The sequence below is a fragment of the Chanodichthys erythropterus genome, chromosome 11, assembly GCF_024489055.1.
Source record: "Chanodichthys erythropterus isolate Z2021 chromosome 11, ASM2448905v1, whole genome shotgun sequence".
NCBI classification, from domain to species: domain Eukaryota; kingdom Metazoa; phylum Chordata; class Actinopteri; order Cypriniformes; family Xenocyprididae; genus Chanodichthys; species Chanodichthys erythropterus.
In genome coordinates this window covers 36,424,883-36,713,240 of record NC_090231.1, presented here as the reverse complement: position 1 = coordinate 36,713,240, position 288,358 = coordinate 36,424,883, and the positions used below count along the sequence as shown (strand labels likewise).

At 38.6% G+C, this 288,358-nt stretch overlaps 2 protein-coding genes across 22 annotated transcripts in view; both read left to right on the top strand.

Moving 5' to 3' along the window:
• The window catches only part of plekha7b (pleckstrin homology domain containing, family A member 7b), a 127,638-nt gene extending 40,440 nt beyond the window's left edge, over positions 1–87,198 (top strand). The window contains exons 4-29 of the mRNA XM_067401165.1: positions 22,084–22,167; positions 35,193–35,304; positions 37,173–37,277; positions 37,735–37,807; positions 38,147–38,247; positions 49,196–49,371; positions 52,985–53,428; positions 55,263–55,797; positions 59,179–59,262; positions 59,524–59,649; positions 61,374–61,490; positions 64,696–64,764; positions 65,586–65,666; positions 67,183–67,332; positions 67,487–67,588; positions 68,925–69,090; positions 69,215–69,378; positions 70,564–70,755; positions 70,855–70,957; positions 71,565–71,656; positions 73,724–73,942; positions 75,779–75,961; positions 78,201–78,334; positions 79,648–79,790; positions 82,738–82,895; positions 86,900–87,198. Of these exons, the coding sequence (XP_067257266.1) occupies positions 22,084–22,167; positions 35,193–35,304; positions 37,173–37,277; positions 37,735–37,807; positions 38,147–38,247; positions 49,196–49,371; positions 52,985–53,428; positions 55,263–55,797; positions 59,179–59,262; positions 59,524–59,649; positions 61,374–61,490; positions 64,696–64,764; positions 65,586–65,666; positions 67,183–67,332; positions 67,487–67,588; positions 68,925–69,090; positions 69,215–69,378; positions 70,564–70,755; positions 70,855–70,957; positions 71,565–71,656; positions 73,724–73,942; positions 75,779–75,961; positions 78,201–78,334; positions 79,648–79,790; positions 82,738–82,880 (3,898 nt within the window). The 3' untranslated portion in view covers positions 82,881–82,895; positions 86,900–87,198. The remainder of the gene's footprint in view (positions 1–22,083; positions 22,168–35,192; positions 35,305–37,172; positions 37,278–37,734; positions 37,808–38,146; positions 38,248–49,195; positions 49,372–52,984; positions 53,429–55,262; positions 55,798–59,178; positions 59,263–59,523; positions 59,650–61,373; positions 61,491–64,695; positions 64,765–65,585; positions 65,667–67,182; positions 67,333–67,486; positions 67,589–68,924; positions 69,091–69,214; positions 69,379–70,563; positions 70,756–70,854; positions 70,958–71,564; positions 71,657–73,723; positions 73,943–75,778; positions 75,962–78,200; positions 78,335–79,647; positions 79,791–82,737; positions 82,896–86,899) is intronic.
• Positions 87,199–107,091: 19,893 nt separating this feature from the next.
• sox6 (SRY-box transcription factor 6) lies at positions 107,092–268,634 on the top strand. 21 transcript variants are annotated; one of them, XM_067399613.1, is made up of 21 exons: positions 107,092–107,242; positions 109,923–110,039; positions 128,964–129,034; positions 141,449–141,499; positions 155,043–155,108; positions 160,409–160,655; positions 164,927–165,137; positions 187,189–187,278; positions 199,344–199,516; positions 200,937–201,005; positions 221,850–221,973; positions 228,877–228,956; positions 239,222–239,371; positions 241,420–241,597; positions 242,226–242,413; positions 253,489–253,594; positions 260,212–260,445; positions 262,089–262,305; positions 263,318–263,612; positions 264,040–264,080; positions 265,163–268,634. In XM_067399613.1, exons 4-21 carry the CDS (start codon positions 141,456–141,458, stop codon positions 265,470–265,472), a joined length of 2,823 nt encoding a protein of 940 aa, XP_067255714.1. In that variant the 5' UTR covers positions 107,092–107,242; positions 109,923–110,039; positions 128,964–129,034; positions 141,449–141,455; the 3' UTR covers positions 265,473–268,634. The 21 variants fall into 21 exon arrangements, with proteins under 21 accessions (XP_067255714.1, XP_067255718.1, XP_067255720.1 ...); XM_067399617.1 differs by having other exon boundaries at positions 107,092–107,383; positions 221,853–221,973; XM_067399619.1 differs by having other exon boundaries at positions 107,092–107,383; positions 260,272–260,445.
• Positions 268,635–288,358: the final 19,724 nt, after the last annotated feature.

Genomic DNA, 288,358 nt, shown 5'->3' with positions numbered 1-288,358 from the left:
AAGATTTAGAAACATTATAGAATATTTTGATTTGTTATTTTTTTAAAATGTTGTCGGCATATCACAGCAGCTTCACCCAGCGATAAGCACTGTTATTTCAAAAAAATTAACATTACCGAGTGGGATACAGCTTACGGATCTGTTTGCCATAGCACCTTGTCAGTGGTTAAATGACGAAACGAAATGGCCAAGCATCCAGTGGCCAGAGATATATATTTACCTGATTGACACCTCAAGTGTATACTCAGGAGAAGCTAAAAGCGTATAAGTCTCTTGACGCGTGCAACTTTGTTTTTTGTTTTGTTTTTGTTTGTCACGAATTAAAAAAATAAAAAGTTAATTTCGAGTTTATATCTCACAATTCTGACTTTTATTTCTCGCAAATCTGAGTTTATATCTCACATTTCTTACAAAAAAAAACAATTGTGAGATATACTCGTTATTCTGACTTTTCTGAATTGAAATTTATCCCGCAATTCTGATTTTTTTCCCCTCAGAATTGTGAAATAATAAACAAATGCAATAAAAAAGTCAGAATTGTGAAATTAAAATTGTATAGACTGTTTAAAAGTTATCTATGTGAAATGTTATTGGTTTAAATATTATTTCAATGCTGTAACTGCTATGTATGTATGCCCTCTGAACTGCATATGTAAATATTATGTAGACTTACTGTTTACATCAAATTCCTGCTTTAAATAGTAGACTAATCCTTGCAGGTGTCATCAGTCCAGTCTGTGAAACGTCTCCGTTTAGCTTCAAAGGACGTTTTCAACGATGGTTTTCTTTAAAAATGAAGACTATATTTTTTGCATTCCGATTCCAACATCCAGAGGCACAACAAAACATTTTTCTCTTACTTTGTGGATTTTGCACATTTTTCTCCAACTGCTACCACTATTTTTCTGCAACCACTATGCGCGCGCAGCTGCAAGTGACGTCATTGTGATGTCTGCTCCAAAGTGGTCTATACACCATTCATCTGCTTATCTTCACAAAATGACGCAAATGCACAATTGAACTTCAACAAAGTTTCATGCTTATAATGTGTAACTTCCCATAACAACGCACTGAAACGCAACAACTAAACCCAAATAATTCACAATGTTTTAATACAATAGTGTTCTCTTCATAATGTAATATGACAATCAGACATAGTTATTAATGTCGTGCATTGCTGTTTGGGAAGTTTCATTGCCGCGTTAATTATCGTAACCAAATGCTTCCTATATGAGATAAATCATATATATATATATATATATATATATATATATATATATATGGCAAACAGTGCGCATCTGAAATGTCTCAGCTGAAGGAAATATGCCATTATTTATTGGCTTTAATATAATTGGCCTAATTTTCTTAATGGACCGATAACGATAACATTAAAAATTAACATATATCAGCCAGTTAAAGATATGGTGGCTGATATATCATGCATACCAAGATAATAGTAACAATGAAATATCACTACTGTAACAATGCTATTTAATGGTAAAAATACAACGTATTTTAGTAGAAAAAGTAAAACTGTAAAATTACAATACCAATATTTGTTTCAAATTCTTCAGTTTGAAAAGTTAACCAATAATCACACTAAGCCATATCGCGATTACAATTATTATTATTTTTTTTTTTCGATTTATCCTAATTGGATGTTGTAAAAAAATTACATATTTATAATACAGTACATATTCATAGTGTTTTATTTCGGTATTAAAATATGTTTGTTTTCCTAACATTCCTAACTGGGACTCTATTAGTATTTCTCCATAAGATTTCTGTACTGGCTGAACCAGTGGCATGAGTTTAGGGCTGGACTATTTGTTTGTGTGACCAATGGCACACTGGTAATTATGGAAATGAACTCCTCAGTATTTATGCAGTTCTGCTTCTTGTATGTAGTGGCACAGCAATACACATTTCACCTTTATAATTAAAATAAAGGGCCCACCTCCATGGATGGGCTCTTTCTCCTTTTTTCTGTATTTTTTGAGGATTTGTAGGGTACACAGAGAAACCTCTGGCTCTGGCATTCCTACTGAAATTAATAGTGTGTCTGACAGCTCTCAGACAGCTATATCTTACTATCTGTGCCTCTGTCCTTAAAGGTCTGCTAAATAGAGCCCGTGTCTATTCTACGACTCACCCCTGGCCCTACACAGCAGAAGATGCCTGACTACTGCTCTGCAGTGAATGCAGGTGAACTCCTGATGCCGTATGCTGAAAGGAAAAATTCAAATTCTGTAACTAGAACCCAGACTATTAAAAAGTTTCAGTGACTACAAATAATAGACTGTACACCTTGAGAGTCTTATGGCTTCTGTGACTTTTGCATAAGTTGGCTGTGTATTGTTTTTTTCCCTAATTGACTTGTTAGTTTCAGTTACATATGAATTCATTGATTATTTATTGTCTAGGGCAGAGAAGCTGGGGCTTTGGAGTGAGCTACATCGCCTTATACATAATGGATTGCACTGGCCTTTATGTGTAAAGGACATTGCTGAAGGAACATTTTTAGTATTAACAATATAACAAGGATTTTTCTAGGCTTAATTAAGATGGAAAGGCTTATGATTTCTGTCGGGATTATGGTCATTTTCCCCTCAAGCTTTAGATTTAGACCAGAGATGAAACGGATAATCCAGATGTGAACATATGTGGTCACTGGTTAGTGTTTGAATGTGTGTGTGGGTCAGATTTTGCCTACACTGTGGACCAGTCAACTGTCCAGAGGTTTAATAAACATTCTGAATAGTGTCTTAATGAAAAGGTAGAACGGTTTCTGTGAGCTAAGTTTAAGGATAGAATAGAGAATTTAAAATGTCACTAGCTCAGTTATTGCTTTGGAGATCAATGGAAAATCCCCACCATTATGTAAAGCACACTTTATAGTGCACTATTACACATATTTCAATTCCTTTGGTCAGTCATTATCACACCTGGGAGGTCATTTTTTCATATTAAAAACAAAACTAGCAGAAAACGCTTGCAAGGAAACAACTGCTCAGGTACAGCACTCAGTATGACATCCTGCAGATAGAACAAAGTGCAGCAATAAGTGTGAGTCATTGCTTGTTCTTTGAGACTAGAATATTTGCATTTAAAAAACTTCCTCTTCTTCCACATTGGGGATTCAGTCTAATGGCTTCAATGTCTAATGGATTGTGACGTGTGTCGTGTGCAATAATACAAAAAGTGTCCTTTTGTTACATGCAGCATACGAGCGTTTTATCAAAGGGTTTGTTTAGCACAGCTGTCCCTAGATGGAGGAAAACAAGGTTTTAACTATTTATTCCTTTTTCCACTTGATAATTGGTTGTTTAAAAGGCATTGTTGCTACTACTAGAAAGTCTAATGACCCATTGACTTGGCTAATAGGAAGTAATAACTTGTTTTAAAAGTAAGAGGTCACAGTCTATATGGTCTTTTTTAAATTCTTCCTTGGCTGATCTGAATGAAAACTTTTTGAATTTAAATGCCCGATCACTGCTGTTACCATAGGTACCTTTTTTTTTTTTTTTTTTTTTTTTTTTTTTAAGCATGGATGTTTTCTGCCTGCTGTAAATCTGTTTTACTGCAGTGTGGAGCCTTACGTTGTGACAAGGTTGCTTACATTTGGAAGAGTGATAAATGCAGCTAAGTGTTTGGCTGAACTGAAGCCATCGCCTGTCGAAACCTCAACTGTGTCGAAACCTCAACAGAGAATAGCACAAAACTGAACATTTCTAATCTTAAGAGATGAGCTGAAAACTGCTCAGAAGGCTTGTCGGAAGAAAAGCTCTTGTAAGATTACGAGATGTCTGAAGTTACAGAAACGCAGATAATTCAGTGCCTTCATCTGACCTAAGGAATGACAGGGGGAATATATTCTTCCTGTGCTGCTTTAGGCATCTTTGATTTTGTCCTTGGGATGCTTTTCTTTGATTTTGCTTTGACTTTATTTCCCCCTAGAGTTAGCCTTTGAAATAGTTGAAAATCTCCTTTGAAAGTTTCCTCATGCACCCTTGCTGAATAAAAGTATTAATATTATTACTTATAATATTACTGACCCCAGTCTTTGGAACAATATCAATTTATGTTTTATGACCTACAAAGTGGCCTTAAAAATGGAAATCTGTGATGAGTTTTGAGTTGGTGAATTTAAGGTACACCATTAGCATTCTCTGTGTGCTCTCTGGATGAGCAGTTGACAGATCTTATTAAGAAGAGTGTGGTCTGAGAGGAATGTTTATTTCCTGTATGAATCTGTATGATACTGCAGAGGTTGAGACCGTGTCCTTGCTGCAGATATTACAGGGCCGCTCTGATGTTGACTGCGTGGAGTCCACAGGAACACGTTTATGCCCAAAGAACAACTGTCACAGCAATATTTTCCTCTGCAGCACCCTGCTGACAAAATATCGTCTCATATTTTTGTCTCATTTTCCCTCTGACAGTCAGAAAGAAGGTATTGCATCTCAAGTTAAATCTCAGGTTAACATTTTCTCAGGTCACCGGCAGGTTAGGTCACTCCCAACATCTGTCAAATGCTCAGTGTTTTACATATCTATTTGATAACACGAAACCAACATCTGATAAGGAACTATAATGAAGGAAGAAAAGGAAAGAGATTCTTGGATAGTGCATATTTGTTCTGGGTTTATTACTTTTTCATTTCCTGTCACTTTAGTTCAATTAAAACAGGATGTAGTGTAGTGCTGTGTTGTATAATTTGGCTACTTGTCTCTATGATGACTTCATCCAGTGTGATTTTTCTAGGTATTTTGTCCCACACCGATAGGTCAGGATTTCGAGACATTTTTTGTTTGTGCCTTAACTCCTCCTTTTGTGTTTTCCTGTTGCTGTTCCATGTTTTTAAATGGATCTCACTGCTGTTGATTACCTGGCTTTCAAAAGAAAAAATAATTGTAGTTTGTGCTCGCAGGCTAGTGCAAAACACTGGGGGCTTTAAACAGTCCTATTTACAAAGAAAAATGAAAAATGAAAAATGAGTGTTTGTTTTAATAGAATTTGATACTTTTTCCATTTTTTTTCACAGCACCAATGAATTTAATCTGCAGCATTATAATCAGTATCAGTGTTTCTAATTTCGCTCTATGACAGACTCATTTGGATGGCAGTGGTGATGTGGTGCCTAGGGCTGTCTAAGACTACAGACCACATGCTTCCTTATTACTGCGACAAATGTGTGGCTCAGTCGATTTGTCATTGCTGGTTAGCCGTGTCAGATTACTGAATACCACAATCCCTCAATTCCAAACTTCGAAACGAACACAATCAAGATCGAGCACCTTATTCTAGCCCAGAGAACGCAGTTGTAAAGATTGTCCTTGTGTTATCACCTTTGCAAAATATGTATGTGTACACTGAAAAAAAAAAAAAAAACTGTTATAGAAAAAGATTTTTCTCAGAAATTGCTAGTAAATTTCACAAATAATGTTACAAGTAACATTTTGAATTAAAGAGGAACTTCACTGCTGACAAAGTGGGCTTTCAATAAAACTGGGTTGCCTATGCAGTAGAAAGGTGAAAATGTTTTGAAAAAGTTCTCTAAACAAAAGTTTTTGTTTTTTCCTTTTGCCAAATAGGTAGGAAAACTTTCTTTGCCTTTCTTTAGTAGGAAATACTTCTTAGCAAACTATTAGTCTTAATGGTTTCAACTTGTATTGTTCCTGGGATCAGAAATTCAAAGAGTAATGAGTTATTTTTGGTTTCCATTGAAGAGTCATTGTAGGCAGTGGATAAAGGCTGCAAATAATTGTAAATATGTAGAGAAAAATGCAAAAAAAAATTTTTTCGGCATGCATGCATTCACATTGGGAGCAGCACGTGAGCAGCAGTGAAGCGGGGGTTTCAGAGCCGAGTATATTTTTGCTGCACTGCTGACACTCAATTAAAGTGAAAGCACACTTTTGATGAACAAAATAAATATGATTTCACACAAAAAGTGCTCAAAATGCACAGAATACACATGCATGTCTAGTGTGTTTTAACAAAAACTACAGTATGTCAGAAAGGAAATTTAAGAATCAAAAATATTTATGTAAGATTTACCAATTTAAACTTGTTTCTAATTATTCAGTTGGTTTCAAAGTAAGTTGTATTACAAAAAACTATCAAAGACTATCAAGTTTGTAAATGACCAACTTATAAAGACAAATTTATAGTTGTCTTTGTAAAGAAATGCTCACTTTATATGTAGCTTTGGAGCCACTGCTGCGTGTCTGAAGCTGCAGTGATGGTGTAGCTACGCTGACGTGAAGCTGATTCGCCACTCATATGTTTTCATATGTCAAAAGTCCATCGGATGACACGTTTTACTGTACGTCATACAACAGACATTTGCTGATTAATAAACGTGAATTTCTCGGTCCAGGTAACATGAGGTAAGAGTAAACATAGTGCATTTATTTAAATATATACGACCGACATTGTAACAATACAAAGTGGGTTGAAAATCTGTGAAATTACACTTCAAACATGAAATTTTGAAGTAAAAAGACTGAAATAGTATTTTCTTGTAAAACATACTCCAATAATCTTAGAAACTTTGTATTATATATATATATAATTTACAGTGTGTGTATGTGTATGTATATATATTTTATATATATATATATATATATATATATATATATATATACACACTACCTTTCAAAAGTTTGGTAGATAACTTTTTATTTTTGAAAGAAATTAATACTTTTATTCAGCAAGGACGCATTACTTGATATGAAAAGGAAAGGATGATATGAAATGTTAAGTGTGTAAGAATGTTTAGAGCTTAACTTAATAGTTTAGTATGCACATCATGGAATAGGTAACAAGCTGTGGATAAGGAAAGAAGCCAAAAAATGTTGTGCATTATCAACCATGATTAATTGTGGTCCCAAAGGAAGGAACATAAACACAAGTATCACAAGCATATTCATATTGTGTTTTGCCCTGATTCCAAAAACAAGTTTGTTACAGCAATGCTTGGAACAGCTTATGATTTTGAATAGTCACCACTATAATGACATTTCAGTGATTTTTTTTTTTTTTATATTATATTTTGTTATTTGATTATTGTAAGATTCTTTTTTATGCATTAAGAATGCAAATGTTGACTTTACTGAAATAAGATGAAGATATCCATATATGCTGCTGCTGCTCTGCTGCAGTCTCATGGCATGCCGTATCTATCCTGCAGCTTTTACTGCAGATGCTGAGGTACTTAACCTAGACATGGCATCTGTCGGTTTATATGTGTTTGTTGACATGCACACTTTATGGTTTGTGATTTAATTTGTTTTTTTTTTGTTTTTTATGCCTGTCTGACATTTGCTTGGTTCAGAATTACTTATCAAAACCACTCATGTCCATCTCATTCTTTTTCTCCTGTCATTAGGTTCCATCTTGCCATATGTGTTTGCAAAGCCCATAAAAGTTACATTATGTTTTTGTTAAGGTTATGCCTCTGCTATGAGACGTGAGCCGTTAGCTAAACTGAATCGACGTTTGGCAGTTTGAGATGCTGCACCAAGCTGAGATGAACTAAGGAGTCTTGTTTTAGGATGTTGTAGGGGTCGCCACAGATTTTTCAGTTTTTTAATGAACCCAGCACAGGTCACTGTCCTGATTCAGGTAAAACAGGTTTGGGTGTGTTTTAGGGCTGCACGATTAATCGCATGCTATTCTCACGCGCATTTCGTCAGTAAAGCCGGTTCCCTGATTACCGCTAAATCACCATCACCTGCTTTCAAATGAAGCGGCATTTAATAGACAGAGCCGTAGATCACTGAAAAGCCACGCAATATCGCGTTCATATCGCAGATGAATCGCCTGCGATAATGAACGCGATATTGCGTGGCTTGTCCGTGATCCACGGCTCTGTCTATTAAATACCGCTTCATTTGAAAGCAGGTGATGGTGATTTAGCGGTAATCAGGGAACCGGCTTTACTGACGAAATGCGCGTGAGAATAGCATGCGATTAATCGTGCAGCCCTAGTGTGTTTCACTAATTATTTCCCTCTGATTTTGCAGTACTCCCTATTGATCCCCCAATCATCTTCTTTCTAGGTAACTCCAACTTTGTTTTTGCCTCCAACACAAATTGCTGTCGCTATTGATCTTTTAAGTGCCTTTGAAATTAATTTCATTGTGATGGTCTGGGTGACTGTAAAACAGCTATTTCTGTGATAAATTGCTGTGAAATTGTCCTTTATAAATATTTATCAGCAGACTAATTTTGTGCCAGTGAAGTGATGGAAGTGCTGATGCTGCCATATTCCTACGGGCACATCTTTTCCCTCAGGCCATTGTGAAGATCTTGGTATATGGACAAAGGGGGTGTGTATAGTGCTTTGTTGATCAGTAGTTATTTAACTAAGACTTTTTTGCCAACTAATGACAAGGCGTTTGATGGGCTTGTTAATATTAGGCTATTAAAAGACCCAACAGAAGTGCTGACCATAGGAAGCTCCATCTCATAAATGAGGCTGTAAACTGTTTCAAGGACAAGGGTTCAGCTTCTTCAACTTTTGTTTTGTTAGCTGTTCTCAAACTTTGAAGACTTTTCCAGAGTTTCCCCTCCATGCGCTCTGGAACGCGCTTTTCCTGGCGGCTTTCATCTGAGCAAATGTTGTCATGGTAATGCTCTATTAGAGAGCAAAGCGCCGGATTGGATTTTCATTTTAATCTGTTTTGCCTGAAATCAAATGGGTTACATCAAAAATATGTGGGTTTATTTTCTGCGTAATTAGAGGTTTGATATTTCATGAGTTATGATGGGGTAGTTGTCCTCGCTTTAACTGTTTGTTTGTGTAGGAAATTGACCTAATCATTTTGGTAATTATGTCTTGCATTCATTCTCTTTTAAGTATCTCTTTACGCTCACTGCTTGCTTGATACATCATTGTCAGTTTGTCACGCTGCTCATTGGACTGGGTACTGCATCTGAGCCTGTGAGCAACCAGGCGGAGCGAACAACAGTATTTGTGTTTGTGTTCAACTAAATCTCCCATTCGTTGTTCCAAGACCCTTGTCCTTGTCTAATTAGCTTTCTGCTGGGGTGCTCTTCAGTATTGGCGGCTATCCTTTGAAATGTGCTATGTAATGAACACGGTGGGCTCTGTTAAAGTCTGTGGCTTGTTTGGGCCTGTGAGTTCTTTTATGTGCTTTATGTCCTTACATTGGAAAACTGTCCTTTGTATCAAGGAAGCTTGAGGTAGCCAGAATGGAAGGATGGCTTTTTTTTTGCACCACACTGACAGCACCCTGCAAAACTTTTTTTGGGATGCCTCACGAGGGGCATGTCACTCAGCAGCAGATTAGGGTCCATTAATGAAAGGATGTTCAGTTGTTCAGAGAGTGGTGCTTGATGCCACCAACAGGAAAAGAGCAGTCACTACTGCTGGTTAGACTCAAAATAGGGTAAAATATTTTAAAGATATAAGGTTATTTATTATGCATATATTACAGTGGCCCTTATTTTTGGGCTTTTGAAATCTTCTGCTCTCACCCACCCAGTCAACTCCTCTTCAATTTGCTGAAATTGGACTACATTTGGGGCGTGCTCAACAAAATTGAAAATCCGTCTAAATGACCATAACAGCACGTAATTAATAATAATACAAGACTATTAGTAAATGGAATTAGGTTAATAACAAGAACACAGAACAGTGTTGTTAGTCTTAAAATGTCAAATTACAATGCTGCTGAAGAGAACTGTTCTTTGAAAAATTGCGATCTGATCTAGATCGTGGTAGTCTCGCGTAGCCAGACCTTCAGACTGATGGCAGAAGGTCTGGACTCTATCGCAGCATTCAGTGGCCAAAGACCACCCAAGGGGACGTTTGACTGACATGTAACGCAAGCAATCACAGTTCGTTTTGTTCCGCATCATGTTTAAGGGAGTGAAAATATAAAGTCAATGTCCTTACAATAAGACCGGCGTGCATTTAATAAAATCCAGGGTTTAGTTGATCCTGGTAAACACTTGTAAACAAGACCACATTCTTCTTCCATGAGGGGATGTGGCATCACAGCATTTGTTTCCAGGCGGACCTTTTAAACAATGCGACACACGCATCTCCCGGACATCCTGTATAATTCAACCAACCAGAGGACGACTTCGAAACTCCAGATAAGAGTGTCATATGCATCAGACGTTCAGGTAATGGTCCGTGGGCGTAACATCTGAGGCAAAGACTAAGATCGTTGTGACCAGTTTGACATACCCTTAAGCCACAAAAGGTCTTGCAACATAAAAGCAGAATATTAAAAGTTAAATTACTGTACTGGTGAAGAAAGTTAACTTAGAACAAAATTGAGATCTGATCTAGATATTTATGACGATCTGACATTCTTCTTCGTTTTTCTGTTGTGTTTCACTCCTTTGCCCCTTGTTCTTCTTCAAGGCCTCCCATTTTCCTACACGGCCTTCCAGCTTCTTGACAGCGAGCTGAAAAGGCCTTATGAGAAGGCAGGCCTTTTCCCAAAAGTCTTGGACCTCCTTCATGGTCTGCACTGCTGCTACATTGTACCCTTTTTACCCCATTCGGTGCAGATAGACTCGAAGAACATTGCCAATGAAAGCGAAAGGGGAAAGTGACATGTGAAGGCCAAGTTTGGTAACCCATACCCTTTGCATTTAACCCATCCAAGTTAGTGCACACACATTAGGAGTAATGAGTAGTAAACACACGCACATACACACACACACTGCAAACCATGGGCACACACCTGGAGCAGTGGGCAGCCATTATTATGTGGCGCCCAGGGAGCAATTAGGGTTTTGGAGCCTTGTTCAAGAGCACCTCAGCCATTTCCTGCCAGTACTAGAATCGAACCAGCAGCCTTTGTCCCAAACAGTCAGACTTGCTAACTATTAGGCCACAACTGCTCCCATAGAAAATTGCAAACTGATAAAGACTCCTTCTGGCTTCCAAGCAAGTATACTTCATCTTGGTTACGGGAAGTGGCGAACGAAAACTTCTCTAATATCACCAATCAGATATTGAAGTACCTGTTGATTTAAAAATATGCATTCTTTAAGCATACCCTAAATGACAAATTATCTGGATGGTATTATGCATGCATTACATACTTCTGGTGGAGAAACAAATGAGGGGGTGAGAGGTTAACATTTCCGAAAAAAAAACGAAAGACAATAAGGGCCACCCTAGCGTATGTATTACAGCTGGTTTAATGTTTACATTCATGAATTTGGCAGATGCCTTTATCCAAAGCAACTTACTGTTAGGGCTGCATGATATAACATTTTAGCATTGATATTGCGATGTGTGAATCCGCAATAGTCACATCGTAGGATCATAGTTGATACGTGATCTGTACGGACCAGGCACCAGGTTCGAAATGCACATGATTCTCGAGTTAATTGCAAGGTTTAACCATCATAGAGGGAAAGTGTTTTAGGTTGCATGTGTTGCATGTGTTTTAGGTCCTGTCAGTTTAAACATTCAAGCAATTTTAAAACACACACACAGGTCCGTGCAGACAGAACGCGAACGTCGGATTCCGTTGTCTTCTGCGTCTATTCGTTCTTGAATTAAGTAACACATACACGCAAAATAAAGTAAAAATGCTCAGCAAGTATCCTCGTAAACACAGTCACTCATGGCTTACGTGAACATAAACAATTGACAACGAAAACAAATGTGTATCATTACATTGGATCCGTGCATTAGCTCTTAAAATCACTTTTGTAGCTTTTACAAAGATTAATTTTATTTAATTTATAAAGTGAAGACTATGCAGTGCTATTTTATATTTGATTATTAAATTTTTGTATCTGAATACTGACTTACCTGAAAACATATATTTGTATCTTTGTATGTATCTATTTATCTATACTATGTAATTTCATTCACTCTCCTACAAAATCACATTCTAGAATGATTTTTTCCAAATAGATCGATCTATCTATCTATCTATCTATCTATCTATCTATCTATCTATCTATCTATCTATCTATCTATCTATCTATCTATCTATCTATCTATCTATCTATCTATCTATCTATCTATCTATCTATCTATCTATCTATCTATCTATCTATCTATCTATCTATCTATCTATCTATCTATCTATCTATCTAATGTAATTTCTTTTTTTAAATAAATAATGTAAATTATGTATTATAATATATAATAATATATAAGATAATCACACCAAATTACCATGTAATTAATATTTTATTTTATATATATATATATATATATATATATATATATATATATATATATATATATATATATATATATATATATATATATATATATAATATAATATATTAATTACATGGTAATGTGGTGTGATTATCATTAAAATCTTAGCAAATATTAAAATTTCCAATTGTCTTAATTTGCACATCATGTAATTATTATAATGTTCATTTGATTGACAGCCCCTTTTATATATGTGACTCCTTCATACCTTTAAAGGGATGTGGGGGAAAAAAACAACAACAACACCAACAGCTTTTAGGTAATAGGCTGAGTATCCAGAACTCTGTAAAATGGCTTTTTGAATACATTATATAAAACCTTTAAAATCATCTAGTGAAACCAGCCTGGGAAAATGAATTACAATTGGACAATTCCTCTTTTGAAAAATGACATAGTTAAAGTAATTCATTGCAAGGCTGAGTAACCAAATCCCACAGTGCTTTCCTCTTACAACTGATCTTTTCCTCCTCAGTCTCTCCTCTCGACTAAGATGTATAATGTTCATAAAGCTATAGATTATTATAGTGTAGAGTATATTTTTTAGTGAAATGTATGCTTAATGTGATGTGTTTTGCTCAAACTTGCGTAAGTGTTTATTATTGCTGCTGACTCATTCTTTATTTTATTCAGTGTTTTTGTTGCACCAATTTTTTTTTTTTTAAATCAAATCCTTGTACTGTACAAACATATTTATCAAAGCAAACTCATTATAGTTTCACATCCAAGTGCATTTGAAATCTTTTTTAAATGTGCAAAGGTAATTGAAATAAGGCTCTATAAGGCTATTGTTCCACTGAGCTGAATGTTTTTTTTTTTGTGTTTATCTGATTCAATATTTGCTCTAGAGCTGTGCAAATAACACCTGCTTTCCTGGTCTGCATACCTCATGTTTTATCTCTTGTGAGCTAACTTACTAGTATTTACAGCCCACAGTCTGGCCAGTAGGTTGAAATGTGGCAAACATGCTGTTGGAGAGAATCTGACGCAGGTGCAGTGGTGTGTGCCTTGACTCAGAACAAGGTTTTGGTTAACGGAGTGGAAACACAATCCTCTGCAGGCTGTCATATATAGTAAAAAATCATAGTAAAATTACATTTTTGCAGTGATGTTGTCAAATCATCAGGGTTTTTCCCTCCAATTGTCAGTAATTTTTTTTCACAGGAAGCTCAAAACAATAAAAATTCAGCTGTATGCTTTTGCCAGGAATATTTTGGCAGTAGAATAGAAACAAGAGATGCTTTCTGGGAGGGCAACAGGCTAGTGGGATAAAGCCAGGTTGGTTCTGGGTTATGAAGCTCAGATAGGGAAATATTTATTTTGAAACAGAAACACCTCCTAATTTAGTTTTATGCCCACTGACGTCCTCCTTAATGGGCTGTAGTTTGGCAAGAGACAGAGAGGGTGGGAGTTAGAGAGAGGGAGGGAAAGTTAGAGAAAAGAGGGTAGATCTGATAAGCTGTGTAGCTGAGCTCGGTTCTGGTCATGAAAGAGTTTGAGCTCTGATTAGCCGTCAAATACTTTGAGTTGAATGAAACTTCTGGCAAGCTGTTCTCAGAAGAACTTGAGAGATTGGAGAGCTTTAGCTACTTCACTTCAGCAGGATTTTAACTTTCCCATCAGTGCCCTTCTCTCATCCTGCCACCGTTTTGGAAGACAAACCCGACTGGTGGAATGAACCCAGGAGGAAGTAGATAATCTACTACATTCTGGCAGGTGAGACAATTTTAGGGCAGAAGATAAAGAAAAAGAGTTGAAAAAGAGGTTGAATGAGAACATCCGGAGCTTTGTGTTTTTTGAACAGTGTATGGGTGTCTGCACTCTGTTCCTCTAGTACAGTACAGCTGAAGTCACAGTACATGCTTGAACTCTGATACTAAGAGCTCTTAATTTGGTGCATCTAATAAGGATTTACCCCTGAGCTTGTTGTTCGTTGCAAAATTTGGTACAGCCCGCTAGATGACCGTTGGACTTTGAATATCTGCAATGTAAAAATGTAAATCTTATTGAAAACATGTAACTGTGCAGACTGCATGATGAAAGAATTTTACAGCTGAAAAAAATAGACTGTGCCATGAAAATATAAAGTTAAAATTTAAACTTCTAAGCGCTGTTATTTTTGTTATTGCTATTGCGTTATAGTGTTACTCTGTTGGGTGGGGAGTGAAATTTGGTTAATCAGGCAGAAAAAACACATTTGGTTATTTATAGATTATTGATAGTGATTTGTGATAATGATGCTATCTTGATTTGACATGTTTTTTATGGTTTTTTCATGTGGTGGTTTCATTTATGTGACCATTGAAGAAACACAACATTTACATAAACATCAAATGAGATTTTCGCAGCAATTCCATAGAAGAATCCCAAAAGAACCATTTTAATAATCTTTAAAGAATTTTCCACTATAAAGAAATGAAAATTCTGTTATTAATTACTCACCCTCATGTTGTTCCAAATCTTCGAAACACAAATTAAGATTTTATTTTTTTTTTTATTAAATTTGATGACAACTAAGCAGCTGAAAGTTTGATGCTTTAAAAAGTTAATAAAACCAAACCAGATGCATTGAGCGGATTAGTCCATATTTTCTGAAGAGACACAATCACCTTATATGATGAACAGATATAATTTATACTTTTATTCACATGTAAATATTCATCAACATGCACACATCAGTTGTGTTAAATGGATGCTCAAGCATGTTCGCTTGACATGCAAGAACCAATGATGTTCATTCTCGTGTGAGCTTCCGCAAGAGGTTTGTTCTCGTGCTTCAAGCGGGTTCGGTTGAGCTTCTGTTTATGTTCGGTGATCAATGTTTATATGTGAATAAGAGCATAAATTATATCTGTTCATCATATAAAGCGATCGTGGCTTTTCTAAACAATTTGGACTAACCCGCTCAATTCATATGGATTAGTTTTAAAATCTCTTCATGAACTTTTTGAAGCATCAAAGTGTCAGTTGCATAGCTGTCTAAGGAGGGACAGAAAGCTCTCATATTTCATCAAAAAGATCTTTATTTGTGTTCCGAAGATGAACAAAAGTCTTATGGGTTTGGAATGCCATGAGGGTGAGTACTTAATGACAGAATTTTCATTTTTGGGTGAACTATCTCTTTAAGTTAAAGTGAGCTTTATTCCTGCATTCCGACTTAAATTGCAGGACTAGAAATCAGTATCTGTTATCAGCAGTTTTGTTAAATAATGTGTTGTTTTTTCTCTGTATAAACATGGCTTTTGGTTTCACAATTGCCTGTTCTGCTCTTGTGAGATGCCAAATGATATGTTCATCCCACGGGTAAAAGCTGTCATAGTACAAGGGGAGTTAATACTTCTCTATGTGGATTTTAATCTACTGAATATAAACAGGCCAGTCTGCACCACTACACAACTTCTTGCACGTAACTGTCAGCATGCTTGTGGCGTCTGTAATACTGGATGTAATATTTGTTGCATGTTGTTCGTCTTTTTAGCGAAGCTTTTCATATTTCATCTCTTTACATTAGCGATAAGCTCTGTCATGTCATGGGTTAAGTTGAACTGATGGGAAAAACATGAACAATTTACATTCCAAAAAGGTAAATGTTGTTTATATAAAAAAGAAAATTCTGAATATTGCCATTTTCACATTGTGGTTTTTATTTTATATTTATTTTAGAAAAAAAAAAATGTAACAAATTGTTCAGTTTCATTTATAAAGGGGTAGATACACCTAAATCCACTTTGTCCTATGAATCATATACAGTGCCATTTTTCTTGTCACTAAAAGACAAAGCAGCAGTCTAACAGGAACAAGAGTTAATTCATGATCATCATTCATAAATGTCATAGGCTGCTTTCCCTCAAACCTGCATCATGGCTAAACAAACAGCGCTACTGTTTGCCATTCTGTTTATCCTCCAATACTAATGCAGGGAATTCCATGGTAAGTAGTTTGGAAGTAATATGATGAGAACAAAAGAGCTAAAGAATGCAGATTCCTAATTAACAGTGGAAAATAGCAAAACTATTGTAAAGGGCCGATGCAGTTTTGCAAAGTGCATGATGCTTTTGGAACAAAGCTAGGGCAAGAGGAAATCAGGAAATGTGCTTGTGTTTTTGTAGCCCATTACAGGAAGGTGCACCAGTCTGTGCCTGCCAGGCTGATGACGACTGAGCGAGGTGTCGTATCTTGCGTGCATCATCGTATTTTGTACAGGTTTCACTTCTGGTCTGTTTTACTGTATGTGACATAGAGATCCGCTTCTCACTTCTCAGATAATCAACACTTCTGTTCGGTTCTGTTGTGTTTGGTCTAAAAATAAGTTGACCTAACTTATCACGGTTTAAATAGTGTTAAGATATGAAGAGTTTTTATACAATGATGTCAACATTTTTTTTATGCTAGACACAACTTATTGTGGGGTCACAGGAGTTGTATTTTTGTAGTAATATCAGTGCTTCTTTGCTTTTTTCCCATAGTTATTTTAGTAATGCATCCTACAATCAATGATTGTGGTTTAAAATCACTTTGTGGAATCAAATTGAGCTATTATAATCCATTAAAATGCCTTATTCAGCTTCTTATACCTAACTCACATTGACTCCATAGGTGCATAAAGTCTGGAAAATTCTTTTAGAAATGCCGAATGTAATTTAATGGACTCTGATGGCAGGTCTGCTGGTGTCTCCTCAGATGTGGATGGCATTCATAAAAAGAGAGGCCTGGTTGCAGTCGGGCTGCCCAAGAAAGGGCTGAAAGCCCTGTAATGATGAAGAACCTTTCAGAGGAGGGTCTTTTAACTTACATTACAATGATGGACAGACCAAGCTTACGGGAAAACTGAGGACACAGCATTTTAGGAGCACTTCTGTTGGTTCCAGTGCCTTAGCAAACATTATTTGCTAATATTTATGTTTTTTATATAGGTTCTATCGATGGGTTTTGACTTTCATTGTTACTATGGATTCACCATATTCCATTGCATATTTTTCTTGCATTTCAATATTTAATTGGTTTTCTTGTGTTGATATTGATCATTACATACATTAATTTCACAGATGAGCTAGCAGGATTGACTTCAGTATCATGTTGTAAGGATGAAAATCAACAAAGACTTTTGCTTTCCCATTCCAAACCCTTCCAAGGGCCATTTGGAATTCCCAAAGGTAAAGAGATGCTGATAGTGAGCCTGTAGACCAAGATGTACATCGGGGGTCTACTAATTGTCACACCTTTAGTACAGTGAGGGAAGCTGTAATTTGCTGATTGGTCAATTCTTTTTCTTAGGGTACTCTTGCTTTTCTTCCTCTTTTCTTTGTCTCTTCTTCTTGGGGGGCTTCTCCTATCTACCTGAGCTCTGCGGCCTTCCTCTACACTTTCTCCCTCTCTCACTCACTCTCTCTTTCTCTAAGGTAACTGGGTACAATTAATGGTATATGGTTCAAGTGTAACCATAACCAGATATTGCCATTAAACCCTTTCAATTACAAATGATGCGCTAACTAGTTTTGATGTATTATTAAGAATCATGTGCTACCTATTGCAATACTTTTCCACATATTTTGCTATTATAACTGCACTTATTTCTGTCATTGGTATAAGTAGCAGTGGGTGGTAATTGAAAAGAAATGTACATGTTTTATATCATCTTGCTGATAACGTTTCTTTAGTCATTTGGCAATCCTGCAGCCCGAACCACTGCAGGAAAACTGCGCTTATAGCTTTATTCAGGAACTGGATAAGGCTGCAACAAGATACAGTAGATAAAACCATTGTTGTAGTGAAGGCTTTGTAGTACATGCTTTCATGTCAAGTGTTCTTTGATGCAACCACTGAAAAGCTTTTATGCTGCTGGGTCATTCCATGTCAACTCAACCAAAGGTCCCCTGCTAAAAATTTTCATTTTGATCTTTTTTTTTTTGGTGAAAAAAATACATAATACATAAATGAAGAAAGCCAAAATATAAAATGTTATGAGTATATATACTTAGTAATAAAATGTTTTGTTGGGGGGGTCAAAATGACAATTTTCACCTGAGATTTGGAGCCATTTTATTAGGGCCCGAGCACCGATTGTGGGAGGACCCTATTGTAATTGCTCAGTCAATTCTTCTTCTTCTACGAATGAATCGCATTTTTGAGGGCCTAAACATGCTCAAAAACTCATGAATCTTTGCACACGCTTCAGAAGTGGTGAAAATTTATGTCTGATATGAGTTTGAGTGTGGCAAAATGGATTGATAGCGCCACCTACAAAATGTTTCACGTTCAAGTTAGAAATTCGGTAGACACATGTAACAGCCCAATACCTACAAAAAAGTCCCTTGGTGCAAAATCTGAAAACCCAACAGGAAGTGAGATATTTCGAATTTTCTCTGCAAAATATTTGCAGTTTTTGCCATTTTCAGACGTGGTACTTTAGCAAACTCCTCCTAGAGCTTTAATCAGATCTAGGTCATATTTGGTCAGTCTAAGGCCTTTTATGACGCTAAATTGTGAAGATCTTGAGTTTTTGCTGAAGGGCGTGTCCGTGGAGGCCTGGCAAAGTTCGATATTTCGCCATGAGACAGGAAGTTGTTGTAACTCGGGCATGCAGTGTCCGATCTGCCCCAAACTTCTCATGTTTTATTAGAGTCCTGACCTAAAGACATCTTCATAACAATATTCAGTTACAGTCATAGCGGCACCTGTGGGCAACAGGAAATGACAGGTTTTACACTGTGATCAACTCCTATTAGAGATATAACCAGATCAACATAATACATGGTGAGTCTAATCTTACAGCGTTAACGACGTTAAATTGCGAAGATCATGAGTTTTCACTGAAGTCTGTGTCCGTGGGGGCCTGACAAAATTTGATGTTTCGCCATGAAAGTGGAAGCTGTTGTAACTCAGGCATACAATGTCCGATCTGCCCCAAATTTCACATGTGTGATAAGAGTCCTGGTCTAAAAACAACTACATGCCAAGTACAAAACATGCTAGAAACACATTAAATCATGCAACACTTGGCTGAGTGCTACTGTATGTGATTAATGCCACGAAATAGAAAGTTGTTGTAACTCAGTCATACAATGTCCGATCTGCCCCAAACTTTACATGTTTGATAATAGTCCTGGCCTGAAGACATCAACATGGCAATATTCAGTTAGTCAAAGCGGCACCTTTTGGCAGCAGGAAGTGTGGCACGTCAAAATGACGTTGCCATAATTCTCCTTTATTTACTCGCTTACGTGCATGTAGCCCATTGTTCACGGTTTTCCTAGGGACAGTGGGTGGCAGTGAGCCTTGCAGCTTTAATTGGTAGGTCTAAAATCTGTTTACCTTAGCAATTTTTGTTGCATTACATGCCAACAGTTACTGTGTTTTTTCCCCCAAGTTTTCATGCCTGTTTCTCAAGATAAGATATTAGAGATATCTTGATATCCTTTTAGATTCTGGTTCTTATCAAACTTTGCTTTTGATATCTTCATTTTAAAGGCTTTATATGGTTCAGTCCCATAAATATGGAGATCTTAAAGGGTTAGTTCACCCAAAAATGAAAATTCTCACATTAATTACTCACTCTCATCTCATGTCGTTTCAAACCCGTAAGACTTTCCGTCATCTTCGGAACACAAATGAAGATCTTTTTGATGAAATCTGAGAGCTTTCTGTCCCTCCATATCCTTCTGTCCCTCCATAGCCAGCTATGCAACTGAAACTGACGCTTCGAAAAGTCCATTGAGAAATCGTAAAAAAGAATCCGTAGGAATTGAGTGGTTTAGTCCAGATTTTCTGAAGAGACACACGGTTGCTTTATATAATGAACAGTTTGAATTTAGGCTTCTATTCACATATAAACATTCATAAACTCGCACATCAGTTGTGGTAACAGAAGCTCAAGCATGTTTGCTTGACATGTGAGAACCAATGAAGTTCATTCTCATGTGTTAAGCAGCACGTTTGAGCTTCTGCATGCGTCAAGCAGGTTTGGTTGAGTTTCTGTTTATGTTCGATGACCAATGTTTATATGTATAACATATAAAATTTTATATTTTATTACTTTCATGCTTCTTGAGTTACAGGCATGCAAACTTAGGGCAAAAAACACAAGAAGTGCTTTTTCCCATTTTGAACCGTCACCGTTGGCATACAATGCAACAAAGATTGCTAAAGTCAACAGATTTAACTGATAGACCTATACCAATCTCTATGTAAAAATAAAATAATGATGCTACCACCTTTCTAATGTCATTTTTACCCCCCTTTTGGCTCCAAAACCCAAGTGAAGTTTGTCATTTTGACCTCCCTCTACAAAATAGTGGATTACTCTGGTTGGCTTTCATCACCATTTATCTTTGTCTTTCTTCGAAAAAAAAAAAAAAAAAAAAAAAAAAAAAAAGATTTACAAAATCAAAATTTTGAGCTGGGGAAGTTTCCGAAATTTAATTGATTTGACACGGAATGACCCAGCTGAGTTCGCTGATGCACTAAATGTTCAATTAGCGTTAAAAGCTTGTTGTAGTGTTTGAAAACGTATGTTTGCTTTCAGCAAAACTATCTTTCGAGGACATTTGGCCCTCAGATTCCTGTGGCATGATAGTTCAGTAAAGAATGAAATTGACAATGTTGTGTCACTGGGGGTGTATGATGACATGTTCCGCAGAGGCAGAGAAATGTTTTCCACAGCCTGTTAAATTTGACAGTGTACTGTGAAAACAGCATGCCTAAGTTTATTGGTCATGGTGTTTTGCCTTTACTGTTGATTTCTCATGTTCTTGTCATTTCATCAAGAATATTTGTATTTATCTTTAATTTATTTTTTTATTTATTCAGTTCTAGTTTTAGTAATACTTCAACTTATATTATTTCAGTTATTTGCCAAGGCAAGTTTAAGTTTTTCATCTAATATATTTGATTTTATTAGATTTTACTTTGGTTTTGTTTCAGTTAACAAAAATAATTTAATAGTTTAGTTACAATAAAGTTACATCTAAAGCTGTATGATATTTGTGTCAGGAACAGATTCGTCATTATTCACTGGAAACTCTTGCCATCCACCATAGCAGTTTTCTGTAAATGCTGTTCACTTTTGCCTCTCTATAAGTACAAAAGTGCAAAAGCATGAATAAAATTTCAGAGCTAACATCTGTTCAAACCTCTGTGTGTACCTTGAAGGACGGTCGGTTAGACGATCGCTAGCACACCTGAAGCATGACTATGCCTGTTCTTTTAACTGCATATATAAGCCTTGAGTCCACAGAGAGTCACTGAGGCAATGTGACTTAAATATAATGGGTATGATGATAGGCAGATAAGTGACTTGAGGTGGAGCTTTTCCCCCTCATATAGGAGCACATTAACTCACTGGGAGTGTCTCCTTAGTCATCAAATTACCACTCGCTCTCTCTCTTTCAGCCAAAGAAACAGCGTGAAGAAAAAAAAATGAATAACTGAATCGATGACAGCTGGTGTAATATGTGTGTTATTTCACAGTCCTCTCACCCTTAGAAGCCCCCCTGTCTCCGTCTTATTACACCTGATGACAGTGAGATGTTTTAATGCTCTAGTTAAAACAGTGAATGACCCTGTGTAATTGAAATCAATAAAGTTTCTGCAGCAGTTTGTGCTTAGCCCCACACTTTGTGTTAAATAATATGAGTGGGCTTGGCCAGGCTTCAGCGCTGCCACACATTCTGCACTCCTGCAGGAAAGTCATCAAAATTCCTCAAACTTGGTGATGTTGCTCTACAACTACAGCTACAGGGACGGAAGTGCCCAATTAAACTTGATTAATATTGGATTGCTCATTTTGTTTTTCTTTTCTTGTTTTTTTTCCACATTTCTCTCCTCTCCCATATTTTTCTTCTTCTCGGATACAGCCACAACCAGAGGACGACAACGTTCAGGCATCCTGTGACGGGACATATCTCCTCAGAAAACACTGAGTTCATTTTACAGGACCAGTAAGTGCTTCTCTTCCTTTTATTTGCATGAAATGTACTTTAGGATGCACACTCTCTGTTTTCTCTGAGGACACGTTTTCAATGCAGGTTGTTTATATGGTTAACCAAGATCAAAAGGGGCTTTGATTAAATTATTAGCTGCAAAAGTTTTGAATTCTTTAACAGATGTGTTAGTAATTGGATGTATAATAATGATTCATGAGCTGTCATATGCCTGTGCTGGAATCTGCAAATCAGCTGGAAGTTTCTAGAGAGAATGGTAATGATGGCCATTACTGTTATTGCATTTTCTATCTTGGAGCTGTATTTGATTTAAATTGATTTAAATTGAAGATATATGGTAATCTGTGCTTTATTTTGACCACAAAGCAGGTACATACAGTGTTGAGATAGATAATTTGAAACTCTAGCTATAACAACTAAAAAGAAATTAGTGAACTACATTTTGCTATTTCCAAATACAAAAATTCTTTCATGAAACTCTAGATGGCACAGGCTAATTGGTCCTTTAACTAAACCTGCTCATAATCATATCATTATCTATAGGGCACAGCTGATTGGTAGCCAATGAGCTTGTGTGCTCAACCTTCAAAATACTTTGGTAGCATTGCCTTAGCAGTGCAGTGCGCTTCAGAAACTCTCCACCTTCCCCAGCTCCACCTGTATAGATCTGCTATGGGTAATTCATGCACGCTATATTTTTGCAGCAGCGGCATCTCTTAATTGCTCACAGTATGTATTGGCAGTAGCAAGTCCCGTACTTGCTCTACAGCAGCAGCAATAAAAGCAACACCAGCAGCATAGCAGATCTATTCCGCCAAGATCAAGCAAACATACAACATTGTCATAACTATTACCATACCAAACACTTCGAGAGTTGTCATGACAGAACTAAATTCCTTGACAAAAAAATTATAGTTTTCAGATTGAATTGAATGTTATGAGGGAGAAAGATTGAGAGTCATACAAAAATAATAAAGACATACTGTACAGTAAGTAGACAACAAGTTTTGTGTTCTTCACGAAGGTAAAACATGCAGCACTGGTGTTGTCTGAATTGTAAACAAATGACTCTAATGATCAAATTCTTTTAATCATTTGATCAAAAGACTTACAAATGAGTTTCAAACTTAGGCTGTATCTGGATATGCATATTTCCATACTGTATAAGTAGATCAAGAACATTATGTGAAAAGAGTAGTATGTCTGCATATAAGCTTAATAAAGCCTGAACCTCATCGTCTATCCATCCACTCAACCATGTCCTACCCCCTGAAAGTTCCAGAACTTTGAAAAAGTACTACTTAGCGAGCAGGTACTTTCTGAGGGGGAATTTTTTAAACGGAACTTCATTTAGACTCTGGTTCCTGCAGTCGAAACACAACGAGTACCACCCCAAAGTTCCTAGTTCCTGGGCAAAGTTCCTGCGGTGGAAACACGGCTTTAGTTACCCTTTTTAAATCGATCAAATGACTCAGAGTGGTTCTTGACTTACTCAACGAAACACAAATACTTTTTTATGTCGAACTCACAATGAACAGAGAACCAGGGGAAATCAATAAGGAACTGGAATCCTTAAGTGGATTTGGAGACTTGTGTGAAGTGTTGTTGATTTGTCATTATCAACAATTATAATTAGTCATATTACAATATTTTTAATAATTGCCTATTTTCTTCACTATTCCATTAAAATGTGCACCATTGCACCTGTTCCTCTCCTCCTTCTCTCCATTAATTTCTATTACTTCCCATATGTCAGTAAGCTGAGCTGGGATTTCTACCTCACCAGTGCTGTGAGGGTTAAGAGAGCTCAGATTTACATGCCCCGCTGAGACAGATCTCATTCTGTTACTTGCTAACGCTAGAGGAAAGAGCAGGCCGAGGGTTTGCTGTTTATTTTGAGTATTCTGCTGCTTGCTGAAACAAACCCAGGTGAAAACTGTTACGAGGCTCAGCCGCCTACCTCGATTTCCCTGTTATCACTCCATGTGCTCCATATAGAAGTGGGCTCATGGATTCTGAATGTTGGGCTCTCGTAGGAATATCGCACACGGCCGTCAAGACCATTTCTCATGCCGATGACAGGTAAGTAAATGTTGCTGCCAAGGTTGATTGATGCTTCTCATTAGGGGCACAGTGCGTGCAGGCCCTGTGCCAGGTTCGGGCTCACATTAACCACCGTCGGGAGAAGCCAGAAGAGTCACTTGAGCATTGTGTCACAGGTGATCAAGTTATTAGTTTACCAGCTTACAAACCTCTTGTTTGAGTGCCCAAGAGATAAAGATCATGGCCAAATGTGTTAAAGAGTGAGAGAGGAAGTTTGTCACTTGCAGCTGTGTCGATAAGGTGGTGAGACTTTTAATGTAGTGTTGGCTCTAGAATTCCTGTGGTTTGTAGAAGTGAGAGATAGTGAAGTTACAGGACATAACTGGAATACTTACCACTCCTGGCTGCTCATAAGAGCTATTTTAAGCACAGGTCCGGCCTCATTTGCTCTTCTCTCCCCATCAACCCAGCCTTTTCCTTTAGCAATCTAGTGGTGGAAACTAGCCTCACCCTGACAGCTGTGATAAGTGCTGATCTGTGGGAAAAGTCTTATGAAATATGTCAGCAGAGACATATCAACATCATTCATCCTAACTGAAATGTTGCTGAAGGTTGCCAGGGATGTGAGTTAGCAAGTTGTAGATCCTGAATTCTGGGGATATACGTGTTTGTGGTGACCTATCGGCACAGACACACCCTGCTTAAATATGTAGTATGCTGATATTTCAGTTCATCTGAGTGCCCTTAATAGCGCTGCTGCTCTTATCCCTCCTCAGTGAAGGGCTAAAATGTGTGCTGCGATCCCATTGGTGGTGATGTCAGTGGAAATGTGTGCAGTGATAGAAGTGTTCTGATCCCCTGGTAGTGCAGTACTATTGATCTGAATGGCTAATCTGAGCACAGTGCACATCTCAACAACATTAGGGCATGGTGCATTGTCTGCCACAAAGGCTGACTGCTTTTTTTGTATGCATTATTCATTCCTCTAATGACCAAACTGCGCAAACACTTGGTAAGACTTTTATTAACAAAATTAAGAAACATTACATTATATAATACTTAACAGATCGCTTAATGTACATAGTATGAAAAGTTCATTTCATTTCAAACAGTTGATGGACCCCACTGACTTCCATAGAATTTTTTTTTTCTCCATACTATGGAAGTCAATAGCTATGTTTCCATCCACCTATTTTCATGCTCATTTTGGGATGTTGGATAAAAAACGATGTATGGAAATGCCAAGATGTGCATAAATTCTTAAAATGTGCATAAAAAATATATGCGCTTAACTGAGTCAGATTTTTTTAAAAAAATGTTATGCGATACAAAAACATGCTCATAAACTATGATGGAAACACTTTTACCTAATAAATTCTTTTAAACGCATAAAAAAAAAAAAAACATGTGACTTTGCGATGGGACGGCATAACTGGATCAACCAGCGGACTGATCTCGTTGCACAGCATCTGAAATGCAGTTTTGGTTATTCTGTAATACTTGAGCAAGGTCTGTTGTTAAAGTGGTTCGGTATAATTCCCTCCCAGAAGCGCCTCACACGATTGCGTTCTGAATGCAAGATAATATTGACAGCGTTTATTGTGTTTCATCTGCGCTCTCTGAGGTGCAAGTAATTAATTTATTATATACAAAAATTATTACATACAGTGGCTTCTACTGTAGCAACTTATTTTTCTTAGCGCCATCAGGAAGTGACGATTTTGTTCTCTTCGACTTGCTGGATGGAAATTCGCAAAATTATTTTATGCGATATTACAAATTTGTGCACAATTTAAAGGGTTAGTTCACCCAGAAATGAAAATAATGTAATTTATTACTCACCCTCATGCTGTTCCTTACCCTTAAAGGTGCCCTAGATTCAAAAATTGAATTTATCTCGGCATAGTTAAATAACAAGAGTTCAGTACATGGAAATGACATACAGTGAGTCTCAAACTCCATTGTTTCCTCCTTCTTATATAAATCTCATTTGTTTAAAAGACCTCAGAAGAACAGGCGAATCTCAACATAACATTATGAAAGGCATTAGACAAGGGCAGAACATCTGGATCTCTGCAGAGCTGAATCAACAGACTAGGTAAGCAAGCAAGGACAATAGAAAAAAATGGCAGATGGAGCAATAATAACTGACATGATTCATGATAACATGATATTTTTAGTGATATTTGTAATTTGTCTTTCTAAATGTTTCGTTAGCATGTTGCTAATGTACTGTTAAATGTGGTTACAGTTACCATTGTTTCTAACTGTATTCACGGAGTCAAGAGCCGTCGCTATTTTCATGTTTAAACACTTGCAGTCTGTATAATGCATAAACACAACTTCATTCTTTATAAATCTCTCCAACAGTGTGTAATGTTAGATTTAGCCACGGAGCACCATCAAACTCATTCAGAATCAAATGTAAACATCAAAATAAACACTGTACTTACGCGATTAGACATGCTGCATGACGAACACTTTGTAAAGATCCATTTTGAGGGTTATATTAGCTGTTTGAACTTTTTTTATGTTAAGGCAAACGCAAGCTCCTGGGGCGTGGAGCACCAGATTTAAAGGGGCCACACACCCTGAATCGGCTCATTTCTAATTATGCCCCAAAATAGGCAGTTAAAAAAATGAATTAAAAAAAATCTATGGGGTATTTTGAGCTGAAACTTCAGATACATTCAGGAGACACCTTAGACTTATGTTACATCTTTTAAAAAAAAGTTCTAGGGCACCTTTAAGACCTTTGTTAATCTTCGGAACACAAAATAAGATATTTTTGTTGAAATCCGATGGCTCCGTGAGGCCTCCATAGCCAGCAATGACATTTTCTCTCTCAAGATCCATAAAGGTTCTAAAAACATATTTAAATCAGTTCATGCGAGTACAGTGGTTCAATATTAATATTATAAAGCGACGAGAATATTTTTGGTGCGCCAAAAAACAAAATAACGACTTATATAGTGATGGCTGATTTCAAAACACTGCTTCATGAAGCTTCGGAGCGTTATGAATCAGCGTGTCGAATCAGCAGTTCGGAGCGCCAAAGTCACATGATTTCAGCAGTTTGGCGGTTTGACACGCTATCCAAATCATGATTCGACACAAAAGATTCATAACGCTCCAAAGCTTCCTGAAAAATAGTTCATTTTTGGGTGAACTATCCCTTTAAGCCTGATGTAATGTTTGTTAATGACTTATTGAATAAAAAATCTATATATAAAAATTATGTTGCTATATTATCATTATGTCATCATATTGGAGGATATGACTTTATATTATATATAAATATTTTTAATTATGATTGATTATGATTTAATAATTATCAGTTTTCTGATGGAATAAAGTCATCACTAACAAAACATACTGTCAAAATGCCATGATTTCTGAATTTGTTCATCATTCAGTACCATAGTACTACTGTATGTGATTCCATCCTCATGGTGTTTTATTTTGGTAGAAGTCTAACAAAAATTGTTGTATCATCGTATAAAGTAAGTGGAGCTCATTATATACCGCTGTATGCTAAATATTATATAACGTAACCAGGTTAGTGGGTCTGAAGCTCCCCCACTGTGGAGCTCTGAGCATTTGGGAGCAGAATGTAGTCTTTTTTTATTAGCCTGAGTTCTTGCTGGCCTTTGGCCGGGATCTTTCTCATCTCTTCAGCATAAAATACAGGCCCTCTGTGCCCATCCATTCAAAAGACAGTGCAGGTAAATAATATGAAAGCCTAGATAAAACACTAGTAAGTCCCAGGGTACAAAGATACTTCAGAAATGTTGGACAGGAGCCAGTTTGTGAGGTGAAAAATGAGGTGGAGAAAGAAAGCAGTGCAGTTCCAGTCCGCAGCTCTTTCCATGACAATGCTGCTGTAGCCTCCTGCTGTTTTGATGTTGTACACAGGCTACAAACACCTCCTGACTCTTTCACACTACAGGAACTCTTCACATTCCTCAGGGAAAAAAAGCTGTTTATGGTTTTGTTGAGGGTATGTCTGTGTGTGCGCATGTGTCAGTTTTTGGACAGGGTTATTGTGTTTTACCGAAAGCTCCAGCACCCATGAAAAGCGTGGAGTCAGCCTGACATGTGGCTTGGAAATCTGCTTGCTTTGGTGAGTTTTAGCAGAATAATCAAAAAAAGATATATATATAATTTTTTATAAGATTGATGACCTTGTTAAGTTGCATCATGCATTTATTTTCTTGCTGGTTTATTTTCTGTTATCAGCACTCATACTTGTAGCTTGTACCAACAAAAACTGTTAAAACCTCAGATTCAGATAGTTAGTTTTGTTTTATAATGCATTTATTGGGTTATAACAAAAAATATATTATGTTTCTTGCAGTCTATGAAATAACCGGGTGTTATGCATGCATACAAGCAGGCTTAGACAGTAAAAAAACAAAAAATAAGTAAATAATAATAATAATAAACATTAAGGGCCAGATTTACTAACAGCTTGCGGCAGCACAAACCCTCTTTTGGTATTAAAAAACTACTGTCAGGATTTACTAAGGACACGTAGTGCAAAATTAGTGCTGAAAAGGCATGGACTGAGTTGTTTCTGAACTTATTGAATATGCACACGACATGATTTACTAATGTTTGCGCTAGTCAATTTACTGGTATTTGCGACATTATTTTTTATTTATTGTTTTTATTAGTGGTGCAACAGATCACAAAACTCACAGTTCGGATCACGGTACGATTTAGCCTACCATTTTTCTCCTGCATGTCATGTCCAGTGCTCCGTATTTTTCAGATCAACACAAAAAAATAAAAAATAAATAAATAAAATACAAATAAAATTGAGGGTTTTAAAACAAATGTAACTGTGCTTCCCACTTATTATTTAAAGAACACTTTAAGTACTTTGATACCACAGCAAAAACTACAGTAAAAATAGGAATACACAAAAAGTAAAAATAAGAATACACAAATTAAAATCGATAAATACTATAGAACAGTTACAAATAGTTAGGTCTAACAGTCTAGTATTCAGGTACAGAAATGTAATAATTAATATAAATATAAATACAATTGTAATTAGACTGCATGCATAGTGTTCACTGTATAATTTAAATATAGATTAATCATTGTTAAAGTTGTTTTGTTGTTAGACAATTAATGACATGGCATTTATTTTTAGGCTGCTGTCACTAAATGCACAAATACGAAATGCATAGAACCAATATGATGAAACTCATCTGATTTCTTTCTCATGTTATCCCAACTGTTTAGTTTCACTTAAGACTTTATAATTGACTGTATACAAGTATACTTGTGGAGATGGGGATTTTGAGATCATTTTGTGTATGTGTCTGTTCAATCTCAAGGAGTCGCACAGAAAACAGTGTGCAATTGCGAATTTTGCCTCTTCATGCATTTGAGTTGTTTAAAAACACTTGAGTGTTTTAAATTATTCAGACTTACAAACATGTGCAAATAATAAACTGTACCTATATAATGGCTAAGTGCAGTTAATCCGTGAATCACATGCGTTCCGAAACGTGGGGCCTGGTTGGTACGGATCCCGAATCAACTATGATCCACAAAATCAGTCATATTCTGCATGTTACAGCTCTATTAAACAGCTTTTCCCTAAGTTTCTCCCCTCACATTGGGTCAATTACACCCTTATGTCCCAAGTGTGTTATTTGATGTATGAAGCTGATGATTTAAGAGCAGTACGTTTTTCCACTTATCTGCTCTCTCAGCGTATTCTAGATTCAACCCACTCATACGTTCACTATATGTGTCCACACTTTCAGTGAGATGTCAGAGATGGTGTGAGTTTCAGATGGTTCTCTAAAGGAGTGTCCCTGAGAGGCAAGGCTGTCAGTAAGAGAGCTTTTTGTTACTACTAAAGGCCTCTGAGAGTACTACATTTTATAGACTCCATTATAGCCTACGCTTGAGTACCAGTGGATGTGTTTTTATTTCACTTACTGTAGCCCTTATTAATAATTAGCCAGACTTTTGACTGTCTGGTGCGCTTTTGCTATTTTTTCTAGCTAAGAGTCATCCAATTAAACAGAAAGAGACAGTCTGACCAGAATTAAAGATACCAAGAGGAATCTGTTTTGTTTTAACATGCTATTTAGGAACAAAATAACGGTACATGATTTCCAGATTTGTAGTACATCTGAAAAGCAATAAAGACCTATATTATTATAGCATTTTCTATTTGTATTTTTATGACTTGACAAAACAGATATGCAGTTCTAATTATGAATATTTGGGTCTTGCTAGTAAGTGCCTCAAACTGAAATTTTATCTTGCAGAGATTTGGAGATTTTACTGCCACCAGTAGGCATTGCTCAGCAACACAGAAGTTAAAAACGAAGCTGAAACTAGAGCTAAAGCTTACACAGAATTGGTATTCCCATGGTAGAAGAAGGGAAAACAAAGGAGATGTGAGAAGTCCGGTACCTTGTAAACAACTTTGATTCCAGGCAGACTGATTAAAAAAACCTTATGCACCCTTACTCCTGAAAGTTGTGTTGAGTCAGCCAATCAGATTGCACTAGGTTATTTCAGTCAGCGCTTAGTATTTTTGTGTCCAGTATGCATCAGACAGACTATAGGCACTCTGTGGCTTTGAGACTCAAGAATTTGCTCATGGTTTATACACTGTCCACTGTAGGGGAAAAAAAAAACACTTCATGCAATAACAAATAAATTTTGCATGTTTATGAGAAGAGGCAACTGTCTAGCCAATGAATAATAACTCCCAGCGTACCAGTCCAAAATGCCTTGTCATTTTCTTGAGGGATATTTAGAAATGTGACAGATGTTTGGTTGAACTGTGCAAATAACTGGTGGCTTTCACTCTAGGTTATACCTTTCCCTACGGTCTCTGAATCTGACACTTCTCTCTGACAGTGTTTGGGAGAAGTTTTTTATTTGTTGCCTGCAGTGGCAGCTCTGACAGTTTGTTTCACCTTTCTTCTGTCCTCTATTCCCTCATCTCTCCCCCATTCTACCCTTCTCTCTACTGACTTGCCAAAAATTAGCATTAACTGAACCTCATTGCGGCTCTTTATGCAGTTGCCTTTATTAGGAAAGTAAAATGGACCAAGATACTTTCAAGGAGCAGTCTGGCATTAATACATTTGTAACACAGAATTCGTGGCTCTGACATTTCACAAACATTCGGTTACTCATTTATTATTAAAGGCATAATTAACAAGCTTTGCTTTGTAAACACTCAGGTAAACACCTGAGTGTTTACACTCTCTTTACTGTAATTCCAGTAAAACCGAGTCAGACTGTGTAGTGACTGTGACCTTTGATGTGACTTCTGCAAATGCCCGGCATTCTTCAGCTGCAGTGCATTCCTCCAATCTTCTCATCCACTGAGAGCCCACAAACAGATGAGCTAAATATGGGCTATCTCTATCATTCAAATCAGGCACTGTTATACTTCATATTAATCTGATTGTGACTGTCAAGAATAATGTTTATGGATGGAGAAGGGAAGCAGCTTGACATGTAGAAGTGCAGAGTGTACAAGTAGTGCATGGATGTGTCTCAGTGAAAATACCCATACTTAAGGAAGCTTTTGAGAGTGCTGAAGTATCATAATGACCCTGCATTGATGTTTCCACTGATGCTTTACAAATAAATGGATGGAATAAATTCTCTGATAGATAGGAAGTAACGTAGGTAGTTTGGTAGATTTGTTAATAGGTAGGTAGACAGATAAATATGTAGATGGATGGATGATAGGTAAGTACTGTCGATTGATAGATAGTTACGTAGATATAGACACAAAGATAAATTGCTATGTATGATAGGTAGATAGATACAGTGCTCAGCGTAAATGAGTACACCCCCTTTGAAAAGTAACATTTTAAACAATATCTTAATGAACACAAAACAATTTCCAAAATGTTGACATGACTAAGTTTAATATAACATCTGTTTAACTTATAACATGAAAGTAAGGTTAATAATATAACTTATATTACTAATATTACACAGTTTTCAGTTTTACTGAAATTAGGGTGATGCAAAAATGAGTACACCCCACAACAAAATCGACTACATCTAGTACTTTGTATGGCCTCCATGATTTTTAATGACAGCATCAAGTTGTCTAGGCATGGAAAGAACAAGTTGGCGACATTTTGCAACATCTGTCTTTTTCCATTCTTCAAGCATTATCTCTTTTAGAGACTGGATGCTGGATGGAGACTTGTCTCTTTAGAATTCCCCATTGGTGTTCGATTGGGTTCAGATCAGGAGACGAACTTGGCCACTGAATCACTTTCACCCTGTTCTTCTTCAGAAATCCAACAGTGGCCTTAGATGTGTGTTTGGGATCATTGTCATGTTGGAAAAGTGCATGACAACCAAGGGCACGGAGTGATGGTAGCATCTTCTCTTTCAGTATAGAGCAGTTCATCTGTGAATTCATGATGCTATCAAAGAAATGCAGCTCCCCGACACCAGCAGCACTCATGCAGCCCCACATAAGGACACTGCCACCACCATGTTTCACCGTAGGCACCATGCATTTTTCTTAAAATTCCTCACCTTTGTGACGCCATACAGTTTTGAAGCCATCAGTTCCGAAAACATTTATCTTGTTCTCATCACTCCAGATTATAGAGTCCCAAAAGTCTTTATCTTTGTCAGCATGGGCCCTGGAAAACTCTAGGCGTCTTTTTTTTTTTTTGCCTGGGCTTTAGGAGAGGCTTCTTTTGTGGACGGCCCATGCATGCCATTCCTCTGCAGTGTACACCAAATTGTGTCACAGGAAATAGTTACCCCAGTTTGGCTGTCTTCTTCTTTAGATAACAGCAGTGAAATTGCATGCCGATTTTCTACAACCCTTGTTTTGCTACAGTATTCTGACTGATAAGTAAAGCTTTGCTGATCTTCTTGTAGCCTTCACCTTTCTGGTGTAAAGAAATTATTTTCTTTCTCAGGTCTTGTGACATTTCTCTTCCATGTGGTGCCATTGCTGACAGCATGAAATGGGAAGGGGTTTTAACACTCTTTTATAGTCAACTGTCTGCTGGACACCTGTGTACTGAATAATTAGACTCACCTGTGGTTGAATTCTTGTTAAATGAGACATTTGTAGTCTAAAATGTAGCTTTGTTCCAGAGACTTTCAGTGGGGTGTACTCATTTTTGCATCACCCTAACTTGAGTAAAACTGAAAATTTTGTTCTCTAAGTTATATTATTATTCTTACTTTCATGTTATAAATTAAACAGATGTTACACAAAACTTAGTTTTAACATCAAAACTTATTTCATGGAAATAACTAAAATGTATTAAACATATACAATAAAACATATAAACATATAAACATATAAAATAAAAACCGTGAAATATATGTCATTAATAGCCATAAAATAAGTAAATTAGTAAATTAAATTAATTTTGTTTAAATTAAGGATTGCAGAAATGAGTACATCCTAGATTTAATTCAACAAATGTATAATATTCTAGCACTTTGAGTTCCTTAAATGCCCTGATCTTTAATGGGGAGTGTTGCTCAACTCGTCTCTACAGAATCCCCCACAGGGGCTCAAGAGTTTTAAGATTGACTGCAATACATGTCCACAGAAAGTTTTTCACCATGGGAGAATGCATATCCTCATTGTCATGTTGAAAGAATGCCAAACAATGCAGTAAATGAGGGAAGGGTAACATCTTCTGTTTCAGGTCTGTGTATTAAATTACACAGTGGTGTGGGAATTCATGACAGCATTGATAAGGCACAACTCCCTCACACCTTCAGCACTCATACATCCCAATATATGAGCTTTACTACAACTGAACATTACTGTGGGAACCAGGCACTTCTCACTGTACTCCTCCTCTAGCAACACCAGAACATTTGGATGCTGTTAGATCCAAAATGATTGATTTGGTCTCATGAGACCAGAGTATTGATTCCCAGAATCTGTATTTTGTAAATATGGGCTTTGGAAATGGCTAACTGACTTTATTGTGCTTTGGCTACAGCAGGTAGTTCAACAATCATGCATGTTATTTCTGTAGGCTGCATTTTACTCTGTGAGATAAACAGTCACTCTTTTCATAGCTTTTGCTGGCTCTGAGACACTCGCTTGGTGTTTCTCTTGCTCTTTGTCTAGCAAAAAAAAAAAAAACCTCATCACTAAACGAAAGCTTAAAATGAAGGCCTGAATATTTCAGGGGCCTTGTCACAAGTACATTGTTTTTGAATTTCTGTGTTACTTTCGCTAAGAAATAAGTCTCCTGATAGTTCTATCCCAACTGGTTCCATTGTTGTCAGCATTAAGTCTGAGAATGATTCAGTGGACTATATAACACTTTTAATTGTCAAGAAATTACTTCTCTTTAAATGTTTTGGTTCAACATACTTACCTTTTGATCAAACATTGCCTTAAAGTTACACCAGAAAAAATTGATTTTATTTTTTAGGAGGGTGTACTCATTTTTGCTATTTTAACACCTTGATAAGATAATCTTATTTTCCTGAATAATTTTGACATGCTTCTTTGGTAATTTATTAAGCAGACTTGCTGGAACATTATATCTCTAAAGAACCCTAACATGTCTTCTAAGTAATTGAGTAATTGCTGACTTTCCGAAGTTTCAGAGTGGGTGTACTCATTTATGCTGTGCACTGTATGTGTACCTGTATGTGTCACCTGACACTACTCTCACCACAGCTGCATATGCCGAGTGGTGATATTGTTTGTTTAGTACTCCTCCTGTTCTGGTCTGTCAGTAGTTTGCCTTCAGGGAATGTGATTGACAACATTGTTACTTGAGTGTTCAAATGGGAGTGTGCTTCCGAGTCTCTTCCTCTCTTGTATACTTTGTGTCCCCAGGCTCTGCTTTACTTTGTGAAATTAAGAGTTAAACGGATACATTTTTGTATTTAATAACCATCAGTGTATTAGTAAACACACCTTATACTTTGTGTCAGAGATCGTCTTTTATTTCTGACTCTTCCAGGGCAAATTTACGCATGTCCAAGCCACCACCAGAGCCGAGGCCTCCCAGCATGGTCAGCGAGTCCTCTGTCGCCATTTCCTCTTCCCCTGCGGACACCACCTCAGGATCCAGGGTGAGAAGCCCAGCCTTGTTCAGTGCTGATCTGAGACTTGTTTAGTGTGCTCTGTCATGTTGCTGATTCTCAGTAAAGGCAAATGTTCACGCAGAGCACTTCTGGTGCATGAAAGTGCAAGGCTGACTAATTGTTTAGAAAGGCCCAACATTCCAAAACCAGTTTGATTAGAAAAATACTGGTTAATAACATTATTATTATTATTATTTTGTTTATTTTTTATTTTTTTGCCTATATTTTAATTATAATATAATATAATATAATATAATATAATATAATATAATATAATATAATATAATATAATATAATATAATATAATATAATATAATATAATATAATATAATATAATATAATAGTTTTCTTTACTCAAAAAACACGAAGAGAGTCTGGTATTTGCTGTCTAGTCATAGCCAATACAACATCATCTTTTATAACAAGATTTTCAAAGTATTAAACAAAAGAAAAAGCTGTCAACAGTAGTATTAAAAGAAATTAAAGTTTTTTTTCAAGATATTTTAAAATATTTGCTGCATGGTTAAAAAAAAACATGCTACTTGCGTAAATTTGATTTAGTTTCCGTTCTGTTTGTGTTCCTGTCAAAATTTTGATAATTTCCGTTTTTTTGTTTTCATTCCTTGAACTGGTTCGGAGCCCTGCTTGTGTGTATCTCATATTAATTCATATTGAAAACTGATCATGTTTTTATAGGTAATGGGAAGAGTAAATTGACCTCATCTATTTTTGCTGTATTTCTCCAATTTTGATAAATGACCCAAGCAGTAGGTGTAATGGGTTACTGATTTTTCTAGCACCAGAGAAGCTGGACTTAATCTCCTGTGTGGGTTTTTGCATTGTGCAGAGGTCATTCGGTAATACTGCATAGAAAATCTGCAGGGTATTGTGAAATTTACAAAAAACCTCTCTGTATTTCCAACAAATTAAATTAAAAGTGTGTGTGGCACAGTCACACACATACTAAAAGTAAACTAATATATATGTATGTATGTATGTGTATGTATTTGTTTTACATATAATTTAAAAATAATAATTTTAGAATTTAGTATATTTTTATTAATAATATTTATAATGGTTAGAACTAATTTTGCTTAGTACACACACTCCAACTTTAATTCAGAGCTAAACATCAGGGCGATATCTAGGCAGCCCTTGACCCATTGTCTTATGTCAGCTCAGTAACAGCCTCTGTTTCCTCAGATCTGCTCTGGAAATGGAAATGCAGAGACATACTGTACATATTTCTTCCTATTAGAGAGTGAGATTTTGACACATTGAAGTTTTAATGGCCTGGCTTGACACTCATTGGCTGCGTCACTGTGTGGTAGAGAGTCTGATGCTGGCCTGTCAATGACAGTACTGTGTCAGCATCATATGAGCTTTCACAAACCAATCGATCAATCCCAGAGGCCCTCATCTCTGCACACACACACTGCTGGGAAAGAACCAGGCATGACTGGTGGGCATCAGGGAATCTTATCACATTGTTGTGTGTTCTAATCCATTATTGAAATGTCTTTCATTCTATTCTTAAAGGTACACTATGTAACTTTTGGTCCTCTAGTGGTTGAATGAACTTTATTTGGATGAAGATTAAGAAATGCCACAAGCCATGTATTATTGTGAATAATTTGCAGTTATAATAGTCTTTTTAATGTCCTTGGACATAAAGTGGCCCCAAAAATGTTTTGACACTTCATCCACACTTAAAAATTAAAAAGGCAATTTTATATTTATATAAGCATCCAAATTCACTTGGATGCCACTTTACCTAATTGATCCATGTGTATACATGCACTTTTAATCAAATCAAATGAAACAAGTGGTTTTCTTTTTTCTGTTAAATACCTCAGAATTTGAAACCCAGTGGGAAGGTGCATTGCTTTGGCAAACGTGACCATTCCATCAAAAGGAACCCCAATGTCCCAGTGGTGGTGAGAGGATGGCTCTACAAACAGGTTCGGCCCTCAAAAATTATCTACAGAGTCTGATCTGAACTGAATGGTGTTCAGATGTTAGATTAGATCTTAATTAGGCCTTATGATGAACTAAGACCCCACAGGCAATTAACTGATTGAGCATGTTATTCAACATAGAACATTAAATAAATATTTAATATGAACAGAGGGGCCTCCAATTAAACACTACTAATATTATTTACATTGGTTGGTAATAAAGATGATGCACTGACTCTTAATTTTTTAATTTTAAAAGATGATATGAAGATGAACTATAAATTCATCTTATTTTAAGTTGATTATTAATCTAAAAATGTTAATGTGCTAAAATTTGCTTCTAAATATAGCTTTTTTTATATACAGCTTTCTTTGTGGTTTTATGCATACATTTCCATTTCCTACACACATATGTTTGAAAATGTTGTAGGCTGAAATGTTATTGTTCTTTCACCCTCAGGACAGCTCAGGCATGAGACTGTGGAAGAGGAAATGGTTTGTGTTGTCTGATTACTGCTTGTTTTATTATAAAGGTGAGTTATAATACGCTGCTTTAGTTGGCTGCAATTATCTAGAACGGTCTCTAATTTTATTGCACCACATTTTCTGTAACATATTATGAGAGTAGCTATAATTTAATAAGTAATAGCAGGTTTCTCATTTCCTGTTTTTGTCCCTATTGCTTAAACAGATCATATTAAATCATATTATATTTTAACAGTTCACATTACATAATACTGTTTTGATGATTTTTAATCATTGAGGATTGCTGTCATCCGTGTCTGTTTAAGAGTGTTGCTAACAAACCAAATACACCATTGTTCAAATTGTAATCAAACACTTTTCAACAAACATCTCTACTTTGCTCACAGACAGTCGAGAGGAGACGGTTCTGGGCAGCATTCCTCTGCCCAGCTATGTCATTTCCCCTGTGGGACCCGAGGACCACATCAGCCGCAAGTACGCCTTTAAGGTAAGAGCATTATAATGATCTGCAATCTAATGCTACTCGGTTCCTGTGTGTAGGCTCACTTTCATTGGCTGCGCCCTCAGGAAGTCTGTGTCATGTGGCTTATTATCAGTGGTGGTGTGTGGGCAGCAGTCAATGATGACTGATTAATGTGGCAGTTGTTTGTCTCCTCTCTCTGCCCTCTTCTGACCACACAGATCACTAACAATGCTGTCTTGACTCAGTACCCTCACAACCTCATAACGAATTCAACTAAATCTCTGCTTGTTTTCACTAAAAGCATCATGTTTCTGTACTGTGAGGTCCTAAAATATTCTTTTCAAGGGGACAAAAAGCCCCCATACAGAGATTTTTTGTTGGTTACAAAGGGAATATAAAAAAAAAAAAGAAAAAAGAAAAAAGAAAGAAATTTCTGCTTCTAAAAATAGTTCAAATGAGCCATGTTCAAAGTGTCTGTTGAGAACATACAATGTAAAATAAACCTGTGACCGCACATAAATTATATTTTTAAGAATGCTTTAAAGCATTATACAAACAATTAAAACGCATTAAAATTAATAAACTATATTACTTTCCACAATAATTAATAGTTATTTATAGTTTAATTATTATATTAAACACTATAATATTTGATTTTTAAAAATAATAATGAAAAAATATTTATAATTAAATTATTGAATTTAATCATGTATTGAATATTGTTTTTTTTTATCATATTGCTGGAACCACCTTTTTTTAAATCTTTGTGATAAGCTGTGTTGTGTCTAACAGCATGCTTTAACTGTTGTAAAACAATTTCTCTCTCATTAAATTTGTTATAGCCCATCCCTTTTGACTGGTATTGTTCCCCTCAGTGTCTGTCAGCACAATGCTGTCATTGCCGAAGCTGCTGTTTGTTCACAGGAATTCACGTTAGATTCCACCCAACTCGTTCAACAAGTTTTCCACAGCCCTCTTCTCTTCTCATCATCATCTAAACCCTTCTCTGTGTCAGGTCTATTGATGGCAAGCTTCCGTTGAGCCTCACAAACGTTCTCCCACTGTTTACTGCGGTCCGGCGGACAGTGAAATAATGTTTAAGAGCAGAATATCCCAGAAGGCTTAGAACCATTTGTATTCCTGCACTGGAAAATCAATTCTGGCTTAAACCTTTGCACCATGGAGGTGGAAGAAAAAAAACAGCATTTTTATTCTAAAGTTCAATGATAGCTAACTAAAACTTTGGAATTTGTATCAAGCCATTTGTGTTTTTTTTATACAATTTACCTCAGTCTCCTCCTGAAGCGAAGCATCTCTCCCGAAGAACAGTACTCCAGGAATGTTTGATCCCATCACTAGAGCTCATTCATTTCCTCCGCTCAGTCATCCTTCCCTATGGGTATGCGCCGCATCGTTCAAACTCCATTACCCTGCTCGTATTCCCCAGTGCTGGAATTTGTTTGACTATTGTGCCAGCAGGGAGATTAATTATACATCTACGCTATTTCTAATATCTTCCCTCTTACTTGCCCTACAGTCTGTAATGTACCAGAGCAAGGTGAGAGGACTTGTTCTCTCATCGGCGCTCTGGGTGTTAATTAGCAGGTTGTTAGTTAGGAGATCTCCATCAGTGAAACTAGCCAGCAGCTATTTGAACATCTGGCTGTTTTTTTTTTTTTTTTTTTTTTTTTTTTTTTTGTCCATGTGAATTAGACCCCAAGGTATGCTGTTTGTATAATGTTTTTACTCTTACTGGCTTCTCTTAGTCATCAGTGAATTAGTTTGTCTGCATAATGCAGAAGAGTTTTTCTGTAAGATTTCTTTAGAACTGTCTGTAGTAACCCTAGTGAAAAACAAAAAAAATACTAAAATGTATTTGAAATACATTTATTTTATGCTAAGTATAGTACAAATACATGTACATATTTACGTGTTTAATAAAAAATACCCTGCAATTGTACTTTTGGTATACTAAACTGGTATACTTAAAGTCTGCTAATTTGGAACAACTCATTTTGTACTTAATGCACTTTAATTTTGTGGAAGTAGTGCTGAGGTCCAAATAAGATAGACTTAACTATATCTGATTGTGCTAAAGTGGAACTATTACAAGTATAGTTCAGGTACAGTTTAAATATCTTGCATTTAAAGACTGATATAATACAGAGATCATACAATACTTATTAATAGTGATATTAAGTCACATTTTATACGTAATATTAAAGCTGCTGTCCGTAACTTTTTTTTGGTTAAAAATTATCCAAAATCAATTTTTGAGCAAGTACATAACCAGCCAGTGTTCAAAACTATCTCCTTACCTTAGCGGTACCTAATGGTAAGCTTGTAATAATGTTTTATAATAAAATCGGTACTGGTGGGTTTCCGTGGGAAATTCGAGCATGCAGCTGTTCGTCTTTGCGTCATTATGTCACGCCTGTTTACATAAAGGAGTCCCAGCTAGTAGGCTATATGGCATGTGAGGATGCTGCAGACGGCAGATCGTTTATAGCCTTTTCTCACAGCAGCTGCAATAATTAAACATCATTTTGATGGTGGATTGTAATCCAGAAAGGTCCAAATGACAATCATCTCAACAACTGGCAGATTCACCCGTAGTCAAAAGCAAAAGACACACTAAATACATGTAGTCACGCAATGCTGATGTTGTTAACATTAACAGTTTGAGAACAAAGTATAACAATAATAATAATTTGCACGGTTTGGCGTGATCCGAGCTAAGCGATCGTTAGATTTAATCACCATTGGCAGTGCAATTTATTGTAATGCTTTTTTCTCAGTTGGTCAGAACAAATGTGGCAGACATGTTACTTACTTGTTCAGATGACATTTTCCAGTGAAAATTCTTATTTTAGTCATACTTCCAAGATGTAGAATCTGTGATTCCGAAGTACAGTATCCACACCACTGTGGTGACTGACAGCAAACATTAGATTCATCTGCGCTGACGAGCCGTGATAATTGATAATGATGATAATTCCGCAAATAACTGCAATGGCAGGTTTCAAACAGAGATGGTGACAAAGAGGCAAAACTTACGGAAGAAATGTGCATTGTGCAATAAAGAAATACTTAAAATAAAGATTAATTATAATTTTATATCGATGAGTCTTAAGTGATATGTCAATAAATATGTTAATGGGTTTGATGTATACTTAGTATGAAATAAATATATTTTAAATAGATCGATTTTTTTATAACCCGAATTCTAGAATTGTTGGGACGTTTTTTTTTTTTATTTTAATAAAATGAAAATTAAAAGACTTTTAAATCACATGAGCTAATATTTTATTCACAATAGAACATAGATAATGTAACAAATATTTAAACTGAGAAATTATACACTTTTATCCATTAAATGAGCTCATTTTAAATTTGATGCCTGCCACAGGTCTCAAAAAAGTTGGCATGGGGGCAAAAAATGGCTGAAAAAGCAAGAAATTTCAAAAATATTCAGCTGGGAGAACATCTAGCAACTACTTATGTTAACTGATATCTATGATTAGTAAAAAGATTGTGGAATGCTTTAAAAACAATGTTCCTCAACATCAAATTGCAAAGGCTTTGCAAATCTCATTATATACAGTGCATAACATCATCAAAAGATTCATAGAAACTGGAGAAATCTGTGCATAAGGGACAGGGCCGAAGACCTTTATTGGAAGCCCGTGGTCTTCGGACCCTCAGATGACACTGCATCACTCATCGGCATGATTGTGTCAATGACATTACTAAATGGTACTTCCAGAAACCATTGTCTGTAAACAATACACCGTGCCATCTGCAGATGCCAACAAAAGCTCTATCATGCGAAAAGGAAGCCATATGTGAACATGGACCAGAAGTGCCGTCATGTCCTGTGGGCCAAAGCTCATTTAAAATGGACTGTTTCAAAGTGGAAAGTGTTCTATGGTCAGACGAGTCCAAATGTGACAGTCTTGTTGGAAATCACGGACGCCGTGTCCTCCAGGCTAAAGAGGAGGGAGACCTTCCAGCGTGTTATCAGCGTTCAGTTCAAAAGTCAGCATCTCTGATGGTATGGGGGTGCATAAGTGCGTACGGTATGGGAAGCTTGCATGTTTTGGAAGGCACTATGAATGCTGAAAGGTATATAAAGATTTTAGAGCAAAATATGCTCCCCTCCAGACGATGTCTTTTTCAGGGAAGGTCTTGTGTATTTCAGCAGGACAATGCAAAACCACATACTGCAGCTATTACAACAGCATGGCTTCATCGTAGAAGAGTCCGGGTGCTGAATTGTCCTGCAGTCCAGATCATTCACCTATAGAGAAAAATACGTCAAAGACAGCAGCTATATCAGGCAAGAATGGGACCAAATTTCAACACCAAAACTCCAGAAACTCATAACCTCGATACCCAGATGTCTTCACACTGTTTTGATAAGAAGAAGAGATGCTACACCATGGTAAACATGCCCCATCTCAACTTTTTTGAGATCTGTAGCCGGCATCAAATTTAAATTGAGCTCATTTTGTACATAAAATTGTACAATTTATTTGTTTTTTACACATTTGTTATGTTATCTATGCTCTATTGTGAATAAAATATTGGCTCATGTGATTGATGAAAGTCTTTTAGTTTTTATTCTATTTAATTTAAAAAATGTCCCAACATTTCCGGAATTCGGGTTGTATTAGGGAAGGTTCACTTTTTTTTATTTTTATTTTTATAAACACCATTAACTGAGTTTACAGAACAAATGACTCTTATGAGCATGAGCAGTTTTTTAGAGAATGAAAAACATTTATAAATAAAAAAGAATAAAATATATAAAGATCCTCGCACATGACTGAAAGAATTCATTCCCACAACTTATTCATTTGTTCTATTGTTTTAGTAAATTGTGGCCACGTTATACCAATCGTTCCCTCATTTTGATTTAACTTTTAAGGGAATAAATTATTACAACATGGCTACGATTTACTTAAAACGAGGGAACAAATTGGTAAAACGTGCTGATGTATTAGTAAGTCGTGGGAGTGAATTGTTAATTCATGGCCATGATATACATATTTTACATACATAAAATCTTACATATTGGGCCTTTAAAACATAGATAAGGCCTTCTGGATTGCATTTATGCCATCTATAAAAAGACAGAAAAGTCTGTGTTAACACTCCTTTTGCACCCCCCAAACCCCAAATGTTTTAGTAATATTAAGGAACTGGTATTGTTAAAAGTAATAAGAGCCGGAATCATTCTTTAAAATTCTTTACGATTCCAATCCCTGATCTGTGGCCTTTTTAGAATAAAAAGATGGCATGAAGTCATGAAAGATTTTACATTTCATACTGGAAATTAATGACATAAATTTGAATTCAAGCAAGCATGGAAAAACTCCTGATGCTCAGCTTCGATTGATTTATTTATTCATCTACAGCGGTTAAATGTTGTGATGTTTATTAATCATCTTTTACTATTCTCTGGAGTATTGTACATTTGCTCTCCCAGTGGCGTAATTCTGCTTAGCTTTGCTGCCTCTAATGTTAATTGCATTTCAGCTCACCCTGCTTACCGTATCTGACGATATTTCACAACCAGGGACATTTCAACACATCTTCTTGTTTTGGTTAACATTTTTCACAAAGGCCGTGATCCACCTCCCTCTGTTTTTTGCACAACTCACTCTGATTCTCTCATTCCAATTGCCTATTGCTTCCTGTTGTGACCTGGTGCATTATGGGAGCTGAACCGGGTGCATCTGGTGGAAGGGCCGTCTCCTGAGTCAGCCTCTTGCATGAATAGGTATTTTAATTTCCATTCATTACTATCAGCGGATCTCCACTCCATCATCCCGTGGCATTCTCCTAGGCAGATGAAAAATGCACATAGCCCATGTGCATTGATGTGTTTCAGCATGCATGTGACTCATTACGCTTCCTCTGGAACAGGCAATGCCAGATCGACAATCCAATCTTCATATTCATCTCCCTGATGTGAATATTGGAAATGCGGATACGTCCTTATGAATTTGTGAATCTTATATTAAAGATAAGGACTGTTCAGACTGGCATTACTCTATTCCTCTTCTCACTTCATCACTTGCATCAGTAGTCCCAGTGTTGGTTATCATCCACACATTTCTCCACTCTCATTGGCTGTTCAGATGCTGTTCAATTGCCATCAGTACTATGAACTAAAATATGAACTGTGTCTGTTGTTAAATTGTGCATGTATTTATATGTAAATTGTTTGTATAAACAGTACACTACCAACAAAGTCTCACCAAGTTTGCATTTATTTGATCAAAAACAGTAATATTGTGAAATATTACAATATAATTTGAAATAGAAATCTTTTGTAACATTATAAAAGTCTTTACTGTCACTTTTGATCAATTTAATGCATCCTTGCACAAAATAAGAATGCCCCCCCCCCCCCCAAAAAAAAAATATTGATCCCAAACTTTTGAACGATAGTGTATAATATATCTGTACTATTTATAGTGTATATTATTCTGCACTATTATCTGTGTTTAGATATCCTTTTTGACAAATTGAAAACGGTTTTCAAGTTAAAATTTAGCATAACTAATTATCTAGTGACTTCTTGAATGTTTAATTTAAAGGGAAAGTTCACCGAAAAATAAAAATTTTGTCATCATTTACTCACCCTCAAGTTGTTCCAAACCTGTATAAATTTCTTTGTTCTGCTGAACACAAAGATATTTGGAAGAATGTTTATAACTAAACAGATCTCGCCCCCCATTGACTGCCATAGTAGGGGGAAAAAAATAATATGGCAGTCAATGGGGGACGAGATCTGCTTGGTTATAAACATTCTTCCAAATATCTTTGTGTTCAGCAGAACAAAGAAATTTATACAGGTTTGGAACAACTTGAGGGTGAGTAAATGATGACAAAATTTTCATTTTTTGGTGAGCTTTCCCTTTAAATATAATTTCTTTCTGAGGAATATTCCATGTTATTTACAGCTTGATATCAATGGACAGCAGTGGCATGTTGTTGAATACCACAGTAACTTATTTGTCCCTCAGTTTTTAAAAATAAACATAAAAACATGGACATAACTTAAATACAAACACAATAACTTTTTTATGGCTGTACTTTTGCAACAGTTGTATATTTTTAACTCCATAACCGTTAAGCTACAATTGTGTTTTTGGCTATTTTCACAAACTGAGGGACTATTTTTCTGTGGCACAAATGTTGTCAATAGATATTAAGTTGTAAATAACCCAGAATATTCCTTTAGCCTCTGAAGGGGTTGAGCGATTGAGCAAATTCCTCTGATTAATTACTGCATATCTCTCTTAGAGGGATAACACTGAATGAAAGCCCAGGACTTGATGGGTAATCTGAGGTCTTAAAAACAGGAATGTGAGAAGAATATATATCAGCAGACATGATTTTCTTCAGTATCTGATACTTGATATATTAAAACAGGCACTGAAATCAATTTCTCTTGTCCAGGTTTTCTTATTTGTCATCATGAAAAGGTGATTAATATCTGCAAGAAATGTCTTCTTTTCCCTTGTTCGCATTTTAGTTGTGTGTATGTATGTACGAGACAGTGATATATTCTGTGAAGCTATTATTTTTATGGAATAGCATACAGAAAATAACTCTACTACCTGACGGATCACTGAAGCAAGTGTCACACACAAACATCTCTGTGACAGCCCTATAGTGTCTGTAAACCACAAAAGAATGCAGTTCATTATTGTTTAGCCTGTCTGTTAATCATTTCAAGTGCTGAGACGTTTTTCAGATTTCAACGCAAACATCATATAGACTCCTCTGGTCAACGCATGTGTGCTATCAGAAAATAAACTCCCAACGAAGTCAATGTGAGCAGAGTAGGGTAATATAAAGACTTCAGGTGCAGATATCGGATATTGGAAGGGCTGTATTAGCCATTAGTTTGTGACAGGCGGGATAATAGACTCCTGGAGAGGCTGAAGAGATGTGTCGTGAGCTGAAATGCGGCTGTCGAATTGTGAATTAAGAGACGCCATCGATATAGCCCAGAGGCCGCTGCATTGACTTTCTACCGAATGAGTCAATGTTACCAGATGTAAGCCCAGTGTGTGTGGAAGGATGGTCTGGGTGGGCCTGACAAAAGCGCTGAGCTGGACTCTGTTTAAGCATTTAGATGTGTGAGAGGTGGCCGTACACCCATCAGAGAGATTAGACCAACAGTTGCATTTTGGCAGTAGCAGATTTAGCAGGACAGAAGGTGCACAGAGCTAGTTAAGCTGGGGGGCTGGTATCCCTGGCATTAAACAGACCACCAGTAAGAGATTTAACAGTGTGTAAGTATTTGTGTGCATCTCTAATATTGTGTGTTTTAACATTTGTGTGGTGTGTTTGGCATGTACAGTTTGCGTGGAAATATATTTGAATACTTGTGTGTACTTAAATGTATTCATTTCGTAAAATTCTTCCCAAGAATTTATTTGAATAGATAACAAAATAAAGACTCTCAAATAGAGACTCTTGTTTGTAAACCTGTGGTGAAGAAAATCATATAATATTCCAAGAATATTTGGAACAAGTAGAAAATAACTCCTCTTTGCAAGAATGGCTCACAAAGTTGATTATTGATGTATGGTTTGTTTGCTTCAATGTTGATTTTCTGACATTGATGCTTTTTATTCTATGGAAGCCTGTGAGTACTTCAGAGTTAAAAAAGAAAAAAAGAAAAGAAAGAAAAATTTAACTGATATTAAATCTCAATTTTGTTATTTCTCATAGTTGTGATAACATTGAAACTTTATTTCTTCTAACTGTGCGATTGTGTACGTTTTCGCCCCTCTTTGGGGCTTTTCACACCCTGGGTCATTCTAAACATTTGGTAAATGGAATCCTGGGCTAAATTTATTCATGTTTCACACTGCTCATACTATACCTGGGGTTGACGGTTAATTCTGGCTATTATTATTCATAAGCTACCGTTTCACACAGCACATTCCTAAACCCCAGGTTAAAGTCCTTATCTGCATATTTGTGACGTCAGTGTCACTAACTGGACAAACGCAGCACTTGACCTCTTTAAATAAAGGCTCTAGCATCGCGCGTCTTCATATTACACATTGCTGACTGTAATATCAAGTTTTTTTCTGAGTGAACTTTTCAAACTATAAAGGTAAGAATGACATTCTCTTCACTCCAATCGTCACGTTTTCCATCGCCGTTTGGCATTTTTCCTATCATACGCAGAAACGTGTTTATACATCGCACAGTGTTTCCGTGACTGCCCAAAGCATGAGAATATAAGGCACGCGATTTGTTGTTAGTTGCTAAGCACCTAGTTGTGACATTCTAACACCGCGTCATTTCACGCTGTAAAAGTGTGGCATCGCAAAAGCAGTGCTGCTAACCCTGTTCCAGAGCAGGGTTTCATAATCCCAGGTAAAAAGCGGTGCTAACCTCGCATCTAAATTACAAATGTGAAATGCTCCTTTACCCGGGGTTGAAAGCGGTGTTTAGAACGGCGATAGCCCGGGGTTAAGGGCAGTGTGAAAAGCCCTATTAGGGCTTTTTACACTTGAAATAGTTAACCCCGAGTCATTCTAAACCCCAGGTAAATTAAATCCTGGGTTATCTTTATTTACGCTTCACACTGCTCAAGAATACTATATACAGGGTTAACAGTTAATCCTGGGTATTCATAAACTGCAGTTTCACACTGCACATTCCTAAACCCTGGGTTAAAGTCCTTATTTGCATATGTTTGGTGTCAGTATAACTGACTGGACAAACGCAGCATGTGACTCGTTTACATAAAGGCTCTAGCATTGCACGTCCTCATTGCTGACTGTAATATAAAGTTTATTCTGAATGAACTTTTCGAACAATAATGGTAAGAATGACTGTATCGTCTTCACTCCAGTTGTCATGTTTTCCATCGCCGTTTGACATTTTTCCTATCATACGCAGAAATGACTGTTTCTGTTTATACATTGCACTTTGTTAGACTGCCCAGAGCGCGTGAATAAAGTCAAGCAATTGTTTGTCGGTTGCTAAGTATCTACTTGTAAAACCGCAAGTTTGGCACCGCAACGCGGAGTTAAAACCGCAAAAGCAGTGCTAACCCTGCTACCCTGGGTAAAAAGAGGTGCTAACCCCAGATCTAAATTACAAGTGAACAGACGTTCCTTTACCCGGGGTTAAAGCGGTGTTTAGAACGTCGATAACCCGGGGTTAAGCACAGTGTGAAAAGCCCTTTACCTCACAATTGTGACTTAATTTCTTGTATCTGCTAGTCGTAAGTGCTGTTTTATTTTTGCACTGCAAAGCACAAAAGAAATGGACCAGATAAGCATATTAGAATGATTTCTGAAGGATCATGTTGACACTAACGGCTGCTGAAAATTCAAAAATTCAAAATTGTAATAATACTTCAAAATATTACTGTTTTACTGTATTTCTGATCAAATAAATGCAGCATTGGCAAGAATAAGAGGCTTCTTTCAAAAACATTTAAATATCTTTCTGACCCAAAAAGTTTGTATGCTCACATAAATCTCACAGTTGAGACTTTCTGTCTCACTAAGTATAAAGTTTATTTTGCATTCTCACAACTACATAATTTTTATGCTCTGATGCATAATGGGCTTCCATATTCTGAAGCATAGTCTTACGGTAGTGCAACAATTACTTTTCAACAAAAGTCTCAAATGCTTGCACAGTACCGGTTACACTAGTGCAGATCATTTGACAGAAGTGCATGTAATTCTTTTGTAACGATGATAATGCAGTTATCATTGGTTGGTAATCTTCTTACAGGCCATTTCCTCTGCTCGGATTAACAAAGTAAACAAATCAGTTCAGCATGACTTCTGAGCTTGCTACAGTGACAGTGGTGCTGTCACAGCAATACTGGTTCCCGCTGGTCCGGGGCCTCACATGCAACCTCTATACATGGTCACAGCTGATGTTCCCCTCTGTCTCTCTGTCTCCTCCTCAGGCCTGCCACACAGGAATGCGCTCCTACATTTACAATAAGAATTCTCTGATTGGCTCGCAGGCCGAGCACTGTGGCATGAGGACATACTTTTTCAGCGCCGACACACAAGAAGACATGAATGGCTGGATCCGGGCCATGAACCAGGCCGCACTGATGCAAAGCCATGGCGTGAAGAGGTCAGTCACCTCCTGCTGCTGCAACAACTCTTCTCTCAGAGCTGGTGTCTAGAAACAAAATCAGTATCTAAGAAACCTGTGCTACCAAAATGCTATATATATATATATATTTTGATGTATAGGAACATTTATTAGGTGTTTTCAAATCTACTATATATATATATATATATATATATATATATATATATATATATATATATATATATATTAGATCTGAAAATGTAGATTTGGATTCATTGCAGTACACTTTATTTTAATAAAAAGGGCCTCTAAAACAACTTAAATTATTCTTTAACATGGCCAGGGCTGCATGGTTAGAGAAAAATAATATTACCTAATAATATCTCAGTGTAATAATTTTTTTTGACTGAACCTGCATGGTTCAGTCAAACCCCAATGGATTTCGTCCTTACAAGTTCTCGTTATTCTGTCTCGGAAATATGACGCATTAAAAAGTTAAATACATTATGAATGACATTAGAAAAAAAATAGTTCAAGATTTTAGACATTGCGAGTATGAGAAAATGCCCAGTATTAATTCTTCTCTCCTCTCCACTCGCTCTTGAATTTCCTCGATTTAACCTTCATTATACGTTATATTCCTAATCCTCTAATATTGTGTTTTATTTGTGGCCTTTATGTAGACTAATGTGAGGATTGATATTTCCTATTATTTCATGAACAAAAGTGAAGTGATCTTAAAGGGATAGTTAAGTCATAATTTAAATCACCAAGCGAAAATTAAGTCATCATGTACTCATCCTGGTGTCGTTCTAATGATGTATTCCCTTCTTTCTACAATGGACCACAAAAGGAGAATGTTTAAAAATGTCCCGCTCGTGCTCGTCCATACAATGGCAGTGAATAGCGACCAGCATCAAGCTTTTTCAAAAAGATTCACAGAATGATCCCATGTGACACATGCTGAATATTCCAAGAATTCTGAGGGTATACGAAACAAACCAAAATTGAATGTATTATTTAACTAAATTCTTGACCTTTTTCTGTCTGTCTTCTCTGCACGACATGCACGTTCTCTAACACTGCAGTTCGCTCCGTCTCGCCCAGAAAAAGCTCACAGGTTGTGAGAATTTAAGATTAACTTAGATTAGGTCAAGAAGTTTAGTTTGTTTTTCACCAAACACTACCGTAATATTCAGCACGTGTCGCATGGGATCATTCTGTGATACTTTTGCGTCTTTTTTAAAAAAGCTTTTTGTTGGTTGCTATTTACTGCCATTACATGGACGAGTGGGAATTTTTTTTTTTTTTTTAATTCTCAGTAAATGACTTTATTTTCCTTTTAGGGTGAACTATCCCTTTAACTGGTTTCTGCACTACTTCTATATTTAATCAAACTCATTGAGGCTGTCCAATGACATCGCAACAGCCGACCTTCAGGGTTATAGCTTGAATTTAACCCTTGACTATGCTCTATTCATTTCTTACTCAGGAGGCTGGCAACACAAGTCCATGCAAAGTGGTTGTCTTTCGGTGTGTACCAAAGTTTGGTAAAATCTGACTTGCAAATTCACAAAGATATTAGTTTTATAGCGGACCTAAACATCATCTAAAGTTAAACATCACATAAGAACCTTTTGGCTGAATTCAAAGCACACAAAAATTCAAATGTTGCATGGTTTGCATTATTGTTTGGGCTGAAGTAATTTTGTCCACTCAGTGACAGCAGTTTTTCCTCTTAGCGCTAACTTGGTTGTGTATTAGAAATGGCTACTTTTTAAAAAGTATTTTTTTTTTTTTTTTATCCTTTAAAGATACGAATTTTGAATCCAAATAAAGCATTTCAAAACTTCTTAAGTTACTTGTAGATGTGTTCTAGTGATTTAAGCTGATCCACAGATCAGGGGTACAGCAAAAGCAGTGTGGTGTTCTCACTCACCTGCTCCTTTTGTGCTGGTGCAGAGGCACAGTGCCATAGTTGTGGACACTTTGACACTGCAGCTCTAAGGAGGAGTATCACTGCGGCACGCTGCAGGCAGCTTACTATGGGCCACCGGCCCAAACACAGCACTCAGACTGGGGCTTGATGCTAGTGTGCTGCCCCTATGCTCTTCACTTACATTAGCGCAGAGAGGGTTTGTCCTTAGGGCTTTCCTTATAGCTGGGCTTTTATAGTGTACATTAAAAAATAGGAGTAGGTGGTTTATAACGTTGTTTATAGTGTAGTGGCTGTATTTGTTGCACTTTGTAGGCAAAGGCTTTTACACAAGCATGTGGATTGTTGGCAGTGTTGCTATTCTTGCCATTCTGATGCCAGACCAGAGGGGTGAAATGTCACACTTTGTGCTGCTGTACTGTATTTAATTGACCTTCTTCTGTAGGCCTTTGGTTTATTTGAGGGAGATTTGGAATGTAATATAACAGCACCATCTAGTGATATATTCACATTATTGCATGTGAAGATTCTAGCTGTATACATTTGATTTATAGTGTTTTGATGCATTTTTGTTAGTTTCGCTTGTAAATTATTCATTAATGTGTTTTAAATATTGACTATTACAGATTTAGACCATTGGGCTGATCTAATAAAGCAAACGAGTAACTGAAATGAATTCATTGTACTAAATTACATATTTCTATTAATTAATTTTGTAAAGTTTATTAATTAATTATGCCATATCTAGTCAAATTATACTAAATTATCAGGTTATGCTACCTACATATCACCTGTTTAAAGGAATAGTTAATCCAATAATGATATTCAATATTGATAATGAATATTACCATTATTTTACACATCTTTTGAAAACTTCCTTTGAGCACAAAAAGATTTAGGGTTGCTGAATGCCCAAGCTGCTCTTTTCCATAGAATGAAAGTCAGTGGTGACCACAGTTGTCAAACATATTCAGGGCATATTTTAAACATTTTCTTACATTTCTTCTTCACAGAGTAATCATGTACAAGACAGTTTCTATAAAAATATGAAGCAGCACAACTGGTTTCAACACTGATAATAAGAAATGTTTTTTCTTAATCACCAAATGAACATATTAGTATGATTTCTGAAGGATCATGTGACATTGAAGACTGGAGTAATGGCTGCTGGGAATTCAGCTTAGCATCAAAGGAATAAATTACATTTAAGTCGTAATGATATTTCCACAATATTACTGTTTTTACTGTACGTTTGTTTAAATACATACAACCTTGGTGAACATTATTTGGAGAGTCTTGTTTCAAAAACATTAAAATCTCCAAATTTATGATATTATAGTGTGTGAGTTATATGGGCTACTTTTATGATGCATGTATGGTACATATTTGTCCTTTTTGGAGCATGACAGTCCCTCGTTCCCTCCTCTTTCATTCCGTAGAAGAACGCAGCTCTGATATTACGCTAAAATATTCTTTTGATGATCCGAGAAAGAAAGAATGCCATATACGTTTAAAACATCATATTGCAATTAGGATGAAAATAGATTTAGTTAACTATACAGTCAGTTTAAGGTCAGTTATCAGCACATTGAGTTGTAGATTTAGTAAGAATTAATTCAGAAGTCTAAACTCATTTCTGTCCTTTTGCTTCATTTGAAGCTTAAATATGAACTATATTTATTTTCTGCTATTAAATAACTCCCTTTCGCTCCACAGAGAGACTGAAAGAAGCTCCAAACCCGAGCAGCACGCAGTCCCTCAGACCAACCATTTCAGCAGCAGCATCAAAAGCTCCTCCCAGGCCGAGGGCCTCCAGCAGTCAGCTCATGTGGAGGTGGCAGAACTGAGGCTGGAACGAGATGGGGAGGAGTGCTACGTTTACAGCAAGGAAGTCTCGGAAGATCCTGTTAAAACCATTTCCCCTGGAGAGATGGAGATGGAGGGGCTTTCCCAATCAGGTGCCCATTCACGCCCCCCATCCACGGCGCCCACTCACAGGAACGGGCTGCCCTCCTCAGGCATGCCCCCTGATCAGAACGGGAACATGGTGTATAAGAGGGGTCTCGTCCCCCGTACAGACACAGAGAAAAAGGTACAAAGGAAAACTGCACTGGCTCAGGTCGAGCACTGGGTGAAGGTGCAGAAAGGAGACCCCAAAAGGTCAGTTTTGTTTGTGTGTAGACAAACTTATTTGTGCTGTGATGGGGAAAAAATGCTAGAAAACCATACAGGGTTGTGTGTAATATGCTCATTAAATGATGTAACATTGAGAACTCAAGCCAATGTAGGATTCTGTATCCATACGGTTTCTTCTTATAAAGGAGCTCCCTCTAGTGGTTGTGATAAAAAGACACTGAATATTAAAGGGAATGTTTTGTGTTCATTTGGAATTCTAGCAACAACATTCTGGTTACTACTGAAAGTCCTCCCTATGTTTGCAAAAAACAAAAATTACATTGACATTATTGCACTTACAATAAGAGTCAGTCTCTTCAAAAAGCACCTTTTGTATTAAAAAGTTGTTTTCCCCACTGAAATGTATATGTTATATATATTAACTATATCTATAATATATATTGTTAATAATAATGCATATTATATTATATTATTATTTTTATGACTTTATTAGTATATTAATAACAATTAAATATTATGTTTTCAAGTAGGGGTGTGCGATTTAATCTTTTTTTTTTTTTCCAATATTGGCTTCCAATGATTATGAAAACAAGATAATCAAAGTAAAATGATTATTGTGCTGCTGCCACATTCAGTGGCGTGCTTTCGATCCTCCCTAAGTCAAACTTAACATCCAAATCAGCCAAATAAGTGCAGTCTACTGTTTGGTATTAAATAGTGTTATTAAAAGTGCTTTAAGCCACAAAAGAAACACTGTGCGGCTTTTTGTGTGTGTGTGATTCAGAACTGAACGCGGATAAGCAAATGGACTTTGGATACACGCTTAAATGGTCAAATAGACTACACACAAATATGTCAAAATGATTTTGCGAGTATTTGTGTAAACAGTCTGTGTTGTCACAAATACACAGTTAAGAAAGAAAACACGCGTGTAACAGTATATTGGATCCGTGCGTTAGCTCTTAAAGTGACAGCAGCCTAATAAACTGCTATCTGTCATTAATGATAATCAACAACAAATGACAAAGAAAGATCACTCAATGATCTTTACTGAATATCTTAAGTAGCTTTAAAAAGGATTATCTATATTTAATGTATACAGTAAAAATATGAAGTGTTATTTTACATATGATTATTCAATTTCTGTTGTACAGCTATTACTTAAATGAATACCACTGTTAGTACAGATTCTTGAAAAACTTAAAACACTATTTAATTTGTATATTTGCTTGTATTTATCCGTTTTGTTTGTAATTAGTTTCTTAGTTTTTATTGTATTGTATTTTACTTATACTTCTGTAACTGTTTTGAAGACTTTTACATACATTAGTTAACCTAGATTTTTGCTGAAGTATCGATAATTTAAAAAAAAAAAAAGTATAATGAAAATAACCGTGATTTCAATATTGACCAAAATAATTATGATTATTATTTTTGCCATAATCATTACAAAATAATAAAAAAAATGCACTTACAAAAAGAACCAGCCTCTAGAATACTTTAAAACACTTTTTAAAAAAGTATATTTGTAGCATATATTAAATATCAAATTGATCAAATATTAAATATCTGGAACATATTAAAATGTCCTTATTTGTGTTATTTTATTAGTATAATAAATAAGAAAAAGAATAATAAAAAAAACATATGAACAAATAGTAGATAATAAAATATTAATTATTGTATGTATGCATTTATTTATTATTATTAATTTTATTAAGTTCAGAATAAAAACATCTTAGGAAAAAGAAAAAAGAGTAAATGTTTTTCTTTAAATATTATGTACGTATTGCATATGTATGCTAATTGACAGTGAGACGGGCAGAAATATTAATAATAAAAATACTTATAATTACAGCCATCCCACTGCTGAGTACACCCTACCCAGACGGACGCCTCCTCTCCAGCCTAAGTCCGTCATGATGGAGACGTACCAGTCGTTGCCAAAGACCACTCGCCACCACTCCGGAGGCAGTTCCCCCCCAGTGCCCCGCAACCTGCCTAGTGACTACAAGTATGCCCACGACCGTCTCAGTCACTTTCGTATGTCCACTGATGAGCGTTTGGCCACAAAAGAAGGCATGGTGTGGCAGTTGTACGAGTGGCAGCAGCGCCAACAGTTCCGCCACGGAAGCCCCACCGCGCCAGTCTACACCGGGCCTGACTACATGGACACGTCTGGCTTCAGGGTCACTCTGGAAATGCCACGATCCATATCTGTGCCCCCATCACCATCTGACATACCCCCATCTGGGCACCCTTCCAAGTCCTTGTCCCCACGCAGGCCCCACACTCCCGCCGACAGGGTGACGGTGCGCCCGCTGGATGACTTTGCCACCGTGGACACACCCAGTTTGGGTTCTCCCAGAGGAATATGTTCCCAGATCTCAAAGGTAGGGAATGTCAAGCAGTTCACATAATTTCACAAATTTTAAATTAGTTGTGGCAAGTTCTTCTCTTTGTTCAGACCACAGGAGTTTTGACCACCAAAGGCGTAAAGGGTTATGGGAAAACTGAGTTTCCCTCTACTCAGGCTTTGATTTGGACTTTGTGATAGGATTCACACAGTCTTCACTCAGGCTTTGACTCCCAGGTGCAGAGGGTGTGTCTAAAGAGAGCCTTTTTGTTTATGTGTGTTGCTGAAGTTGCATGTGTGACAAATAGTAGCATCTGCCGGCTACACCCCCCACATGAGAGCGCCGCTCCCAGCGCCACATTCACACGCGGCAGCAGTCACAGAAGCCTCTGTGCCTCTTACAAGTTAACATACTGTCACGACCATTTCTGCTCTGCGTATGCTGGGACTCGTGTGAACTCACTAATTACATGCCTCCAACAGAAAGATTCACAGAAGCTGTCAAATAACGGATAGAAAAACAACTTCAGTCAATGTGCAGTGATGCCACAAAGAATATCTCAGAGGAATCAAAAAATCTGAGAAATGCTTTAATTATTGTTTCATTACATATTATATTATCAGCATAACAATTGCTTTAACATTTATCAGCATAAAATTAACATTTAATTTCAGAATGTCTTAACACAGTGGTTCTCAAACTTTTTAGAGGGGCGTACCCCCTGAACTATTTAACATCTTTCTACGTAAATTTCACTTAGACTTCTGTCACACCTTTTCAATTAAGGGAAAATAGTCGCCCCCTTAAATCGATTTTCCAATGTATGTTTTACCTTTATAAATACCTTTTTAAAATAAATAATGTTTTAAATAAAAAAAGGTTAAATAGAGAAAGAAATATGCAATGATGTTAAAAACGAAGTAATACTTTTAAATATTAAACTGAAATAACCAGTAGGTGGCGGTAAGTCGCTGTCTTAGTGAGTGAGTCATTGAATCATTCATTCATTGAGTAATGAAGCAAGTGGCTTCATTTATTTAAATGGGTCATTGAATCATTTACTTGTGTGATTCATTCAGAGCCGCAGATTCATTCACAAAACTTCTTCACTTCTGCACTTCTTCTGTGGCTTTCATTACAACTATTATTTTGTTGTAAAATTAAGCAAACAATACTGACAGTACTCCATTTAAAATGTTTGTCACTTAATATTACCCTTTTTGTTGTTGAATGTTATATAAAATCATTTGCAATCGCGTGGATATTTGGGTAAAATTGCTCGAATAATATATTCTTAACATTAAAAACGACAGGGTTTTTGTATTGAAGAGAGTTTGATTTTTCAATCGATCTCTATGCACAGCCTGTGTTTATAAGGCTATTTGTTCTTCATGCTAGTAAGTGCTAAATCCACACTTTTACAAAGATACATTGTCGAGAATGATAATAATTTAGCGCGATTTGCTAAGACAGCATCTGCACGCAACATATTTGAATGCTGCTTGTATGGATGCAGTCAGTTTTGACCGCAAAAGATTGGATGTCACAACATTCTGCCTGTTAGAAATACGTGCTCGGTTTTAATGTTATTTTAAGGTGGGGTAGAATTAAATGAATGCTGAAACTCTGCATTTCGCTCGCGTAGCCCCTCTTGTTACCTCATGTACCCTCAGGGGTCTGAGAACCACTGTTATTTTATTTGTGTCTTTTTGCTTTACTTGCAACAACGTTGAAGCTGCACAAACTCCACAGGTTTGTGTAAAACCCGATGACCATGTTCTCCAGCATGATTTTAGAATGATTGAAAGAGAACAAAGTGACAAATTTGCTTATATGATTAGTAAAATCTTAAATATTTCTTCATAATTTTCTGTCATATTGTTGCTTTAAATATTCAAATTTAAATAAAGTCTGTTTATTTCCAATTTTATATGTATGTAAGTGATATGTATATGTATATACAAACACTACTGTTCAAAAGTTTGGTGTGAGTAATTTGTTTTTTATAGAAATTAATAGTTTTATTCAGCAATAATGCATTTAAATTGATCAGAAGTGACAATAGAGACATTTAGAATGTTACAAAAGATTCATATTTCAAATAAATGTTGTTCTTTTGAACTTTCTATTTGAAAAGAATCCTGAAAAAAAAACCAATGACTGTTTCCACAAAAATGCAGCTGTTTTCAACATTGATAATAATAATAATAATTATTAGAATGATTTCTGAAGGATCACGTGACACTGAAGACTGGAGTAATGGCTAAATTATAATTTAAAATATACTAAATAGAAAACTGTTATCTTAAATTATAATAATATTTTAATAATAATAGATAATTAGTAATAATATTTTACTGTATTTTTAATCAAATAAATGCAGCCTTTGCAAGCATAAGAGACTCATTTCAAAAACATAAAAAATGTACTGACCCCAAACTTCTGAAAAGTAGTACATAAAATGTATACATACATTTAAGAGGGAAAGTGTCTATTTTGGTGGTGTAGTTTGTAATTATTTCATTTTTTTCTGCATTTCAATCACTTTTTGCCTTTAAAATAGTTCTGCAGAGTGACCTTTTTTTTTGATATGTTTCAAAAACAGATCTTAAACATATTTTATTTTTGAAAGTACATATATTGTAATCTCTTAATTAATGTGGAGGAATAAGTACTACATGCATGAATATAGAGAAGAATTAGAAATGTTGTTTTCTAAAAGTAGTTTCAGATAAACTATATATCACACAGAAGGACACTGCCTGAATTGTGATGTCAACTACCCTGCTGCTGAGCCTAAAGGCTGAAGTGTTTTTCATAGAGTGGTTTCATGGACCTCCATAGTGGATCACTGTGTTTAGCTGATAAGATTTGCCAAAGGCTAAGCCAAGCGCCCAATAAACCGCCTCAGCAGTGGTCTCTTTCTTCTGATCTTGTATTTAAATAAAAAACCTATTATACAGCAAAAATGCAGTGCCGTGGGATTCGCATTGGAAACAGAGTCTACAGTGCTACTCTGCTGGTAGCAAACAAATGTTATTTTAAGAAAGCAGGTTGGAGATAATTTATGTGTAGTTAATTAAATCTCTTGTTGTTTGTGTCCTTTTGAGGTGCTATGATGGGCCTAGATGAAGAATTTTGTATGTTAAGCAAAACTGTCAAACCCTCGAAGCCCTGTAGCACATTTGAAATCAAGCACACACTTTCTTAACTAAAATAAACAGATGAATGAGTAAAATATGCTCTGCTGAGCCCTAGTTTTGTGCTAAACTTTGAAACTGACTTTAACTTGACTTCAAAAACGTACAGTGTCTGTAAACTAAAAAATGAGAATTTGATAATAGTAGCAAGAGGACTGTGAATTTCTTAATTTTCATCATCAACGTCACCATTCTGTATAATTTTGTGTCTCTGCAGACCTCGCAAATGGAAAGGAGATCCATGCCAACAATGGGCTACATCACACACACAGTCAGTGCACCAAGTCTGCATGGAAAAACGGTAAGACTTCCATAAAGAACAGCCTTTTTCAGATGAGCAGTCTAGGAAACGCAGGGAAACAGAAGATCTGCTTGGTAGATTGCATTTCGACCCACAAGGAGCGTTTTGCTTTCTAGTTTTGAGAAAGTGATCTGAGATATGTCGTTAAAGCCTGGCAGTTACAGTTCGCCACTCCTGGCCAATTTTCACAACATCTTTCACCGCCGCCCTAGTGGTCACCTCCTGAAGTGCTTTCTCTCCCGTCTCCCCGCTGTCCTGCAGCCGGAGGAGTTGACCCTGCTGCTCATCCAGCTCAGGAGACACCGGGCCAAGATGGCCAGCGTGCACAGCGACACATTCACACACCTGCAGAACCAGCACAACGGCCTCTCAGGCCCCAGTTTGCAGGTTAGAGGGTCACATTTCCCCCTCAACCCACCCTGAGCATATCATGCCCCTCTTTTCCCTAACCCCCATTCTGTGCTCATCTTTACAGTCGTGCGCTGTTGGTTCTAGTTGTGATTGCGTTGGTTTGGTGTTAGCTCTCCGTTAGCATGGAGTCTGCGGTAGAACGTTACAGCTTGGGCTGCGCAACTTGACGTAACAGCCTGTTTTGTGTTTCTGAAGAACCTTTCCTCTGCATTTTGCTTTTTTTTTTTTTGGACTTTTTAGTAGTTTCTTCCTCTCTTGTATTTCGGATCCTCAGATTGCTTCTCAGATGTTAACAGCATGTTGCTTGTTGACTTGCCTGCATTCACATGAATGAATGATGCCATGAACAGAAAACATATGGTTTACTTGTGTATATGAAATTTTAGACATGAAATGTGTCAGAAAGGTTTATTAGTGTAAACATTTGGTAGAACAGACATAAGCTGTGTCCCATTCCACTCTGTAGATCTCTGTCGGTTACAGCGTTGCACATTAAAGGATTATTTCACTTCAGAATGAAAATTTCCTGATAATTTACTCACCCCCATGTCATCCAAGATGTTTTTCTTTCTTTAGTCGAAAAGAAATTAAGGTTTTTGAGGGAAACATTCCAGGACTATTCTCCATATAGTGGACTTCATTGGGGTACAACGGGTTGAAGGCCCAAACTGCAGTTTCAATGCAGCTTCAAGGGGCTCTACATGATCCCAGCCAAGGATAGTCTTATCTAGTGAAACGATCAGTCATTTTCTGAAAAAAAAAAAAAAAAAAAAAAAAAAACGTGGTAGGGTAAAAAACTCCATCTCATTTTCTCCTCCAACTTCAAAATCGTCCAACATAGTTGTTTTATCTTTTTTTGTAAAGGGTGTTTAACTTGATATTTGCACATTCGCTTTGTAGACACTGGATCGGTACTTCAACATGATTACGTAATGAGTGGCACATCGCAGAGCAGTGCAAGACGAGCATTTGTGGTTAAAAAGTATATAAATTGTAATTTTTTTTTTAGAAAATTCATTTAGCTAGATAAGACCCTTATTCCTCAGCTGGGATCGTGTAGAGCCCTTTGAAGCTGCATTAAAACTGCAATTCGGACCTTCAACCTGTTGTGCCCCAGTGAAGTTCACTATATGGAGAATAATCCTGGAATGTTTTCCTCAACAACCTTAATTTCTTTTCGACTGAAGAAAGAAAGACATAAACATCTTGGATGACATGAGTGAGAAAATTATCAGGAAATTGTAATTCTGATGTGAACTAATCCTTTAAAACTAGTATTCTACAACATTTACAGCATTGATGTAAAATGCTTCATTGTATACAGATATTTGCATTATGTGTAAAAGGGGTTCATTTCATATTTTCTTAAATCACATAATTGAAAAAAATTCATGCTCTAAATGAGTAAGTATAGACCTTTAGAGTGAAGAAACAAATCTTTTTCTTTTTTTTTCAATAAACTTAGGACACCCTCAACAGTCTGTTCAAATTGAAGATGCTAAATTAGCAGTAACTATTTTGCTTGTTGTCAATAGGAATTAAAAATGAAAAAAGAAGGGTCAATAACCTATTACATGCAGTTTTACAAAGTGTTATAATGTACCAGCATTTAGATTTATAGTGTAAAATCAGTCTCACTCTTGAATGCTGTACTCTCAACCATGAGACACGTGACCTCTTTCTTCATTTCCCACTTAAAGGCAGATGACACTTACATCCAGCTGAAGAAGGACCTGGAGTATCTAGACCTGAAGGTGGGCTCTAGTGGATCTGCCTTCACCTTCTTCCTCCGCCCATCTTCTCCCTCTCTCTTCAAGGCATAAATTCTTCCTGATTTATCCCCCCTCCTTATTCTCTGTAACAGCTGTTCTGCTCTCTAACCCTGAAGGATGTGTAGAGTGAATTTTGAAACCGATGATTAAATTTACATCAGTCAATATTCACAGAGAGCAATGCGTAATTTTAAGCTTTTACTGCTAAAAATCAGATTTTATGCTGCAATTTAGCAATAAAAGTCTTGGCAGATGCATGAATATAGTGATTAGTGATGGCTGCAAATGTTAAGAGTCCAGGAGGAGAGTTTGACAATTGAAGGTCAGATGGATGCTAGAATCTGATTCTGAATTGTCTTTGCTACTATATGTGCAATGGCATAAGCTGCATTTAGGGCTGCATGATATTGAAGAGAAATGCTGTATATGGTAACTTGTTAAATAATGCGACATTTGATGTGTTAATGCTTTAAAGGGTTAGTTTATCCAAAAATGAAAATTCTGTCATTAATTACTCACCCTCATGTTGTTCCACACCCGTAAGACCTTTGTTCATCTTCGAAACACAAATTAAGGTATTTTTGATAAAATCTGATGGCTCAGTGAGGCCTCCATTGCCAGCAAGATTAACACTTTCAATGCCCAGAAAGCTACTAAAGACATATTTAAAACAGTTCATGTGACTACAGTTCAACCTTAATGTTATGAAGCGACGAGAATACTTTTTGTGCGCCGAAAAAACCCCCCAAAATAATGACTTTATTCAACAATATCTAGTGATGGGTGATTTCAAAACACTGCTTCATGAAGCTTTGAAGCTTTACAACTCTTGTTTCGAATCAGTGGTTCGAAGCGTGTATCAAACTGCCAAAGTCACGTGATTTCAGTAAACGAGGCTTTGTTACGCCATAAGTGTTTCGAAATGTCAGTGGTTCACCACTGGGGGGTGTGAGTTTGGCAGTTTCATACATGTTTTGTTTCGAACCACTGATTCGAAACAAGATTCATAAAGCTTCGAAGCTTCATGAAGCAGTGTTTTGAAATCGCCCATTCACAAAAAGTATTCTTCTTCTTAAGGCTTCTTAAGGTCTTACAGGTGTGGAACGACATGTAGATGAGTAATTAATGACAGAAGTGTAATTGAAATTATATTTAAATGTATTTAAAAACTAAAAATGATATAACCAACATACATGTTTCACATTCATCTGCTGGTGACTTAGGTTAACTCACCTTCTCAGACTAGCGATGAGAGCGTCAAAACAGCTTGACATACAATAAAAGAAAAAAATCTGGAGAAAAATAGAAAATTACTTTATATTAAAGGTGCCATCGAATTGAAAATTGAATTTACCTCAGCATAGTTGAATAACAAGAGTTCAGTACATGGAAATGACATACAGTGAGTCTCAAACACCATTGTTTCCTCCTTCTTATATAAATCTCATTTAAAAGACCTCCGAAAAACAGGCGAATCTCAACATAACACCGACTGTTACGTAACAGTCAGGATCATTAATATGTACGGCCCCAATATTTGCATATGCCAGCCCATGTTCGAGGCATTAGACAAGGGCAGCCAGTATTAACGTCTGGATCTGTGCACAGCTGAGTCATCAGGCTAGGTAATCAAGCAAGGACAATAGCGAAAAATGGCAGATGGAGCAATAATAACTGACATGATCCATGATTACATGATATTTTTAGTGATATTTGTAAACTGTCTTTCTAAATGTTTCGTTAGCATGTTGCTAATGTACTGTTAAATGTGGTTAAAGTTACCATCATTTATTACTGTATTCACGGAGGCAAGAGACGTCACTATTTTCATTTTTAAACACTTGCAGTCTGTATAATTCATAAACACAAGTTCATTCTTTATAAATCTCTCCAACAGTGTAGCATTAGCCATTAGCCATGGAGAATAGCCTCAAACTCATTCAGAATCAAATGTAAACATCCAAATAAATACTATACTTACGCGATTAGACATGCTGCATGACAAACACTTTGTAAAGATCCATTTTGAGGGTTATATTGGCTGTGTGAACTTTGTTTATGCAATGATAGAGTCGAGAGCTTTGGTGGGGGCGGAGAGCGTGAGCAATTAAAGGGGCCGCAGCCTGAATCGGCGCATTTCTAATTATGCCTCAAAATAGGCAGTTAAAAAAATTAATTAAAAAAAATCTATAGGGTATTTTGAGCTGCAACTTCACAGACACATATCGTGCAGCCCTAGTAGCCTTTTTTGCTCTTATATATGGTTTCTCCTCTTTTGTCACAAACTTTATGGTCACTGACTTTTCCGATCCTCTTTGATGTAGAGTGCATTACTTGATTTAATAATTCATATATCAAATGTATATTTCCAATGTATGCCTAAATTTATACCCACAGTTCACAGAAACCCTTTTTATCTTCATTTCAAACAGATGAAAAGTATTGAACCTCTCATCTATTCGGCACACAGTGCGTTCTGTTTGAATGTAAGGATGGTGTGTGCACAAAATGTGACCACTTCATGCCTTCACCTGCTGCAGTGATGTAATCCCCCCTGGACCGTTATTGTTGTGTGCCTTGCACATGATCATACCCATATGCATGTGCTATTTATTTTTTTTTTTTTTTAAAGGGCGTCCAAGGTTGTTCTTTTGGTAAAATATCAATACCACTCTGATGAGGAATTGTCATAAAGATTTCATTGTAATTGTGACCAAGGCTGTGCTGATTATTTCAGTGTGAACATGAAGTATCATGTAATTATTCTAGAGTCTGAGGTTTGCTGTTAATGAGTGAACGTTTACAGACAGCTGCTCTTACTTATGCAGTATCCTTTAGCTAACCCTTGTTTATCACTAAATGATTCACTCCCACATGGGTTCATGTCAAGTTCACTGCCGATGAAAGTATTGATACTTTGCCAAAGAAAGAGCATAGCTTTGGGTGGATCGTTGTGGCTATCCCCAAATACCCCAGTTGTTATTTGTTCGTAAACACATCTCTGAGCTTCCAAAAACAGTGTTGGTTTGTTTTGTTATGCTTTTTTTTTTTTTCATCTTGAGATATTACCGTCTTGCTCTTTTTAGTTTGCCAAAGCACAGTTTGTTTACATGATTTCAGCAACCTTTTGTCAATAGAATGTGCAGTCTTGTTGGTTGGTTGCTTGATCGATGCAACCTTATAACCTCATAGTCATGATGTTGATACTAATGTTGTTGATAGTGTATGAGCTTTTGCATTTTGTCAACAGGTAACTGGACGTGACTCTCTTAAAGATCGACCACCTCGGCCTGTTAAAATAGCTGAAAGTGACATAGATGTAAGTTCTCTTCTCTCTTTATTGATGCCCACTTTCTGACCCCCGTCTCTCCTTTAATTCTCTCTGCATTTCACAAACGCTGTGTCTCGAGCCTGAATTTGTGCGAGTAAACACAGGCATTGGAGCGAGGCGGCGGTACGGGCTGTGGGGAGAAGCAAGCTTTCTCTGTGTCAAGAAGAAATTGAAATTATTGACGAGGGCTTTTTATATTCAATGCTCAATTTAAAGAGAAAAATACATGCAATGGGATTTTATACTTTGGGCTTGTAAATTTTTCAGTTTGATTTTTGTATTCCAGTGCTCTCACTGTTTTTCTTTTGATTGGAGGTAAATAATCTGGAAGTCCTGGCTTTTTATCATTAACATTGTTTCAGTTTAACAATTTATACGAGTTTTGTTGGTGGATTTATCTGTGTGATGAATTTTTAATGTTGTTAAAACAACTATATATGGCTGTAAAATAATAACAGCTTAATAATTAATCGGAGGGAATGATAAACAGAGTAGAGAATAAACAGGCAGTGTGAAGAAGACTGTAAACAAGACCCTTCTGCAGCTTCTCGCACACGTACCCTGTAACCCATTTTTCACTGAGAAAATGCTGTTTGTTTCTGCAAATAATGACACATAAATTGTCTTGGGTGCATGGAGTTTATGCTAATGAATATCTTCAATAGTGAGAAATGTTGAATATGGAATAGCAGAAGAATGTATTCCGTCGGCCCTCTGTTTGATTTGTTTGTATGCTTTAATGGATTCAGTTCAGTCGTGCCCTCTGTTTGGTGACCATGTTTTATTGCTGCTTGTGATTGTCTCCCCAGGTAAAGCTTAGTAGGTTATGCGAGCAAGACAAGATCCTACAGGAGCTGGAGGCCAGGATACGCACACTCAAAGAAGATAAGGTGCTTTGTGTTTTTTCCTTATCTCAATTCCATATTGTAAACCAGGCTTTGTTGTTATATTGAGTAGTGTATCAACTGAATCGTGAAAATTTGTCTCATTTTTTAGTGGGGCTGCGATTATGACAGAAATCATAATTGTCATTTTATATACACTAAAGTTTGGGGCTAGTAAGATTTCAATACTTTTATTCAGCAAGGATGCCTTAAATTAATCCTAAGTGACAGTAAAGACATTTATAATCAGTGTTGGGAAAAGTTAGTTTTAAAAGTAAAGCATTTCAACATTGCGTTATTTTCTAAAAAAGTAATTTAGTTACTTTTTATGAAAAGTAATGTTAAATTACTTTTGCGTAACTTTTTCTTACCTGGGCTGGGCTTATTTGCTTGTTTTTTAATAATAACAACAAAAAAAATTATATCTTTTGCCAAATGTTAAGGCCCTTCACACCAAAAGTGAAATGAATAAACCTCAGGCTGAAGGAAATGCATACTTACTCCTGTATAGTAGAGGGCGCAGCGCAAACAAACCTTTCAGCTGTGCTGCCATTCTGGATTAAAGTAGAATACAGAATACAGGAGAAAGAAGTTTAACACTCTTACTTCTAAATCGAATCTAAAGTCATTTTTGTTTATTAGTATGGTTGAATTATATCATTGAAGGTCAGCGGCAAGACCTTCAATTACCAGCAAAATAAACATTAACATTGGTTAATAAAGTGAGATTAAATACATAAAGTATATTTGTGTAATTTAATAGTTCATTATTACAGGTTTTATTCATTTTGAGGAATACTACATTTTTTTGTGAATTGTTTGCATTTCATTTCTCTCAACATGGCTGTCAGCCATGACGCTGTCAGTCAATAGGCTATATGTGAAAAAGTAACTTGCCTTAATTATTTAAAGGTAACTTAATTATTTTGTTGTAAATTGATAAGGTAATGCATTACTTTACTAGTTACTTGAAAAAGTAATCCGATTACGTAACTTTTACATTACTTGTAATGTGTTATACCCAACACTGTTTATAATATTACAAAATAATGTTACACAAAAGTTTGATATTTTTATGCTGTTCTTTTGAACTTTCTATTCATCAAAGAATCCTGGAAAAGTTTAATGGTTTCCATGAATACATTAAGCAGTATTGAGTGCAAGTGACTTCTTTGGAAAACTTAAAAAAAACAAAAAAAACAAAAACAACGTACAGATCCCCAAAGCAATTGTTAGCTTGAAGATCTGTTTCTACTTGATCAAACCCTTTAAAATTACTCTGTTGTGACCTTAAATAGTCAGATTGATTCAGCCATATTAAATGACCAGTTTTAGGTTTAATTTTAGATGTTACTACATGAGGCACATTTTGACCTAAATGAAATTTAGTTTTCAGAATTCGAAGAAAACAATTGTGTAGCTTTATATAGTGTTAAACCTGATGTCTCCGGTCACTGGTGCTAGTTCTTTTTTGTTTCTAACTTCTTTATCTGCATCCTCTTCTGTTTCCCACCTTATCTAGGACAAGCTCGAGTCTGTTCTGGATGTTTCCCATCAGCAGATGGAACAGTACCAGGACCAGCCCGCCCATGCAGAGAAGATCGCCTATCAACAGAAGCTGTTACGGGAGGATGTGGTCCACATTAGGGCGGACATCTCACAGGTGTCCACGGTGAGAACACATACCCGTGTTTATACACTGACAGAAGATTTAAGAATATCAACGCAATACCAATATTAAGCTGGGGCCAATAATAATTCAGTGCAATACTGAAATCAGCTCATAGCACTAGTATTGAGGTTTGTTTCTGTACTGTGTTAAACAGGAGATGGAGAACGCTTGGACAGAGTACAACCACTTGGAGAGAGATGTCGACAGACTGCGTTCAGCCCTTCAAGACCAGATGACCCACAGTGCTCTCTCTCAGGTCAGACCCAGAGGAAAATGAGACCAAGCTGTTTTAACTTTTTTAAAAATGTAAATGTAGGACAGAGGTCTTTCTTTACTCAAACCCCAAACTATTTCAGCTTTTATCCCTTTAATTCATGCTTCCAAACTAAAGTATCAATACTGTTTGAGCAGTAGAGTGTATCAAAAGATGTTAAACCGTGTCGGCCTCCTTTTCTATTCAGCATGCACCTCTCAGTCCGGTAATTGATAGAGAAAGAACAAAGTGATGAAAGAGATATGGAGCTCTTGGAGCCGGAGTGAAGATCTAATGTCAGTTTTTGATCAGCGTGATAGAGCCGTAAGAACAAGGCATACAGTGTCTAAGATTATTGATTTCTCAAGTGTTTGAGTAAGAGCGAGCACAGACACAGTCAATAAATTATGGCTTGTTCTGAAAATACAAATAAGAGAAAATCTTATCCTTTCTTCAGTTCCTCTTTGAGCTCTAAATTTGCCTGTTAGAAAATCAAAGACAAGCCTCAGGGTCAGCATATTCTTTTTAACAGTGACCACTCACTGCGGTAAGAAAGTACTTCTATTCTATTCTATTCTATTCTATTCTATTCTATTCTATTCTATTCTATTCAGCTTTTGGTTAATTTTTATTTTTCTCTGTTATATAATATATTATATTATATATACTTATGATCTGAATACTTAAAATACAGACAATAATTTTCAATATATTCTATACACTTGAATAGCATAAATTTACATTTATATATTCTGATTATATGTCATATTTAATGTTGTATATTTATATATGCATTTTTCTATTTAGATTCACAATTTATGTGTATTTGTGTTAGGACTGCACAATATATCATTTTAGCATCGAAATCGCGATATACGTATCCGTGATAGTCACATCGCAGGATGTGCGATGTCTGGTATCGGGATCGTTAATCTGTACAGACCAGACACCACTGTTTAAAATGCATGCAATTATCTGATTAATTGCAAAGTTTGACCATCATACAATGAAAGTTTATCAATTGAACATGTTTTAGGTCCTATTAGTTTAAACATTCAAGAGATTTTAAACCATTTGAGCGCACAAAGACGTGAAAGAGAACTCAATTCTGAACGTGCAGCTGTTTTAAGTGCACACACACAGAGCGACGCGGTTGCATATGAACATTGCCATTCTCTTCCATGTCTATTTGTCCGTGAATGGACACATACATGGAAAAAATGGTCAATATGCAATGATCGACTGTCCTCGTAAACAAAATTGGTTATGGCTTAACACTGTTTAATCAGTTGACTGTTTTATTTCATCCAAAATGATTAAATTCTGTGCTACTGTGCAGCAGGAGAAATCTCAGCTGAGGAAGGAGCTGTGGCGGATCGAGGACGTGCTTGCAGGCCTGAGCTCCAGCAAAGCCAACTACAGAGTGACCATTGACTCTGTGCGGAATCCAGGTGAGAGCGGGCCCCTGCCTGCCATCACCCCCATGCACTGGAACACAGACCGAGGTATTAAGGTCAAACATCACCACACGCAACTCTGCTCACTGCATAAAGATGCTACTGATAATCATGTGTTTTTTGTTTTTTTTTGCTATGTGCTGTCTACATTTTGGATATTTGCGTGACCCAGAGAGGAAACTCGTGCCTTCAGCGTCATTGTCCGCAGTGCCTTCGCTATCTGCGAGCCCATCCATGGGTGAACTGAAAGCTGCTCAGTCCAGTCCCCATCTCAGCCCAATGCAGTCTACCCAGCAGTCCCTGCAGCTCTCGCATCCAGCCCACAAACAAAAATGGGTGAGTGAGTGAAGCAAAGTAATCAAGAGCGAGTGAATCAAGTAATCATTCTTACCTGAAAGTTAGAACTTTCACTGTAAAGATTGGGAACAATCGTTCTTCCGCTGCTCCTGTAAGTTACGGGGTACCTCAGAGCTCTATTTTAGGGCCGTTGCTTTTTTCTCTATACATGATTCTACTGGGCTATATATTTAATAAATTTGGCATTTCATATCATAGTTATGCTGATGACATTCAGTTGTACCTGCCTTTCACAGCAGGAAATAATGCAGCTGAAAATTTTTTTCTGAATTGCTTTGAGGAGGTGAAATTTTTTTAATGTTAGATGAAAAATAGACTTAAATTGTGCTTTTTGGGGAAAAAAGCACATTGTTTACTCCAAAAAGGAGTCTAATCTAAGTCATGCCACTAATTTAGGCATAATTTTTGTCTCAAATTCGATCAAAATAAACACAGTAGTAAAAAAATAGATTCTTTTAGTTGTGCAGCATTGCAATATTGAAGACTTGAATTATCTTGAAAAAGTTATACACGCTTCTATATTTTCATGTTTGGATTATGGTAATGCGTTATATTCTGGGGTTTGTCAGTCGTCCCTGTCGAGGTTACAACTGATTCAAAACGTTGCGGCCAGACTGCTGACAAATACTAAGAACAGAGGCCAAAATTGGAGTTATATGGTCTCTATACTATCGGTTAAACAACGAATTGTCTTCAAAATTCTGTTATTCATTTGTAAAGCCATTTATGGTTTGGCCTCAGAGTACATCAAGGATCTGTTAGTTATTCAGTCCTCCACAAGATCGCTAAGATTGAACTCGCAGATAGTGCTTAAGGTTCCATGTACACGTCTTAAGTGTACTATGGAATGATCTTGCTTTTTCTGTGCATTCTTTGACCTCTCTGCAGATGTTCAAATCACATCTTAAGACCTATTTGTACTCACAGGCGTTTGATGTGTAGCTTTATAGGTATTTACTTATGTATTTTAATGAATTGCTATTATTTTTAAAATATTTGACAATTTTCTTTTTTTGTGTTTGAAATGATTTCCTTCTAGAGCACTTTGGTATGCTTTTATGGTTTTTTGAAGTGTTTTATAAGTAAATTATTGATTGATTGATTGAAGATACTACTTTAGTCTATTTATCTGTATTTATGGATGTTTTATGTTTAAATATACAGCCTGAGGAAGATGCTCCACCCAGGCCCCCCCTCCCTCACCTCTACAGCCCAGATGAACACCCCCCAGCTGTGCCCCCTCTCCCCAAAGAGACCTCCGTCATCCGCCACACATCGGTCCGAGGCTTGAAACGACAATCTGATGAACGGAAACGTGACCGTGAGATCGGGCAGTACACTAACGGAGATCATAAGGTTTGTGACACTCAACGGTCCCCGGATAAGGCCAGCTGTCATCTGTGCTAGTGGTTAAATGTTATTATAGTTCTGAGCTCTATTCTTCTGGGACTGTAGGTTGAGATACGGGCCTTCCTCAGTGAGCCTGAACTGCTGGCAGTTGGTGGACAAATGGGTGGCTTGAGCCGTGATAGTGGCTACCAAACTCTACCAAACAGAGGTACACACAGACCTGTACACGACAGCCACAGTCAGAGTCAGGTTCGCACAAGGCAGGGTACCACACTCACTGAAAAGGGAATGTGAGGTTTGGTTCATGTAAACCACAGTACAGTTCATTGGTCATTGGTGTCAGTAAGTAATATTTTTATTAATTATTAATTTTTAACCAGTTATGTATATTTGCATTGTAGCTTGTGGTTCTTCCCAACTTTCATAATTCCCAATGTGGAGAATTTTGACAAATTCTGCAAGCGTGGAAATATTAGATAATGCTTTTAGACTACATAAGATGCTGTGAATGTGAATTTAGTTTACGAAGGAGTCAAAAATGTGAACAATATCATTTCCACCACCATCATTTTCTTCAGACAATGCTATTAAACACAATACATAATTTGAGGTGTGATGAAAATTGTCCTGAGGTGAAAATATGCTTGACTTTCAGAAAAAATTACAGAATTTTCCATTAAAAATACACAGATACTACCGTTCAAAAGTTTAATCATAGTTAAGTATGATGTTTGAAAGTATGATCTCTCACCTCAGAATTTGAGATGGTCTGAATTTTTAAAAAAAATTGTCTAATCCAGTCCAACTTCTGTTAGGTTTGACTGGCTCATCTTCAAGACTGAACCAGTCATCAAACATTTCATCGTTCGTCACCCTCAGAAGAGGAATTACCACCACAAGCTTGAAGGTAGGAAGCCAAACAAGTCCTGAAAGTGTCTATTGAGAGGCAGAGGGACATAAAGGCTCTATCATAGTTTGCTTTGGCAGAGCTGACAAGCAGCAGGTTGATTAGATGCAGCAGCAGTACAAACCGCTGAGCACATGAAATAAAAGCAGCCAGTGTGGGCTTGAGCCAGACTGTACTTTGTGAATGAGTTACTGCAGTGGTGTTGCCATGCAGACTGTGAACACAGTGTGTGCTTTCAACCCTGATGGATTCATGCAGAATACGTTAACGGAAATGAGCACAGCATAGCTTCAGAATAGACTCTTTTACTTTATTTTTATCTTCTTCTTTTCTCACTCTCCCTCTCTCTTTCTGTCTGACTGTTTACAGACATTATTAACAATGCATAATACAAAATAAATTGAATTAAATTATTATAAATATAATATATAAAAATATATAATATCGTTGAATGTACACTATTGTTTAAAAGTTTGGTTTGAAAGGAAAATGTTTGAAGGTTTTTGAAAAGGGTCTCTTATGTTCACCAAGGCTGCATTTATTTGATCAGAAATACAGTAAAAACATTAATATTCTGAAAAATTGTTACAATTTATTCCTGTGACGGTAAAGCTGAATTTTCAGTAGGGCTGCACGATAAATTGCACGATAAAACACGGGTTGTTTTTAATATCCACGGGTTGAAGCGACCCCAAATAACATGATATTTAGCTCCTGGGATGCGCATTTTACCAGGGAACCCCCCGAAACGTGATTGGGCTAGTTTTGAGAAGCATTTGGGCAGGTTTTTTTTACAAATGCTTAAAAAGCAATACACGTCAAACATCTTTCCAAACATGAGAAGAATTTATGAACCTCTTGTCCAGCAAAAGACAGCATTTGATAACATGATTTTACTCCAAACTCACTTCATAATATCAGTCGAATGTTTGAAATACTTCTGTTAGATGATTACACAGAACAAGGCATAAAAGAATATTATTTCAAGTATTCTATATAGTGATAAAGGCTATGTCGATTAGCATTGCATTATATACTTTATTATCATGAAAATACCCAAGAAGGCTTTTAGAACTCATATAAACCATATATTGTCGTAGTTGTGTGTTGTCATGTTTAATCAATCAAAGCGCTTCAATCTTCTGTTTATTCAGCTACAGTACGTATTTCCTCCTACTAATTGTGTTATCTTTCTTCTGCGGGGGATAGCGCCCTCTGGCTTTCAGATGAAGCAGCATTTAGCCGTACTTCACTGACAAGGTGCACATAAAAATCGCGGTCAACAGACAATGATCACGTATTGACAATATTGTCAAAAGCATCAAATATTGGCAATATTAAAAGGATTTTGCATTTCCAATTAATGTAGGCCTGTTACATTCTTCTACTCTATTATTATTACTATTAGGTTAGGCTTCTTTTATTATTAAATTAATATTATAATAAATTTGCCCTGCAATAATTTCATAGCGCATCACCGCATAACTGACGTGCTGTGAGGATAATAAAAGAATAGGCTATTAGCTCTCTTTGAAAATGTTTTAACATTTTATTAGGTCTATAATTAAAATTATTAAGAGTCTATAGTATTTCCTAATACTGCAGTCATCAATGGAAATTAAGCGCATCTTTACTTCAAGAAAACCAAAGCACCAACTTTAAAAAACAAACAAACAAACAACCTGTTTAACACAAAATACTATTATTCTCATTTGTTTCACTAGCCTATACGGCCACAAGAGAAATAATGGAATAAATTAAGACAGTTATATACCGTTATCAGCATATTTTTACTTTTACTTTCTATGAATACTGACAGTTGAGACTTTTTCACCAGCATAACAAAGTTTGCATGTTGCAATTGATATCCACTGGCTCGCTCCCCTTCTTTTTTTACAATGGAAAGATTTCCAATATTATGACGTATCTCCCCCCCCCATCTTATCATCTCATCAATGTTGAAAACAGTTGTGCTGCTTAATATTTTTGAGGAAGCATTTTTCTTCACTCTGTTGCTTTGGTGTGGTTTGCATAAGCATTTTTAACACATAAACTGGTGTTTCCCAGGAGAGACCAAAGAGTGCCTTGGAGCGACTATACTCTGGGGAGATCGTGCAGCAGCGTGGCCGCATGAGCGCCGAAGAGCAGCTGGAGAGGATGAAGCGCCACCAAAAGGCTCTCGTACGGGAGCGCAAGAGAACGCTCAGCCAGGGCGAACGGCAGGCCTCCACATCTCGTGCCTCCTCTTCCTCCGCATCCAGACCCGTGTCTGCAGACCTGGGATCAGTACGTTAGAGCACAATGACATATTTTCCTCCAGAGAAGATTATCACCCCTGACATAAATGCACATTCAGCTATTTACAATGTTTTGATGGAGAACTGTAAGATTTGGCGTTAATGCGATCAGCATTTTACCGTAGTAGCGTCTGCCGCAGGTAAGTGGGTATGTGAGAGGTGTTGTAGAAGGAGATGGGTGAGATTTTATATGTTGTCAGGCCACATGGGCTACAGAATAAGAACAGACTGCAATTACAGTATACTATTTTCCAATGAAAGACATGGACTATTGTGTTTTAGAGGATTAAAGCTGATGTGCTACTGACTCTCATTACAGGTTCAAAATGTTCTAATGACTCGAATGAGTGTTTAATTTTAACCTTGGGACATGGATCTCAAGGGAGCAGCTCATCTGGGATAGTGAATCAAAGTAGTGTGCTTTTACTTTGGGGGTGTTTAAATAGGCCAAAGCCAACACTAACATCAAAATGCTCATTTAACCTCTCTATAACAATAACCCAATGCTTAAAATGATGGGAAACAAGGTCTGCTGTATTAGTGGACTCATACACTAAACTAAATTTCAAGCTCTCAAGCCTATTAGCTGTTCATCACTCAACCACAATAATTATAGAATAACTAAAGTGTGAAACCAGACTTTATTGTGCTTACCTCACTCATTTATTTTTTGTTTTATACTAATTTCACCAAATTTCACTTTCACATCCAGCTTTCTAATAAGAATTCTTCCAAAACCTGCAAAATAATCTTTTTCCCATGCAAATTGGGTCTGACTTGAGGCAAGTAATGGCCTTCTTTGTACAGAATAAATGACATAATCATATTTTTTGATTTAAAAACAATTTAATTTTAATTTTCACAAATTCACAAAACCTGACCTGGTTTAGCTTACCCTGGCTTTTGTAATTTTTTTTTTTTTTTTTAAAAAGTACTTTTTTATCATTTTACTTCTTGTTTACCAAAATGTATTTGAATGTGTAAACCATGAAAGGCCTGGGTGATGTATGGATGAGTTGTGTTTATAATTGTACTACTTACTGAACATGTTTTTTAATCACTTGTATGGTCATAATAATATAACAGCGAATTGTAGCATAATTTGCAAAAAGAAAATCAATTGCACAGCTCTGCTTTGCTCTCTTTATCTTTTTTGTCAATTTTTGCACATGAGAAAATAAACACTTTGCTAGTAAAAAAGCAAAAGAGGGTAATTGTTCTTTTTCTGTCAACTGTGAATGTGAAACCACAGTTTATTTCACAGCACACTGATTTATTTTCTTTCCAGTAAGCACAATAAAGCCTGGGAATGAAGCATGTAAATGAAGTCGCAGATGGAGCTTTTCATTTCAACTTTCTTGGTCTGCAGGAGTGTTGTACGCTACGGTTTGAGAGCTTGAATATGAGACACTTCAGTCGCAATCACTCCAATCACTTTTACATGGTACAGAGGTACAGGAGCACACCGGGACAATATATAATTATGCTCATGGTTGCAGTTTAACCAAGTTTTATTTGTTGTTTTTGTGCAGGGCTCTCCTCTTTACACTTTTCATTTCATGTAAAGAATGAATGTTAGATGTAAACTGATATGTGGAGCACAGAGGTCATTTTGGCTTTCAAAAGGTTCAGGGAAGTTTGGGGGGAAAAAAACCTTTTCCTTAGTTAAGATCTGTTAAGAGCATTACACAGTGTAACTGGAATTGTTTTTGTACACTTTTCATGTCCTGTAAATCAGGAGAAGACTGTATCAGAACCAAAATTTTCATGTCCTGAGTTGGGTGTGTGTGAGGTCTCAGGGCTCTGTATGTTTGTGTGCCTTCAGTGGAGGAGAGAGCAGGACTTTGATTTGCAGCTACTGGAGCGGGCCGTGCAGGGTGAGGAGAGACCCGTCGAACACAAAGAGAGACAGCGCTCTCACTCAGACGAATGGCTTACTCTGAGCAGCACACCCATGAGAGAGTTGGATCTGGAGCCTCTGGACTACCAGCTGGACCTCAGCAAAGAGGTAACCCTACTAAGTATAAGGATAGTTCACCCAAAAATGAAAATTCTGACATAATATCCTTCTTGTGTGGATCAGAATATGTTCAGTAACCATGCACTAGTGTTGTGTGTACATATCCGAATACAAAAAAGTTGGGACACTGTACAAATTGTGAATAAAAAAGGAATGCGATAATTTACAAATCTCATAAACTTATATTTTATTCACAATAGAATATAGATAACATATCAAATGTTGAAAGTGAGACATTTTGAAATGTCATGCCAAATATTTGCTCATTTTGGATTTCATGAGAGCTCCACATTCCAAAAAAGTTGGGACAGGTAGCAATAAGAGGCCAGAAAAGTTAAATGTACATATACGGAACATCTGGAGGACCAATTTGCAACTTATTAGGTCAATTGGCAACATGATTGGGTATAAAAAGAGCCTCTCAGAGTGGCAGTGTCTCTCAGAAGTCAAGATGGGCAGAGGATCACCAATTCCCCCAATGCTGCGGCGAAAAATAGTGGAGCAATATCTGAAAGGAGTTTCTCAGAGAAAAATTGCAAAGAGTTTGAAGTCATCATCTACAGTGCATAATATCATCCAAAGATTCAGAGAATCTGGAACAGTCTCTGCGTGTAAGGGTCAAGGCCGGAAAACCGTACTGGATGCCCGTGATCTTCAGGCTCTTAGATGGCACTGCATCACATACAGGAATGCTACTGTAATGGAAATCACAACATGGGCTCAGGAATACTTCCAGAAAACATTGTCGGTGAACACAATCCACCGTGCCATTCGCTGTTGCCAGCTAACACTCTATAGGTCAAAAAAGAAGCCATATCTAAACATGATCCAGAAGCACAGGCGTTTTCTCTGGGCCAAGGCTCATTTAAAATGGACTGTGGCAAAGTGGAAAACTGTTCTGTGGTCAGACGAATCAAAATTTGAAGTTCTTTTTCGTAAACTGGGACGCCATGTCATCCGGACTAAAGAGGACAAGGACAACCCAAGTTGTTATCAGCGCTCAGTTCAGAAGCCTGCATGTCTGATGGTATGGGGTTGCATGAGTGCGTGTTGCATGGGCAGCTTACACATCTGGAAAGGTGCCATCAATGCTGAAAGGTATATCCAAGTTCTAGAACAACATATGCTCCCATCCAGACGTCGTCTCTTTCAGAGAAGACCTTTCATTTTCCAACATGACAATGCCAGACCACATACTGCATCAATTACAACATCATGGCTGCGTAGAAGAAGGATCTGGGTACTGAAATGGCCAGCCTGCAGTCCAGATCTTTCACCCATAGAAAACATTTGGCGCATCATAAAGAGCAAGATGCGACAAAGAAGACCTAGGACAGTTGAGCAACTAGAAGCCTGTATTAGGCAAGAATGTGATAACATTCCTATTCCTAAACTTGAGCAACTTCCTCAGTCCCCAGATGTTTGCAGACTGTTATAAAAAGAAGAGGGGATGCCACACAGTGGTAAACATGACCTTGTCCCAACTTTTTTGAGATGTGTTGATGCCATGAAATTTAAAATCAACTTATTTTTCCCTTAAAATGATACATTTTCTCAGTTTAAACATTTGATATGTCATCTATGTTGATTTCTGATTAAAATATTGAAATTTGAAACTTCCACATCATTGCATTCTGTTTTTATTCACAATTTGTACAGTGTCCCAACTTTTTTGGAATCAGGTTTGTAGAAAAGTGAATGTTGAGTGAGACCACAAATGTTGACTCCATAAAACTGTGCCTAAATTCTCTTTTTTACTTTAAGAAAGTAAAAGTAATTTTTAGTTTTTGGTTAAACTATCCTGAGTTTAAAGTAGGGTTGTCAGACTTCGGTACTGATATTTTAAAAATGTGATGTTATCAGCATTTCCCCCCTAGCATTTTGACCGCTGTTGTGCGGATTCTTAAACACCTCTGATTGGCCATTGTTTTCAAACGCTCAACAGATATGTCCGTGATCGGCTACAATGATCAACGCTTCAGAAACATGTTGTAAATAGACATCTGTGACACTCTTCATTGAGCACTTACACAGATACACACGTCTTTCTATTAGCTGATATATTAGGGATCTGCTGATAGACGGCTGCTTTCAAATGCTCCTGTGTGTATCTGTGTAAGCGCTCGGTGAATAATAAAGCAAATAAAATATTAAACATAAAAGTTTGGACAATAGATTTCAGAATTAAGTGATTGATGGTGTATGTTTGATCTCAATGCCTGTATAGCTGTCAAAGCCTCAAAAGGTGGCCATCCCTGAGCGCTATGTGGACCTGGATCCAGAGGAGCCCCTCAGCCCTCAGGAGATGGAGGCCCGACATCGTAAGGTGGAACGAATCAAGAGCATCCTGGCTAAGTCTAGGTATTGACAGATCAGTCTCGTTTAACACAGCCACTATTATAGTCATCTTTATAGATGTTTTCTTGCCATTATATAGACTACTATTCAAAAGTTTATGGTTAGTAAGATTTTTTATGTTTTTGAAAGAAGTCATTTATGCTCACAGAGGCTGCATAAATTTGATCAAAAATACAGTAAAAAAATAGTAATACTGTGATATACTATTACAATTTAAAATAGCACTTTTCTTTTTAATTATTGTTTAAAATTTGATTTAATCTTGTGATTGCAAAGCTAAATATTCAACAGACTAAAGTGTCACATGATCCTTCAGAAATCATTCTAATATGCTGATTTAAAGGGTTAGTTCACCCAAAAATAAAAAAATTCTGTCATTTATTACTTACCTTCATGCCGTTCCACACCCTTCTTTAATCGTCAGAACACAAATTAAGGTATTTTAATTGAAATCCGATGGCTCCGTGAGGCCTCCATAGGGAGCAATGGACACTTCCTCTCTCAAGATCCATAAAGGTACTAAAAACATATTTAAATCGGTTCATGTGAGTACAGTGGTTCAACATTAATATTATTATAAAGCGACAACAATATTTTTGGAGCGCCAAAAAAACGAAATAATGACTTATTTAGTGATGGCCGATTTCAAAACGCTGCTTCAGGAAGCATCGGAGCACAATGAATCAGTGTATCGAATCTACTGTTCGGCGCGCCAAAGTCATGTGATTTCAGCCGTTGGCAGTTTGACACGTGATCCGATGCTTCATGAAGCAGTGTTTTGAAATCGGCCATCATTAAATAAGTCGTTATTTTGTTTTTTTGGCGCTCCAAAAATATTGTCGTTGCTTTATAATATTAATATTGAACGACTGTACTCACATGAACCAATTTAAATATGTTTTTAGTACCTTTTTGGATCTTGAGAGAGGAAGTGTCCATTGCTCCCTATGGAGGCCTCATGGAGCTATCGGATTTCAACTAAAATATCTTAATTTGTGTTCTGAAGATTAACGAAGGGTGTGGAACAGCATGAGGGTAAGTAATAAATTACAGAATTTTCATTTTTGGGTGAACTAACCCTTTAATGCTCAATAAAAAATTCCCTAATAATTTTTTTTTACAAATTATTGATGAATAGAAATTTGAAACAGGAATCTTTTATAACATTATATTTTCATTGTCCCTTTAGATCAATTCAGTCCTTGCTGATTAAAAGTATACCTACCCTAAAATGCTGAGAATGTTTTTGTTTTGTCACTTTTCTCTGTTAGTTTAATCTGGTGTACCTGTTTTTTGTTTGTATTTGTGTGTGTAAGTGTCCAGAATATACCTCCTCCGGCAGCAGTAGACAAGCCAGTGCTTCCGGACATAGACTCTGCTCTACAAGAGCAGGAGAGAATCATTACCATGTCCTATGCCTTAGCATCAGAGGCCTCACTCAAGAGCAAGCAAGTGGCAGGTAAACTAACCAGGAGGATAACTACTCTAGCCAGTGAATTGATCTCCTCAAATTACATGTATCTTGTTAATGTTCTCAATCGCATTCCGGGGGGGGAGAAATGGCAACGCGGGGGCACTGCGATGCGACCGCAAAAGGCACTTTCGGGGGCTCAAGTGCACGCCACTGTTCTATGGAAGCACATCCTGTATTTTAAGTGCCATTTAGAAGTCAAATCACAGACAGTACATTTACATTTATGTTTTTAGCAGTAAGAAAAGCACAAATCATGTTAAATGGCAAGTGCAAGGACAGGGACTCTAGAGTGCACAATGTGTGTTAAGGAAGACTGAGGAAGGTGAATTAGAAGCCCATAATAACCATACAATAATCAATTCACACCAATATGAACTCCATTTGAATAGATTAATTTCAGATATGGTCTGCAGTACACCTTGACAGTTCAAATACTTTGAAAAGATCAAGGTAAAGGTGAATAAAACACTTAAGAAACAGTTATTTGTAATGCTAATCTGACAGTGTCAATAAAACTTCCTAAACCATCACACCGACAACTACGAAATAACTGTGAACGTTCTGAGAAACAGTCCACCCCATTTCAAAACATTGGCAATAGAGGCATGATGAGGAAGAAGAAAGAGCAAAGCCAAGCCTATCAGCCGCAACGTTAATAACTGAACATTATTCCTTATTAGCGCAGATCTGACGAGTAAAGATGCTTGCTAATTGGGAGACATGTCGGATCTTTCAGGCTGGGAGGAATCTCTTGATGAGGCCATTTTTTTTCAGAGCCGATCAATGACCCAGTTGAATATGCACTGGGGCTTGTTCACTCTGCATCCCGTGGCAGCACTTTGAACATCTTTCTGAAATGGCATAAAAGCACACCATCGTTTCATCTCTACTTCTTACAGAGGCCTCACTCACTCTGCCAGGTCTAACCTTCAGACAGGGAGCAGCGTGTCTCTCTTAGTCACACAGATTTGCAGCCAATTCGTCCTGACGTGATGAATCATAATGTGTAAGGCAGTATGGCGTAGTCAACAATTATCACAGTATTTCCACTGGAGAACATGTCAGAATACCTTATGTGAGGGATCTCATCTGTGAAGGCAGATCTGGGTTTTGATCACCCACTGCTTCACTTCTTTGTGCATTTATTTTGAGGTTATGAGTGCAGAAAAAGATTAAAATAGAGCTGTGGCCTGTACGCAAATAGTATACATAAAAAACCTTTCTTTTTGTTAGACAAACTTGATTTTAAAAGTTGAATGAACTATTGAATGTAGAAAAAGTTACACAAACAAATTAAAGTCCGTTTTTATGCTGGCTGGTATGAACAATGTAAAATATTAAACTTATAATGTCAAGTTTGGTGATGGGGGTCCAATTAACAGGCTGCTGAGCATGCTCAGTTTGATCACTGATTATGATGCACTTGAAGAATTGTGTTTTTGGTCAAAGCATGTGGACTTATGATGACATAAATATTTATTATTCAGAAATGATAGTTGTTTTAGGTTTATGTAAAATTTATAGTTGCTACCATCAGAGTGACGAATGTTCTCTCTGGTGACGTTTCTTCCATTTCAATGAGTATATACAACTAGAAGTAACTCTATATAACCTTTTCAGTTTGCTCAACAAATTCATTCAACAAACTAAGTTTTATATCACTATTTAGTGTTAAAACTTGGATCCACAAGTAAAAACATTATTTTTCTGATTTTACCTAGCTTATATTGTTTGACCAACTTTAAATTCATACTACAGTTTTTTCAGATTATCCTAAAGCTGGTTTCCGCGAAGGTCAACCTGGTTAAAGCTGGTATACCACCTTGGTTAAAGGAATAATTTGCCAAAAATGTAAATGTACTCACCCTAATATTGTTCCAAAACCATATTACTTTATTTCTAATGTGGAACCAAAAGGAGGAGTTAGGATTTCAAGTTTTAAAAAGGATGCAAAAGCACCATCAAGGAGATACGACTTGTGTGCTATATTCCTAATCTTTTGAATTTAGACGACCAAAATGTAAGTCATTATTTGGTGAGAATATTCTGTTAATGACTGCAGTGAGCTGAGCTCGAGAACCAGATCATTCAGGGGTGCGTTTCCCAATGCGAACTATGCTCGCAAGTTACGTCGTTACCAATAGAGTTCAATGTGACTTGCAACTATAGTTCACCAACGATGCTTTTGGGAAACGCAACCCAGATTCGTGAACTGAAAATACATTACTGTTCAAAAGTTTGTCGTTTGTACGATTTTTTATTTACATTGTTTTGAAAGAAGTCTCTTTATGTTCCCCACAGCTGCATTTATTTGATTATAATTACAGTAAAAAAGGTAATATTGTGAAATATTATTATTATTATTATTATTATTTAAAATAACTATTTTCTAATTTAATATATTTTAAAATGTCATTTATTCAGCTAAGCTGAATATTCAGCAGTCATTTCTCCAGTCTTCAGTGTCACATGATCCTTCGGAAATCATTGTTGAAAAATCATTGCTCAAATAACATTTCTTATTGTTGGCAATGTTGAGAACAGGTGTGCTGCTTAATATTTTTGTGAAAACTCTGATATTTTTCAGAATTCTTTAAAAATCCTGAAAATTAATAAAGTTCAGACAAACAGCATTTATTTGAAATAGTAATGGACATTTTTGTAACAATATAAAAGTCACACAAAAGTATTAATTCTCTTTTTTAATAGTAGGCTAAATCTAACACAAAATAAGCTAGTGCAGAAGAATTTCAGTAAATAAAACTAACCTGTTCTTCACAAAAAGTTATTGTGTGGTTTCAAAAGACTTTGAATTATGTTTTATTACACTTTATGATGCTTTTGCTTTTGTGGTGTGTAGCAGCAGTTAACTGTGTCACTAGCTCTCTGTTTGTTACTACTGTACACCCCTCTGTTCCTGTTTCTGCTTTAGCCTCACCGCCAGTTAACAGTCCCACCTCACTCCCTCAACCTCCACCACCTCCTCCTCTTCCTCCCCCCACTCCTGTTGCCGTCTCTACGGCTCAGTCTGCTCCCCCTCCCCTGAGCAATGGATTTCACTACACCTTTGTCTAATCAGAGAAAAACAAAGTAAGAACTAACCGCTAACCGTTTAGCACACTAATGTGCTTTTGCTAATTGTTCAGTGTGTTTTGACACCTTTTCTGTCTGCATGCTGCACGATTGTGGTTCATCAGGGCTTGTGCTGTACTAGTAACTTCATGTGTAGTGTAGATTGGCCCCCCTCTAACAACTGCCTCCACATCTGGAGATGAAGAGGTGTGTGAATTGTGTGCAAATTGGCTTTTTGTGTGCTGATAAGCCTAAAAAGGCATAAACAAATGCTGTCTTTTGTAAATCATTTATAATTAACAAAGACTCTGGGAATCAAGGAGGCAGCACATATTGTTGTGTTGCCAAACACCACTTGTTTTACCATCTGTAATCTGCAAAGAGCTGATGTCTGTGACTGAAATAAAGAACAGAATGGCAGTCAGTGTTGGGGAAAGTTACTTTTAAAAGTAATGCATTACAATGTTGCGTTACTCCCTAAAAAAGTTACTGATTACTACTTTACTTGGTTACTTTTTATGAAAAGTAATGCGTTACTTTGCATTACTTTTTCTCACCTGTCCTGGGCTTGCTTGTTGTTTTTCAGCTGTGCTGCCATTCTGGTTAAAAAAGAATAGGATACAAGAGAAAAAGTTCAACACTCTTATTTCTAAATCTAAAAATAAGTCATTTTTGTTTATTAGTATGGTTGAATTAGATCATTGAAGGTCAGCAGCAAAGACATTGGTTAATAAAGTGAGATTAAATACATAAAGTATATTTGTGTAATTATTACAGGTGTGCATACAATTCTGAGATTGTATATCATTGTTTTTATTCATTTTGTGGAATACTGAATTTTTTTGTGCAAGTGAGATGAGTAAATGCATGTTCATGTCTAGAACTACAATAACCACCATGTTCACACAGCGCACACAACACTGCACCTTATTTCTCTCAACATGGAGACAGGAGAGCTGTCAGTCAATAGGCTAAATGTGAAAAAAGTTACTTGCGTTACTTATTTGAAAGAGTAACTTGGATATTTTGTTGTAAATTGAAAAAGTAATGCGTTACTTTACTAGTTACTTGAAAAAGTAATCTGATTGCGTAACTCAAGTTACTTGTAATGTGTTACACCCAACACTGATGGCAGTCAGCGTTTGTAAAAGGGTTTACATGTGTTTTTCTTTACAAAGCTGGTTCAGTGCAGTTATGAAAAAGTGTGAACGGCACACTATGTCTGTTCCACTTCCACATGCTTTGTGTGTTCTGCTTCCCAGCATGCCCTAAATCAGTGTATTGCCATGCCTTCTCATTTGACATATGCCTGCCATGAACTGTTTTACTGTATATGTTACTGTCCACAAATACAATACACTTTTGGGTCCCGTTACTTCTTTTAAGTCTTAAAGGCTCAAATTTCTTCTTGTATGCCACGAGACCCACTCCTATTGTATTTCCCCCCTTTTTTTTCTATTAAAAAAGTAACAATCTGTTCAAAATAATTAAATGTATTGTAGTTTATCAAAAACTGAACTAGCTAGCTCCTACTGAGTGGCTATATTAATATTAATCACCATTACTGTAAAATTTAGGTTAATGATCAACTTTTTTTGAAGGTTAAAAATCACATTTTTGTTTTATCTTGAGCCCTGTTTTGTACTTTATTTGTGGACACTACCAAGATTATACTATATGAGAAATTCGAGTCACCTCATAGCTGTACATTTTATATGTTTATTAGCCAGTACATTTAATCACTAAATGCCTGAGCTGCCCATGTTATTCTGCTGTTTCAGCAGCATTTTCAGCTGCATGGTGCATGTGTCATGCACATGTTTGTTTGAAGTGTGTTTAACTCATCATTGTCTTTATGTAATATGCTGCACAGAAAGGAGAGTGGAGAGTGTTTACCTGTCTGCTATTTAGTAAGGTAATCAGGGGCGGATCTTGAAAATTATTTATAGGGTGACAAGGGGGGTGTCATGAGGACTGTGAGAGGTGGCAACACCAAAGCAAACAAGCATTCAATCATCTATAATAAAGGGTTAGTTCACCCAAAAATGAAATTTCTGTCATTAAGTACTCACCCTCATGTCGTCCCTAACCCACAAGTCCTTTGTTCATCTTCGGAAGACAAATTAAGATATTTTTAATTTTTCGGTGAACTAACCCTTTAATCTATAGGCTGCTATATATCATATATTCTACATCTATACAATAATTAAAAGCAAGCACCAATGGCACATGTGGATGATTAGTGATCTAATTAAAATGTTGTTTTTACATAATAAAAAAAAATTACTTGAATCTTCACTGAAAGTTAGGGTTTGATGAAGCAGGTTACAGCAACACACGTGTCAAAAGGGCAACTGACTTTCAAAGGAACTCATTCACTCTTAATGTTGGATTTTTTTTAACTTCTCATTTAATCTATCTAAAAACATTTACTGTTGTAAATATTTATGTAATATATTTGTGTTGTAAGCGTGCACTTATATTCAATTATGTTCAACATTTAAGAATCACATGTCACAGGACAATTTCAAACGAATGTGAACTTATTTGTAGCTCAATTTTATCTGAAACATCTTAAGGCCATTTTCATTCTTATCATTTATTTATATTATATGTGTAGCTTGCAGTTTGTTTGTTTTATTATTCATACACAATAGTAGCTTAAGTAAGTGTCTTTATAGAAATATAATATTTTATAATATATTATCTTGAAAAAGGCAAATAAAATTGTCTCTTCATTTCAAATGGGCAGCAATAAAAAAAATCATGTCTGGGAACATCTGAAAAATGTTTTATCGGGGTCTATGAAAGTTAAACTTTTAATGATCTGTAATCATTTGACAGATTTCTATGGATATGAATTATATAAAACTATACTGTAGTTATATAAATGAACTCAATCAGTGCATTTATTTCCTTTCAAATAAATGGAAACTGATAGAAAAACATTAGGCTTAAAAGAGTCCTTATCCTCTGGCTCCCTCTATTGGACAGCAACTTCACAGGATCAACAAGGTACATGGAATAAAAAAAGCTGTTTATGGACAATATCAGCAACACTTGTGGCATCGAGGGGTCAGAATAAACAAAAGATGGAGCTGAAAGATCAATATTTTATTTCAGCACACAGACCTTCATCATCATTAATATCACAACCTTATCCAATTCACCTGTAGTGCTTAAACCCCTAGTAACAAAATATCAATATCCATGTCTATTAAACACATCAACACATTCTAAATGTCTTGAGCTCATTAGAGTAGGTCTATTGTATATAGAGAAGAGTTGATTAATATTATATAGGCTATATGGAAGATATATCAATCACAAGTTTTAGTGTATCAAGTTTAGGAGCAACAAAACTTTCAAATTTGCTAGAAAGAACAGCCAAAAAATCAAAGACCTCCTAACAGAGGTGGAAATGTCTGAATGTGAGCATTACAGAAGGTCACCCAGAACCACAACCACATAGCAAATACCTTAATTCAAAAACTCTGCTATTAGTTTCAGTGGTCAGGATCTACTTATTGGTTTCATTTTATTTCATCAGATGCCAAATATATCCATTATGAAAGTGGGGCAGGCAGTTGAAGAATCCACAACACTGGTCAAAATAAATGATTATATATAAAATTGCCATTTTTGCGTGGTAGCTATTTTTCATCTTATTAAAGCTGCGTACATTTATATTCTATACTGGGATAAATCAGGGTAGGCAATGTTTTTTTTTATTTTTTTTTATAGATTACATTGCCTGTAGATCCGCCCCTGAAGGTAATGCTTATGTTATTAAAAAAGAAAAAAGAAAATGGCAGTTGAGTTTAAGATACTAAGCACTTGCAACACAGGGGTTTCAACTCTAACTTTTTTCTGTTTTAGCACTGACAAATTTGTTTGTTTGTTTTTTCAAAAACTTTAAAACTGTAGTACACCCTCATTTTTGTCTGAAGTATATTGTGTTATTTTGTTTTGCTTTGTTTCTTCATTCATTTGACTTCTCTTACTCTCTATCTCTTTTCCAGCCAAAGCTGTGTCTGGATATTGAGGTGCTGTCACATTCTGAAAACGCCACTCGTGGTGGACAAACTTAAACTCAGCTTATCGAATCACATCGCTCACATTTAGAGATGACGCTAGTGCACTTTTGGACTCACATGGGAACTCACTTCTGAAATGCATTTTTGTAGAGCTATTATTTGATATGGACTTTTTGCTGTGGAAACTGCTGTGCATATGCTGTACAAAATCTAACCATGATAACGTACTCGGTTACTAACGTAACCTCGGTTCCCTGAGATACGGAACGAGTACTGCGTATGGGGAAAGGTCTCCTTTTTCCCCGTTACTGAAGCCTTTTTCAATAACGCAGTGTAACTGCATCGTCATTGGTTCACTCATAGACAAGTTGTTGAACCAATGACGGCGCGGCATAGCCGCTCGGCCTATGGCGACAAAGCCCGCGAATATTCCCGCCGAAATGGGCGGGGTAGCTATATAAGCAGGCGCGTCGCCATAGGATTTCAGGTCATTCGACTGAAGCGACGACACTGAAGCCGCAGCCTCGTGGCACGGCATGTAACGCAGTACTCGTTCCGTATCTCAGGGAACCGAGGTTACGTTAGTAACCGAGCACGTTCCCCTTCGATACTTCACTCGTACTGCGTATGGGGAACGAATTCAACCGCGCCGTGCCACGGCAGGGAACGACTGGACTTGTCTTGGACACCGCGAGGGAACCAGAGGACAAGTGAGAAGGCTGGAGCCGTCGAACCCTTGTTACACTACTAAAAGGGGAGTTAACTCCCAGAGTGGCATGAAGCGGAGCTCAATAGAGGCCGCTGGATCATACCGAGATGACCGAGCTTGTAAGGTCGGGACATCCAAATGATAAAAACTGACAAAAGTGGACGGCGAGGACCAGCCGGCTGCCTCACAGATGTCTTTAATCAAAACTCCACTAGACCAGGACCAAGAGGAAGCAATTCCTCTAGTGGAGTGGGCTCTAACTCCTATGGGGCAGTTGAGGCCCATAGAGGAGTAACAAAGAGTGATAGCATCGACTATCCGACACGCAAGACGTTGCTTTGAGACTGAAGACCCTTTGGTGCAGCCACCAAAAGCAGATAAAGAGCTGATCGGATTGCCGGAAAGGCTGTGATCGCTCAACGTAGGTCCTTAATGCCCTGACGGGGCAGGCCAATTCCAGCTCTCGCTTGTCCGACGAGGGAGGAAGCACTGAGAGGGAAATGACCCGTGCTCTGAATGGAGTCAAGACCACCTTAGGGACGTAGCCATGCCTAGGTTTCAAACGACTTTGGAGTCGTTGGGCCCGAACTCAAGGCATGCAGGGCTCACGGAGAGGGCCTGCAAGTCACCAACTCGCTTAACCAATGCTAGTGCAAGTAGCAGAGCGGTTTTGAGCGTCAGGGGCCTGAGGTCAGCTGAACGCAGTGGCTCAAAGGGAGGCCCTTTAAGAGCTCTGAGGACCAAAGAGAGGTCCCAGGTGGGAACAGTGAGAGGACGAGGAGGATTTAATCGCCTAGAACCTCTCAAGAAACGCACCAGGAGGTTGTTTCGTCCCACTGACTGGCCAGCAATAGGAGCGTGAAACGCTGCAATGGCTGCTACGTAAACTTTGAGCGTTGAAGGTGTGAAACCCAGACTCAAACGCTCCTGGAGAAAAGACAGTATCGGAGATACGTCACACTCCACTGGGTCTATGTTGCGTGTAGAACACCAGTCAACAAAGACCGACCATTTCTGGGCGTAGAGGCGTCTCGTGGACGGAGCTCTCGCCTGAGAAATGGTATTCAGCACCTCCCTGGGGAGGTTAGCAGGCTCCCGTCGAGGGACCAGAGGTGCAGAGCCCAGAGTTCTGGCTGGGGATGCCAAATCGTCCTGTTCGCCTGAGAGAGGAGGTCCCGTCTCAGGGGGATCGGCCACGGGGCTTTCGTGGAAAGCCTGAACAGCTCTGAGGACCAAACTTGGCTCCTCTAGAGCAGGGCCACCAGGAGGACTCTGTGCTTGTCTTCCCTGATTAATCTGATGATCTGCAAGATCAGAGCAATCGGGGAAAAGCGTAAAGGAGGGTGCTGGGCCAGACGTGAGCCAGCGCAATGTCCTCCTTCGAGAAATAAATTGGGCAGTGAGAGTTGTCTTCTGAGGCGAAGAGGTCTACCTCTGCCTTCCCGAAGAACTCCCAGATCGTGAGAACTGTCTGGGGGTGGAGCATCCACTCGTCTGAGGGGACATTGCTCCGGGATAGCATATCTGCTCCCAAGTTTGTTCTCCCGGTTGTGTGAGTCACTCTGAGCGACTTAAACCTTGGTAATGCCCATTCCAGAAGACGCTTCGCCAGAGCGCATAAGCGGCTGGACGAAAGACCACCCTGGTGATTTATGTATGACACCATTGTCATGCTGTCCGACTGGACTTAAGACGTTGCGTCCCGTCAGGTGTGTCTAAAAGGCGCGAAGGGCTCGAATCACTGCCAACATCGAGGCAGTTGATGTGCAGATGGCTTCTTCATGAGACCACGAGCCGAAGGCCGGTCTGCCCTTGCAAAGAGCACCCCAACCTGTGTTGGGTGCATCTGTTGAGAGCACCGTTCTTCTGAACACCGCCTATAGGGGTACACCTTGACTGAACCATACAGGGTTCATCCAGGGTTTCAGAGCTGTCTAACAGGCCTGATTGACCCCGAAACGCAGGCGGCCGTGCCGCCAGGCGTGAGGAGGGACCCGGAACTTCAACCAGTATTGCAAAGGCCGCATCCGTAAGAAGGCAGAGCTGCAGAATCGGGAAGGCGGAAGCCATCAGCCCTAGCATTCTCTGGAAGTACTTCAGAGGGAGACAGGCTCTGTTCCTGACCAATGCCGGGAGGTGGTGAAGGGCCAGAGCGTGCTCTGGCGATACTACAGCCGTCATACGGGCTGAGTCGAAGACTGCACCCAGGAACATTATACGTTAGCTGGGGAGCAGTGAGCTCTTGGCAAAGTTGACCCTGAGACCCAGACACTCCATGTGGCTGAGTAGCACGGATCTGTGATGCTCCAGCTCAGCTCGTGACTGGGCTAGGATGAGCCAGTCGTCGAGAAAATTGAGAACCCGGATTCCCAACTGTCTCAGTGAGGAAAGCGCCACGTTCACGCACTTGGTAAAAGTGCGAGGAGCTAGGGACAGCCCGAATGGAAGGACCAAATATTGGCAAGCCACGCCTTCAAATGCGAATCTCAAGAATCGCCTGAGATGGGGGCTATCTGGATGTGAAAGTATGCATTTTTCAGGTCCAGCAAGCAGAACCAGTCCCCGGGGCAAACCTGCGCGAGGATCTGCTTCAGCGTTAACATCTTGAACTTCCATCTCATGAGGGAAAGGTTCAGGAGTCTGAGGTCTAAGATGGATCTAAGACCGCCATCACTCTAGGGAATGAGGAAGTAATGGCTGTAAATCGCTCTCTGAGGGGAGACCATTTCTATAGGCCCCTTCTCGAACAGAGACATCACTTCGACTCGGAGGACGTGAGCGTCGTCCGTGTTTACTGAAGTGGGAAGCACCCCCGCAAAAACGCAGGGGTCTGCGAGCAAACTGGAGCGAGTAGCCTTGAGATATTATCCCCAGAACCCACTTGATACTCCGGGGATGGCCTGCCAGGCCCGCGTGACAAGGGGTTGAATGGTGCCGGTTGGCGGGCCGCTGGAAGGGGGGCCTGCATACCGGCTAGTTTTTAGAAATGCTCATGCATCCTCATGAACGTGGCTTGCGGGGTGAAACCGGCAAACGACACGCTGAGAAACTCAGTAAACAGATATATGCTTCTTGGAAAATATACATGTGTCCCACCTGAGTCAGGGGAGAGCATCAAGATATATTCCACAGAGCGGTGTCGGAAGTGAGACCGCTCTACCTCAATGAACATGGCTTGCAGGGCAGAGCCAGCAAGTCACATGAACAGAGGTCCAGCATAATGAGCATGTTAGTTCCACCAAGCACAAGTGAGCATTGAGCTCGCTTTCAGTGAGCGCATACATCCTCATGAACGTGGCTTGCAGGGGCAGGGCCGGCAAACGACACGCAGAGAGACTGGAATAATATGCTACATCAACTGATATGCTGAATATAAATAACATAGGTCTCACCTAAGACAGGTGAGAGTGTCGTTATATTTTTCAAAGGACGCTTGCAGGGCAGAACCGGCAAGCAACGCGCTGAGAAATTCAGCAAACTCGGCAGAAATACGCTGTATCAACTGTATATATACACATATATATATATATATAACATATGTCTCACCCGAGACAGGGGGAGAGCGACATGTTATATTTCTCAATGAAGCGGCTTGCGGGGCAGAACCGGCAAGCAACGCATAGAAAAACTTCAGAATCAGCTCCATTTATTCAGTATAAAAACATGTTTCTCGCCCCGAGTCGGGGGAGAAGGTCACGTTATATTTCTCAATCGACGCGGCTTGCGGGGCGGAACCGGCGAGCGACGCGCATTGAGATAAGGAAAAATACACTCACACAAATAGAAAATGTATCATGAGTCTCGCCTAAGTCAAGAGCATCATGTCAAATTCAGCTGAGAGATTGTTAACTTCTGCAAAAATCTGCTATATAAACTGAATGTTTATAACATGGGAGTCACCCAAGAGGGGGAAAAGTGACATGTTATATTTCTCAAACGCGGCTCGCGGGCAGAACCGGCGAACAACGCATAGAGAAGACTGAGTGCATACAGCAGAAAGATGCTCCATTAAATTAAGCATATAACATGTTTCTCACCCAAGCTAGGGAAGAAAGACATGTCATATATCTGAATTAACGCGGCTCGCGGGGGAGGGACCGGCGAGCGACGCACATAGGGAGAAATAAACTCACTCAGATAGAAAATGTATCACGAGTCTCGCCTAAGTCAGGGGAGAGTATCATGTCAAATTGAGCTGAGAGGGCGAGAGCTCGCATCCTCAACGAGCGCGGTTTGCGGGGAGGACCCGGCAAATAACGCGTTCGGGAGACGGCATTTGAAGCAAACGCCAGCAAGAAAGTAGAAAAATAAGCTCTGTACTCACCTGACGGAAGACGGCAGGGAATAAGCTGAATGCTCTCAGATGCTGAAGGCGGCACGAGGGCGGCGCGGTGAACAGCTGCTAGAGAACGAAGATCCGCGGAGCGATTGGCTCTGCATGTGCCACAGTTGTGGCGCGGCATTGAGGCAACGCCGCCGCCATGAAAACGGCGATTGTAGCTCTTAGAGCAGCGAGAGCCGCTGGGAAAGCTCTTTTTAGAAAGCGGCGTTAAGCCGCGGGAAAGCTCTTTGAACGGCGCCGGATGGCGGCAGGAGACGCGCTGAGAGGCGGCCGGAAGCGGGAAGCGGGCGGCTCGAGAGCGGCGCTCGAAGCGGCAGTCTGCGAGGGCGCCGGCGCTGTCTTCGTTCGGCGGTCTCAGCTCAGTCCGCTGCGGGAGCCTCTTCAACGGCGGCGAGAACTTCTCCCTGGCGAGCTTCTTCCAGGCGGCGAAGGCTTCAGCCGGAGATCAGCGAAGAGTGATATGAAGTCGTCGCTGAAGGAGAGAGAACTGAAATCCTATGGCGACGCGCCTGCTTATATAGCTACCCCGCCCATTTCGGCGGGAATATTCGCGGGCTTTGTCGCCATAGGCCGAGCGGCTATGCCGCGCCGTCATTGGTTCAACAACTTGTCTATGAGTGAACCAATGACGATGCAGTTACACTGCGTTATTGAAAAAGGCTTCAGTAACGGGGAAAAAGGAGACCTTTCCCCATACGCAGTACGAGTGAAGTATCGAAAGGGAACCCAGATATAGAGAGCCATTTTATATACATTATTGCACTTTTAATATGCACCGTATTGTAGAGAACATTTAAAAGCTCATGTTTTACTTCTCAAGGCAAGACAGGAGTTTGGATGGATTTCACTTTGAAATACAATGGTAACATAATGACAAAAAAAAAAAAAAAGTGTTATACATGTGACACATTATGAACATGAAGGGTACAAATGTCGATTGTATTTTGTCAATTCAGATGTTATTCTTACACCAAATCACTTGAAATATTATTTTTATGTATCCAGCACTGCCAGTTTCCAGTTAGCTTGCCAAATGCATTTTATTTTTGTTGACAAAGTTAGGGGGGGGAGGGGAAATAACATAAAATAATATTTTCAGACAGGATTTGTGGGAAGGGGGTTGGGGAGGGATATGCCACATACTTTTTTTTAAGAAACTGTAAATATTAAAGATATTAACAAGCTATTTGTCTTTTATTCTGTTTGTGTTATCAATGAAAGAAGAAGAGAGAGACATAACAATTTCAAGTTTTCAGCTTCAGAAGAGAAGTGATGTCAAAGTATTTGTGAAACGATTTAGAGGTTTTACATTTGCATTGCATTAAAAGCAGTCATCAACTCCAGTCTCACAGTTATCTGAAATGATACATTTTGTGAATATTTTCTGATCTCACCTTGTGTTTTATTCCCCACATATTCAGTTAATAAAAATAATAAAATATAAGGAAATGAAGAGAGAACCTTAATTTCGAAATTCCTTTCCCACATATGTGCTTTAACAACTTTTTTTCTTTCTTTTTTTTTTTTTTTTTACATAGACAAGAGTTGAGTTATTAATGTGCTCTCATCATCACTTCAAGGATTCCTTTAAAATGTGCATTAAAGGGATAGTTCACCCAAAAATGAAAAATTTATGTTTATCTGCTTACCCCCAGAACATCCAAGATGTAGGTGTCTTTGTTTCTTCAGTAGATCACAAATGATGATTTTTAACTGCAACCGCTGCCGTCTGTCAGTGGTATAATGCAAGTCAGTGGGAACTTGGACTATAAGAGTAAATAAAACACGACAGACAAATCCAAATTAAACCTTGCGGCTCGTGATGACACATTGATGTCCTTAGACATGAAACGATCAGTTTGTGTGAGAAACCGAACAGTATTTATATCATTTTTTACCTCTAATACACCACTATGTCCAACGGCATTCATCACTCGATTCGTGAGGTCTGATCGCGCTCTGACAGCGGCAGTGATGTCTCGCTTTCATTGAAGTATAAGCACGAGACATCAGTTCCGTTGTCAGAGCGTGATCAGACCTCACGAATCCAGTGATGAATGCCGTTGGACATAGTGGTGTATTAGAGGTAAAAATGATATAAATACTGTTAGTTGATGGGATATATTAGGCAGAAAGTAAACATTTTGTCCTCAAAGTTGATGTGTAGAAGCAGGAAAAATGGGCAAGTGTATGGATTTGAGTGAGTTTGACAAGGGTCAAATTGTGATGGCTAGATGACTGGGTCACAGCATCTTCAAAACTGCTGCTCTTGTGGGATGTTCCTGGACTGCAATGGTCAGTATCTATCAAAAGTAGTCCGAGGAAGGAACAGTGGTGAACCAGCGACAGGGTCATGGCTGGCCAAGGCTCTTTGATGCACACGAGGAGCGAAGGCTGGCAAGTGTGGTCTGATCCAACAGATGAGCTTCTGTAGCTCAAATTGCTCAAGAAGTTACTGCTGGTAAAGAGTTTGTTGTAAATGGGCTGCCTAGACCAGTCAGGGTGCCCATGCTGACCCCTGTCCACTGCCGAAAGCACCAACAGTGGGCACGTGAGCATCAGAACTGGACCATAGAGCAACGGAAGAAGGTGGCCTGGTCTGATGAATCACGTTTTCTTATACATCACGTGGATGCCGGGTGCGTGTGCTTCGCTTACCTGGGGAACACATGGCACCAGAAAGCAAGTGTGATGCTTTGGGCAATGTTCTGCTGGGAAAGCTTGGGTCCTGCCATCCATGTGGATGTTACTTTGACACGTACCACCTACCTAAGCATTGTTGCAAACCATGTGCACCCTTTCGTGGAAACAGTATACTATGGTGGCTGTGGCTTCTTTCAGCAGGATAATGCGCTCTGCCACAAAGAAAAAATGGTTCAGGAATGGTTTGAGGAGCACAACAACGAATTTGAGGTGTTGACTTGGCCTCCAAATTCCCCAGATCTCAATCCAATCGAGCATCTGTGGGATGTGCTGAACAAACAAGTCCGATCCATGGAGGCCCCACCTCGCAACTTACAGGACTTAAAGGATCTGCAGCAAACATCTCGGTGCCAAATATCACAACGCACATTCAGGGGTCTAGTGGAGTCCATGCCTCGACAGGTCAGGGCTGTTTTGGGAGCAAAAGGGGCACCAACACAATGTTAGGAAAGGGGTCATAATGTTATGCCTGATTGGTGTGTGTGTGTGTGTGTGTGTGTGTGTGTGTGTGTGTGTGTGTGTGTATTATGCTGATCAAAAATGTAGAAAGCTGTGTGAAAATAAAATGCTTATAAAGGTTTCATTCTTAAATGTATTAGAGAAATATTAGAATGCATTTAAGATTGAGACCCTTATCTGAACTCCACATTTTGCTGACTGTTTCAGTGCCACTTTTGTTTATCTGTTAGTGAGTCAGTACGGATACCACAGCAATTAAAAAGCATCCTTTACATGACTGTGATTATCATTGTACCTGCAAAGGACATTTCCTAAGACGCTCTTGATTGGACTTTTTTGAGTTGTAGTGTGAGTGGGTCTGCATGGCTGTTAGGACACTTTGTGTTGCAGCCCTCAAGTGAGATCTTTATCTGTAATTGGAGAGTAATTACAGTCTCTCCACTGCTGTATCTTGTTCTTTGAAAGCACCTGTGAGACATGCTGCTCCTCCCATAGCTCCACAGCAGGAGCTGCCACATCTCACTGCATCTGATTAGAAGAAGTGAGAGGTGGGCTACTGCGTGTGTGCGCGAGCGTGCACATTTGCGAGCCTGGTGGGCACGAGTTTGATCACATCCGCTTTTCTGCTTATTTTGCAATAAGCGGGCTGTTTTTCCTCCTCCAGCAGAAATCCACCCAAGACCATCCACAGAGAATTGTGGCATTTCCATTTATTGATGTTTGGCTGCTATTTCATATACATTTGTTATTCCGCACTCTGGATTTCAAAGAGAATAAGAAAAAACCCATTATGCAAATTCTGTCCTGTTCTGTTAAATGCACTGAATGTCTCGAGCACTAATGCTGCACAAAATATTTCACACTCGTTCAAAGAAGTTTAAAGACACATATGTAAGTACGCCTACAACTGTATTTAGACGCTTTGTCATCCAAGGATTCTGTGACATTGAGTGTTTGAAAAACATTTAACCTTTGTTCAATCCAATTCATTTGAGTACTGCGTTATTCCATATCAGTGTTTTAGCACGTCACAGGTCCTATTGTGTTGATGTAATTCAATTCTTGGATGAAAATGTGGTTATTTAGAATAGAATAAATGTTCCTTGGAAATGCAGAAGGAATGCTGTATTTAAACGTGAATACTGTAAATGTCCTTCATTTGAATGAATGATAGATTGAAGAAAAATATTGCTCTTTATTCACCGCCCAGCCAACTGAAAACTCTCAGGAGGATTGTGGGGATTTTCAGCAATAATGTCCATGGCAAGAGCTGTAGTCATTGCCAAGAATCATTTACAAATATGCAGTTGAGTATAGACTATTTGTCAATATTGACATGAATCTGGGTGGTGTTCTCTCCACAGTACTACTCCAAATGCTCTCTGGTGAATTGGAGGCGACTGTTTACTAAATGTCTAGAAGTGACTGAATTAATTAGCTTAAAACTGTGTGCAGCATTTTCCACGACTCTCCATAAATTTGTCAAAACATGATGTGTTTTGGAGTGGCTCAAATGATTCGATTCTGTAAATGGCCACCTGTTTCAAAGTGAAATCTGAGCGACCGGAGTGATTTTTAACTATTCTGACCTTAAAAACGAAATGAAAGCTACGTTGACCCTGGAGTGACAGCCTGATGTAAAGCTCTGCTTTTTGCTTTTTTGAATCGAGGCTGACAAAACTCAAGTCATTTATTTCACTGCTCAGCTGTGGAATAAACAGAGATAAAACAGTGCACAAAAGAAGCCAAAGTGCATTTAGTAGTGAAACACCACAGATGGCCCCTGTAAGGTCAAAGGCACAATGCAGTCCATGAACCTAATGTGTGGACGCAAACCGTATTTACACAAAAATTAAGCCTGGTTTTGCAGTGCAAATGCAAGTGATTTCCCATAACCCTCTATCTATGATGTAGCCTTTTTCAAAATGACCAAATTTGACTTATTGTGACAAAATACAATATATGGTTTATATTAGCCTCACAAGTGAAGTCTATTTCATTTGTTGTTTAAATGCTGTTATAATTGTTTAATTATATTGATAATTATATTGCTTATTAGTTTTTCAGTAAAATATAAAATTTACTCAAAAGTATTTAATATTTATTTTATATACTACCATTGAAAAGACCATTTCATATATTTTTTTATGTTTTTGAAAGAAGTCTCTTATGTTCACGAAGGCTGCATTTATTTGATCAATACAGTGAAAAAACAGTAATATTGTAAAATATTATAATTATAAACAAATGTTTTCTATTTTAATATTTTAAAATGTAAATAATTCCTTTGATGACAGTTGCATTTTCAGCATCATTATTGCAGTCTTCAGTGTCACATGATTATTCAGAAATCATTTTAATATGATAATTTGATGCTCAAGTAATTTTGATTTTATTTTTTGTTGAACAATGTAAAAAATATTTACTGTATGCTTAATAAAAATATTATTTTCTTTAAAAATAACTCACTGACCCTAAACTTTATAGTCATTATTGTTGTTATTGTTATCTGTCAAATGGTATTATAATGCATATTGTGGAGGGTTAATATAAAACAAGGACATAGAGTAAAATTGTTGAAATGATTGTTTTACGATATTGTTTTCTTATTCACACATGGTGGCATGTGATTGATGCATATGCACCAATCGATGCACTGTACATGTAATGCTGCAAGCTCAATGATCAAACAGGCGGGAGGTCAAACATCAGCAAACAGGATCAGGAGAGGCAAGGCAAAGAGTAGTCCTAAAGCAGGCAATGGTCAAGGCAGGCAACAAACGATCATAAACAAGGAATCAGTCCAGGGTCAAAAACACAGGCGGAACAAGGAACACGGAGATAAGGTCAAATACAAGGCATGATAAAAAGCTAAACAATTCTCAGCAATGTGTGTGAGTGCTGCTTATAAAGAGTCACTGATGGGAAACAGGTGTGAGTGTGTGATTAGTGCCTAGCTGGGGAATTGTGGGAAATGTAGTCCAGAGTGAAGTGACTGCGTGTGTGCAATGAAAAAGTCTTAATGGTGAACCTCTGGTGGGGAGTGGAAGGAAACAGCAGTGGGCGGAAACGTGACAGTACTGAAGAAATGTTTCACATTAGAGGAAGAAAATGTCCTTTTCCGGAGGGATTTCAAGAAAACTTTTGGTGGGGATGAACAATCCCTGTCTGGTCTCTCTAAACACTGTAAAAAAAGAATTGTTGTTATCACTTAAATTATGTTACCTGGTTGCCTTAAAATTTTGAGTTCATTGAAATTATAAATTTGAGTTACTGCAATGAAGGCGATTACACTCAAAAAAAAAAAAACTTTCACTGTTGTTTCACTTAAACCACCTTTGTTCACATTACTTAAAAAACTCATGTAACTACATGAATGTAATTTACATGCGTTGTTTCTACTAAAATTGAGTATTGTCAGGTTTACTTAGTAAGTGTTTGTTCAGTCAACTTAACATTGCTGTGTGAAACGCATTATTGTTGACATAACTAACTGTGCAGTGGATCCGTAGTTCCCAGCATGCTTTGCAAGGGACTGCATTAGGAGAGTAAATTTAGGGATTAAAGTGTTATTTTATGTGTTTTTCAGTAAAGGGAAAGATGTTGTTAGTTTATGTTAGTGTTTAATGTTCAGTTATGTTGGACATTTAGAGTAGTTTCTGTAATGTGTTTGAATTTTTGTCGTTACCATCATGCAGAAGAGTGGTGCCTGTGTTTAGGCTGTGAGCACTCATATACGCATGGTTATAGAATGAAATTCCTGCTCTCAATTCAATTGAGTTTGTTCAATTAGTTATTTTTTGAGTGCATTTTGGGGTGAGGGGCTGCATTCTGATATGTTGTATCCTTTTTTTTAATAATTATTAAAAAAAAAAAATGTGTTCAGCTTACGTAATCAACATAACATTATTAAGTAAACTGCATATATAAATATTATGTAACAGTGACGTTCAAATGATTTGTATTTACTCAAAGAAATGTTGTCAGCTTTACTTGAAATCTTTTGTGCATTCAACTAAATAGTTTTTTGTACAAATTACTCAATATTGTTGCGTGGAACCACTTGACACTTATTTTTTAAGTAAATCCAACATTTCATTTTTTTTGAGTGTAGTTTAATGAACAGAAACTCAAAATATTATGTTAAAAGAGCACAAAAGACTGTGTAATGGGTCACATTGTAGCCAAACCTATATGGATATATGAGCATATTGAGCTGGAAAAGAAAGCCACATTGTTACATGCCAGGCATCCTGCCGAGTATAGCGTATGATTTGTATGCGCCCGTTCTCAACTCTCTGACTCTTAGATGTGAAGGGACATCACAGATTCACTATGATATCCATTGTGTGCACCCAACAAATGATGTTCAGCTGTGAAATCACAAATTCATTCCTTTCTGGATCCATCCACGTCTCTTCGGGTGCTAATAATTCAAAGGCACACAATTACCTCGTTTTAAGACTTTGCGTTGTCTCGACATGGCATTCCCAACACTGCGGGGATCCTCATAGCTTCTGCATCTGACTTATGCATTCACCTAAGGGAGGCTGAGATTCTAATACAAAAGGTACTTTGAATCCAAAATGGTATCTTATGCTCTTTTATCACCATTGATTTACTATCTATATTTTTGGTGAGAGATTCTGAATAATTGAGAAGGTCGGCTCAACATCATTCAGTGTTCTTTTATACACATTCCTGCATATCTAAGAGAAGAATAGATAAAACTGGAACAGAATATAGGCAGATAATACCTCCGAGTCCCGCCACATCTTAGTAGTACAGCAGAGCAAAGATTTACTCACGATCTAAAATGTCAAGCCGCCTTTGTTTGTTCTCGACAACAATAAAGACGTTAATATTCACCAAGGCTTTCTGATTCAAACAAGCGAACAAGATGAGAGAAAACGGAATCGTTTCAGACAAACGATTACCTCTGCATGCATAAAAGTGCTGTGCGCAACAAAGCAATGAAACATTTTCCCTAAATGCCCGGCATTTACAATACCTACAGTGAATTGGGCTTTTTGTAAACATAAATGAGGTAAATGTCCTTGGGCTTTTCAGTTGATCCAACAGTTCTTTTAACTTCAGGAAGCCTTTTTGCTGCACCTCTCACATCAAATTAAAGCGAAGCACTGTCTCAAGGCAGAAAAACACAACACTTCAGCTTCGTTTTCTTGCTGTGTTTGCGAAACCTGCCAATTAATCTTTGATGAAACCATTTAATGAGGCTCACCTAAAGCTTAGCTCTGCGTTACATGTTTCTTAAGGCGGTTTTCAGATGGGATAGGAAGTTCACGTGCATATTTACACTCCATTAACAAAGACTGTGGGTTTCTGAATTGAACATTTTTTTCCAGGGTCAATATTAAAAACCCTTACTTCAAAGTTAACTTAAGGAGTACTGGAACAGTTTGAAAAACACTATTAAGAATGTTCTGTTCTCGTATACTGCTTATTTCATTGTGTATTAGATGTTTATGATCTATCATGTATTATTAATTAACCATTAACTCTGTTATGGTGTTAGAAATACAATGTTTGAACCGTGAATCTGCATTTGTCAGATCAGAACCGCAGGGCGAGTTGATTTGTCCCAATGTAAAACTTGGACGGAAGTCTTGCACCATTGGTGTTTGATCAAAGTCAAATCAAATCCGAAAGTCTCGACGGGGGATCTGGGACGTAGTCATTTAGATTTGCATTTATGTAGATTTACACTAATTGGAAAGAACATATTCATAAACCGTCCTAGAGTAAAGAAGCAGAAGCTCTCAGTCATGATGTAATTAAGAGCATGTAGCTTTCTTTCATTTAAACGTTTAATTAATCAACTGTTCCTTGTTAACTTAAAGGGAAATTATAATACTAATAAAAACTTTGATGAAATGTAGAGTGACAAGTAATATTTAGGTCAGCAAATGAGAACAGAGCGTCCCACTTTGCAGTTCCAAATGGGACCGGGGTGATTTGCATGTATGCAAATGAGGCATGTATTAATTACATAACTTTACTGTTAAAGTGCAGTACTTCCTTGGCTGTTCATCCTTTCAGAGAACTTACTGTGTTTTGGAGTATGTGGAAGATGGAGCACTCTGTCCTCCGACTAGAAGTGACAAAACTGTTTTATGTTTGACCTTGTGGAACATGCTTGATTTACAATGACATCTTTCACAGCAATCTAATGCCATTATTCTCTTGCTTTGTAACCTTAAAGAGAAGGTTTGCTTACAGAACAAAACAGACATATCGTTAAAGAGCCTTTTTTTGATGGCAATGAATTGTTACTTTAAAGAACACCTTTACAAGAAATATCTTGTAAATGTAACTTCTGTTCTTAAAGGGTTAGTTCACCCGTAAGACCTTTGTTCATCTTCAGAACACAAATTAAGACATTTTTGATGAAATCTGATGGCTCAGTGAGGCCACTATCGAGAGCAAAGCCACCGAACCTCTCAAGATAAAGGTACTTAAAACATATTTAAAACGGTTCATGTACAGTGGTTCAACTTTAATATTATAAAATGGCGAGAATACATTTTGTGCGCCAAAAAAACAAAATAATGACTTTACTCAACAATATCTCGTTATGGCCGATTTCAAAACACTGCTTCGAAGCTTTACGAATCTTATGTTTCGAATTAGTGATTCGGATCTCCTATCAAACGGCTAAACTGCTGAAATCACGTGACTTTGGCGCTCCGAACCACTGATTCGATTTGTAAAGCTCTGAAGCATAGTTTTGAAATTGGCCCATCACTAGATATTGCTGAAAAGTCGTTTTTTTTTTTTTTTTTTTTTTTTGGTGCACAAAAAGTATTTTCTTCACTTTATAATATTAAGGTAGAACCAGTGAACTCACATGAACTGTTTTAAATATGTTTTTAGTACCTTTATAGACCTTGAGAGGTTCAGTGGCTTTGCTCTCAATAGAGGCCTTTCTGAGCCATTGGATTTCATCAAAAATATCTTAATTTGTGTTCCGAAGATGAACGAAGGTCTTACAAGTGTAGAACGACATAAGGGTGAGTAATTAATGACATAGTTTTCATTTTTGGGTGAACTAATCATTTATTTTCTGATAAAACCCTTTGATTACTACACCTTAAATAGACTAGACGAAAAAACATACTCCTTATGTTCCTTTTATGAGTGATAATACAAGAAAATAATTAAATAATCAATGTGTGCAACAATAATTATATATATATATGTATGTATATATAATTTTTTATTTTTTTCCCCAGAAGATAATTTCTCCCCATAAACTTTGAGGTCCAGTAATGTTTGGACCCCGTTTTGTTTTGAATATATTCTTTTGCGTTCCACAGAAGAAAGTCATAATGATTTCGAATGTCATGATGATGAGTAAATGATTACAGAATTTGTTTTGGGGTGAACTATTCCTTTAAGGGTGTAACTGTACCTTTTTGTGTTTTGGTCTTAAGTTGAAATCTCTTAAGTCTGATCTTTGTGTTTCAGAGATGGACGTGATGCAGATTAAGATGCAATGGACAGTTCAACTACAAAGAGTTTGGAATCTTAATTATTAATATTGAAGATCATTATTAGATTACTTGAGAAATTATGCTACGCACATGTCCTTTCTGCAATACTTTTATATTTAATTAAAATTGTCATAAACTCTTTGAAATGTAATAATGGGTTGGGTTTTCCAACCACTGACATTTAAAATAGCTCTTCCTGTATTTCCTGCCACATAATGGTTTGCAGTTTGTCATTTTCTCTCCTTTCTTCTTCTTCTTCTTCTTCTTCTTTTTTTTTTTTTTTTTTTTTACACAGACCCCGAGTGATGCTGAAACCCTCCAGACAACAACAGGGCTGTTTCGTGCGAATGTATTAAATAGAAGATATTGTGGAGAATCTTCATCCAGTGTGTTAAGTCTCATGGAGCAACACAGACATGGTTCTGTAGATTTCGGCTAAAAATGTATCGCTCATTAATTAAACACATCAGACATATTTCCATGGCTCCTGCAGATATGGAAATGTCTGAAATGAGTTTTTAATAGAGGCCTCTCATACGCACATCCTCTGTGAGGCATTTGAATGCACCAGACAAATATATTTGCAAAGTGTTGTTTGCCAGTTCTCAAGTAATCACAGCAAATCATATGGCAGCCTTCATATTTCCTTTGACAGAAGAGTGCGGCCTAATTAAACATGCAGAACTGGAGAAGAACACATGTTAATTTAATGTAACAAAAATGTTGATTTTTATGCAGGCCTTTTTTAAATATTAATAGGCTAGGCTTGAATTTCACGATGCATCAAAGCATTTCATGATATGCTAATGTGATGAATGCTGCCTCTTTCTCTAACGAGCTGGACAGAACATTGGTCCAGACCAGACCTACAGGCTTGATCCCGCTCGCTCACACCCGCAAACTGCTTAATTACAGGCTCATAGCTCTGAAAAGACCTTGTGATTTTAGGATTTTGTCAAAGGGACCGCAAAAAACGACTTATACATTTGTTCAGAGCTAATTAGTTAAGACCTGAACACTATTAGGGAGACGAAAATTAATCATGTCCTTGTTAAAACCTATAAGTATTTGAGTGACTGTTTTTGCACAGTCAAGGCCAAACTACATCAGAAGCAATAACCAAGGATTAAATCAAATAAACTTACAATTTATTCATGAATAGAATTAGTTTTTAAAAGAAGTTTTATTACAGCTCTCTAAAACGTTGTGGTCTTTTACACATTGGCTCTATCAAATTTGCAGATTGAAGCTCATTAGTCAGAATTTCTCTTTTAAATGAGACTTGCTGGTACTGTAGGTCCTCTACTAATAATGTGATGGCAGCTACTTGTGTTTTTAATTTGCTTTTTTTATTTAATTTATAAATATGCATAAAAATAATTAATAAAATTGTTAGGTTTAATAATTTTGATGAAGCTCAACCCCATACCTAACATTTAGCTTAAAATGAAAAGATTTAAAAACAAAAAACAAAAACAAGGGTTGATTCAAGAACGCATCCTACTTGACAATCACTGCATGGTTTAACATGTAATCCAGAGGTGTAATTCCACGAGTAATCAATGGGTGGCGCATTAGCCCTGTACAATACATCGATGAGCGGCGTCTACCTGACACACTACCTGCCTTCTGCAGGGAGTACACGAGCTCTGGTTATTATTCAGCGCAACTCTACGTAAAAAAAGTAAGACGTTCTTTTTAATGCATAATAGTGACTAAAAATACTAACTAACAAAAAATTGAACGATAAAATAATTACTCCCTGGCATAAACTAAATTTCAGTGGAAGCCTACGTTACTCTCTCTGAAAACCGTTTAAACTGCTTACCCAGACCTAAAAATGCTGTCTAGGCAGGCAGCTCACTAGGTTTTGGGACACAGCCTATGTGTTTACCTTCAGAGAAACACTTGTCTGAAAAGACTGTTGGCTGCATTTTTTATTTTATGAAGTGTTTTGCGCGGTGGCAGTTTGAATGTGCCTGTTTACATTTTTCAGCTTGTGTGAGAACATCGACATATTTTACATCTCTAAACCAGTCAGAAAATATGTCTGCACCTTTTCGCTATATTAAGCAGGAAATTGCGAACAGCCAAACGAATTTCAGATAAAAAAGGTAGCCTAATGATTGTCAATGGTTGAAAATGAGGCGTTTAGGGAAACTTTTTACTCAGACATTGTTATAAAGCATTTGAGAAATACTTTCTGTGTCAGCTGGAATAGGCTGTAAAAGAGAAAAGTTTCAGTGCAGTGGCTTTATTGGCTTGAAGGCAAGACTTTGTTTGAATAATTAATCTTCTCTTTGGTGTAGATAGAATCTAGGGATGAAGATGTGACGCGTGGATAGGATTTTTCTCAGGAAAAAAGGGAATGTGAAAATGAAAGACAGACAAGAGCCAGAACAGATGTGATGAGATGTTGTGAAAGGATATCTATTCTGGCATACCCGCTACATCCTTAATCCTCTCTCTCTCTCTCTCTCTCTCTCTCTCTCTCTCTCTCTCTCTCTCTCTCTCTCTCTCTCTCTCTCTCTCTCTCTCTCTCTCTCACTCTGCCTCCCTCCCTCTCTCCCCCTCTCTTTAGCCCTGTGTGACTCTTCAGTTAACAAACAGCATTTTCTTCTGCATCTGCCCTTATCATTGTAAGTACAACATTGTTTTATGTATGTATTGTTTTCTTTCGTATTGCATTTCTGATATTTTCACCACAAAATAAATATAGGCTACATTTAAAATAAGGTGCACGCAATTTTATTTATTCAAAAACGCGACAGTTCACAGTTATTGATGCGATTATTTACTTTTATTTTTAACTACTAACTTGAGTTTTTCCTGCCTGTCTTTGTAACTGCTGAACAGGACTGTATTTATAGTTTCAGATCTCTGCTGTCAGTGTTGTAGATTTTTATTTTTATTTTATTTTTTATCTTCACAGTCTGACTATAACCAGCATTCCTAAAGTGCGCTGTACTTTCAAATAGCTAGACCCAAACTCATCTGAGCTGATCTTTGTCCGTTTAGGAGCGAGCAGTTTCTTCACAAATTAATATAATATAATTATACAGTGGATCGTCTATTTAAAAAAAAAAAGCTTTTTGCAGAGGAATGTCTCCGTAGTTCATGCACTTTATTGGTAACTTCTTAAATATTTCTATATTAGTGTAAAAGAAACCGTTTCACACCTTTGAACTAATCAGTGTTAAGTCAAATATATATGATTTTTTAAAGAGTTTATTATATGCGAAAATCAGGTTTGTAAAACATTTGTGAATATTTCAAAATCGTTTAGCTTACCAGAATTCGAATAACAGGCTAATCATGCTTGTCTCCGTGAAATTAATTTGGAATGCAATTTTAAATGTTGTTTGTTTGTTTTGTTTTGTTTTTAAATCAGTTTTTGATTTTTTGCACTGAGACAATATCATTATTTCCCCAGTTCCAGTGAGACACTGGAGGTGATGAGTTTAAATTCTGATCAGAATACCCTATATATGTAATTCATCAAATAATGTATGATGCTGTTTCAACCGACAGGATTCTTCTACATTCGCTTTTGTAGAATGACCTGAAATGGCCTTCGGTTGTTGGCACAAGACTAACTTCAATAATTGTTCCAGGTGTAAAACATTGTTTTACAATCTTTTGAGAAGAAGGTGCGTTGGATAAATGGACACAGTAAGCATTCTAGCGGAACTACATTAACCATTTTTTCAATTTTATAACATAATATAAACGCCTGTATGAGAGACATATTGCGACGGATTTAGCTTATAGGTAACGTCAAATTCTGGTATAGAATTTCTCATCATAAGCAGATCACCTGACGTTTGTCTTATACGGTTTGATTTCTACAGCATAGATCCAACTTTTAAGTAATAATTTTGCCGTCGCTTACAACTTTTTTCGACATGTTATCCTCAAAAGCAGAGTAACGCAGTGGAAGAAATCACTCTTTACATTTTCACCTTTATATCTCCATGTTTAAGTTAAAATTTTCATATAAGGCTAGAGATCTATATCTACCTGTATATATATATATATATATATATATATATATATATATATATATATATATATATATATATATATATATATATAAACACCTAATACGTTTTTTTTTCTGATCAGCATATGCAAATGAGTTTTAATTTAGACAATATTTAGCCAAAGCGTGAATATTTTCGCGAAATTTTATAGACTATATTCATAATGTGACACCTGATATTTGACATTGTATCACCCGAGTTCTTACTTTCCCCCCTGACAATCTACACTATTCTACCCCACCCCGTTAAGACTCTCTCTCTCTCTCTCTCTCTCTCTCTCTCTCTCTCTCTCTCATGTGTTGTCTGGGAGGGGGAGCCCTGCCTCTTTCCTCAGATCAATGCCCTGGCCACTCACTTTCTGATGTTGCACGACGGGAAATGCTTTGAATACTTGCGACATGGCCGCTTGCATTGATTGCCAAGATTGACAGCAGTAACCATCGTCTTCTGTCGCTTGTGTTTTAGAGTAGAGAGGAAAACGCGATAAATATACTTAGAACTGCTCTCAGCAGTTTTGACAGTTCAACTTCATACAGCCAAAGCGGGATTCCCTCTACGGTCAGTGGAAGCGACACAGTTCAGTTTTTTCTTCTTTCTTTGCTACTACACACCAGTGTTCATTATTTTTAACCTCTTTTAAAACCAATAACGGGATACGGCGAAGACGAGCGCTTGTTTTGGTACCCTGTTCACATCAAGGTAAACTTTTATCATTGGTAACCTGTCGTCCGTGATTTCGTGTCTTTTCGTCATGCTGTGTTTACTGTCTTTTGGCGTCGTAACACCTCAGCTACCGTAGTGATATATTCACATTTTCGTTACAGAAGCTTTACAGTAAGTGTCTAAACTATTTGAAAGGGTTTTCTTGTTCAGGATTGATGTTTGTCTTAACGGTAATTTTCAACGGAGAGTGGCGCGTGATACTCCGTAGACCGATTTGACGAGGAGCGATTAAGAGCTTCTTTCTTAACTAAAAACTGCAAAAATCTTGACGACTACCAGAAAAAAAAAAGTTAAACACACATTATCCGCGCGGTTCTTGTATTTACTCCCAGCAATTATGTTTTGTTTGTACTTCATTGTCCGCTGTTGAACTATTGTAGTGTCGCTCCCTCACAAACGCACGCGCGAAGGGAAATACTGATGCGCAGGTTTGATTTCTAAAAAATGCACGTAGGATAATTACTCCAGGTGAAGTGCTATTTAATTAGTTGTATTTCTGAGTAATAGATAGCATGTAGTTGTCATCCGGACGGCGTATAAGTTCCCTGCACAGGAGGTAATTTCACTTGTGTCCACAGAGCGGTACTATTCATTGATAATAACGGGAGAAGCGCTGCTAGGTAGTACAGTAGGCTACTGGCAAGTATCCGATTCGATGTCGTTATAACTTTCTCTCTATTAAAAACTGGATATGCTTTGTATTTTTAAGATCGCTCACATTTCCAGCCTGTGAGAGATAGCTAAGCAGGTAGTTTAAAGAGAGAGAGAGAAAAAAAATGTTTTCTCTAAGCGAGCATGGGAATTGTTTCTAACTTTCGCTCGAGGTCAGGCATATTGACCTTTGAAGAATGCATAAGCCATAAATTAAAATGAAGTCCTCATCCAAAGCGGATCCATTTAGAGACAATAAGCAACTTGGACAAGCAGACTGCTTTTAATCTCCCAGCTTGAAAAAAAGGTGCTCTGAAACACACTGCATTCAGACTGAAAGTAAGTGAATTCCGGGAATTGTTACTTTCCTAATTATCAGAATGTGTGATATTTAATCTCTGAGCAATTACGGCGCTTATTAAAAAAAAATAATGAATGCATTTTCTTTACGTATTTATCATTTTTTATTTTAGAACATCAAACCGATAGCCTAAGTGTAAAAAAAAAAACTTTAAACAACAAAATCAAATAGTTGTTAAAAATTACATTCACAGTGAATTTCTAGGCCTATTCAAAATAAATCCAGTAAAATAATGTTAGCGTTTAGTTTTCGTTATATGCGATTTACACTTTGCATTAGTGTTTATTCTGATTCTGTCTCTGTTTTAAGTTTTGTGCTGTCCGTGATGCTTTTGAGATTTCCAGAAACAGTGCAATGAGGTATTGAGAGGACAAATGAAGCGCAATGTGTGTGAACTCAGTCTGTAGGACACAGATAGCCCATCATCTCATGGGTGTTTCCCAAAAGTAGACCCTCATAGGCACAGATAAGCCCTTTTCGACTGCTGCACGAGATACGATAATATTTTCATAAGGAACATAACACAGCACGCCGACGTATGACGGAATGTAAAGGTTTTTGAAGCCCCTCAGACACGTCAAACGGGACATTTAAAATATTACAAAAATTAAAACGCCTAAATTACTTATTGTTAAACACTTTTTAAGAAAGCGAAACACTCTCCTCCTTTTTTTCTTTTCTAAACCTCAGAGCAGAAACACAAAAGCTTGTTCTCGCGCAGGGACGCAACCTGACACCTTAATTAAACACAGCTTAACTTTGCTAGTTTTTCTCTCCTGAAATTGTGTCCAGTCTGTAAGAATAACCGGGTGTCTAATAATACATTCTTGTCTTAAGTGAGAGGGGCTGTTTGAAAAACAATCCCCTTGGCTTGTCCCTCTGTTGGGGTGAAGTTGAGCCCGTAATGGCATTTTGTTTTGAGCAGTTGCTGTTAGCTGTTCCCTCATAAGGTAAGATGGCACTGGAGCCCAATGGAACATTTATAATTAGACTGCCAGTTCAGCACATTGTCCTGATTGCTATACAGGGAAATGCTGCACTCAATAGAGATAGATTTATTCACTGCCTTTGAGAAAGGGTCTCTGTTGGCTATCCCTTACATTTATCTTATTCTAAAGACAAACCATGGTCACCTTTATTAATTCATCGAAATTTAAAAATCTATTCAATGTGTTATTTGCCAATGCAATATTAAATATGAAATTATAACCCCCCTTCTCTTTTATTAGTGTTAACACACTTCACAAATCTACGCATCCGTTTTTGTTTTTTTTTTTTACTTCACGGCTCGCTGTTTGAAGTTTAAACGCAGTTTTCATTCAAGCTCATTTTTTCATACGTTTCCTGGATTTTCCAAATGCTTTCTTTTATGGACAGAAATGAAGTATGAATGAAGGTTAATGCGCAGTTTCAAAACGATATCACAGACAAATACACTTTCATTTTCGCTGAGATTAAAGCGTTTGAGGTTATGACGATCTCTGTTGTTGTTGTTGTTTTCAGGACTTTCTGCCCGTGGATTTGGGAAAGAACTTGTGGTTTTGAGCAAGTAAAGAGCATTTCCTAACTGGATCCAGCGAGCAGATACTGACAGATCGCAGACGAACGCTTATGGTGCCAGTAAGTTCAGAGATTTGGACCGTATTCTATTCTGCCATACCTCGCTTGTCTTTGAATAGATCTAATGTTCAGAGACTTGACAGCTGGAATCTGTATTTTAACACATGTAGCGTGTGAAGTTTTTTTTTTTTCTTTTCTTTTATACTCTAATCATTCTTACAGTTCATACGGATTATTTATTTATTTTTATATAGAGATTATATGCAGTGATGATAGTTTTGCATTTTTTTTAATTGAGGCATCACATCGTAATGGATTAAATGACGAGGCTCTAAATCGTTGTTAAAACACTAGCGGAGTGTCAGTATGATACCTTATCCAGTGACTGAGTGATTGTAATTTCATGCCATCAAAATGCATTTAATTTAATCTTTAAATGCACGTTTTTTTTGTTTTTTTTTTTGTTCTTTTTTGTGTGTGTACAGAAATATGTTTTGTGGGTTCTCCTAAATTTTAAGATGCATAATAGAAGTCAGACCTCTCAGTATTCCATATATTATATTAATTATTTTAAAATGAGAGAATCACTTTTCTGCTCTTGCAGGATATAATAAGTTCAGTTGTTTTGCTATAATTGAGTAAGTTCTTTGTTATAAAGGGAGTTAAGATTACTTCTTTGGGAACATTAATTGCATAGCTGGCATCAGCCAAATGCATTATCAGTTCAGAAATCTGGGCAGTAAATGAACTTTGAATAATTCCCTTTCATGTGCCACAGTCTGTTGTTTCAAGAGGTTGTCTGCCATATGTTTTAGTACTTGTGAAATATCGTCTCAGATTTCTCTACCAGTAATTTTGAGTTTTAATCAGTGGTTTTACACAGCTTTGGCATTTATTTATTTTTTTATTGCCTCTGTTTTATTATTTACATTTTTGCTTGGCGTTTTTCTACTTTAGTAAAGTAGTATGTCTTTAATGTTTAAATGATGTTTATACGTCTTAAGTGGAGGTATATCTTAAAGATAAAGTAAAGGATGAAGTGAGTGTAGCAATTTATTTTTGAGCTTAAGCATTTTATATATTAACAATCACGTTCTTATCCGAACCAGTTCTTTCAAAATTATATTTAATCTAATAATTTATGAAACTCTTGTTTTAACCCTTGTTTAAAAAAAAAAAAAAAAAAAAAAAATTGTTATGTAGTCATGCATAACCCAGTGTAAAGTAGCATATTATTTAGTGGAAAAGAGCTTGAGGTTGCGGTCGTGGGAGATGCTCAGGTGTAAGTGTCGTCTGGCTCTGTCATGTATTGGAGGGGTTAGAACAGTGCCAGCAGAATCCTAATGATAAACAACACTGGAGGTAAACAACAGCAGGCCTGGTAAAGGTAAGCAGCACGCCAGCCGTAGGGGAGGAATGCATGAGGAGGAAATGTGGCAGCACATGTTGTGACATCTGTCTTTATAAGTGTTAGCTAATTTGCTGTGGAATATTTCAACAATGATCAAAACCGATGGCAACATGTTTATTAGAAGGCTTTTTTTTTTCCCCTTTTGTGGCAGAATCTCTCAAGTTTCTGGAATGTGTTATTGAAGCTTTGCTGCACTTTTAAATTATAGTAAGTTTGTCTACTAATTAGCGAAATAAGGATGACACTAGGAAGGTGTTGTTTTCTTGTGGATGATATTCAGATCTTGAATGAATGTACATAAAGCGTGAAGTTCTTTTTGCAACTGCTCATGTTCATACACATGCTGACATTTGAGGCTTTTCTCACAGCCGTCCACTGCATTCCTGCAGAATGATAGATCCATTGTCATCAAGGAAGATGGCACGCTGACAGCTGCTCGAGATCCTCAGGGCTTCCAGTATCTTCTATGATTTAATGATTTACATAGGGAGGAATACTGACCCTGGACGTGCCGAAATGAAATCAAAGCTGTAACAATCAAATGACAGATAGTAAATAAATAGATTTGTAATCTTGTGAAGACCTTTAACATTAGGACTTAAGTATTTCTTTCCTCCTGCGCAAGTACAAATTATCCAACCTATACTTATCTGTGGCTTAACAACACGCCCAAATTGCAGTCTTGCTTCTGAAAAAAAAGATAGCAAAGCTATAGCTTAAGAGGCCTTGTGAAATGCCAATAAAGATGGCTGTGTCTTTCATCGACAGTCTATGCTGAAAAGGCCTTTTTTTTCCTACAACGTTTTGTTTTTTGCCTTTTTGCAATCTCAGGTCTAGATGTTGCAGTCACACAAGGATAAAAAATTGAAGACGTCTTTGATGTCTTGGACACTCTTTGTAAATGAAGGGCACGCTTTTTTGCCCTCTGCTGAAAACCCATGTTCACCTACGGCCTGATGCTGCACAATGAACCGGAGAGATAGAGGCTTTTCACTCTGAAATATTACTAAATGCTTTCTTTTCCTCATCTTCTCACAGCATTTGCCTGATAACAGGATGTACTAGCACAATAATAGAGCTGCTTTTTTAATATATTCCATCAGTACAAACTATTGCTCGAATCAAAATGTCTCGAACTTGGTGTTGCATGACACATAATGCCTGCAATTCTTTAAAATGAGTTGCAGGACAAATATTCCTTCTGTATTATTGAATATATCGTTCTCTCTCTTAAAGCTCTTTTATAAGCACACATGAATATGTAGATTTAATGCTAGGGATCTCTGGGACCGTGAGGTTGTTGACACTGGTTTTATTGGTGGTTATAATCAGCATTATCAGGTCTAGGCTCTGGTGTAGCATATTGTTTTTTTCAAATCCGAAGAAAATTTCTGCGGTGCAGAGGAAGATTCTGAGTCCATTTCCATTTCAAAGGGGTTTGCTGTGCTTGCTGGCAGTAATTAAAATGCAGTGGTTTGGAGCCTGTATACACACACGCGCTCTGGGGTGGAGGGTTTGCTGGGAGAGAGTGAGCGCGGGGAACCGTGTGCAGGCGGTTGACTCCTGCATGCGTCTCCAAATGCACTTATAATTTTGTACAAATGTTTATGCCAGTCCGTGCTCTTTTGCGGAGAGCTTGTCTCCTGGCCAAAACCATTTCAAGACAAAGTTAGTTTGCTTTTTCCTTAACCTTCTTGTTGTGGCCTCTCTCTCTCTCTTTCTCCCTCTCGCTCACTACAGCTGCTTTCTGACACACAGGCTTTGGCACGTGTTTAACCTTTAATTGGTGCATGAATAAATAATGAAAATAAATCTTTTGATATGGACTCTGTGTTTAGGACTAGTCCTTCGCTGTTCGCGATTTTCTTTGGATTTTTCACTTCACCTCTTTCATCCTCTATTTCTAAGAGGTTATTATTAATATATAATGTAATAAATAAAAATAGCAAATATTGCTGAATTAAAATTTGTTTCGCCATTTTTGAAAGGAATTCACTATTGTAGAATCTGAAAAAAAAGTGTAGTTATATAGGCATCAGGAATTTAACTAGAAAGTACTATGATTTTGCAAATGCTTCTTCTTCATGTTTTATTATTAATAAGAAGACCTTTATGAATTCATCATGCTTATTGGGGTAGGAATGATGTGTAATGAGTTTAGTATCTCAGAATCCACTTGGTATAATAAGTATTACATTTTTATAATTTCCTCTAACACTTTTTATTCTAGTGTTTATAACTTTCAGAATGTGAATTTCATATTACATCATCTTATGGTTAAAGTGTGCTGTGTTAGCAAAATCATTGTCAAACACAGATTAAGGGAATCAGGCCATGCGATGTTGGGAGCTAGGCACTTTTTTTAGTATGAGATTTGTGATAATCCTGGCCTTTCGTGGTAGCGAATAATTGATCATTAACCTAAGATGCTACGCTTTCCATTACAAAGGGATCTGAGAAGAAGACTCTGTCCACTCTAAATGCTTTGCTATTAGATCAGATGTGAGCCAGTAAGATCAAGCTGGGAGATTGCCCTCTACCTAACTCTCCTAGTACACATGTGATTAAGCAGGTCAATATGCGATGCTCTTATGTGATGGATCACAAACCACAGTGTTAGTACATGATGGTACACATTTTGGCATTAGTGTAATATTCCATAGTATAATATTTAAAATGTTTTGATATACATTTTTTTTTTACATACTTTGTACAATCAGTTGTTCATTCAAGGTCAGGATAGAAGGCATGATTTGAACCTCATAACATAGAGAATTATTTTTGTTTAGAACTGTGTCAAAGAAATATCCACCCTGAAGTTGAGTTCATCTTAAGACAAAAGGGCCTTTGAATTCCCTGGGACTTTTCTGTTTTGTGAAAGAAAGCCTATTGCTGACTCCTTAAATGGTATTGTAATAATTTAGACTCAGTTTTTTGTGATAATGAGAATCTTGTAGAATGAAGAAATGCTGAAGAAAATTGTATGGAAAAATCAGGATTTGACGCTAAATCACATTACCCACAGTTTGTGTGTGCGCATACGGTTTGTGTGGAAACTCGGGATGCAAAATGCCTAAAGCAAATTTAAGTGACAAAAGAGGCTGGTAAGGAGAAGGGAGGAATGCTGTGGCTGTGTGTCTGACAGTAGTTCAACTGAAGTATTTCTGAAACCAGCCTCTTTTGTTTCCTATTCCGTGATTATGTGCACTCGCTTGCAGTTTTAAAGGCTTTCTGCCGTCGGTGTACATGTGCCTCACAAGAAAATGGCTTCAGCAGACCAAACCACAAGTGTTTTCTCTCTCTCTCCCTCACAATCACTTATCTCCCTCTCTCTTTTCTTTCTTTCTGAAGAAGTGAAAGGCTCTGCTACCTGACTGTCAGTGTAATAAGATGTAGTGCAGCAGCAAACAGACAGATTGAGAGAAAGCACTTGACTATCGTTATGGATGTGTCCATGAACAGCTTTTGATGATGGGTCAAGTGGTGACGGCTGATGTGATGAGAATGTGTGTGTGTGTGTTAGCGTGATCTGCCATTCTTGCCTTCAGAGTTTAGCGAGCGGCTTGTCTAAATGGTCTCTATGTGAAGAGATTCAGCAGTTAATGATGTTAGTCTTAATTCAGAGCTGCGGCTGTGGAGTTGGGTCGCTCTGTTCAGAACTGTATGGAGCGAGGAGGGTTTCGGAAGAGATCATTCATCATTCCTGGGGTCACGGTACTACTGGCTTAAAGATAGTGGACATAGAAGCTCTAAAGGTACGGTAACATTTACCGTTGTTTGGTGAATTTTCTTGTGCGAAATCCAGTTCACACTAAATCCAATCCATGCGATCAGGAATTTCACTTGAGGGTGAAAGATTTCCCCACACAGAGTTTTGAGTTCAAGTTGGTCAAACAGATTCAAATCACTTCTCGGTTTGAAAGTGCCTTCTGTTGGATCTGTGCTTCATACATTGCTACACTATTGACTATAGACAATTTACCTTTTTGCCTGTGGTACTTTCCTGTGAAAACAAATCTTAATGCCTTAAAATAGCTTGAATGTAACTCTACACCCTTGCCTCATTTAATATACCTGGATCTATGAATATGATAAATAGCCCCCCGCACAAGCTCAGACGAGATCCACTCGGTCAGCTTACTGAGGTAAATGCTGCACAATGGTATCGCTTTTTACAACGTTGGACAAGGTAGTTTATGATGTCAGAAACACCATTGATTTCAAACCGCGAGTTTGAGACTGTCTTTGGTTTACTGAAGTTTTAAAGAGAAAATACTCAACAATGGTGTTGACTTGTGAATTTGCACATGGTTTGTATTAAAGCATGTTAAAAACACCAGATAGACACATGAACAACGTTAAAAACTTGATTTTCACCACAGGGGGACTTTAAACTTAAATGGCAAAACCTTAAAGTAGTACGAATTCAGTCCCACTATAGATTTCACACTTTATTCACATCCATTCATATGCAAGAGAAGACATTTCATCTTCTGCTTTGAGTTTGGTGAACTCTGACTTAAAATACGGACACACTTAAAAGCTGCTAGTTTTAGGGTGTTGTGGTAATTTCGTATACGTTGAAACTTAGTGTGACTGCAGTTTAGTCCTGCAGTGTATTCAAAGTGAAGTCTTTCCTTTTCCGTTCTCTCTTTATGGCTTTGCCAGGATATATTAACCACACCATAGTGAAAACACCAGGCTGGAAAAAGTGAATGTTTTCTTGCAGAGGAGTGGAAAACAAATTGAAATTGAATTAAAAAAATCACCCTCTTTTTCATTAGTTTGTCATGTTAAATCCTTAGGAAGGTCTACGAACATAATTTAAGTCCTAATTTTTCTTATGAGCAGTCGTGGTGACAACAGCACTGTAATGTGGTGATCTCTTTTTTTTGAATAGGATGGCAGAAATCTGTTGAAATAATGGAGAAAATCTTGCGGTTTGCCTCCCATGCATTTCTTTGGAGCCTCTTTGACATCTATCAGCATACCCACACTGGCACTCAAACAATCACTCTGAATCACTCATCGTAGGTCAGCGTTAAGGAACATACAAACTCCAGAAAAAGAGAGAGAAGCTGGAATAAGAGAAGATCCTGGCAGGCTTACAGCCCCACCAGCCTTTTTCCACCGGCGGGCATGTCATCCTGCGGCGCTCCGTCATGGGCCTGCAGCTGAAAAGAGCTCACTCATAACACACACTGTTTCTCTAGCAGGAAAGAAACTGAAACTATGACACAGGGCTAAACTAACCCCCCGAGACCTGCCAGGATGCAAATAAGACATTTTCTCCACAACACTGGTCGTCTCAGAGCCAGGCCCTTTTTGCCTTGTTCCATTTGGTACTGGAGCCGGGAGCTGCTCCTGCTGTTACCTTGAAAGCACTTCTCTCCTCCTGGACCATTTTTAGCAGCTTCTACTAATAGAATGTTACTTTAACATTATTTAAGCATTGTATTAATATTTCAGAGTGCCACATGTTGGTAATTGGGGAGCGTTGAGGTGCGTGCGCACTTAGGGGATGCAAGCTTGAGTGATGATGGCGCATGAATGACTTGCGGTGCGGTGTCAGAGGGGAGGAATGTTTTCTGTCTCTGATTGGAGGTGGTACTTCGATGACAAGAAAGAGAAGTTATGAAGGGGGAGGGAGTGGTGGAAGAAAGGAGCAAAAGATGGCCCTACTCTTCTTCACTGTTGCTAAATTTATTCCATCTGCAGGGTGGAGGAGTTTGGTCTGACTCCAGACCAGAGAGAGGCTTCTAATTAAATCGTCATCATTATCAACTTGTGGTCAACGATCATCTTCGAACGCTCGCTCTTCCAAGATGAACATGGAACCAGAGAGGCTTTTCCTTCAAGCCTTGTGTTGGATGGAATTAGAAAGTGAAAAGCAGAATAGGAAAGTGCTACACAGGCCTGTTTCTCTTTTTTTGTTTTTGGCGTACGACGAAAAAAGGCACTCAGCCACTTCCACTCAGGGTTAAACAATTACTGCACATCAGAGGGAAGTACAGGAATCTTAGCTGAGTCTGCTAGACTTGCTTGCTTTCAGGGGAAACATTAGCAGTAGCGTTAGCATGTTCAAACCTGCAATAATTTCAATTAGAGCCGATGGGCGTGTTTGCCATATTTGGATCAGCACTGTTTGGGAAGTGCTCCCCTTAAGGGCTGACAGCTCTTAATACGGTATTCCAAGCATAGATATGTGAGTGACACTGAAGAGTACGTTAAAATGCTTTATCAAATCATAATTACAGCCCCAGTGATTAAAGGGGAAGTGACTCTGATTAGAAGAGTTTCTGGGGACGTGGAAACGGGATGAATATTCAAATGGGAAAGGCAAGGAGAAATATTATTTAGAGTTTTGTTTTTTCTTCTCTCTCTCTAGAGTGAGGTATGTGTCTGCCAGACTGCTGTGCAACCACAATGCTATGATATCATCTGCACCACACAGATTTCATCTGGGCCCTTTCAGCTCTAGCTATTGGGCAGAAAATGTGCATACAGATATCGGCCCATTAATGTTCAGCTTCTCGCTCTCTCTCTTAACCCTCTGATGTATGGCATTGTCTACAGTAGATATTTAGAAGCCATTTTTTAATCATTTAAACTGTGTTCCAGACCACTTTGAGTGATTGTTTTTGAGACGTGGACATAGAAGAACTTTTTGGAGAAACTCTAAGTTCAAAACAGGATATTTGACACACCCTCATAAGGTCCTGTCATGATTTTTTTAAGTATCTTTTCATTTATATAGTGTTTAGGACTGTTTATGTCATTGTGTTTTTTATTAAATTGATGACAACATTAATTCTATATATTTTTTTTTTATATAGAGAGAAAGTATATGATATTTTTATATAGTTATTTTGAAGTTAAAAGAACATTAGGACTCTTATTTATGACAAGTTTTATATATATATATATATATATCTTTAGGGCTACAACAGCTTGCCCCTGGGGCAGTACCCATAAAGGTACATTTTTTGCACATTTTCTTAACATGTTGGTTTGAACTTTTTATTCATTTAATAATTCTTGCAGAGGGTTAACCTGTTCATTGAGAATATATCAAGATTGACTTTCTTCTCTATAATTTGCAGTCTTATTTAGTTCTGAATGGCCACTATACGATAGCTGCCAATTATAATCGGGGGAAAACATGGGTGGGATGAACGGCGTTTGACTGTTGTTTTCGTATTCTATCAGCCTGGCATGCGGGCTTAATGCAGAGGAGTTTCAGATCAAATTGGTCTTGAATCTGTGAGGAATGTGAAGGGGAAAATGTCCTCTCTCTCTTGCTTGCTCTCGCTCTTTCTCACTCACTCTCTCCACTCTGTTGCGCTTGGAGAGCTCGATGAGTATCACACGTTTTTGTGAACTTCAAGGTATGCACTGTTTAAGCAAAGGAGATAAAGGAGCGTATTATTAGCGGCCGTCTTCAGCAGGCAGATTAGGATTGCTTGAGCCTTTTCTCCCCTCACCTTTGTGAGCCTCTAACACTGACTGCCATGTGATAGGCGCTATTTTATAAATAATTTCAGAGAGCGTTCATAAAATGTAGGCTGTGAAATAGACAGCGAGAGCCTCACAATTTTACAATTTCACAACCGACTTCCCTCTTAGAATGACAGTGGCTAACCTGACTATTACCGCTTTTGATTTCTGCAGGGCATGGTTTTGCGCTCGGCGAGCTATACATAAAAAAGCTTAGTGCCGACTCTGAATTTATGGCTAAATGCTGCTTATCTTGCAGCCTTTTCATAGACTTCAGAAAAGAGTCGTATTTTCACCTCACTTCAAAAAATTCCCGCCTGTGTTGTTGTGTACTTGAGCCTCAGCTCTGTTGTGAGCCACACAAAATAGAAGCAGCGCAGCATCGACTTTACCATATTTTATACAGATGGGATTCTTTCAGCATGTAATCAACAGTGATGTGCAGATGTTTCAGGTGAAGGCTAATTTTTTAATGTTCTATTCATCTACACTTTTTTTTGAGTTCTTCGTCTTGTGTGTGTTATGAGAGAGCACTAACCAAGTCTACCCTGAACGCGATTCTTGAGAAAGCTGGAGCGGAAGGTGTGTTTAGCTTGTGTCGTGTTGTATTCATATCGTAGCAAGCACTTAAACACCTTCCCACATGCCTCCTCAAATTACCACATTTATTTATTTACGTTTCGGGTTCCCTCCAAATTTACCCTTCGAAGCCCAGTAGGAAGGGAAAATTTACATTGCTACATAATCTAAGATACATTTGAAAATAGTGTGTGGCGAACAGTAGTGGTGGTGGAAGCCTCCTGATATTTTCATTGGAGCGTTGTCAGCTTTTCTAGAGAATAATATGAACCATGTGTCCCGTTGGTGAGAGAAAATTAGAGACCTTTCATGTGACCCACCTGTCGCGCTTTCAGCAGTGGTAATGTTAACCTCATGTTGCCATCATCGGCCACTAGAACTGTAGAACGTGTGTGTGTCGAGACCAGGGGAGCTTCTCATCTCGCAAGAGTCTCGGCATTTGACACACATTCACGGACCTTGCAGGGAAAGACTGTTTCTCATAAGAAACACAAATACTCATGCTTCGTGGTGGTAGTTTTCCCGTCTTTATTTTCTTCTCAGTTTTCCTTTTTTTGCCCTCTGTTTTTATTTTTTCCCCCAAATGTCTGTTGTGTAGTTTTGAGCGTTGGGGTTCCTCGTGGTTCCTCAACGTTCCTCGAATTTCATGTGGCCTGTGCCATGCTGTAATAGGTTCCTTGGGCATGATTGGAATATAATAACCATTTTACAGTGTTTCTTTTACCTCCTACGTGCTGAGAAAATGTAAAACGTTCACGAGCACCACAGGGCATATGGTTGGACCTGTGATGTCAGTTGTTATTGCTGGATGCGTAGGATAGGAAAAGTTGGATTATTTTCCAAAAATCCACTGTGCGAGGAGCATTATGTCACAAAGGCGACATTGTAGCCAGTTGGGTGTGTTGCAGTGTGGGTCCGTGTATGTGCTTTTTGTGCACGTCCCAACTCGCTTTCTTATTCTATACATTGTCCAAGCGCTCTCAAGTACACGCATGACGTGCGTCACACCACTCCCGTGCAGAAATCAATGGAAACTGTTCCATATAGTATATGGGCTTCATAATGGAAAATTATGCCACACATTATGCCTGTCCATTTGTAAACCTCATAGTCACTATGTGGAAACATAGAGTGTATATTAAAAGGTATAGTTCACTCAAAAAAAGAAAATCCTGTGATGTACTCACTCTCAAGTCATTCCAAAATTGTATGACTTTCTTCAGAAAACAACTGTTTTCTCTTTTTTGGTCGATACAAGGAAATTGAATGTACTGTATAAAACAAAATCTTTTTTTTACTTCCTCAGGAGAACAAAGGTCATACAGGACTTATTATCCTTAAGGTCATGCATACGTTTTGTGACATAAATTGAATTTTGAGTGAATAATGAAGTTTAAGCTCTGTTATTTAGATCGTGGCAATATATAAAAAAAAATATATATCAACATTATTATAGCTCTCAGGCTTGTTGCGAGAGGGCATAGAAAGAGCAACAATAATCTCACCCTCCGACTTGCCTGCACTGGTCATGTGACCTGTAATTTTGCCAAACCCCCCACGATCACTAGGACGGAGTGGATTTCTTTAAAGCCGTCCTCCATCAGCGATGTACTCCAGCCTGATTGCCTCGTGCAAAATGAGAGCATCATGGGAAAGGACGTGCATCTAATAGCTAACTGAAGAACCACGCATCTCTTGTTTTTCACTAATTGAATTCTGCACTAAAATATGCTGGCAGGAGCCCTTACCTTGTTTGACTTATTTATTGCCTGACTGGAGAGGTAATTTGACCTCCTCATATCAAAGACTCTTTTTTTTCCTGCAGAAAAGGAGTGTTAAACTCAATTACACCACCGATCAGTGACTCAAACACTACATTTGTTTTCTCTGAGGGGGGAAGAAGGGAACCACGGAGAAGAGAGAAGCTCTCTTTCTAGTACAGTCTGAGAAGCTGTAGTATATAGGGGAGAGAGCGAAGTGAGTTACTCCCAGTTATGTCAGTTGAGATTTGTGTCCATCGTTTAAATCATTTTCCTCTCTAGAAAATTAAGAACGAAGAATAATTCTCAAGCCAACCTTTTTTTTTTTTCTCACTCCTATTAATGGATTTGTTTGCATATGCTGATTGATTGTGGATTTGGAGGTGATTTTTGAAATGTGGTTAACAGTGAAATAAAAGAGAAAATGATTTTCTCAATGGTTAAGATTTACATCTATGTTGACATTCTTGCTGTAAGACTTTTAAAAAGAGTTTTAGAGAGAATAGATGCACAAATGAAAAGCATTATGAATTATTTAATCATCTTAATAGCACAAATCCTCCAATTGAACTGTATCAAACACAATCAGAGCAGGAATTTGAAGATGCTCTTGAACTTTAAGACGTAATTTGCAAGAACAAATATTTTTTTTTCTTTATTTTTGCTCTTACCTTTGCTCTGCCTGAGAAAAACATGGCAGAATGTTTCTGGATTTTCATGAAGCCACTAGTCAAAACCCTAGAGCACAATATGCTCCTCCCTGCTTGCTGGTAAAAGAATTAAAAGTGAACTTGTGCATGAAGAATGCAAGTACCGATGAGTCGTAACCTCTTTTTTGTTATTCCATCATTCATATCGAGACCTGAAATATTTTTCAGATTTTACATACCACAAAACCCATCCTTGGGGAACCAAGGCCTCTCCTGGCATACTTAACTGAGGTTTCTTCTATTCTTCTGATGGAGAATACTGCACACAACTCCTTTTTTTCCTTCTGTGTTCTTGACCACGTCTCTTCATTTAAATTGTCTCTGTTCATTCATAGAAAATGTGAAACATGAAGATTTCAATTCAATTGCAAATGTAATATTTGAAAAATGGGACTTTGCCGAACACACGCTCCTGCGTCTGAACAAGAACAAGACAAATAATTTGCGTGCAACCGCCGGGCCTGGTTGTAACCTGATCTTTTCTGGATCGATTGATTCCATTCTGGTGTAATTCACCATATGATTGACTTTCAGCACGGCTTACCATTGGAAAAATATCCCTGTACAGACTGCGGCCTTAAATAGCGCAGTCATTTGAATACAGATGCTTGCTGCTTAGACCTTGTCACTGGAAATGACTCGGAGTCTGGAGACAATTGCAGGTTGATTATGTTGCCACTGACAGAAGTTGCAGGTTCTTTGTGCATCAGACATATTTGCATTTAAATGCTTATTGTAGGCAGCCGAAGCATATCCACTCTGATTGTCTGCACGACCTGTCTTTTTATATTTGTCTGAAAAACAAGATCAAATGAATTGCAATAAGGGATAATCTGTATGGGAATTATTTTTTCCAATGGAAGGAGGCACATCAATCAATGTGCTAACATTTGTTGACTTGTTTTCAGGCTTTAGTTATCAGTCACATAATGTCTTTCATCTCTGTGTGTTTTATGAATACGATTTGATCTGAATCTGTGTAATTTATCTTAATATTTGCTTTGGCTGCACAATTGTCATTTTTCCCCCTTAATATTATAATTTTGTATAATAGAATTTCAAATATTTTGTCATTTTGATCAGTAGAATATCTGTTTTATTTGGGTAAACTGTGCAAATTTCTGCTAATGAATAGTCTGGATATAATCAAAGTGTTTTATGACACACAAAGAATCTTTAATATAAAACAGATAAGTTTATTCAATATTAATCAAATATTAAATTAAATATAAATATTAAATATATAATACAAAAGATATTAATCAAATGTTTTAATAGAGACTTTTCACATATCGTAATCTTTTTTATAATTCTTATCTATAGGAAAACCAGTATCCTCTCTGAAATGATTCATTTAAGTCATGAATGTTCTAACATTCAGAAATCATTTGTTGTGTTATACCACATACTTGACCTGTGCGTGCATGCCGGTGCCTTTATCCACATATATGTTGCTCATGTTCATTGTGTGCGTATTATACCATAAAAGTGTGTGTGTGTTTGCAAGGCAGGTGTGTGTGTATGTGTGCTCCTGCTGCTTCAGGCTCTGGGTTCTTTGTCCTGTAGCACTCAGCATGTCTGCCTCCTCAGGAGAGCCAGGGCTCTCTCTCGTCTGGCCACACAAAGGCACAGCCTTTCTTTGAGGTGTTAAAAACTTCCATTTATGCATTCCCTGGACAAAAAGCTCCCGGACCCATTTTCGAGGCCATTGGCAACACAGGCAGACATTGTGGCCACGCTTCTTCGGCACTCATTTCACAGATTCTAAAACCGGTATGTGGTGAACAGGATTTCAGCAGCTAAAATGCCCCGTGAGAGCACGGGCGATAAGAGAGCGTGAGAGAGAGAGAACGGCCGGCAGCCCCGTAAACTAGAAGATGAGACCAGGAGAATAAACACATTACCTGGGAAAGAAAGAGAGGGAAGCAGGCTTGTTTCCATAACCCAACTCAATAGTAGGTACAGATAAATAGGAGGGGGGGGTAAAGTGGGAAAGTGCTTTGTGTCATGGCTAGGGAATAAACTCCATCGACTGACGTCAAATCGATGATAAAAAAGACAAGGACCTGCTTTCTCGCTTTTGCTGCAATTGCATTCTAGTCATTTACTGAAGTGTGTGTGTTTCACAGAGAACCGGCGAGACTGTATTTTACCAGCTGGGAGTCAAATTCCTCTCAGGATGGATTTGAGGCCCGTGGTCGCCGGTCAACCCTTTCTTCCCCTAATACGGACTTTCGTTGTTGTTATTTCACAGTAGAGTAAATCACATGAAATGTATCTCCACTGTCAGACATGAAAGTCTGGCTTGGTCGTGGTGCTGTCTGCAAGTCCAAGGAGAGGAGATGTTTGATTTAAAAACAGCAAAACCTCCCCCATCCACGATGGGAGACGTGAAATACGCTTTATAAACACCCTCGGCTGTAAGCAGGCCCTCTTAAACTAAGTGTGTGCACATTCAAAGAGGAAGATCAGTGTAATGGGATGTCTCTTATTTTATTCCAGTGAAAGAAAGTTGGTCTTTTTGAATCCACTGCTCTTTCTGACATGAATCTCTCTTATTGGGTCTTTATTGCTCTTTGGAGACAATTCAGATTGAATTTTTTTTCCCTTTGAATGTGCAAGTTTGAAATGAAATTGGCCGCACACCACAGGAACTTGAATCGGAATTTGAATTGACTTGAAGAGCAGTTACCAGACTGCATTACAATTCAAATAATTTCAACACAGGTAATGTGTTTTGGGAAGTTAATTTAGCATTTATTAAATTAAAAATATTAAATATGTATTAAGTCTTATACACATATTTTTATAGGTGGCATTTCACATCTATTTTTCTCTCTCTCTAGCATTCATCTCTATAAACCTTAAAACTTCAAAGCTTTTAAATGTTTCTTTAAAATTAAAATTTTTAACTGTCAAGTTAAATGAATTTATTTGAATTTCAATTCCTCTTAATTTTACTACTTTTTAAATTCAAAATGCTATTCCATTAAAATTCAGGAATCGAAATTAATTCAGGAATTGAAATTATCAAGGCATTATCAATTCAGTCGTAAATGGCGCACAACCCTTACGGCTGTTCTGGTATCGTGCTTTACACGCGCAGAAATGTCGGCTGTGTGCACACTAGTAGATTTTTGTCAGAAGGAATATTGGATCTGACAAAAACACCACTTTACCTCTTCTGCTCTTCCGCCCACTGCTGGGTGTGAGTGGCCCGTCTTTCGGCTCAGTTCTGCCTTATTTTCAGCCACCCCCACCTCTTCTCCCATCCTCCAGACCCTGTCAGTGGCCCTGCTGTTAGTACAGAGATAACCTGTCCTCCACCAAGTAAGAGACCGTCCTGCTGATGGGGGATATTGCCTCTTTTGTCCCAATAACTACTTCCCCTAAATCCCCTCTTAACATGTTCTGGACTGGGGGAAATAGGACATTTAAAGTGATTTTATTTTTTGCAGGTTGCTGGATCAGAAGAAAGCTAAGGCAAAGTTGATGCAAATGAAAATGTTCCCTCCTAAGTAGAGTGCAGCATGTCCATGGTCAGAAAGATGAAGGATTTCATCTATATTTGACCCATCTGAACCACTTTGCCTTACAGTTCAGCCTCTTAAAGCTCTCTTATCGGTAAATATTTACAGCGTATTATGTAAAGCACGCTACTGTATTTCTCCCACTTTTGCAAGTATATTTAAAACAAGCTGCCTGCATATGCTCTGCAAGAGCATGGCTGCTAATGTGAGGTTAGTCACTGATTCCCAATCGTCATATGATGGTCAAAGACACAGGGCTGTTATGTAGAGGATTGATTTAATCAGCTGAACCTACTGTAGATGAACACATGCTTGGGATTTGAAGGCTCATTGGATTTCTCAAAGGACTTTTCTTTTGATTCTGAATTCTTCTTCTTGAGTGAAATGTAAAGAATGTACAGTTTATTACCAGCTAAAGGAAAAAGCGACATCCCCACTTTTGTTTGATTCTGGCTATGAGCTTGAAAATGATTGAATGTAGGAGAATAGTTAGAGAATCCGTTACTCATGTGTGTGTGTATCCATTGGCTTGTGTTCTTGGAGTCAGTTTGTGGTAGTGTGTTTGTTGGAGGGGCTAGCTGGAGTCACTGTCATGGTCGATGGATTAGCCTCACCAACGTGAGCTTTAAGCACCCTACTTAACCCCTATGAAATATTCAGCACATTTAAAAATAAAACCTGTTTTCATTTAAACTGGTCAATTCCTCATCTGATGCAGTGTGGCGTAAAGGTTATTTCAGAGGAAACCCTATCATTAATTTTTGGGTGCCCCCTAGTCTGTCCTCTTGGGGTTTAATGGGCTTTAGCTTTTCGTCTAGTAATTTGCCAAGGCGCTCGGCTACTCGAACAGTTCTTCCTTTCTTCATCTCTCTTTATTTCAGCTCCCATTTGTACAACCACAGCTACTTCATCACTGCAGACATTGTCAGGAAGAGAATGAAAACAGAGCTCAACATGTGAGAAAGCCGCAGTGGTAATTGCGGACACAATGAATCGGTAATAAAACTGTTGGATGACTAATAAAAACAGGCTGGTGCTGATTGGAACTCTATTTAATGAATTCATGATCGCCCAATTAGAAAGTCCTATTTAATCCAGCTCTGCTTAACACTACAGTGGCCTGCTACAGTCATTTATATATGTCAGGTCAGGGCTTATTGCATTGGTTTATTTATTTCTAATGTCATTGTCATCTTATTTACAATTCAAAAGTTTTTTTTTATTTATTTTTTTCCTCATCCAAACAAATGATTAGCTTAAAAAAGCATGGATATATAAAACTGCGCCATTCTCTTTTTACGCAAGCTTGTTACTTTCATCATTTTTCTCACTTAGCATCAAATTATAATTTCAAATTCCTTTTTATTTTTCGGCCCCTGCAATTAAAACAGCCCTGTGTTTATTAAAGCACAACAGGAATTAGTCAGATGTTGTATCGCTCACAAAGAGAAAAGCATTTATGGAATTACCACCGCTGTCAAGTGTGTGTGGCACGAAATGAGAGCTGGCACTAACTCTGTGAGAGACGCATGAGCGCATGCACACAGATACACACAGTGTGTGCGGTGTGAACTGGGAGGCAGTCAGGCCTGTGGCATGGTCCTTTGAGAACGTCAGCTCAGAGGTGCTATTAAGATGACAACAGCTTTCCATTCACACAAGGGTCAGACCTCCTGCCTCTTTTCTCCCATTGTCACTTTCAGCCTCAAGGTTGCCACATTCAGATCCATTGGAGACCAAAGATCTCTCAGTTTATTCTATTAACCCACCCTCCCACACAGCCATTTACTTAGTCTGTGCTTTTGACTTAGTTCTTCAGCGCTCGTACGGGAGGGCAGATTTCGGTTCTAGCAGATATGGCGCAAATTGCAGGCGGATAAATTAGTTGTGACCTCAAACCCCTGTGTCCTTGTTTAATTGGTGATGCTGAGGCAGGCTAATTGTATAAATCAGCTGGTAATGAGATTCCTGCTTGTTGAGAAAAACAGAATAATGTGGTGAAATGAACATCCGTGAGGTTTGTGCAGTACAATTTCTCTCTCTCTCTCTTTCTTCTGTCACGTAAAAGGGAAATGTAACACTACACATATGGTCGGATAATGTTGAAACTGGGTGTTGTTGGTGGTTTGGGCGCACCGTCTGTTTGTTTGTGTTTCCTTGGTTGTGCCGGCATTGCTGGAGGACCTCAGAAGACCTGCTAGAACTAGCAGAGCGTGTAACTAAATAAATCATTAGTGCTCTGCAGAGAGAGGAATTAGAGAAAACAAGTACTTTGTATGAAAGCCATTTATTAGTTGAATCAAACAGTGCAGGGACAGATTAATGAGGTATTAGAGAAGTGGACTCTAAACATTGTCTAGGATTGAGTCCCTCAGGGAGAGAGCTGAGTAGCTGGAGGCGCAACGACTGTTTAACTTCATCTGCTGGGACTCTGACCGCCTGCCTGCACCCTCACTTTACTTCACTCGTCTGACATCCTCTCTCACAATTTTCTGTTCTTCTGCTTCGTTGTTACTCTTTTATAGAAATGAATACTTGAATATAGCACAAATCTCTTAAGCAAAAAATCTGCATTGTTAGAATGATTTCTGAAGGATCATTTGGCACTGAAGACTGGAGTAGTGCTGCTGAAAATTCAGCTTTGCCATCACAGAAAAAAAAAAAATATATATATAATAAAATATTACATATTACTGTATATTACTGTATTTTATCAAATAAATTCAGCCTTGGTCAAAATAAGAGACTTTTTTTCAAAAATATTTTCAAATCTTACAGAACCCACAAAGAAAATGAACGGTGGTGTATGTATTCAGTTCCTGAATTTGAATTGAATTTCAATTGCCTCAGTAAACAAGGTTGCATTTCAAATTTGAATGCAATAATGAAATGGTTGAGAAAATGTTGTGTACTTTAATCAAATTTTAAAGTTTTGAGAATTAGGGTGGAAGAACTCTTAAAGGGATAGTTCACCCAAAAATGAAAATTTGATGTTTATCTGCTTACCCCCAGCGCATCCAAGATGTAGGTGACTTTGTTTCTTCAGTAGAACACAAATGATGATTTTTAACTCCAACCGCTGCCGTCTGTCAGTCAAATAATGGGAGTGAATGGGAACTTGATCAATAAGAGTCAAAAAACCTTGCACAGACAAATCCAAATTCCCATTGACTCCCATTATTTGGCTGACTACTGAAGAAACAAAGTCACCTACATCTTGGATGCACTGGGGGTAAGCAGATAAACATCAAATTTTCATTTTTGGGTGAAATATCCCTTTAATGACCCAGAATGAATTACCTTTTATTGGTTTAAATTTCAATTCAGTATATTCCTAGCATTCCAGTTCAAATTCCACTTGTGTTTGGTGTGGCCAGTTGATATTCTAATTTATGAATTGAAAGGAATCCAATTCTGAATTTTGCCCAACCCTTATTTATACACATTTAAAGCAAGCTGTGCAAACTTAAACACATTTTCTTTTTGCTCTGTTGTAGGTAATTTTCATGAATTCAAAATCAACACACCAGTGATCTTTGGGAGCTGGGGATAAAGTCTTTCTGTTTATGTAAGTACAAATAGTATTTTGTTTTATGTATCTTGTCCAACATTACTTGTGTATCACTGTTCCATTAACATTCCATTTTTTTTTCCTATGGTTTCTGCTGTCTTAACCCTTTACATCTGTCTGATTTGATTTGAAACTCATGAAACCACAGTACATGCTTCATTAACACAGGAAATGGTAGCCTTACACAAATGATTACAATGATGAGTGTGTTCTGTTCTGCGTCACTTTCCTAGAACTACGTTTGCTTGAAAAACAGCACAAGTGACTTATATAAAAGGCTACATGTTAACAATTAAATGTAGATTGTAGCCTTTTTTGTTACTTTAAAAAGGTGGAAAGTAGTCATTCGAAAACCAGTTTGCTTGTTAGCACCTACCTCCACTTTCCGCTCAAACACACACTTCCATCGGTGCATATAGAGTGAATCTATTCTCTATGCTAATACCAACTATGTTATTGGTACTTTCAGGCTGCCAGTCGCCCTCAATAAGAGCATTCACAGCAATGAAGAAAGAGCCCCTTTTAAAGAAACACAGACAGGGTCTTAGTAAACAGTCAATATACGGCTGCAGTTTTCTGCCACAATATGTCTTAAATGGGAGTTTTCTCTTTCCAGCATAGTAATAAAGATCATATCTGGCAAAGTGTTGCTCTTGGTAATGTTGAGCAAACAAGCTTCCTGAAAGTTAAGTTCATATTAATCTTTTTTCAAATGTCACTTCGATATGAGGTGCAGGACAGAGTTATATTAGTGTGCAGAAAGCCCCACTGTTGGCCCTGCATAATTAGGCCACTGAGAATGGCATATTCCAGCTCAAAGTTCAAGGCCGCACGCTAATGCAGAAGCTTTATCCCTGTGATTTCAATTCAAACAGCGTCTTCGGCTCAGATCAATACGCTCTATTACACCGGGGCAGGCGCTTTTTATTTAAGCTGTGGTTGTAGTGCGTGTCGATGGCGTGTTAAGTCTGCGCTGAATGGCTGTCAGAGGAAGGAGAGGCAGATCAGTGAATAGAGAAATAAGAAAGGGGCCGAAAGTGATTACAGGTTTTGTCTGCCCAGCTTGTAACTCTGCAAGGGAGAGTCTGAATATTTCCGTCAGCCTGAAATGGAGGAAGATAATGCGTTGCGTTATTATTGGAAAATTGTGCTTGTGTAAATATGATATCTTTTTTCTTTTTCTCGTTGATTAACCTCTGCTCGGTGGGCATGTTGTTGTCTCTGAGCAAGAGTAGGTGTTTGAGATGTTTAAAACATCAGTTTTTGTGACAGTAGATTTTCCGCAGCGGTTTCTGGAGTGCCACGGGTGGTAGTCCTACCTTTGGGGATGAGTTTACATGCTCTGTGTCGCCACTACAGAACAGCTTCGGCCTGTCCCGCTCTAGGTCCTGTGAACACAGATATTAACATTGATATGTCACAGGGTCAGGTCTCTATTTAGGGAATGAAGCGCTGATTGTTAAGCTGAATGAAGGTGAAAGGACCACTTGAGTTAGAACAGTAAACATCAGACCTATGCTCTGGCCCCGCTCCAGCACTGAGGGTAACAGTGTAAGCCTTGTACTGTACATCGAGTTGGCATTGTGTCAGCATTTAGACCAGTGCGAGTGTGTGAATATGGGTGGGTGAGGGTGAACGCTTAAGTCAGAGCCAACATTTTATTTTTCCTGTATTGAAAACTTAATTGACTTTTTTTTTTTTTTTTAATAATAATAATAGACATTTGAAGTACAGCTATTTAAGGTTAGTCAGGAACTAAATCTTAAAACTAAATAAATAGTAACCAACTATTTGAAAGATTTTTTTTTTTTTTAATTTTACGACATATGCCAGTCATTTTATATTTGCATTGAAATGCAATTGAAATGAAGGCCAAGCTTTCAGAGAGAGATATGTTACTTTAAAGCTGTCATTTTGTGTTAAAAATGTGTATCCATGTCCAGTGTCTTTTCAGTTTTTACACTGTTTAAAGATTAAGGAAGAGAAAAAATGTACCCTTTCGTCTTTCCTCTCCTAATGCTATGATTCCTACTAGACCTATGAGACCTAACACTCCTATTAATCTAAATTCCTTTGCAACTTTAATCTGCATGTTTAATTAATCACAAAATGAGGCAGTAAGTAATTTGGGCGGACGCGTGGCTTGCATGCGGCCAGCGTTTAATCACTCCTGTGCAAAGTCATTTGGAAACACCTGAGGAAGAGGCAACGGCATCTGTTTGAACAGGCAGAATACACTCTTTGTCAGTGTGTGCCATTCATCTAATAAAGCTGCCGGAGCCTTCCTTCATTTTGCATTTAGCGTGTCTCGCTGTTGATGTCTCTGTGGGGCCGGTGTCTCCAGGAATGATTTTCGGTAAAAAAATTAAATAAACAGCGCTCCTGGACCCCTAATGAAAATGAATAACCTTTGGGTGGTTATTTTCCCATCTATTAACAGTCTCTCCCCAGCTACAGTACTTCACTGACCCTCTTTTTGATTGTTGTCAGAGAGGCTGTTCAATAGGGTTCGGCATTTTAATTTCATCAGCCCGATTGGGGAAAAAAAAAAAAAAACTCAGTTCTCTTCTTTCCATCCGAAAGGCCCAATAGAACATAAAATTTCATCAGTGTGAATTTAGAATAAGATTTAATTGTTGGAAATTTAATTATTGTCATGAAAGGAAGTCCTAAGGTCTTGAGACATCTGCGATGGTCGAAGTATTTATGGCATGGTATCCATTCGTTTTCTTATTAGTTCTCATGAGGTTTCGTTCGGTGACGCCAAGAGCATCATATTCTGGCTCAGCACCTACTTTTTTTGCACGCATGCTTACAGGTGTGCCCTCTCGATCAACAGGGTCATAAGGGATACGCTTTTCAAGTGAAATACACTCCATTTATTTGTACTACATTCGGCTGGTATAGTCTAGCAGACCAGACTGGCTTCGGCTGAGAACCATTGATCATCTAGAGCACGAGATTTTCAGTAGTCTTCAATCATCCCGCTATGACCTAACATCCCAACAACACGCTATCATGGCTGGGGCAGTGGTTTCTGCCAAGGTTTATTCAATATATCGTCCTTTTGATGGCTTGATGTGCTTTATCTAATTTTCAGAAGAATTATACATAATATAAACTTGGCAGCCTTCCCTTGTTTCAAGGTAAAGACAGCAACCAAGGTAAAAAGGCGTTCTCTTATTGACTATATATAGACATACTGAGGAACATGACATTAATCTCCTGGCTTCCACAGCTGGGCATAGTAATGCATAACTAAAAGTCCTGTAAAATGAATTAATGATTCCAACCATGAACTTTTCTCCCAAAATGCATGAATCCTCCAGAGCTGATAATGTGCCCTGACCCTGGGGTGTGAAATCCTTGTTATGTTGAGAGTTGCCAGTTAATTGATTTACAAATTATTTAAAGTTTGTGGGGCCCAAGGGAGCGATTGGCTCTAATGATGCCCATTCCCATAGTTTGCTTCTCTCTGTATCCCACTGCCTCGGCATGATTGTAATAAGGTAATACGCCTTTTGAAAGATTTACAGTTCATTTTCCCTAATATAAAAAGCAGAAATTTGAGTCTTATAGCAGAAAAAAGTCTTATAGCACGTAATAAGAGGGAGAAGAATGATAATAATTTATCATTTAGCACAGAAACTCTAAATACAGTATCTAAATCCTGATTTTCATTCAAATGTGTCCAAACATTGAGAAAGAAATGTACAATTGTAATTTACATTTTTTTTATTAATAATTGTAACACTTTATTTTACAGTGCCATATTATTACATGTACTTACTATAGTAATAACAGTAAATTATGCATAATTACAAGTAACTAACCCTAAACCAAACCCTAACTGTAACTCTATAGTAAGTACATGTAGTTAATTAATAGTACTCAGTACTTATTTGATTAATTACAATGTAACTACGGCACTGTAAAATAAAGTGTAACCTTAATGACAATTGTATTCTATTGTGATTATTATTTAAATTTTTTTGCATTAATATGACAAAAATTATATGAATAAATGTACTGTACATATAAATCAATATATTGTCAAAATCAATATAAATTAATATATTTGTTTTATAAAAATATATATAATAAAATATAAAATATAAAATAAAATATATATAATTTTTTTACAAATTTATATTTATTTAACTGGTGTTGTATATATGCACAGAAATTATTAATAATCATAATAAAGTTTTTTTTTATACACAGACATTCCTTATAGTCTTGACTATAGATAAAGTTAATACTCAAAATTATGCATAATGTATTTTTGGCTGCGTTTCGAAACTGTCCACTCGCTTTTATTTTTACATATTTTCTGCTAATTATATTTAATATATAAAGGCAACGTTGTGCAATTTTCTATTTGCCAGCCACCTGCGTGAACCATATCTGAAAAGATGGCTTGTTCTGTTGTTTTGGACTCACAGCAACTTCTCAAACTTTATTAGAGACAGTGTGCATTTCATTGTTGGGTTTATCTCATTGACGTATCTTGACTTATCTTATTTTTTGTTTGTGGATCACCACAACATGAATAAGTCTACAGTAATATTTTTAGATGAGAATAGTTGAATGTGACTTGTTAAAAGAAATCTGTTTATTTTTGCCCGTGTAGATTGTAAAGGCAGACAGTGCTGAGGTCATCCGCGCACATTAAACATGCCCATGAATCTGAGGCTGTCTGATTACCACTTGACTCGTAGGAATATAATTAGCACTTCTGCTCCTCTGCTGCATATAATGGGGGTAGATTCTCCCACATGCTTTCATTCACAAGTGCACTGCCCACCCAAACGCTTAGTGAGTCAGTGAGATGAAAATATAATTCACCTTGTGTCACTCCTATCGTTATTTAATGCTTCATTTATAAATGCAGTTTGTCTTCTTCTGCAAAAAACCTAAACGTCTTTCACTAAACAGCCTTTGCATAATCTAACATCTCACATGCAATGAATGAGCGGCGATCTTGAAAGTAGTTTAACATTGTTACGTTTGAACTTGTTTAACTTTGTTCTGTCTCCTTCAACTAGCCCAAACGACAAATGAAGCATAAAAAAAAAAAAAAAAAAACCTGTGAAACGAGGAACCGCTTCCGAGATCTAATTGATTTGTTGCACAGATGTAAGTTAAGAGAGACCTCACCTTTTGCAGGGCTTGTAAGTTTGTAAGCACACAGTAATGTGTCCATTAGGGGAGTCAGATGCTCAGCTGGTTGAGTTGTAGAGGTAAGGTGCATGCCGCCTAACCCACTAAGTGGCTGTTTCTCTTTGCTAATATAAAAGAGACCCTGAGCCCTCATTAGCAAGCGCTGTCATTCAGACACAGAGTGTCGGCCTGATTTAAATAAAATGAAATGAAGATAGTTCTTTCTGGTCCCCTGGCTTCACTCATTGCCATAAACATATGCTCTGTGCCCCGCTTCTTTCCATCTTATTTATGACTTTAATTTGTTGTGTGGGCTGCGCTGGAAATCAAATTTAATACAATCCTCCCAGGGACCCTGTCATATAATAACATGGTAATTTCTGTGTATCCTTTTGAAAAATGAGGAAATTAATTCTTCCTGACATGTTCTAATTATTCCAGTGTGAACAGGCAAATTCAGTTTTTCTCTCTTTCTCTCTCCGATAAGTGTCAGAGGCAGGCGCGCAGCCTCGACGGGCATCTAGGTGCTAATGCTGACCAGCAGTGCGTTTAATTTGAAACATGAGCAGACACCTTTCAACACACCTTCTTAATGTTGGGTTGCTTCGCACAAATTAATTCACTACTCATCAGGGTGGGTGAGCAAGGGGGTTGAGACTAAGGGATGGGACACCGGTGCTGTTAGCGAGAGTGTATTTAATCGGTGGGCTATGGTGGGGGGGTGGAGGAAGCCCCTCTCTGTCATGTCTTCTTTTGTAATGCCGTTTGGAGGTGTGTGCAGTGTGCACGCTTGTGACAGGAGGACACCCGTGAGATGTGTTTGGATCTGTGGATGGAGGGATTTTTTTTCTTCCTGTTCCCAGCACTGTCAAAACCTTTTCACACCTTTTGTGGCTCAGATGAGTGGGGATGAAATGCTAATTTAATTAGACTGTCATCCGCCACTTCAGTATATAGTGCTTTAGCTTTGCTATATAAACTGTTTCTGCCCTTTTTTTTTCCTTTTTTTTTTTTTTTGCTTGTTCCCTGTAGTGCATTTATTCATTTGGAATACGCGTTAATCCAAATACACTTAGAAGGTAAACAGGTGTACTGTACATAACTGCTTTTGTGTCCCCTGGGAATGGAACCCACATTTTTGATGTTGCTAAATCTACCAGTTGAGCTACAGAAAAGGCTCTGAGATAATAATTTATATTTTTGAATGGAAATAATAATGATAATAGTAATTTTATTATGGACAAGGCTGAGTATTTGTGTTAGAGTGACACAAAAGTGTAAACTCCCTATTACATCCTCAATTAAAGCTTCTGTTAAAGACTTTATATACAGAAAGACGGTCCACTCGTATTACTACGAATGGGAGAAAGTGCAACGTGCAATATGGCAGAATAAGTCCCTCCTTCTAAATAAAACAGCCAATCACTGATTGGTAAAGTCATCGCCATTGTTCTGAGACATGCGCTTAGGACTGCGCATTAGCTTGGTCCAGCCTGAAAAATGCAGGTTTTTGTCATGATTTAAGTATTTAGAAACAAAATTTATGAGACAGTTGTTGTCAGATTTCATTGGTGATTTCAAATATGAAATTGAATAGTAAGCTTGGTGAACAGTTTTGGAGAATTTAATGTTTCCCCATTATAAGAGATAGGAGCTGCACTTGCATGCCCAAGAGGCGTTTCAAAGATGGCCGCCAAGTGAAATGACTTGTCTTATGCCGTTTTTCCACTGCATGGTACAGTTTGGTTTGGCTCGGTATGGCTCACTTTTTGGCGCTTAGTACCACCTCGGTTGAGGTTCCAAGCGAGCCGTACCGATACTAAATGTGATGTGTAAACACTGCAGATCACTGATTGGTCAGAGAGAATCGTCACTACCAGCATCATTGGATTTGAAACATGAGACACCAAACCCGCTAGATTTAAATAGTCAGTAACAGCTACCGCAGTATCATTTGTTCGCGTGAATTTTTTTTATACGACCTGCTTTAAACGACCGTCGCACGCGACTTGAAAAAGAAATGGCTGTAGACAAGGTGCAGACTCGTTGGTAGCCGAGGAGCGGATCCACGGCAGTCAATGCAGCGCAACTATAATGACCAGTCTATAATCCCACCCACTTTGAAGCGGTACTAAACTGCAGTTAAAAAGCAAACCGAAAGTAAGCAAGCCGAAACAGAGCCAAGCCGAGCCGAGCCAAGTCGTTCCACGCAGGGACTTTGGTGTAGGCCAGTCAGCACTGTGTCATCATATGACACTTATTATTGCCACGTCAACATTTCATTTTGCCTTTTTGCCAGGGCACAGTCGTATCACAGCTTCTGATTTTACTGTGTTACCAGTCAAGGAACAGTTGTTTGAGTCAAAACACAGAGTTTTTTTTACGTCACGTGCTGCTGTCCTCTAATACTTGTCAGTGAGTGGCACTCTGAGGAAAAATATCCCTATCCCCTTTTTCCCCAACTCTAATTATGGACAGTTTTTAAGGCCCTGTGATGGGAAAAATAAACAAACAAAAATCAAGTGAACCTTTGGGTCAGGTTAAATCCACAAAGGTCTAATTGATTTGATTTGTGTCCTGAATGTGCGTGTTACAGAAGAGGACCTCCAAACTATGATGTCATGTGCACTGAAGAATAGAAGAGCTTTATAGTCTGTGGGTGAGGTCGCATTGAGTCTGCCTCAGTCTGATTCGCCGAAGAGGGGCGTCGCCACTGCAACGCCACAGTGTCGCATTATCATACCCCTTGCCATTTAATCAGTACCATCTTGACATGCTGGAGGAAGATGTGGTCATCATCTTCATGGAATAAAGGATTTGTTTTGGAAACTTCAGTTCTTTAACTGCAAGACTTTAGCCGTTAATCTGGCCTTTTCTTGTGTATGAAGATGTAGCAAGATGTCTTTCCTGTCCTAAATTAATTTGTCTGGCTCTCATTTCCCCTCCTGCTGTCTGGAGAACATCTATAGAGGAGATCTGTGGTGGTATGTAAAATAAGTTTAGTCATGGAATCGTTGGGATCTCCATCTCTGGCCCGAGCCCACCCACTCTCCATAGCACTACATTAATTCAGCCAGTCAATTTGACTGAAAGTTTGAAATGTGCACTGCGTTAGCGAGGGAGGCCATACAGAAGCCGTGTTAATAGCAAGGGCTTGTTGTCCATATGGTACTGTTTTAATGGAGCACATTTGTTGCAGATGGTGGGAGACTTCACTTGGGCAGAAGCAGTTCTTGGCAGGTCTTGGGAGAAAAAGGCGCATGGAGCTTGACTTTTAACGCTGATGTTGATCTTCGCTGTTTTTCATTCAACAATCCGTTGCCCTTGAAACACGGTCTGTTCTAAATTTAAGCCTCGCTTTACTCTGTTTATTTATTTCTTTTCGTTATGCTGAGACAATACTTTGTGGCTCAGTCACTTTTTCCTCAGCTCGGCCTGTAAACCGCAGCAAAATCCTCACACAGGGATCGAAGTTGTCTCAATTTCTACAGTGAGTTTTTTCAGCTGTAAAGAGAGGGCTGAGGTAACAGCAGCCAGAGAGTAAGAAAATTCAGGGGGACACAGAAACTAATCACTCGAACACTACTGTTACACTGATGAACTGTATAAAAGACAGAACTAGGCATTACTTCACAGGAGTGGTCTAAAGTTCGAAATTTATGAAAAACATCTCCTATTGTGCTTTTATAATTATAGAATTATAATTATTATTGTCCATTATTATGTTTAAATAATAATAATTGCTATTATTATTATTGTTGTTATTTAATTTTATTAAATTTAATAATAATAATCATTATAATAATTTTAGCATTTATATTTTTCTAATTTTTGGGTGACATGACAAACACACAAATACAGTATTTAAAAAAATCACAGAAATGAAATTCACTATTGATAATTACAGAACAATCTGGAAAACAAACAAACAAATGAAAAAGCTATGAAAATGTTAGTGGAAAAAAACAAAAATCTAAATTGTTTTTTTTTTTTTTTTTTATGAAAATGAAACCAAATTCTATGAGATTCACACAGAATTAAAACTGAACAGAAAAACTCTCATTTACTAAAGTGCTTTAGGCCTTTACCATGTAGGCCAGTTATTCTGTATTGTATCAGAAATCTCACTTAACAGTAGTGTGTTATTCTAACTTGACAATCTACAGTAGATGCATGTTTTATATCCCTTACTCTGTTTTGTTTAGCATATTTTTTTAAGAAGAATAAACAGACCTAACAATCAAACCCTACTTAATTCTAACCTCTCTTCTCTTGTTGCTCAGAGCATTCTCTCTGAAAGAGACAGATGCTGTCAGAATGCTTGTGTTTTTGCTGTCTTCTTGCTGCCCCCAACAAAAGCAAGAGTTGGAGAGAAAGAGAGTGTGAGAGAAGGGTGTGTGAGAGTGTGTGTGTTTTAACACTCTCTCGGAATAGTGAGGAGACACGCTTGATTGCCTCTGTTGCGTTTTTACTGTTTTCTCGCGTTGTCACTGCTGTGGCAGCACTTGGGTATTATGTGAGCAGAGCGCCCATGGCCGAAAACACTCCTTTCCCATCCCCCGCAGCACCCCCAGACACCTGACTGTGAGAAAAGTCTCGCCGGGTCTTATGGGTCCTCTGGCCTGCTAAGTGCTGGCCGGCCTGAAAGGCGCAGTGTCCTTGGGGTTCTCTGATCTCACTCTTTCCATTCTCTCAGTGGCTTTGTCTCTATCCGTCCACAGCAGCACAACTCACCACTGAGAGGAAAATACAGAGAGAGACACAGAAAGAGAGGGGATGAAGGGAGGGGAGAGGCATGGGGCAAATTGCACCCATGTCTTTGAAAGCGAAAGCATTTAGGAGGCAGAAGACTGGATGTCTTTTGACTCTGATGTGTCTCTTATTTATGATGATGATGATGTGAGAGAGGGAGTGGGGTGTTAGAGCATGAGAGAAATCGCTAATTAGTTTCAGCACTTGATGAATTCTGGTTTTGCAGTATTGCATTTTTTTTTCTTTTTTAAACAGCTCTGGAAATGCATCATCTCTGGTCGTTGCTCCAGGAGGGACCAAAGTGAGAGGACTAATGCAGAGTGGGAACTTATAGTGGAGCATCACTGGGTGCTATGGGTGCGATATATATACAGATATAATGGGGAGTTATTGAATACATGTAATGGCGTTACGCAAGTATACAGAAATCTGTAATTCATTACAGATACATCAAAAAACAAAGTATTTGGATTACATACATTTAGTAAAAAAATGGGAATACTGTCAGGATTACAGTGGTTTCATTTAAAACGAAATAAATTAGTATTTTTACACAATAACGCTATTTTGCAGATAATGTGTGGGTCGAGTGGGCCAAGTAATTAAAAAAATAACATTCCAATTAATTGCAGGTGGGTCAGAGAGAGATAAATCATTAATGTATTGATTTTAATAAAGACATGGAACTCTTATTTCAAGGTAAAACGCAACGAACGTGTGTCACTTTTACTTTTATTTTCAATAACAATATATATCTCTTCAGGGAAAACCAATCAAGGAAAACAAATGCCTAGAGCACCTCCTAGTGGTCATTATATAAAACACAAAGGAAAAAAAAACTACATTATTGCTTAATAACTTAATAGCTTTCTAAAAATATACACAAGCTTAACAAATTATTCTGATAATCTCTCATTGTCCATCCGTTTAAGCAGCAATGGAGGCAAAATCGATCCGAGAGAAATTTTGAAAAAGGAGAATTAAAAACAAAAAAGAAAGGAAAGTATATGTGGGAGTGTTTTACTGTAGGACGAATCAAGTGATGGGTAGCCTATGTGATATGTAAAGGCTGTGAAGCACTGTATGTATATGACAATAAACTTATAAAGCCTATATCAAGCCTTTGCTTGGGATGAACTTTGCATTTTATGTTTGAAGTGAGTAAAGTCTGTGTTTAGGCTATTAAGGAAACACAATTTTGCCAAATTACTATAAATAGCTAAATGTTTATTTAAAAGCCGTGTAATCATCATGTTTAACACTGAGAATTAGAATAATAGGTTTGAGTGGGTGGCAGGTGGATGATTAATATTAACAGCAAATTCGGTTGACGATGATCCGCGCATCTCTAATTTGACAGCTGGTTCTGTTGTCAGTCATGACTCACGTGAGCCACCTACTGGTGCATGCACAATCATTCTCCTAAATATTGCTTTTTACTTGACTTCATTTACATATGTGACCTTGGAGGAATCCAAAAGTAATCAGATTACATTACTTTCATATTGTGGTGCATGGATTACATTACTGAATACTTTTTTAAGAAGTAATTTGTAACTGTAATGAAAAACATTTTTAAAGTAACCCTCCCAACTATATATATATATATATATATATATATATATATATATATATATATATATATATATATATATATATATTTAAAATATAATGTATGTTATATTTATTTATTTAAAGCTAATAATATAATTAATTTATAATTTATATAATTACAGTATATTTGTGTACATGTTTATTTAACTAAAGATTTATATATTTACTTTTTAAAATAATTATTTTTTTTAAATTATTTTATTCTTTCTGCCTTAGGCCACATTACTCTCTTTACATTGTCTTTTGCATAACAGTTTACTTTACTATATAAACAGACCCTTGATCTTTAAAAGTCATATATGTATGTATGTCTTGTAAAGACCAAAAACTGAGACTAATGGAAACCCTTTGGAGACAATTTCCAAACATGTGCTCCCAAATTTGCGGCATTAGACTTTTAGAACAGCCTCTGTGCGTAGTGATATCATGACCACATCCTCCCGCCTCCCTGTGGTTGCGCGGCCCAGCGTTGGCTCAGAGTTGGCCCCGTGTGGGCCCCTGCGGTCCAGCTCCTAGAAGCCGCCGCGGCCCCGCCACACATGGTCCACAGCTGGACCACCACACGCTGCTTTGGGAGGAGCAGCGCCCAGGAACCACTGTCATACGATAACATATCATCAAAAATGGGACTGGAAAACCATGTACGCTAATGACAAATGTCTGTTTCTCTGAAAAGACGAATGAAAAGCTATTAGTGGAGCTGTGGGGAGTGTTACATCTTTGTTCTTGCGTTTGGTTTGGAAGATAAAAATGTTTCAGGGACAGTCAAGGATGTGTTGGTGGTTTTGTCTGTTTTCTCCCCTCTGTTACTGTTTTAAAGTTGCCATGCTAACTTGTGTTCGCTCAGTTACAATGGCTCTCTGTGTATTTCTCCTGCTACAGAAACCAAATGCTGAACATGGAGGGCTTTCTGCGTAGCAGCTTTTTACTGAGGTTAGTTGCTTTAGTTTTTCTGTCGTTGCCACAGGGGGTCCGGCGGGCTGAATTCATCTGTCCTTTCACAGCTCCGATATCACACCACCTAGCATTAGCCAACTTGTGGGATGATGTGTTGTCTCAGTCTGTGTTTGTGTGTATGTGTGCAAGTTTTAGCTCAGAAGTGTAACTCCTTCACACTCCCTCCCAACAGATAATCAGACCTAAAGCATTATACCTTTCATACACCCTGTGACCCCCCCCAGACCCTGTCAGTCAGCCAATGCATGCACATGTCTGTCACCTTCCCCTCTGCCTCAGCTCACTGATTGGTCAGATTGAGAGTGGGGTGGAGCTTAATTTGTGATTCTCACCATTTCCTGTTTTGTGTTTGTATTATAACCCCAGTCAAAACGCAGTCAAAAGGATGCCATTACCCCATCCCCTTCCTGTGATTATAATTAAGAATTTGTGCTGCGTATCTGTGTGTCACTGCACAGAGGAAGTAAAAAACAGCGAGTGTGTTAGCCATTGGCTGTTCTCGCTCTGTGCAAAGCACCTTCCCCACTCTTGAATTGCTAGCAACCCTAATTAGTGATCTCTCATTAAAACAGCAGCAGCAACATCTGCCTTTCAAAGCTGTTGTCAGCCAAACTTTGCTAAAGCTAATGAATCCCCTTTGATTTCTTTTTCAAAAGGTCATTTAGTTGATTAAATTAATAACAGTTTTTATTCTCGTTCCAAGCTGTCAGAATCCTACGTTGACGGTAGGATGTTCGGTTCACTTAGTTTTGTCGTAGCCACAACATGTTAACTCATGGGAACGTGATAATATGTCGTGTCCACGACATATTAACAACCTGAACAACCATAGCAACCTGGAATTACCAGAAATGGATAGGCCTGTAATAATATTTCTTTTTAATTAAGAAAAAGTGCGGAATTAAGAACTGATTATATTAACATAACATGCTATTGTGTGTGCGATGCCTACAGTATAGCAGCATTCGAATTAAGTTTATCAATAAATATTAGAATATACCGTGTATATTTTTATCACATCCAACAGTCTTTTAAATCCATTCACTGATTGTTAATTTTTATTTTTATATTTATCATTATTATTATTATTATTATTGGTTACATTTTTGTATTCATTGTTATGTAGCCCTATTTGCTTTCCCCTTCATTTCCCATATCTCTTTACCTTTCTGTAGGCCTATATTAGCTATATTTTGTAAATACTTTAAATGCCCGGTCATGCCAATAAAAATGTGACTTTATGACTGTACTGACTGTAACCTATGCGAAGATAGGCTAAATTATTTATAGCCATCATTTGTAGCCGCTCGTCCCCGTGACAGCATTCGAATGAAGTTCGAATAATTTATTATTATTAATAGGTTATATGTTAAAAAGAATATTTAAGCTACAAAAAAATGATGAACTTCATTTGAATGCTGTCTATTGTCAACATCGCGCAGCATTCGAATTATAGGCTAATAGGCTATTTATAGCTTACATTGCACGCAATGTTGAGTATATAGACAACATTCAAATAATATAATTTCTTAATTCCACCATTATTTTATCATTCTTAATTAAAAATAAATATTATTACCCATTTTATTACTACCCATTTCTGATAATTCCGGGTTGCGCTTGGTCGCGCAGGTTGTTTATGCATTTAACATGTGGCCATGAGAAATAATGTCGTTCCCTCAAAATAATGAAGTCTTAGCCACGAGAAAAATGTTGTTCCTTCAACATATGATCTCGAGGCCATGACTTTACATCGCGTTGCCACGACATAAGGATGTCGTTACCTCGACAAATTGATCTCATGGCCACGACTTATTTTCACTTTCCCACGAATTAATATCTTGTGGCCACGACATATTATCACATTCCCACTAGTTTATATGTCGTGGCCACGACAAAACTAAGTGAACCGAACACGTCCCCTCCCGGTCACCGTAGAATCCATAAAAATGAATGGATGTTATTTAATAATGATATTTGATTTTCAGGTTTTTTTAAATAGCTATTCAATTATTGTAATATCTATTCATTTTAATTTCAGATAAAAGCAAAACAAATCAAAACAAAACAAAACAAAACACAATGCTGTTTTTTTCTTTTCTTTTCTTTTCTTTTCTTTTCTTTTCTTTTCTTTTCTTTTCTTTTCTTTTCTTTTCTTTTCTTTTCTTTTCTTTTCTTTTCTTTTCTTTTCTTTTCTTTTTTTCCCCCCTCCCTAAACCCAAAGTCAGAGTTCCTGGTCTTCAGATTTATATATTTATATATTTATATATATATATATATATATATATATATATATATATATATATATATATATATATATATATATATATATATATATATATATATAACATAAATACAATAATTACAATAAATTGAGTTGTGAATGCCTATTTATATGCCTTTTTGAAGCCACTTTCTTCTATGTACTGCACACTCCAAGATATTTAATAGTACTAGCAGAGAAGTATTAGGTAGAGATACCTCCACTATGGTGATTAGTTGACCATTTGAAGAGTACTGAGAATGATTTGCACTCACTGAACCTGAAGGAGCAGAATACTCTAGGATCTCTGATCTCTTTTTGCATATCCACATTGAGATGGCTGCAGGCTTTGACCCGAGACATGAGTCTTTACAATGTGTTTTTGAGTAATCACATGTTCTTAGGACAGTCTGTGGCAAAAATGAATGCATACTTTGATTTACTCCAGTTAAATTATCTGTAAAGTATTAGTTTGGATATTCAGATTTACCTGTTGTAATAGTTTTAGGTTGTCATTCCGGTATTCTTCCAGCTGATGAATTTGTTGGCATACATTTGACTCACTTAGATTGCCGTTGGCAGCAGGATCTGTTTGAGCGTGCTGGATTATTGTGAGCTCAATGCTTTTATCTCCCTGCCTTTGTCCTTTAACACTACAGGATGGAGGATTGTGTGTGACTTCGGCCACTTGTTGCAGGAGGATTCTATATATCTTGGGGCAGGGCTAGGGGGAGGGATGGGGCAATAGATTGAGAGAGGATAGTCAGTGACACCTTATTGCTTCCTCACTAATCCTTCAAGATGTTCAAACACTTACTAAAAAGCACCCCATTTTAGTTCATCCTAAAGATTACGTGATTAAACTGAAGTAAATGCATAATTGCTTTTGCAATTATGCACTTCCTGTCACATTAGAAGGTAATGTGTGATTGTTGTAGAGATATTTTGCAAATGAGCAGTAACATACAAGAAAGCCAATGTAGTTAAGAATGTTATTTTTAAATGATAATTTTTCTCCCTAAGACATCAGAAATGACTCAAAAACTTTTTGTCATAGCATGAAATCTGACAACAGCAAATTACTTTCTTGTAATGGTTTCTAGTCTTTAATCAGATGTGTATGAATAGTATGAATAGTCAGAGTCTCTCCTAACCAATCCATTTTCAAATGCATTTAATATAGTCATCTTGAAATTTCGAATGAATTTTTATGAGCAAAACTCACTCTCTCTCTTTCACACACACACACACACCAACACACATGCCTGCATGAGTTTCTTTCTTCTGTTGAACACAAAAGAAGATATTTTAAAGAATGTTTGTAACCAGACAGTTGATGGTAGCCAAACAGAAGAAAGAAACTCATACAGGTTTGGAACAACATCAGGGTGAGCAAATGATGATGAAATTTTCATTTTTGGGTGGACTATCCATTTAAAAGAAGCCAAATGGAATTATTTATTTTTCATTGTCATGAATAATGGTCAGTGACATTTTTTCTTTGATCACGTCAAAGAATTGATAGCTGGGAAGTTTTGCCTAAAGGTGGGAATAAGTGAGTGAAGGAGTGAGGAAAAGTGTAAGAGAGAGAGAGAGAGAGAGATGTCTCCAGCAGTTCTAGGCTAATCCCAGAGGAGAGGACCTCCTCCTCCATCTCTGCCATTATTTGATGTAATGAAAGGAGAAAGTGTGTAACAGCTAGATTGTTAATTAATTTACTCTAACAAGATGAAGATAAATGAAGCACATTGAAGGTTGACTAGGCAAAAGGGGCCCACTTAGCATTCCCTCTCCTCTCGGCCTCTGCTCACGCAAACAAAGAGCCGTTCTCACACTAGTCAGCACGTGAGGATTCAAATGACTAACTGCCTTTATCACTCTCAAAAACTCATTTCAGATTTTACTCAAACTTTCAGCCCCATATTGACCTAGTTTTGAAGAAAAAAAGCTGAAAATAAAATCTCTTAAGTTTTTAATGTGCTGTGATTTAATCAGATTCCAGCACTTCTGGACTGTCGCTCATTTGCCATGCATGCTGTTGATTAATTGATATTATTCTCTTTGGTTAGTTATTTTGTTTATAGCTATCAGTCACTTCAATGACATGTTTGAGTTTGGCTTATGAGCCTTATTTTTGTCACAGCTAAGCCGGAAAGTTTCAACCTGGGCCCGTGTATTGCTTTAATGTAGAACAGAAGCAGTATGGCAGGGTCATTTTTTATTGAAACTAAGATACACAGAGATAATTCTGTGTAAACACAGGCTCAGATCTTCATGGTTCTAGCACAGGGAGACAACCTAAGCCCCCTGCGCCCAAAAGATGTTCTGCATTGGCCCAGCCCCATTCAATAAATGAATAGTGCTGGTCTAATGCGGATTGGTGGTTATTTAAGCGGTGAGAGAAAGAGGCCCAGAAAGACACACACACACACACACACACACACACACACAAAAAGAGAAAAGCCAGACAGTTGTCTTCATCCAAGCCCTTTTTTTCAGTGTTCTATCAAGGACCTTCTTTGCCAGACAATTCAGCATGGGCCCCACATGGCAGAGCAGACCAATCACCGTGGCACCCATTCTCTGCTTCTTTATTTTTCAAGTCGCCAACAATAGCTTGTTGATTGTGTGGACAACACCAGCACAATTACCTTCACTGTTGTGGTGGCCGAAAGGCGTTTTAAAGTCCGCTCCTCCATAATAGAATCATTATTGTTATTCTTATAGCAGGGCCTCAGGAGAGGGAATAGCTGCTCCCGGTATGTCATTATTTTGCAAATGTTCGATTAGCTCATCATGAACTGTGCGGCAAGAATCACAGCTAATTAGACAGAGGGAGCTTCGCCGCTGGCCCCTCCAGCTCCTGAGTTAAAAGGTACCACTTGATGGGCCAATAATATAAAGAAAGGTGGTAAAAAGAGGGATTAGAGCTGTTGCCGTAGTAACTCCAGCTTCCATCTGCGAGACGAACAATGGACTTGTGTTCCTCCACCACCTTTGATTGAAAAATAGAAGGGAAAGAGCTAGCGCTCTGAAAGGACAAGACCCTTTTTAACAACAAAGTGGAATTCTGGCCTAATAGGCTCTTTGGTAAAAGTTGTTTGGTAAGACTAGGGAAGGACAGAGGAGACGAGAGGTCGTCGTGTAATCCAAGGACAGCAAAGGTCTGTGTCAAACAATAGGAGTTTGTTTTGGGTGTTACGTTCGTTCGGCGCCGTCACGGGTGCGGGACCTGCAGATTGGCTCCTTTCGACACTTCTTGAAAGGAGATGGAGAGGGAGGAGCGGAGGGAAGTGATGCAGTTTAGCAAGCAGGAACAAAAGTACTGCACGGCCAAAACCTACTTGTTCCTAACTGACTCTGAATAAACATTGACTAGATTTACACCTAAAATCTGGAAGAAAATAACTTCTCCAATTAGAAGGAGCTGTCAGATGCTGTTTGGACGGCCTCCAGTCATTCCCATCGTTATTCCCAGTGCAGCGTTGTAGAGAGTGAGGGAGGGCAGAGGAGAGAACAGGTTTCTGCATGGCTCTGTTTGTTCCTGGCACTTTGATTGCCTGATATCCACGGCCTTAGCAGTTTTCTTGCCTGCATGTAACTTTTTTTCCTCCTCTCTCGCTATTAACAGTAACTGTCCAACAGAAAGAGGTGTGTATCCACAAATAATATTTTTTTGACATCCCACCCATTTGTTCTAGTTTATCAGACTTGACATCAGATTTAGAATGCTGTCGTGTCATACCACATTTTCGAATGAAGTGCACGTAAATTTATACAATAAATGTTTCTGTAAGAGCTAAAATGTTTAGTTTAATCCCACGATATGTATTTTTTCCAAAAATTTGATAATCCTTATATTACATTATTTGTACATTAATTTTTCCAGACCGTTTGTCCGTCCTTCAAAAAACATTTGTAATGCAAGCGAACAAAGAGCCATTAGAGCTTTTTGTCAGGGACAATATGTTTATGATCTACAATCTCTGTCCCTCCGTATCCCTCTTTCATTTTACATCCCCTATTAGCAGTGGAATATGTCTGCTCACATTAACCTAATTTATGGGCAGGGCCACTGTAACAGCAGCACAGGTTAATGAATTTGGCATTACCGAGTAACTGTTATTGAGGGCTGAGGAGGAGCCCAGCAGATGGGAGAGATTGTAAAGCTCTCTACTTTGCATGACGACAGTTGAAAAGGAAATGATATGAACACATGACGAACCCCATCACCCACCTGCACAATTGTGTGAACCTCTTGTTTTCTGCCTGGACGTTTCTGACTCATCAGATCATAATTTGTAAATCATGTACTGAGCCTGACTCAGCTAAATTCTAAATTTAAGTTTTATATGATTATCTTTAGCTTGAGAGAAACAGTTTGGCATGCAAAACAGTTCTTAGTTAAGCCACCCTGGAATACAAGGAGTGGAATACTCCTTTTTCATCATACTTTTTAATTTTGAATCTACAGTATATTCCTTTTTAATCAAAATCAATATAAATATTAATTAATTAATGTATTAAAATGTAAAAAAATATATATTTTATGGTACACTATTTATTTATTTATTTAATTAGATATTTTTTACTTTCATTTTTTAAGCAAAAGTCTCCATTTAATTTCTTAAAAAAAAAAGAGGATAATACAAACCTATTTGACTTAACCCAGTATTGTGCACATCTCCTTAAGTGGACCTGCATGAATGTGAGTTTGCCTCAGATGCTCTGTTCACCTCAATACTGTTTTTGGCTCATCAATATGTTTTGACATGCCAAATGGTTCATGATTGTCCTTTATATCGTCCAACACAATGAGTCTTAAGAAAACTGCCCTGTGATGACTCACTGGTCCTTGAGCTTGTCTTCCAGCCATTTCATTCCTCCCACCCTCCCTTTCTCTCTCTCTCTCTCTCTCTTTCTCTCTTTCCCTCCATCAGCATCTTTTATTCCTCTTCTCGCTTTCAAGGCACAAGTACTTCCGCCCTTTCTGCCTCAACACAGTTGTGCATGGCTCACCAACCCTTTCAATTTAGATTTCAATTATCATGTTAGTTTTGTGATTAGATTGTGTCCTCCAGGAATCAAACCTCGCTCTCACTCTCTCTCTTCCCTTCTGCAATCAGATTGGATCTGATGAATTGCGGCTGTAATTACGGAAGTTATTGAATATGCAGATCGCTGATGACTAGCAGTGTATCTGTTCATAGTGCATTAACTCTAACTGTATCAAACGAGAGGCTTGTTCAAGACCCACTCAAGTAATGAGAGAGGGCCAGTGGATGCCATTAGCCGGAAATAATAGCACGCTTGAAAGGGGCGAACTCAATTAAGACCTATGTGGTCCCATTATGGTGCCTTTGTTTTATTCCCTGAGTGTACGGCTGCGTGTGTGCGCGCTATATGATGGAGTTTTCTGGCTCAGTTTCTGGCCAGGTCAGCTGATGAAGCATTGTGACCAACGGTTTCACTGTAAACACACAATGAGGTCTCTGCTGGGAGGTTATGAATTGCTCAGCATGAGGTATTTTTCCCCTGCTCACTCTGAACTGCCTTTTTAAAGGGACTATGATGCAAACTCCGAGACTGATAGGTGGTAGTTGGGTGGGGAAGGGTGTCATGGTTAAAATGAGAGAGAGAGGGAGAGAGAGCATAAAGTGTGTGCTTGAACATTGTTGTAGCTGCTCCCTGTCTCCAAACCTTGGCCTCTAGGTCCACTACATAATCACTCACACACACAAACACACCTCCTCTCGCCCTGCGTATGTCAAGCTGCTCTCCCAACAGTTTAATAGCAAGGGTGCTACAGAGCGCTGTAATCTACACTTGACTCCTGAGCTCATAATGTGACATACCACATTACACAGAGACAGACAGATGCTCACTAACTGGCCAAGAGATACTCAGTGTTTTAAAAGTGGAGGGCCCAGTGAAGTGGTAGCATTAAATTACCTAACCTGTCAGTCACAAACTTTTCATTTTTTCCCCTTTTTTGCCAAGAACAGTCAGAGCTAGAGCTGTTGAAGGGGTAGTTCAGCCAAAAATTCATATTCTGTCATTTACTCATTCTCATTTAGAGTTGTTTTTTTGTTTTTTTCTCCATATGACAACAGCTTTTTTAGTTAATGTTTTTTCATGAATTCATGAAGATTTTCAGTGAATAACAACTTCCAAATTGTGATCTGTTCCTCACACACTATTGTAAAGTTTTGGGTCTGTAAGATTTTTAAAATGTTTTTGAAAGAAATGTTAACCAAGGCTATTTGTTTACAATTAAGTTTTATGTTTTAATACATTTTATTTCATGCTTATTTGGTGCAACCCAAAATTCTTCTTATTATCGATGTTAGAAAACAGTTTTGTTTGAAACACTGAAAACAGCCACACAGGGAGTGGTTACATCAAGAAACAGTTATGCTGCTTTGAATGTATGCCTCTAGCACTACAATATTATAGTCAAATAAGCTTAAACCAGCACACACACTCACACTAAAATGAAAGAATACAGTGTGTGAGCCATCTATACAGTATTATGGATCTCACTTATTTACTATCCCCCCAGAAATGAATCCTGGTGGGAAGTACACATACACACACTCCCTGCATGTTTAAATTTAAATTGTATGTAGCTAAATGGCCCACTGTTAAATATTTACCCTAAAATTGTCTCCATTTGCTTTGGAGGTGACATCAGAACAAAACAGAAGGAGCATCTGCCGGCATTATGCTTTCATAACGCTGCATAAAATGTGTTGTTTGTCGCCTTTAAAATGCAGCACTTTTATGAATAATGCAGCTCTCGATTTTCAAGAGGAAACACTTAGAAGATGGATTCATAAAAAATAAATCCCCAAGTTAGTTTTTTCCTCTGTGATCATAACAGGAACAGTTAGAAAGTTAAGTGCCGCCACAGTAAATGAAACGAGCTCGTCAACACAATGCTAAATTGTTAGCCGTAGCACTAGTGAGATAAAAGGCACTCTCTCTGTTTCTTTGTAACTGCTGGATTACGGGGTCTATTTAAGCTCTAATTAGTGTTCATTTCAGGAGTTTCCAGTCTTAAATGTGTATTAATGTAATGACAGAGGAAGTGTTTGTTTTTAGGCGTTTTAAGTGGAGAGGCTTAATACAGGCTAGCTAAATTAGCACATCCATTCTGACAAGTACTCTAATAACCGCTGTGGATTAACTTATGACCCTGTTTGGGTGCACAAAGCTCATGGCCACTGTTGCTCCAGTGGACCAAACTCACAGTAGTTAAGACTCCAAGAGGCTTTAGCGCCTGAACTGCTGGCCGCTGCCGCCTGGTTCCGTGTATATTATTAGGTTAATAGGATTTCACTTGTTTACACCAACTGTTAGCTTAACTTGAGGTCAAAGAGGTGGCTTAAACTTGTGTAATTGGCTTATTAAGAAGGCTCAAGTAGCATTGTAGTGAGGGGTTAAAACACACACAGACACAGCCAGGGTGCCATGCGACATGCATTGAGCACAGACTAGCTGCGTGCTCGCTTTTTTTTCAGCTTCTGATAACGTGGATTGCAAAAGATGACCTTTGTCAGTGGCTAGCTATTGTTTGCGGAATGGTTGCACACTCCGCATGCTGTGAAAGACACATCTGCTGCCTCGCACGCAGAAACCGAGAGGGATAAAGGGGAGGAGGAGGGGAGGGAAGATCTGTGCCACACGTCCCACACTGCCACAATACCTATCCGCTTATCAAATATTTGTCTGGCCTTCGCTACCTATTTACTTTCCCTCTGTTTGCTTTGCTTATTCAAGTCTCTCTGTGTCAGATACAATGTTACCAAAGACTAGATGCTACAGTCTCTTTTTTTGGCCCGGGTTATTCACCTCCCTGCTGTCAGAGGGCACATGGACATTTTCTTTTGTTTTATAGCTTGCTTTCAATTTTCTCTTTCTGACAGCCTTTTTCTGACTGAAAAGCGCATCATACACCACCACACTCTCCTTCATAAATACGTTAGCGATCCGGGTTGCTCTGTGCTTCGATGACAAACAGAAGTGGTGTTAATTTGCTCACTGCTCACTCACTCTTCCCACAAACCCTCTGTTGAATTGCCCAGCTCAAAATGTGTATTTGTTTAATATGTTTTTGATTGATTCAGTGATGATGATCCATAGAGTCAGTATTGAGAACACACACACATTCGGGAGCACAAAAGGCCTCTTTGTGCTGCTGGCAGGCAGGGCTCGTGAATTCGGGTAGTGGGGTTGAGATTACTCGATTATTTCATACGGGGGCCCAGGCAAATCACCGAGCCCAGTCCCCGCCGCACAGAGTGGGATGGCTGTGGCGACGACGAACCACAACAGAGGCCCAGCCCGAACCCAAAAGTGGTGGACAGCAGCCAGAGACAGATACAACCCACCCCGTCACACACTTGCGGTTTTTTTAAAAGAAAGCAATTTAGTTAATGATTTCATTCTGAAAGCCTGTCATGATGCATGCGTCTTCCTCTGCCAGGAAAAGGAGAGCAGGGCGGAAAGAAGGAAAGAAAGAGAGACGAAGGTGTTAGTCAACATGACTACAGTTAAGTTCTAACTGCTTGCGGCTGCCGCGCGGATCGTGTTACCGAATGGAGCAGACCGTTGTAATGCTACTTATAACTTGCTGAGGAAGCCCGTCACAGACCGTAGACTTATTTATTTATTTATTTTTTTAGCTAGACTCCAGTCAGATATTTTTCCAGCTTGTTGAGAACATTTTTAAGACACTACTGTGCTGTTTTATCTGAAACAGGAGTATGTGAGTCGGTCAGACTCACGGTTTAATAGTAGACTGGTGAGACATTTTCTGTATCAGTCAGCGGCTAATCCAGTAATGTGCCTGCTTTCTGGCTTGGGTACAAATCTACTGCACATTTTTCTGTTCAACCATGCTTGTCAGCTCCCGGTTTTATTAGGCCGTGGTTCAGCATGTTTCGTATTCACTTTACCGCTTTTTCCCTGTGCCGCTCCATCTTAGCATTGCTAAAACATCTACCCTTCATGTACTTTCTGACTCAGATTTTCGTGGCAATTACACAGATCGATGGACAGACTCTCCCTCTCACCCTCTCTGTTCTCTTTCTCTCTCTCTTTTTTTTGTATCTGCTGTCAGTCATTTTGGGAACTTCCAACCACCTCCTGACAGACATGGATGCCAGCCGTTCGTTTAGCAGGGGTTTTTATTCAGCCGCCTTCGTCCGACCTGTCACCGTGGCCACACACTGTTGCCCATGCTTTCCATTGAACAGGGGTGAATGAATTAGTTTCAGAGGTTTAAACCGGCAATCAATGTCACTTGCCCCAACATAATAAGGCTTAATCGTAGATCTTCAAGATGTGTCCTGGCTGACCCTTGCGATTCGTCAGGCATCTTTTACATGGCCTCATCTGGGTGGAGCGAACAAACTGCCCCTGTTTTGATTTTCCAAATGACGTGTCACATGAGTTGTGGCCGTTTTGGCATCTCCTCCCGGTACTCCCTAATCCAGTCCTCCTCCTTTACATGTTTAATGTCAGAGAAAAATTTTCATAAATTTTTGTATATATAAAAATAATAATTCTGAAGAGAGAACACAAGAAAGCATAAGCAACAAGGGCAGTTTAGGTAACATCCTAAAAATAAAATAATAAAATATTAAATAAAAATAAAATAAAATAAAATAATAATAAAATAAATTGGAATGGTCATGTGAAAGAATTAGAGATGGGACTAGCAATAACTAATGAGCTGTTGTCCACCCAGAGTAGCACAGCGTCATAGGTAATTTCCTTAGCTTTTTTTGCTCCACAGAAATCCCATTTATGAGATGAGAATGAAAGGGAACAAAACAGCTTTTCTTTTCATTAGGCGCTGCAAATTTTCCAATTTGGTTGACTAGCGACTGCCGCAAAAAAAAAAAAAAAGAAAAAAAAACTTCCTATTTTTGGAAAAGAAAGGAATTAGGGGGACAGTGGCTGGAGAAAGCAGGGCACTGTGTGCCGGCATTCCAGATGTCCAAACGGCAGTTGTACCAGCCCAAGTTTTTCTGGGCACCGGGTGCCAATGATGACCTCATGAGCTCCAGGCTGAAGACTGTAGGCATACAGTTCTCACTGACACGGCTTGAATAGCCCTCAGCCTTTCATGCATCCATTCATTCTCTCCAGTCCTCTGGCGGCAAAATTACTCCCTCATAATTAGCCATTGTCCCCGTTTTTGGCTAGTCTGGAAAAAAAGTTTTTTGGCTAGTCAATTTTGTGTATTTTTTTCCCCTTTTTTGCCCTTTTTTCCCATTCTATCACCCTCCATCTTGTCTAATACGTTTATTGTTAAACAGATTAAAATAAAGCCCCTTTCCTCTGCCTATCTTTAGCATTATCACTTCATTCTGTCTCTGTCTTCTGCCCTCGTCACAGTGGACTGTGAGAGATTTTACACTTGATTTGTTGACTCTTTTGCTATAAAGTCGGCCGCTCTGAAGAAAAGTATCTTTATAAATGACAGAGAGGACCTGTCCTTGAATGGTGCTTTGTTTACTGTTTTTCCAAAAAGGGGCCCCCACTATATTTCATCTGTCAGAGTTGCTTTTCTTTCCCCCAACAATGCTTGATTGTTTCCACAAAAAAAAAAAAAAAAAAAGAGAAAGGGACAGAGTAAGAGAGAGAGAGGGAAAGGGAGAGAGAGAGACAAACAGAAAGAATGAAAAAAAAAAAGAACTCAGGTTCAACAGACAGGAGAATTCTGTATTATATTTTCCTGCCAAATTCCGATCTCTGTTTTCCTTCCCCTGCACTCACAAAGGGCTCATAACTTACTGTCAACTGTGAGGGAAACCACAAAGCTCCACTGTTGCTCAGCAAATAGGCTGTGTTTCTTGATGGCTTCACTGGCTGTAAAGTTTGCTTAACTGCAGCACTGACACCAGGCACTTTGGGAACTGCCGCCCCGTAAGGCCCTGAGCGAGGGACGAAGCGAGACAGAAGAGACGGCGAGCTGCTTTTCTCGTGTCTTTGAATCGTCTCCGGCCGTACAGGGACTGAAAGAGACACGCGTGCGAGTGAGACTGTGTGTGTGTGTGAGCGGAGGAGCTTAACAGCTGCTCTGCCGGTGGCTCCGTTCATGTGCGTGAGCGTACTGCATTCAGCGTGCCGTCGGATGTGTTCTGACAAGACGTGCCGTGGCTGGGACGAACGGCCTGTCTGTGCTCGAGTGTTTTTGTGTGTGTTTATGTGTGTCAGAATTTGAGGAAGTGTTATGCCATCCAGCTCTGAAGTGGTGTTTGAAGAACAGAGAAGGACAGGAGCGGCCAAACAGGCTGAGGGGGACAGTATGTGAGTGTACACACCTGATACACGCTCATTCACACACATATCTCACATACACAGTGAGGACAGTGACACGGGTGCTTGAGCTAATGTTCCAAGAATATTTTTTTCTCAAACTTTTTGCTTGATATTTAGAAAAGAATTGGTGTTTTCCTTGAAAATTGTGTTGTATATGGAGTAACAGTGTACAGACGGTGAAGGAGTGAGTGATGTGTGGTGAAGGAGTTGTCAGAGTTGATTTTAAGGGTTGTAATGTTAACATTTATGAGTACAATTTTAACTTTTTTTTTTTTTTTTTTTTTTTTTTTTTGTACAAAAAAGTGAAGGTTTTCTCAGACTATAGGCATTTTAGGATTACTATACATAAGTGTTACACTTCTATCCAAGAAGTAAATGTATTCTTATTTATTTCTTCAATAATAAATAATAATTATTATTATTTAAATATATTATTCATAAATAAATATTTGAACTTATTTTTATGTAAATACTATATTTGTATTTTTATTAGTATATATTTGTTTTTTTACTGTTTATTACTATCATTACAAATAATAATTATTTATTTATTTGTTTCCATGTTTGATGTACAGTGATTTTATTACATTTTAATCTTATTTCTTCAATAATAATATTAATTATTCTAAATAATAATTCTATGTAATTTATTGTTTGTTTACTTATAAATCAATTAATTCCATAAGAGGAGATATCAAAATATATTAACAATAAATGCTTGTTTTCTGTTGATATTTCTACACTTTCTGATCAGAAGCCCTAGTTCAGAGAGACAACTTTCTTTCCTTCTGTCTTGATGATTGTTCATGGATGGGTAGACTGCTCAGGTACAATGGAAGGTGATAATTTGAAGGTGCTAAACAGCTACAGCAGGGATGATAATTTTCCAGCCCAGGTTTCACAGGTGACAGAGGGTTGATTATAGGAGGTGAGGACCTCGAGAGTCTGTGCCGTCACCTGTGTGATCTGCTGTCAGAGAGACTCTCACACAGAGACACATATGCAAACTCATGCCACTGTATGTCTCGCACTCCTGTTCTCACTCTCTGTGGGACACCAGTTTGTGTGTGTGTGTAATCCTTGACAGAAATCTCTGCAGTCCTGTTTAGTATTAATGAGTGAGAGTATTATCTTAATTTCATGTTTAACATTGTGCTGTTGTTGGAAACTAAGTATCGATGGCTTTGTAATTGAACACTCACCAGCCTTTAGGGCTGCAGCAGCTGCTGTTGGTAAAAAAAAAAAAAATACTGTAAATGTAAATCGTTAGTTTTCAGAAATTGTTTTGTCAGGGTGTATTTACTGGCGCAAAAGGGTTTTTCTTTCTTTTTATTTGTTTGGTTGGTGTTGTTTGCACATTTATTACTCTCTATTTACACTCAAGAGACCAACACAATTATCATAAAAGCGTATTATTATAAACCTCACTGCAGGAATACTACACAATACACAGTTGCTCATTTATTTTAATTTTTTTTCCTACGGATTTCCTTTTTGATGCAAACACTTCCTGTTACACTTGAAATAATTGCTTATTTCAATTGCATTGGAGTGCTGTTTCAGATTTATGATTAGCCTTTTAAACTTTCATGAGAAAAGTTTTTTAATAGCACCGTTTTACATTGCTATAACTTTTTCTGTCCTACCTTTGCGTTTCATATTAGCCTGTAAGCGTGTGTGCTTATGCTCAAGCATGAACGTGCACATGTGTGCTCGGTCGTGCGAGTGTTTGTGTGTGTGTGCCGGTACCCGTGGAAACTTGAAGCCCTGTCATAAAGCAGCTTTTGCCATTTTTCTGCTCACCCATCGTTAGTTTCTTCAACAATGGCCCTCTTGTTTTACCCCCTTTTATTTGATTATTTCTCTTCATATAGGTCTGGGTGGTGGTGCCGGAGCGAAAAGCGGCCTTCTAATATTTCCTTTCAGGAGTGGCTGGTGATTTAGGGGGTCTGCAAAGGCCTGTGGTTTTGAGGGGGGTGTGGGGTGTCCAAGGGGAAGGGGGCAGCAGTGACACCGTAGCTCAGGAGTTACTTATCGCCATTGTCTATAAAAGGGCAACAGAAAGACACGGCAGAGACAGAGGAGCAGGGGGCTTCTAACGATTGAGAGGGGCGAAAGCGGATATCCCAAAACACATGGCCCCCAGTCATGAGACCCCCTGAGGAACACCAGCGCAGGGTGTCTTCTAATGCCACTAACCAATTAAACAGAGGTCAGTGCGTGATGAAACATTAGCAGCGGCAACAATTCATGAGTCGAAGCATTCCAGGCTACATGAGAACTCATGCCGAGAACTTAACTCCTAATCCTCATAAACGTATCGCAATATTGTCAGCTATATATGGGGCCTTTCTCTCTCCCTTGGACAGCGAAAAAGACAAGCTGTGCTGCTCTACACTTATTGATTGGTTTGGTTTGTTAGCTTTCCATTGTTATTGTGTAATCAGGCCTGAGTGGGAGAGGGCTGACAGGAATTCATATGAGGCCACTCTGGCTTAGCTGATATATTCTCTGCTTAATATGCACAAAGACCAACGGATCGGACTTATTTACTGGAGAAACAGATTGAATTATTAATAAGAATAAAAGGAAGCGCTGCGGTGGCTCGCAGGACTGTTGCATGGGTGTTTCTCGCAACGTAAAACACCATTTCATTTGATGAAATACGACGGCGTCTGAGCTATTTCCCCTCCTCCGTCATACGCCACATACTGATTTTTGTTTTATGGGTCGTAGGGAGAAATTAAATGATTCTGAAGTGCGCTTAAAAGAAAAACCCTTCTAGGAATCAGGCCTTTATTCCAGCTAAATGGCGGCCACATTGTTCCATTCTCAGCCGTGGGTGCAGATTAGCCTGGTGGATGTGAGTGGGGCGGGGGATGTTATGGTTGGGAGGGATCGGGGGGCAAAACTCATGAACCCCAGCACTCACTGGCTGAGCCGCCCTCCCAGCTCTCCTAATGAATTATTAACTCAAACTGACAAATACTGTTACGGGGCCTTGGCTCAGATCTGTTGCGTTTTCGAGTAAAATTGCTGTAGACACATGTTACAGGAGGATGGAGTCAGCCCCTCTCTCTCTCACTATCATGCCTCAGCAGTTTGACTGATGGCTAGAGACTGGAGGGTTAGGCCTGAGAGACTGAATATTTTAGAGGTAAAATAATACCACTTGATTTACTGTGTAATACAAAAGAAGTGCTTTGTTTCGCTCGCAGTCCATTGAAGATGAAGGTGGGGGTTGTTGTGCTGGAAGCTCCGGCTCTTTGGGTCCATGAATAAAAAATCTCTCTCTCACTCTCTATCTCGCTTTCTCCTCCTCTAGCCGCCGCGCACCCCTTTCTCACACCATTCGGCGCTCTGAACTTTGCTCTTAAATTTGATTTTCAATTAACGCTCTACAATTTTAGAGATCACTTTCTGTTTGATATAATTACAGGAAACAATTTATTGGCTGATTAAAATTGAGGCCTTGGTCTCTCTAAAGAAAATAGGGGTGCGGAGCGGTCTGGGTCTCTGGTGCCTTCCTCTGCGCTAACTAACAGACTTAGCTTGTTTGCACAGCTGCGGTATCCCGCTTGATTAACTTTCATTGACTTCCATTGTCCACTTCTGTTGGCTTCCGCAGAGCTCATCTAAGACTTTGCGGATGTATTTGTATTATTTTTATATATATTTCTTTAGTAAGCATAACACAATTAATATTACGGCAGCTAGCGTGAGACAATAGTAGCTTGAAGCTTTTTTTTTTTTTAAATAGCTCACTTACCGAACTGTATTAAACAATTCATATCGAGAGTGTGAGGCTTAAGTGCTCAGCCATGTGTGCAAATTGATGGCACATCTTCAAATGAAGTAGTCATACTTTAAAGGGCCTGAGAGCAATTGGGCCTGACAGCCCGTTGCAACCCACACATCCCTCATGCGCCGGAGTGCACGGCCACCGCACGCACATGAACAGATTAACTCACAGTTTGGTGTTAAAATAATCTCTCCCGGTGTCAAATTTGTTTTCGTCCCACGATGAGCCACATGCTGGAAAACTTGGCAAAGCTGGAGATGGAGTTCTGGAGGCACCTTGGGCTGCCTTCATTACCCAGCCTGCCTCTCTCTCATCTCCCTGCAGTCTCAGTGGGCAGTGGGAGGACATTAGCTCACCTGCAGTCCTTGACCTAGAATGCCCATGCCCTTTGTACAGGCTAATGCGGCTAACTTCAGCGCTTGGCTTCCATTGCCGTAGACTCTGAACATCTCAGACTCAAAACAATAATGCTCATCCCTGTCAGCAGTCCGTCGTGTGTATGTCATTGTTCATGATGGGTGCTGGCTGTCTACTGTAAATTACTATCTCTGAGTAGACTATTTAAAGGCCAGTAGAAAAGTTGTGCCGGCTAATTCTCAAATCACGAGATCAGTTGCAGTCTTTTGATTAAGTATTTAAGTCAAGCGTTCAATTCAATTAGCAGGTTAAGTATTCATTTCCTCAGCAGTAGTAGAGTGATTTCATTAATTGTTATAAAAACTTTTATTTTATCTAGCTCTGAAAAGTCAAGTTTGTGGGATTAAAGAAACTTGGTTGAGTTTTATGCTCTATGACATGATGACTTTTGTTTGAAACAAATGAATTTACCAACCCTTTTTTGTGAAATGGGAAATTCACTATAAATCTTAAAAGTTATGTCCCATCTGCCACAGCAGCCTGGTTGAATTAATTCCCAAGTACAACTGCAAAAGCAGAAAAGCACAATTACAAAAAAAAATGAAGGAAAATGGCACATTTATAGACTCAATATGAATGTAATGACCAAATTCCCGTTAAGTGTCAGCGTCTCAGCGTCACCGCTCTTTTTGTGGTTGGTGGCAGGGTTAGCGCTTTAATGAGAGCGTGTTATATGGTATGGTAACCCTCTTAGCGCGGTAATCAGCCATGGGGCGGGGGGATCGGGTCTGCCTCAGGCAGCTCTCCAGCCATAGCTCAGCACGTCCATTTACATTAAACAAAGGATTAAGAGGGACCCCAGTGCATGCCGTTTTCCCCGCACCAAGCTCAGAGCCATTGATAGGATCTCCCCAGCTCTGATACCGGTCCAATCGTGGGGTTAGATGTGGCTCAGAGGCTCAGAACGGCTGCCAACTTCATATATATGTGATGTGAGAGAAACTCGTAGAGAAAGAAAGTCGAGCTCAAGCATTTCCGATCTGACATTTGCAAGACTCTTTATTCTGGATGATGTTGTTGGAAGTTTGAATATGTTTTCTGACATACGTTTCCTCTGTCCGTCTCTCAGCAGAATCATGTCTTCCAAGCAAGCCACCTCTCCATTCGCCTCGGCCCCTGACGGAGGTGAGGATGGATTGAATCAGGAGCGCATGTCTTGGGAGAAGGAAGAGAACTCTGAGTCACTAGTCACCCCTCAGCTGCCCCTGCACAATCTGCTCCACAACAAACCTCCCCCGGAGGAGCTCCAGCCAATCAGCAGCAGCGTGCCGCCCGAATCCGACTGGGACAGCCTGATGTCGGCCCAGCAGCGCATGGTGAGTGCCACTGCCAGCGTTTCATAGCTCATTTACGTGTGCTAACACAGGCTACGTGTGTTTTTAATTTTCTAATGAGGTGTAGATAAAAGATTGCATTATTAAAGATAGTTGGCAGGATTCAAAGAGTGACAACCGTCTGGTCGAGATTATTCGTCTAGAACTCTCTGGATATTTTCCGTTTACGACACAATCTTACGACATTAACACAACATCCATGTCATGAAGTAAACCTCCAGATGTATCGCACATCTATTCTCTCAAAACAAACATACATACCCTCTGTACTCCTGCAGAGAGGAATCCTCAACCCAAGGACACAGCTAGAAGAGAGCAGGTCTCTCTGGAACACTTTTGAATAAAGACTTAAGACTTTGCGATTTGCCAAAGACTCGGCTTTGAAGTCTAAGTCCCCCACAAGTGCCTGGAGATCCCTCACACTGTAAAAGTGCAGGAGAACCATGTATTGAATTGCATTTCATGTCAGAGCGATTTTATGAATCTATAAATAGAGAAACAATGAGAAAGCGGATGAGGAGTGGGAATTTGAGGGAGTTGAGGGAGCCCCCCTTCCTCCGTGGTGGTCTCTCTAGACCAAGAGGCATAGAGCCCAGACGTGAGACTGACAGCCACTTATTGTTCGATGCTTGTAAAAGGGAATTCTCTATAAACCTTCCCTCCGCTGCTGCTGCTTGCCCAGAGCTAGGATGACTCCGACCAGCCCCCGAGGTCTGGACTCCCCTGGCCCGGCAGCATCCAGACGCCAAACCCCTCTTCAATTAGCCTAAAAATGTAGCTGTCATGAGAGGATTTTTGCTTTTTCTTTAGCTAAAGTTTGCATTCCAGTGGTGTTGTGACATCAAATGTGTGTTACGGACAGCAGGATGCACTTTTGCACCCATAGGAAAGAAAATCTCAAATATTTCTCCTAGAAAGCAATGAGATTAAACAGAGTAAAAATGGAGACTTTTTCTTATCTGAACAGCTTTTCAGATTTTCTCATGAAAAAATTGCATCCATCTCCTGCAGAGTTCAGAAGAGACATCCACAATGTCTCAATCTATGCTATAAGTCAAAGATTTAAATATGAACTTGAACATTTCTAATCAAATGTCTAATCAAAAAACTTTTGTAAAGTTGATAATATAATATAATATAATATAATATAATATAATATAATATAATATAATATAATATAATATAATATAATATAATATAATATAATATAATATAATATAATATAATATAATATAATATAATATAATATAATATAATATAATATAATATAATAATGGCTGTCTTCATCTCTTCCTCACATGTAAATGCAGAAGACTTCAACACTGCTCAGGTGATACTGGTTCCTAATTGGATTATAGAGAGCTTTTGTGATTGGTGTAATTAGAAGAGCATTTCAAAGAATTGTTACCGCACTGCTGTGGTTGGATATGCATGGGATGATCTCTTGGTTTCCTCTTGATATAATGAGGGAAAGCATATGAAAAGTTAATTGTGCTCATTTGATGTTCAAGTGCAGCTGCTTGTGTTTGATTTGCAGTGAGCGGTGCACTCGCGCTCGCTTGTATTCACATGAGCAGGACGTCCTGTTGTTGAGTGAGATTTTTTCTTCAGTGGGGTTGTAATTTGTTTCAACTCTCACCTGATAAATATTTCACTGTGCTTTGGATAAAATCATCTGTAAAACTCAACAGTAAAACTCTTACTGTATACATTTGAAATTCTTTTTAGTGTATAGTGAGTCATGCAGTATAAGTGCAGAGAATGCCATGGAATAAAAGATAAAATGGGTAAATATGTACAAACAGAAAAATAAGAATGCCAGCACTGAAAATTAGTTTTGCATGTAGGCAGTGAAAAAAAACTGAACCGGAGTATAAAATGAAAGACAGACAGTTGTCTCTGCTGTTGGTGTTATTGTTAATCTCAGTGTCGCCTGTGTGCAAGCATTCCCATATTTATGTGAACAGAATAAAATTTTATTGCTCAGGTATTGCTCATTCATAGGCCAGGAGACTTAATGCATTTGCCAGTTATGTTTCATGTACGTATTCATTTGTCTTCATATTACCCCAGGGGCCCAAAAATACAGTAAAAATTACAATATTATTAAATTATTACAAGTCCACATAACTGTTTTCTATTTTAATATATTTTGTTGTAATGTTTAAAATATGTAATTTATTCCTTCGATGGCGAAGCTGAATTTTCAGCCTTATTATCTTCAGTGTCACATGATCCTTCAGAAATCATTCTAATATGCTGATTTGCTGCTCAAGAAACATTTCTTATTATTATCAATGTTGAAATCAGTTGTGCTGCTTAATATTTTTTGTATATTTTATATTTAGTTTATGTTTTTAATATGTTTTTTTCAGGGTCATTTGATTAATAGAAAGTTCAAAAGCGTTTTTGATTTTTTTATATACATTATAAATGTATTTACTGTCACTTTTGAACTATTTAATGCATCATTTCTTAAAAATCTGAAACTCTGAACGGTAGCATATTTATAGAAATTGAGAAAAAAAATTAGGACACAATAGAGATTTAGAGTAAATAAACTGAAAAATTTGATGAGATATGTTTGAGTTCATATTGGTACCGCTGACTTTTGATTGCAGACTTTAATATCAAGTCTGTTTAATCTTGTTGTCTGTAAATTTGACTTCCTTCGTGTGTTAGCAGAACCCTCAGTCTGTGCCACCTGATTTGAGTGATCTCATTTGTGTACCGCTGCCACATAATCATACTGCCCTAATGCCCATCTGTGCCCTGCTCTCCAGACATACACCTGCCAGTTTTTCTCTCATTGATGGAACAATCCTATGCCCAAATTCTTCTCTGTCAGGACTCCCTCCACTCACTAATGTGCTTTTGCACTTTATTTTACAATCACTCAGTAGTGTGTAGAGTTACTGGGATCTGTGTAGGCTCAGACAAACAGATCGCTTCTCCCTTTCGCTCTGTTTTCCCTCTCTGTGTACTCACTCGGGGAACACTGAACTATCAGCTGCAGACAGAAGCTCAGTTAACCACTAAACCACACACAGGTGGGACCGCAAAACAACAGCAGCTTGAGACAGGGCCCAGATTTACGATGGCCTGGAGGGTTCCGCGCGGAACAGAGCCACCCGCTCAAACCAACAAATTACACTGCACTCGATCTCGGCTCAAACACGCACTCATAACCTTTGCAAAGGAATTACAGCAATGACTATTGTGAAGAGAAAAGAGTAGTTAAACACCCCTTCATCTACAATTCTGGGAAAAAAAAAAAGAAAAAAAAGAAAGCCCAGAATGGCTAAACACTAAGCTTTTAATTATCTTAACCACAAATTATTGGTCAGGAAATTAGCAAAAATTTAAGCAAATGCACTAATTAAAAAGCCAATGCTGTCTCAGAAAAACATCAAAGACAGAATAAAGTTTTTAGCAGAATATAGGAAGCTGTGTTCGAAAATCTGTTGAGAAATATAATAATAAATGCACCTCTGCCATCCTGAAGCATGGAGGAAGAGGTGTCATTGTGGGGAGACTTTTTAGTTGACGGTATTGGTGAACTACTTCACTGTGAAAAGTCATGTAATGCTTTGGAGTACAGGAGACTATTGCAGAATGGCTTGCTTTCCACAAATGAAAAGTTGATATCTAAAGAGATTAGATGTTATTTTCCAACAAGACAATCCTCCTGCCCAAATTGCAAAGACAACCAAGAAGTGGCATGAGAACAAGTCCATCAGGCTCATGTTTTGGCCTTGTCAGAGTCCACATTTGAACCCGATAGTGAATATTTGGTCTCACGTTAAACTCAAACAAACTGGGAGACATTTTTCAACTATTCGTAAACCGTTTGAAGCCAGTAACATTAAGTAGAACAACACTGGCTCTTCTTTTTCCTAAGCTGTCTGCAAGTGAGGGAAGGCTTTTCTGTGCTAAGTTACTTTATCTACAGTATTTGTGCAATTCTTTCTAATTTCCTGACCAGTGATTTTGTGATTAAAATGGTTAAGACCACTAAATATCCCCCCCCCCTTTTTTTTTTGCCAAAGAACGTACTCTGTAATCATTTAAAGTGACCTAAACTCACTTTCTCTAATATAAATGTTATGTCTTCAACATTTTATAAATTTTTAAACTAAATATTATTATATTTTAAATGTGATTATAGTGTTATATTTTTCATATTTTTCATTTTGGAATAGTAAAAAGTAAAAAAAACACCTTCTCTCAAACTCTTTTGTTTTTTCCTACAGGAATCGGACAGCAATAAAGTATGTTCCTTATACTCCTTCCGGAATAACTCTACCTCTCCACACAAGCCAGAGGAGGGGGCCAGGGAGCGCGGCGACCTGCTGAGCAGCTCAGCCTTCGGAACACCAGAGCGCCGCAAAGGAAGCCTGGCCGATGTGGTGGACACACTGAAACAGAAGAAACTAGAGGAGATGACAAAGACAGAGCAAGACGGTACGGAAGGTTTCGGCTTGTTTGTGTGTTTGGATTTAGGAATTTACGTGTATGAGAGCATTTTTTTTCCCTCTTAGCAAGAAGCGTTTTTTGGCATGCATCGATCTCCTCAGTCACTCTGTTTTCCTCGTTCGCCTGTCCTCTTCCTCTATAATGCCTTATTCTTGCTTATTCAATATAATCCATCTCTTTTCTCCCACTGTACACACACACACACACACCATCGTTTAATCTGGGAGGACTGACGTGGCTATGTTTTCCAGTTTGTTCTGAACCGAGTCCAGTGTGACAAAGAGTGGGTGGCACTACCCCTCAGCTTAAGTGTGGTCTCAGGGCGATGCCAAACCAAACTCTCAGACCATAAAACACACGCCACGACCTGACGCCAGGAACATTACCTTTTTATTCTTCAGTACAGACGACAGCATTCATGCCGCAAAATTCATCTACAGACCAACTCAAATAGCTCCAAGAAGACTTTTTTTCTTCCATGTGTTTAGGGCCCAGAAGTATCCAAGGATTTGGCAATTAAATTTGAAAGATATAAAATGCATATGTATAGTGTAAGAATTTTGTTATATGAAGGATTTATGCATTTGACTAGGTATAAGTTGCAGATTCTGCAGTAAGTTGCTCTGTAAAAGCAGTCCCATGACTAAAAGGAGAATCTAACTAATTGATCAAATTTCTTTTTATTTTGTTTTATTTCTTTTTTCCTTTTTTTAAAATTTTAATGAATAGTTTGATGCAGATCATGCCGCAGTGGAGCGAGTCCTCTGGGAATACGACCAAAAAGCAAATACTGGAAAGAGTTGCTGAAACGGTTTCTCTCCACATAATTAGTGTAAAGCAGGAACCTATACAATCAAATATTACACACACACACGCGCGCACACACACACTCAGACAGTATTGCTCCTTGGGGAGATACTAGTCTCATTTAAGCATCTTGGGAACTCTTAGCCCGAACACTTGATCAGAGGAATAAATTAGGCCATAATTCAGTTAAAAGTTTTTTTTTTTTTTTTTTTTCCCTCACATATTTTTTTTCTCCCGTTCTGTGAAGGTCTTCATATTAATTTAATCGTATTTGTTTATGGTCTGTTTCATTATCGCCAAGGGTTAGAGAAATATTTTGAATAAGAAAATAGGACAAATTAAATAAATCTGAGTGAGAGGCTGTCAGTCATGAATATTTTCATATTCATAATTGATATAGAAAATCACGACAAGCCATCCATTATCATAAAGGGGCTTCATTTTGTGGGCCGGTGCAATGAAATAATTTAACAGCAATCTAAATTTATGTAAACTGATTTAAGATTTTTTTTTTCTCTAAAAATATTTCCACCTATAATTTGCCTGTCTATCAATTAAGATGCTGTATTAAACAAAATGCAGTTTTGGAAATAGCACTTAAAGTGACTTGCTGTATAATGTTCAACTAAAAAAAAAAAAAAAAAAAATCTCACTTCTTCTGCATGTCCAGCTTAATGGTATCTAGAGGTAGTGTGAAGGGCTTGTGTCCTCATAGGTTCCTCCTGTTGTTTCTAGTAAGGTATTTTTTTAAGATGCGCTCTCAGCCCTCTGTGTGCTAGGGTGCTATGCTAATGAGCCCCAGCTGGTATGGCCGGTTGCTGCTGTAATTTAAATGGTCAAGTGCAGCTCATAATCCTGAAGGCCCGTATGTTTAGTGCAGGCAGGAGAGAGTGCTTCACTTCTAGTGTACAGCTGTGTTAATCTGCCCTTAATAATGGAGACAGAGTCGACCTCATGCCTCCACACCTTACGCCACAATCTCCCCCTTTGCAAGAAAATTAGTTCCTGAGCTTGAGAGACACAAGAGGCATGCAGAGTTCAACACATTAGTGCTGAGATGCTGAAATGGAGCGGTTCTGCGTCCTTGAGGACGTCTCAGTTTGGTGCAGCTGTAAGGGGAATCTTCATGCCCGCAGAACCTCAAATGTCAGGATTAACCCCTTGCATGACTCCAAAAGCAATTGAGAGAGACATGTGTTGTCTTAATAACAAAGCATGTCGTTATGTTATGTGAGGCAAAGAATGGACAAGCTAAAAATATTGCTCATCTCAGACTGTTATTAAGGGAACAACTGTAACATTAGCCTACCCTGCTAACTGTCTTAAGGTGTAGTCATACTAGAACTGTGTCCTAAATTATGTACTGTGTTTGATGGATAACTGATATAGTATTTTATCCAAGTATTGTTCTCCTACTGACTGCATATTTGGACATATTACCCATTTGATGTAGGGCCTTTCACATACTGTATAGTAGAAGGTAGGCAGGTTTTAACACTACAACGAATACGTGCAACAGGAAATGCTTCTTTAAAAAAAAAATATCAATGACAAGTAATACAATAATAAAGTAAAGAAGTAACCTCTTTAACTTTGCTGTAACATTGCAAACCAAGAAATCTTAAATTTGCAAATTTACAAACTTGCAGTAGCAGAAAATAAAACTTTTCCATTCTTTTGTTTGAACACTGTTAAATCACTGTAATTAAGAAGCTAAAAATCTCCCTCCATTATTCCAACAAACCTTGGCTCTTGCTTGTGCCTGGTCTTAAGGTTTTTATTGTTTGAGAATGGCATTGTGTAGGCAGCACACACTGCAGTGAAGCGTAACGCTTTGTTGGTAAAAGAGTGTCTTGTGATTTCAGTCAAGGAGAGATAGATTCAGACATACCTGAAAGGCTGCATTTCATATAGACACACACTGTACTTCTTACCTGTCTTTACACACACTTAATTGGATGTGCACTGGGGCCCTAAAAGTCAACCGCTCTCAAATTCAATCAGACCTATTAGAACCATACCGCAAGTCTGTGAAACCGGACTGTCATCTCCATCTCTCCTCTCGCTAACAATCCTTAAAGTGCCTTAAGTGCTTGTGACCGCTCTAATGAATGAAAATATCCTGCCTAGAGGACTGCATTAAGCTGAATAGTCACCTTCGCTGTAAAAGTGCCACATGAACCTCCTCATCCAGGTCTTAGGAATTTCTGTAACTGGTATTGTAAAACATTATTTATAGAGAGCTCTTTAGATGGTGCTTTTTGATTGTTTGAATTGCCTAAATAGGAAAAAAATCTAAATTAAGAGAAAGAAGAATAAACAGGACATGATCAGGTGATTCAAGGTGACCTTGTCTGGGATTCACAAGCAATTAAGGCCCTTTTTATGAAATGTACTTAAGTAATGATCGTTGATATATGAATCCTTCACTGTTGGTTGTTTTCATTGTTGCAGTTATGTGGTATTCTTTCGACAGTTTTATGAACACTCCTTTTTTTAGTGGAGTGATTCTTTAACCTCTATTTCAATGAACTGCTTTCACCCTTATTCAACCTTGAATTGATTTGTTTGCAGTTTAACGCTCCAAATATCTGATTTGTACATTGAGCAGCATGCTTAGACACTGCCCATTCTCCCATTCTCCCTTACTGACTTACTACTTTTATTTTATTTTATTTTATTTTATTTTATTTTATTTTATTTTATTTTATTTTATTTTATTTTATTTTATTTTATTTTATTTTATTTTATTTTATTTTATTTTATTTTATTTTATTTTATTTGACAGAATTTTAATATTGGCAGAGTTTTCTTTTTTCCTTTAACATTCCTACACACTTTGTAGCAGACAGAAAGATCTAGGGAGAAGCATCCACACCTAGTCAAGAAGGCACGCTGCGTACTGCTCTAGTTTGGGCACCAGTGAACCACTGGCTCTGCCAAATTGGTCAGCAGTCTTGTATTGGCAGGATTGGCCATGGCTGCTGGTAATAGCTTGTTTGCTGCTAATCCACGCTTAGAGCCCTGTTCATCTGAATGCCAGCATTACATTTTGCAGGCAGTTCAGTGGCAGGAGTTCAGATTAGTGCCTGAAAAATAGACCATCCATGGAGCCTGTCATTCCTCCATGACATCCTGTCAGTGCGCACCACTTCTGCTGAAGACCACACACACTGTTATGTAGTTTGCAATATGTTACAAAAACTATCAATTTTAAATTATGTTTTACTTAACATTTCTAAAAAAAAAAAAAAAAAAAAAAAAAAAAAAAATCAGCTGTTTGCCAGGATTTGTTATATAATGCTCATAATCCTCATAGATTGGTTAAAAACAAAAACCGTCAAAAAAGTATTTCTTGTGTCAGTGTCCCTGCACAGTTGCTCAACCCTATACACCCTGTAAAAGTGAAAGGGCAAGGTTGTTAGCCATGTTTAGAAATATGTCAGAGCAAACAGGTGTAGAAGAGGCGCTTTCTGAAGACGAGTGATTTACACCCACAGGAGTGATCTAGGTGACAACATGAACAGTTGCTAATGTGGCATGGTTGAGGGCTTTCTCTGAGCTGGTAACCCTGAGCCCTCTGGGGGTTGGGCGGTAGAGGAGAATCGAGGTTAGTGAACAGCTCTATACACCTGGAACTTTGTGTATTGAGTTAATGAGTTTAGCAGGGGGGGCAGATTCTTCACTGCCTCCATCCCACGTAAAGCCTGATCTCTGGAGCAGGAGGATATTTCTAGAGCCATTTCAGCAGCAGGTGAGCACCGGTGTGCATTTGAATAACAGCTGTGTGTGTGTTACTTTCCTGATCTGCTCTATGGGGGCTATCTGTCCTCAAAACCTCCTTTGAGGCACTCATTTTTCTGTTGAAGTGTGTTTGTGAAGGAACCTACCACACTCCCCTATATTTATACATTTCTAACTGAAATCTGTACTTTTTTTTCCTTTTCTTCAACATCCAGCACAATATCTCTAGGCAGCATGTGTCTTTTCCCCACTGAGATCGAGAGATTGATGGGCTTGGGCAGCGGGAGAATTGAGTGCAGAAAGCTGTTTTACCGCATGCCATTTCGGTTGCATTTTTATGACCCTCTTGAAAGGGTTCTTGTTGAAATAGCAGAGGGGCTAGCGTTGCTTTCCGACTGCCCTGTCATCCACTTCTGATTTCTATTCAACCTAATTAATAACAATCTTTGTTGTAATGATGTGTGGCACCGGCCCTAGACTTGATGCATATACAATGAGGTCGATCTTTTTAATTTCTTGGCTAGTGTTCGGTCCGAACCTGAGATCTGGAAGCGTGCTTCAAACGCAACGTTCCATCGCTCTGTTATGTCAGTCCACCGATCCCTTGGGCAAAGTACACTGGGCCAAACATCAGACGTTGGAAGTTTTTTCGCCTCTTGCATGCTTCTGTCTACCTTCGACCGGACTGCTTGTCAAAATGAAAGCCTATGGGTTTGATTAATCCAAGTGTGCTCGTACACATCAAAATATCTTATCTTCAGGGTTATGTGCGAATCTCGAGAGTTGGCAGGTAAGCTAGTGTGCGGGTGAGTTGGTAGCTCAGTAAAGAGCAAGATCTGGCCCATCACTTTTGTTTGAATAGGTAATGTAAATCTGCTGGGGTTGAGCAGACATGAGCTGGAATGGCTTGTTAGGACACATGATCAAAAGCTTGTCTTCATGCTCTCTGCTCCTTGCCAGTCAACTCTCTTGTCACCCTGTGAGGCAGACAGTAAATAGATTTTTTTTACGTTGCAGGCATTCTGCCACTCTGCGGACTTTGACAAAAATGATAGCGCCTACTCCTCCTGTCATTTCCCTTAGAGACAGAGATACGCTACTGACAAGCCTTCAGCACCAAAAATAAATAAATAAAAAGACAGATACAAACAGACTCTGGCAGCTCTGTTCAATCTATATCAAAACCCTTCGCAGCCTGTATGCTTCATATCAAACATCCATAATACAAACACACTTCCCCGAGGAGCATGTGACAGGAGAGACAAATTGTTCCCCTCCTGACTGCCTAGTGTGGACCTCCAAAACTCTGTCCCTGCTCCAAATAGAGTGCTCCTCTTTCAGATGACAAAACAAGCAGCTGCTTCTGCCTCACTGTGCCATTCTCTGCATCAATATCACCTTCCCTCTTCTCAGATTCCCATTAGTCAACAGTAGCAACTGCTGTAGAGCATTCCAGGAGCCATCTTCTCTCTCGAGCTCAGCTGTTGACTCTGTCCCTCTTGTGTGGGATCAAGCACAACGCCTCCATTGTGCCGGTCTCTGTCATTGAGCTGAGGCTCTCCTGATAGGAGGAAACGGGTGTTTCAGGGAGACAAATCACAGCCAGGGCTCTTGAACAGAGCTCCATTTGTCCCCCTCTCTCACCATAGGTACGTCTCCTCAGCTGTGAATGAGACTTTCTTACACTGCATTTCGTATACCTTAATGTATACATCACATGAACCTACCATGGTCCTATATATAAGTGTATAAGTGTGCAGTAATGCATGATTACAAAAAGCAATATTTACTTTGTTATAAATACAACACATTATGCAAATGAACAAACATTTTTTTTTTGTCATCTCTAAATTTTCAATATATATATATTTTTTATTATTTAGAGACAACGTTCAAAATACTTTTAATTTGCATGTTGTGATATATTTATTTAGGCATAATTTTATTTAATATATAATCCTAAATATACTGTGGTCCCAAAGAATATTTACTGTATATACCTTTGGACATGCAAGTCACACTTAAAATCTCTGAATGTCAATGCAGTATAGATAATAAATATCAATCCAAGTGGCGTCTGTAAAGAAGTGATGTTATATTTATTGTCACCATTTTTTTTTTTTTTTTTTTCAATTTTTGTTAATTTTGTCAATTAAGGTTTTTTTTTTTTCAATTAACCAAATAGACTGAACTGAAGGTGATTTTAGTGGATGTATGAGGTCAGTTCTCCTCAAGTTCAAACATGTCCTAGCTGAGTAACCATAAGTGGTGTCCATGACATTCACTTTATCGACATGATCCATTAACACCTGACAGCCACAAAGAGTCCAAATACTTTGTCTTAATTTTGAACAGAATATGTATATTGTTATGTATATATGTATCTTCTTTTGTGAAATGTTTGCTTAAAGGATTAGTTCACTTTTAAAAGGAAAATTTCCTGATAATTTACCCCCATGTCATTCAAGAAGTTTTTTGAGGAAAACATTCCAGGATTTTTCTCCATATAGTGGACTTCACTGGGGTACAATGGGTTGAAATGCAGTTTAAATGTAGCTTCAATGGGCTCTACACGATCCCAGCCGAGGAATAAGGGTCTTGTCTAGCGAAACAGTCATTAAAAAATAAAAAATAAAATTATATATTTTTTTAATCACAAATACTCGTCTTGCACTAGCTCTCTGATGCGCCACATATTACATAATTACGTTGGAAAGGCCACACATGGCATAATCAGAAGTACCGCGGTAGCACGAAAAATTGTGTTTTTGAGTGAACTAATCCTTTAAAGTATGCTTATTTCTTTACATAAACCTTATTTTTGTTTGTTTATTTTTATTTAATATAATGACATTCACAAATGTTTAAATGTGGTTAATGTGTACAAACACTTTTGGGGCCACTGTAATATGATGAGATGAAAGTTATGAGTGTTGTCCCAAGCAACAGTGTTGATGGGGACGGCGTTGAGTCCTGCTCTTGTTTAACAGCGGTGTTGGAATAGTGGTATATGTGTAAAGCAGTACTGGAATGAGTGGTTTTAATGAGCAAGCATCTTTATGTTCCCCTCTTGGTATTTGGATTAGCACAGTGAGAAAAGCAAAATGCTGATGCCTGAGAAAAGAGGACCACCCCATTAATTAGCCTTAAATCTGTCACTGCGCAGCTGAGCACTGCCGGTGGAAAAAGCAGGACCCTTTATGTAGATTAAAAGTGGTCAGATCGAGATGAGCTGGCCTTAACCTGTAAAGCGTGTGTTGCATTTGCGCTATATGAGTGTGAGATCACCACCACCCGCCTCGTGCTCAGTTCCCAGGCATTGACTGCACATAACTGGACAAAAGAGCTGGTGTCATCTGACTAGGATCAAAATAGTGTCAGTGTAACTCACACCATAGCCACAGACGGGCCGGTGTGCCCAGCTAATGATTTCAGGCCACATAGCAAGTCTTGTTTTATAAAACCCAGCTACGTCAGCTCCATCAGGTTGCTAATACCGCCACCCTTTCTGAAATTCACAGACACAACAGCTACAAGCCCTCCTGTACACACGCAAATACGTTGTTTTCCTTCTCCAAAAAATTAAAGGGATAGTTCACCCAAAAATGGAAATTCTGCCATCATTTTTTTCACCCTCATGTCTTTCCAAACCTGTGTGACTTTCTTTTAAATGGCTTTTTTGTCTATATAATGAACGTCAGTAGGATCTAGTGATGTTTTGGACCACATTGACATCATTTTTTTAAAATATCTTCTTTTGTATTTAGTAGAAGAAAATCATACAAGGTTGAAACAATTTTAAAAAAATGTTAAAAGTTATATTTATGGGCTTTTTGTGCTTTTATTTGGAGAAGATAGTAGAGAGCAGACAGGAAAGCATTGGGCAGAGGTCGCCACAAACGCACTTGCACCATATGTCGCAATTTTTTTTTTTTTTTTTTGGGTGAACTATCCCTTTAAAAGATGAACGATACACATCGACCCAGGTGCTGTACACGACAAAACCATTTACGACTCGTCTGTCTCCTTGTGTCTTCCTCTCTCTTGCTCTCTCTTTGTTCAATAAGGTGCAAGGGGATGAGATGGGATGTCAGAAAAAACAGATAGAAACATGTTTTATTGCTCAGCGAACGTTGCGGCTCGGATCATCGTAATTATTCGCTGAACACCATCTCTCATTGGGAGTGGCCCCCATATAATTTTAAGTCTGCGTAGGTCGAGTGGTTAATACGTTTTAGGACCCTGTCATCCATTACATGTCATGAAGTTCCAATGATAGCTTGAAGTTATGAGTTTTAATTCTAATTAATGGTTTTGCGGGGTGGGAAAAAGATTTTTATTTTTTTTTTTTTCATAAAATTCCATCTACTTAAATTTGTGATTTGGGTAGCGTGGCATGCTTTTCTCACTCCTTTAATTTCCAGAGTGCCCTGTCTGAGGATGCCTTCTCTACAGTGACCTGGGTCTGGAGTTGTATGCTGTATTTTTTACCCTGTATATATTTTTCTTTGTCTCTCCGTCTCACATACACTTTTTTTTCCCATTCTTGAGAGGTGATAAAGAAATGAGCTTAGCTCCATGTGAAATGGCAGCGTTTTCCGTCCTCTCACAGCATGCTGTGGTGGATTTGACCCCACAGCAGAGAGAAAAAGTAATGGGTCGATTTGAAAGAAAATATGGTGGCCATTGTTGCAGAACCATGCAGGAAACAATGTTGAGTGTGTTAGCTGTAGAGACCGACAAGTAGACTTGAGAGGAATTGAAATTCTTAACCTTTTGAAGTACTATGGTTACCGGTAACCGCGCCGTCCCGTCACAGCCTCTCCTTATAGTTTCTTAAATATCAACAGACAAAGAAACTACCTTTCAGCCTCTGTGAAATTGACATATACTTCTTATGGTGTCCTTCTGCTGATAATGGGCAGAACCAGTCAGATTGTGTCTGTACTTTTCAATGGTACTCCGTAGGTAGATTGTATTGCTGTGTGCAGCTGTGTGGGCTGAACCCGGCAGTCACTGGTGGTCTGTGATGTAGTAGGAGTGTGCAGTTACACGATAGCTGCATGTGTGTGCGAGAGAATGGAGGTCGGTGGCTAAAAATAGTGACCTTTTGGGCCCGTGTGCGTGAGCGCTGAACTCTGACATGCTGGTAAACAGAGTGCGCTCCACGGGACCATAAACATTTTTAATTGTTGCCTCATAAAAAATGAGAATATCAGTGGCAGCGGTGGAAAATATGCTTCCTTAATTAGTCAAGCGAGTTTTACAAAGAACGAAGATGCCTCCTTTTAACTTTCGCTTTTTAATGCACTCATGCACTCATACAGTACTGTATATTACTATAAAACATTTCGCTTCTGGCTGTAAAACATTAGTTTTACTGCATATTTGGTGTACTAAAGATCATCCATTTTAATTCTTTCTCTCAATTTTTTTCTTTACATTTCAAAACTTTAACATTAAGACTTCAAGAAATAAAACACTGTCAATTACTTTATCCAAAGAGTGCATATAAACCGAGCTGTAGTGTTTTTATGGTTGATATGTCTTCTATTTTTATTTTAGTAGCACATTATCTTCTTGACGCCATGTTTTTACCTCTCAAGCACGTTTTCAAGTTGCTCGGGCATTTAAGATGAAATAAAGTTTCTGTGATGACTCAAGACAGTTGGCTTCACAGCAAATTTTAATCTATTCATTTGGATCCTATCAGTTTCTTTTTGTTCCTAGCACCCATTAATTTACTAAATCACTCTGAGCCGAAATGATCACAGTAAGCGACATTATTCACACATTTTTATTAATTCAACGTAGATGAATACAAGTGAATGTTTTGAAGCATTGATTAGCAGAAGGGTTTATATCTGACAGTTAGATTGCAGGGTAGCCAGCATAAAAATGGCTCCTCAGCAAGGTACCCAGTAATTTAATTCTTGTGCGAAATTATTATAATTTATTACAGTATGTGGGCTCTAACGATTACCGACATGAAATGAAATTTTTAAATTAAGATTAAATCCACATATCTCTTCTTATGTCCTCATTCCTTTCAGCAGTATTTTAAGATGGTTTCATGAGATGCATTTTTTTCTGTCTTTGTGTATTTTTATTTTTAATTTATTTACTTTTCAAAAAAGAAAGAAACATTCATTATAGTCCAGTTTACAAAATCAAAACCCCCGAGAAGCATCAGAATGTTGTAGAAATGGATGAGGAATTTATTTTGGTTTCAGATTAAAAAATAAATACACTTAGACAAATATAAATGAAATAAACATAAAACAAAGATTTACACAATAGACAAGGGACAAGATGGGACACAATAAGGCGACAGACTAAGTTATTAAATATGAGAGTTTATTTTTTTGTGTGTAAAGTGTGTATCTTAAATGAGAGGCAGTCCTGAGAAAATATTTTTTTCTTTTATTTTGCAGCCCATAACAAACAAAAAAAAAAAAAACCTGCATTATTTTTTCAATATTTACCAACATTATCATTCTTTTTACTTTGTATGGGCTGTTTTTCCCAATAAGAAGGATGATCTTTGTTTTTTGGAGGGGTGCATTTTAGTTGTGTTAAAAGTGCCTGACTATGTCACATATTGAAACTCTGAGGGTATAGTTATTACTTCTCATTGTCATTCTTGTCCCGAGAATTTTAGAAATTAAATTTGTGAAGTTCATTGGCAGAGTGTAGCTTTTGCTCTCCGTGTTTGCTGAAGATGTTTCTTGAGCGAAGCGTAATGAGCAACAGCAGAAGCAGCAGCAGCAGGCAGGAGAGGAGCAGTCGGGGTGGGCCGCCTCTGAGGGCTCGCTCAGCCTGAGAGGAGGCTAAAGAGGACAGGGGAGAGAAAGTTCATTTTGCTATCCAAGCATTAAATGGTCCTAGTTTTCTTAAAAGTGACCTTGTGGGGAAGGCAGCGCAGCCGAGCTCCAGCGCAGCTCCTTCCAGCTGCACACATGGCATCCATCGGGGCACAATCACGTGCAGTCCCAACACCTCAGGCTCGGACATATGTTGAGTTTTATTTCATTCTTCTGACATTAATCCTATTCACCAGCTGTTCTGCCAGCTGCCACTCTCCAGCTTAAGAGGAGATTGCAGTTTTGGGGGCTCGGAGTATGGGCTTATCTTGGCTCCTGATCTCTCCACACTAAGTTCTGATTGGATTCCCCCCCTCTCACCCCCTTCTTCTTGTGCCCCCCTTTTCCTCCCTCCTAATATCTGCCTCCTCTTCTCAATCTGTAGGATCCTTGAGTTGTACTTCTCTCTCTAGAAATCTCTCTTTCAACTTTGCTTTAATTTCATCTCGTTCTCCTCCTCCTGTCAGGGGAAGGGAGGCTCCAGGGGTGTGTTTTAATCGCTTGCCCAAGTCTTCGTTTGCATGGCTTTCCTTCAGAAGATGCTGACCCTCTGCTAGTGTCTTGCTGTCTTCACCAATATTTATTATTCAGTTTTCTTCTTGTGTATGGCGCCCAGAATTCCTCTCCTTCTAAGAGTGACGGTATCTGGCAGTGTGTCTTCCCGGCGCAAACATGCCATGTTTTTAGTTTTTATCCAGAGCTTTGATTGAACTTGAACTCTTTATTTCTTCTATTTCACATATTTCAACTTTATCTCTCCCATTCACGTTACTAATCAGCATGATCTATTTTCCTGTATGTCTTTCATTGTCCGATGGAATTTCTCTTGTATCATTAGTGCTGAAGAAGTACCCTGTCGTGGAAGGCCTGGCCGGTGTGAATTGATCATCGGTGGCTGCTCACTTTAATAATTCAACCCTGATTAGTGCCGAGTCCTGCAGTAAAATGGATTGAAGAAGAGGTCATGTGCTGCCCTGCTCAAGAGGTGAAGCCTCTTGGGAGTGGTTAATTCATATGTGCTTGATAGACACGTGTCCTGTTTAGATAGGTCAGGAATTGTGCGATTGGCCGGGACGTTGGGGTCAGCGCTGAGATTAGCGCCTCAGCTCTGCCAAATAAAGACAATGACACTACAGTCTTTTTATAGCAGAGTCTGTTTCCTCGTAATTACAATCCAGCCTCCATAATACCACTTCTTCCTAATAGCTTTTATTAACCAAAAACAATGCTTTTAAAATTAGAGAATTTTTTTAAAAATTTAAAATATTATAAATTCATAACATTTAAACATTACAATATTTATTATTATAATTAGTAGTAGTAGTAGTAGTAGTAGTAGTAGTAGTAGTTGTTGTAAATAAATAATAATAATACTAAAAGGAGTTACTAAGGTTAGTCAGTCTATTTACAGCAGCTGTCGACTGGAGGTAATGGCAGCACGGTGTTCGAACAGCCTACAGGTGACTAGCAGAGATGCTCACTAAGTGGAATAATGAATAGTATTAGGTGTCAATTAAATCAAGCCTTCCCCGAGGTGCAGGTGCTCGACAATATACTGACACATCTCAAGGAGCTGAAGCCTCTTCACCCATGCATGCCAATGGGTGCATTTGCATATTAAAGAACCAAAATTATTTAACCGAAGCAAAAAAAGCATGCAAAAAAGAAAAAAGGGGCTTGTGGAAATGATCGAGGTTATTAAAACTGTTGACAGGGAAAGAAGGTAATTGGCAGAAAATGAGGGAAACGCTACTGTTATACAGTGTTGTGCGCGTGTGCGTGCATGTTTTCTCTCTGTCGTGATTTTGTATGTTTTTTTTTTTCAAGCCGACTCTTCTTTTTAGCTGTTAGCATTGTGCGCCGTCGCCTGGGTGTGTAACCTATTACGTTTAGATTGCTCCCTTGCAATTAGTGCCCTTTTTGTCCTCACTTCAATAACGGCATGATTATGGAGACTTCAGGAGCATTCGCCGCCGCCCCAGCTAACAGCTGTTGTCTCTGGAACTAACGACGGGAACGACAAAACATGTTTTTCTTATGCCGTTTCACTTTCCTGTCTGCCTCTTGTAATTATTATACTCTTATTTTGTGTGATGATGGAGTCTTGTTTTAGTGGCTCTGTGATTAAGACATTCAGAAGATTTTCCCTCAGTGTTCTGCGCACGCTTTCGTTCCCGCGTGTGTGTGTGTGCGAGTGTGCGTAGCTTGTGACTCCAGTTTGTTTTTCTAAGGAGATGGAGAGAAATAGGAAGAGAAAGAGTGCGTTTTTTGGTTTTCTATTGACTGCAGCATCTCCATTGTAAGAAACAAATCCAGTGCAAGAGAAGCCTTGAGATGTGATTTCAGAGAGGGGACAGTGTTTTTCCAGCAGGAGCCAAGAAGAATGCCTGAAATAACTTGTTTTCCCCTCTAAATTGCATGGAACTCTCAATGTTCTCTTGACCTTGGCTGCTTGACTACTTCTCTTTTTGCTCAAGCCTTTTCTCTCATAACATTATTAGAAATGAGAGTGCTTGGAGGATAATTATTAACCTAACTGCGACACTTGCAATGAGAGTGCCCTTCAACCTGGGTGGCTTCAAGTGGAACCATAATACCTCACTTGGGCCTTCTTCTTCTTTCCTTCTCTCTCTTTCCATTTAAACTGGGAATGGTTGCTCTGCTTGCTCCATCCTTAGATGGCGCATTCATAAGTAAGCCTGGGAAATTTATATCGTCATTGTCAGTTGATCATCGATTTGGTAATTCCCTGTTTTCCCTGAGGAGTGGGTCGCTCATATGCTTGACCTAAGGGGGGGATTCTCCTCCTTCCTCTGAAAGGAGATTCTGAGCGCAATAGTGATGTTTTTCAAGGTTTATTGAGAGGAAGAGAAATAATGTACTACAGTTCATTGAAAGTCAGATTAAGGATGCAGTGTTTGGTGGACAATTGACAATAGACAGCGTTGGGACAATAGGGCAGTTCACTGAGGACAGCTGTAATGATGTGTGTACTGTGAAGTGGAGTGTTTCAGGAGAGAGTCTCGCTCTCTCTCTCTCGTTTCTCAAGTGTAAGGATTGATTGGGGGAAGAGCAGCTTCCTGTGGTGGGGATTACAGTGGCGGTGTGAGACCTGGGGGTGCTGGCAGATGTTCTGGCTGTCTGCCACAGGGCAGGACTCGTCGGGATGGGGGTACACCCTCCCCGCTCAGCACAACTGCATCTTCAGGGGCATGACACAGCTCCATCTCACATACTGTACACAGCCGTGGAGGTCATTAATGACAGTAACTGAAGTAGATCTACATAACTACATTGGATTTATACATTTATAAATATATTGGATTTATTTAGCTTGAATGTTCTAAGGCAATTAGACTAAATGAGTGTCACTTTCTGTACTGTAAAGTCAACATTATTCCAAAGTTTATTCAAATTGCAAAACATTACAAAGTCAAATGTTGACTTGAGCAGCATATATTAAAGGATTAGTTCACTTTAAAATGAACACAGTCGGAGTTATATTAAATGCATTTCATGACACGTCCAAGCTTTATAATGGCAGTGAATGGGACCAACGAGTATGAAGCTCAAGAATGTGCATCCATCCATCATAAACGTACTCCACACGGCTCCAGGGGATTAATAAAGGACTTCTGAAGTGAAGCGATACGTTTGTGTAAGAAAAAATATCCATATTTAACAAATTATGAAGTAAAATAACTAGCTTCCGCCAGACCACCTTCTGTATTCTACTTATGAAGAAAGTGTAAAACTCTTGCAGCTCAAAACGCTTACACAAATGCATCATTTTGCTTCAGAAGGCCTTTATTTACTTCGCGGAGCTGTGTGGAGTGTGTTTATGATGGATGGATCTGGATGGAGGCACTTTCTTCAGCTCATACTCGTTGGTCCCGTTCACTGCCATCATAAAGCTTGGATGCGTCAGGATATTTATTATTAAACTCTGATTGTGTTCATCAGAAAGAAGAAAGTCATATACACCTAGGATGGCTTGAGGGTGAGTAAATCTTGGATTCATTTTCATTTCAAAGTGAAGTAATCATGTAATGTACTTTATTTTAAAATCATACTTTAAATCATATAATATTATATAGTATACACTGCTGTTCGAAAGTTTGGGGTCGGCAAGATTTTGTAATTTTTTTGACTCCAATTAAATATTTTACCATGGTTAAGTATGGCTGTGTTTTAGTATTTGTCTGTGCCAGATAGGGCTGGGTAAAAAATATTGATTTCTCGAATTTAATCCATTCATTCATTTTTACGAACCGATATCGATTCTTAAATCCCAAGAATCGATTAGTCTAGTCTGTTTTCAGTTGATAAATGAGCAGAATATGTAGTGCCTCCCATCCAATAAATCGCAATAATCTTTGTGCTTTGTTACTTTTGATATGAAGCAAAGTCTCAGATTTCAAATTACATCCATCTTATTATGAGATTCAAAAAATAAATACTGTTTTGGCGCTGTTTAATGTGGCGTGACAGATCTAGCGCCTCAGTTAAAGAGAAGCAGCAGCATGAAGCGCACATGAACATCCTCTCCTTCGCTTTAATACCAGTTACAGTGCGAAATAAACATGACTAAACATCTAAAGGTATGTTAAAATATACGGTGCAACTTACCGAAATCCGTATCATGTCTCATGTAATCGCTCAATCAGTGTTTCAACCTCGGAAAGACGTCAATAAAACAGCTTGTAAACAATGTCACGTAATGTCACATTTACCTCAGAAAAACATATTCAGTGACCATAAACTCGTTAGTTAGAAAAGTGCTCTAGAAAGCAACATTCTGATAAATATAGCTATGCACCGTTACATATTCATTATAAAGTTCTTCAATATTTAATGTATATTTGAATAAATCAGTTGACAGCTGCAATTTAAATGTTTATATTTAAAAAAAAATGAATTGGAGTTGAAATATGATTATGTTATTCTAAACTTTATTTATACTAAAAACATCATTGAGTGTAATTTAAGTGTTTGTATATAAATAAGTTAATTTAACCTTCAATAGGCTATTATTATAGTTGTACCAACTGACGCCCATGTGTAGTTTACAGCATTAGTTGAGAGTTTTTTTTTCCTTTAGAGAATTGTACTGTAACAGAAATACTACATCCAAAATAATCGATATCGAAACGAAATCGGAATGGGATCGAATCGAAAGCATGTGAATAGTAATCGAATCGAATTGTGAAAATTGTGTCAATACACAGCCCTAGTGCCAAATACTACCCGTGTTTTACTTTTTCAGTGTTATGGTTTTTGTTAGACATGTAATTTTGGCTCCGTATTCCATTTGGTGATGTAAACTGTTTACATTTAACACATTGAATGAATCTTTGCTGAGATTTATGAGCACTGTTGCTCTTGCTTTTCATCTGTTTAAGACCATCGGCATAATCTTGTCAGCAGAACTTTGCTGTAGGTGTCTTAATTGAGCTGCTTTGTGAAGAAGAGCAAGATTTCTCTGGCAGCAAACCGAGCTGTCGAGATGGGATCATAGATGACTGGTTAGACACGCAGGGGCCAGGTGTAGTTCATCCATTAGTATGTCAAGGAAGCACTGGAAGGTGGTTACATATGCCCATTCCTTCACTGAGATCAGCAAGTCTCTCTGACTTTACAACTATAATGACACTTTCATAGACTATAAGCTTTGGCTTTATCAGGCCAGAAAAAGGATTGTGACATACTGTTTATTCTGCCCGAGTGTGCTGCCTTCTAATCCTGGTCTTTTGACAGGCATGGTCTCCCGAGCGTCAGCAGCCGCACTGAGACACAAGTCTCTCTGTTTCTCTCTCTTCATTGTCTCTTAGAATTAGTTCCCAGGAGGTTCTAGATCAGTGGGTCGTCCTCCAAGCCCTCTCCCCAGTGCCCGTGCCATGTCATATCAGTGGGACGGGCAAGGCTGCTCCGGGTCCGATGTGGCAGGGGCTAAGCCGTCTGTTGAGATGGGGGAACCTTGGGAAAATGCAAAAAGGATACAGATAAGGGCTATTGTTTTCATTCCAATCTCATCTGGGCTGAATTGGTTTCCCTTGAGCCAGTCCGCGCTTTATCCGAGAGGAGGAGAGAGGGCATGAGGAGATTTTTGGAGGCCTCGTGGGATAACGACAATAAAGTCAGTGCTTGCTTTATTTATCTGCTCATTCTAGGCCTCTGACAGGCCTTTCCAGACAAGTACAAGTCTTTTCCACACTTCCTCCTCAGTTTTCAGAGTCTATAAATGTCAGACTGTCTCTGAGCTCTTTGTATTTTGAAATCCGAATGCAAATGTGGGAAGGAAATGTACCTTGTTCAATGGGCTGTGCTGCGTTTCTCATTTGAAGTAGCAGCAGCGCTGAGAGATGAATGGATGTGGCTGAAGCTTTGTTTGATTTTTCAAAATGAATGGTCCACTTTTGTTTCTTTACATTGGTAATATGTTAGTATGACATTTAAGTATTATCCAGATGTTAAGCAGTGTTTCCATTGGCATTAGTGCTCTCTCTGGAGAAAATGGAATGCAACTTGGGAAATTGTGCAAAAAATATCCCCTTATTATTAATCTAAATTCCTTTCAAATGTTCTAGCTTTATAAGGGTACTTTGAAAAAACCCAGACGTCTGTCTCATTAACTGCTTGTTTTCCTGACATGAAAACTCAGAAAAAGCCATATAGTTTCAGACCGTTGTAGACAGGTTGCTTTTTGTGTGCGTCTCTGGTCCATCATCCTCAAATGCTGGACATTCCTCTCCTCTCTCAGGTAAAAATTTGTGGAGGACAGCCTCGGCACATTCCAGCTGTAGTGTGTGTGTGTGTGTGTAGGAGTGAGGGAGCGGCCACTCTCAGGGGAGGCAGAGTGGAGCAGAATGGGAGCTGGCACCGCATTATCTCCAACAGTTGGTGCATTCCTTAATGATCAAGTGCTGGAGAAGCATCTGTGCACTGCTCCGTGTGTTGGTGTGTGTGTAAGACGCAGAGGAGGAATATGGGAAAAGTCTTCCCTTAAACCTTTTAACCCCCAGGACAGATCCATTCCGGCCCTGTGCCATAAAAGGAAGTTTCTCTGTTTCCAGTTCTTTTTTTTTTCCAGCCTAGAGGAAGGAATGTATTGCTATGTGTTATACATATGAATATGTTGGTATGTGTGTGTCGTGTGTATGTGGTTATTATCTAAGAGGAGGAGTGTTTTTATTCAAAAGACCTCAATCACACACATATAAAAAAAGAGGTTGAATCATCTCATAAGGTCAAGGAAACAAACTGTGAGTCCTGGATTGGGAAAGTCAGTAAAGTAGAAATAATGTTAGAATGACACAAATGGAGGTGTCCTGTTGTTCCCTCTGAAATAGAGGAAAATGGCGAATCAAAGAAAATGTGACCTCCCATTGATCTGACCTTGCCCTGTATTACAGCAGTGGCCATCACTATAGACTCTCTCTACAAGCAGTCAAACATTTTTATGCCCACAGTAATGTAACTGTTTTTTTATTTACTTTTATTTTTTGTGCATTTATTTTCTCTTTGCCCATATATCCATATTTATGGAAGCTTGTTTAACAAAAAGAAGGTAACACTTTATTTTTGGTAATTGATTATCTTTTTCTCCCAATTTCAACATTATACACTACCATTCAAAAATTTGGGGCCAGTAAACGTTTTTTTTATGAAATTAATAATTCTATTAATCAAGGATTCATTAAATTGATGAAAAAATGGCAGTAAAGACCTTTTATCATTGCTACAAAAAAGGTTTTCACAAAAATATTAAGCAGCACAACTTTTTCAACATTGATGATAAGAAGAAATGGCGATTGAGCATCAAATTAATCACACACTGTAAAAAAAGAATCCCCGTAAAATTTACGGTAAAAAAACGCCAGATGTGGTTGCCAGAACTTAACGTAACGTAAAAAAAACGTGTTTCATTAACTGATATAATGTTAAAGGGTTAGTTCACCCAAAAATGAAAATTCTGTCATTTATTACTCACCCTCACACCCACACCCGTAAGACCTTCGTTAATCTTCGGAACACAAATTAAAATATTTTAGTTGAAATCCGATGACTCAGTGAGGCCTCCATAGGGAGCAATGACATTTCCTCTCTCAAGATCCATAAAGGTACTTAAAACACAGCTAAATCAGTTCATGTGAGTACAGTGGTTCAATATTAATATTATAAAGGGACGAGAATATTTTTGGTGTGCCAAAAAAACAAAATAACGTGATGGCTGATTTCAAAACACGGAGCATGATGAATCAGCGTGTCGAATTAGCTGTTCAGAGCGCCAAAGTCACATGCATATTACTGGGACATTAGCTGTTTATTAGTATTTATAAAGCACATATTAATGCCTTATTATGTATGACCTTATTCTACATCCCTTAATCCTACCCAATACCTAAATGTAACAACTACCTTACAAACTAAGCAGTACTTAGGAGTTTATTGAGGCAAAAGTTGTAGTCATTAGTTAGTTAATAGTGAGAATTGGACCCTAATCTAAAGTGTGACCAAAAAAATCTTACTGACCTAAATGTTTTGAACAGTAGTGTACCTCACAACTGCAACTTTTTTCTCAGAATTGCAGCTTTTATTTCATCACAATTGTGACATTTTCTCAGCAATTGCCACTTTCTCATAATTGCTAATTGCTAATTGAAAGTGCTTTAAATGTCTCAGTATGACTTTATATCTCGCATTGTGATTTTCTGGCGGAATGTTCCTTACATATTTGAATTTGAAAAGTAATGAATAATGATAATAGAGGCATAGCTGCAACATCAATTTTTATGGCATGAGATGAAGATCGCATCACACCACATTCATGAGTGTGGTGATGTCATTCATTGGGAATGTTCTATGGCCTGGAGTACCTCAAGATACTGTATGACTACAATACACGCAGACACAAAGCTCACACAACAGAATAGCCAGAGTCATTCCCATTCTCATGAATTGTGCCCTTTTGTTTGGCAAAGTGTGTTCACAAATGATCCATTGTGTGCACGAGTGGTTTAACTACGGCTTACGGTGCCGGAGGGCTGCCAGCGGCTTGCAAGAATGTCTGCTTTAGCCCCGTGCCCTTTAGCCTTTCACACAGGGAACAAACTCTACTCTTCCTGTCCATGATGTCATTGAATGGCAACATGAGACCCACAGCCCCTCTGCTCAGGGGTCATGGCCTGCAAAAGAGCTCATCAGCTTGGATAAGGTAGAGATCTGATCTTGATGTATTAATTCTGTCTCTCACTTTAAACTGTGCCTGATGTTTGAGTCTGTTGAACACTTCACCTGATTCCTCTTCTTTCTGTCCACGGCTTTTGACTGGATGTTTCTTTGTCATTTGTGTGTGTGTGTGTGTGTGTGTGTGTGTGTATATGTTTAAGAGTTTGTGCGATGGGAACAGGCTGACCCAGGCTGTGAGCTTCAAGCTCTTGCTGGTGAGCAGTGTGTTCTTTATCAACGACCTCGGGGCCACAGCTCTGCAGATTCCAGCCATTCCTCCTCCTGATTCATTGTCTGCCAGACAAATGTTAATTGTTTTCATCATTGCCGGCTGTGCGGGGCCAGTCAAGCGGGCCCATCTCACCCCTTCTACCTTCCCTTTTAATGTCTTTCTTTGTGCGGCGCCTTGTTCTTATCACTCTTTCAGCCTCAGTGGTTGACCTTGAGCGGACAAGGGGTCATGTCTCACATTATCTACATATTATATGTTTGTTCGTCTTTGTGTTACTCTCTGTATATGTACGATTGACTTTATGAAACACCATAACTGGCCTTTGAATATAGTACAAAAAAAATAGTACCTTTCATAAAGGAGATCTTTTCACTCTCTGAGGTAGAAACAAATTCACCTTGACATTTTTACAGAATGTAGTTGACTTAACTTGAAAATATTGCATTACAGCATTTCATTCACTTACTAACCCCACTGTGTTTATTCTTTTAAAATGTAAAACATTTTTTCTGGCCTTTAGACATCACCCTTCATACTCTTTATGAGCTGACATGCTTTTCTACTGTAGTGTACTACCTACTGATCTATTCACTTTATTACTACAGCCCAGCCATCAGAACAATTATCGTGTACCTTGGCTGTTGAAAGCCAGGTGTGTGTAATATTCACTTTCATGAGAAGTAGAAGGAATTTGTTTCTTTCATTTTGCTCAACACATTATTTGAATGGGAAGGATTTTCCCCCATTTTCTTTCTTTGTTCTTTGTCTTTGAGGCCTCTTTTTTTTTTCTATGAGCACAAATAGTTTTATTGCTCAAGGTTTTATGGATCATACTGAAAGCTATGGATTTGAGAGATTTTCAATACACACTGCAGTATACATTACTGCAGTCGTCTGCGTTATTAGTTATTGGAGTTCACTCAAACTGTGTTTGTGGTAATTCTATCTAATATGATTTTTAAGCATTTTAGATAGCATTAAAAAAATAAAGCAGTACTATTAAATTGTATTTAATATTTATACTGTAACTGTGATCATAATTTGACCATTTAACATTGAATCCACTATGCGACAGGCATAGAATACAGCCTGAAAGTTAAATGATTTTACTTTCCTCATCTGTATATGCATTCAGTTTAATTCCGAGATGTCGCCTGTGTTTCAGAATCCTCCTGCATGGAGAAACTCCTTTCTAAAGACTGGAAAGAGAAGATGGAACGACTTAACACAGGCGAGCTGTTAGGAGAAATTAAAGGTAAGATGGCTGACTCGCTTGCAAATGTGTTTCCATCAAATTAAGAAAGAATGTTATGGTCCACATGCCAGAATATGGCAGAAAAGTATCAGAAAGCAATATTTTCTGGTCACTCTATTCTTTGCTGTCTTGATTTTAACCTCTTCCTCCTCAGCATGACTGTTATATGAGTTTGATGTGCATTATGGCAGCTATATTTTGTTATTTAGCTCCTGGAATGGAAATTAGACAGAATTCTGTGTATTCAGGTGAAATACATTTCTATAATGCTTAAAGGGGGATGATTGAATGTGTGTGTTTGTATTGGAAGACAGTACGGCCAATACACTGTTTATACCCACTGAAGGTGTTCATTGGATGTGCTTCTCTTCTTTTTTTTTTTCTTTTCCACGAGCAGGTCTTAGCACTGGCTGTTACAGAGACGTGTTTATGTAGCAGGAGACGGCACTGCACCGGTTCTCTGATAACACACTAGTTCTGCCCGGCTCCAGCTAACGCACTCCTCCCTCGCTATCTCTGACTCTCGTTCTCTTCCCTTTCTCTGGCACACTTGGTTTTGTCGTTCATTTCTTGCCGACACCAATCTGCCACATATTCTCAGAGCTTTACATTGACTCTTCCTTTACAGCTACGTTTCAATATCAGTCTTTTTTTGTTGGGTGAGGTACAGGTGTCAAAATATCCGATGTTATAGCATCAGTATTTCAGGACGCTTTTAATGGAGAAGACATTTAGGAGGCATTTAATAGCTGGATTTAGATTGCAAGGGTAATAACATGGGAGAGAAGTGTTATTGTTTTTTGTTCCCTCACTTAATGGTTCCCTTTTCCATCTCTGCACTATTTAGAATTATGAAAAACGTTTGTCCTTGGTTTTAATTATTGGATTAGACTTACTCTCTGTGGTGTGTGGGTGGTGGAGGAAGGGTGGAGATGGGGGGGGGGGGAGAAACAGTCGTACATTCTAATAAGTGCATTCATCGGCAATAACCTTAATGAACCCCCAAATGTAAATCACATCTCAGTAAACCAGATTCATTGTACCTGCCCCTGTTATGTGGCACCGTAGATCAAAGTGCAGTGAAGAAAATGGTGAGGAAAGATTTAGCCATTTGAAAGGAGATCTTTTAAAATTACAGGGTATTTTTCTGTTGGATAAATGGCATTGGGTGAGGTCATGTTTAAAAGGTATAAACAGGTAGAAGGCGTTGATAATACCCCACCAGTGGCCTCCGTCGTGATTTCCAGCGAAGCTGCGGGCGACTGTAGAGAAACAGACAGAATTACTTTTCATATCATACCGGCAGCCTAAGGTTTCTAATTAGCCTGCCATTTCATATGACTGTAGACATTTCAAAGGCCTCCTTTGTGCTCCCCCTTACAAAATGTCTCTCTCTGCGTTTGAAGTCGGCCTGATGTAAATACGGGCAATTAAAAAGGAAGCTCAGGGTTGGAGACACACAAGGTCTGCTTAATTAATACACAAACAAAGGCACCAAGCTGGAAAAGAGAAAACACACACAACTTATGATTAAGATCTAAAGTGTTATGATAAATCAGAGAGCGCATTAATAGTCGGGTTAAAAAATCAATACAAAGGCCACACGTTCCTCCAGCTCAAAATTAATGGAGGAGAGCGCTGGATAAAAGATGGCACGAGGATGAAAAGGAAGCTGTTGCCTGTTTGGCCTTGCTGTGTTTGCTCTCATATCTGAACCAATGGCATTGTGCATTCTGCCCACAGTTCTTTGTGCCATTGTCATCACACTACAAAACCGCGCCTTTGATCTTTGTTCGATTAATAAATCGGCTAGGAATCAAAAATGTCGGCATAAAATATAGTTTCTTTTGAAATCTCCGCAGCTGTTCTTTAAAGCCTTTACATATTTTCACCTTGTGAACCTGTCGAGACACTGCGCTGTGGTAAGAAAGAGTTTAGGAGCTGAAAAAAAGTAACTGATTGCCTTAGGGAATGAAGAACAATGGTGGAGAGAGAGTGGAAAAAATTCTGAGAACACTTAGACTGTTTTCTAAAATGCAGCGACACGTCCGGACCTGCCCAACTCTGTTGCACAAAACAAGTAAACAAAGTCAAACACCAGATTATTTTTTTTAGATCTATTAGTGTGTAACAAGTCGGTTCGCTGTTTTTTTGTGGTTTTTAAGCTCTGTTTATCTAATAAAATGAAATTGCATCAGGTCATTTGCTGTGTGAGTTTGAGAGGCAGGTCAGAATTGTTTTTAAGGGCTCTTAATTGTTGCCAAATCCTAGGTTTTCTTTAAGCACTGTGTTGAAATCGGCACAGGGTTGAGGAGCAGCGGTAGCGGCTACAGGGTGTAAAAGGGAGTCAGCTAGGGATCGCTTTTCACCCTCCACCACTGGAGCGCTGTGTTTGTTTTCATACCTGAGCTCAGCTGTCAATCAGGAGGAACGGTGAAGAGAGAGATGAGATCTGCAAAACAAAACCACAAAGCAGGAGAAGCAGGATGTCTGGAGGACGTCCAAACCACAGCATTGCCTGCTCGATTGTCAGAGAGAGAGATGGAGAGATATATGAACAAATACAGAGTAACACATCAGATATATGGCAGATAGTTTTAATGACCAAATTTAATGCAAAGATAGTGCTGCTGGTGCAATTAAGACATCCATTTTTTATGTGTATTAGAAGCTTTGATTCACTTCAGCTACATTTAATTTTCATACAATTAAAGACATTGGCACCCCTGCCCCTCTGCTTTAATTATTTAATGTGTTCCTGGAAACTTCCAAAATTATTTTGAATGAATATTCTAGTGGAATTTTAATTTGCCTTTGTCTTTTTAATGGATTTCATTAGTCAACCAGAGCTCCGCACTACTGCCGCTGAGCTGTTTTGTTTCTATTGCCTTGAACGTTCAGATGTCCCTGACTGTTTAAAAATGAGACGAAACGACTGGCAGCCAAACTGTACTCGCAAGAACAGAGTATCCAAACGGAAACCAAAAAAATAATAATAAAAAGGACAGAAAATCAGAAATCTCAGCATTGTGTGACCATGTGAAAGTGGTGACTACAGCTTCTATGTGAAAAAAGGGGCCTTCGCTCTTTGCCTAATCAATTTCTGAGTGTCGTCTACATGGTTGTGGAGAGAAAAGTCCTGTGGCTGGTAGATAAGTAGAAGCTTTTTAAGAGAGCGGCAGAGCTGAGTATGATTTCGATGTGACTCTTACCTGGCTTAGGCGCTCTTGGACAGAGAGCAGACTGTGAGGGTACAGAGCGCTGATTGTTCCAGCAGCTGGATTTACTTGAAAACATGATTATTCAATTTAACGTCAGCTTTATTCTTAATGGCTCCAATAAAGGCGGAGAAGCCATGCTAGTGTAGATACAGTATGTGATGCGACACTCTATTTTTTACATCATAACACTCTTTTTTTTATCATTGTGAGGCACTTTTTTAATGCATTGCTACTCCATTTAAAAATTTAAAGATTTATACAGTAAAGAAAAAATATATTTTTGTAATAAAAAAAAAAAAATATATATATATATATATATATATATATATTACACTTTTTACACATTTATTCAACTGTGGTTTCATTCAGTTCTGTGTGATTTTAAAAAATAGCATCCTCCAAATTATTTATATTAATTATTTTTATGAATTTATATTTTTTATTTCATATATTTATATTATATAAATAGATAATACTGTTATATATATTTCCTATAATAATACAAATTCTAAATATCAATATTTATTATTACTTTATATCATTTAATTATTGTATATTTATGTTGAGTTCAGTATATTTTATTGCACTTTGAGAAATTCATTTGAAAATAAAATTATAACTGTTTCTGTGATTTGAAACAGTGAGGGGAGAATTGGACAGAGCATTGTATTAAATATTGAGTGCACTTTAAAAAGGAGAGTGGTTAAAAATACTAAACAAATATGAGATTAATTGTGATAAAATAGTTTAATCAATATACAGTTTTAGTTCAAATATATTAGCGAAATAATTTTTTGAAGTGAGGCAAAATGAAACACATTTCTGGCTGCTAACTGACATTTGATCTGTACCAGATTAGACTCCTTTTAGGCATTGTTCCTGAGTGAGATAGAGGAAACCTTCTCCATCCGTCACAGCGTCTGAAATATTCCTCCATCTCCCCCATCCTCCAGCGGCACGCTCTGCATTTTTCTCTCCCTAACGCCTCAATAGTCAAACTGTTTGCCCTTATGTACCCAAGTGAAATATGAGCCACTGTAAATTATTATTCTTTGGGCCACATTTGCAAGATGAATGCAGGGAGAGCTGTGCTCCGTTTCTCTCCTAATGAATTGAGGAATTTAGCTTGTGGCGTTTGGCTGTAGAAAGGCACACCTTGTTTGCTGCCTCTCCTCACATGGTGTTATTGAAAGTGCTTGTGAACAGGAGCGCGTTGAGGGGAAGACAGCCATCGAAGAAGCCCGACACACACACACGCACGCACGGTTCAGACCTGAGGAAAATCACTTCTCTGAACACTAAACCACAGGGCATGCATTTAAGCTTTCCTGCTAGGCAAATATTTTCATTTATTAAGAACATTCACAATGTCCTACACAGTTACAAGCTCTAGCTATAGTTGCTCTAAGGTGGTAAAACCCAATAATGCAATTATTCACAAATTAGAAGCATCTTTGCCTGATGTGTGCCACTAGCAAACACCGGTTTAATTCTGTGTACTGCAGTGTTGGGAGAGCTAATGTTTATTAGAGGATGGGTCGCAGAGCTAATGTTCTGTTCACGGCCGTGTAATGCTGTTTAAGAGCTGGCAGGGCCATGCCCGGGCCGCTTTAGCGCATGTCACGCTGGATTTCCGACTACAGTAGAGTCTCCGGACTCTGTCTCCGTTCCTCCCCAAGCCCCGGGGTCCTAAGGGGATCTGCATTGCTTCTAATGAAATCTTTATGCACAGGCACACAAGCACAGAGAACAAGCTAGGCCTTGAATGGTTGTTGAATCTAATCAGGGTTTTTATTCTCTCTAATGATAATAATAATAAAACAGGAAGAGGTCAAGGCATCTAAGTGAGTGATGAATGGGTGATTTTAAATGTGTGTGTTCAAGGACGGCTTCATTCTCAGCGGTGACCTCGGCGTCGATAAACTCTGATAGGAGAAACATTAAAATGCACACCAGGAGCTCTCTGTCCCGCATCTGTCTGCGTGTGTGTGTGTTATGTGGTCAGGTTGAGCTGTTATTTCGGTAGGACTCTTTAATGAAGAGGTTTGTGTGATCCTGAGGATGCTGGGAGAAGAGCAGGGCTCTTGCATTATCTTAATTACACTCGTGAGCATCGCTGCTGTCGTCATTAGATTATTAGTCGGCATTAAAGTGCCCCATGAACGTCAAGAACATGAAGTGTGTCTCTGTTTAAGAGCCACTCTGTTGACTTTTGGTGTCAATCAAGTGTTTTCGAGATGGGATGGGAAAAAATAAAAATCCTTGTTTAGAGTGTGTAGGAAGATGTAATGGAGTGCATTTTAATTCACTTCGCATTCTTGGAGTAGTATTCATATTCTGCTATCTCACACACACACGTATTTAAATGAAAATATGTGGAATTATCCAGAATAAATAAAATGTTTTGGTTGCTAAGAGCATTATCAAATTGGTAAAAAGAAAATCAAAATATGACATTTGTATTTAATGAAGTTGCAAGAAGGTGTAAAATTTTAGTTTGTGGGACTTTATGGACACTTCTGTGCAGTCTCGGCCATACATGCTAAAATGCACAGCTAATTACATTTAAATGCTCACAGTGCTGTATCCGGTTTGGCACTAGTGAATATTGAGGACAAGACGTTCACCCTCTTTTTATAGCCTGGACAAGAGCTGTAAATTTGCATTATGCAAAATTTTAATGCAGCATTGAAAGGTTTTTTGACTTGATGATTTGGGCTGCCATATGCTTACATGTGCTAGCAGGTCCTGGTGCATGCTAGTTAATGAAGTTTTATTGGCAGGACCAGCAGGGTTTCGATCATCGCATAGGGCAGAAAGCCAGGTAAAACAGCTGTTGGTCATACCGTCTCAAATCAGAAAGTAAAAACCATTTTATTAATGCCATATTAGTCGAAATGCTGCTTGTCATTCAACAGCACAAATATGATTATAATTTTAAATGTGTGTTTTAAATGTTAGTTATTATTATCATATAAAATATTTTAATTTATATTTTACATTTGTGTATATTATTTGTTTTATTTTATTTTTTAAATATTATTCTTTAGTTTTTAAATTTTATTCTTTTATTTATATTGTTTGAATTATATTTTACAAATTATGTAATTATGTAATTAATATATATATATATATATATATATATATATATATATATATATATATATATATATATATATATATATATATATATATATATATATATACACCATAATTAATTTATGTAAGTGAGAATAGCAAAATAAAGTAAACTGTGACATATTATACCCCAAAATTCTTCATGCAGAGGACTATCAGTAAAAATGACAAAAATTTGGAACCAAAAATTATTCAGACAATGTGACCTAATCATGTTTGGTTTAAGTGTTATCTGACATAATTAAGATTAATTTTTCTGACACCGTTTAACTCTGAGATCTTGTCATACTTTATTACCATTTTTTAAACTATAGTGAACAAACTGTATTAATGAATGAAATGTTCAAGGTATCTGAATAAATTTTTGTTTGACTGTTTATATATACACTATATTGCCAAAAGTTTTGGGACGTCTGCCTTTTCGTGCACATGAACTTTAATGGCATCCCATTCTTAATCCGTAGGGTTTATCATGCAGTTGGCCCACCCTTTGCAGCTATTACATCTTTAACTCTTCTGGGAAGGCTTTCCACAAGGTTTAGGAGTGTGTTTATGGGAATTTTTGACGATTCTTCTAGAAGCGCATTTGTGAGGTCAGGCAGTGATCTTGGCGAGAAGGCCCGGCTCGCAGTATCCGCTCTAATTCATCCCAAATGTGTTCTATCAGGTTGAGTTCAGGACTCTGTGCAGGCCATTCATGTTGGAACAGGAAGGGGCCATCCCCAAATCTGGGAGCATGAAATTGTCCAAAATGAAGCATTAAGAGTTCCTTTCAATGGAACTAAGGGGCCTTGCCCAACCCCTGAAAAACAACCCCACACCATAATCCCCCCTAAATTTACACTTGGCACAATGCAGTCAGGCAAGTTCCGTTCTCCTGGCAACCGCCACACCCAGACTCGTCCATCGGACAGACAGAGAAGCATGATTCGTCACTCCAGAGAACACGTCTCCACTGCTCTAGAGTCCAGTGGCGACGTGCTTTACACCACAGCATCCGATGCTTTGCATTGCACTTGGTGATGTAAGGCTTGGATGCAGCTGCTCGGCCACGGAAACCCATTCCATGAAGCTCTCTACGCACTGTTCTTGAGCTAATATGAAGGCAACACTAAGTTTGGAGGTCTGTAGCTATTGACTCTGCAGAAAGTTGCGACTTCTGCACACTGTGCGCCTCAGCATGCGCTGACCCCGCTCTGTGATTTTACGTGGCCTACCACTTCATGGCTGAGTTGCTGTTGTTCCCAGTTGCTTCCATTTTGTTATGATACCACTAACAATTCACCGTGGAATATTTAGTAGTGAGGAACTTTCATGAATGGACTTACTGCACAGGTGGCAGCCTATCAAGGTACCACTTTTGAATTAACTAAGCTCCTGATAGCAACCCATTCTTTCATAAATGTTTGTAGAAGCAGTCTGCATGCCTAGGTGCTTGATTTTATACTTCTGTGGCCATGGAAGTGATTGGAACACCTGAATTCTATGATTTGGAGGTGTGTCCCAATACTTTTGGCCATGTATATATATATATATATATATATATATATATATATATATATATATATATATATATATATATATATATATATATATATATATATATATATATATATATATATATATATAAACATTTCTTTTAGGTATCAGTTGCTCTGTAATTTTTTCTACTTTTATGCAGTTGTTGTATTTATTTGCATGTGTAGGTTCATATAAATGTCAGTTGAGCAGAATTATAATGATTTTGTGTGTGCATGTTTGCTCTCAGTCTTTAATCTTCGATTTAGTTTGATCTTTACCCTTGGGGCTTGTCTTTAGATGCAACAAGGTTCTTCAGTCTTATTAGTGATTTAACTGTGCTCACTTTGAAAACACAATCACATTTTTTAATTCCCTTTTAGTCATATTGAACTCTCTTATTTGGTATTGACAATAGAGACAGAGATTCTTCACATAAATTAAAAATGTGGGGACCATAAATCACAGTCCTTGTGTGAATGTATCGCTCGGCTAAAAACAACTTTTTTGTTTTATTATTATTATTGGTTCAGATGAGGGAATGTACCTTTTACAGCCCCCGAGCTGCCAGCCATGTCAGGCACGCCAGCTATGCGCAACCTGCGTCCGGGCCCGGCCTGGGCACAATCGCTGCTTTTAGAACCCTCTTAATTTACTTAGGATGGGCTCGCAGCATATGGGAGTATCCAAAAAAAGCCAACTGATGGAGAGACAAAGAAATTCCAGTATTCGGACATTAGGGGGGGGAAAAAAGTCATTCAAATTTAGTCATAATGGTTCAGCTGTCCTAACCAAAGGAAGAGAAGAGAATAGAGAGTCTTTCCCTCTTTTGCCCCCTTTCTTTTTTTCCCTCTTTCTTCCTAGTGTGTGCCTGGATCTTTTATCTCTCTTATTCACTTGGGACTCTTCAAAGTAACAAGCTGCCCTCTCTTCCCTTGGTGCAGGACTTGGAACTCAAATTAGGGACTGCTTGATTAGAGGGGAAGGGGGGTGGGGTTGGCCTGGGGTGGCAGAATGGCTGTTGGACTGAACAAATCGCACCCCTACAAAGTGTCTTTTATCTGGTGGGCCCTCTCTTTGACAGCTCCCTCTCTCGCTCATTCACTGCAGTCGCAGTTGTTTCTCTCCGGTATTCTAGTTGGACATTGTGGGAAATGCCATCCAATCTGGTTTGTGACAGTGAAGGGAGAGGAAGGTAAATGTTCTGCTGATGTCGCCTCCCTCGCATATTCTTGCTCATTCTTTCTTTTTCCCTCTCAGCCAAAGGTCCTGAGTGGAATCTTATGTCCTCGTTGATGAATTAGACAAACTTAACCTGCTCTCATTATTCTGAATCTCCTGGCCAGACCTTGTCAAGCCAGAACGACAATGCAATGAGACACCTTTACAAGAGCAGCCAGACTCACTGCTGTTAAGAGCAATGCAATATGCACCACTGCTCTCTTTGTCAGCACTCTGCAGACAGATACAGACCGAGCTCCCCCCATGCTCCCCTGCCAATAAAAGTTTTATCTGCTTTTAAAATGAATCTATAATTCAGTGCAGAAAGAACAGGATTTTCTATACTAAAACGGAGTACCAAAAAATATGAACAATTCTCATGTAATTCTCACAACTGAGTTTTGTTCAGACAAGTAAATAAATAAATGCATATATATTCATTGATACATCTCAATTATGAGATTTAAAATGTGTTTTATCACATTACTTTATAGCATTTTTTTAACATGTGATATTATTTTTTAATGTATTTATAATTTTTAAATGTTTTTAATATTATTTATCCATGCATTATTTGTGTATATATACATACATGCTAGACTAGGCCATTAGGCCAATATTTAACAGTATTATTATTATTATTATTATTATTTTATTTTTTAATTTTAGATTATGTAATAGCTATATTTTTTTCTACATAATACCATGTATAATATTGTTGAATATCAGCCTGTTGTTTGGTATTCAAGTGCAAATCTTTCAAGACATTCAACTTTAAACTTTCCAAGTTATAGTCAGAAAACAATGAGATAGGACCAGAACAGGGCAGAAAACTGAGGAGGGAAAACAGGAGTGAGAGAGAAGTGGGAAGACATTTTGGTAGCAGGGTGGGGTGGTAGGGGTGAGCTCTGGACAATCGAGCCGGAGACTAAACAATGGAGCCTCTGTTAGTATGCTGCTGGTGTTTGTGCAGACCAGCACTTCGCACACACAGAACCTGTGCTGGGCCCTCCACAGTCTGCGGCCCCTCGGTAAAACTCGGCTACTGTAACGTGTGTGTAATCGGTTACCAAAATATAGTACACACAACATTTATATAACAGTTCTACACACACAAATACATGAAATATGATAATTAGGGTATGCATTCTTATGGAAGTGTACTCCTGACAGTTGTATTTCAGAACCAAGTGTAGCGGATTGTGTGATTGAAATGTGTGATTGAGTTGGAGAGTTGTCCGGAGAGCTCCTGAGTGGGCAGAATTGAGTCCAGATGTTTGCCCCTCAGTAGGATATGAGTCCTGTCCTCCCCCAGAGGCCCCTGAGATTCTCTGTTGGGAGGAGGAGCAAGTTATGCTATTTGACATCCAACAGCCCTTCTGACTTGAAGTGTCTCTCCCTTCGTCCACTGAGAGATGCTCTGCCGCCCCCACCTCCTCCTGACTCTCTCTCTCTCTCTCTGTCCCCTTCTCTTTCTGAGCGTGCACGGGGGCAGATGTCAGTCCCGACAGCAGCAGCCGCTAAATACGGCCCTTCATGGCTCAAGCCAAAGGTTAATAAAATCGGTAGCAAATGTATCAATTTTACAGATAAGCCATTCACAACAAGTGTAGTCGGCTAAATAAAAAGTCAATTCAGGCACAAGGAAACCACATGTAGTAGCAGTGAATGGGAGCTTTTTAGGTGTCTTTTTTTTTTTGAGAGAGAGAGGGTAAATGGAGAATTGCAGCCTCTCTCCTTCATTTCTGCCACACAGTCCTGGCCAGTAAATTGCTCTGAATGGGGGCTGGAGGTTGACAGGCCCTATTAAGACAAACGGCCTCCCTCATCAGAGAGATAAAATAAATCAGGTGTTTAGTCAAATTAAAATAGTTGAACTAGAGTGGGCCCCAGGGAGCCGCTTCAGAGAAACTCAAGACAGATGTGGCCAGGGGAGCACAGGAAGACACCCAGGAAAGAATTTAACACTGAGCTGGCTGCTAGCCAAGCCAATTGTACTGTTCTCATGCAGCAGCAGGTTACTGTCCGGAGGCAGGATCACTTAACATTGATTAGCTAAAGGTACAGCGCAGCCTCATGGGAGGACATGCAGTAGGCATGCACATTGTCTGGTGCGATTATGCGTTGGGTAGTGACACTGTGTTTGATGCTTGCAAGAGAGATAATGAGAGGATACAGAGGTGACGGTGACCCTGTTTGCGAGAGGCACGTCAGCTCTGAGGTGTTTGTGTCTGCTTCTCTCTTAATGAGAATTGAGAGCAGTCATTACATGGCAGCGCCTCCAGTTGTGCAACTGTTGCCAGCACGCACACACACTTGCCCTGTATTGTCTGTCACTAATCTGCCACCTTCACTCGTTTTGTGACAGCTCCTCTTATTTAATAGGAACAATTCAATTCCTCACCATCTCTACTAGAAGCCGCGATCACCAGAAGTGGAAAGAGAGAGTGAGGGACTCGCGACCTTCGCACTTTTAATGAAGCCTTTCCGTTGTCAGACTTAGGCTGTTTGGATGATACCATTCTTGGCATTGAAGGAGCTAGAGTTTCCCTCCCAGACCGCCTTCTGTGGTCTTCAGGAATTCTCTTGACTGATATGTGCTGTAGCTGTTTGGATGCTCAGAATTTGCTGGCTCTGTCCTGTCCTCTCAAAGAAAAAAAAGAAAAAAACTTGCTGATCCCAGGAGCTTCTCGATTGTGGGAGCTTTTTATATCTCTGAATCACAGATCTTTTAACAAGGCTCTGTTTTCCAGCACTTGCTTTGTTTGCTGTTCTGTCTCTAGGATAACTGACCTTTGCCTTCATATAGAGACTATATTTAAGAGGTGAGGGACATCTGGCTGACGTAACATGAGATGTAAACCTTTTCTTTTCACTACTGGGAGAGTGTACAGGGTCATGGAGAGAAGACTTTGTTTCTGTTCTTGCATTGGTTCCTTATGTTTGACTGCATGTGTTCTGTCGCAGGTACTCCAGAAAGTCTTGCAGAGAAGGAGCGACAGCTCTCCACCATGATCTCACAGCTCATCAGCCTGCGAGAGCAGCTCCTGGCTGCCCATGATGAGCAAAAGAAACTGGCCGCCTCACAGATGGAGAAACAACGTCAGCAAATGGAGCTGGCACGCCAACAGCAAGAGCAGGTGAGAATGTGCAAACCAGGGTGGAGCACCAAATCAAATTCTTAAAAGTCAGAATTTAATAAATTCTCCCCAAACTGTCTCTCACTGCTTCATAGTGTATGTGTCCTATAAACCCAGTTGTTTTGTTTAAAACTGGTCTAATGAAGATGTTATCAGCCATGCATCATGTATTCTCATTTTACAGCCTCATTTATCAGAAGAAGCAGTTAAAACAAGATTGCTCTTATTTGCTTTTAAATAGGTAATGAGTCCTTCTATTTAGCATTTTAATATTTTAATTTAGTTTATGGCTTGATGTTTCACTCCTTGACAAATCAGGCTCTGTGGTTGTGAGGACGAATGCACAAACTAACGGTCATTGTATATAATTAATGAAATATGGAAGCACGTAAATTGGTAGGGAAATTGATCACTATTAGATCAAACTTTGCATGAGAAGCATGTGTAGCTCAATCAAATGAGGCGTACTAAAGGCATCAGCAGCTCATGAGCTCCGTTAATGTTGCACAAGATACATCTCCATCTTCCCTGTTTTAATGGCGAAACCATATAATTGCTGTCAATTTAATATGCAGATGAATAGGTGCATATTAATGTGGTCTGCGTTTACCTGATACACAAATTCATCCTATTAATGTCACCCGACTCTCCATATTAATATCGAACTTTATGAGGATTGTATCTTCATTGTATGCTCAGCTGATTTTAATAAATGGTTCTAGCAGGAATTTACTGTTTTGCAAATGTTCCTTTCCATTAATGACAAACAAAATGGAGGGAGAGGATAGAAAAGAGCGAGAGAGAAAGGGTGGTGGTGGGGGGGGGGGGGGCCTGAAGTTAGGATGTCATTTAGCCATCCAGACACGACACAGTAATTAACTGTTGACACTAGTGAAGAAGCCAGCACAAATTAATCCTGACACATTTGCAGACGGGTGATATCTTACAGTGAACACTTTGTAATTATATTTGAAAATGAAAATTAAATGACACTTAAACCAAGGCTGTCAGGCTAACTGAGGAGGAGGAACGGGGGAGTCTGCAGGGGCTGGGAGAGATGGAGAGAGAGGGAGGATGCAATGTGCTTAACGTGGAGAGCCCACCCTTGGGCAGACCCGACCACTCCTAGGTTGCATAAACATGCCAGTCTTTCACCCTGCGGCACATCGCCCAGGCCAGGCCTGGAGCTGGGTATAATAAACATAAGCAGGCCTCTGATTACAGTCATTAGGGTCAATTGGTGGACGAGAGATGTTAACCACAAGCTCTGATTGCATATATTATCTGTCTACATAAATACATGGTACAATCAATCCAGTTACTCGCTCATAGACTATGATAACGTACATCCTTTAATGTTTTAGGCCAGGGTTGAAGGTTTCTGGTGGGTTCAGCTAAACGAATCCTTTTGCTTTCGCAGATTGCCAGACAACAGCAGCAACTTCTGCAGCAACAGCACAAAATCAATCTCCTCCAGCAGCAGATTCAGGTCAGTGCTTGACTTTCACGTCTTCATCTCCTCTTATGCGCTTCTGTGAAAAAACGTTACTTTGTTTTTACAACTGTCATCAATCACGTTACAACTGTCACCAATCAGGATAATTAGCCAATGATAATTCGGAAGGGGCTATAGATGGGTAGAATAATTATCACTCCCTAATTAATGAAGGAAGAGAAAAAAAAAAACAGAAATGAGAGAAAGCTTAATGACACCAAGTGGTGCCTGTTTGCATGTTTTGTGGAAAAGTGCCCTAAGGGTTTGAGACATGAAAGCCGGTGATAAATGCCTCTGAAATTACACCATCCCAGTGCGGTGACGTGGCAGCGGCTTTGGAAAAACAGCACAGACGCTACTGTTAGCCCCGTTCCCCATTGTCCAATATTGGAAAAATCACTTTGCGTTCATTTGCTTTAACTGCGTTGCGGCCGACAATCCTGTAAACATACCCTGTTGACACGTAAATTGCGCAAACCTTGCCTTTTGCAAATATTTGCTGCTTGCTTTAAGTCAGTTTGAGTGATCTTTTGAAGGTCTCTCTTTATAAGTGTGCTTCAAGAATAGGCTCATTGAAAGTTTGCTCTTTGCTTAAAAATAATTGAATTGGATTAGTTGCAAAGTACACACTGTGGTCACCCAAATCCGTTTTCTCGCCACAAAGTGGATTGCACTTTTTTTCCCCCCTCCATCAAGCAATTATGTGAAATGAAAAAATGGAAAGGAGGGAGAATAAAGAGAATGCTTACAAGAGCGCCATAAATAAATGTGACGTATATGTGAAGAAAGAAGGGGAAAAGATGCAGCAGAAGAATGAGTGTGCCTTTGTGTGCTTGTGTGAGAGGGCCGTTGGTTTGTGTGGTATGTGGTGCTCCATCAAGCAAGGTTAGCGGACCACCCAGTCAGAGACATGGATGTACACAAGCTGGTCAGTGGCAGTGGTCAAGGTCTTTACACACACCATACACACATAAAAGCCAAGGGCAATGAGAGCAGCCCATGCCTGGAGATACTTTCTTCCTCTTCTTCTTTTTTCCCCTGCTTTGATTAGAGACAGGTACAACATTCCCCACTCCTCCTTTCTCTCCCAGATTCACTATTATGTCAGCTGATTTTCTCTCGCATTTTTCATCTCTTTTTACATAGTCATTTCATTCTTTACCTCTCAGTCTTCACATTTCACTCTCTATTTCAAGTCTCATATTTTCCTGTGCATTTGACATATACTTCAAGGCCCATGAGCTTGAAGCCCTCAGAATGGAATCCAGGAAGGTTTTCTTCTCAGTTCTCTACCTATCATTGTGAGGTTAACCATCTGCCTTTCTTTCATTCTCTGCTTAGATGTGTCAGGTAAAAACAAACCACTGTCTTATTTACACAGCCCGAAGCAGACAGATTTATAGCTTGGCAGTAAAACCTCTTTCAAGTGCACTTCTCAAGAGAAAGGCCCAATCTGTTAAAGGCTTGTGCTGTTGAAGAGCCCGCAGAACTAGCCACTGTGCTACTACCGTCTGTTATGCACTCTCCACCACGCCAAAAGTTTGCGCTCTTCACTTTCCATTAGACAGGCCCCTACATGCGACTGTGTGTTCAGTCGGTAGCAGTGGAGTAAGAGTTCATGTGAACAGTTTATTTACCTTTAGGAGAGGAAGCTGTTGGGTTTGGATGTTCTTAACTAGCGACAGTCATCCTAAACAGCTGGGCTATGCTATACTGTCATTCCTGCAGTGCACTGAAGAGTAGCTAACTTAAAGGATTAGTTCACTTTCAAATGAAAATTAGCCCAAGCTTTACTCACCCTCAAACCATCCTGTGTATATGACTCTCTTCTTTCTGATGAACACAATTGGAGAACTATTAATAAATATCTTTACACATTCAAGCTTTATAATGGCAGTGAACAGGGGTCATGAGTATGAGCTGAAGAAAGCATCCATCCACATCCGTTCATCATAATATGTGTAATCCACATGGCTTCTGGGGATTAATAAAGTCCTTCTGAAGCGAATCGATGTGTTTGTGTAAAAAAAAATCCATATTTAACAAGTTATGAAGTAAAATATCTAACTTCCACTAGACCGCCTTCCGTATTCAACGTACGAAGAAAATGATGGATGGGTGTGGATGGAAGCACTTTCTTCAGCTCATACTAGTGAACCCTGTTCACTACCATTATAAAGCTCAGATTCGTCAGGATATTTATTAATATTTCTCCAATTGTGTTCATCTGAAAGAAGAAAGTCATATTCGCCTAGGATGGCTTGAAGGTGAGTACAGCTTGAGGTAAATTTCAACTAATCCTTTAAGTAGCTATGTTAACGTAACTTTTTTTCTGCTGTGCTGTCAAAATATTATAGCTTTATAGCTTTTACTGAAACAAGGTAGCCTTTCCAAGAAAGAGGTGTAGCATGATGGTTTTACTGTCACATTGTGTTGGAAGCGTACACTAACTTTCAAAAGTTTGGTCTTTTTGAAAATAAATATTTATCATTGATAATAATAAGAAATGCTTTTTGAGAACCAAATCACCATATTAGAATGATTTCTGAAGGATCATGTGATACTGAACACAGGAGTAATGATGCTGAAATTCAGCTTTGCCATTACAGGAATAAATTACTACAAACAAAAAAATGATGTATTTCTTTTGTCATTTCATTTTTTCTAGTTCACTCAGTCACATTCCTGACTGAAAGGCTCATTATGTGGCTCATTAGGGGCAGATTTCTTAATCTCTTCAGGTGTGAATCACAGCATTATTCATGTAGATTGACGCCTCTTTGCATATAGCCTGTCTAAACAAAAAGTGTCTTGGAAATTTTAAATCAATACAATGTTTTATGCGTCTGAGTAGTCAGAATGATTTTTACATCATTGTGAAGCAAAAACTCTAGGCTAAAATATACAATTCCCAAAAGTCTTGTGAAAAAATGTCTTGTGAGGCCTTATTTTTTTGTTTTTTCAGAAACCATGCATATACATAATTCTCTCAAAAATACAAACATGTACATACAGTACTTGCACACATACTGTAGCCTGGTTTGTGTTTAATATGTTTATAAGCAACTGAAAAAAAGTACAAATATCAGGGCATGTCAAAAATACTTCAGGACTCCAAATCAGCCTCAGACTCCAGAGGGTTATAGATAGATAGATAGATAGATAGATAGATAGATAGATAGATAGATAGATAGATAGATAGATAGATAGATAGATAGATAGATAGATAGATAGATAGATAGATAGATAGATAGATAGATAGATAGATAGATAGATAGATAGATAGATAGATAGATAGATAGATAGATAGATAGATTTTTTTTTTTATGTATTTTTATCAAATAAATGCATCCTTGGTGAGCTTGAGCCATTTAAAAAAATAAAATAAAAAATTCTTACTAATTAAATTATATGTTTTTTATAATAGCTTGTGCAGTCAGCCATTTTTCTTGACTGTAGTTTATGGAGTCCTCTTTCCACTTTTCTTGATGGAACCACTTGTCCAAGATTTAAACACAAGAGACAGTCTCTATCTGCTGCTGTTAAAGGCTGTAACTCTGGGTCCTAATCACACATTTTAAGAACAGAACACCACAAGAAACAAAGACACCAAGAAAGTCAGGCTTAGGACCTGTATCTTATTATGCTTTTTATCTTCTCGACTTTGTTTTCATATATCATAAACATTTCCTCCTTTTGTGACCCATTTAACTTCCGTCTCCAGAGGCCACGGCTTGTAGTAAAGATGAAGAAGAAGGGAAAGTCGGAAGACAAGAGTACGTTGTAATGGGAAGCGAGAGGAGGAGGCTTGCTAATGCAGTTCCCTGGCACTCTGTTTTCATTAGAGCTAGCTCTACAAAAAATGCCCAGTGCTCTTAATATACAACAGCTTTTGAGTTAATTAGTACTCCAAACAAGCTCTTCAGCCTTCATGTAGAAGACGTAAAAGTTGAGTGGTAAAACAGCATGCAAGGATTGGGTTTCCCCGCTGTTAGCATGGAGCGTGTGCACGGTTTAAAGAGCCAGCCTCCCCATCAAAGCGCTACTGTTTTGGCTCACATGTTAAGTGGCGCTTTAGACCTTTATTGATGATGTAACTGATCGCATCAGTGGATTCTGCAAACGGGACTGAATGGGGTCCAAATGAAACCATCAGGCCTGTAACACAATACAATGCTGGCTCGTAAAACCAATTCTGGTTTTCTCTGGAGTTGTTTGGCACTGTGCATTGCCCAAATCAAACCACTTTTAAATTACCCTTCTCTAAGTTTCATCCTTTCACATTTTGTACAATGAGCTCAGAGAGACGGAGAGATTGAGACTTTGTCTTTTCGGGAATTACAATGTCACTTGTTTTAAAGATAACAGATGTTTAGATTACAGCGCTAGAGGCTTATCAGAACTTCAAGCTCAAGGTTTTACTTCTTATTTATTCCTTTAGCCAAAAGCCTCTTGTTGAGAAATTTCATATGGCAACTAATTCCGTCCAGGGACCGGATTACTGTTATGTGACTGAAGCACAAACTTAAAAGCACCATCAGAGATTGAAGGAGAGGCTTAGAAACAATTAAAAACAAATGTAGAAGTAAATCTTGATCTGACAGAGAAAATGTGTTACTTATGTAAGACAAGTAAAGCCGTGCAAATAAGAACATGTAAAAGCCACTGCCTCCAACAAGGAAGGCAAGCCTGTGTTGTTCTTAGCTGTTTAGAATTGGTATTAATCAAGCTGAGTGATTCGGGTTCCGCTGACCTGTTTACAAAGAGCCTCCTTGACAGTTCCACTCTCTGTTTTATTCGCCCTCGTACCATTAACATCAGCTGTTATTGTGGGTTGCTTCCTGTAGGAAAGAAAGTCATATGTGAGAGATCTTTAATATCTCATTTCATTATCCTAGCCATAAATGAGATTAAATAAAAAATTGTTTTTAGCCATGGTAATATAAACAAATTATTTAGAAAATAAATAAATAATAATATAATATAACATTAATTTTTCTGTTGAAGTAATCTGAAACCTCAGTTGTTCAAAAACCCTTTTTCATTTCTCGTTCTCTTTTCAAACTGTTTTATTTTTTCTTTTCTTTCTTTTTTGTTCTTTCTTTCTCTTTGAGTTCCCTGGGCTAAAAACCAAAACAATACTCTGACGAACGAGTTGTCAAACAGTACCAAGTTTTTGACCAAAAGTTTGATCAGTGTAATGATACTGATATGTGATTAATCACTTTGGCTTTTAATTTCCATGTCTTTTGCTTTGCCTGAGCTCCCCACGATGACGACATATGTCCATGTATATGAAGTTTGAGCACAAAAGGCTTTCTTTTTCCAAGACGTTTTTAGGAGAGACTGTTCATTGTCCCCCTGAACTCATACATCTCTTACACTTAATACTTATGATTACAGCTGCTGTGCTTGGTCGAGATTTCAAAGGCCTGTACATGTGTGCATGTGTATTAGGTGCTATTGTCTCTCTCTGGGCTCTGCTTTGCGACAGCAGCTATAAATTCCCAGGCTGGACTTGGGGATGATCTGGGCCGGGGTTGATGTGCATCTCTAGCAGAGACTTGGCTCGGTTCCAGGCATTCCTGCACGCTGGGGCTGGTACGATGTGAGCTGAGGTGACGTAGGGAGGAGAACACACAGGTGGAGGCAGGCTCATCTTATTGTATACACACACGCACAAACATCAAGAGAAGAATGATTCCCTCAAAGGTCAGCGTGAACTTTAGATACTGAGAAGAGGCGAGGCTGCGGTGTGTTTGAGGAAAAATTCCCGTTGAGATTAAACAACTCTTTCTCTATGAGAATCCCATTATGATGCTCATATACTGTCTCTCATATCACAGCAAACAAGAGTTTATTAGCTCCGATCTCCCTTCTCACACGGCACAGCTACGAGAGACAGAGAGAGATAGTCACACTGAGCTGTGTTTGTCAACGGACAGAGATGCTGTTTGTCCGTGTAGGGCCATTGTTGTGCCGACGGTCGCTTCCTGTGTTTTAAAGCAGACCGCCGGTTCAAACACTCTGTCATTGTACAGGCCTGGTTCTACTTATCTAACCCCAGGGCTCCGCTTCCTCTTGCTACTCTACTGAGAGAAACCTCCACGTGGCTGTCTTCCGCTGTCCTCCCCCCTTTCTTCCTCCCACCCGTCCCCCCCACCTCCCCTCCCCTCTTTCTCCTGCCAGCACCGGCTGGATCACATAGACCTAGATAGATAGATAGATAGATAGATAGATAGATAGATAGATAGATAGATAGATAGATAGATAGATAGATAGATAGATAGATAGATAGATAGATAGATAGATAGATAGATAGATAGATAGATAGATAGATAGATAGATAGATAGATAGATTATACACATTTTCCAAATTTTCAATGAGTTATTGTTATTCTCACATTCTCTATTAAAAAAAGTCGTCCAGAAGCGAGCAGAGAAAAATTGCATTTTTCATGGTCAAAGGAAAGGTACTTCTCTCAGAAACGTACAAATAAAGATACTTTTTGATGTTTAATTGCTATTTGGAGCATTGGGATCACTAGACGAGGGCTTAATTAACACACTTTTGTGAAAACCTCAATTTCGGTCAAAATGGACATTTTTCACTTGTTTTGCCTGTAGTACGAAATTAGCCCATGTGCATTCCGACTCATTTTGCCAGCACAGGTCACATATTTTAATGGGGGTTTACCTTCATTTTTAAAGCATTTAGAGTGGTGCAGGTATGACGTCAGAACCCGGAAGTCTAATTCGCCATTGGTTTCTTCGAGATTTTCCTATAGGGTTTTATAATGTTTTTTTTTGTTTGTTTTTTTTTAATTTATGTATAAAATAAACCCTGTGGTAAACATAACTTGACTATACTTTGACGTTTTGTTCTACAACGTAAATTACATGCACCCATAATGAAAACACAAATTTTGAAGCAGTTATTTGAAAACTTATGTTTTTAATAATTATCTAAATAAAAATGCTTGGGGTAAGAGTGTGAGCAGTGTATGTTGTAGAACAGAATGTCAAAGTATTGTCAAATTATGTTTACCACAGGCTTTATTTTACTCATAATTAAAAACAAACAAACAAACAAACAAAAACAACAACAACAACAACAACAAAAAAACATTATAAACCCCATAGGAAAATCTCAAAGGAACCAGTGGCAAATTAGACTTCCAGGTTCTGACGTCATACCTACACCACACTATAGTATTAAAGAGATATTAAAAAACTCAGGTAGCTGAAGTTTTACTTAATTATTTTAATTTATACTTATTTACTTTTTTACTGATGTATTCACATAATTTTTATAAAAACTTTTTCAGTATGCTCTTATAATAAGGAAAAACAAATTAAATCTTTACAGGTTGAGTAGCCATTCCTTGTCCTTTGGTATTTCAAAGCTCACAAAGAGGAATGGAACTTTTTTCAATATGCAATTATAATGAGGAAAAAATAAATTAAAGGAAGAGAGAATTTTTGTGTTCAGATATTTGTGTTTGAGTTTTTTGTTTTGTGCATGCAGATTCCTGGCAGGCCTGTCTATTATCTCAATAATCACTCACTCCTGTGTCGGGTTTTGTACATTCTCTTCATTATCAACATGCTGACAAATGCCATCTGAAATAATTTTTTTATAATTATTATCAATTTATTTATTTATTAGCCATCACATTTAAATGAATATAATAGAGTAATTCTGCATTTTTCAGTGCTGTGTTTTCCAGCACTATAGAATCTGCATTCCAGCTCAGTGGCAGAAGAGTGGCACATATTACAGTTAAAGCTGAAGCTGTTGTCAACATTCACTTCAAAGCAGGAAAGGTTCCCTCACATGTGGTTTTAAATGGTGTGGGGGAGCAGCAGGGAGCCTCTAAGGGTTAACTGATAATAGCTGCATACAGCCACCAGATTAAAGATTCTTTTTAATTATACACGGCTAACCACCAGCATAGTGAAGCCAGACAGACTAAAGACGACTTGCGTAGATGATAGACACAATGTGCGAATGTGTTTTGAACAGTCTGAGAGGCCGGTGGAAGAGTGGGCCTTCAGGATATTCCTTTGTTCCTGTGGACCGATAGACAAATGTCTGTGTGTGTGTGTGTGTGTGTGTGTGTGTGTGTGTGTGTGTGTGTGTGTGTGTGTGAGAGAGAGAGAACGATCTCTCTCATATGTGTGCCATTTCCCCAGGCCACTGTGAGTTTGCTTCATAGCTGTGTTTATCAGTGGGAGAGGAGGCCAGGCCAAAGGGTTAATCAGAGCCAGGTCTCAAACACAAAACACACGTCCGCATCTGTTGGTCATGACAAACTAATTTAATCATAAATAACACAAAATTATTGTGTATTTTGACTGTGTAATAGTACTGTTTGATGCGCACTCGAGAAGCTCGACAGTTTGTCTAAGAATCTACACAGGTTGTTAAGCCGTTCTCCTCATCTTTTGGCATTTCAAAGCTCACAAACAGGGATATAGGAATAATAGCAGTCTGTTCTGAGAAGTTGCATAATGGTGTTCAGGTCTCCCCTCTCACTATTTTGCAGAGCAGTGACAGAATTCACAGAGGAAGTTGAACAAAAAGAAACCCTGTCTGCACAGACAGAACAGAGCCTCCTAATTAAACACACAAGACTTTGAGGAACTCATTCTTTATGTCTTTTTCTGAGAGAAGAAAAGGTCTGTCCTTATTTCTTCTTTGGGATATATGGCATATGTTCTTTTTTCTTCTTCTTTAGTTTAGCTCCTTGCTTATTAATATGAGAGATCCAGAATTAATACATTTTTATTATTTTTATTATTTTTATGGAGAAGGTCATATATTAAAATAGCCTGTGGCCTGTTAACATATTTTCTATTTCCCTCCGGCTCGACGGAATCCGTGTTAAGAGAATTGTAATCCAGTTACTGTACGCCGGTTTCATCTCCTCTCAGTCATATTACAATCACCATTATTTAGCTGCTGCACATGAAGCTAATTACCATAGCTTTGTCTTTAGCCTAGAGCCATTTGGTTTGCCTTTTTAATTCAATGAACAACAATTAAATCCAATATTTCATTAAGCTCCCTCAAATGCACCAGGCGCCATATAATGGTGAATAATTCAGCTTGGGTTTTTTAGATAAATATAGGGGTGTCTAATTGAACAAAGATAATGCTCCTAATTTGCCTCTTGTTAGATGGTTTTGGTTGTCTCCCAGCACCCTTGTGATCTCTCATGCTAAAGTCTCATTTATGCAGAGACAGCGCTGAAAACAAGCTACGCTAAAAAAGAATGTGTTGCCAATTAGCATTGTCTGCCAGGCAAATGGATTGTAATAAGGAAGGAAATGAGTGCGGGTGTGTGTTTACATCTCTGCGCGCGCGCGTTTTGCCGTGTGCTAATGCCCTTCTTTTTACGGTGTGGAGTATGCTAGCTTCTACTCCACTAGGATTGAGGGCCGTAACAGTCTCATCAAATCCTCTTGGCTTGAGCCCAGTGCGGCGGAGCCTGAAACGCGCTCATCCTCCATTTAGCGGAGACTGTTAGCTGATGAAGAGCCCAACATGCGAGAACGGAGATAAAAGAAAGCGGTGACCCGACTCATTAGCCCCCTTTGATTTAATATATTGACACTTGGATACAAATAATTCCATTTACTGTGCTTAGTTGGAGGGGGGTGCGGGGGATCAATTTAATTAGTTATGAAATGTGGCTTCTTGTCACGAAGCAGGAGAAACGCTGACGTTAAATAAAGTCATGTGCGGTTCAAACAATAAAGCTTCTGTAGGCCCATTTTAAAACTTAATGATGCATAAAAAAGGGCCTAATAGTTACATCCTCACCAACAGACTTTTGATATTAAGCTAATGGATGGATGAAGGTAGAACGCTTAACACCAGTTCAAACAGTTTCGGATGTTGCGAATATAAACAGTGATCGCCTGGCTGAACGTTGATTGCTGCAACTCTGTTAGCAGCTAGATTTGCCTTTAGCATTGCTTTTCACTGTATAATCAAATAATTGCTGTTTCTTTTTCTTTTTCTTTCTGCCAAGAGGAAGAGGGAGGTTACAGAATCTCATCATTCGATAGAAGAGACAGCATTCAGTATGCTGTTTATTTGTGCATATGCTCAGGCTAAAGACCATGTTTCGAGTATATAGTCAGAGAGCACAACACAAAGACATACTTGTGTAGTTCCATATGTGATCATTGCAAGTGACCAGTTTGAGAAAGTAGGCAAACACAGGCTGATTTTTATGTTAACGGCGTAACATCTTCATGCTTTTTCATGATTCAATGGAAAGGTTTTGTTGCTGAAAGATACAATTCATCCTAAAATAAAAATTCTGTCGTCATTTACTCACACTTATGTTCTTTCAAACCTGCATGATTTTCTTTCATCTGTGGAACACAAAAGAAGATATTGTGAAAAACGTCTCTGTGTTGTTTTGTCTATGCAATAAAAGTCACTGTTTTCCAGTGTTGTTTTGGACCCCATTGACTTTCATTGTTCAGACAAAAGTAGTTGAATAGTCTTAAAAATTGGGTGTGTTCTGCAGAAGAAAGAAAACAACATGAGGGTGAGTAATTGATGACAGAATTTTTATTTCTGGGTAAACTATCTCTTTAACAAGGTCGTGAGGAAGCAGGAGATAAAAGTACCATGCATAGTGACATTGACACTTTGTTAAAAACAATGTCAAAAAACCAAAGGCATTTTGGGAGCCCTTGCTTCTTCGCATCTCATCTCATCTTAACTGCTCATCATGAAAATCAGCAGCTGATTCATGATCCATGAGGGCGGTTTGCCGAGTCCAAACCCGGTCAACGGTGTTATAAAGCTGGCGCTATCCGGCCAGCCTCCACCACTGAATCTCATCTGAAAGCACCTGTCACTCGCCGCCGCACCACAAGCCCTCCCAGACCATGCACGACGGACCTATACTTAGCTCTCATTGTGCCCGGGCCCTGCTAGGGAAAAAATATCAGTTGGTGGAGAACACATCCTCCAGTGTGATGTTGACTTAGTTTCCTCTCCCCTCCTGCCTGGCCCAGTGTTTTCCCTGTTAATGTTGAGCAAACTGTTTTGTCTTTGCATTGGCTTTTTAACGTGGTCCTCAGCCTCCGCAGTGGGCACACACACAGGGGGAAAGAAGGCAAGGCATTAATAGCCTCTACTGTGTGCGGCCAGCCGGCAGTTTAGAAAGGGGGCCCGTGTTTTCTTAGGGCTAGGGTGGCAAAGCAAAGCATTCAGCCCTGCGCGTTGCAGCACAAAAAAAGGGCCGCTTTGTGTTTCGGATGGGGCGGAGGAGGGTCCGAGCATTCCCGACGGAATACAATGAATGGGCCGTTTTGTCTTTCGTCCGTTTTTCATGCACACTGAATTGTAGTTGTCTTTCTCTCGCTCTCCATTTCTCCCTCTCTCCCTTTTTCATAATTATTCTTCCCCGTCACTGGGTGTGCACATGACATTTGAGCGTGTTTTAAAGTCTCAACACTCTCATGTGCCTGCAATAAAGTCCCGGCTATAACAATGTCAGCTTTCTGCTGGACAACAGAGCACTCTCTGTTGTTCTCCAGGCCCAGCTGCTGGAAGGGTAGAGCGAAGACAGTGGCTTAGTCTGCACACAGATGACAGGAAGAAGGAGAATGCTCCTCTCACTCTCTCTCTCTCTCTCTTCATGGACTCGCTCACTGGACAATGCCATTTTTAGTTAATGGGTGGTCTGACTCTAGACTCTCAGTTCTAAACTGGCGAGTCGTGACCCAAAAATGGGTCACAGGTCTGTTCTGGTGAGGCATTGAGGCAATAGCATTGAAAAACAATTCAAATACCACTAACCATATGAGAGTGAAAAATAAATAGGCTTATCAACTTAAAAGGGTGAACAAATCACTTACCATATCTTTATCAAAGGCTGTGCATCCAGTGACACTCAAATTCATCTGTAACTTGGTATGCTATATATATATATATATATATATATATATATATATATATATATATATATATATTCTCCCGCTGAAAACCCCTGCTGAAATCTAGCTGCATAATTCTTAAATATAATTACAGACAGTCAAACCAAAATGTATTCAGAACATTGCATTCATTAATACAGTTTATTTACTATAGTTAAAAAAATAAATAAAAATGGTGACAGGATCTCAGAGTTAAACTGTGTCAGAAAAAAAAAAATCTTAATTATGTCAGATAACACTTAAGCAAAACATGGTCAGGTCAAAGTGTCTGATTTTTGGTTCCAAATTTTTATTAATTTTACTGGTAGTCCACTGTATGAAGAATTTTGGGGTATAATATGTCACAGTTTACTTTGTTTTGCTATCCTCACTTACATAAATGAACTATAGTGTCCTGCACCCACTAGTAAAAATATATAATACATTTCTGATTAATTTTTGGTTTGACTGTATATCTGGAAGAAAAGAGACACTGATTTTTATTAATTAAGATGCATTTTATTTAATATTATTTATTTTTGTTATACAGAATGTTGTCTTTCTCCTTTGGTTTTGGCAACAGCATAATTTCCTTTTTCTTATTAAAGTATTACCTTATTTTTGTTCTTCTTTAAAAATGAAGTAAACTATTTGTCTTTTATATTAGGCCTATCTTAAATATTTATTATTTGGAAGGTTGAACCAAGCATAAAAATAAATATTGATCTTTAAATAATTCATGCATAATTCAAAAGTGACCACAAAGTAAATAAAATAAAAATAATAATAATAAATATATATATATATATATATATATTGCATGAATGAAAGCATGAATGCATATCACACCAGACTATTGCCTTTCTTTCCTGTTCAGCTGCCCTACACTGTCCCAGTCTGAAAGGGTTTGGGGTGTATTGTGCATTGTGCCGGTGCCGGTTTTCATAGATGTGGGATGTATATGTGGGATAATGATGTTGGCCTCAGACTCATTTGTGGGTTTGTTTATGTCTGTCCTTTTCTCCCCTCATTACCCATGCTGTTTGAGCCAGTCCCCTCGGGTTTAGCCAGTTTACTGCAAACCTTTTTAATTTTATGACCAGACCCTGACAGAAAAATGTTTTTTCTCCTCCCTTTCCTTCTTTATTTCTTTCTCCCCTTCTCTTGCTTTCTGACATTGTGTAAACTGAGTCCTACATTAATTGTGTCATTCTAGAACAGGTAACCCTGAAACCATGCAAGTGAATTAAATGAGTAGAGAGAGAGAGAGAGAGAGAGGTGGACGTGATATCTGTGTGCGCTATGCCACAGCAGTGCTGAGCACAGAAGACTACTAAAGCCTTAGGCTCGTCTTTGATATTTTATATGCAATACAACCCTAATTGCTTGAAATATTTACAGACTTAAATTACATTTTAGGTTCTTAGAGGCTCAACAAGAATTTGCCTTAAGAAGATATTTCTGTTGAACACATACTGATCACATTTTGCTGGTGCTCTTAAGGGAATAGCCTTTCCCCCCCACATCTTTGTACTGAACTAATTTACTAATTTCAGCATCCCAGCATGATCCTCGATTCTCCCCTTGTAATACTAAGCACACTTATTTGATTATTCATAAATTACGATCAGCAATATTGTAATGATTAAACAGATGATTACAGAAGTGTGTTAAGAGGTATGGTTCACTCAAAACTCTCCCTCAGGTTGTTCCAAACCTGTATGAACACAAAAGATGATAGTTGTATGGGGGAAAACAGTCTTAAATATCTTATTTTGTGTTCTGCAGAAGAAAGAAAGTCATACAGGTGTTAATCGACATGACTATCGCTTAATAATATTATGCCAAATTGAGCATGAAGTTCAGAGATCGGAGCTCAGTTGTGTGTATCGTATGCTTGTTTTTTTTAATTTTTTTTATTGTTGTTGTTGTTGTTGTTTGTTTTTGTTACATGAACTCCAGTGTGGACTTGAAGTAAAGCTGAAGTAGAAGGCAAAGGGTGGGGGAGGAAGGGGCCGTTCTGCTTTTAACAGCCCCGGACTTAATATAGACATATTGGAATGGCTCTTTTCCAAGAGGGCTTGTTTTACTGTGTAAGGAATTAGCAGAACAAGAAGTCATCTATTGGTTACTCCTCCAGACGAGCCGAGCGTGGGCCAGTGTCTGGTTTCTGTGCACCTTACCCCGTTCGGCACACACATGCACAAGCTGTGAGTCCTCAGAATACATTTGTCCTCTGTCAACTCTTTTGTCAGCGGTGGCATAACATACATCCCAATACACACAAACACACTATTTGCCAGTTGTCCTGTTCCAGTATCAGGAACATTAATCTTTTACCTGTTTAAAAAAACATACAGAACAAAAGAAAGAATGAAAACAAGAAATCACGGTGCTCATCGACCGATAAGCCTTTGAGTCTGTGGGCTAGTGGATTGTCAGAGGCGGGTTGGTCCAGGTCAAAGCCACGGCCGCAGCACAAAGCCTCTTTATTCCCGGTCCTGTATCTCTGAGGAGGGCCTCCTGCAGAACTCCTCGCTAACAGAGCAGAGAGGGGAGAACAATGCGTTTAGTCTGTGGCACCAAGGTGGAGACCTGGTCTTAATTCCGGCTCCGCGCTGACAGAAAGAGCGGGGATCAAAGTCCGACTCAGCCCTATCGATCCACACGGCCCGATTGTCATCAGGGTCTGAAGCGCGGCCGAGCAGAGTATCTCGCTCTTTGATAACGGCCTCGTGAACGTGGGTTTATGTGTGTGTGTGGGTGGGATTAGAGCTCAAAGCTGCAGCCGCCGTGTGCTGGAGGAGTGCGGTTAACTGATAAATGACCTGTGACGTGGGAGTAATGTGTACTTGGGGATCTATGGGATTGTTTAAAAAATTGACCTCTTTAGAACAGAATAATGTGCAGACTCCCGAGCGCAGAAGTGGTTTCATTCAGCAAAGAGCTCTCTCGCTTTCTCTCTCGCTCTCTCTTTGCTGGTGAGTTTCCAGAAAGCACTCGCCGAGTGTGTTCACAAAGTAGCGGGTGTGAAGTTCACGCTGTCGGGGCCCGCCGTGCGGATTGAACGCGGTTGCCAGGTCCTCTAGAATCACTTCGCCTTAAAATGGATCCCCTAAGGTGGTTTTCTTTCACAGTCATTTTGACTCTGGCAGTGTCGAGCGAGGGCAAGAGCGTGTGACGTATCGGTACTTACAGTAACAGTGAAAGCTGTTTTCACTCCTGCTAAATTTAAAACACCCCCGTGTTAGAGCCTTTCTTTGAGATTTTTAATGAGAAACGGTAATGTCCAAGGGAAATGGCTCCAAATTTGGACCAAAATACATCACTGGTGCGAAAGTTTGTACGGCCTCACCTTTGGCTTTCAAAACGGGTTGGCTGGTGCTTAATGCTTAACCTAAGGCTCCGGAGGCTCTCTGGCTCCATCCACAAACTCAAAGAGAAAGAGAAGTTAGCACCCCTCCCCATCTCAGTCTTATCTTGTAAACACAGAAAGGCATTTTGGACATGTTAAAACAACTCCCCCTCTCTTCCTTTTAAAAGGGGAAAGAATCCCAAAGTGATGCTCCTTGAAGATCAATCTCTATTTTCATGTTAAGGAGAGTTGGGGACATGTATAGGGGGCCACGTCTCCTGAGCCCGAAGGGACCCTTTAAAAGACAGCGAGGAGCATGGGTGCTGACAGGGTCCCGATTGAGCACAGTAATGACTTGTACATCTCCATTTTCCATGTGCTTGTGTGACAGCCTGGGTCAGGATATGCCAGCAAATACACATTTACAGCTACGTAGGCCACTGCAGGAGGGCATAAACATATTAGTGCACCTGCTGGATTAGAAGCGCACAGCAGCCTATTCTAGTAATCCATGTTACAGTGCAGCTCCTTGAGTAAGATGGGCTGTCTGACCCTAGGATTAGTTGCTGCTGTAAACCATTACTGAAGCTAAGTGCTGATGTCAACATTTCCACTAACAACATTGATTAATCTATAGCTCCCTATTTACTTCAGGGGTTTCCCCCCCTCCTTCTTTTATTTCGGTCATTCAACCTACAGCAAGCGTGCATTGTGTGTTTAAACAACCCACCGCTGACACTCCACATTCAATGTTGGGAATTAGTGATCAGTAGCATGATTGTAGCTCAGCTGTTTTTCAGGCAAAGTTTCCCCCATGAGTACCAGTGTATGGTAAAAAATTACTTTCTTATTTTTTTTTTTTAATGCAGGTAATAATCAAATATGCTTGGCTAATATGTATACTTAGTAAATTTAATCGGTTAATTTTAATGAAAAATTCATTGTTTAATGAACAATTCAAGCTAAATTGCCTCGATTCATTTATGTTTTCCATTTAGTAGCAATTATGGAAAATAAAATATTTATTACCATCATTTTATAAATGTATATTATATTATATTTTAAAAAGCTAAGTTAAATTAATCATCTTTACTTCATTGTTTTGTTTTTTTTTTTGTTTTTTTTGTAAAAATGTGGCTTAATAGTTAGTTCACCTAAAAATGAATATAATTACATTTATTACTCACCCTCATGTTGTTCCACACCCACAAGACCTTCGTTCATCTTCGGAACAATAAGATATTTTTGATCAAATCCGATGGCTCAGTGAGGCCTGCATTGCTAGCAAGATCATTTCCTTTTTCAAGGACCAGAAAGGTACTAAAAACATTTTTAAAACAGTTCATGTGACTGCAGTGTTTCAACCTTAATATCATAAAGCAATGACAATACTTTTTGTGTGCCAAAAGACAAACAAAAAAACAATATCTAGTGATGGGCAATTTCAAAACACTGTTTCATGAAGCTTCAAAGCTCTACAAATCTTTTGTTTCGAATGAGTGGTTCAATATGTTTTTAGTACCTTTCTGGGCATTGAAAAAGGAAATGATCTTAATGGCAATGCAGGCCTCAATGAGTCATCGGATTTTATCAAAAATAATAATTTGTGTTCCAAAGATAAATGAAGGTCTTACAGACATGAAATGACATGAGGGTGAGTAATAAATGACATGATTTCCATTTTTGGGTGAACTAACCCTTTAACTGTAATTGAACTGCTTTAAATTATTAGTAACGTTTGTAGGTTGACAAGCTACAGTTTCAAAGTAGCTTCTCAACATGTCCTGTGTTCTTAACGGAGGGTAAATTAATGCCTGATCTAAGGGCAGGGGACAGTAGCAAAGACACGGCCCGGGTTATGTGTATATCTCTGACAGAGAGACAGATTGTGCTGTGTATCACCGCAGACTTCATCAGCTGCATTGAACTGATGATATATGCGAGACGCTGAAGGTGAAGAGGCCTCTCTCTCTCTCTGTCTGTCTACACCCCCGTGAACCGGTCGGCCGTGTGAAGAGAGAAAGAGGCTGCCAGCTACACAGCCTGACTGATTGCTACAGATGCTCTTCCTCAAGTACCGCGAGTTACATCCTCACCACAGCAGGTCTTCAGGGACAAACAATAGCACCTGTTCCTCATAAGATGGGGCTCGTTCATGTATCTTTAATGAAGCTTTGGGGCAGATGGCGAGAAATGGCATTATCCCATCCTCTGGTTCTAAGGATCTGATAAGACAAAGGGCAGATAGGAGCCAGATCTACAATGGGCTGAGTTTATGAGGTTCAGAGCTTCCACAGGCCTGAGCTTTCCTCTTCACATCTGCTCCACTTCATTCTTTCACGCTCTCGAAGATCTGACTGGCAATACTAATGCTGCCGGGAGCCAGCCGCCTGGCACACTGACGAAGGGAGGGGTGAAATATCAGATACACAAATATGAGCATGTTCATACATACCATGTATACGAAATATAATGTGCGGCAGTAGAAATGAATCGACCACTATACACTATACCGTTTATGATGCAGTAGATATATATATATTTTACCTGTAAGAGATGAATTAGGCACAATGCAATGTGAAGTTTAGATGTTTATGGTAGCGCAGACGTGTACTTGCTGTGTGTATATTGTGCAGGCTTTCTTATATCTGGCAAACTCTTTTGCTTTATGATATCAGTGTACTGTTTTTTTTAAATTATTTTTAATTTGTCATTACATATTTCGATTATATTGTCATTAGATATTTAATTTTCCTTATGTTATATCATTTTTATTAATTACTTTTAATTTATTTATTTAATTTATACATTTGATAAGTTAAATAATAAAAATATATAATTATTAAAAATAATTCAAATTTTTACTGGAAATAGAAACAAAATTTAAGAATGATCATATTCTTCTCTAAAGTTTCCCTACTTTTTAGTCATTCATTTTATTTCATGTTTTTATGAATTAATAAATATGAGAAATTAATAAACTAATAAATATAAATATATCAAAATATAAATAAAAATCTATTTACATTTCCAGGATAAAAAAATAAACAATATTAAGCTAATATTAAACAGTATATATATATTTTTTGTATCATAGTTATTAATTCATTATATTCATTATTCATATATGTGTGTTTGTGTGTGTGTATTTAGAAACTATTATCATGATATTTACTGTTGGTGTAAATATTTTTCTTATATAAGCATGAGTGGAAGCAAGCATGTTGTATGTGTCTATGACAGAGAGAGAGAGAGTCAGACAGATGCAGTGACTGAATGAGAGAGTCTGACACTTATAATAAGCAAGCTTCAATGCAGAATGCAATATGCAATTTCTCAAAATCCATCTGTCTAAGTGTAGGCACTTAATTCCATTCTCTATTAGCAGTCAAAGCAAATTGCCAGTGATCATCTTTAAATCTTTATCTGCATTGTCTGCTCAGCTCCAACCGGTCTACGTTAATTGACAGGCTTGAAAGCTAACCTTCACTATTAGTCCCCACTTTAAGGACGCTTATTTGATTTGCCACTCACAGATGTGGCATGTGTAAATTAAACTTTAATGTAAAGGCCTCATTACTGTAAATCACGACCTCTCAAACTGAGGGCAATTTATCTGTTTGTACCTTCCCTTTTTCTTTTTCTTGCTGTTTGCTCCTTTTGAACAGCATAAGTCTATTTGATTAGCAGAGCCATTGCTAGCATTGTTAGTCAGTTTGTTAGTTTCAAATGATGTCTAATTCCATGTTGTTTTAACTAAGTTATATTTTAATTAAATAAGACATTGATGATACAATTTAGGAACAGATGGGATAAAGCATAGCAGACCAGGTGTTTCTGTCATTATGTATGTGAGTCTCGGTGCAGGACTATGCGAAATGACATGTTGAGGAACAGTTGTGTTTTGGTTCCACTTTAAAAGCAGCTGTTGTGTGTAATACTGTGGCTTTAGACTGATTTGTCTTGCAAGGGTAATGTGAACAAGGCTAATGACAATTATGTATGTGACTGACCTTAGCGGCCCTCTGAAGGAGAACAATTTACATGGTCAGATCCTTTTCTAAAGCACTTAAATGTATCTGAGGTAGAATAAGACGGTGGTTGGAGACTTCTTTTCTGTCTAATAGCCCCTTTCTCTCCACTTCCAATTTGATTCACTACACATGCTAGCAAAGCATTTCTTCAAACACATCTGTAAGGTCATATTAAAGAGCCCTCTGATCTCTTTCATTCAGCATTTTTTATCTGTAAAGTAAAAAAAAAAGTAAAAAATAAAAAAACACACGCTGTTCTTTCACTTTGGCACAGTCTCAACTCTGTAGATGCACCTTTTAAAGTGCAGCACTCTATAAAAACAGAAAAGTGCCAGATTTTTCCTATTTATCTTTGCTTAGGAGAACTCACTTAGTCCGAATCAATGAAGTGGACCTGAACACCTGGGGAACAAGCCCTACTGATCTCTAACATTAGGCGTGCGAAAGCGGCATTAAAAAAAAAAAAAAAAAAAAAAAACGGAGATCGCACAGACCTCAGCGAGAAATGTTGAGCAGAAAGTGGTTCCACAGAGCAGGTTGATTACATGCCCCAATGCTGCAGCAGTAATTGCGTCCAGACCGGTTTTTATTGCAGGCTGATTTTAAAGAGCGATGAATGAAGAAACATTCTATAATGTGTTTATTTTGGGGGGGCTGACCTTTATTAACCCGTTCTCCGGTTGGGCTCCCCAGAGGCGGGTCGACTCGCCTGCATTAACTCTGCGCTGGCCCACAGTAGCGGCGCTGCAGCCTATCACCCGCAGGCCGGAAGCAGAGAATGACAGCAAGATTGGGTCCGGCCAACACTCCACAAACATGTGTTTTCAAACTTCGACGAGAAGCCGCTCAGATCCCTAAATACACACAGACTCTCTTTTTCTTTGTCTCTAGTTCAGTGTGCCTGTTTTTACTCTTACTCAGAGCTAATGCTATCCTTATGCACACCATTAACGTTCTTTCTATTTTGCAATAAAGCAGGAATGAAGATGAACATGGTTGAGAGCGTTTGAAAGGCACCACACGCGATGCCAGGTGTTGACGTTATACATGAAATATCAGAAATACACAAGCTTTTGGGCTCATTCCATCATTTTCACAGCTGAAAACAGGTGCTGTAAATTACCAGCCTCCCTTGGGCATTTATCATGTATATAAATGACCTTCCAAGAACAAGAGACAAGAGCCGTATTTCTAAAAGGATCCACATTTTCTGTCAGTCTCATGATTAAGTTTTATAAGCAGTGTCTACCTGACATTTCTAATGCTATCTAATAACGTATATAGGTATTACAACCTTAACACTGAGTCTGACGTTTACGATACAAATGAAAATAAAAACTCTGCTGTATATGTGTGTGTGATGAAAGATTTCTTTGAAGCACTAATGTGCGATTAAGTGCAAGTATTTGGTGAGCGTGTGCGGGGTGGACCGGGGTCAGAATATGAGCGTTGCTGTCAGGCTGTGTTAGGCTCCTGTGTGATCTCCTCTCTCTCTGTGTTCAGCAGGTCCAGGGTCACATGCCTCCACTCATGATCCCCATTTTTCCACACGACCAGCGCACTCTGGCAGCAGCCGCGGCAGCCCAGCAGGGCTTCCTCTTCCCCCCAGGCATGTCCTATAAGCCAGGTAAGAGAACACTCTTAAGCTCTCTGAGTTTCCTCTCCACGTCTTTATTCCTGTTGCTCCTTGCACAAAATCCTCACAACCAATTTCCAATACCCACATTTGAAATATTTATATTTAAATATTAATATATTAATACATTTATATTACATTTATAAAGTAATAATTAATGTTACTACATCAATACTATTGCTGTTACACATTGTTTTCACACAAAAATGAAAATGTCATTTCAAACCTATATGACTTTCTTCTGTGGAAAAAAAAGAAGATATTTTAACTTTTTTTGTTCATACAGAGAAAGTCAGTGTGGTCAAATGTTGATTTGGACCCCAATAGCAAAAATAAAATTGAGACATTTTTCAAAATATTTTCTTTTATGTTCTACAAAAGAAAAAATAGCCATATAGGTTTGCAAGGACAGTAAATGATGACAGAATTTATTCACTATATGACTTTTGCATCAATAAACTCTTAATTTACTGCTTATTAATAGTTAATAAGGTAATTGTTGCAGCGTTTAAGTTTAGGTTGGGGTAGGATTTAGGGATTTAGAATATGGTCATGCAGAATATGCATTAATATCTGCTTTATAAGTACTAATAAACAGCCAATATGCAAACTAATAAGCAACTAGTTAAAAGTGAGAATTGTTCCCCATATTAAAGTGTTACCAAATTTTATTTTTGGGTGAACTACCCCTTTACATATTGGAAGGTTTCAATTTTATTTTGTCAGAGCTAAAAAAAAAAAAAAAAATGTCATTGATGATAAACACTACTGTCTTTGAGGGAGGACAACAATGTTAAAAAATTCCTTCCAGACTGTCTTATATTTCTTTATCTGTGGTATGTTTTTTCTGCTTCACCATACTTTACTATACCTCAGGGGAACTTATGAGTCACTTTTGAGCTTTCTTTAACTCCTTATGGCTTTCAGTCTTCCTCAGCACATATTTTATCATTGGTTGATTTCCCTGACCGAATCATAGCATTGTTTTAAAGAGTCCACCCCTTTGGATTCAGAGAGCAGAACATCAAGTCCTTCTTGTCAAGGCAATTAATTTTGAACACTGCGAAGTGTATCACCTCGATGAAGCAGCCCGTTTTGGCAGAGTTCAAGGCGTTTCGAGCCTTCAGAACAATGGATGGCGTGAATGAGGGCTGGAATATAAATACTGTCAGCATAAAAGGGTTTCAACTTCATGGGCCATAAATCAGCTATTTTACTAATATAATACTCTCTGTGGCCCTGCAAATGTTATAATATACATTTATATTATTGATAAATATTATGCACATTTAGTCACCTTTGTGAAGGACTTGTCATTGGCACTGATCTTTAGATGCTGAATGCAAATAGATAATGCTAAAATTATTATTTCTGCTCAAAAAAAAAAAAAAAAAAAAAAAAAAAAACAGGAAGGTGACACTTAGTAGTGCACATTTTCACCTCTGGTGAAGCAGCTGCCGTACTTGTCCTGGCACGCTTTTTTTCTCCTTTTGTGAAAAAGAGAATTGCTCCTCACGCAAGCACTGTAAATTCAAAAACACATTTGTAGGAAATTGCTACAACACGCAGGCTGACTCACTGCCAGTATCCCTCACCCTCATATCTAGCCATTGTTCTGAAGTTTAGGGATGTGCCAGTCTCAGTTTTTGTAATTAAACAGTTAAAAGCATTTCCTTGCCTCCCAAGGGATCAGTAGCATTTGCTTTAATTTCCATCCTTCTATCATTTTCCTTTATTTTCCCCTCTTTTCTTTACCACAGATTACTGTTGAGAAAAGTAAAAATAGCAAAGTAATGATTTTTCAGTGTAGCTGCTGAGTTGTTAGTAGACCTAACACGTGAAATTAAAAAGAACGTAAATGAAGACAAAAATTTAAATCAGAATCCTCAAAAGAAAAACGATATGATCAGTGCAGCTCAGTAAAGAAAGCTTTCCTTTTGTCTTCAAAGTATGCCTTGAGAAACCACGTTTGTTGTCAGCGCCTCATCAAAAGCCAAATATACAAGAAAAGAGAAAGAGCTAGACAGAGAGATAAAAAAGAGAGAGGAAAGCTTCAGAAGTCAGCAGGTGAGAGTTGGATTATTACAGGGTGTGGTAGAGCAGCTAATAAATTAACTAAAAAGGTAAATGATGGAACATAAAGTCAGCTATTTTGGAACTACAAAGGCATGACAGGTTGAACAAAGAGCCCGAGGGCTTTCTTTTCCCCAGTTTGATTTTTTAATATGTTTGACATGGAAAGTGTTTTAGTACAAATAACAGCAGCTGTAATGGAATCCTTGGCGTGTGTAAAGCACTTGCATTATTCATAATTTGCGAAACAGCAGAGGGGAGAAAGTTTAGGACATAGCTTATTGCTGTTTGTGCGCATGACTCGACTTATTGCCACTGATAATGTGATAGGACTCATTGCTGTTTGTGATGCCCAGCGTGGGGCGGCCCGGCCGGGTCAGCGCAAACGGCCAAGGCCTGATGCTGATGGTCCTAACCCTGCAGTGAAACAGCAGAGATCCCCTTTCTCACACACTGTGCTCAATGGCTTGGGCTTGGTATAAAGAGAGGACTCAGGTCATTCTTTACTCAAATAGACTTGCAGAGGATAGTGGTGATCCCCCCATGCAGACTTGAACATATACGTATTGCTAATCGTGGATGTTCACGGCCCTTGGGATGCAATGAGCCCTCGATGCCCCCTTTGGTGGGACCACTGACAGCCAGTGATTGTGCAGAACCTCGCCTGGAGGGCACATTTATGTCACAGAGAATGTGCGTCGGACGTTTAGACATTGATACACTACATTAGCAATTGATGATCCCAGATTTGAGCAGATATATATCAGGGTTGTCCCCCATGCAGAACTGAATTGAGAATTATTTTTAAATTCATGAATTTGAATTGAGGTAGAAAACAGATAAATTTGAGTAAGTTAGAAAGTAAAATTAAAATGGATGGATGGATGGATGGATCAACTTCCTATGGGTTGTGGCTAATAAAATTCAGATTTACTCATGAATTTAAGGGTGCGAATTCTTCAATTCTGAATTTTGTGAACATTGCTATAGATATTCAGTGTCAGTCACTGTTGTTTTGTTTGATTTTATTTTTATTTTCCTTTTTATTTAATAGGAGACTGGAGTGTAGAGAGGATTAAGAGACAGAGGAACAGGACATGGCTATCGGCTCTTACATGTTTTGAGCATATGTTCAGTCCACTGTACCGCAACTCTGAACAAAGTATTTTTTTAATAGAAAAAAGCCTTCAATCTTGGCCTGGAAGAAGGGTCGTGAGCATGGTAGACACTGAGCCCTTTAACAAAACCATTGATTTCAAAGAGAGCCCCACTCAGCTTGAATATTCCACATGCTTGGCTCTTGGCATCAGGTGGAGTAGAAGTGAAGAGGTTGCAGAAGGAGCACTCCGCCAGCCATTCCTCCCCACTCTCCTCCACCTTTTCATTAGCCTCGCCTCCCTCGCTTCTTATGGAGCACCGGCCCACATCAGCAGTAGTGGTGCCCTGTGCAAGACCCTTGGGTCCTTCCACTTAAAGAGGCCCCATTCCAAGTTGGCAGTCCAAATTGGCCTCGATTTGCAGCATGATACCTGGCTGAAACTAAATACACTATGAAGCTCTCTAGCAATGCCTTTATGTGAGAAAGCACTTTAAGCATTATTTAGCAGCCCACCTTTTTTTTTTTTTTTTAAAGAAAAGAAGACAGTGGAGTATTGTGATCTGAGCTGAGAAGGTTTGCCCTTTCCTGCTTGGTGTCTTTGCAAAGCTTGCTTTGATAAGGTACCTCTCAAATAAAGTGATGCTATCACAGGGGAATTACATGGTGAAGTGTATGCTCTAGCTTGGGTGTTCTGGCCTGAGAAGTGTGAGCCAACAGAGTATTTTTCAGTCACTTTTGACACTTTTGTCCATGGTGATAGCTTATGGTCAGTGTTGGTCACTTTTTGTTTTAGTCATTGGTTTTGTCTTGTGACAAAAATATAATATATGTATTATTATTTGCATAAATTAGTTTAGCAGATTTTTTATCAAAGGTAATGTAGGGTAGGGTAGGGTATCAATTTAATTTTAGCGACAATTCATCAAATAATTGAATAAATAACAGTTTCATTAAGGAAAGATCAGAAGCAATTACAAACCAAAAACTATTTAGGTATAACACAAAACAATACTACATAAAATATATAACAGGCAGTTGCTATTGTAGGCAGTAATGTAAGAGAGATTAAAATGCAAAGTCATAATAAATAATAATAATAAATGCAAATTGTACTCCACTAGGTGGCAACAAGTGAATGTTTAAAAATGAAATTTTCATTGAATCATTCAATTAAGAGCCATTCAAAACAGTGGATTGTCCATTAACTAAAATGATTATCACTAAAGTGATGGAATGAATGATTTAAATTCGTCCTACGAGAATGACTGAAAAAAGTGAGGAATCTTAAAACGAAAACGAAATCAAAATGCGTGCATCGTATCGAATCCCTAGTTCTTTCAAATTTGGAACCGGCTCTAAAATGGATCCAGTTCTCGATACCTAACCCTACTTACACATGAGGAATACAACATCATAATTCATCCTAAGGAGGCACAAATGGTCAAATTTGTCTTTGTTATTTTTCGTTATCACTGACAAAATCAAGTTATTAATCAACATTTTTCTCAGTTATTTCATTTGATGAGACATACTGCCTATGGCACAGTTGTACCCAGCAATCTTCTCAGAGGTCGCTGAATCAGAACTGAGGGATCCCACTATTGGGCCCCGAGGTGGGCTGACAGTAAGCTCTTGGCCCTTGGCCTTAGCAGGCTTGGAGAAACAACCCTATTGGGCAGTGGCGTCACTGCAGCCTCCCTGGCATCCACTGGCTGGAGACAGGCAGATTTTCCTTTTAAACCAGATTCACTTTCACAGACTGACATAGAGAAAGCTGGCAGCCAATCTTGTCTACTTGAGACACTGGCTGCCCACCCAGCCCCCAGACCGTTAGCCTTGGACTAGTGTTCTCGGCTGGCACTTGACCTGCCCATGGCTCACATGACATATCACAAGCACAGAATGAGAGAGAGAGATGGAGAGAGGGAGAACCTTGGACGATAATGACCCCCTCCACAACTCTTATTGCACTATTTGAAATCTGTTCAGTTGCATTCTTTATTCACTTCTGCCACAGGGTGGGATTGAATTTCCTGGCTACATCACAATGTGCTGTGGTCAGTCAGAAGTGAGTGAGGTGGTGGTGGGGGGGGGTGGTGGAGGATATATGTGTTTACCCCCATGCCTGTGGCTTGATAGCTCCATATGTTTGTGAGAAGATGTGACAGACAGAAGTGGGGGCTGAAAGCGGGCCAATTCCCCTTCCATGGGCATGCTTTATTCAAACCTCTGCTTTTAGAGCCAGAGAGAGTGTTATATACACCAACCACAGTACAAAATACATCTCACACACTTAACACACACTTTCAGACACACTCATTTCTGTATAAGGTTTCCAGAGCTGTATCTCCAGGGGTTTTGTGTTCAAACCTGTAGTTTTTCATCTGATCCCTATTGTGTTTTCTGTTCACCTTATTGCAGTGGTTCACAAACTTTTTAGAGTGGCGTACCCCCTGAGGCATTTAACATCCTTCTGCGTACCCCCTCTCTTCCACTTACACTTAGGACAATATGGCGGTAAGGATAGGAGAGGATAGGCAACTCTTAACGAGTGAGTCATCAAGTAATTCAATTATTCATCCAGTAAGTAAACCAGAGGCTGGCTGTATTTATGTATGGGTCGTTGAATGACTCTTATGGTTCATTCAAAGTCGCAGATTCGTTCATGAAACACTCGTTTGGAGTGTTCTGCTGTGGCTTTCATTGGAACTATTGTTTCTTTGCAAAATAGAGCAAACAATACTATGTTTAAAATGTACATCACTTAATGTTAACTTTTTGTTTGTTGAACTGTGGTATAAAATCAGTGTCATGTTTGCAATTGTGTGGATATTTGTGAAAAATGGCATTCTTGCTCTTATATTAATATTAAAAACAATAACTCACACAGGGTTTTTGTATCAAAGAGAGTTCAAGTCTTAAATCAATCTCTATGCACAGTCTGTCTACAGTCTAGTAAGTGCTAAATCCCCACTTTTACAAAGGTAAATTGTCGAGAACGGCAGAAGATGAGGTAATTTGATTGGATGTCATGTATTAACTGCATTTTGCCTGTTAGAAATACATGCTTGGTTAATGCTATTTTAAGGTGGGATAGAATTAAATGAACAGCAAAACAGCATTTTGTTTGCATACCCCCTCTGTCACCTCATATACCTCAATTTGGGAACCACTGCTCTACTGTATTGCTTCATTCTATTGGATACGTTTGATCTCATGATGAAAATGTTTCACAAGCTGTATTTACATAAATTGTTGTCTTGTTAAAACCTGTTGAAGTTGGCGTCAGCACCCTCTCTCTCACACGTATTTTATTGTGCCAGATCACATTGTAAAACACATAATGGCATGTAGAACAATAGTTTGACTAGTCAAGCTTCTCAAGAACATGATATACTTGTGAACAATAAAGTAAAATGGCATAACCTTGCACACAATGCACACCCAGATGAGAAAGGACTGTGCAAGTGTGGGCAAAGATAAAAAAGGGAGAAGGCAAAAAGCCCAAGTGTGAGAGAAAGAGAGACGTTCCAGTGTAAATCCCACTCTGCTCTGGCCAGCTGACTCTTTTGTGAGTGCAGATGTTTGGGCTGAGTGCCGAGGCTGGGTGCAGGCAGGCCCACAGGAACTGTGTTGGCACTTGTCTGGCCTGCCGTTGGGCCGCTCATTGTCTCAACCTGTGCGCATTGTTCACTGTCTCCCCCTCCTCTTTTCTCCGACAGGTGATAACTACCCGGTGCAGTTCATTCCATCCACAATGGCAGCTGCTGCCGCGTCAGGACTCAATCCTCTCCAGCTCCAGGTATGTACAGTCACAAAAGAATTTACGGGCAGTGGGCCAAGCCCTCAGCACCGTGTGAGCAAACCAGCTGTATGCTAAATAACAAGTTAGAGCTAAATCACTCACACACCGGTCCACCCCTACAAGCTTAACACCTTCCATCTGCAATATAGCCCGTTTTTACAGCGCAGCCTATGCATGGGAACCGGGTGTTGCATCGATGAAGGGTATTTCAGGGGCCCCTCGTACCTTAATTGCTTTCTCTGTTGACGCCGTTCTGTGTAACTTTGTGGTATCATAATGATGGAATAGCTTCCAAGACCCTCTGGGCTGCCTTGAGAACATTTCTCAGATGCCATCTTCATGTACTTTAATATAGATTCATATCTTCAATCAAGTTTATCTTGTCATTTTTGTCATTTTAATTGTTTCTTTTAATCCTGATTTTTGCCTTGATTACTTTGTCATACACATAGAGCAAGTTTTTTTTTAGCTGATAGCAAGTTTTATTACAGCAACTAATGTCATTAGTCCTGCTTACTCATAGAAATGATTTGTTACCGTTGAGCTTTGAAACTTCTTAAATGCACCTTTAAGTTCTTTGAACAAAGTTCTTTGAGCAATTGAACGAGAGTAGAAGGCGACACAGCTTGCAGCCCCATAGTGGATTCATTTATTCATTTTTTCTCCTCACTTTTTAATTCATAGACAGTTGTTGTTTTGTAAACAACAGTGGTAAGCGGTTGATAGCAATTAGACATTAAGCTCTCTGATAGCTAGGAATGTTACAAAACAAAGCTGGGAGCGGAGGGAGGAGGACATGCGAGGGAGAGAGGATAGGAGAGTGTTTTGTACCTTTTCTTCTTGCTGATACATGTGCACAATTTGTCCTTCGGAGCTTATCGCTCTCAGCATTAATGAGCCTTGGCAAGTTGGAACAATGCTTGCAGCTGGAGCTAGAAAAGACTTTGCTATAGCATGCGACTTTGGGAAGAACAATCATCTGTGTTGAAGGTGAGGAATGCGTCTATTCATGTTAAAGAGTATGTAAAAATGTGCGTGCATTTGTATCAGCGAGCTAAATGGGGAGGGAGCAAAAACTGATTGAAAATCATTTCGATCTATACATGTAAGCGCGCATTCCCTCCTCCCTTATGAGTAAGCTGCGGTGGTGTAACCAGGGCCCGTCCCGTCTATTTATAGCGTTCCTGATGGGTCAGCTCGAGTCTGGGATAGTCATATATCAGGAGGCACCGAGACCCCTCAGCCATTCATTGTGATAATACATTTAACCCTGGAAATGGGCTGAGAGCAAGCCTCTGAGTCCATGACTTTGCTGACCTTTAGAAAATACAGTAAACACAAATGAGTTGCATTCCCATTAATTGAAGTTTGTCTGTCAGCCGCAGATTTAGCTGAGCAGATTGGTATTTACTCTTGGTACCCTTCAGTCTAAGAAAGCCCGGCTAGTCAAACATACCCTTTCCGCCGCAACTGAGCAGCTATCATCACGCGAAAGATGATTAAAAACGATCAGGACGGAGATAGGGGAGATGAATCTCATTCCGAGTGCAACAATAATGCTATTAGTGCTGGCGTTACACCCGTCTGGCTAAGAAAGTTCACTTTGAGGACAAAAGGACAGGCAAAACATTACTTTGAAAGAAAATGACAGCAGACTGATGCAAATGAGGTTGTAATTTAGTGGAGAAGGGCGATTTGGATTGATTTGTTCGGCAGTTAACACGTGTTAGCATGTGGTTGTGGCTGCTTTTGTCTCTCTTCCTTTTTTGAGCAGAAATAACAAGCTTTGAATTCCTGTCTTAAATCAAAGGAAGCAAATCTTTTAAAATATGTCAGATAAATGAGGGCCAGCGCTAGGTCAGTGTTAATGAGAGGTATGTATGGATTTGTCTGCTGTGTCTGGGTGATTATCTGTAATGGCAGTATCACTGAGCTCTTGCCGCTTATGCATCACTGATCCGCTCGGTGGGAGTGACCTCACCTATGAGATCCCCACTTCCTGTGCCAGTGGACCCACCCACCCTGTGCCACTGGCTGGGTGCATCTGTCTAATTAGAATATCTTCGCTTGTCAGCAATTCTGGCAAGGTATCATTTTCTCTAATTTGCTCGGTTTAGACTGGGGAAATATATGAACCTTAAAAAATGCTCTGATTGGAAAGGAATTAATTCCCACAATGCCGTGCTCGGTCATGCAGGAAGAGGGATGGCCGCTCTGCCAGTCTTAATGTTGTCGATGCTACCGCTCGCAATTTTACCATGTCATAACAGTAAGTGGGCTGGCTGTGGAATCTCTCTCTCTCTTTTTCTCTCTGTCCTGTCTCTTCCCCGTCACCCTGGCCCGTCCACAGGCTAACAAAAGGCCTCAGGTCCCGGGGAGTGGAAATGAAAGCGGCCAGGCGATCTGAGAGCGTAATTTGCTTGTCAATACATTTCCCTCGACTGGCGGCACACACGTACATGCGCCCGCTTGTCACCCCGTGTCCCAACACGGCCAGTAATTTCGTTCAATGCGTCCCTGACAGATTGGCCCTTGTCTGCAAGTCACCAGAGAAAAGCCGCTCAAACTATTCCCCAGACCGCATGCCTCTCTTCATTAAGAACCTCTCAGGGTTCAGGATGAGCTGAGGCAGGGCCTCCAAACAATGGCTCCATCCCCCGGCGTTGCCTCCCTATTAGAAGTGACACCTCTCACCTCCAAGCGGAAATTGTTTTCGGATTGTAGCCGAATGGCCAGACAGTCTAAAAGGAATTATCCTAATTCTACAAAAGAATTCGATTTTATTTTTTGTCTGTTTGAATTGGCATTTAATTTGCTAGCGTACAAGATCACCTTACATCAATTGCTTAGAGGAAAACAATTTCCTTAAAGCCATTCTCTCCTTGATATATTGTTTTGCCACAAGTTTTATACAAATCTCGAGTCAACTTTGAGAAAGGCCTGTTTTTTATCATTGGAAGCAGTCTTTTGGGTTTAAGCAGTCCTAAAATAAAACATCATGGGATAAAGCAGAACATCTGGGTTTCCCCGTGGCATATAATAGAGGGAGCAAACACAAATAGGGCATGGCGGTCTCTCTCTTGCTCTCTCTTTTGTTTTCCCCCTCCTTTCATTATTTTCTAATCCTTTTCTCTCTTCATCTTTTGTGAATTCATTTACTGTTTTTGAATTTAAAGAGCATATTTAAAAATATTGTTCAAGTGTTTGGTCTCTTAGATTTTTTTCTGGAATTCTTGAGACCCCAAACAGAACATTGAGGGTTAAGTTTGTACAGCTTTTCTCAAGCTAAAGGTGCTTTATTTCATGCTATCATTACTGCTAGTGCTAACACATTTGAAGACTGTACTTGAGAGTCAAGGAGACTTCTCTGAAACTTCTGCTGGGGTTGAGAAGATGAAGGAAGAGAGGAAATACTGTGTTATCTTTTGTTTGGATGCTCATGTCTCTGCATTCCGGATGTGTGGAGGGAGCAGGGCTTTCTGCCATGGCTAACAAGTGGAGCACTTTTGACTATGAGCTGCAGAAATGAGAGCGAACAGCTGCTGGTGTGATTGAGAAGGAGAGGAGAGAAAGAAGGAGAGGGGAAAGGAGTGGCGCGTGCTGTGCGAGACAGACTCCGGAGAGATAGCCAGAAGACGAGAGGCGGTATGAGCACAGGGCAGAGGCTCTAATGGGAGGGATAGGTGGACATCTGGATGGACAGAATTGTAAAACAGAGAGGCAAGTAAACAGATAGCGAGAGATGCAAACCATGTAGCATTAGATGACCACCTGGGTTGATTAGCGTAGGCTTGTATAGCAGAAATGCGCAGGACACATCATACCTTTCAAGTTAGTGAAGCTATGTAAGGAGAGAGAAGGAAAAAACGAATTGGATGGGTTGAGATGGGGGAAGGGAGAAAAGAACGAGGGAGCAGGCTGGGCGCCAGCAGATGGGACAGATGTCTGGCCATACTGGAAAGCATTGGCGCAGCGCACTAGCGCACCCCTGCTTCCCTTTCTGACATCTGGGCCAGCCTGGGTCAGCCCGCCTGCCTTGGGCAATGAGCCTGGACAAGCCTTGTGGCAAACGGGCGCGGGCGCCCTAATGCTACTGAAATGGCAGAGTCGACCATGCAGCAGTAACACAGTCCTCTCTCCATGCTACCGCTCAGCTGTGCCCATACAGAGAGCTGAGGAGAACACACAAACACAAGAGCCTTAGTGTGTGTAATTTAGTGTGTGCAGTGTGCTTATGTTTTGACGTATGATAATGTATCAGTGGGGTTTTTGGCCTCGTGGATACGTTTCAGTGAGCTCAGACTGGGGCCTGTGTGGATAAGTTGGAGAGACAGTCATGCACCATTATAGCTAGAAGCACTAAAATTGGCTAAATCTGCCACTGTATTTCACAGCATCTGCCAGAGAGCAGTCGGCCCCTCTCTTTAAGAACAAACAAGAGACTCAAGTTGTTGTTTTTTTCCCTTGCATGATGGCCTATTTGCCCATTATATATGCTGAAATCTAGAGTTTCATGAGCCATTTCGGTTTGCGGCCTCATTCCGTTAGATCCCAAAGACAGAAATTCAGAAAATATGCACACTGTGAACACTGTGAAGGTAAAGTACATTTCTGTTCAAAAGTTTGGTCAGAAGGTGTTTTTTTTTTATTTTTTTTTTATACTTTTATTCAGCAAGGATGCATTAAAGTTTGCTTCAGGGATTTAACGCACAATATATACAATGCAAATATTACAAAATATTTCCATTCAAATCAGATACTGAAGACTGGAGTAATGGCTGCTGAAAATTCAGCTCTGCCATCACAGGAAAAAAATGACATTTTAAATATATTAAAATAGAAAACAGTTATTTTCAATTGTAAAAATGTTTTACAAAATCACTGTATTTTGGATAGATAGATAAATAAATGAATTAAAAAAAAAACCTAACCTATACTCCAAACTTTTATCAGTAATTCTTTGGAATAAGTGTGTGTTTACAACTAGCTTTGAGCATAAGCGACAGACTATGTGTTGTGTTACATTCTTTTATTATTATTATTATTATTATTATTATTATTATTATTTTCCTTTTTTAAAACTTTGTTTATAATATTTGAGCATAGACAAGAAAGTTTGGGTGAGAGAGGGAGATTGCAATACAACCCAGGTCAGACTCGAAATTTTACAGTACATGTGTGCACATCTCTGATTATAACATCAATGTTTTCACATTGTAAAAAAACAGTGTCTTTGAATGCTGTTTGACTAAAAATGTGTAACCTTTCTTAACCGTGCCTTTTCCATATATAAACAGTTTATCCTGAGCGTTTACATACCTCTACACAGAGGTGGAGCACTGAATTGGCTCTCCGAGACACTTGAAAGCAAAGTATCCCTGAGTGCTGATGCATCCAGCGGTGTGGTCTGAAAGTGTCGGGTAGTCTGGATGATCTGCAAATACTGTTGTTGCAAGCAGAAATGGTGGGCTCTCTCATTTAACCTTTTCTCTCTCCAGAGGGGTTGCTTTTAATTATCAGAGGCTAACCGCCTGACCTTGGGCCGGACCCCACTCATTTGGAATCCACAGACTGTGAGATGGGCTTGGCTCATATGTGCGAGAGAGGGAGGCGAGGAAGATATTAGTCGAGCTGCATGTGTGTGTGTGTGTGTGTCGCTTGAAGTGTGAGGTCCGCGGGCGAGCGAATTGAAAAGCCCCATTTCCCGAGCCTCTCTCTCTCTAACTAAGCTGTATAGCAGCGAGTCATTTAATGCTCAAGTGGACAAAGGTATTACCTGAGTCACTGGGGTGGATCAAGCCTTTTCTCTGCAGGCCTTTCTGAAACCACATGCTGAGAGCAGCTCAACCTCTCTGCCTCTCTTTTTCTTTAGCTCTCTTTAGGCCTCTCTCGTTCTCTCCGGCCCCACTAGTGTTCCGTCCCCATCGGCTCCCATTTCCTCAGAGCCAGCAGCTTCAGTACACACTGTAATAGCTCTCCACTGTGTCAGATTGCTGCTTATACACCACTTTGTATGTCTGTTGGTGTTAGCGCATGCATGTGTGTTTCGTGTGTGCGTTGAGGTAGCGGTTGATGCAGTGCTTATCTTTTGTTCCTCTTTTAAAGTATCAAAACCAATAATCAAATTGAGGGAAGTTTGGATCGTGTCAAATAAATGTTTCATATTATATTATATTACATTACATTACATTACATTACATTACAGTCAAACCAAAATGTATTCAGACGTTTTTGATATTTTGTATATATTTTTACTAGTGGGTGCAGGACACTAAAGTTCATTTATGTAAGTGAGGATAGCAAAATAAAGTAAACTGTGACATATTATACACAAAAATTCTTCATACAGTGGACTATCAGTAAAACTGATACAAATTTGGAACCAAAAATCATTCAGACACTTTGACCTGACCATGTTTTGCTTAAGTGTTATCTGACATAATTAAGATTATTTTTTGTCTGACACAGTTTAACTCTAAGATCTTGTCATATTTTATTACCATTTTTTAAACTATATTATAAACTGTATTAATGAATGAAATGTCCTGAAAGATGAAAGATGTCTGAAAAAATTGTGGTTTGACTGTATATTATATTATATTATATTATATTATATTATATTATATTATATTATATTATATTATATTATATTATATTATATTATATTATATTATATTATATTATATTATATTATATTATATTATATTATATTATATTATATTATATTATATTAATTATATTATTGTTATACATTAACAGCACATTAAATGCTTCACAAAAACATTTGTTTTAAGCGTGCCAGTAGAAAGTATTAATTTTAGATTTCCAAACATTCTTTTTGCAAATAATTTTATAATTCAGAGAGATTCTTGATTGAACAAAAAGTCCTACAACAGATGGTATAGCACATAAAAATCTTGATTAGAGTTGAAATTGTTATATTAGAAATCAGAATGTGTTAGAAAGTATTACTGAAGAAGATCAGATTCATGAAAATTCTTGTCAATATATGATCTTTACCTCCTCATTTGTTAAACAGAAACAGTGCAAGCTTTATTTTTGTAGCTATTTTTAAAGCATTAATAGACAGTGTTGATTCAGACAATCGGATTGATAGGATGATGGGATCAACCATGCTCAGCCTTTTAGTTTTGTGGGGCAGGGGGCATGGAGCCAGCTTGTCCCGGCTGCCACATTCCCTGTTCGGCCATTGACTTTCAGCATGACCCTCATTAGCGTTGGCCCTGTCTGCTGTGGAGACCCTGCAGTATGGCTGGAGGAGAGGCAGAGGAGGCCCAATGGAGCCCTGCATTACATGCCCTTCAGACAGACTACGACATGTGAACTCACACCACATCAGCAGCCTCTCTTTCTCTCTGTGTGTCTCCTTTTGTCCATTTTCACACCTTTCAGCATCAAATAACATGGCCTTAATACACAAGCCACATTGTGCACAGCTTGGTGTGATGGTGGGCACATATGAGAGGGTTGAGCGTCCTCTCCCTTCCTGTCCTTGACGATAAGAAGTGAGCTTACATGTCACACCTTTCTGTTGGTATTTATTGTTATTTTGCAGCATCTTTCTGGTTGAAAGCATCCAGCTTTACTTATAACCCTGTGGCTTTGACCCATTAATCAGGCCTCACAAAAGGCAGTCTGACTGGTTCTAATTTGAAGCAAAAGCCAATTACGCTTTTTTTCCGGAACAATAAAGTTCTTCCCAGGCAAGGTCAGAGTCCTTCTGCCCATCCACATCAGCAGTGCTGTTAACAAACATCTGTCCGGCAGACTAGGCCAAGGGCTTCCTTTCTGTTCACAAGCACACAAAATCAGACACACACTCACATGCACGTTCACTTACTACCTATAGAGAAAAAAAGAATAGCGTTTGTGTTTTTTTAACTTTGCGGGACAAAGGCTTTCTGTTTACCAGGCTGGCGGACTATGCTATCACTGCGTGAACCTAATCAGCCTGCCATTTCCGCTGTCCGTGTGCCGGCGCTTGCCCCAGGTCTCCTGCAGAAGAATGACCCTTTTGTGCAGCACTAATGTGCAAGCGTTTAACTTTGGTACCGGAGAACATTTTAGTGTTTATATCTCCTGATACATGTAGACACAAAGCCCTTTGTCTGGCCTCAAGTTTTTCTGTATGAGTGGCTGAGGTGGGGCAGGCCACTAATGCTGGTGCCACTTTTTTCCATTTCAGACAAATGGAGTCCTTATGTAGCCCAGTAAGGAAAGGAAATGAGAGCAGAGAGAGGGCAAACATGCTTGGGTACATACGCATTTAAAAAAAAAAAAAATGCTTTTTTTGGGTTGAAATACAACGACTGTGACTGTAAAAACAAATGGATAATATCACTGGGCTACTATTTTTAGGGGGGACTGAAAAAAATGGCTTAAATGTTGGCATTGTAGTTTTGGGCTTGTCATATCATAAAGTGAGGAAAATATAGTACCACTTAGTGTGATCCAGTGTGAGAACTATTCATTAAGCGGTGATATTTTAAGACTGAAATGTCTTTATTTTTACATTTGTTTTTAAATATATGTTCCAAGCATTTATTACCTTTTGGTTTTTTGTTTGTGTGTTTTTGACAAATTAATGAAATTATTAAAAATTATATATTGTAAGAACGAAACTGAGAGGAAAAATGGATAATTACTAGTAGCCTACCTTTTTAGGTTTATGGATATTACATTCAAACCTAAAACATAACACAATGCAATGCATAATTCAAAAAATGGGTCAAATGCCTGTTAAAAAATACAGAAAATTCCTTGATATTAACACGGTACATTGGACCATATTTTTTGCAGACTTCATCAAAATCATAAATGTACTGATGTGCTATACACAGGTAGCTGTGTATAATGGACACGAAATCATAACACAATAAACACACTAATAAAACAGTATTATTTTACTATTTAAATAGTATTATAGTTTTTAATTAATATTTTGAATATGCTTTATGTTTTATTTCAGTTTTAGTTCAGTTGTCTTTTTTTATTTATTTCCAGTTTAGTGATTTAATTTAACCTTATTGTAGTTAGTTGCAAATGCAACATTTCTAATTGAAAGTTTTAAGTTTCATTTTAGTCCTACTTTACAGTATGCTGTTATGGTAGATTTTAATGTAGTTAGTTAGTTAGTTAGTTTGAACTTTATTGTCCACCAATGTGGAAATTCTTAAAGTTTCATGCATATTCAGTATTTTCAGAGCTGATTTCATCTGATATTATGTCCCATGCCTTGGTTAATTTTCAGAATTTTCCCATTCCCATGCCTTGATTTCACTTAATGTGAGAGACAAAAGACAATATAAGCATTTACCTGCTTGCTAATCAATATTTGCCTGAGGGAAAGCAACAGATGTGTGATTGTTTTAAGCGTCTGTGAATAATACACCCCGCTAAAACAAATATCGATAATGTTGTACAATTTGACATTCTAACCCAGGATTTTGTATTTAATTGATCCTTTTGATCTAACGCTGCTTTTTTTTTTTTTTTTTTTTTTTTTTTTTTAATGGTGCTGTTGTTACTTTTTTTCTGCCTGGTGTGTGCCTATTAGCAATGTGTTGAAGTATAAATCATCCTCAATAGGTTATGACAGACAGTCAGTCTCAGAGCTGAAATCTGAACCTCTCTCGCACACTTTCTTTACTTGCTGCGATAAGTGATTGACACGTTTCACTTCAGCACGCTGAACGTGTACTGCTGGAAGGTTGCTGATGTTAGCGAGCGTGTTGACCGTGAGCCAGTGAAAATAAGCAGAAGAACATGAATTCTCTTTTTCAGGCTTCCTGTCTTAATGAATGCCTTTGATATAGCGCATAATGGAAACTCGACTAACTTCAGGGGAACATGCTCTGCGCCATCATATTGGGAAGTTCAGGTGTCTGAGTAGCGACTCGTAAAGGCGCCAATTAAAGTCAAAGAGGCTTACTTCAGGGAGCGAGGGGAAGGAAATCAGATCTTAGAAGCAGCTAAGCTTCAGTCTGCAAATTTTGTGTGATGAGTGGAAAGACGAGTGGCTCCAAGTCTCTTGTATGCGAGCCATTGCTGTGTGGTTTTTTGGGGCTGCTGTCTCTCCCTGGATCCAGGCTTTGATATACAGTTAGACCTTTGATGGAGCTTCTATGCCGGGATGGAAAGGGAAAAAGAAATGCAAGGGAGAGAAGAAAAGAGAGAATAAAGGCTTTGAATGGTGTCTGGCTTTGGATGTTAACGCTTGTGGGTTGTCTCCCTCCTTACAGCAACTCTACGCCGCCCAGCTGGCCAGCATGCAGGTCTCTCCAGGAGCCAAGATGCCTCCGCTGCCCCAGCCCCCCAATTCTGCCGGGCCGATCTCCCCGTCTGGCTTGAAGAACGAGAAGAGGGCCTCAACCCCCCTGGCTCAAGTCAAGGTACGGTTCCGGCCCGGTCTAGTGCGAGTGGAGTGGTGCTTGACCTAGTCTTCTCCTCTTCCTTGTTCACTAAATCAGCTGTGGTAGGTACAGCAGCGAGCGAGTGAGCGAGAGCCCGCCACCGGCTCTCCTGCTCCGAGCCCATCAATCTGGGCTGCTTTTACAAGGCACCGCTCTCTCAAGCAGAACTCTGTGGACAGGGTTGCTATGGCTTTCCCTGCTCCTGGAGAGCAATTTTTGGAACACATGGTTTCTCATGACAGAGACTGGCCCACATTTTCCTGTGCGTTACATTTAACTTGGACAGAACAGAGGCAATGACATCAGAGGCACATAATCTAAATATATTGATGAGGCTACAATGATGTGATGACTGTCTTTTGTTTCTTTTATAAGATCAACAGTCGTGTGCTCGCAGGATATAGTGCTTTTCCATCAGTCTTCACTGATATATATCATCGTTTTGCTTTTTTTGTGCTGCTGCTGTAACCCAAAACACTTGCACATTTGGAAAAGTTTAGTTTAATATCACAATAGAACAGGGGTAAATCATTGAGCTGAACAGTAGTGTGTGCGTAGCACCCGTAATCCTCTTCAGTTGCACAGCTAAGCTGCTCCTCCGGGGCTTTTGGAGCTCTGCCCTTGGAGAGCGCCGCCATATATCAACATCTCAAAGCATACGGTAAGATCATTGGCAATTACACTGAGGCAGAATTCAGAGCCGGACGGGCATTTTTAGACACTCTACTTCAGTTCTTTTAGCAAACACATGTTGTATGAGATACGTTATCTTGCTATTGATCAAAGATGTTGTGTGATTTTTGCCCCGTTAACTCCATATGTAGATATGCTGTGCTTAATTAGCTTGCAATCTGTTTGTTTGTCTAGTTGAAGCGTAATTGAATGACAAACTGTTATTGGCAGTCAGATTTGTAAAGAGCTGGGGGCAGTCTCTGTATGTGGCCCATCTGTTTGGACAGTACAACACTGCCAGTGAAATCTTTTTCTAGCCTACACAAGATACATTAATATGATTAGATGTGCTTTTAACGTTGTTCTGGATTGATGATGCTATTTTGACACATTATATATTGTGTTTTACTCATCACCTAGCATATACACTACCGTTCAAAGGTTTTGGGGTCAGTATGAATTTTTGATAGAAGACTCTATCAAGGCTGCATTTATATGATTTAAAAAATAAAACAGCAATTTTGTGAAATATTATTACAATTAAAATCAAGTGTTTTCTATTTCATTATAATCATTAAATGTATTCCTGTGATGGCAAAGTTTAATTTTTAGCAGCCATTACTCTAGTCTTCCCATGATCCTTTTGAAATCATGCTGAAATCATATGTTGATTTGATGCTCAAGATGCTCAACTTTTCTTATTATTATCAATATAGAAACAGTTGTGCTGCTGGTCAAAAGAAGAACATTTATTTGAATTAGAAAACCTTTGTAACATTATAAATTCTACTTGCACTTTTGATTACTTTAATGCATACTTGTTGAATAAAAGTATTGAGCTAATTTAATTTCTGCAAAAAAAAAACAAAAAAAAAAAACAACTTATGAACGATAGTGTATATCCCTAAATCTATAGCAACCACACAACACAAATTAGAGCTGTTCTCCTCATAGGGAACACATTTGGTCACCACAAAGACAACAGAACACACACAATTAATTGTAATACATTCAGCCACAATAGCAACAAGCTCTCTAGCCTGATTGCATTTGTTTGAAACAGGATGTATTAGCTGTTAACCGTTTCTCTCAGGCCTGAGAGCAGGTGAGAAGATAAAGATGTGTGCTCAGACAGAGAGGGTTTTAATTAGCCTGAACAAAGCCTGGCCCTCACTGCACCAAGGAGCTACAGCATGGCACAGAGCCTGGCTATGAATACAGAACCCATGTCTTGGAGGAGTCGGACTAATTAGTCTACAGTAATAGCCTCTGGTGCATTGTCTTTTATGTAAGGTGGAAAGCATCTCTCTATTGGATGTCCCTGTTTTAACAGAAGCTTTGTGTCTTTTATGTAGGAGGAGGGAACGCAGCCTCTCAACCTCTCTGCCCGGCCCAAAACAGCTGAGCCCGTCAAATCCCCCACATCCCCGACACAGAGCCTCTTTCCAGGCAGCAAGAGCAGCCCGAACAGCCTGTCCAAGAGCGGAGGCATCCCCAGCCCCATCGGAGGAATGGGTCGTGGCTCGTCTCTAGGTAAAACTTTGTATTTGGCCTGCTTTTACAGTTCTATGTAGTGAAATATTTTATAATTATTAACATCCTCACAACTGAGAGACTAATTGTATATTTCTGGTTCTTTGTAGTGTGGAATCAGAGAGTGAACTTGACAAACTCCCAACTCATAATCTCTTTTAGACCCTGCCATTTTGACGCAGTAAAGATTAACGGATACCATTGCTGTATATTTGTTTTCAAAGCTTGTAGTTCATCTCTCATATTAAGATTTTTTTTTTTTTTTTTTTTTTTTGGAAGCTGCTACTAACAGTTGCTAAAAACAGTCTTTCATTAAAACGACACTATGTTGCTCATTTCCCTCCTCCTCTTGGAGTTGGGCTTTGAACACAGGCTTGGTGTTTGTTTTTCTACTATTTCCGAGATTTAACTGCCATCCCGCCTCACCTCACTTTGATCTGCTAATTACAGAAAGGCGACACACACTGAGATTGCTCCCTTAGTTTCCTGCTCCCCCCCACACATGGAGTCGGCCACACTTATAGTGCACACATGCAGACTGTACTCTCAAGACCTCCTACAGTATATTGTGTTTCACAATACGGAATATGTGTATATGTATGTCAACCCAAGTTATTTGTCTCCGCAGACATCCTGTCCAGCCTGAACTCAACAGCACTGTTTGGAGATCAGGATGCAGTGATGAAGGCCATCCAGGAAGCGAGGAAGATGAGGGAGCAGATTCAGAGAGAGCAGCTTCAGCATCATCAGCAAGGAATGGAGGCCAAGCTGTCTGCTCTCTCCAGCATGGGCCTGAACAACTGCAGAGCTGATAAGGTGTGTGTGTTTGACACCTTTAAACTCTGTTGGGTTACTACAGGGATTTTGGATTGCGGAAGTGCTTGAATTAGAGCATAACAAACTATTTAATATTTTATCAATAAAAAGTAATAAATAATAACAAAAAAAGAGTCTCACACACTCTAAAAAACAACTATAAAAAAACGAAACAAATTTACACAGTAAAATACCATTTTCCATTGAAATAGTAATAAACCATAAAAACAATGCATTCTGAGTAATATTTGTCATTTTAAGAAAAGAGGCCTATAGGCTACTTTCTTGAAAACAAAAAATAATATTATCCAGAATGCATTGTAATATACAGAATGCATTAGCTGCGTCCGAAGTTGCGTACTGTTGAGTAGTTATTAAATTTAAATGTAAATTTACTAAATTTACTTCACCACCGTTGAAAAAGTATGTTCTATATAGTATGAATGCATGTAGTATGAATGAATTCGGATGTACTATATCCGCCATGTTGTTACTGTCACATGACCTACCAGCATCAATTACGTCCCTTCAACTCCATTCATCAAATCCTCTCCCGTGGCCTCATGAGATAGTAAAGTGTCCATCGTATGCACACTTCAGAATCTCACTGGAAGTAGTGAGTCATCCAGGGACTTTTCACCTACTGTTTTTCGAATACTATGAATTCGGACATACTACTCTATTTGCATACTGTTTTTCACGTACTATATAGTAGAGATGTATTTGATTTCGGTCGCAGTTATTGTAATATACTGAAGTATTATACTGTAACAATGCATTCTGGGTAATATTTGCCATTTTCGAAAAAAAGTAGACTATAGATTACAATCTTGAAAATGACAAATAATATTACCCAGAATGCATTGTTTTTACGGTATTTTACGGTGTAAATTTTATTTTTTTACAGATATTATTTAGAGTGCAGATATTTATGTATAAAAATGATAATTATTTTTAAAAAAATCCCCCAAAAATTATCTTTTAGGGAGTCACAATGTGCAATACAATTCTCACCAAAAAAGTAAAAATCTGTCTTTAGTTCACTGTAACAAAAAATAATAATCATTTTTGAGTTAGACAGTTAAACCAGGCAATTAGTAATTAGATTTTCATAATAAAAAGGCTCTTTGTGTTGATAAAGTTGTAGTTTAAGAAATATGTTTTTCTTTTCTCTTTGTTTTATTGTCAAAATTGTCCAAAATCATTCTTGCATGTAAGAAATCAAAGTAATGAGATTACCTCAAAACCCAATTTTATTCATGCAATTTGATAGAAAGCAGATTCCATTGCAGAAGTATATAAACAAACACAACTGACTCTTGTTCCTGCCTTTTTCGCCTGAGGGTACAACAACAGCCAAGCTCAAGGACTTGAGCCCACAGTGTTTTTTCAGACATGATCTTTAAAACCAATCAAGGTCTTTGAAGCACGTCCAGAGGAGTGCCTTTGATTGACATTGGCATGGTAGATGGTGGATGAGTGTGTGTGTTTGCATTTGTGAGCAAGGAGGACCATCGTAGTCCTCTGGTGCCTGGCCTGTACGGGTTCAAACTATGATGTCTCTGCCCAATTAAAGCATACAGGCAGCCCTCTTCAGCCCCTGGTGTGGGACAGGCCCACTTTGTACCGGGAGCAGGCATTCTCTCAGGGATTCCTTTTAAAAATATCTTCAATCAATGAGTCAATCAAGTAGCAGAAAAACAGACACCACTACCATCTGATTGATGCCATATTGCCAGTTGGCTGTGAGACGCAGGCAGGAACTGGGAGTGGAGGCTCATTAATTTTTCACCACCTGATTACTTTCAACCAGCATCTTAAAGTAGGTCAATGTATATGTAAAAAAGTAGAGGGACTATTTTTCAATCAACTTAGAAGTCAGGGCGAAAGACATGCCCCGATGTGGGTGGCATGGAAGGAAACTCTGAGACCCAAAGAGCATCCTCGATAAAGGCTGAGCTTATTCATTTTTATATTATTGCTGCTTCTCTTAGCAATTTACAATACCTCTTTACTGCTCAGAAGGGCATTGTGGAAGTCCTAATCCTGTTTTCTCAAACACAATGCCCAACTCTAAGCCATTATAATCGGAGATATCACCTAAGCCAGTGCATTACGCGCCATTCTTTTGAGATTTCACACGCTTTGTTCGTGTTCTTTGGAGGTGGTTGCGGTATGTGAACATGCAGCCATCACCTGTGGCTGTCTCCCTCCCCACCTTTTTCCTTATTCCACCTTCACCAGCCTCAACTCATCCTCTCCTTCCCTCTTTACCTCCCAAAATTGCTCTGGGGTTAGCTCATGGTCAGCCAAATGTGCGAATATGCCGCTACATGACATGAATGTTGCTCCGGCAATGGCTGAAAAGGCACGTTTGTCAACAGGCAGCACACACCTACGGCTGCATTGTTCTTAGCAGGCCGAGCTTAACGCCTTTTTTCCTATTCTTTTGTCTGGCTTGGGTTTTGTCTTCACACGATTGTAAGGCCCTACCTTTTCACATGGTTATTTGGACATTTCGGCTCAGGTGAACTTTATGTGTTTTTCTAAGTGGGGAGGAAATCAGTTTGGAGGCGGCCTGTCTCTCTCCACCTCCCCCCCCTCAGAGAAAAAGACATTAAGCTTGTGGCTAAATGTGTTTTCCCTAAAGGACTTTGATGTGAGGGCAAGGTAATTCTGGGCAGCCAGCGGCGCAAAGAAAGGGGCAGAGGAGGGAACGACAAATAATAATTAGGTGCTCTATCAGTGTGAAAATATGACCGGTATGCTTGGGTTATCATTGTTGCTATAGGTCACAGAGCACATCACAAAGACTCCCTCGTTTTTTGAAGTATCATTTGCAAAGACTTTCTCGTTCTTTATTTCTTTCTTTCCATCTGAGTTTTCAGTTGCTCCCATATCTGAGAATGCAAGTTTATGACCTTAAAATGTGATGGAAGAAAATGGCAGGCCTCTTTTGTACTGTAGCCTCGCTCAGAAGACTGTCTGCAAATGATGATATCATAAAGGCAGCTCCACCTCAGTCTGTTGCTAAGCCAAACAGACGTATTGATGTCGCAAACAACCAGAGGCCAAACAGAAGCTGTATTTTCCTCCTCATATGTTCCATGTGTCTCTGAAGTTCAAACGAATGGTACTGAGCTAATGCAGTCATTCATTATTGTCAGCATAATATGAAGAATATCCCTAATTTTTGGGTATTGGTACTTGGGCTGATTCAATTTTAATCAAATGAATTCCATGAAATTATGATTAATCAGAATTAATTGAATACATCAATTTTTGCTGTGAAAGCGATAAAATGAAGATAATTTTAATACATAATATTTTGGCAAGTTTTTGTTTTTTTATTTATTTGAATTTTTTTCGTCACACTTTAGATCAGGGTCCAATTCTCACTATTAACTACAACTTTTGCCTCAATAAACTCTTAATTACTGCTTATTAATAGTTAGTAAGGTAGTTATTAAGTTTAAGTATTGGGTATTATGCAGAATGAGGCATTAATATGTGCTTTATATGTACTAATAAACAGCCAATATTTTAGTAATATGCATGCTAATAAGCAACTAGTTAATAGTGAGAACTGGACCCTAAACTAAAGTGTTACCGAATTTTTTACATACTGTAGGACACATTCTTACATTGTTAATATTTTATTTATTTAAAAGTTGTCATCTTTGGATGTTTTTCTTTTTTTCCATCTCACCTTTCATCTCTTTAAAGATGCTGCATACATTTAAAAGTATTTTACCTTTGAAAAATATGTCTAGTTGTCCTCTAGCTCAATTTGCGCAGTTAACACATAGATCAGGGGCATGATCATTATTTTATTTTTTATTATTATTATTATTGTATTTTTTCTAAGCATTAATCAATAAATTGGCAGGCCTAATTGTTTCATATCATCTTAGAACTCTTCATTGATACCTAAAAGCCAGTTGTAAAGTTAAAGCCACAGTAATGCCCTCTAGCCATATGTTTCTGAGGGGACACTTTACATGTCATGGGAAGAGCTACTACAGCCATGTACAAAACGGTAATGAACCGCCCGCTGTATATCACCCAGCGCTGCCAGCAGTTAGACAGTTGGCCTGTGCCTGCTGCTCACGCCTAACGGACAAAAAAAAAAGGCCTCTAAGTGTTCCAGATAAAAGCTTTCACTTTGGTCAGTTTCAGAATATTAATATTTCAGCACATCGCCTCACCTGACATAAATACTGAACGCCCTTTAATAACTGCCTTCCAGTCTGCTGTTTGGAAGTTTATCATAGTGAAAGCTTACGTGGAAGATTCTGGAAAGGTAACATAAATGGGATTAAGGAGAGGTTAAAATCATCTACTGGGGCTGTTGGTGGGGGATATTAAATATTGATTTATCCCAGTGTAACGACTGAGCTGAAGAGTGAGGCTAAGTGCTGCTTACAGATGGATCAATTCATCTTTTAATACAAAGTGTGTCCATAGAACACAATGGAATGACCTGCATTCCTTTTTCTCTCACATAGAGCAATTTCACTCTCTCTGAGATGGAAGAGTATCTCCTTTGAGTCTCCTGTCTTTTAGGTGCATGTGTAAAATATTCATGTTTTAGCGCTTGCTTGCTTGTTTTCTATTTGTCTTTTTTTCCCCCTTTGATGTTCCGTCAGTAAAAGAAAGCTTTTATGGGACCTCCAACAATTTGCCTTTTTTTTTCAAATATTTATTAAAAGTATATTGTCTACAGAGGGCTGTTATACTATTTTATTATTTATTCCCTATTCAGAGTACATTTTTTCCTCCCTGGGAAGGACACTGCATTGTACATTTCAAGATCTGTTTTATGCACTAGTTTTAAACTACTTTGTTTGATTTTACATTTTCAAATTGAATTTCACAAACCACCTAATGACAAGGTTCCACTCTGGAAAGAGCCCAGATTTTGATTTCAGATATTTCGCCCTTGCTAATAACCTACTTTTTGACAGATGTTGCAGTCCGATGGGGTCTGGCAAGGAGATAAAATATATTCTTGTGCTGACACTTCCCAAACTGGAATCAAAGGGTGAAAGGCCAGTGTATTAACCTATTGAGCATCCGCCGGCCTCCCTGCCCCCTCCTCTCACCTACATTATTGATGAGTGGAATATTCACTTTTCTCAAATCCCAGAGCACAGGGCCACAAACATTTAAATGGAGCTTTCCTCACTCTCCTCGAAATCCTCACCCCCTACCTTTAGACCCGAAGCCAATGTTTGCTCTCGTTCCCTCCCCGCATGTATGTGTTAGGGGCCTATTCACACTTCCCTTTACAAAGACTTGGGGTATAATCTTGTCTGGTCTGCAGCCCTGGAAGCAATTTTCTACCCCTTTTTCTGCTGCTGTCTTGGAAATTGCCAGCATAGGTTATTTTTGGCCGCAAAGTAAATCCTGCCGTACATGGCTTTGGCCGTCCAAAATTTGATTATATTCTAAACTCAAGCACAGCCCATAGCCAGCGAATGCCATTGTTGAGTATTGCTTACATTAATTCTTTGTTCCATTTGTTTGGGTATATAAATAGCATCTTTTGCGGCAACATGTGAGAGTGGGCGCACGTCTCGAGCTAGTTCTGAAACAAGGTCATGCCCTTTCTCTACAGCTTTTTTCTCTCTTATTTAAGACATGACTGAAGCTCAGCTGATTTTACACTGTGGTTGCGTAAAATCACACAAATGGCCAAAACAGGGCAGTCATTCAAAAATGCAACGAGGCCCTATACTCCAGACCTGCACAGCTCTGCTTACGCCAGATATCCCGCAACAAAGCCGGCATAAAGAATAGGCTACAATGGGTCATTTATGTGGCACCATATTGGGACAAAATCCCTCCGAACAGGTGCATAAAGAACTCTCTGTCTCCCAGATCATGCGATTCAGAGTGTCCATTATTATAAATAGATTGCATGATAAGAGCAGAGAAAGCAAGGTCCCTCTAACAGATCCTTGAGGACCCACTGAACAGTTCAGGGTCATTTAAAGCCAGAAAACCCATAACAAAATCCAGAGGCGATGATCTCAACGCAGCAGAATAGAAAAACAGCGCTGCAGAGTTTCTTTTACAGCCGAGAGATGGACACGTATAAAATGCTTCATTTCCCCCGTGATGTCGAAAGGTCAGATGTTGTGGGTTTTATAAGTGAGCAAGTTGTCAGTTTAACATAGTTATAGCATGTTAACGTCCATGCAGGACGTTCTAAAAAATAAATAAAAAAAATGGAAATGTCATAGTCCTCTCATGTCAATGTTTTTAGATTAATTGGTTCTGGCAGGTTAAAAAATAATAAAAAATCTCGGATAGGACGCCACCAGTGGAGGGAGGTCGCAGCCCCAAACATGCTCTGCCAGCGGCCGCTCTGGGAGCCTGCGAGTGTGGACTACCGCTCGGGTATAAAAACCGAGCAACCGCATGAAAGCAACTCCAGGCTCGGCGAGCAACTGCATGTGCTTTAGACTAAACGTTTTAAAACTACCAACTACTGGAAAGCTGCACAATTATAAATAACATTTTGATTGGTTACAGCAGGAATTGAAAGCAGATGAGGGGCAAAATAGATGTGCACTGCAGCAGCTTGTATAGGGCTTTGCTGGCTGAAGCAACCTATATTGCTGATACACACAGCAAGAACTCATTGTAACAGGCTTTCAAAGCCTTCTTTTATTTCCTTTATCTCTTAGATCTCTCAGCCAGGTGTGGAACTGACAGAACATGCTGTATTCTCAGCTTTCAGAGCCCCGGACAAGGACATGGCACAAACAGTTATGCACTTGACCATTGTGATTTTTTTAAAACCAGGTTATATTAGCCATGTGCACCTGGGCGACAGAAAAGGCAGATTACTAAGTTGACGTGCTCGTGCTGGCAAGGCCAGTCTTTTGTTGTCTCACAGTTGCCGTTATCTGGACCCGGCTGTAACAATTCAAGGCCATATGGCTGAAGCCAGGCTATATTTACCACAGGAAAAGCGTCACTCTATGGCAGTGTGATGCGTAAGTACAGGGTAGACACCAGCACAATGCGCTCCTGCCCAAAATACATGAAATCTGCGGCCAGCGCTGCAGTCCTCAGGCACATGTTCTGCGGCCGGCCTGATTAAAGCCCTCTCCGCTGCGCTGACATGGGCTCCTCGCTCTGGCTACTATCCAGATGTTCAGAAGTTCCACCATCCTTGCCATCGGCCCTTCTGTGTTATTACTTCAATGTGCAACCCTCCTCCATTGAAACAAAATGCATTCTGTAACTGAATTTGAGGATGGAGGGGGAAAAAAGGATAGTGGAGGGGAGATTATTGTGGGTGTCTTTTTCCACTTCAGCTTAGGACTGTGTGGTTATAATTTTAGATGTGGGAATGAAGGGCTGCATGCTGAACTCATTTGAGGGAAGGGCAAGTCGTGCGCCAGAGAGGTCGTGGTTAGCATGGGAGGGGCACAACGTGTACCATGACATCTTTTCTTTTTTGCATTGTTTCCGTTTTTTTTCCCCTAACCGCCCTTTCCCTTTCTCCTTCTCTCTGTACTTGCCGAGACTCGGGGCTCTTGCCATCTCGCTGCCGTAATGCACATTATAAATATCCTTTATAGCACAATGGTCGCAGAGATGTACTGGTAAGCATTCGCCTAACTGGATGGGCCTTTCTCGGGATGGTACACACCCTTTACTGCTCTTCTGTGGCAAAGTGATCAGTAAAAATTTAATGACACCATAAAATAATAAAAATGTCATTGATTTATCACAGCACTTGATGCAGACAGTAGTAAAGGAGCTTTAGCCCGTTTTCTTTTTCGAGTCTTCAAACAAAAAGCTTGGTGTTATGCATATAAATTATTTCTATAATGCTACGACATAAATTATAGAAGTTACAACCAATAAGTATATAAAACACAGTATATTAAATTGAATGGAAATTCATTGTACAATGTTTGAAGGTGTTCACATCAGTTTTATGTTCTTATTCACTCGAAATACAGACTCCTAATGTGCACTGTAAACAGTGTCACTATCTCTCGTGGATATCAGCACTTCCTAGGCATCAATGAACTCTCTACCTCACTCCATTAAGTTAGACCCCAGACACTGTGTCTAATCTCGTTTTCACGTACAATGGCTCTTGTCCGGCTCATTCTTTAATTATTGCTCTGGAAAATTAGAAAGTTTAGTGCCTAAACAGTATTTAATGAAACTCAGTGATGGATGCTCCTTGTTCCCCAAACTGATGTTTAATGATCATGACTTTATAAAAGGGGTTGATTGATCAGAGGGAGCCAGCTGAGCAGGGAGGAGGGGATGACACAAGCAAGTAATTTATAACACACCCCCCCCCCCCCCACACACACACACACACACACACACATACGCACACACTTAGACAAGTTGTTGGGCCCTTCCCTAGTGGACAGTCCACGGAGCATCGGCCATCACTCGTGCGACTAATCGCACATCAGTCAATTTGTCATTGGGTGCTGCGCCTCTTTCATTAAGTGCAATAATGCGGTCTGGTGATGAATACAGCAGTGTAGGAGGCTTTACACGGAGCGTGGCACACCAAGCTAGCTCTCCAACTTATCTTTACAAAGCCGCCTGAGCCCAGCGGGGACCGCTACATATGTCATAATTAGAAAACACTTAAATAAGCAAGGCAGAGTCAAGACAGGCAGCTCTTAATGACAGGCCATAAGCAGGTAGTGGTTAATTGTACATCAGAATCACTCAGATGGCCATAAATAATGATTGTTCCATCAAGCATGGTGGTGGGAAATTGCGGTACTCTCTCTCTTTACAGCTCTTCTCTCTTTTCCTCTGATGCTTGTGCCATGTTTTTGAGTAATAGTAATCATTTTCAGAAGGGAAAAAAAATATTTATGTTATCAAGCAGACAAAAGATAATTCTTCATTTTTTTTTTCTATGAAATGAATTTGTTATTTTATTTATTTTTTTTAATTACTCACACGTTATTCAATGCAGGTAAAATATATTAAAGTCTGTTCCGGCCCAGAGACACGATATCGCAGAGCGGATCATATGCGCGAGTCGGCGCATACCAGAAATCGTATCGGACCCATATGAATTCAGCACAGAATGCCATATTTTAAAGCGATATGGAGGAAATGCAGTTAGATTAAGAGGAAACTGCGGCTTTGCCGAGCTCAATGGCTCTAGCTGAGATGTGATATAAACAAAACGTTATTGGCTAATTTAAAAAAGGGGAGGAGCTGTTCCCACCAAGTCTTCCTGTTTCGGTGGAAATTACGTCAACAGACTGAATAATGCTGTGCATTTCAAGGCACTTCAGTGGGCCTTTAAAAATTTAAAATCTTACTGACCTCAAACTTTTGAACAGCAGTGTGTATATATGTATTATATGAAACTAATATGTATTTATATATATAAAAAAAATAAACTATAATGGGCCTTATTTACATAGGGAAAAAAGCATGTTCGTGCTGGGAAAAAAATGACAGGGCTAGTTAAGTGCATTTTGAACCTAGTTAAACTGGATTGCAGGTGGTTAGTGAACGTGACACAAGCCTTCATGCTGAAATACCACATACAAACATGCCTGAACTGTTTAGTGAATTTGCCCCTCAGTGATAATAAAGTTTATTTAAAGTGACAACAGCAATAAGCATGGAATACTCCCCAGTAATCCACTATTGTCTTTAGGTATTGACAAGTTGAGCCGGAGTGATAATCTTTTGCTGTGTGAAGAACTTCCATGCTCCATGGACTCCCCAGTGGCAAAAAGAATAGAAAACAAACAAACGAGCAAAACGGCCAAAGCAGCGCGGCTGAAAGATTAATGTGTGCGTTGGTATCTGTGTCTGCGTCTGTGGCAGGGGAGCTGTTAGCATTGTGTTGGGAGGCCGCCCGAGTGTCTGTTCAAACTGTGTATGATAGGCATTCTCTAAAGAAAAGACAATTCAAGCACACCTTTTGCCTGAGATTGAATGCACACCCTGGGAGAAGAACAAACGCTCTGGGGCCGACTCGCCATATAACGCGCTTTGCTTTTAGCATCTTCCTGCTCCATTCGGAGGGGGGGAGAGATTACTTGTATCATGCCGAGTCAAAGTGTCCATCTCCTCTTCGAGTCTTTAGAGAGAGCGAGACGGGCCTCCACTAATGCCCTGCCGCACTCACGGCAGAACTAGGTCATTTAACAATGGGCCCGAGCAGCGGTCGGCCCTCTTCCTCTGCATAATACATTAAGTCTAATGTGCTGCAACCATTCAGGAGGATCCCCCAAAAGCTATTATTTTATTCTGTAGATGCACACGGACATGACATTTAATATTGTCGCACCGGCGAGGAATGACAGGGGTTTATTGTGCATCAAGTGCGACATGATGCCAAGTTTAATCTGAACAGAGAGCAACACGACAAAAGGGAAAACACGGCGTGTTCCTCCGAGCATGAGCCTTGAATAAATGATAGACAGGGAGCTCAGGGCGGCGGAGACAGGGGCATGTACTGCAAAGATTAGAGAACGGAAAAGAAAAAAAATAAGCTGAGCATTTCACTGGAGGTCCCAGGCTACATTGTGTGCTCAGGATCTTTCAGTGTGTTGTTTCTAAATCCTTTTTAGCAGAGTGTTTCAGACTTTTATCGGTACAAGTCCCTGCAGATGAAGACAGTAAGAAACTACAGCTGTGATAAAGATGACTTGACACGGGCCCATCAAAATGCATGCGAAGAGCATGTGTGTCCGGCAGGGTTGTGTGCCTTTCAGTATTGAATTGGTGCCCTTACAATTCTTTCTTTCTAATTCAGATTATAATTATAATACTACCTATTATTATTGTTGTTGTTGTTGTCAATTTACTAATTTTATATATTTATTACATTAATAATTTAACTTTATAGACCATTGTACCATTGTGTAAAGAACACATAATTTCACAGAATGGTATAATTTAAACAAGTCTCAATATAACTGAATAAATACCATTTTCGATATCAAAGATTTTCCTGGCATAGTATGTAATATGGTACATAAAGAAAAAACAATCCTGCAGACAGGAAAGTATATCTGAACCAAAATTTTCTTTCATTTTTGCAGGAGAGGTCTCATTATGACAGCCTTGGCCATCACCTGGGCAAACTAGGCGAGGATGGAAAGATTGGTCACAGAGTCATCGACCTCACCAGGCCAGAGGATTTCGATGGTAAGTATCTCTCTGTAGTGTTTCAAAACATAACTTGACTTCTCACGAATTTTGTTTGTTGTTCATTGTACCCTTGCAGAGCATTGCCATATATCTAATGCTACTTGCTTGTCGACTACAGTGAGGAATGAGGTCAGGTACAGTTCAGTCACATGATTAGAATGACTAGATTCCACAGTTGCTCGGCCAGTGTCAGGGGAAGTAGTTGATGGGGGTATTTAGTGTGCACGACTGTGTTTAAAGTTTTTCACGGCTAGTTCTTGATGACAAAGCATCGAGACAATGCTGGCCCACTTCCAGGACCAGACTCTGTTGCCAGAGCTCATGTTTGATGTGCTGGGTGTGGAGGTGTAAATGCTGATAGAACTTACATGACAAGACGTCAGCTCCTTTTGCCACCCTGTTCATAAACAGTGCTTGTATATGCACCAGTGTTTTATATTGTAATATTTATAAAAGTTTTCATGGAAATCTAGAGCCAAGATATGGAATAATATAAACATTTTAAGTTCCATACTGTATAATGATGGGTATTATCTTAAAAAACAAAACAAAACAAAAAACAACGGGGACAATAATTTTTTGTTGTTGTTGTTGTAAGATGATCAGCCTCTTATAACCCTGTTTATAAGCTTTCTAAAGCATAAATTATTTATTTTTGTTGGATAGAAATTAAATCTGTAAATAGAGGTTTAGAGATGCCGTTACTCTGGTCTGGCAAGATCTGCTCTGACCAGACCAGACCAGAGCAAATTCCCGCCAAGAATCCTGTCCCACCCCTCTCAGATCAGTGAGAAAGCTGGGTCCTCCAGCATGGTGGGAACCAGTCTCCTGTGGGCTCTGAAGCAGGGTTAAGGGCACCCAGCCACCCGAGAGATGCGGAGTTAAAGTCCTAAGTGGAGGTAAAGGAACAGAGAACGTCCCATCATTTAACTCTCAGTACAGACAGGATTAGAAGACCACAGAGGTTTCTCATTCCAGTGGACAGACGCCACTACTAGTGCTCAGAGCCATCCCCATCTCAATCTTCCCGCAAACACATCGAGATGAAGGATGAGAACGGCATTTTATGATGATACGCCCCACATTAAATAGTCTCTTTTACAAGTAGAATGTGTTTACCCGTTGGGAAACATGGAGTGTTTACTTGTGTGTTTTTGTGTTTAGAGCCTTTTTTGATAGACCAAGTCAAACAAATTCCATTCCTCTCCTCTCCCTGAACATTTGAGGAATGTAAGCGCCGTGTATGTGATACCTCCGCTTAAAAAAGGAAACCCTTCATCCTTTTTATTCTGTTTATTTGCCACTAGTCTTTGTTTTATTACGCCGCTCTGTTCAGAAGCTTTGGGGCTTCGTCAATAACGCTAGCTTTTTTTTTTTTTAAACACTTTAAATGATTTATCAGCTGAGTAGGAAACTACCATTTGAGAATTAAATTTCTTGACACTTTAACAGGGCAAACAGACTCATACAGTAACTGCCATCGAGAGCAGAGGAAAATTACTGAGTGGGTCCATAACGGCAGCATGTTTCCCTGTACGGAGGTCCTGCCTGCTGAAAAGACACGTTATATTGGAAAAGGCTTGGGGTGTAAAACAGCTCTCTGTCACTGCTACAACTCGCAGAAAGCTTTAGGTTGCTTGAACTAATATTTGTGAAGCATGCAGCAACCAAATTAACAGCTGCCAAATCTCTAACGAGAGAGAGGCCATTGGAAAATAACGGCGGGGTATGGAAATAGATAGAATTTCCTTCATTTCGCAAAAAGCCACGAGCCACATGCATCAGCTCACCGCAAAGTCATTAGGTCTTTTTAAGCTCAGATGAAAAACATTAACTAATACCACAAAAGGCTTTAGTATGGCCCCTTTGTTCATTCACATATGGCTGCATATGAGTTTTGTTTGCCGAGCGGGTCGGGTCGTGTGTGTGTTTAAACTGTCTCTGTCAGACGGGGGTCTTAGCAGAACAAAGGGTATGTTGAGTGATTCCAGGGGCAGGAAGTCGAGGTAATATCAGCACACTTTTGAGACAATGCCGGCCAAAATGAATGTTGGACTGGATTGATTAACTGCTCAACTTTGTAATCTCTGCGCTATGTTAATGCTGTATTATGGTAAATTGTGGCAAGGTTATCGCTGAATTATTATAGGGTAGCAATAACTGCAGTCAAAGCGAAGGAACCATAAGCTCAATCAGACATTTTTGTCTGTCAGACTATCGTTTCATAAACGAGTATGATAAACAGCTTATTAAGTCATAAAAAGAACATTGAATATGTGAGGATCTATACTACTGTTTAAAAGTTTGGGGTCGGTAAGATTTTTAAATGGTTTTTTTTAAATGCTACCTTTATATGATCAAAAACACAGGAAAATAGTAATGTTGTGAAATATTATCACAATTTAAAATAACTGTTTTAATAACTATTTTATTATATTTTAAAATGTCATTTATTCTTGTGATGGCAAAGCTCAAGTTACTTCACCATCACTCCACTCTTCAGTGTCATGTCATCCTTTAGAAATCATTCCAATATGCTGATTTGGTGCTCAAGAAATATTTCTTATTATTATCAAAACAGTTGATAGTTGCTTGCTTAATTTTTTTGTGGAAACCATAATATAAAAATTTCAGGAGTCTTTGATGAATAGAAAGTTCAAAAGAATGGCATAATGTAATGTAACATAAGTTATTTGGAAGTCCATTTCTGCGTCAAAGTAAAAAATAAAACAGGTTAAAAATATAAAGTTTTAAATAAGAAGGCACAGTGTCAGAAATAGTCAAACTGTGAGATAAAGTCACAAGAATGACAAATAATCTTGCAATTTTGAGTTCTAAAGTTACAACTACAATAAGTAATATTATCTTTTTATTATTATTATTATTATTATTAATTTTACTCTGAGGCAGAAATGGGATGCCATTGATCTATCAATAAATATAGTTTATCACACTTACATAAATCCGCTCAGAGATAGATGGAAAACATTTAACGGTAATGCGCTTTTGTATGTGGCTGTCTATACAACAAAGAGACCAGGCATTCTTTTGTCTGTCTGTGTTTTCCCAGCATTCCCACTGCCAGTCCTTATAGTTTTACGGTCTTTATAGTCTGCACTTCAGCCCAAGTCCCAAGTTTCCATGCCGGTCTCTACAATGGTGCAGTGCAAACAGGAATTTAGCATGTCTTCAAGACTTTATACAACATCCAGGGTGAGATGCATGAGAAACAATAGCTTAAAGAAACGTGCACTAACACGTTGCGCTTTTGTTCATATAAACTCTTTCACACACACACACACACAGAGCAGAATTCCAAATATCCAGCTGGGTGCAACCCAAGAATTGGCATGTTAAAGTAGTACGCTTATATCACATGTAAGTTGTAATGGTTTAATTAGCACAATATGAGTGCTGACATGAATGGGAGAGCTGAGCATTGTGTCAGATCTGCCCGTGCGCGTTAGGAGAGACTCCCATTGTCAGCGCTGAATACCTTCACGGAAAGGCGTCTCTTTCTTTATTGGATTGTCCGCAGAGGACCCGGCAGGTTTGCGTGATTGTTGCTTGTTTCTCCAAGCGGATTCTTGTGTGACAGTCTGTGTGTGCCTTCAGAACAAAAGGCTAGCTGCAGCGAGAGCCTGAGAGGCTCAGCCTTTTGGCTCCGTTCCGCGTACCATCGAGTCTGGGCCTGCTGCAGGCAGGTGTGCCGGGCCGCGGGGCCCCTTTCACTCGCACACTTCCACGCGAGCGCTCTCTCTCTTTCTCTGTAATTCATACAGTCCCCCTCTGCTCTCCCTCCTGTTCACCGGGAGAGACAAATTAAATGGAGATTCTTGTATCGCTCTGTCATGTTGGGCACCAGGTCTCATAAATCACAATAAAGTCGATTAGAAGCCTCCTGCCGTCTCGCCCCCCCACCCTCACGCACCTCAGGGGGTCTCCCGTGGCATCCCGAAACATCTGCATTTATTTACACAATAACACACCTAACTAGGTGCTTCCTAAAAGAGCCACACGAGGGGAAAAAAACGTCAATTAATGCTAATTTGTAAATGTCAGAGGCATGTAAGCTTTCTTATTAAACAACAACAAGCGAGAAAAAAAAGCAGAGGGTTGTAAATTGCATGTTGTGGATGTGGGGTGACGTTGCGCGAGCCGACCTCGCTGCCAACTCTTTGGCTGCTTTTGATTAAGGCACATCATGATTGCAGTGGGGTGGGGGGCACGGACCACCCGTGTCTGCGAGCGGGGCTCCGTGCCAGGGGCCGCCGCTCGTCTTGTCCCGCGGAGCACCGGCACTCTCTAAGCCGGCTCTCATTCCTGCGGTCCACTCAAATGACTGAGAACGCTGAGTCTGTGTCTGCTGACGCACTACAGCAACAACAGGGCATGAGATGATGATTACAACCAGCCCGGGTCCCTCTCGCCCTCTCTCAGCGAAACGGAAAAATGGATCCGATCTGCAATTTTAAAGTCCAGCTGCCGGTTTCCTGCATGTAAGCTGCTCACCTCTGCCTATATCTGCATGCATGCCAGTATATAAATTGCTGAATCAGTGTCAGTGGTAAAGTAATGGCACGGGGCGAATCGTAAATTAGAGCTGGCCATCCCCCCCCCGAACAGACAGTGGCGGTCGTGTCTGGGTGAGGTAGCCGAATGAGCGAGCAAGCGCTGGCAAGGTAATGAATGCCTTCATCTGGCCCCGGCAGTCAGCAGATTGCCCAGCGTTGATGGATACTGTCAGCCCTACGCCACACTACATTTCATTGCACAATAAACATGGCTGTCAAAGCCAAACAAAGTGAAATCAATTTATCCTGCACGGTGAGCGCGTGCTAAATGAAATTAATGTACTGTGCGGGGAATGTCGTCGCCGTATAATCCCGACGAAGGGGGCTGAGAGAGGCTGGGATGAGGCGGCTGCTTTGGTGGTACAAAGTTGTGGAGAGGGAAGATCAGAGAGAGCCTGACTGATGCACCATGACTGTGTGGAGCTGGGCAGCCAGATAAACAGCAGCCCTTTCTGGATTATTATGATTGTTAAACATGACATGTGTAAATGGATCTTTTGGGCCCTTGCAAAGCCATTCTGCCCAGCAGGACCTGGAGGATAGAGCCTCCTGCTGGCTGCCTGAAACTTAGACTTTGTCTCTCTCTCTCTCTCTTTCTCTCTCTCAGGGCCAGAGTGTGGCATGTGTGTGCGTGTGTGTGTGTGTGTGTGTGAATAGAGGTACCTCTCAAACATTGCCTATTTTCCCGCTCCTCCTTTTCTGAGCTGCGGGCTGCCTTTGGAATAATCTCAGTATTCCGGTGCTTTAGTAGCGGTGCAGTGCCAAGATCCATTACATAGCTGGAGTTTTTATTTTGTTTATCAAAACCAGTGATAATAGAAATCAAAAGCAAGGTACCATGTGCCAAGACTTGAAGTTTCAGGGTCCTAATGAATACACATCACATGTGGATGATGAAATATTCATGGCTGATTCCAAGCCTTCTTATCCAGTTTTTGGATCATTAAAGATGTATCGTAGCATATGGGAAGGCTTTTTTTTTTGTTTGTTTTATTTTTCAAGCCTTATTTATCAACATGTTTTTGTTTGTTGAAATATTCATACAGCTTTTATTTAATTCTTTCACATCTTACAAATAAAAGGAAGCAAATGCGCATGCAAACTGAATCATTTTCACTCTGCTGTAAAGTTAAATACAGAAACTGGGGGACACACATGCTGATTGTGAATGGCCTGATTGAGGAGTTACACTTCTTCTGGTCTGTTTGCTCTGTATCACACTTACACTAGGCTTCGTTCACTAACCCGACATGTGCATGTGAATGTGTGTAATGCCTGTGATCATTTTTATACAGAAACCTAATTTAATATTTTACTATTTCATCTGTCATATAATTTTTTCATTATTAGTTATTATTATTATTATTATTATTATTATTAGTGACCTTACAAAGTTTTTATTATGTCCAAGTAACAAAAATGGTAGCTGATCTGGAATTTGTTCTGCATAAAACATGTCTAGGTCTATATACAGTACTAGGCCTTTATGAGATTATAAGATATATTTTATTTAACCACTACGTCTGCCTTTTGTCATGCTTTGTTTGTGTTAACAGCACATTGAAAGCAATCACATGGAGATATATGTTTTGTCAGACACTGCCCCTCTCCCCTAATTTTACCTCCTTTACACAAACACCCTTGCGCCACATTTATTATTCAGAGCATTACTATTATTACTCATAGCAGGAGAAACATTACGACAGCCATCCAGAAATGTACGGCTGTTCAAATGTACGAACGCTGCGACCCAGACAAAATATTTAAAAGGCATTACAGTGAGGGTCCTCCTCATCTGGTTCGAGCTAGTTTTCACTCATCAGGAGTTCCTCGACCAACAATGCCTTCTTGTTCTGTGCTCCAAAACATGGGCTTGTCCCATTCAGTTCTGGGATGGGCAGCCTGGAATCTGAGGTACGACTGCAGGCCTCCCTTCTCTGGTTCAGCTCCAGTCACACTGATGTGCTGATGGATGCCCCGCACTACTAAGTTGATTAACGGTTTCCACCCGCTCTCTTCTTCTTGCTCTGGTGTTCCTAGGGTGTAAGGAACTGAATGGCTCTGCAGATAAACCACATCAGTATTATTGTTGGCCAACAGGAGGCGCCAGCACTACCGAGGCACGGGTCTACAGGGAACCCCGGGGAAGGAACAGCAACGAACCTCACATCAAACGGCCCATGAACGCCTTCATGGTCTGGGCCAAAGATGAGCGCCGCAAAATCCTTCAGGCCTTCCCAGACATGCACAACTCCAACATCAGCAAAATCTTGGGTAAGTCAAAGCCCCCCATATCAATCACGACCAGCAGCCATGGCCTTCTGCGTTGGCCTTTCTGTTTTCGTTTGGGATGACGCCATACTCCATACGAATAAACTCAACTGGTGCCTAGGGAACTATTGTAGAGTGCTTCAGAAACTGCTGAAAATGTCTTTGCTTGTTTTGGATCACACTAATCCAGTAATCTTTTTTAACACCGTCATTTAAAGAGTCATTCTACTTACTGAAATGACTTTACTTTCCTTTGGAGTAACTACTCAAGGAATGATTGTCATTAGCTATATATGTTTTCATTCAAGCTCTAAATAATTATTAGCAAAAAAATCTAAATATCACAAAAACAATTGCAAGTAAGCACCATTTCCATACCATGTGTTGAAGAAAACAAAACTGAACAAAACTCTTAGAAATACTATGATATTTGACTTGAGGCAAAGTCACATGGCATTTGATGATGTAGAAATTTGTCTAGAAAATGTATTAAATGTGTTTCTATTATAGTTTAAGCACAGGTCATCTAATGAAATGAAAAAAAATAAATAATTTGCATTGTTAAATATTTTAATTATTATTGGTGTTTCCATATAGAAATTTTAAATGAAATGTCAAAACTCTCATTAAAAAAAACAAGGAAACCTGGCTATTGATCTGATCTTCTAAGGTTTTTATATGAAAAAATTGTCATATTTTATTTTATGAAATTGTTAAATATATATATATTCTTAAAATGACACTGATAGTATCAGTATGAATTAGGACAGCTGAAACACTGAACGTCTGTTGAGGTAAAGGGAGGGTCTGTTTTTACCAAACTGAAACAGCCCACTGTTTTGGACCAACACCAAGACTTACAGGACTAAAATGTAGCTGAATTGCACCATTAAGAGAGGGGGTGAGTGTCATGTTGATTGACTAGATATTTCAGCATGCAGTACACCGGACCTCGAATTGCACAACATATGCAAATGAGAATTGCCACGCCAGTTTTTCCCCTCTTAGCAATCAATAAACAAGCATCTCAGCATTACATAGCTACTATGCAAAACGTATGTTGTGAATAAGATGTTCAGGCTATTACCACACCTGCCTAATCTTTTGCAAGTAATTCCATACAATTCAATGCATCTCAAACAGACGAGCACAGTTAAACTTGATGGCGTGCTGCCCGCGGGAGCAGCTCAATTAGATGGATTTAGTGGCTGTCACGTGGGCAGTGTTTGTCATGAAAAATGACAGGGCTAAATGGGTCTTGTCCCCCCAGTCCAGAGAGTCAATAGATCACAGCAACTAAAAGTCCCGTCAGCCCGGACGTTCTGAAGGCTGAAGATATTTACTGGCCTGTTGTTTCCACTAATGCAGCAACAGTTACAGTGATGCAGTTACCCTCTATTCACAAAAGCAGTGCTTGCCACAGAATAATGCAGTTCAATTGTTCTACAACATTAAGCTCATTTTGTATCTAAATGTAAATTTACATTTTTAAATAGCTTTAATTATTTAAATCATTTTATGAATGTATTGAAAATGTATCAAACTCAATAAAATGAAATTTAAAATGTAGTTATAAAATATTGTTTGAAGAAAATCTGCAATAGTCACTCCTATATCACTCCTAACTTCTCACCTGTGGTCAACAGGATCTCGCTGGAAGTCCATGACGAACCAGGAGAAACAACCGTATTATGAAGAGCAGGCACGGCTCAGCAAGATCCACCTGGAGAAGTATCCCAACTACAAGTACAAGCCCAGGCCCAAGCGCACCTGCATTATCGACGGCAAGAAGCTGCGCATCGGCGAGTACAAGCAGATGATGAGGTCGAGGAGGCAGGAGATGAGGCAGTTCTTCACTGTGGGGTAGGTGCACGGCGGAAAACACGGCAGGAACAATAGCAGGTGGCCATCCAAGATGCCCTACCCTCTGTTAAAACCCTATAGGCAGTTAATATAGCCAGCTTAGACCTCTCACAATAGGCAGGTAATGACTCCATGCCGTGTGCCAACTCCTGGTGTAAAGCCAGTGACCCCCTAATCAGGTTGATTGGAGTAATTCAGCCACTTAGCTCATTTGTCACGTTATATGGCCCTCTCACTTAATTTTAATATACGCTTCAAAGCAAAGTGAGCTCCGCCTTTTGTTGCGCACACGCTCCCTTTGTGATTATATGCTGTGGTAAATTTATTTTTTCTCGGAGGAGGGGAAATGCACTATATGGCCCTGGGTTGAATCCCATTGGCAAAATAGTATTTTCTTTCAGCTGCTTGAAAGTGGTGGTTTATCACATTTAGACGGTAACAGAGGGCAGCGGGACTCACGTAGCCATTATTTTAGGATATTAGAGTTGAGTATGAATGTAGAGAGGGCTGCAGGGCAGATGTTTGGAGCACAACTCTATAATTTACTGTGTGTGGTGAGTGAAGAAAATGCCTGCTCCAGGTGTTTCCACTTCAACAGCAAGAAATACGAGCGCTGGAGTATCAATCAGCCCGTTAAAGATCAGGAGACTGTGTCTCTACCAACCAATTGGCTTTGTCGCCCTGAAAGAAATGAGTGTCATTTTCACAATCGTTTCCCAAATCGTTGTCGCTGATTGGGAATAATATTTACAGGGCTACTGGTTGGGCATGTTCCATTCAAGCCTGGGTTTTAAACTCCCCAAGCTTTACGTGTTTTCGACCAGTGTACATTCTTTCCATTCTCTTACTCCCCAAGACCGTAATTGTTTTCCTTGAGAAGCGTTAAACTTGTCATCCTTCTCTTAAAAGCTCTTAAGCTTCTTTGAGCTTTGCAAAAAAGTAAAAGCACGCACTTGCTCTTCATAAGCATAAAACTGTCTTTCTCCTGTGTGTTTCATCACCTCTGTATCAGGCAGCAGCCACAGACGCAGATCCCCATCACCACCAGCGCAGGTGTCGTCTACCCCGGTGCCATAACCATGGCGACCACTACGCCCTCCCCTCACATGACATCAGACTGCTCCAGTGCCTCGGCCAGCCCCGAGCCCACCATCCCCGTCATCCAGAGCACCTTCAACATGAAGATGGAACCAGGCACCATGGTGCCTAACGACCCCGTGAACGGAGAGGACGAGATGGACATGTACGAGGACTTTGAGGACGAGCCCAAATCGGACTACAGCAGTGAGAATGACACACAGGAGCCGGTCAGTGCCAACTGAGGCAAAAACACCCTGTGAAGAATATCCTTTTATTAGAGGGAAGACTGAAGAAGAAGAAAAAGAGAACATAACGAACAAAAAAAAGAAAAACTTGTTTCTGATGATATACGTTTTGGGAGCCAGCATGCAGATGTGGCTCCTTCAGATTTAACAGCTATTGGTCTTAAGTGTTTCTCCAAGTGTGAAACAATTTGATTTGTTTTATTTTGGCTTTTTTTATTGTTATTTTATTGATTTTTTTTTTTTTCCTTGTGTTTTGATCATGGACAATTTGGGGTATTTCCTACGACATTTTTGAATAATAGGACTTGACAATTATTTCATATGAATGCATAACTCACAGTCTTACTCAAATTCATATGGATTTACAGATGTATTTGTTGAAACCTTTTTTTTTTTTTTTTTTTTGAAGCGTACATTACTGTTTTCAATGGGGTTCTATATCTCACTCAGGTATGCTGTACCAGCCAACAGCTTGTGAATGTTTTTAATCAGAACTATTTAAAATGAAAAAGAAAACAACACTTCATTTGACATTTCATAATACGATAAAACTTAACTGAAGAAGTCCTTACATTTGCTGAACCATAGAGGGAAAGCCTAAAACTCCCCATTATTATTGACATTATTATTAATATTATTATTATATTATTACATTTTTAAAAAGTCCAGATGTGCCAAACATATCATAAGCTTCCTGCTCTTAAATCTTAAATTTAAAAGTCTTAAGGGAGAGACTGCATGAGTCTTAGACAATCCTTGCAATCTTATCTACAAATCCCACTTTTTTTACTCTTCTTCCACTTGTGTCTCCTCTCCATTGACTACCATCTTCAAATGCTCAGGAACTAAGAGTGTTATAGTTCTCCAGGAGGTTCAATGCAGTGATCGTCCAACCACCGGCCTTGTCTAATTCAGTCTTACCCGCTCGGTTCTTAATCACAGTGATTGTAATCAGGCCAGAATGCCAAGGGGCCAAATGGCATCCAATCTGCAGAATTGGACAGGCAGCAAAAGGCAGCTTTGGTGTATTACAATCACAAATTGCTGTTGTACAATATGTACACGCACATTCTGCTAAAGTCTTGAGCCCCGTTTTCCAGGGAAGCAAGTTTAAAGTCTTTTATTTACACTTAAGTCTTGTGGACATTGTAATCTTAACTGACATAAAATAGTCTTAAAGTCCTTTGGGCTTCTGCAATTTGTTCATCATTAAGTCTTAAGAGAACGTCCAGTTTATTAGGATGTTTTGGCCTGTTATGCAGAGGGTTAAGGAGAAAATAAACTAAACTAATAATGGCACTTATTTTCCAAATTTTCTATATACCATCTTTGGATTTAAGATGGTTTAATTGTATTTAAATTACATTTAAAAAATATACTCTGAAACAAACAGATTTGAAAATGCACAAAGACAAATCTGTTTATCTGCGATTTAAATAACTGTACTTGCATTGGATCTTTTTGAGCACTTCGGGGGGAAAAAAGACGACAATTCATAATAAAAAAGCACATTTTTGCTCCTTTGTATTCAGTCCTGCAGCTCTACTAAATTACCCGCTCGTTCCGGCAGTAGAACGGATCTCAGGTTGTTTCCGTGTGGAAGGACAGCCAAGAAGCAGCCAGCGGTCAGGGCCTCTTGTTTTAGACTTTGGCCCTACTGAAAGCTCCTACAGGGTGCGAGTGCCATTCACCTCCACTCACCTGACCTCTGCCCAGCACACACCCTGCCTCAAGGGGCTGCCATCTGGCTCCCGGCATCGGTCCATGCCCAGGAGAAAGGTAGCGAACAATGGAGACGAGGCCCATGTGGTTTATTGTGCCCTCTCTCCATCAAAGCTCTAGCGAAAGGCTGCGGCCAGAAGCAGCCACGAGGTGCTAGCGAGCAGATGGAACAAGTAGATCAAGCTGTGGGGGATTATTAAAATGACTGACGAGTCGGTATCATCTGAAATACGGCATTATTAATGCATGAGTCCCGCTATTTTGCCTTTGCCCTTGAACCTGTCTGTTTCATTGGTAACCCAGAGATTAGAATAGACAGGAAATGTCACAGCAAGGCTGCTGGTCACTGCATTACCTCTAAAGGTCGAAAAAGGTACCAACGACTATTTAGCGCTTACTTCTCCCAGCAGTTGAAGCCATCACTTTTATTTTCAGCACCCCTCTTTGAAAAGCATTTACTTAATTCATAGAAGTTTTGAGCACTTCTTTAAAAGCTTGTATTTGTACCTTTTATTTTGTTGGTTTTGTTTAAGTTTGTTGTGATTTTTACATAAGGTACAATACTTGGCTGGATGTCCCCTGACATGCGCGTTCAAATTTTTTTTTTCTTCCTTGCTTACAAGCCAACGTTTATTGTTTAAAGCTGTTATATCTGTTTGCTGGTGGATTGGTTGATTTGTACGTGATTTGTACATATTTCCTTGACCATGCCAAGCCAGTTCTGTAGGCTGGTAGCAGACAAAAGGACTGTTGTTGGGACTGAAACTTGATTGCGCTTGTATAGATAAAAAAAAAAAAAAAGAAGAAGAAAAGAAAAAATCTCACACGGAGACAATGATTCAAAAGTGTTACAAGCACTGGATATAAATGGTATTTTTATCAATTCTGACTAATGTGAAGCCGTTGTGCGAGGAAAAAAAAAACCTACATGAACAAGTCACCTGTTTGGACTCATGTGAGCGCGCCTCACAGTTGCCAGATTTGAGTCATTTTTCTCTTGACATATTTTGTTTATTTATGCAAAGACACGTGATGAATGAACACTTTGTTTAAGCTCCAGTGCTGCCTAGGGGAGAAAGAGCAGTATACTCAACGGAGAGGCTCGCGTTGTGACTGGCCAACTGAGACACACCGGACTTCAGTAGCACATTTTAATGGTCATGTATGTTTGTGTTGTATATTGTATTTGAAGCTCTCTAGTGCATAGACATTTTATTGTATTTATTAGCCATTATTGGCTCTAAAAGTGTCAGTAGAACAGAATTAAAGGACAATCAGAGAACAAGAATAAAAACAGTGAAATTTCAAAATGGATTGGAGCTCAAAACAAAGTTTCTTTAAAAAAAAAAAAAATCTCCATCTCATTATTTTTTTTTCCTTTTCATTGTAAATATAACATAGGAAAATAGAATTCTATTTTTGTTCATGGATACTTACTGAAGTATAAATTATGTATTTTACTTTTTTCTTTGTTTGTGTGTGTGTGTGTGTGTGTGTATGTATGTATGTTTTTGGTCATTGTGCTTAGAAAAAAGAACGAAATCACAAACTGACAATTCACTGTACCTCATGTAGTTGCTGAATTCACATCCCTGTTGATTGAATAGTATTGGAGAAACGGCTGAGAACATCTCACTTCGATGTGTTTCAGTGATGAACCTCGCACTCCATGCTGAATTAACCAGCCATTTGCTATGTTGTTAGTGCACTCTGTAGCAAAGGACAAATCTTGAAATCCATGTACGTAATTTTCTTCTTTTTTTTATTATTTTTTTTTTATTTTACAAATTGTTTTCTAAATGTTAAGGTACTTGCTGAAGTTATATAATAATTGGTTATGTGCCAAATTTGAATGAAAGAACATGTACAGTAATTGTGGGGCATCAGTTGTGGTGTATCATACAGTACAGCATCATCTGAAAACATATGTGAGTTTCTCGGTGAGCATTTAATCCATTGGGGATGTGCAAATATTTATGTTTTGTTTTTGTTTTTTTATGCTGCACAATGCAGACCCACTCTGTGCATTTGAGGTTTTCATACAGTATTTTGCTCTGTGTTGCTTCATAGTGTTTAATAGACCATTTCTCATCCAGTCAACAGCAAGCCTAAATGACATTTCTTTTAATAATACATAACTGTCACTGCCATATTAATGCAAAGTAGGTACAATAATTGAGGACAAAGTTTGGGTGTTTCTACTTATCTTACTGTAATGCTTTTTTTTTTTTTTTTTTGTATGGACTTTTGTGATGTATATTGTGGGATAGTTTTTGTTAATTTAATCAGCACAATTCACTGACATGCTGGACTGACATGCTAGCTGCTGTTCAGAAGAGTAAAATGTTGCTGTCAGGGACAACGTATGCTGTTGTCAATGGAACTTTGCTTTTAGGTTTCTGTTGTCTCTCAAGCAACACTGTGTGTGGCTTCTGTCGCTAGGTACACTCTTGTTTTGAATCCTGCTAGCAGCCTGATAACACTTTTCTTTGATTTTGTCTTTTTGTGTGTGCATGTGTGTGTGTGTGTGCGTGTGTGTGTGTGCGCGTGTGTGTAGAGACCGGTTTCTCAGCAGGTACATAGACCCATGGCAGGTATTATTGTTCGGGCGTTAGAGATGTAGAATAGTATCTGTTGCTGCTTTTGGAAAAAAAAAAAAAAAGTTTTAAGTCTAAAAATGTAAATAGTTTTATCATAATATCTTGTACAGTCCAGTGTAAAGTTTTTAATTGAACTTAAAAAGGTTGCCATCACATTTGTGTTCACATTCTTCTTTATACAGTACAAAAGACAGCTATTTGCTAAGGATATTATTGTTTAAAAAAATGAAAAAAAGGTACTAAAAATATTTTTGCTTGGCTTTAGTATGTAAACCAGCAAGTCATTGGTTTCCATGTGCAGTATTGACGTGAGGTAAACTAATTAATGCTACAGTTGTATGTCCAGAGACCAGTCTTCTCTGTAATGGTAGTATTATTATATCAAATAAAATAAAGCAGAAGAGTGACACATTTTGGTGTATTTAGACACCTTAGTGAATTGTACAAATATCTAGGTTGTTCTCCCCACAAGCAGCATTTGGCATATTGTAATGTAACACCATTTCTACAGTATATTCTCAATTCACTGATGTACGACGGCAGATGAGGGTGTTCCTGTCTGTTTGCTTATTTACCTCAAGAGTTCCTCTTTTTCCATAAAAGATAGAGTACACACACGTATGACAAAATCGTCTCACCATCACTCCATCTTTTGTACTGCTGTTGACACTTACAAATTAAAGAGACATTTTGTTTTATTTGTTGTGCGTTTCTTTTTTATTAGTGATTGGTAGTAAGTCATGGACATGTTTAAAATATTATTTAACCAGAAGTATGTGGAAATTAATTATTTGGAATTAATTTGACTTTGGGAGTTTGTGTTAAGTGAGTAGTAAATTAATGTACTTTATGTGCCTTGAGCATAATATGAGCTAGCTGCCATAATAAATGCAATGGCTGAAGTAGAAATACCTTTGAATAGAATTCAAACATTTACATACTTCTGTGTATTAGTGAGCAAAGAAGTAATCTGCACACATGCAAACAATTTACATATTATGTGGCAGCCTTGTTTTTTTTCTTGAACACATTTCACTGACAGGTTACTTAAATGGACAACAAAGCTAATAATAATTGTGCTTGACCTGATTTTTTATAATTTCTGGTTTTATGCTGCTGCTGCTGCTGCTACTCCAACGGTTAAATCCAACTACGAGAACTATTTTTAAAGGATTAGTTCACTTTCAAATTAAAATTTCCTGATAATTTACCCCCATGTCATCCAAGATGTTCATGTCTTTCTTTCTTCGCTCGAAAAGAAGTTAAGGTTTTTGATGAAAACATTCCAGGATTTTTCTCCATTTTTCTCTTCAATGGAGCCCAAACAGTTGAAGGTCAAAATTACAGTTTACAGTAATCCCAGACGAGGAATAAGGGTCTTATCTAGAGAAACCATCGCTCATTTTCTAAAAAAAAAAAATTAAAATTTGTACGTTTTAACCATAAATGCTCATCTTGAACTAGCTCTCTTCTTCTTCTTCTTCTTCTTCTTCTTCTCTATTTGAATTCCAGCAGTGTAGACGCTGCTAAGTGTATTACTGCCCTCCACAGGTCAAAGTTTGAACTAAACTGTCATATACAATATGCTAGTGCAAGTATATAACAATTAGTTCAAACTTTAACCTGTGGAGGGCAGTAATACACTTAGCAGTGTCTACACTGCTGGAATTCAAATAGAGAAGAAGAAGAAGAGAGCTAGTTCAAGATGAGCATTTATGGTTAAAACGTATATAATTTTATTTTATTTATTTATTTATTTTTTTAGAAATTGAGCGATGGTTTCTCTAGATAAGCCACTTATTCCTCGTCTGGGATCATGTAGAACGCTTTGAAGCTGCACTGAAGTAATTTTGACCTTCAGCCATTTGGACTCCACTGAAGTCCACTATATGGAGATGAAAATCCTGGAATGTTTTCATCAAAAACCTTAATTTCTTTTCGACTGAAGAAAGAAGGACATGAACATCTTGGATGGCATGGGGGTGAGTAAATTATCAGGAAATTTTAATTTGAAAGTGAACGAATCCTTTAATGAATGAATGATCCTGCTCTGTCACCATGCACCATTAGCATTAGCCAAATACTAAATAACAAAGAGAGATAGGTGGGGAGAGAAGAAAATGTCATATCAATTGATATTTTAGTAGGCTACAAAAAATAAAATAAATTAAAAAAAAAATCTCTCTTCACCTACCTTTGAAACCGTTCTAGGCTCAAGGGTATGAAGTGAACAGGAGTGTGTTTACATCCATACACATGTAATAATACTAAACGGTGTACGTACGCACATGTTTACTGAACACCGATGAAATCGCCCGCTAAAAGTTGTTCGTGGTTTTATGGTAATGTCACGTGTTTCTTTACGTGAGTGCGTACAACGCCAACGACGTTTCCAGCACTACTTGGACCTACAGAATGAGAACGATAGAACAGCAGAGCGGTTTACGGCAACGTCTGCAGGTGGGTAACTTAGCGGGTCATATAAAACGCTAAGCTTTGTTTTTTAGAGGTTATTGCAGGGTATTTATATATATTTTTGAAAGAGAGAAATAGTAACGCTCGATATGTGGGCGGAATGAAAGTAGCTCAGTCAGTTAGGCCTACTTGTGTTTACACTGCAAGCCGTAACGTACTCGCTGAGTCAGCCTGGATATATTTTTTGGGTGATTTGAGCTTAAGTGATTTTTAATATAATTATTAAATGATTTATGATTATTGTAAGATAGGAGCTGTACTTGTAACATCAAGGGTGTTATGGCTCATCTGACTGAACTGACTTGCCTTAAAGTCCCCATGAAATCAAAATTGAAGTTTTTTTTGGCTTTTAGTATTAAAGGTGCAATATGTAATTTTTTTTTTTTTTTTTGCAGTAAAATATCCAAAAACCACTAGGCCAGTGTTATATATTTTGTTCACTTGAGTACTTACAATATCCCAAATGTTTCCAACTATTTGTAAATCGTGAGAAAATTGCAATTTTAACCAAGGCTCCGAGACGCCTGTCAATTGCGTCATACCCGTGTTACCCTCGGTTTCCGGTTTTATTTTGTAGAAACCATGGAAACACCAAAGACACTTAAAAATATTACATATTTTAATAGACAAGGGAACATCTGTTTTGATATATTTATAGACAGAAAATGACTTGTTGTTATTTAGCTCAACACGTTTAGTCTTATTGTTTAAATCTAATTTTCTTGATTTTTTGCGAGTACTATGCCTCAGAGAAAAACAGTATTTTGTCAAATAGCTAACATAGCCTAATCAGGTGCAGCTTTATTTTTATTAACGGTAATACATAATTTTCTCCATCGTTAAACTTAATTGCATGCCATTTATCTACATAAGCCATATTCTAAAATCGATTACTGCAATGTGCATCACTGTCTCACAGCAGACGCCGAACGAACGCACAGAGTAACGTTATAACATTTTCAACACACTCAAATGTATCTAATGATAAACAGAGCTGCGTTACCTCATACTCATGACCGGAAAAGCAGAAGCGGCGCCGGCGACTGGCATAATAAAAGTTCCGCTGCTCGTGAGGCGTGTGTTGCGCAATCGCTCCAGTGGCCTCGTTCAGCTCCCACAACTCTCTTTCCTGCTCTTCTTCATACTACAGTAGGGTTAATAATCTCATCCATGAACATGAGTTCTTCCAGACTCCAATCCCTGTTCTTTTGCACCGTCCGTTGAGATGGAGACCACATGTCCTAAGATTCCGCTCCAAAACTTGCCGTTATCAAGCTACGCCTTTGTTTTGAATAGGCTTCTAGCGACCTCTAGCGGACAAGATTATTACATATTGTACCTTTAATATGTTAGCCTTACTGTTAAAAGAGAGTGTGCTTCAAAACACTGACTAAATTAGAAGATATAAGCATTCAAAACTTAGTCTCTCACTTCCACCATATAGATCAAGTATTTTGATGACATCACTTTGCACTTAAGGCCCCGGTATACTTCAAACGAAATCGAAGAACGAACTGATGTGACGTCATTTCGAACAAAATCAGGCCAAAACGAAGTTCGTTTTGTGTTCTTTTTGGAAGTTCAAGACGGCTTGCCAAAGCGAACTTTCAGGAAAAGTTCGCTCCAGCTCCAGAACACCTTCATACTACCATTGGTCTGTGACGATAACGTCATAGGAGGCGTGTGCTGAGGCTCCGCCTTAACTTGCGTGGGACGCATTTCGTGTGTTTGAGTTCGTTGAGTTAAGATCTCCGCGGGTGAAAACATGAACACACTGGATAGCTGCTTTATAGTACAAAATGAAGTTGTGCTTCTGATGAAATGAGGCACTAACACTGTTTTTCATGTTTGATACTGTAAAGCTGCTTGATTTTAAACAATCTATTGAATAAAGTGCTATATGAAGACGTGACGTGACTGGAGTGCTACTTTGCAGAGCTCATGCTAACATTCCCATGCTGTTATGATCAGACGTTTTCATATGCTTTCTATAATAAATGCTTGCTGTTTTCTCATTTTTGTTGTGTTTATTTTGTTGCTGAGAAGAAAGTGCACGGCACATATTTACATATTCATCTAACTGTCACTCTCAGAAGTGTGGGCGGCATGAGATGTTCGTTTACAGTATATCACTAGTCATGCATTTCGAACTTCGTTTTACCCCTAAACAAAGAACAAAAAAGAACTTTGTTTGAAGTATATCGGGGCCTTCAAGGTTCTCATCAGTTTTTGTCCAATCAAATGCTCTCTAGAATCCAAAGCGCCCCGCCCCCTACATTATAAATAGATGCTAAAGCTAAAATTGGTCACTTGTTAACTCAATCATTTACTATTTTCTACATGGTGAATGGCACGTAGTGCACAATATATGGTAAAGCAAACAATTCAGACAGTGTAAATATGCTTCCATTGGGGCGAATGATGTCTGGTTTCATGTTAGTGTCACACAAATCCCATTTTGCATAGAATGTTATATTAAAACAATTAAGAGGTGAAACGGTTAGAGATGAGGAGGAAACTGCGGCTTCACTGAGCACAATGGCTCTGGCCGAGCTGTGACATAAAGGAAATGCTATTGGCTATTTAAAAAAGGGGGAGGAGCTGTTTTTTATATGTCCCACCCTCTCTTCCTATTTCAGTGGAAACACACTGAATAATGTGGTGCACTTCAAGGCACTTCATTGGGCCTTTAAAGGGACTTGGGCTTTATCCACAGCCATGTTTGCAAAAGCACACTACTCTTGCTGCACTATATATTGTGTATAGTACTATTTAGACAGTGCACACTATGCAAATGTATCCAGAAAATACTACCAGTATTCATAGTTTTCATAGTTCAGTAGTCAGTGCACTAATCAGGTATAGTAGTCGTCCGTTCTGTCACATTCCTGTCACTGGAAATATTGTCACGTTTTCTTCAGCCTCTCAAGAAATACCAGTGATATTTTGCACAAGCTTGTGGAAATCAGAGTCCCAATGTTCAATTGATCAAGGTCTGGCTAGTACCCGATTTTGTTCACAGTATGCTGATTCATGCAGGGAGCTAGAGAGTGGAATGAGACAAAAATGTACAGCATACAAGAGAGCTTACTGCATGGATTATTGTATCCCACAATGCAGTGCAATTGACCTGACCTTCCGTATCCCATGCAATTAATGAACTGAACAAAACATCACCAATTATTTTTAACATGCTGTACTTGATGAATACTCATTATGTGATTGGACTGTAAAATGGTTAGACAGTTAAAAGTGAAAAATAGCTTTTTATTTCCAAGAGGATTAGTGGCACTCACTGCATTACACATGCAATGTGATATACACTGCAAATAATTATTTGTATTTTGATTTCCAGTAAGTGTTCCTTGATTTAAAGTTTTGTTTTCAGAGAATTCTAACATCATTTTGTAAAATGTATGCTTAAAAGAAGAAATAACTACTTTTCAATGCGGTGAGAAACAAATGATCTTGTTTTCCCTTTGAATTAAATAGATTTTTCTTACTCCACTGTCAAGTAGTTTTTCTTGTTTCTATTTCTATAACAGTTCACCAATTTCAGCTCGCAAGTGAAGTCCTACAGCTTTGGATTAGGCTGTAGTTCTGTAGCTTTTTTTATATATGAATTGGGAAGAACACACACATTTTCTTTGGTGGCTATCTTAATTTTAAAGTTGCAAGCACATACTCCTTTCCTTTCCTTTTGCTCTGGCGTGAAATGTAAGGAATAGGAAGATGCACACGCACAGACATTCTTCTCTAATTTGTCAAACTTCTATTCCAATATTTCCTAATGGCAACAGGACATGTTGACCCTGAGCTTTTATGTAATATAATATCAAATTTCACATGGTTTTGATAAAGAGGGTTTGTAATGAAACAAGAGAAAACAGGGAAACAAAAGTAGGGAGCCATCATGGTGCCTGTGGATAGACATAGTTTAAATTTACTTGTAGTGTTTTCAGGGCTCCAGACTGCAACTAAATGGTCGCATTTTGCAACGTTTTTTTGCAAGTGCGACTAAATTTGCATATTGCATACCTAGAGGTTGCCCTTGTGTGACCACCACATTGCACAACTGATAAGAGCTGCCATTTCTGTTTCATATGAGAAACATCAAACGGCAGCTAACTAATTGCGTTACCTATGCATTTTTATGGAAACATTACGTTATTTTTGCTTTATTTTTTCTCATCTGGGCTGGGCTATTTGTTTGTTTTTATAACAGCAAAAAAAAAGAAGTTATATTTTTTAAAAATGTAAAGCCCCTTTCACACCAGAAGGAAATGCAAATTCACGCCTGTACAGTAGAGGGCGCAGCTCAACAAACAAGTCTTTCAGCTGTGCTGCAATTCTGGAATACAGAAGAATAGGACTCAGGAGAAGTAAATAAGTAAATTTAAGCTCACATTTATGCCTTGTCCAAATGCGGTCTTGGCCACTTGAGAGCTTGTGCATGCGACAGGAAGTAAGTGCCAAAGTGCAGTTACTTCCTAGTAAAGCACACTAAACCCACACTATCTCGAATACCGCTTCAGATCAGTATTCTAAGCTAAGCTTATCACATCATGCATTATGTTCGGGAACTCACCTGCCCCAAAATCGTGAGATGTCAATGAAAACGTTAAATGCAAAGTTAAATTAATTATATATTGCATATAATTTGGTAGTAAAACATAAAGTGTTATACATTTAATTGGTGCAAAGATGAGTAGGCTATGTGTATTTTGTACAACATTTGTAACTGCTTTTTATCACTTAATTAGAAGCACCACAATTTTATTTTGTGTCAGACATTTAGAAGTTTATTTTAAAATGCAAAGTATTGAAAATAATAATAAAAAAAAAAAAAAAAAAAACCTGTAAATACAACAAAACTTACAACAAAACACTTTGCAACACTATAAGTGTGTCCCATCGGGTAATCAAAAGTTCTATACACTTGCAATCTTCATGCCTACTTGAACACTCGGGCCAAATACAGGAAATATGTCATGTAAGTAGACAAGTTTTTAAGTGCAAAGACTGCAAGTGTGGGTATTTGGACAGGGCATTAGTCTAGATCAGTGGTTCTCAAACCTGTCCTGGGGACACCCCACCGCTGCACATTTTGTATGTTTCTCTCATCAGACATACCCAATTCAACTCTTGCAGTCTCTACTGATTAGCTGATGACTTGAATCAGGTGTGTTAGATGAATGAGACATGCAAAATGTGCAGTGGTGGGGTTCCCCAGGACAGGTTTGAGAACCACTGGTCTAGAATTACATCATGAATTACATACATTGCCTCTGCACTTTCTCTCAATATAGGGACAGGAGAGCTGTTAGTCAATAAATGGGAAAACAAAGTAACTTGTGTAACTCAGATATTTTGTTGTAAATTTCAAAGTAATGCATTACTTTTCTAGTTACTTGCAAAAAGTAATCTGATTACGTATACGTTACTTGTAATGCGTTACTCTGACACTACTTACTACACACCGCTGGGAGATCCAGTGATAAAGCATTTGAATTTGCCAAAAATAATAACATCCCTGTGAGATCTAATGGGGAGCATTCAAATTCTGCACAGAATTCTCTGCTTTAGACCGCAAATATCAGATAATATAGTGCTGGAAATCAGGAGAAACACTGTGCCACAAACAAGTTAAGGCTCCCCAGTCCACAAATCACCATGGATTTAATGTAGTAACACTTACTCAAACTATGGTATTGTGGCAGAAATATTCGAATGCTCTTACATTATTAATTTCAGGGTTCATGCAAACTTTTAAGAGTGAAATTCAAGCACTTTTCAAGTTGCTTCACATTTTTTCCGGCACTTAAAAGCTCTAAATATTATCCAATTTTAATATTATTTTTAATGTGATGATTTGTAAAACTAAAAGTTTAAAGATGAACTTCTAGGAAAACAAACATGAAATTACCACTAGATGTAGCGGTTATTGACTCCCATATATTTGGAAAAGTAGGAAAAGTCTCATGAAAAACAAAAACTTCTTCAAATTGTGACTGAATTACACAAAGCAATTAAGATTGCTCCTTTTATAATCACTGAAAGTAAAATAGTATAGGATTTTAATATTGACCAATGGTTATCGGTTCTCTGCCATAATATAATCTTCAGTATAAGACGAAAAATGTAATATCTGTTAAACCCTAAGTAATTTCTATGGGGAAATTCCATATGGCTGTTTTTAGCTCCTGTAGATGATGCATGTTCAGATGTGAGATTACCTTATGTTGTCACTGAATTGCTTTTATGTATTGCAGTCTTCTTTTTAGCATCAGTTGGTTAGCAGTTATTTATTTATTTATTGCTTCATTTGATGTGCAAAAACTTTTTGAAGTGTTTTTCTTTTGAAATAAAAAGGGCCATATTTCTCATAGTTTTCACTATGGAACTGAATGGATAACAATAGTAACTGGGATTTTTTTCCCCTCCCAACAATCTATTATTGTTTCACAATAAGGATAGATGTTCAGTGCTGGCTCGTAAATCTTTTAGAGAAAGCACAATGTTAGATGGGACCATCTATGTATACCTAAGAATATCTTCCTAAACACATTAAGAAGGTATAGAGGCTATTCTTAATGTATATGTGCTCCCGCTGACGGACTGCAGCATCTGCCAGAAATAGGGTGGAAGTCCTGGTGGAAACCAAGCCCTCTAAACTGCAGGAGTTTTTCATCTTTTGGATTCCAGCCACTGGGATCTCTCTTTTTGCTCCCAGCTAGCTTCACCTTTTTGACATAGCTCTATTTGATGAATAATTTGTGATAATAGTAATTTTAGTTTAAAATGTAATTGATCAGAAAATAAATGTTTCTGACTGGCACATAAAAAATGGTATGATCACAAATAGTAAGCATTGGTGTTGATTACATTTGTGAATGTTGTAATGTACAGCTAGCTTTAAAAAGTAGATTATCAGTCAATATCTCTTGAGTACCTGCTTTTGTGTGAAGAAATAAAACAGATTCCCAATAGAAAGGGAGGCTTTTCATCATTTCCTTAAGTTTGCCGTTGTAGGGAAAAAAATGAATCTGGAATAGAACTTACTTCAAAACATCTTTGGAAAACCATTTATGTGTTCCTTTTGTTATCTTCATCAGTCATTTTTTTGTCCAATGCCAGAGTGCACCATAAGCTCCTTCCCCTGAGAGCATGCGTAAAATAACCACATTTTAACTGTGGTGTGTATAATAGACGCCTGTGTCAGCTCTCTGCTGCTGAAGCGCCCCACGGTAGATGGAAAATTAGACATATATTGCTGCGCAATAAATCTTACTGTAATTCACAAAGCTTGCATTACAAATCTTTGGCCCCGAAGGCAGCCTTGGCATTGCGCATTTGCCCTTGTGCTTCTCTGGGCACATGCAGATGTGGCGGTTATTGATGTTCTAATTTGGAAGAAGACATGAGCATTGTTATTTCCTATGAGCTGGTTTTTAATCCCTCTAATACGGCATACTTCTCTGCACGAGCCTCTGGTAGGACGAATGGGGGGAGGCTAGGTGGGGGTGTTGGTAAGTATGGAGAATGATGTTGCAGCCTTTAAATGGCCTGTTTGGATGAACTGTCAGAGTGTTAGTACAAACATGTAGGTGTTTGGGCTGCAAATAATAATTAATACTGTATTGCTGTGCGGAGGCGACAGCCCTGTTATTTCATGGCCCTGATGACTAAACATTGGAGGGAGTCGTCTGGAACAATATTTTACTGTTCTGGAAGTGGCAGCTCCTCCTGAGCTCCATGCTATTGCCACTGAGTCCAGTGAATCAGTCAGGGAGGGCTGTTTCCCCAAGCCCAGCTGCTATTTATCTGATTTTCTCATTAGACTTGACTCATGACTTCATTGTACAGCTTTTGGCTGAAACTCCGCAGGGCTGAAGAGTTGCACTTTCGAGCTGTTTATGTGTACAGTTCAACGAGGCATTGCAGGTAACTTTTGTCTATGTATGGCTTTTGTTTACCTTGCGGCCCAGACTGCCATTCAGCAGATGTTCGAGCCCTGAAATGCCTTCCTCTTTTTTTTAGATTTAAAGCGGTTCGGTTTGTTTTATACATACTTTGCAGCATGCCGGGCTGCACGTCGTGTCGCTATTCAATTCTGGAGTGTGCTGAATTGCAGGGGGAGTAATTCTCACAGAGAAGGCTCATATTTATGTAGTATAACACAAAGTGCAGATTCTACAGATTTCAAAGAGCATCTGAAAAGATGCGAGGAGAGAGACTCGGGTGAAATTGTCTTCAAAGTAGTTACCTTTTCAAAAGCGTCTGTCATGTAGAGGGTAAAGTGTGATTATAGCCTCAGAAGTTTGGGCTGATAGCAGACATGCATACATATGCGTACATGCGATGGCTCAGACCCAGGGCCATTTTTAATCCTTGGAGGTGAAGGACTTAAGGAATCTTGCTAATTTCACAGATGGTTTAAAATGGATTAGTGTGGAGTACCAGCATCCCGAGATGTGCGGACCCACCAGGCTTTCTGTTCCTCTGCCAAAACTCCTCTCCCATACTCAGAAGTGCCTTCCAAAAAGTCCTGCAAGGTTAAAGTCAAACTTCAGCATTTCTAAAGCAGCGCCTAATTTGTGATGCTTCACCTCTGCCGTCAAGCCCCCCTGTGTGCGATAGTGATCATCTGCATCTGATTGATAAGGACAGCTGTTATTCGCTTTGCTAAATACCGAGACCTGCCATTATACTTGCAATTAGTTTTTGGTCTCCCTTTGGCCGCGCTTGACCAGATGTTGCATGAACCTCATTTTCATTTATACCCTGATCCAGGAAAAATTACATCCATCCAGTCCCAGTGGGAATCAAATGATTGTTATACCCAGGCACCTTGATATATTATTCACACTGGCTACAGAGAGTTCCTTTGCTTTGAGAATGAGATCTTTCATTTTCCATCCAAACAATAACTGTGAGCACAAAGGCTTCCTCTCAGCGTGACGCCTAATGCACAAAACAGTTGGCGCAGAGGGCCATCTTTAATTGTTTAACTTCTCTCTTGCCCCATCAATCGCCCGCTTCAGCGTGCGTGGAAGCCAAGTTGCTGAGGGGGGGGGGGGGCGGGGAAGGGAGTGAGAATGAAAAGAACATTGAAGGAAACGGTGTGGAGTGCAGTGGAGGCCAAGCCCGCTGACAGAGCCATCGCAGACCCATGGAGTCCAGACACAACTCTGGACGAGCTCAAAGAACTCAGCTTGGAGTTAATGTGGGAACACAATAGGCCTGGGTGAAAAACTCAACATGTTTTTGTTGAACTTGTCATTCGGCGGTGCATAGTTGAAAAGAAAGCCTAGGAACCATCTGAATGTTTTTGTGCTCTTCTAATGCACCATATTTGGGTCAGCTTTCACAAGGCTTTTGTTCGAGCTCTCCTAACAATGGCAGAGACGTTTTCCGAGTGACATACACACTCACCCTGTCCAAACGCTCTTGGACCCACCCCATCTGCAGTAAGTCTCCAAAAAGCTGACCTCATGGCACGACGGGATGCCATAAATCAGATCCTTTCATCAGATATCTGAGAGGTCTTAACACTAAATACCATCTTTAAGATGGTAGAAATGGATGGTAGAATTGTTGGGAGGGACTTTTGGAAATGGGTGTTACTTTGGACAAGTGCCACATGCAGGATTAAAGCTAGTAGAGCTTTGTTGACATCTGAATTTAAGTTTACATTTTTCTCTGTTGGATTAGACGGGTCCTGTAGCACCCAGCACACTTTGTCGAGCTTGTCGATGATTGATTGACTGCGTATAAGCGAGTTCACGCTTACCATAAATGTATTTGTTATGCTTTATTTTCCCCTTCACTCGTCTTTGAAAGCATATTTGTGTGTTCGCTTTAGGATTCAGTCACATGTTTAGAATTTCTAACCATGGTTGTTGGGCACATCCGTTTGCTAAATGAACTTTTGAAGAATCTGTATAGGGCAATATTTCACAAAATGTAATTTTACATACTGTTTCACATCATTGCATTCCCTCAGTGTATTTATCTCTGAAAGCATTTGACTGCATTTCTTTTGGGAAGAATGAATATGTAATGGAAATTTAAAAGCATCTTCACTCCCTCTGCTTTTTGAAGAATTTAGAAAAATAAAGGTTCCTATGAAGGCATGTGTTATTATCTCAAAACCATCACTCAGCTCTCTCATGCATATGTCAATTACTCAACCCCACCTTTATGAATATGTAAATCAGCTCAGAATGCCTCATTAATTAGTAATTCATGCATTTTTCACAACCCCAGTACATTTCCAATGGAGGATGATGAATTATCATTTATTACATCTAAGATATCTGTTTCTTTTAGTAAATCACTCGTTTTGAAAATCTCGTCCTGTAGGAAGTGCTCTGCTGTTATCTCGACACACTGACTGTGAGTGTTGTGTTAGCATTTCTATAGTTGCCAGTTCTGTCTGTGTTGTTCTCTGATGTGCTGTTTTGTGTTCAGGGATCATCGCACCGGTTGTAGTGTGTACAACATGAAACTATTGAATACAAATAGACCCGGACTTACTGGCCATATAAAGCCAGAAGTGGCATGGATCAAAACAACAGTAAACATTTATCCTGCTAGTCCAGTCAAACCATGCCAATTAATAAAATAAAAAAAAAGATAAAAATACATTTATTTATTTTGAGAGTGTTTCAGGCATCAGTAACAATGTATTGTAACTACAAACCATCAGTAATATTTCAGTAATATCTCACAATATACTGAAACTTCAAGTCACCAGTAATATGTCACTGTTTGCCAGCAAAGAATTTTTGAATTTGTTGAATTTTCTTTAGTTGCTTTAGCTATTTCCAAATAATTTCAAAGTTTCTTTTTGTAAAGTATGAAAATATAAAAAAAAAAAAAAAAATATATATATATATATATATATATATAATATATATATATATATATATAAAAAATCTGGTCCTGACGCGCACACACACACACACACAATAAAATTAACTCAAATAACTAATAATCTTTTTATCCCACTCTTACTGATTCTAAAACAGTCACAAACACTGGTTTTATGTGATGTATTTTGGAAATGAATATCGTGAGAAACAAAAACCTCACAACATCTGCATTTGTAAGATTTACTCAGACCCTGTTTGGACAGGTAACAATTACAGTTTTCCAGAAACTCATCAGGCCATCCTTATTATTGAACCCTGAGTTGTCAACCTGTGTTTCTAAACCAGTAAACATCACTACAGTTCTTAGAATCTGCAACACACATTAGCTTGTTTCCTGTATTCCTTTTTAATCCTTCTGTGCCGTAATATATGGGTTAGACAGGCCCACTTGATCTTATTTGTCTTTGATAATCACTTGAATTAAACAGACTTTTTTGCTTTTGGGACTGGGATACTTGCACAAGGATAAACGAAGACATGGTTTTGTTGACCTTTGTTTACTGTGGGTCCCTCTGTGTGCTTAGGAGGTAGATGATTTATATTTAGTTAGTATATTTAGTTGTTGGGTTTTTTTTTTTTCTTAAGGAGGCCTCCCCTATCCCAACTATGAAATCGTACGCATTTTTTTAGACTGTAGCACAAGGTACTTCAACCACAGAGGATCTAGTGTGTTGGCCAAAGCACATTGCAGAACCATGAATTTAACATGAAAGTAGAAGCAGAAGAAAAGCAAGAGGGTATGGCTCATTTCTTGGGATTACAGTTCTCCTAGATGCAGCTGCTTTGTTACCATCTCCCTGGAGGGTTAGAAATATATTTATGTAAATGCCAGGGTGACACTTGAATGTAAACATGAGTGTGACTGGGGGAGGGTGCCCTGGGTCCCTCCAGAGCATTTAATTTGAGATTACGGTGAAAAGAAACAAATACATGTGTTATTATGATGATCATGTCACACCACTGTACAAACAACAGATTGTTTTGTCTCTTTTTCCCCCATTTGTCTTTTCAGTAGTTTGGTGGATGAAGTGCTCTTCATCATAAAACCATATGTTCTCTCAGCTCCACACCTTTTGGTTCAGGCATTGCCTACTGAACAGTAGTTGGATAATGAGTGAATTAAATCAATTTAAATGTTTTATAATAATCATAATTAGGGGTGTGACGAGACAGGTATCTCACGAGACGAGACAAGACGAGACTCGAGACTGAGTTCACGAGATGAGACGAGACAAGATTTTTACACACTATTTTTAAGAAATCCTCAATGGTGAAATCATGACTAGAAAAAATATTCTGCAGGTGTATTCGAAATGTTTTAACTAATCATCTTGTAATGAATGTCATTTCAGTTCTACTTTCTTTGTATGAATTATCATATGCAGTAAAAGACAACAATACTCAAGCACTGTAAAAGGTTTTGCTACTAACTCAAGTGACCGACTTCTCTTCTGTATGATTTCAGTCTCTTCAGACCTTACTGTATATGATTTATGAGCTTCTACAACTTTTGACCTCCTAACTGAACTCCTTTCCACAAACTGATCATAGAAATAAAAACAGTATTAATAAAAATGTTAACACTTTACAATAAGGTCTCATTTATTAACATTAATGTATTAACCAACATCAACTAACAATGAGCAATATATTTGCTACAGTATTTATTAATAAAAAAATAGTCATTACTATTTAATAAAAATAGTCATTCATTGTTAGTTCATAGTTTACAGTGCATTAACTAATGTTAACAAATGAAACCTTATTGTTTGTGCTTTTTCTCTTAATAAGATTAAGAGAAAACTGTTATTCGTTTTCATGGTAACACTTTACAATAAGTGCAACCATAATCACACTCTCTCAATATTCAAAGTGCAAATAAGACCACATTTTTCTTTGATACAGAGCTGAGAGATGGTTACAACTGCACTGCCCAGCCTAAAATAGCTTTCATATTGAGAGATATCTGTATTCATCAGGGAGCCGTTTTCCAAATTGGGGGTATTGAGATCGCGTTTGAATGCGTGCTCCTGTTTACTTTCACTATCAGCGATCGCGCGTAACTCTGTAAATATGGAGCTGCGGCGTCCGTTATCCAACTGAATTAAATGTTTTTTTATTTAAATACAAAGCAAAACAACAGTGGAGGCGTAATGTAAACGTAGCAGTGGCATATTCTTTCCTAATCATCCTAACACTCTGTCATGGCAACATCACGAGACTACTTTTCGCCTCGACGAGAAATCTCGTCACAGTTTAGTCTCGCGAGATCTCGTGACACGAGATCTCGTCACACCCCTAATAATAATGCAAAAATGGGCATTAACATTAAAAACACAGCAGCAGGTTTATTATACTGTTGTCCCTTTAAGACCGAATGCACGGATCCAATATACTGTTACACATCGTGTTTTATTTCTCAACTGTATGTTCACCTAAGACATGGCCAACTATGTTTACTACAAACTTGCAAAGATGGGCGTTGTGAATATGTCAGTTCTATCGCAAGAAGGTGTGAAAGAGAATTCAGTTCAGTATTCAATCACTATCTAGACGTGGCTTTCTGGGTCAGCACTTCAGATGTTTGTGCACAGTAAACTTCTTGTTGTGTATTAATGTAGGGAACCACTTGTTATACATGAACCACATCACAGTTCAAGTTTTTACTTATACGAATTAGGGCCCTATTTTAACTATCTAAGCGCATGGTCTAAAGCGCATGGCGCAAGTGCACTTAGGGTGTGTCCGAATCCACTTTTGCTAGTGTAACGACGGGAAAATGGTCGGCGCGCCCGGCACATGGTCTAAAAGGGTTGTCCCTATTCTCTTAATGAATAATGGGTGTGTTTTGGGGGTAACATGCAATAAACCAATCAGAGTTTCATCTCCCGTTCACCGTAATCGCGATTAAGGGTGCGCGATTAAAAAAGAAAAAAAACATATATATATATATATATATATATATATATATATATATATATATATATATATATATATATATATATAATATTATTATTATTATTATTAGGGCTGTCAATAGATTAATTTTTAATGTTGTTAATAGTTTTTTTTTTTTTTTTTTTTTTTTTTTTCGCAGTAGCACACCCTTAATCACAATTAATGGCACACTTATTGTGAAATTAAGCATAGACCATTTATCTTGTTTAACTCGTCCATTTTGCCATCATTGCCTATATCCAGCAAAGTAAACCATCAGATTGAAGTGTGATTTTCACAAAACTGTATTTTTCAGCGCTTTTCAAAGTTAAATTTAGATGTCTTTCCAAAAAAGGACACCAAATAACCATATCATAAATTAAATAATTTCATAGAATTCATACATTTAAGTAAGCTACACCAAAGCACCCATAAAAAAAAATCACAGAAAAAAAAAAAAGTTTCAGAATTCACAGTGTATAGTATGTGCAACAGCAAAGAGCTTGTTTACATTTTAGACAAGTCAAGTTGCGATACTGAACAGGACCACATGGAGATGCCAAAAAAACCTAAACCAGCCGGCTTGACCTGCATATATACTAAAGTACACAGCAACATACACAGGACAAATCCAAACATTATCCTGAATGTGTGTGAAAACAACGTGAATGTACTGAAATGTGTCTGTGCATAAATACAATGTGTGATCAGTGCGTCAAGAGTGCTCATACATGATTTGTTTGCGAATCAATATAACGGACTCACGCATGCTTCTGTACGTCACCGCAATCCTCTTTACTTTGCAATCCTCATCCATCAAAACTTTCATAGCAAGAAGCTGGTTTGCTTTATCCAGCCAAGAAACATAGATTTCATATCATCTGGCATTCAGCAGTGGAATGTTTCGACTTTCCGTTCAGACAGGAACAGCGTGATGCGGGAGGGCTCGCGCTCTTCAGATACAATGACACAATATGACAGAGTTTGTGTTTTAAAGCAAAACAAACACTGGAATGAATCTATTCTCTCTGCCATCTCTGATTATAACCAGCATGGACTTTAAAATCATCTAACAGCGTGACGTAAATTACGCTCTGCCGCAATTTCACATGCTTCAGTAATTTTTTCATGTTAAATGCGTCAAATTATTTTTAATGCATTAAGGATTTTGAATTAATCGCATGCGTTAACTCGGTAACGTTGACAGCCCTAATATTGACCAACTGAAAACTGGTCTAAAGTCAATGGCGTAGTCTATTTCAGTTGCCTCAAGATAGCAAATGCGCCAACATTGCGACTGAACACACTTCGTTTTCATACCAGCTCGCCAATGGGCACACAAATGGGCATAAATGCATTTGCTATTTAAACAACATGGGGCAGGCCGTGAAATTGATAACTGCGTCGGGCTGAAACTAGCAAAAAACGTTTGTGACGCGCCTGGTGCCGCATTGCGCCGGATGTATGATAGGGCACTTAGAGTTAATCCAAAAGACGCATGTGTGCTGAGTGAAAGGTCAGCAATCAAGAGCATGCAACAGAATTGCACACTTGCTCGTTCTATATCTCTCTCACCCTTTCTACTGTTTTCTACCCTTTCTATCCGACCGAACTACAAACTTTCCAGCGATGTCTGTGAAAAAGGGATATGCTTTCGATAAGCTCATGCATCTGTTCCGCTGCATGCTCAATCCACTCACCTTTACACTTTTCAGCTTGCGCACACCAGCTATATAGGCATAAATATTTCATTTGTTTAACATTCTATTAATTCGATACATTTACTTCATAGACATCCTTCTCTGATATATATCCATTGTCCTCTCTGTTTGCTCGGTTGTTTGCTCTGTTGTTTCTTTGCCACAAGCACTGTACACACTGCGTGGTATCAGTCGGTATCAGAGCATTTTAATGAGTACGAGTACACAAGCGCAGTATTGGGCCCGATACTGGTATCAGTGCATCCCTAATTATTATTATTTAAAAACAGACTTTTAAGAGCTGTGTCTCATTTCGAAGGCTGTATCCTCCATTTGTCGGCCACATATGTTATTGAGGCTGCTTCGTTTCAGTAAAATGACCACTAAATTCCATATTCATTAAGAAATTACTACAATTTACGCTATGAATAATGGTAAATTTTATAACGGTTACTGTTCTGAAGTAAGACATACTTTATGACATATGCGGCCGACAAATGCGACCTCCAGGAGGCTGCAGCCTTTGAAATGAGACACAGCTAGGGACAGGGTGTGTTTTTCTGTATTATTTTTCTATTAGATGGCAACTGATTCATTGGCTCCAAAATCAACATGATTTTGTGTCTCTGTGAATATGGTGATCTATTTTACACGAAGATGATGATAAGGAAAGTACTAGCTGAATTGTGGAGGTGCATCCCACTGGACTCAGTGTATTGTTGCTGGGTGCTAAACTACTTTTGAGAGTGCACTATTGCTCCATCCTACCATAAGTGGCTAGCCATTGAAAAGAGGGCTCTTGTAAATTGACAATTTACTGGCCCCTTTTGTAACAGCACTTACAGGCTACTGGCATCTTATGCCTTTCCAGTGTCATTTTCCTTTTTCATGTCTCACCCCTCCTCCATAATCATAAATGTAAGTATGATTATAAAAATGTGAAGCTGCCAGAATTACTGTTGTTACCTCCCTAGAAATTCAACCCGCATCCCGCACGAAAATTAAACCAAACATGCTTTCAGATTTCGATAATCACTATGCAGTCACACTGATGAAAGTGAATTTAAATATTTATCTACTGTTTCCCTGGGGAATAAGAGAAAGAGAAGGATGGGGTTGTGGTAGTTAATTCCTCTTTTTCTCTCTGATTCTAAAATTAAAGTGTTTTTTTTTTATTTTTTTTTATTTTTTATTTTTTTTATGATACACAATGGAATTGATTATAGCGTAAATTTAGCAGCAATAGAAAAGGACAATAAGAACCTTAACATCAGCCTTGTCCATGCAGTGTCCAATCAGTCCATCTGAACTCATATTTGGTTGCGGGATTGCATCTGAAAAGATTGACACGCTAATAAACTGATTTTAATTAGCCACGCTTTGAAATGCCTCGTCCTGCTCCCCTCCATCTAGCCATTCTGATACTGGTGGCTTATTAAATCATTTACCGCTCCTGGGTGATCTCCTTTTGAAACCCAGCCTGACCCTCCGGGCACAATTTATTTTATTTAAAAAATTATTTTTTACTAGAAAATTTTGCATCAGTTCAAGAGAATTATAAATCATTATTACACAGGCCGACACTTCAAACATTTTGTAAAAAGCTTTCTGAGCAATGAGGCTTCAAAGGAGGATGCTCAGCCTTGTGACAGCTTAGCTGGCATAGATCCAGTCATTAATACCCTGTATTTTGCTATGCAAATGCTGCGAACAAGTTCCTTAAAGTACACAAGGGCTTATTATTAAATACCATTGTTTTAACCAGGAGGAGATGCATTGTCAATATCATATTACAGGAAATTCCAGAAACTTTTGGTGATTAGAATTACCACAATGACACGAGAGCTCAGCAAGAATCTGGCATCTATGAATCTCATAAAGACAGAATCACCTCCCAGCTGTAAATCACTTATGTAGTTTTCTAAGGGTGAAAACATGTCAGTACACAAAGGCAGCTCTGTCAATAATAATTTGTTCATAGCTCCTTACCTAATATCTTGGAAATATTTAAATCTATGAAAACACTCCACAGATAACATGACCATGAACATGAGATTTAACTTTTTCTTGCACCTAAAAACGTTCTTGCATAATATGGCATTATTTTACTGCCAAATGTCGAGAGCGCATAATTGTGACGCGAGAGCACATACATGTAATGCTCTCGCACAAAACTGGATGTGCGCTCTCAAATATACAGTGCTCTCTTATGAACTGCTTCTCCTCTTGCTCAGAAAGTGCATGTGCACGCTCAAACTGTGTCCTGTGCACTCATGAATCTCTCCGTGCTCTTGCACTACAAATTCATTTGCTTTGCATTAAATGCTGTCAAAATTTATCAACCAATCAGAATAGAT

Bases quoted from the DNA above. Each gene is read 5' to 3' on its own strand.
- sox6 (XM_067399613.1), top strand. From the start codon at position 141,456: ATGCTGAACATGGAGGGCTTTCTGCGTAGCAGCTTTTTACTGAG. The intron at 141,500-155,042 runs GTTAGTTGCTTT...TATGCCATCCAG, and splicing joins CGTAGCAGCTTTTTACTGAG to CTCTGAAGTGGTGTTTGAAG. The intron at 187,279-199,343 runs GTAAGATGGCTG...GTTCTGTCGCAG, and splicing joins GCTGTTAGGAGAAATTAAAG to GTACTCCAGAAAGTCTTGCA.